This window comes from Ochotona princeps, chromosome 11 (genome assembly GCF_030435755.1).
Source record: "Ochotona princeps isolate mOchPri1 chromosome 11, mOchPri1.hap1, whole genome shotgun sequence".
Classification (NCBI taxonomy): Eukaryota; Metazoa; Chordata; class Mammalia; order Lagomorpha; family Ochotonidae; genus Ochotona; species Ochotona princeps.
Window position 1 is genome coordinate 5,447,905 of NC_080842.1, and position 231,806 is coordinate 5,679,710.

The 231,806-nt window shown below is 40.4% G+C and overlaps 3 protein-coding genes and 2 pseudogenes across 7 annotated transcripts; 4 read left to right on the forward strand and 1 right to left on the reverse strand.

Moving 5' to 3' along the window:
- The first annotated feature begins 11,542 nt into the window (after positions 1 to 11,542).
- On the forward strand, positions 11,543 to 103,343 carry LOC101521203 (A disintegrin and metallopeptidase domain 3-like). Of its 3 annotated transcripts, none has more exons than XM_058669790.1 (21): positions 11,543 to 11,695; positions 28,877 to 28,959; positions 39,846 to 39,901; positions 44,118 to 44,196; positions 52,117 to 52,193; positions 53,529 to 53,706; positions 59,827 to 59,892; positions 67,150 to 67,221; positions 67,444 to 67,610; positions 68,715 to 68,796; positions 76,048 to 76,184; positions 80,577 to 80,763; positions 83,301 to 83,399; positions 85,051 to 85,246; positions 86,049 to 86,136; positions 86,401 to 86,581; positions 89,675 to 89,761; positions 97,159 to 97,273; positions 98,918 to 99,083; positions 100,687 to 100,737; positions 103,172 to 103,343. In XM_058669790.1, the coding sequence occupies exons 4-20, from the start codon at positions 44,140 to 44,142 to the stop codon at positions 100,733 to 100,735; spliced, it is 2,004 nt and encodes a 667-aa protein (XP_058525773.1). In that variant the 5' UTR covers positions 11,543 to 11,695; positions 28,877 to 28,959; positions 39,846 to 39,901; positions 44,118 to 44,139; the 3' UTR covers positions 100,736 to 100,737; positions 103,172 to 103,343. The 3 variants fall into 3 exon arrangements, with proteins under 3 accessions (XP_058525773.1, XP_058525771.1, XP_058525772.1); XM_058669788.1 differs by lacking the exon at positions 11,543 to 11,695 and adding an exon at positions 28,296 to 28,451; XM_058669789.1 differs by lacking the exons at positions 11,543 to 11,695; positions 59,827 to 59,892 and adding an exon at positions 28,296 to 28,451.
- Positions 12,588 to 13,796, reverse strand: LOC131481351 (mitotic spindle assembly checkpoint protein MAD2A-like; annotated as a pseudogene).
- Positions 103,344 to 104,971: 1,628 nt separating the features above from the next.
- Positions 104,972 to 187,993, forward strand: ADAM18 (ADAM metallopeptidase domain 18). 3 transcript variants are annotated; one of them, XM_058669785.1, is made up of 21 exons: positions 104,972 to 105,307; positions 105,807 to 105,883; positions 111,605 to 111,660; positions 116,949 to 117,027; positions 117,380 to 117,456; positions 118,655 to 118,832; positions 139,147 to 139,212; positions 141,390 to 141,461; positions 141,662 to 141,825; positions 142,541 to 142,622; positions 145,263 to 145,399; positions 149,402 to 149,585; positions 151,731 to 151,826; positions 155,887 to 156,085; positions 161,905 to 162,007; positions 163,930 to 164,119; positions 170,670 to 170,750; positions 174,025 to 174,139; positions 179,057 to 179,210; positions 180,239 to 180,304; positions 187,892 to 187,993. In XM_058669785.1, the coding sequence occupies exons 1-21, from the start codon at positions 105,253 to 105,255 to the stop codon at positions 187,932 to 187,934; spliced, it is 2,274 nt and encodes a 757-aa protein (XP_058525768.1). In that variant the 5' UTR covers positions 104,972 to 105,252; the 3' UTR covers positions 187,935 to 187,993. The 3 variants fall into 3 exon arrangements, with proteins under 3 accessions (XP_058525768.1, XP_058525769.1, XP_058525770.1); XM_058669786.1 differs by lacking the exon at positions 180,239 to 180,304 and having other exon boundaries at positions 104,974 to 105,307; positions 187,892 to 187,973; XM_058669787.1 differs by lacking the exons at positions 104,972 to 105,307; positions 116,949 to 117,027 and having other exon boundaries at positions 105,825 to 105,883.
- LOC131481458 (MOB-like protein phocein) lies at positions 111,911 to 112,511 on the forward strand (annotated as a pseudogene).
- Positions 187,994 to 207,841: 19,848 nt separating the features above from the next.
- IDO1 (indoleamine 2,3-dioxygenase 1) lies at positions 207,842 to 222,312 on the forward strand. Its single transcript, XM_058670402.1, has 10 exons — positions 207,842 to 208,102; positions 211,900 to 211,995; positions 212,088 to 212,207; positions 216,505 to 216,623; positions 217,071 to 217,085; positions 218,443 to 218,542; positions 219,023 to 219,140; positions 220,966 to 221,017; positions 221,424 to 221,572; positions 221,837 to 222,312. Exons 1-10 carry the CDS (start codon positions 208,028 to 208,030, stop codon positions 222,190 to 222,192), a joined length of 1,200 nt encoding a protein of 399 aa, XP_058526385.1. The 5' UTR covers positions 207,842 to 208,027; the 3' UTR covers positions 222,193 to 222,312.
- The last annotated feature ends 9,494 nt before the right edge of the window (positions 222,313 to 231,806 follow it).

Sequence of the window (231,806 nt, forward strand, 5' to 3'; positions counted from 1 at the left end):
GAAATGTCATGTGTTAGTTATTTCATATAAAGTTTTCCTTAGTTTTTGTAACTTATCCAGTATACAATCATTTTCTTTGGCAATGTTTCAAGTATTCCCTTCTGTCTTTAGTGAGTTGATTGCTTGTGGAAAGCTGAATTCTAAGAGTTAACATCATCCATCTATTTTAAAGAGTTGCATTATCCATTAAAAATCGGATCCATTGTTCTGAATAAAATACTCTAATTAAATGGGTAATTCTTTTCTCAATGTTTCTTTTTTGTTTGTTTGTTTTTAAAGATTTATTTTATTTTTATTTGAAAACCATAGTTTCAGAGAGAAGGGGGAAATAGAAAAAGGTCTTCCATCTGCTGAATCACTGCCCAGATCCCCACAATGGCCAGAGCTGAGCAGATTCAAAGCCAGAAGATCTTTAGTTAATGCCTCATAATGATTTGTTCCATCCTTTACTGATTTTCCTGGTCATAAACAGGGAGCTAAATAGAATTGGAGCATCCGGGACATGAGCCATTGCCCACATGGGATGCTATGCTAACACTTGTAGTTGAAGGATTACTTTGTGAGCTGCTGCACCGGCCACCATAATATGTTATTTTGATAAAATATTTTAGGCTTTGACTTGTTTTTACATAGTCTGGACTGTGAAATTTCATGTTAGATCCCTGGAGATTTCAAGAATGTGGCTGCCAGTGCTGGAGATAATTTAGCATGTCACATATTCTCAGCTGTTGTTTTGTTTTTGTCTTTAATGCTGCTTATACCCCTGGATAAATCATTATATTTGATTTATTTATTATATATTGGATTTCTTTGATGAACCTTTCTCAAGGACCATACTATGAATTATTAGGTCAGGTATGGAACAAAATTACAAGATCCTGTCAAATAGGGAAGAGACAGTTTTCTGAAGACTTAAAGGACAGACTAGGTGATTTATTAAAGACTATCTGATTCTACAGCCTAAACCAAAAGACCAGGAGATCTGCCTGGCAAGATTTTCTCCAGATGGGAGATTTTCTCCCTCTTTAAAATGTAGCGGTAAATGCCTGACTTGTTGCACCCAATTCTGCTTTATTCTCTTCCAGATGGAACTCGTTATCCTATCTGACACTTTACTAGAAGGTATTCTCAAAAATTGGGCATGATGGGCCTGGTTCAATAGACTAGTGGCTGAAGTCCTCACCTTGCAATTACCAGTATCCCATACAGGTGCCGGTTCTAATTCTGGCTGCTCCACTTTCCATCCAGCTCCCTATTTGTGGCCTGGGGGAGCAGTTGAGAATGGCCCAGGGCTTTGGGACTCTGCACCCATGTGGGAAACCTGGATGAAGCTCCTGGCTCCTGGCTTCAGATCAGCTCAGCCCTGGCCATTCTGCCACTTGGGGAGTGAATCAGCAAATAGAAAATCTTTTTTCTCTGTCTCTCCTCTCCTCTCTCCTTTCTGATAACAATAAATAAATCTTTTTAAAAAGAATTGATCATGGTTTGATCCTACACACACACACACACACTGGTAGTTGCAATTGCAGAGTCAGTTCTATCTCCAGCCCCATCTCACGTAAAACACTCTGTGCTGTGGCCCAGCCCAACATTGCCCACCATATACTCAGCCCTCACATACGTCAATAGAAACTGTAGCATAGTTGGGGGGAACCCCTACTAACCCCCCAGTAAACTCACCCCTAGCCCTGGTTCCTGTGTGTGCCAGTATGTGTGGAAGTGTGGTCCAGACTGTCCTATATCCCATTCAGCTTTTGTGTACCTCAGTGAGTGTTGAAGCCAAGCTCTACCCAACCAACCCACTACCGACCCCACACTCATGGTGGCAGATGCTACTGTCTAGCCAGGACTGCTTCAGCCCTGCTTCCCATGCTTACCACTGGGAGTTGCAGCCAATCAGAGAGGTGCCCACCGTTTCCCTACTGTGCCCATTCCCAATAATGCTTGTTGGCATTCTCCAGGTGGTTCTGCAATCTAGCTTGACAGTCTAAGTCCAGCACTTGCCAGCTAGTATTACAAAGCCCAACCAGCCTGTACTTACTCTGGCTCATGCATGCACTCACCAGTGGAGACAGTCTGTCAGTCCAGCCTGGCTCTCCCCCAACCCAGTTCACGTGCAAGCCAACAGATACTGTAGTCTTGCCTGGCCTGGTCTGCCTCCAGTTCCAGTTCTCACACCAGTGGAAGCAATGACCCTGCAGGGCAGTCCAACACAACCCCTCTACTGTCTTCTCCTCACCTTCCCCAGGGTCTCACATGTGCAGTTGATTGGGCCCCGTCTGGCATGGCTTGCCTCACCTCTGCATTTGCCAGTGAGTGCTGTAGCCTACCTGGCCTTGTCTGCCCCCAGATACAGCTCATGCTGGTGGGTGCTGCAGCCTCTCCCAGCCCAAACCACCTCCCAGTCCTGACCCTAATGTGAACTGACTGGTGTTGTGGATCGACCTGGCCTATCTACCCTATCCTGGTTTTCAGATCTGCCAATGGGTGCTGTGAACTGGCTTAGCCTGGCCTGCCCCCAGACCTGACCCATATATATGTTTCTGCATGCTGTAACCTGGCCCAGTCTGGTCTGCTGTCAGCCTTGGTTCTTGTGCTCAACTCAGTGGTTGCAAAGATCCAGCCTGTCCTGTCCTACACCCACTTTAGCTCTCACTTGTACCATAGGTGCTGGAATGTAGTCACAGTAAGTCACAACCCAGACCCAGTCCACACCCATGCCAAGGGACACGTAAGTCATGTCCAGCCCAGATCAACTCCCCAATTCCAACTGTCATGCACACCAATGAGAACCACCACCTACTTGTGGCATCCCCTTAGCTCCACAACCATGTTTGTTCCAAGCCACAGATTTTGCACATGCCAGTTGTTGCTCTGACCCAGTGTGGCGTAACCCATTATCTGTCTTGGCCTTTGCCATAGTGCAGCCTGGGCTGTCATATCCTGCCCCCATTCCCAACTCTTATTGGTGGGTGCTACAGCATGGTACTGTCCTGTCTGCTCTTATCCATGACTCAGAAAACTGGTAGGTGTGATAGCCTAGCCTTGAATGACCTGCACTCCAGCCTGGTTGCTGAACATGCCAGTGGCCTGGCCCTGCCCTGTCCACCCCTGTCCAGAATCAACCCATATACTTGCCAATGGGTGGAGCTACCTTTCCTGGCCTAACACCCAGGCCTGAATTACATAATCACCAGTGGGAGCTATGCCCCACAAGGGGAGTTTTCCAAGTTTCCCCACCGACCCCACTCACACATGTGTTGGCAAGTGCTAGACCCTAACCTGTCATAATATGCTGTCTGTATCCCAGCCTTTGCATGAATTGGTGCATGTTGCATCCTGGCCAGCCCCATATTCTATTCTTGGGTTTACCTGCAGGTACTGAATCCTGGACCAGCCCAGGCTGTTCCCCACTCCTGTACCCTATGAGTGTTGGAGAGTTCCAAAGTCATGCCTAGCTCATCCCATCACTACCCCCGGCTCTTAAGTAAACCAGCAGAAATTGCAGTCCCACACAGAATCTTTTCCTAGACCTGGTTCTCTCTGATTCTGGTTAGTGCCATGGCTCAGCCTAACAATCCTTGTTTCCTGTTCCAACTCTCATTGTGGGTACTGTGACCTAACCTTGCCAGGTGTGCATCAGAGTGTGGTATTTGGCTCTGATCCATGCAAACTAGCCAGCTCAGATCTCCTACAAGGGGTGGTGCATCATTCTGACCCAGAAAGGTCCTCCAGATTCCCCCGTCCAAACTGCTGAGTCTCTTCCCCCTTGCTTACCTGCAAGTACAGTTGTCTTGTTGATGGAAGTCCCTGATAGGTGCTTCCTCACCTGCAACACACTTTCTCAGTGGTTCTCTCTCTCCAACATCCCCTTGCCTTTTTCCCTACTCAATCCACAGTACCTACAACTGGGAGCACATGGGTTCCCAGCCCAGCCTTCTGAAGCTTAGTTTCTGGTGGGAGTTGTGCTGGACTGGAGCTCTGCACACCCCCTGAGGTCCCAAGCTCCTGGCATGTGTACTGGCCTGGGACCTTGCCCATCCACACACTCAGGATTTAGCCCCTCACAGTTTCCCAATCTTTGTCCAGCAGCACAAAAGGCCAACATGCTAACCTAGGGCTCTGCTCTTCCCTTTCTGCACCCTGCACAGGACCAAGCACATGGAATATCTCCAGACACACTCTGCTTGCCTAAAATGTGAGCTCCTAGGCCCTGCACAGTTCTGTCACCATATTCCAGGACCTCCACAAGCCCACACCCCCAGGCCCCGTTAAGCCCACTGCCCTGGGCATGCTGGCACGAAAGGTGGCACCTGACTCTTCTATAGCATTGATCAAGAGCCAAGTCAGGAAATGAGATCTTAAATTATACCATTTTACAGCTAAATCTCATCTGAGTACAGTAAATTCATGAATGTCCTTATGTTCAGATCTTGGTAATAGCTTTAGGAAAGCATCAAATGAAAAGCCTACTATGAGTCAGAACCAAAAGATCATGTATCAGTAGAAATTTCACTATCAGCATTAAAGATGCCCATGAGTCTGGTAAGAATGGAATCCCTCTAGACCCTTCATCTCCCGATATGGGACTTGACCTACACTTAGTAAGGGATATATGGCTCATGTCCCCAGCATAGTTACCATTGAAATACACTACCTACAGGACATAGTAGAACAAACCAAGTCTATCAAAATAAAATACCGTTGCAATTGGGAATTTAAACCAAACTGAGATGGAGATGAGAGTTTCACTGATGTGCATAAAAAAAATACACAGGTGATATAAAGTATCATCACATTTGACTTTAGAAGGCTATAATTCTTATGAGCATCATTTAACAAAAAGAATGGCATAACAATCCAATAATCATGGGAGTGCTTTACATAGACAAAATCAAGGATATTAAATTCTGAGTGTAGCTTAGTGAAGGAATGACGTAACTTGGACTGTTAGCATGGCATGGGATGAAGTCACAAGCATCATGGGTTGGCATATGTCCTGACTTGTGTGCCAGCAGCATTTCAGCAGTGAATTTCAGCAAGTTAGCAGACATAGGAAGGTCCCCAAAGGAAATATTTTTGTAGATACACTTAGAGGGTCCTAATGAAATATAATAATAGAGACTCCAGGGCAGATACTACCTGATGCATTTTATCAAGTCAATCATTTCAGATATTTGGAGGAAGACACAGAAACTGACCATATTTTGGGTGTCTAATGATAATGACAATACTAGGGACAAGCATCATTATTCCCAGTACTTTGTTACCTCTGCTCCTGTAATATGGCAGCTACCCATACCCAGTGTCTTCAGTTTAAAAGTACACTTAGCTCTTACCCTGAATATAAACAAACAAGGACACTAGAAATGATATTGCCCTTAAGCCCCAAAGGGAAAGGTGATCTGCCATTCCCATATGTCATTACCTGAGGACTCACAGGGTCAAATACTCTGGCAATTCCCACAATCAGAATATCACAAACTAGGAGTCTCAGGTGGCCCTGGATATTATGGTTATGAAACTTTTACAATAATAATCTGTAGAAGTGATTATAAAGAAAATTTTCTGAGAATCTATAGAAGTGACTGTTATATTTTAAAATCAAAAACAACCAATCTCTCCAGTTGTTACACTCTTGTTACACACACACACACACACACACACACACACACACAGTCTTCTTTTTGTAAAAATAAGAGGTTGAGGAAGTTCTCATGTGTGAGCCATACTCAGGAGTAGAAAGTGCAGGGAGTGGGGAAAAGGGGAATAGATGCTTCTGGTTTTTTGTTTTGTTTTATTTTAGAGATTTATTTATTTTCAGTGGAAAGGCAGATTACAGAGAGAAGGAGGGACAGAAACATCTTCCATCCACTGGTTCACCTCGCAGCCATCTGCAGTGGCCACATCCAGAGCTAGGAGCTGCCTCTGGATCTCTCACATGGGTGTAGGGGCTTAAGGATTAGATGTATTTTGTGCTGCTTTCCTAGGCCACAAGCAGGGAAGTGAATCTAAAGTGAAGCAGCTGGGACCAGAACCAGTCACAGGTGGAGGATTTGCTTGCTACACCACCACACCAGTCCACATTATTTTCTTACACTGTTCTTTTCCTTTTTGCCCTAATTTTGGTCTTCCTAACAGTCATATTCGTTTTTCCAGAATTCAGCATTTTAGTGCACCTAAGGGTAATGCAGAAATTCTATTCAGTGGCAATAACTAGTGGTAAATGTCTAACTCCTCAATTGAAGTGTCATCTAACTAGTATGAGATTCTCATTCCTTGACTGGTCAGATACTACTCTGACTTAGCATGATGTAACAGAAGGTTGACTTTCTTCTTTTGAACTCTGTTAAAGAATAAAGGTTGAGAATCTCTGAGAGGGGAAATGACACAGGCAAATAACTAGAAAGAACTTTAAACTCAGTACTTCCAACACTGTTTGTAGTGCATCCCCACGGCTCCCTAATCTCACACTTACCATGCAGATAGAGCTATAATGTTCAGAAGTATCTGACACATATGTGGGCTTGGCACATCCAATTTCCATTAGACACTCGAGCTTTACTTGGCCATCATCCATCTAGTAGATGCCATGATACTTCCTGAATTTCAACATACCCTTCAGTCACATGCACTGTATACCCTGATAGTTCTGAAATTCCCAAAAGGGAACATGGGAAAGAGAAATTCAAATTCCACTGAAACCCAAACTTATTGTAGTATTCCACTAGTGGCCACTCCAGAAACAACTCCATAGCCTATTAAAGGAAAATAACACTCTCTTAAATAATTACTACATTCATTTTATTCTGAGCTTGCATTCCCTGCCTGCTGCATGTGCACAATACTTGTAAATAACTTGTGTTTTCTTATCCCTTTTATACACTCCTCTTCCTTATATGTCTTCTCATGTGGAAATGAGAAACTTGGATTAAAGTTATCTTGTGCTCTCCCCTTTTACACAAAGACACTACTGCATGAATTCAAAAACTGTTTAACATTCTTTAAAATTTACATTCATTTTAACGTAACTTTTTTTTTTTTTAAATTAGAGGTTGAGGAAGTTCTACTCATGTGTGAGCCATATTCAGGGAAGGGGGAAGGGAAGGGAAATAGATGCCTCTGGTTTTTGTTTTGTTTTATTTTCAAGCTTTGATTTTAGTGGAAAGGAAGATTACAGAGATAGGGAGAGACAAAGAGAAACATTTTCCATCCACTGATTTATTCCCCTAGTGTCTACAAGCTGAGCCAGTCCGAAGCCAGCAGCCAGGAGACGGGACACTGGGCCAGGATGCCCTGCTGTTATGTGGAGGCAGGGTGGGTGGCACTGTAGGGAAGGGTTTCTGGGGACATTTTGGAGTGTGGGCCCTTGAGGGCATGTTTGGGGATAAATGGCCTCTGGTGGCTTCTACAGACTGAGACACTGCACTTGCAGGTGGACTAGGGAGCTCAGATGGAGTGACTTAAGAGGGGGAGGAAACCAGAGGCTGTGTCTTTTTCAGGGCCAGGCACCTGCCCATGTGGGAGACCTGGGTTGGGATGAGAGGGATCACCAGCTGAACACCAATACATACAAAAGCTGGGGTTGAGGGTATGCCTGGCTGGACTAGGCCACAGTACTTACCTGTGAGCGTTAGGGCTGGGAATAGGCCAGGCTGGGCTGTAACACACTGTAATGCAAGAGAGACCTATATCTGGAGGCACAGCCTATTTATTTGTGGATTTGCCTCTGTGGAAATGCAGCAATGACCAGGTTGCATCAGAGTTGGGAATGGTGATAAGCTGATCAAGGCTACAGTACCTGCTAGTGAATGCTGAGATTGGGGTAGCCAGGCTGGACCAGGCTGCCACACCCATTGGTGTGTGTGAGAGCCAGAAAAGGGGTAGGCTAGCTGAGCTAGGCCACAGCATCAGCTGGTAAGAGCTGGGACTGAGTGTGAATCATGTCATGCTGGACTACAGTGTCCCCTAGAAAACACAAAATCTGGGGCTGGGAGCAGGCCTGATAGGGGAATGGTGGGCTCTCCCCTGTTAGGCTGTAGCTCCCACTGGTAAGCATGAAAGTCAAGGTTGGGAGTGGGCCAGGCTGGATAAGGCTGTGGCATTCATCAGCATATGTGTGTGCTGGGTCTGGAGGTAGGGCAAGCTGGACAAGGTTGTAGTACCCAGCAGCCTATGTATGTGCCAGATATGGACGTGGGTTAGGCTGAGCTAAGTCACAGCATCCATGAGTGCTTCCATCCAGGCAGGACAGACTGTGTTAGACTGCAGCACATGGTGGTGTTTGCAAAAACTGGGGCTAGAGAAGGTGCTGGTGGAGTTTATTGGTGGTCATCCCAATTAGGCTATAGTGCCCACTGATATGCATGAGGGTCAGGCCTCTGATGAGCTGGACTCAGCCAGGTTGTAGCACCTGTCACTATGTGTGAGAGATCAGGCTGATGGCAGAAGTGACCTCACAGCTGGATCCAGTAGTATGTACACCATTGGCTGGTGTAATGACACTTCACTGACTGGCACACATAAGAAGTCTTAGGTCTTAGGTGAAGTCTTACGTCACTTTTGGTGAAGTTTCTTGGAATACTCCCCAACTAAATCACTGGACTCAAAACCTGGCCACAGGGAAAATCACAAGCTATGTGGTCCAGCCTTGGATTCCATGTATTGGACTGGGCCTTCTCAGTTGCTGATGCCTGTGCAATACACAGCATGCCCAGATGCACACAGGAGAGATGAATGATGATCATCAAGGCCAGCAGATAATGTTGAGTGCCTTGTCAGAGGAAGGAAAGCAGAACAGGTTGGACAGCTCTATCCAAGCTACGCAACAAGTGTCTGTGGCTGCCTTGAGGTAGACTTGTTCAATCAGTAGACTTTGGAAAGATTTTCCTCAACCTTAGTGCCATGAAGTTGACAATGTCTCTGATCTATCAAAACCACTCCAGTAACACCCTTGGAACAGTCTTCCCCACAATGGAGATTCCAAGTATCATCGAATGACCATCTTCCACCCTCAGATGCTGAAGTAATCTGACAATAAGGAACAGACCCCACCTTTTTCCCATCTACAGACACAGGAGATTAAAAAAAAAAAGACAAAAACAAAAAACTAAAATATACTAAAATATACTCCCTTCCACCTTCCTTCACATCATCCCTCCCGACCCTAATCAGAAACACACATGGACATGCATCCCTCTCAACAATGTAATAACATAAAAAATTAAAGAATTGACCAAAAGGAATAGTCAGAAGAAGAAAATAAATGGCACAGAAATAAGAAAGAAGGTATCTAGATTATTTTGTTTCCAGATAACCTGATTGTATTTATAAAGAAACCTAGTGAATCTACCAAAAGAGTGCCAGAATTACTAAATAAATCTAGTAAAGTTGAAGAAAACAAAATAAGCACAAAAATTCAGAAGCCGTTTTAAACAGGAATAGGAAATTCATTGAGAAAGACATTTTAAGAAAGATCTGACAATAGATATAAACAATTAAAGTATCCTAGAATAAACACAAATAAATCTCCACAACAAGAATTACCAAACACTGATGAATTAAATTGAAGACAAAATTGCTGAAAAATCACCTAGTGTTCATGGATCAGCCTAAACCGTGACATTTGCATGCTACCAAAGGTAATTTACAAGTTGACCGCATTCAGTCAAGGCAAAATTCTTCTAAACTAGGAAAATCAAGCTTAATATGATAATCAACAAAATCCCTCACATGGCCAAAGCATTTTAAGAAATAGAATAAGTCTTGAAGCACCACAAGGATTCCCAGAAGATATTCACACACACAGGCAATGGATTTTTGATGAAGGCACTGGAAATACACCATAGAAGGGAGTCATTTCTGTAAATGGAAGAGGAAACTACAAACATTTGGAGAAGACCAACTCTTGACCTGTTGCCCAACACAAAGTGACTAACCTAATACAAGACCAGAAAGTAACAAAACACAAGAAAGACAGACATTAGTATAGGTAATGGCTATTGAATCAGATGTCCAAAGTACAGGCAAGAAAAGCATAAATAAATACATGTTTTTAGCCAACTGAGAAGATTCTTAACAACGAAGGAAAACTCATAGCAAAGCACACTGTAGAACTGGAATGCTGATTTTGGACTTTGATTAATACTCAAAATATACATAGAACTGAAAAACCTGTGCACCATCAAATACAGTTAAGAACTGAGAAAGGAAGTGAATAGACACGTCTCAGAAGATATCAGTATCTGCCATCCCTGTTCCTTGTGACAGTCAAGACATGGAATCAACCTAGGTGTCCATGAGTGGAAGAATGGATAATGGAAAAATCATTTGGCCATTAAAAAAAAAAGAAATAAATATTTGCTGAATCACAGGGAATCCAGGAGCTAGGAATTCCTTGTGCATCTCCCATGTGGGTGAGAGGTATATAAGTATTTAGACTATCTTCAAACCCTTTGCAGATGCATTATCAGATAACTGAATTGGAAGGGAGGATTAGCTAGGACTTGAATGTAGTGCGTTGAAATGGGATGCAGGAAATTCCAGGTGGTGGCTTAACTTGCTACATCATATTCTCACACTGCCAGCATGGCATAATTCACTGTTAATAATGCTTTCTAAATACAGGCAAGGTGTTCACACTTGATTGAAGCATCTCAATTTAAAAAAAAAAAAGCAACAAGAGTGTTTATCTTAGCAGTTAAGAAGCTGGTATTCTGCACTGGAATACTGCAGTTCACTTCCTGTTTCTAATCCCAGTTCTAGCTTCCTATTATGCACCTTAACCCACTTGACAGCTAGAGGTGCTGGAACCTTCCTGTTGATCCCACCACCTGGGCAATCTCCTTCCCAGCTTTCTGTTATTGTAGACCTTAGGAAGCAGTGTTGACAGGTCAAGTCCCTCCGTTCCTGGTGCGCACAGGTAAAACCTAGATTGAGATTTTGTCCTTTGGCTTTAGGCCTGATTCCTTCCTAGACAATATGGACATTGGAAACTGAACTAGTGAACAGGAGTTCTCCAACACTGTCTGTCCCATTCTCTCAAATAAACAAGATGGAAGTCCATCAGACAGGAAGTGCAACACAGTTTTTTTGGGGGTATGGGATCATGTAAAGAAAATAGTGTTTGAAATCAACTGGAGGCACAACTGAATGTTCGCTGTTTTATTCCTATAATACTCTTACATATTGAGCCTTTTTCCCCCAAATTATAATATCAATAATGAACAGGATTATTACACTTTCCAATAGCTAAAAGGAATGACAGAAGCTATATGCAAGATAGGAAGAATGAATTGAGAATTTTCTGTTAAATTATAAGATACCTGAACTTTTCAAGAAATAATATAGAGTTAATTTTAATTAGGCTTAGATTATTTGAAAATGTTTATTGCAGTCTCTAGGGAAGTTACCCCAACAAAACTTTAGGAAGTACACATCCTTCATATCTTAAAATAGGAGAGCAAATGTAATCCTAAGGGCCGTTCAACCAATGACCTCACACACTTACCACTTTACAGTTTCCAAGGCGTCTGGTGTCCTCCTGAGGACTCCTGAGGCAAAGGAAGTTCGCAGAACACCAATGGCTGAGCAACCTGGGACTTTTATCACCAGATTAAAACACCCCACCTTGGTTCATAGCGTTGCCCTGGCGCGACCAAAAGGGCTGTTTACCGAGACTGTGACGTCACAGAAGGTACGACCAATCAGAATTGCTCTGGGTTTATTGGCAATCAGTTGGGTTTGTATCAGAATCAGAGAGAAAGAGCTGAGTCTCCCTCAAGGCTAAGGCTGCCTTAAGGTTTGCAAATTGATCCATTTAACAACAGGAGGCATTGTAACCATCCTGGTGATCCCAGCTCCTGTCTCCTCTTCCTTGTTCATGATCTTGTTAAAATCGTGAGCCCACAAATTTGGGTATTCGTCACGTGAATTACAGTTTGCTAAATGTATATGGGCATTTCACTTAATTTCCTATTATCTCCACCCATTCCTTTCATGATTGGGATTGTGGTTTCTAGTCTTTCTGAATGTTCGAAATGACTTTAAATTATTGAAGTTTTAAAGATTATTATTTTTAATTTGAAAGACCAAGTTAGCAAGAGAGAAGAGACACTCCCCAAATGGCAGCAATGGCCAGAGCTGGGCTTACATAGAGCTGGGAGCCAGGAGCTTCTTCCATGTCCCCCAAATGCAAGATCCCGAGCACTTTGGCAGTCATTTACTACCTTCCTAGGTCTTAGCAGAGAATTGGTTCAGAAGTGGAGCAGCCAGTGCCCACATAGAAAAAGGACAGTGCATCCATAGGTTTAGCCTGTGGTATTGCGGTGCCATATCAAAATTATTTAATGGGATGAGGGGGCTAACAGTTAGACCTTCCCCACCCACTTAATCCTTTCTGCCCAGCTGTGATGCTCACCTATCATCACCTGAGAGGGGGCTGTATTGTACTGTTGCATAAATAACCACTCCCCTCGGAAGCCCTCATAGAGACCTATGATAGGGAGGGGCTCTCTCTCTCTCTCTCTTTTTTTTTTAAACATACAAATTTAACTTTATTTCATCTTGTCATATAAGACTTGATTTTATAAAACATAAAAACATTTTAAGAGTTTTGCATCACAGGAAATGAAACAGTAGAGATGCTCATTGCTTCATGGGTTCAACTTACATAAATTAAAATAATTAGAAATCTTTTTTGATACAGAACTATACAATGACATAAACGATAAGAGGATCCAATAAAGCAACATTTTCATTGCTTTGGAATTATTAGTTACTTTCAGGATCTAAACAAAGAATCTGAACATTCAGACTTCTTTTTCTGTATTTTATATTAATGTGTATTTTCCTATCTAGATTCTGAGTCAAGCTACTTGACCCAAATGTCTGATTTATGTAGGTATTTAGCTTTGTAACACAGATTTTCCTATCAGCAATTACTACTTTGAATAGACATTACAATGCTGATGAAATCTGCTGTTTCCTTTTTCATGATGTGCAATTAATATTAACCTTATGGTAAGACAGACACCCCCAAGTGGGACAGTTTTGCACAGCTCAGTAACGTATAAAGCTGCTTTTGTTCATCTAAAACTTAACCAATGAAATCAAACTTATTAACTACAGTTGACTTCATTTCAAGAAAAACCACATCTGGGAATTACATTAGTTTCCTCAACTCATCATCAGTCATTGACAGGAATTTTGTAGGCCACCATGCTGTTTACTTTGTGGATAGTTGTAGTAAATGAACAGAGATGGACTTCTTCAGAGTTGGTAATAAACTGTGGTCCAGACTCTTCCCATTTTTCAGGAACAACCAAATCTTTGTCAGTATAAATCAGTAGATCAAACGAACATGAAACTTCCCGTAGCGGTAGAAATGTCACCGTAGCTGTAATCTGTCTGATCACTGAATGGATTTCATCCTGGATAACTTTCTGAGACTTTTCTCTGGGAGCACTATCTTCTTTTGCAGTCTTGTCACATTCGATATCAAATTGCCATCTTTCCAGGACCTCACCACTTTCAACATTTGAGATGACGACCACCAGTCTCTGAATTGAGCATCTGTACAACCATTCTTTCAGCTGTTCCACCACATTATTCAGGTATTTTAGGAGCTCGGGATCCGTAGTTACAAGCAAGTCAGTCCGTATTTCTGCACTCGCGTGAAGGTTTCAGATGGATAAATGCCACGCTGATATAAAATGCTGTTGATGCCAAATGAGAAGAACTCGCCCACGATCTCCGCGCAGGGTGATGCCCTGCTCCCGGGCTGCCTGTCGCGCCATGGCCCCACGGGTGCAGGCGCGTGCTCCGGCTCCGCCGACCAAGACGCCAGCGACCCGCCCCCCCCCCCCCCCTTGATTGCATGATTCCGTCGCTCTGACATTCCAGCTCTTGGCCTCCCCAGTACCTGCTTGCTCTCTGGCTTCCCATGGACAGACTCCAAGGACAGGTAGCCCCTGAGTGTGACCCCTGTATGTTTGTATTCCTCACACTCTGTTCACTGCCTGGGCAAGTCGGTGAAGGTACAAATGCTAAGACGCTTTGTATTTCTAATGTGTGCACTTTCAAGAGTTCCAGGAAAGCTGAGGCCTAGCAGTAATGGAATATGGACAGAGAAGCCAGAAAAGGTGAATGTTTGCAGCTTTGTAAGTGTGTTCAAGTTGTTCACTGGATGTCTTTCAGGATAGCTTTATATTCCTGGGGAAAATGGAACATAGACGTTCAGTGTAGCAGGTAGATGTTGCAAAGGGTGTTACTTGAGTGGTTTTGATAGTTCTGAAAAGTTGTTTCTTTCATTGATCCAGAGTTGAGAAAATGTTTCCAAGGTCTGTTGGTTGACAAATCAACCTTAGTGTATCCACAAACCCAGAAATATGCAGCAGAGCTTGGCCAGGAGAACTCTCCAACACGTTCTTCTTTCAGTATTCTGACAAACCACTAGACACCTCCAGCTAACCTGGATGAGCTGACTGTCATGTCTGTGGTGTGCATCTGGGCATGCTGTCCATTTCACGGTCATCAGCAACTGAGGAGGCTCAGAGTCGATATATGTACTCTGAGGTCAGACCACACATTTTGTGATTCTCCCCGTGGCCAGGATCCGAGTCTAGCAGTCTAGTTGGGAGCTTCACAAGGAACCTTACATGGGATCACCTCAAACTTGACTCATGTGCACCACACAGTGCAGGATAGGTACAGTCTGACACCTGCATCAGATGCAGCTGTCTGATCAGTTCTGCCCCAGGACATATCTCACATGAATGGACCAATGCTGTGATCCATCCCAGCCAGACCACCACAGACCTGATCCTCATGCATACCAGTGGGTGCCATGGCCCCATCAGGTTGAGCACCAATAATCTCCACCAGACCTAGTTTTTCACATGCCACATTCTGCTGAAGCCTCACCCAGCACAGCCCACATCCCATCTGGCTCTCATGTACATTCATGGGTACTGCAGCATAGCTGTGCCCAACCTGGCCCTGCTACCAATCCCCATATATGCTAACAAGTGCCTTGCCTTATCCAGCCTGGCCTATCCCTAGCCCTGGGTCACCAGTGATAGGTATAGGCTAGTAGGGGAGTGTCCACACTTCGCCTGCCACCATGTTCTCAGTCCTGGGAGCCAGGTGACATGATTCATACCCAGTCCTCATCACATGCTCCCTGGTGTTGCAACCTAGCCCAGCCCATTTTGACCCTGGTGCATTCCATTGAATGCAGCAGCCCAGCCCAGCCTGGCCCACCCCCAGACCAACCCACTCCCAATCCTAGCTCTCGCACTCACCAGTGGAAGCAGCAGCCTAAGGGATTTCCCAAAGTTCCCCTGCCAGCTCCTCTCCCAGCCCTGGATCTTCATTTGCCAGCAAATGCTGCAGCCTAGTCTGAGACGCCCTGCCCACAGTCTCAGCATTCATCAGCAGTTATTGCATCCTGGCTTAGCCCAGCTCACCCTTAGTTCAAATTCCCATTGTCAGGTGCAGCAGCCTAGCCCAGTCTTGCCCACCCCAGCCAGCTCTCATGTGAACTGGCAGGTGTTATGGTCCAACCTGGCCTGACCTTCACCCCGGCCCAGCTCTCACTCATGCCAATGTATGCTGTGAGCTGACCCTGCCCACTATGCTCCCAGACCCAGCTCACATGTGCCGATGCATGTTTCAGTCCACACTGATCTAGCCTGCTCCAAGCCATAGCTCTCACACTCATAAACAGGAGCTGTGTCTAGCACGCGAGTTCCACAATGTCCCTTATCATGCCTACTCCCAGCCTTGGATCTCATGTGTGCAGGCAGATGTTGCTACCCAGACTGATGTGGCTAGTCCCCCCACCCCACCGTACTGTCACTCACCAATGGCTATTGCAGCCTAGTACAACTGGCCTAAACCCATTCCAGCTCTCACCATTGGGTGCTACAGCCTAGCCCAGGCTGGCCCAGCCCCAGCCCCAGATCTCATGTGAACCAGTGGGTGCCATGACCTAACTCAGTATGTGCCGCACCCATTCTGGTACAAGCACCAATGGATGATGGACCCAGCCTTGTTGGATCTTCCCCCAGACCCAGCCCATATACATGCTGATGGGTACTACACCCTTGCCCAGCCTGATTGGCCCACAATTCTGGCTTTAGTACTCACCAGTGGAAATTAAAACCCTGAAGCGACATTCCCAGTGTTTCCCTACCAGGCCAACTCCGAGCCCCAAGTCATGCACATGCTGGCAAGTGCTTCAATCCAGTCCAGTATGGCCTACCCACAGTCTCAGCCCACACCCTGTCCAGGCTCTCATTGTGTGAGTGATGCTAAGACTTGACCCAGCCTGGGCTGTCTCCAGATTCAGCCTATACAATTACTGACAAGTGTTGTAGCCTTGCTTGGCCTGACCTGTCCCTAGTCCTGTTTCCCAAGCTCCCCAGAGGGAGCTGCAGACTAGCAGAGGAGTTACCCCAATGTCTTCTACCAGTTGGAGGCAGACCCTTAAAGCTTGGGATTTTTTATTCGCCAGCCAGCACTGACTGGTGAACTGTTCCATACAACTGCAGCTGGAAGAGGGGATCTAGCCTCAAGGTCACCATTTTTTTATGGTTTGAGTTGTTTGTCACAGTATCATCTACCAGTGCTCTCTTAGTTGATTGGATGAACACTGCTTCAAAAACGTTGAACATGGCTGGTGGGGCATGTTCTTCTCTTCCATGAGTGGTGGAACAGGACAGTCTGCCGGCAGGTGTTTAAAAACTCCTGAGCTTTGGGACTGGTGTGGTAGCCTATCAGCTAAAATCCTCACCTGGCATGCACTGGGATGCCATATGGGTGTCGGTTCACGTCCAGGTGGCCCTGCTTCCCATCCAGCTCCCTGCTTGTGGCCTGGGAAAGCAGTCGAGGATGGCCCAAAGCCTTGGGACCCTGCATCTGCATGGGAGACCCAGAAGAGGCTCCTGACTCCTGGTTTCGGATTAACTCAACTCTGTCCTCTGCAGCCACTTGGGGAGTGAATCAGCAGACAAGATTTTTCTGTCTCTCCTCTTTTCTATATATCTGATTTTCCAGTTAAAAAAAGAAAAAAGATTCCTGAGCTTGTAAGAGTCTAAGAGTCTGCCTCAGACTTATTTCTGAGATAGATTTGATCAATTCCTGACAGCTCAGTCTACCATTCTAAATTATCTCCCTTCAGGAGGCTCCTGAAATTGTTACACTAATATTACTATTCTCCAGACTAGGCACTGGGAATTTACAGTATCATTGTTTTTTTTTTTTTTAAGATTTATTTTTATTGTAAGGACAAATCTACTGAGAAGGAAAGAGAGAAACTTCCATCTGCTGGCTTACTTCCCAAATTGCTACAATGGCTGGAGCTAACCCAATCAGAAGCCAGGAGCCAGTAACTTCTTTGGGGTCTCCCATAGGGGTGCAGGGTCCCAAAGCTTTGGGCCATCTAGTACTGGCCATCCTTCAGTGCTTTCCCAGGCCAAAATCAGGGAGGTGGATGAGATAAGTGTAGCATCTAGAGCCCATATAGGATCCTGGCAACAGGCAAGGGAACAACTTAGTCACTGAGCCAATGCACTGGGCCGAGTGACTGTTTTGTTTGTTTTGTTTTACATATGACATAGGAAAAGAAGAGAAAGGAAAGATGCCTTTATTAATGTTACAAGAGTGGGAGCTGAGTGCCAGAAGCAGGGTGGGTGGGTGGGGAAGGAGGATGGGAGGTCCCTCCTGCAGAAGCTCCCCTGGCTAAGGCCAAGGTGTGTGCCAGGATCAGCGGCCAACAGTGGGAAGCCTGCAGGCCCAGATTCTCAAGCGTGTGGTCTTCAGCACCACTGCCAAGGGTCGCGTGGGGGCAGCCCTCACCAGGAAACCATAATAAAGGCGTCTTCCTTTCCTGTCCGTTTTCCACATTTTATATTTTAAAAACCCAGTTACTCTTGAAAGAATTTCCACCTAACTGATGCTAAGCCCCATTTGCCAAGAGATCTACACCTGTTGGGTTTCCAGGAAATGCCAGGGACTTTCCCATAGGAGCTTGGGTGGGTCCTCCTCAGAATAAAATCTGCTACAATGGAATAGAGTTGTTTAGAATATTTTTTCTTATGCTAATTAAAACAAAAAAAAAGCAAGGAAGAAGAGGTTAACACAGAGACTCGGTATGTTATGATCTGTTGTTTAGAACTGGAGGAAGGCAAGAAGAAATGAAAGCATTAAGGCTAGGGATGCTTTCTTGTGTTATTTATTTATTTATTTTTATTCATTGATTACATTGTATTATGTGATACAGTTTCGTCTTGTGTTATTTATGACCAGAGAGGGGCAGCAAGGAGAGATAGCACTGGGACTTAGTCTGCTGCTTGGTGTTGAATGTGAGTCATCGCACATAGTGGAGGAAGACAGGGCCCCAGCGAGCTGAGTGCCTTTGAGCCTTCATTTTCTCACATGTAAAATGGAACATTCTTACCCATCTTGATTGATATTTTGGGGGAATAATTGAGATACAAGGTGTAAATCACCATTGTAGAGTGTCCATAAACTGCTTTGCAGGAGTTTTTCAGAAAGTTTCACTTCCCTTTTCCATTTGTCATAAATTAGCAACACTACTGTTCATTTATTGGGTATCTACTATTGTGCAAAGAAACTTATTTACGTTGCTAGTTGACTCTCAAAGACATAGCTATTATCAGAAACAACATGCAGGATTTTTTTTTTTTAAAGATTTATTTGTTTTATTACAGCCAGATATACACAGAGGAGGAGAGACAGAGAGGAAGATCTTCCGTCCGATGATTCACTCCCCAAGTGAGCCGCAACAGGCCGGTGCGCGCCGATCCGATGCCGGGAACCAGGAACCTCTTCCAGGTCTCCCACGCGGGTGCAGGGTCCCAATGCATTGGGCTGTCCTCTCCTGCTTTCCCAGGCCACAAGCAGGAAGCTGGATGGGAAGTGGAGCTGCCGGGATTAGAACCGGCGCCCATATGGGATCCCGGGGCTTTCAAGGCGAGGACTTTAGCCGCTAGGCCACGGCCGCCAGGCCCAACATGCAGGATGTTAATCCAGGTATATCTAATAAGAGTTTCTTCAAAGCTAGGTATCTGCACTCTTGCTTCTATACCAGCTCCTTATCTGGGAACAATTGTAGATGGCATTTGAACAGTTCTGGATATCTCTCTTCTGTAGATGCCATCTGATGGTAGCCTACATATGGTGTAATAAGAAATAAGCCTTAGCTCCTCTCATGTACAGTAGAATCGCCAGTAACATGTAGGATATGGTAAAATGATCTCTTTCAGTTTTGGCCCTTAGGAGGAATTTATCTTGCTACTGGTCAAGGGTGATAGGTTAGCAAACAGCAGGCAAATCATAATTGCCTATTTCTTATGCTACCTTGAGCTGTTAAGACAGGGCAGCTGAAGATTAGAGCCATCATAATTTAGTGTCTTGGGACTGGTACAATGGCTCAACTGGTTGATCCTCCACTTTCAAGAACTGGCATCCTATATGGAAAACAGTTCATATCCCAGTTGCACACATCCAACTCCCTGCTAGTGGCCTTGGAGGGAAATGGAGGATGACCCAGGTCCATGGGACCCTGTACCCATGTGGGAGACCTGGAAGAGGCTCCTGGCTCCTGGTTTCAGATTGGCTCAGCTCTGGCCATTGCAGCCATTTGGGGAGTGAACCAGCAGATGGAAGATCTTTCTTTGTCCTCTCTGTAAATCTGCCTCTCCAACAAAATCAAATGAATCTTAAAAATTAATTTAGTGTAGCATAAGCTCTTCAACATCCTCACTTTGCAAGTAGTTATGGTTTGTCTCATTTCTACTTTTAGGGGAGCTCTCACTAGTGTTAACTTGGATCACAAACCTAGATCCTATTCTTATTTACCTATTGTGTGAACTTTTGTCATTATTTTCCTATTTCTGAGACTGTTTCCTGGCCTGGAAGGGGTGTAGTCTTTTAAGGCTTTCTTTCTTTGACAGTGCTTGATTTAAAAGAAAGTGCCCTGGCAGTAAGAATGCATTATGAGATGGAAGATTATGGTTTTGATGGCATAGAATTAGTATGTCCACATCAGTATTTGATGTCTAGGACAAACATGGAGTCTTGAGTGGGATCCGGACTGGTACTATCACGTCCCTTGACAGTCGTTCCTGATACTTGTGAAACTATAGGTCGGACTGGGATGGGAACTTTCTAAGGAAGTCATGGCTATATTGATATCAGCTGTTTCCTGTTAGCTGGAATCAGAACGCCTTCTGATATCATTGAACACCAATGCACCCTTGTCTCATTTTGCAGCTTTTTAGAAAGTCAGGGATTGAATATTAGTATCGTATTAATGCACTGCAAAAAAGTTTATGGGAAAACAAAATTTAAAATAATCTATTTTGCTACACTGTTTTGAGATTCATGCATTTGAAAATTCAAAGAAAAAGCTGTGAAGATGAAGAAGAAGTTTTCAATACACTAGTTCATTCCCCAAAGGGCTGCAATAGCCTGGACTTCACCAAGTGAATTAAGAAGATGGGAACAAAACCCAGGTCTTTGACATGAGTGACCGTGACTCAACAATTGGCACAATTGGCAGAAAGATGGAGTCAGGAGTGGAACCTAAATTCAGACCAATGGACTCATCATATGTGGTACACAAGACTCTCATGGACCTCCCACTCCAACTGTTCAGCCTCTTTTTTTAAACCATATAACATTTTTATTTACTTTTTAGATATTTATTTGTTTTTATTGGAAAGGCAGATCAGATTTATGAGCAGAGACTGGGGAAGATCTTCCATCCACTGGTTCACACCCCAAGTAACTGCAATGGCCCAGAGCTGAGTCAATGCAAAGCCAGGAGCTTCCTCTGGGTCTCTCACACACATTCAGGGTCTCAAAGCTTTGGGCCAAACTTCACTGCTTTCCCAGACCACAAGCAGATTAGGGCAGGAGGTGAAGCAGCAATCTAGATCAAAACACAGGATCCGTCTGTTCATTGTTTACAAAAAATACATCTCACAAACAAAAATACATAAAAACCCAAGATGAAGGAGTGGAAAGGGATATTCCTGGCCAGTAGAAAAAAATGAGCTGGTTTAGCCATTTTTAAAAAATATTTATTTCATATTTTATTTGAAAGTCAGATATGCAGAGAGGAGGAGAGACAGAGAGGAAGATCTTCCATCCGATGATTCACTCCCCAAGTGACTGCATTGGCTGGTGCTGCACTGATCAAAAGCCAGGAGCCAGGAACTTCCTCCAGGTCTCCCACATGGGTGCAGAGTCCCAAGGCTTTGGACCATCCTTGACTGCTTTTCCAGGCCACAAATAGGGAACTGGTTGGGAACTGGGGCTGCTGGAATTAGAACAGGCGCCCTTAGGGATCCAAGGTGAGGACTTTAGCCACTAGGCCACGCCGCCAGGCCCTAGTTTAGCCATTGTAATATCAGATAACATAGACTTTGCTGTTAAAATCATTACAAGAGAAAAAGAAGGACACTACATTGACTGGGGATCCATTCAAAAAGAGCAAAGAAATAATGATAAAATGTAATGCACCAAATGTTAGGGAACTTAACTATGTGAAACTATCATTAATGAATTTTATGGGAGATATAGACTCCTATAAAATAACATTGGGGGACCTTAATACCGTACTAACTTCAATGGGTGAATTGTTGAGGCAGAAAATCGGCAAAGAGACAACAGAGCTAACCTATATGATACAACAGATGAACCTAGTTGATATACACAGAACCTTACTTTCTATATACACAGAACAGATTTTGTTTTTCATCAGTACATGGAAGCTTCTCCAGAATTGGGCATATTGTAGGCCAGAAAACCATTCATAACAAGTTTAGAGAAAAAAATATATACCATGCATCTTCTAAGACAATCGAGGAGTGAAACTGCAGTCCAGCAAGTTAGAATAACCCAGAAAATATGCAGATCATTGGAAAATACAAAACATAATGCTGAATGAACAGTGGGATATAAAGGATTCAAAACTGAAATTTGAAAAATCGCATTGAACAAATAAAAGCAATAACACGACACATAAAACCTTTCGGGACACAGCCAAAGCAATCGACTTTTCATAATAGCAAAGTTCACTGCAATCAGTGCCTAAAGCAAAAAGCTGGAAAAGCATCTGATAAAGGAGCTAACTGTACACATGCAGGAGCTATTCAAAATAATCCCAAGATTAGAACAAAAAAAAGGACAATATAAGCAAAATAGAAACAAAATGAACAACCATAAAATAAACTAATTAAGTTAATCAAAGAGATATTTCTTTGAAAAAAAATCAACACCAGTATCCCAAATCAACAGCAATAGCAACAAAACCGAAATGCACATTTCAGTAAAATCATAGATGTGAAAGGAAATAACGATGGATACCTTGGAAATAAAAAAAAATCATCAGGAACTGTTATAAGCAGCTATACCCCCCCCCCCAATTGGAAGACCTAGAAGAAATGGATAGACTTTTGAACACATGCAATTTACCAAAATCGAATCATGAGGTATTAATGCCTACACATAACTGGAACTAGGATAGAGACAATCAGTAATTAAATCCCTTCCAACAGGAAAAAGCCCAGGACCAGGTGGCTTCACTGCTGATTTCTGTCTAATGTTTCAAGAATTCACCCCATTTTCCCACAATCGATTCAAAACAATAGAAAGGGATTCAATCCTTCTGAACTCTTTCTATAAGGCAAACATCCCCTGATACCAAAGCCAGAAAGAAACACAAAAGAAAGAGAACTACAGAGCAGTATCATTGATGAATACAGATGCAAAATCCCTCAACAAAATAATAGGAAACAGATCATTCACCCGAACCAGGTGGGATTTATTCCTGACATTCAGAGATGATTTAAAATCTGTAAATAAATAAATGTGATATACCACATCAACAAAATGAAGAATAAAAACTGTATCAATAGATGCGTACAAGATATTTGGCAAAATCTGGCACCACTTTATGCTAGAAACCAAAGCAAGATAGGTATACAAGGAACATTCTTCAACACAATCAAAGCAACATAGAAAAACCCACTGCCTGCAACATGCTGGAACGGGAAAGGCTGGAAGCATTTCCACCAAGATCTGGAAGTAGACAAACTGTCCACTCTTACCACTGCTAATCTGCATAGTATTTGAAGTCATAACTAGACTATTAGGCAAGAAAAGTAAGTTAAAAGAATTCAAATTAGAAACAAGGAGATTATTATCTCTGTTCATAGACAACATGATTCTATACATAGGAGAACCAAATTAACAAAAAGACTATTGGAACTCAAGATAACAGGGTACAAAATGGTAAATGTAAATTAATGGGTTTAGTACGCACAAATAACTCTATGGCTGAGAAAGAACTTGTAATAGAAGTGCCATTCAAATTGGCAAACAACTTTAAATACCTTGGAATAAACCTAACCCAAGATGTGAAAGGCCTCTATGAAGAAATTATAAAATATTAAACAGAAAAAGACATTAAAAGACGTATAAAATATATCATGCTCATAGATTGGTAGAGTCAGTATTATCAAAATGTCCATATTACCAAAAGTAATCTAGATTCAATGCAATTTCAAAGTCCTAACAATATTCTTCTCATTTGGAAACACAAGAAGACCATCAATAGCCAAGGCTGTGTTGAACAATAAAAATACAGTTGGGGAAAAATTCCAGATTTCGAAATGTATTACAGGGCAATGATAATCAACACAGTCTAGTACTGGTTCAGGAATAAATGAACAATGGACCATATTAGAAAACTGAGAAGTGAGCCCATGCATATGAAGCCAGTTAATCTTTGACAAGGAAACTGAAAGTAACCAAGGTAGAAACTTTGGCTTCTTTAACAAATGATGTTGGGATAATTGAATACCTGCTTGCAGAAGTAAGAAATAGGACCCTCCCCACATCTAACCTTATACACAAATCGGAGTTACCCTTTTTCAAAAGTTCATACATAGCACCTGTTATTCATGTTATGTATTTCCTTCTTCATTCTCCAATTATTGTGAAAAGTCTCTCATTTGAAAGACTTAGAGTTTGTTTATCCATTCCTCTACTGAAATACATCTGAATTATTTCCAGGTTTTGATAATTGTGGAAGGGAAGCCTACTATAAATGTATGCACAAGTTTTCATATTTAACCAAGTTTTGGGAGATTATTCGTGATCAAATAACTTACAGATTGCTAAGTAACATCATAAATGGACTTCTAATTTGACAAGAAAACATTAAAGGTTTTTCTCAATTGTCTGTGAGATAATTCTTTACCTTTTTTCCCTTATGATAGTTTTGCTGCACAGTCAACCAACATAACCACCATCACATTTTTTTTTCCGGTTTTGTTTCATTTGCTATTCTTAGCCCACTTTTAGGTGTCTGGTAATATCTTCTTGTTTAGATTTATTTATTTATTTGAAGGCACAGTAACACAGAGTGAAGGAAACACACACACACACACACACACACACACACAGAGAAGTGTTCATTCCCCAGTGACTGCAATGCCTGGGCTATGAACAAGGTAGAATTCAAGAGCCAGGAGCCAGAAGCTTCTTCCTGGTCTTTCACATGACTACCAGGGTCCAAACACTTGAGTTGACCTCTGCTGATTTCCCAAGTACATTAGCAGGAGCTGGATTGTAGTGCAGTAGCTAAGAGGGGAACCAGTGCCCACGTGGACTTCTGGCAGTAGCATGCTGTGTTGGCTCCCCTGTGAGGTGTAGCTCTTCATTTAACACTTTATATAAAAATAATTAGGAATAAGGGGGCTGCCTGGGCTGGGATAGGCTACAGTACAAACCAGCAGAAGTTGGAAATGGGGGCAGGCTGGACTGAGCCAGGCTGAAGCACTCACTGGTTGATGCCAAGGTGAGGTGAGCCATGCCAGTCTGGGGGTGGTGGGTGCTGTGACCATGAGCCCTGGGAGTTGGGGAGGGAGTGGAGGTCTGGCAGAGCCCGGGTCATTTGGCTCAAGTCCTTGGGCCTGCTTGTATGGTAGGTGCTATGACCATAAGCCCTGAGAGCAGGGGGTCTGGTGGGGCTTGGGTCACTTGGCCTGAGTCCTTGGGCCTCCCTGCAAGGTGGGTGCTGGGTTCGTGAATCCCAGGGGCAGGGTGGTCTGGGTCACCTGGCCTGGGTCGTTAGGCCTTCCTGCACAGTGGGTACTAGGTCTGTGAACCCCAAGGATGGGGGTTCTGACAGGATCTGGCTCACCTGGCCTGGGTCCTTGGGCCTGCCTGCATGGTGGGTACCAGGTCCGTGAGCCCATGGGGCATGGAGTCTGGCAGGGCCCAGATTACCTGGCTTGGGCCCTTGAGCCTGCCTGAGAGAGGTGGTCCTCCTCAGTGGAAAAGATGGAGTAGTTGACAGCTGACCCAAATCCACATAGAGGATATGGCAGCCCATGGGGCCTTCAAAAGACATCTGTTTTTATAGCAGAGGATGGAGAACAGAATAGATCAGACAACTGCCTCAACCAACAATGACAGCAAATATCTGGGCAAATGGAGATTCTAAGCGGACTATGGCAGCCAGTGGACATTGAATGTGTTCCCTCATCCTTGGATCAGCAAGATCAACATTTCAGAACTGTCAAAACCACTGGGTGAAATTCTTGGAGCATTCTCCACATCAGGATCCTAGCTCAATATTGGGTGCCCATTCCCAGTCACCAGGTACTGGAGTGGTTGAGAGGCTGGGTATAGCTTCTCTCCTGTTTCCCCCTGCCCCCAGATACAGGAAGAAGAAATGGAAAGCTTGGAAACAATGATATACCACTTTTCCTTAACCCTCGCTCCTTCTTACCCATATGAACTATGTAAGCATCATCTAACATAGAAATTTAAAAAAAGAGAAAAAAATTAGGGATTTACAATGTTTTAAAAATTCTGGTGAGAGAAATCCCTTGTAACCTTAACCCAGCCTTTATTAATGGCAAACCACTGTCATTCTCTCATAATAAACAAGTGGAATAAAATAAATCAACATTAGTTATCTTTGACCAGGATATGTTCACACCCACTTGTGTGCACATATGTGTATATGTGTGCACAGATGTAACATTTTTTACATGAATTATTTACTATTTTATTTTGATAATCTTTACATCATTGACTAGGGCTCAAAGGGCCAAGGGCTACAGGAAAGTGGGTAAGACCATTGTTTCCACACTTTTTTTTTCTTTTTATTCTTTTTTCTTTTTTTTTTCTTCTTCAAGACTCGAAGCTACCACAATTGTGAGCTCGACTTTATGATCAAGCCATGAGTCATACTGTTGCCTAGATACAAACACAAATTATCTCTTCCTTCATCCATAACTCTAACCAACCACTACATTGTTCTCTTCAGTTACGTGATTTTGTGATTTTATAAATTAGATTTTTTTCTCATATCAAGAGTTTTCGTTTTTAATTTCCATTTTGGAGAAAGCACACTTCTTTGTTCCCTTTCGGATAGTGCCTTTGCTGTAAATTATGTGAACTCTGTCACTCAAAGGTGCAGAGGTTTCTGCAGTTAGACAAGATAGATCTTTACATTTTCCATAGTAGCTTAGAATATTCTTTGAGTTAATTTTGAAAAAGATTTATTTTATTTTATTGGAAAATCAGATATACAGAGAGGAGGAGAGACAGAGAGGAAAATCTTCTGTGTGCTGATTCACTCCCCAAGTGGCCGCAATGTCTGCAGCTGAACCGCTCCAAAGCCAGCTTTCTTCCCAGGTCTCCCATGCAGGTGCAGGGTCCCAAGGCTTTGGACCATTCTCGACTGCTTTCCCAGGCCACAAGCAGGGAGCTGGATGGGAAGTGGAGCTGCCGGGATTAGAACAGGCACCCATATGGCTTCCTGGCATGTTCAAGGCGAGGACTTAACAAGAGGTCAGAGACTCTTAGCATAAGGTAGTAGTTTTTATTTTGAAATGTTTTATTTACTTAAAACTCAAGGAAATAAGAGAGTTAGAATGAATCTTTCCTCACTGGTTAACCACTTAATGCACACAGCACCCAAGGCTACGCCTGGCCCAAGCTGGGAGCCCAGAACTTCACCTGAGACTCTGGTTTGGTGACAAAGATGTAAAATTCTTGAACATCTGCAGCTGCCTGCTAAGGTAGACATGTGTAGGAAGCAATTAGTAGCAGAAGCAGGATTCAGTCTTGGAATCTCCAATGAGAATTGGGCAATTTGACTTGATATTTTCACAAGTCCAAACCCAAGGAGAAAATTTGATTTATGGTGTTCTGATTTTGTAGCACAATTTTTGAAAGACTTATCTGTTAAATATTTATTTTTTCCACATTTTTGTTAAAAATTCTTTGGGTGTATTTTTTAGACTTGATTTATTTTAGATATGTTCCCAGAGGGGCGATAGCTGTGTCCTGCAGTCATGTCATTTCAGGTTTTCTAGGGACTCTCCATCCTGTTTCCCATGAATGTTGCATTAATCTATACTCCCAGCATTGCATTAGGGCACCACGTGCTATCATTTATTGTTCTTCAGCTTCGTGAAGATTCTTTTGAAACAGAATGAGCAGATACCTCATTGCAGTTTGATTTGCCGCTTCCCCAAGGCTAACTGTGCTGAGCCTTTTCTTCTGCTGCCCTTTAGTTTGTCTTCTTCTGAATATTATATATTCATAACGTTTGCCCACTAAAGTAGCTTGCTTCCTTTGTTATTTATTTTCCTAATTTTCAACATACTTTACATATTAATCCTTTATCATGTGCATAACGTGCAAATATTTCCTCCTATTCCTGCAGCTGTCTCTTCCCCATTAATTGTGACTTTGGCTGTGACGAAATTTCCTAGTTTGGTATAATCCGATTTGTCAAGTTTGCCTTGTAGCCTTTGCTTTTGGAGTCTTATCGAAAAAGTTGTTGCCTAGTTCAATGTTTGGAAGTTTTGTTTAATTTTATTTTTTAATCATTTTTTAATATCAACAGCACCCTATGTGGCACATGAATGTGTTCAGTGCATGATCATAGGTTTCGCAAAATCAAGTGCATGTGTGCTGCAACTCTGGCTCCTGGATGCTGCCCTACATGCAGGGAGCTGAAATGTGGGCCCCTAGAGCTGTTGGCCTCAGGTATCCAGGGAGCTGGGGCCTTTCTGGGCTCAGCAGCAGAGCCTACCCCCTGAGCTCTGGTACGGTTCAGCCAGTTCCTCCTTTCTCCTTTCCTGACCCTCCCATGAACCCAGAGACCAATGGCCTGCTGAGGTTCAGCTGTGTCCTCCTGCCAGCTCTACTCTGTGCCTCCTCCTTCCTGTGCTTGCCCCTCCTATGCGGTCATCACGAGCTGTTGCTATTCCGTTCCTAACGGCCCATTTCCAACCAGTCTACCATACCAAGTGCCCATGCCAGTTTCCACACAATGCTGAGTTTCCTGTTTCTCCTCTCGGGCCTTGGTCTCCTGACATCCGTGGCTCTGAGTAAGTGGAGAAACCTGCTGGGAATTCTCCCTGCCTTGCTGTATCACTTGGCCGTGTGGGCCACGCTCTCCCTGCTCCACAAGGAAAGGACAGCGTGGGGAACCCGGCGGAGTGCGCTCTTTCTGGGGCCGGGATAGGCCTCTCATTTCCCTGGCCCTTCACAAGCCTTGTAGATATCCTTACTGAGGTCGGCGAGAGGGGGCGTGGATATGGCTGGAGCCGGACAGCCCACACTTTCTGATTCAGGATGTCCTTTCCAGGAGCCTCTTCCTGGAATGAGACTCTGTGTGTGTGTGTGTGTGTGTGTGTGTGTGTGTGTGTGTGTGTGTGTGGTCTTGTGCATTCATGGAGAGAGACGAAATGACAAGACAAAGATGCTGCTGCTGTGACTCAGGATGATGCTAGTGTATTTCCCTTTCCCGCAGGTTCTGAAAAGCCATTTCTGCACATAACAGTGCCAGAGGAGATTGGAGCCAGCACCCACCAAGGTCATGTTTCAGAAGCGCAGGTACTTAAACATGCCTTTTTCCCCCTTCTTTATTGGAGGTATTTTATTTTTTACTAGTTTATATGTCCCCGATTAATTCACACATATTACCTTTTTGGAATACTGTCTGTTTTGTAAAACAAATATTTGTTTTATTTTTCAAGTAATATGGGAAAATATGTAACAACTTAAAATCCATATTCAGGAATAATACTCTGAATTTCTGTAACACAAGTTAACCTAGTAGCTCACTGACTCTAAACACAGGGATGTAAATATGTATTGTAATTAACAGAGGTCATGCTAATGCCCTGTATCATGATTTTAAATTATAATACAGAGATAACACCCTCATGCCCTTGCACAGCATACTTCAATCCTTGTGCACAAAGAACTGCATTGTAACTCTGATTACAGTATGAAAGCTGTGTGCACGGTAAATGAATCTAGCACAGAGGCTGGTGACTCAAGGGAATGTCTACTCCAGTTTTTCCAGATAATAAATGTGAAGGCAGACTATCTTAGCAATCACACATGCATTTTAACCATCATATGACCGCAAATGGCTTCTTGACTTATGTGGATTTACCAAACTTTGTGTCATCAAACTTTTGATCTAAGAAATTTTTTAAGCCCTCCTTTTTTTTCTTAATTTTTACTTTTCATGATACAGTTCTGTAGGCTCAGGATTTTCCCCTTCTACCTTCCCATTTCCCTTCCCTACTCGCTCTATGTTAGTAACATTCTTTTATAGTAATCTCCATAAAATGAATGCACATTTAAAATATTTTAAAATGGGCTCTTCAAAAACTGTGGGGATTTAAATTGTAACATTCTATTCCAGAATTACATTCTATTGTACTACCATTGTTAAAGAATCATAGTTCAGTCTTCTCATATCTTCTCACGCCAGCATCAACATAAATTTTGATTGGCTTTCTCTTTAGTTTTGACCCAGAGAGACTGCATTTTTGTTAATTTCTTATTGATTTTGACATCTGTTTCTATAAAACTAAAATCTGGTTATGGCACTTTATTTTCAGTAATGTTGCTCTACCATCAGGTCTAAGAGAATACAAATATTACACCTAATCTTAGAAGAAGCAAATGAGGATGGCTGGGAACATGGGAGGGTGGGAAATGTCATGCTCTTCAAACTATGCATGTGAAATATATGATTTTTTCTTTTTATGTAAATTAAAAATAATCAAAAGAAATACCATGTTTTCACTTGAATCTCATGGTCTCTGAAGGAGGTTTGGCAGTTTAGGTGTTCTAAATGACTCATTTTACTGGAACCAAAATAGCATTCTAATGACGTGTTGACAGAAGCCACTACAACCACAGCACAAATATCCTGAGAGGTTAAAATGTTTAGTAAAAGGTGTAACATATGGAGTTTGTCCTGCATAATCTTGGGTTCTCCGTGGACTGATTCAACCAACTGTAGATCAAACCCCTTGGGAGAAGCTGAGTATATGCAGTCCTCCAAACACACTATGTTTTCTTACAATTATGCCCTAAATAATGCAGCATTACAACAAGTTACCTAGAGCTTATGTTGTATTAGGTTACCTAGGAATACAGTAATGCGGTGCAATTGTGTCTTGAAGTAATTCTGAGGAATAAAGCAGATTCTCTAAAACCCACACAGTGTGGAAGTGAGACATTTAGTGCTGTAACTCATTACTCACCCAACAGAGTCCTAGCCCCAAAGCTGTGATGCACAAACTCCAGACCACTCCAGTTTGCTTGGTGGGACAAGGCAGCAGCCCCTTCTGAGATTCTCAGCACCAAGAGTGAGACTCTAGCTAACACAAAACCTGGTGTGATTGACAGTCAGCCCCTAAGCACTGAGGCTAAACACTGCAGAAAGCTCCACACATACTGCAGGCTGGACAACTGTGACACTCTTAGACACTGCTAACACCAACGAAAGCTAAAGAAATTACTCAGAGATTGAACTTCTGGGATCACCTGAAACAAACCCAAAGCAACAAGTCCCAGGACACCTTGCATCTCATCTAAATAAACAGCTGCAACAACAAAACAATGAAACCTACTCCATGGAAAGAGATCAGTGTTGGAACATAGGAAGCATGGCGAGAAGAGTAAGCATGAAGCCTCCATGAGAACACAATAGTTCACCAGAAATAGATCTTGATTTGATTGAAACTATGAAATGTCTGAAAAACATATTCAAAATATTCATCTCAGTTAAATTCAATGTGATTCGAGAGTACAAATGCAAAATTTAAAGAAATGAGGGAAGAGGTGGTTGTGTGGTACAGCAACTTGCAGTGTCCCTTGTGTTAATAACGGGCCGCATGAGTGTTTGGTTAGAGTCCCAGATGCTCCATTTCTGGTCCAGTCCTCTGCTAATACACTTGGGAAGGCAGCAGAGATGATTTCAGTGTGTGGGCCCATACCACCTATGTGAGAGGTCTGGATAAAGTTCAAAGTTCCAGGCCTTGGCCTGGCCCATCCCTGGCTGCTGTGAACATTTGAGGTGTGAGCCATTGGAGGATCTCTCTCTGTCTTCTCAACTCTTTCTCAAACTATGCCTTTCAAATACATAAATAAAATTTAATAAGAAAAAAAATAAATGAAAATAGATATATGGCATTATAAAGACATATATTTCTGATATAAAAACTTCAATAAATGTAGTTGACAGTTTCAGAGAAGAACAGATGAGACATGCAAAGTGTTTCTGATCTGAAGGATAAGATTTTATAGTGCCCCAAGCAGGAAAAAGGAGAAAAGAATCAAAGGGAATGAAGAAAGTCTATGTGAATAATGAGGTTCCACTAAATGATCAAATAATCTTATTATAGGGCTTCCTGACAGCAAAGAGAAAGAACAGCTCTATGAGAACCTACTGAATGAAATAATCTTGGAAATCTCTTTGAGATCTGCACAGGACCTTGCAAGAACTCGACCCAAAGGAAATCTGTGCAAGGAATACTGCGGTCACATTGTCACAATATATGGACATGGAAGGGCTCTTAAAGACAGAAAGAGAGGGTCTGGAGTGATAGCCTAGTGGCTAAATGCTTGCCTTGCATCCTCTGGGAAATCGTATGGAGCTGGTTCGAGTCTCAGCTGCTCTACTTCCCATCCAGCTCCCTGCTTGTGGCCTGGGAAAGCAGTCGAGGATGACCCGAAGCCTTGGGACTCTGCACCCATGTGGGAGACCTGGGAAAAAAGCTGGAGTTGAATCAGCTCAGCTTTGGCCATTACAACCACTTGGGAAGTGAACCAGTGACGAAAGATCTCTCTCTCTCTGTGTGCCTCTCCTTCTTTCTGTAAGACAGATATCTTTCCAATACAATGAAATAAATCTTTAAAAAAATGACAGAAAATTACCAGGTTTCATATAAAGAAAAAAATGAGACAACAGACTTCTCAGAAACCCCGGTAACCCAAAGAGAGTGAGCTTCTAAATCCCACATCTTGAAAAAAGTAACTTCCAACCCACATGTTAAATGTATCTAGTTGGGGTATCCTTCAGAAAGGAAGATGATATGTGGTATTACTCAGCTAAACAAAAGCAAAAAACCCTCGACAAATTAGGTATTGATGAAATATAGCCAAATGATCAAGGTGATAGTTGACACGCTATCAGTCAATATCAGGCTGAAGGAGGAATATCCAAAAGTACCTCCCCTTTGAACAGGGGAAGAAAGTATCATTTTACCACCCATATTCAATATGGTATGAGAAATATTAGCAACATCGGTTAGGAAGAAAAAGAAAGAAAGGGCTTCAAAATTGCCTGTGTGTGTAGGTGTTGTGATGTCACAATGAGCAAACCAAAACCCTTAACCCAAAAGCTTTTAGAATTGATAAATGTCAAATGCTAACAAAACTGTCATACCAAAAGTTAGTATTTTCACACACTAGCAGTCATCTCCCTAAAAGAGAAAGCATGAAAGAAATTCCGTTCACAAAAGTCAGCAAAAAAGCCCCTGGATTTAAGAAGAAATTAACTGAAAAAGTCAAAAATCTCTATGAGGCAAATTATAGAAGACAATAAAAAAAATTACTGAGGATGCAAAAAAGAAGACAGCCCTGGTCCAGTCACTAGAAGAATCAATAGCATGAACACCCTATGCTCTCAAACACAACCTACCAATTCAGCAAAATTCCTATCATTGTCATGCTTGGCAGAATTAGAAAAAAACACTAAAATTTTGTGAAATTAGTAAAGTCCCAGAAGTTGTAATCATGTTCAACAAGAATTAATCCTGAGGGCTCACACACCTGATCTCAATGCGTAGTACAAAGGTGCCACAGTTACCACAGTACTGTTATAAAAACTGACAGATCAATTAAGATACTCACTAGCCCAGAAATTAATCTTTGTACATGCAGCTGATTTCAACAAAAATGTTCAGAACCAACCTTGGATAAACAACATCATTTTTTCTGTAAATGATGCCAGCAAAATGTACGTATCTGTTACACAAAAATAAAACTAGATGCTTTCTTTTTTAAAAATTCATTTTATTATTTTTGTTGGAAAATCAGATGTACTGGAAGAGAAGGAGAGACAGAGAGGAAGATCTTCCATCTGATAATTCATTCCCCAAGCAGCCACAATGGCCAGAACTGAGCCGATCTGAAACCAGGAGCCAGGAGCTTCTTCCAGGTCTCCCATGCAAGTGCAGGGTCCCAAAGCTTTGGGCCATCCTTGACTGCTTTCCCAGGTCACAAACAGGGAGCTGTATGGGAAGTGGGGCAGTCGGCGGGATTAGAACCGGCGCCCATATGGGATACTAGCGCTTGCAAGATGAGGACTTTAGCTGCTAAGCCACCATGCCAGGCCCAGATTCCTAACTTTTCCCACATAAAAACCAGCATATTATGGCTCAAAGACCAAACTAAAATCTAAAGCTATGAAACTGCTGGACATAAATGTGGGAAAAACACTTGAAGACATTGGCGTAGGTGATGACTCCGGAATAAGACTTACAAGCTCGGGCAAAAAAAGTGAACCTAGACAAATGACATATAAAATTCGAAAGATTCTACTCAACAAGGCAGCAAAAGACTCAAGGGCAGCTGAAAAGGCAGTTCTCAGGAGAAGAAAAAAGAAATGAGCAACAAATATAAGGAAAATGCAGGCAGTGCAGATGAAATCCACCATGAGCTAGCTCACCCTTGGCAGACTGGCTGTTGTCCGGACGTCTGCACAGCAACCAGTCCTGGTGAGGACATAGAGAAAGACTGAGTCTCACACTCAATTGGTGAGGAGTTACGTTAGTACAACCACTGTGGGAGTCAGTGCAGAGATCTGTTGAAAACTAGAAATGATTTGCCATTTGGCGCTGTAATCCCAGTGCTGGGTATCTAACCAAAAGACATGAGCTAGCCTCCTCTCCATGTTGACGGCTCCAATGCTCACAACAGCCAAAATACAGAAATGACTAAGGTTTCTATCATCACAAGAACATATGAAGAAGATGTTATATATGTGTCTATAAAGAAAATGTGTTATATATGATATATGTATACGTATGTATGCCTATATTGACACAGTGGAATTTTATTCGGCTATAAATAATATGGCAAAATGGTAACTGGGTTACACTTCATGTTGAATGAAATAAAACAGATGCAGAAATACAAATACACACATATGATTTTCTCCCTTATAATTGGGACATAAAATTTTAAATACTAAACTCAATCTAGATGCAGAATATTAATTACTGGAGGCTTGCAGAATTGCAGAGGATAATGGAAACTTTGATTTAAAAATACAAAACCTGGAGTTATTCATTACTTGTGTCTAATAATGAAACATCAAATTTAACAGGGGAGATGAGATAAAGGATATATGTGAGCCAATTGTACAATTACCTCATGGTTTATAAATTTTAATCAATAGGGACTGATTTTTAAAAAGAAATGAGAAAAGTTTTTGAGTTTAAATAGGATCCTAGAGGCCCATATCTTATAATAAAAGCAATATGCTTACTGATCAGAATGCTTTTTTAAAAAAATATTTTTTTTTATTTGAAGGACAGATTTTTCAGGGAAAAATACAGGTAACATGACAAGGTCTTCTATCTTCTTGTTTATTCCTCAAATGACCACAAAGGCCAAAGCTGAGCTGGTTCAAAACTGGGAGCCAGGAGCTTCTTCCTGTCTACCAGGTGGGTACAGGGTTCCACGGCTCTGGCACATCCTCCCCTGATTTCTCAGGCCATAGGCAGGGAGGTGGATTGGAAGTGAAGCAAGCTGGACATGAATCAATGCCCATATGGGGTGTTGGCACTGCAGAGAATTAGCCTGCCCGTGTTGGCTTCTGATCAAAAACCTTTTTTTTTTAGTGTATTTTTTTTAATTCATTTTATACATTGTATTATGTGACACAGTTTCATAGGCACTTGGATTCTCCCCACCCCTCCCCAAACCCTCCCACCATGGTGGATTCCTCCACCTTGTTGCATAACCACAGTTCAAGTTCAGTTGAGATTCCCCCATTGCAAGCATATACCAAACATATAGTCCAGCATCTTATTGTCCAGTCAAGTTCAACAGCTTCTTAGGTATACCCTCTCTGGTCTGAAGACAGAGCCAGCAGAGTATCATCCTGATCAATTAAAAGCTCCAACATACCATCAGCAAAAATTTACATCATTATGGAATTAATTGACATAGTAATGAGTAACCAATATGTTAAAAGTAAATATTTAACCTTTTGGGGTTGGCTCATTTCCCTTAGCATTATGGTTTCCAATTTGGCCCGTTTGGCCACAAAGAACGATCAAAATACTTTTAATAAAGCTGACATGTGATGAAAATAAACTATACTATTACCCAGTGACTGATTAAGAGTGTTGAACGTTTTGGTATTCTACCTTCACTCCCACCAATGACTGCTCTAAAGCAAGGGAGACACCATGTAATGATATTTTGATAATACCAATATCAAATCTGTATGATAAACACATATGCATAATTTTATCAAATTGTACAGATCTTGATAATTTGTTGTATATCACATCTCATGTGTACATTTACTCACATTAGACCCTTACTCAGTTTCTCAGCCTTTTCCTGACATACAATAACCAATTTCACTATGAACTGAACTTTATGGGAATGGGACTTGCAGCAGTACATTTTAAGTCTTGGCTTATTTCATTCAATGAACTATTTGATGTTTTCCCCCGTGTTTAAGATATTAAGTAGTTCATATATATTGTATCTGTTCATTTTTCTAAAAGTTGAATTGCAAACCTGTTTATAGACAATATCTTGTTGTAAATATTGTGAACAATTTCATTGTACAGAAATGAGCATTTCATTGGCATAATTATCACATAAATTTCGTATACTTAGTAATGAAGTCCTGTTTGATAAAGAGAATTTATCTTTATGCATCTATGAATCTGATAGAACTGCTTTGTAAGTGGAGAGCTTAGGAAAAACATTTCAGGACATGTTTTTTTTTTCTGGCAATAATTTTCTGATATAATCCCCCAAAGCATAGGCATCAGGTACAATTAATCAGAAATGGGGTTATAGAAATTAAAGCATATCTAAACATCCAATAGAATCCTTCACAGAGTTTAGGGAAAATTTATATAGTGAAGGAAATATGTATTGAAAATTAGTCCTCTGACAAGGGAGGAATATCTAGAATATTTAAAGATCTCAAAATAACTGTGCAGGAAAAATAATAAAAGAATATACAAAACTGAACAAGCAGTAAGTGGAAAAAAAAAGCGTTCAACTTCATTCAGGGACATTCCACCCTAAACCACAATGAAAGACTTTCTTATTCCAGTTGGAGAAGCTACTCCCAAAATGACGACAACAACAACAACAACAAAAAAAAAAAAAAAAAAAAAAAAGAAAGAAAAAAGAAAAAAAAAAGGAAAGCTCATGAGTAGGTAGAAAAATTCAATTAAACTAATAGATGATTAGTGTGACCACAAATTAGATAGTCACTAGGAAAACCAGTATACAAGTTTCCTTGAGAAACTTGTACCACCATGTGATCCAGAAATCCAACTGGAATATATATATATGTACATATGTGTGTATACATATATTACATATTTATATAAACAGCATAAATATGTACACAGATATGAGCATATTAACATATTAACAAGCATAAATGGTATGTATTATGTATTATATCAATTATCTATATAAAACATCTTCAGTAATATATTTGTTGCAGTCATATTCGGGGTAGCCAAAATATGGGCTTGATGTAGGTGTCTACAGGAAGAATGTGGAATGTAGAATGTTTACTTGGGAAATCTTTTTCCATGACAAGAAAATCACCTATCCTTTATAAATAACATGGATAGAACTAGAGTACCTTATATTCCGTTATACCTGGCAGGAACAAAATATCGAACGCCTCATGGTCCCACAGATGTATGGGATAGTTTAAAAAGCTGATCTTAGCATAAGGAGTCCAGCACAGTTATACTTGGAAAAACAAAGCACTTGGGCCTGGCAGCGTGGCCTAGCAGCTAAAGTCCTCGCCTTGAAAGCCCCGGGATCCCTTATGGGCGCCGGTTCTAATCCCAGCAGCTCCACTTCCCATCCAGCTCCCTGCTTGTGGCCTGGGAAAGCAGTCAAGGATGGCCCAATGCATTGGGACCCTGCACCCGCGTGGGAGACCCGGAAGAGGTTCCTGGTTCCCAGCTTCGGATCGGCGCGCATCGGCCTGTTGCGGCTCACTTGGGGAGTGAATCATCGGATGGAAGATCTTCCTCTCTGTCTCTCCTCCTCTGTGTATATCTGGCTGTAATAAAATAAATAAATCTTAAAAAAAAAAGAAAGAAAAACAAAGCACTTGCTGTAGTTGATAAGTAACATGTAACTATTATACTCAATTTAGTATTGAAGGATGATAGAGAAGGTAGATAGACATATGTAGTTAGCAAAATGTTATTCAGCCCTTTAAAAAAAAGCAAATTCTACAACTGTCCTTTGTGACCATTGGAGCTGAGATTATGCCAAGTGAAATAAGCCAGGTTTAGAAGACAGTTACGACCTAATCCAACACAAGTGTTGTCGGCAACTCCCGCTTAACCGTGTACCCCGAGTCGAGTGGAGGGACTAGGGTTACAAAGAAGACAACACACACTGGGCCATTCCTGCAAAGAGAATGCCACTTTATTTAAGTCTAGCCTGCCTGTTATACTCACCTGGTTCCTCCCAGTATTTTTAGAACATTCAAGCAGTTCCTAAGACCCCCGGGGGCATCTTGATAAAGGGGAAGCAGGAACCTGTGGTTAAGGCAGGAGCTAAATATATCAGGTCAAGATTGCCCATCCTGTTACCCCTTAGAAACAAGCTAAGCTGTGGAGTTAACCCATGGGAGACCGGGCCCTGCAAAGTGTGAACCTTAAAATGAAGATCAAGCGCCGAGTGATCAGAAGGTGAGGGGGTGCAGCCAACAGGAGGTGTTGGTCAGAGTGCACAAATGTCCAGTTACACAATGAGTAGGTCGGAGAAGCTATGGGAACCACAATTAATCCTCTTCAGCTTTGAAAAAAAGAAGAGTGCATCTTCATTATCCGCATCCTGTTCAGCATAATGCAACTGTGTGAGAAGACGAGTAGTTTACCAGTTTGATCAATGCAATTGTTGCACTCTGAGGACTATCCAAAATGTATAGGATGTCTTGTATCAGTTCAGTAAAGTTGAAAAGTGATACCAAAACCGTGACTACTACAGTTTAAAAAGGGCTGACTGATTACTTGCAGGTCTGTTCCTCATGAAGATATTACCATGTGAAATCTGCTTGGTAGTGACAACAAAGGTCCATTTCGTGATATTTCTGACAAAAGTGGCCTTTGCTGGAACTTGAGTCGGTGTGGTGGAACCCTCTTCAGCTGATGCGCTTCCCAGAGAGAGGACAGGGAATAGGGCCTGTGGGAGGAATCAGTTCCTTGGTTCTGTCAGGGAGACTTTGCTACTGTATGTGGTTTTCTGTCACCATGTGCTGGGAACCCAAAGGAGAAAGAAAGTTAAAATGCAAGTCATCATTCCTCTGCACCTCCGTGGGTGACCTTCATTTTAAATTCAAATCTCATCAACAGTGAATAACATGATTTATACCCTTTATATTTGAAATCACTTTGGTCTCCTTAGTGCTTTTGTTATTTAGTTATGACTTTTCATTTAAAAACACAAATTTTTATTTATTTGAAAGGGAGGGCTATAAAAGAGAGGGCGAGAAGGAAGACCACATCATTTATTCCCCAACTGTTCGCAGTGTCCAAGCTGTTCAGGGCTCCTTCAAGCTGAATTCAAGAGCTAGGAGCTTTGGGCCCGGCGGCATGACCTAGTGGCTAAAGTCCTCGCCTTGAATGCGCCGGGATCCCATATGGGTGCTGGTTCTAATCCCGGCTGCTCCACTTCCCATCCAGCTCCCTGCTTGTGGCCTGCACCCATTTGGGAGACCTGGAAGAGGTTTCAGGTTCCCTGCTTCAGATCAGCACAGCACCGGCCGTTGGGGTCACCCAGGGAGTGAAACATCGGATGGAAGATCTTCCTCTCTGTCTCTCCTCTCTGTATAAAATGAATAAATCTTTAAAAAAAAAAAAGCTAGGAGCCTCATCCAGGTCGCCCATGTATGTGCAGGAGCTCAATTATTTGAGCTATCTTCTGCTGCTTTGCAGGGTGCATAAGCAGGGAGCTGGATTGGAGGGAGCTGCTGGGTTTTGAAAAACCATCATCCATATGATATAACAGAGCCTCTGAATGTGACTACTGCACCACAGTGATGGGTGCCATGAATAATTTCATCATATGAATCCATTTTGAGACATACAGGATATAAAGTATGTTAAACAAAAGAGCACATGCATTTTCAGCTATTGTGTAATTTCTAATTTATCTCTCCAAATACTTTGCCTCAGGTTACCTACATTCTCAAGATTGGGAACGAATTTCACACTCTTCTTCTTGAAAAACAGTAAGTGCCCATTTTTCCTTTCAGCTAGCTGTATTCAGTGCCTCAAAATGTTATGAATATGGGGGCTGATAGACTGATACTGTTGTCGTAACATAGGAACATGCACCACACTAATTCTTTCTCTAATAAAAGCGACTAAACGATTGAGAATAAGGGGTCCAAAAATTAAAAGCATTAATAACCACGGGGACTGATTAAACCAGGATTCAAACCATCCTTGCTTCTCCTAATGTCTATATAAAAACAGCGTTTCTCTGTAAGAGCCGCACACAGGCCTCCTTGCTAAAGAAAGACCAAGTCCAGTCCTCTTTTCAATAATAAGGAGATCAGCTTGAGGCCCTCTTACCCAATGGCCAGAGATGCTTCAGGTGGGGAACTGATATGCCAATGTCACCCTTGTCCCTTGGAAGAGACGTGCTCTGGTGAATCCAGGACATGGCGGGGACCCAGAATACCCTAACTGCCTACTACCCAGTCTAACTCCTCTCACATTCCGCCCCCCAGAAGTAGCAGCCTCAACTGCTGTTTAGGGGGGAAATGGAACGGAGACCGCTCTGGCTGCTGTCTGCTGACAGGGTGGGCGTAGTTCAAGGGTAGCAGTTGGGTGTTCCTCTGGGGGTTGTTCTAAGGGTCCTCAGCAGAGCAGAAGTCATCAGAGGTGCCTGGCAGAAGTCATCAGAGGTGACTGGCAGAAGTCATCAGAGGTGCCTGGCATGTTGTCTGGGCTCTGGGTGTTTCTTCTTATTGAAGTCTAGATGACAAAACAAAGGCAATTATAATCTTTTCCAATCTAGTAGGCTATGAGTTCAGTTAGAAATACTCAATGAATTTAACAGAACACATGAAACTCCTTATCACCGTAATTAAATTAGGGCAGAGTTTGTCTCCAATCAAACCTAGAATGCATGGCAGAATTCTGGTGGGGCCCCCCTCAGGTAGTGAAACCACCGTAGCAATAATGAGGGGCACAAACCCACATCACTCCACCTTAACAAGGGCCGAGATGACCCTTATTTCAGCTTCCATGCCAAGCAGAGTCCAAAAAGTGCCCTTTCTCATTTCCTCCACGCCTATCTTTTTCTGCAGCCCTAACTCCAGGTCTGTCTGTCTGTCTGCTGCATGGGGAAGGGAAGGGAAGCCCGTGACCATGACTCCCTGAAACAAAGGCCATCCAGATTCCCTTTACATACTTGGCAGTTATTCCTTCCCTGAAAATCGGCAAATCCAACAGTAGGGAACAGGCAAGTGTTAGATTTTTCTAAAACAATTATACTTTACCAATTGTTGCAAGCCCGAAGAGTTTCAGGATGACACACATAGCCTAGAACATAAAGCACAGCACTGAAAACATTTTGTTGCAAGACCTGCTAGTCACACTGTAGATGGCAAAAGATTAAAACAGGTTTTCATTTGCAATAACTCAGTAGTTTGTAGCATTCCAACAAGAGTTTACAGAACTTTATACACTTTAAGGCAGAGGCAAGCAATCTACTAGTTATAGTCTAACAGGTGAGCAAAGAAATCCCAAACAATTTAGCAAGTGAGGAAGATGTGAGCTCTACTTCAGAGTACTCAGGGTGTCCTACCCCAATAAGGCTTAACTCTGAAGATACAGATCCTGCATGGGAAGTCAGTACACAGTGACTCTAGTGAATTTTAGCAAATTAGCACTCTTATGTGTGACGTCAGTGATCACCTGAAGCTCCGACACATGATGCTTAGGCTGTGGAAGCCTCTTACAACACTCCCAGTATTCTTAGACAAGGCTACACACAAAGTGGAAGTTCTCTCCTGCATTGAGAGAAGAGCACAACCATCTTCCATGGCTTCTTTGCACTGGGGCGTGGACCACTGAGGTCCTTCACAGCGGGACACTCTTCGCAGCAGTGTCCTGGCTTTCCACACCTGATATGCTTGCTCTCTTGCTGGCTCTCTAGTCAGACCAGAATGCCTTTGGGTTGATTCTGAAGCCACTGAGTGCTATTTAAGATTGTCAGTCTATGAGTCTGCTGTAAGAACCGTTTCCCATGTTGGAGCATTACCTGACATTTAAATTATCATTGATCACTTTCATACATGTAGCCATGCAGTTTACCACAGAGTTCATGGGGATTTGGCGTCTATAGCATTTTGAAACTGTGCCCTTAGAAGTAAGCCCATTTGCATGCATGCAGAGCTATATAGCTGAACAGACTTCATAGGTCCTGAGGAAACAGAAACAGACATGACTCTCCAAGAGCTTAATTTTGCATCCATAGCAATTCTCATTCATGAGCACTGCGAGACCACCTATAGGATTTTGCACTTTCTTAACACCACAACCAGAGGGTCGCTTAGAGATTGGTAGGGAAGGTTTGAGGAATAGTCTGTTAGTTCCTGTTCCTCTGTCTGGAAGAAAAAGCACCTCTTTTTGATCTGTTAACCATTCCTGGAGCCTTTCTGGCAGGATTGCAACTAATGCTGGCTCCTCACTGGCTGCTGAAAGTCCTTCTAAAAGTCCTTTCTGTAACCACATTTTTCTACACAATTGTTATTACCAACCAAAAGATGTAATCTTTGACAAATACTCTTATGATTTTGAGATTCCTAGGGGCCCATCTAGGAATTCCAAAAATCAGAAGTCAGATTGATTCAAGCAGTAACAGATCAGGTTTTTTTTTAATCACCTATAAAATGACCACACAAATATTTCTTGAAAAAAAATGCAGCTCTTTTAAACCATGAGAATTTAACAACGACAATTAAGTTACCTTACTGAGACACAAAATGGCTGATTACAAGGAGACACATACAGTGCACCAGAACTTGCTGTGTGACTGACAAGAACACGCTGTTGTCTCACTCGCTCTGCAGGAGACAACTTGTGCAGATGGCAGGGGCAGTTTTAGAAACCATCACTGTGGCCAGTCACAAGAAACATCCTTGCATGCATGTTCTTATTTGGTATGAAGAAATGATTTCTTGTTGAAGGAGTGGGACTGACAGCTGACCACTATTTATGGGGTACATACGATTTTGCAGTTACTTATTATCAAGTTACACGCACAACACGCTTTAGTTGTCGTGGTGTCCATTATTCATTCACTTTTTGTTGAGTATTCAGAGTTTTTGATATATTGCCTGATTCCTTTTGGAAAAGACAGTGCCCATTTAGATCTCCCAAATAACACGTGTTGTGATGAAGCATGTAGTCTATTGAAGCTCTACTTCATTTCTGGCTAAACAATCAATCTAATGGCTGAGTAACATTTGACTTTCCTTTGGGAGGTGTGTATATGTTATATCGTTTTCCTAATCTTTTAATGTTAACTTTTTCTCTCTGAAAAATGTCAAACATTGAAATCAGAAAATGGTAAGAATTATTCAATTGGTTGCTAACCAACAGTGAAGCACGTGTAAGAATTTTCCATATATACTGAAATGAACAGGATGTATGCCATAACAATTTACCTCTTTCAGTGAAACCACAATACCGTTTCGAATGAAGATTTTAGGACCATTTTGAGATTCTACAATTTTTTTCTCGTTCTACTGCTATAAAAGCTCTAGATGAAGATAAAATGTAGTGGAATGGAGTAAATAAAGACATTCAAAGATACTCATTTAAAACAAATTTGGTCTTTGTTTTCTTAAACAGATTATTATTATATGATATTTAAAAGCTGCTCAAAAGAGTTAATTATGGTCAATTTTTGTGTATTTTTGCTTAGCTTATGAATGATGCAGTATTTTATGCTTTTACATTTTTTCTTCTTTTTAAAAAAGATTATTACAAAGATAAGATATTGCATGTAATCCATAGGCACTGTTCAAGGGAGAACTCTATATTATGGGAAAGATGTATGGATTCCAATATTTTTATACTCAGATACATTTTACTGTTTATTTTCTGTGAATTTTGACATAAGCTGTGTAAGTGTGCAATAAGTCCATCATAACCAATCAATGAAGGTTATCTAATTTTATCATCCCAAAAAAGTTATTGCTAATCGAATCTAACAGCAAACTCTTTTTCAAATTTGAGAGCTACAGCTATTATTTTATATAACTCTGTTTTTGCTGGTTGAGCATATTGAATCCATTGCAACGTCTTGTAATATCTGCTTCTTATTTTTTCTTGTAATTGACATTTGTGTAAACTTTATTTCTTTATTTTGGAAGGAGTTCTTAATTGATGCTGTTACTAAAATTAACACTATTCTTTTGGCTGAACTAGGTCATTTTTATCACCTTATTTCATGGTATATTCATACGACAAATTAGGAACACGGAATATGATTTCTTCACAAAAACTGGTGAGTTTTGCAATCTACTGAGTTGATGGTCAAGTTATGCTTTAATGGAACCATGGTTGGGAAGAAGACATCCCATTTTTTTTTCCTCTGCAGAATTGTTAAGCAAACAGATTACAAAGTCATATAAAGTGATAGTTCATATAAAAGTATATTATATCTTATATGCACACATGTAAATATGTATATATTTATATGCATGAACACACATACACACACATGAATCTTAGAGGCAGAAGGACAAGACAGACACGTGCTTTGTGCTGGTTTATTCCTCAAATGCTCAACACTACAACTGAGCAGGCAGGCCAGGAGAAAGAAGCCAGGAAATCGACCTGGACCTCCCATGCTGATGATACCAATCAGACACCTGAGCCCCCAGGCCTGCCAGCGATGTGCATGTTGTCAGAAAGCTGGAGTCAGCAGCGAAGCCAGGGCCTGGTCAGAGGTGCTCCCATGGGGGATGCAGGTAACTCAAGGAGTTCTAACCACCTCAAACGTCCACCCCTGAGAAAAATACTAAATGCAGTGACATTTTTAAGCCTAGCATTTGGCAATCAAAACAGAAATCCAGGGGCTGTAATTTTGGTATTAGCACTCCATGTGATCACTGGTTTCTGTTCCTGGTTGCTGCATTTCCTATTCACCTTCATGGTAATGTACCTGGAAAAGCTGCAGGTACTAGTTTCATTATGCAAGACCCTGCCACACATGAAAGATCAGAATGTAGTTCCAGACTCCTGGTTTAGGATTTGAGCACTTGGACAACACAATTGAGGCCATTTGGGCATGTGTGTGTGTGTGTGTGTGTGTGTAAGATTTCAAAAAATCTTTTGCAAAAATAAAATATATATATATATTTCTGTAAAAGGCACAGTTACAGAGAGAGGCAGAGACATAGCTAGAGGTAGAAATCTTTCATTTGCTTCCAAATTGTCAAAACAGCCAGGGCTGGGTAGCTCCATAGCCAGGAACTTGAAGCTTAAAGCTTCTTTCAGGTCAACAACAGGTGTACAGGTGCCCAAGGCCTTCAACTGTTTTCCCAGGCCACCAGCACTGAGATGGATCAGAAATGGAGAGGTCAGGACTGGAAGAAGCGTCAGTGTGGGATATCAGTGCTGCAAGTGGAGGATTAGCCTACCACTCCATCACACCAGCCCCGAGTAGTAGGAATTTAAGAGAAAAAAATGTGAGTGGAGAAATACATACAGGCTGTGAAGCCTAACTGATTTGCAAGCAGCACAAGTAAAGGTTGAAAATACTTTGTAGAAAACCCGGGGGCGGGGGAATTGGTGAGAGAGAATGGAAGAACAGATTGGGTCTATGAAAAAACATTTGGCTTGAATTATATCCAAAAGACATTTGCAAGTGTTACACAAAAAAAGTTCTAATTTATCTTTATTTTCTCCTTGTTGCACTGAAGTATGGCTGTCTTGACTGAAAGGCAGGCAGGGCAGGAGGCTGGAAGAACACTCCTGCAGCCATAAGTAGGTGGGGAACATGTACTGAGCCATGTGGCAGCTTGGTCATGCTCAAGAACAACTTCAGAGCATTCTGGAGATTCAGAGTTCAAAATGATGAAGAATACACTGGAAATGTATCCATTTGCTGCTGGTGGCTGGTCAGCTACAGCAAGGAGGTCAGCACCCAGCTGTGTTCCCTGTGCTTTATAGAATACAGTATCAAGCAGCTAAGGAGCTACACAGTAGAAGAGTATCTGTTTGTGCTGATTAGCAGAATATGGATCAGGTGCCTCAATGGATTTGTAACAAAGTATTTTCATAATGACATGAAGATGTCATTTGTGTTCTCACTCTGGATTTCTCAGAGAGTTGAAAATGTAAAACTGTGACATCCTCCCACACACCTTCTCTTGTTTTAAAAATATATATTTTTCTTAAGTGACATTTATTGTGTCAAGTAATAAATTTATTTTCAAATTAATCAAAACGTAAAAGATTCTCAGTGAAGTTTCTAATATGGCAAATATTGCTAGATAATAAACTTCATAAATAATTGCTCTTTGGCTTCCTAGTCACTTCATATTCTAAGAGTTTATATTAATCCTTTGAAAGACATCTTTACATGTCTTTTGCCCATGTTCTAATTGGATTGTCTGAGTTTCTTGAGCTCTTTAAAAATATTGGATGTTAATCCTCTGCCAGTTGCATAGTTTGCAAATAGCTTCCCCCACTCTCTTTGTTGTCTCCTTTTCAGTGGAAAAGTTTTGATTCAATTGGAGTAGTGTGTATGTATCCAGAAATCTGTCTATTGCTTGTAAATTTTCCAATTTGTTGGCATGTATCTGCTTGTAGTAGTGTTCAAGGTTTCTTTTTTTTTTCTTTTTAATTTCTGTCATTACTGTGGTTCCATTGGCTTTTTCATTTGCAATCTAATTGACTGGGTTCTTCTCTCTCTCTCTGTTAGTTGAGCCAGTGGTGTTTGTTTTTTAATTTTACTGAGTTTTATAACATCTTTGATTTTAATTATGTGTGTTTTCTCTGATTTTTTTCTTTTTTTCTTTTAAGATTTATTTATTTTTATTGGAAGTGTGGATATACAGAGAGAAGAGACAGAGAGGAAGATCTTCTATCTGATGGTTTACTCCCCCAGCAGCCGCAATGGCTGGAGCTGAGCCAATCTGAAACCAGGAGTCAGGAGCTTCCTCCGGGTCTCCCAAGTGGGTGCGGGGTCCCAGAGCTTTGGGCCATCCTCGACTGCATTTCCAGACCACAGGCAGGGAGCTGGATGGGAACCAGGGCTGCTGGGATTAGAACCGGCACCCATATGGGATCCTGGCGCGTTCAAGGTGAGGACTTTAATCTCTATGCCATCACGCTGGGCCCTTTTCTGATTTTTTCTTTCCTTCTCCAAATATTGGGGTTGATTCTGTAATGATACATCCCAGGCAGCCAGGGAACTTTAAGCCTCTGAATCCAGGCACAGTGGCCGTTGATAAAGGAAGCTTGCAGAAGGTCTTTTCTTAATCCTCTATCTTGGGGCTCCAGCAGCAAGATGCTTGCTAAGTGAATGCCCTGCATCTGCCTACAGACTGGCTATCTAGTTGACATCCACCAAGGGTACCACAAGCTTTCCAAGAATTCACAGATTTTCACAGAGAGACTGTCCATGGACCCTGAAGAATGGGCATGCTTATAGGGAGAAATGGGTGCAAGGATTTTCTTCCCTGACAGTCTATGAATTAGGTAAATTATTTTAAAAATATTTTTTCAGGCATTTAATACTCCATTAGGCAATGATACACCAAATTGCAAGTAACAATTAATAAAAAGAACAGGGAAAAAAATCAAAGAACAAAACAAAACAAATCAAAAACCCTACAGTTGCTCAGGCGTGTAAACAAAGGATGTACACAATAGTCAAATACCAGAGTGTAACTCTAGTATCTATGCATAGTATTTTCACACTTTGTCCTCACAGTAAGGAAAAACAGATTATATTAATCTTTCTAGAACTGGCTTCTCACTAAGCATAATGGCTTCCAATTGCATCCATTTAATTACAAAAAACGGCGTTTGTTATTACAAGTGAGTTAGTATTCAGTGTTTGTTTTCGTCTTGTAATCAGTCCTTTGATGGGTAACTGTTGATTCCATTTCTAAGCTGTTGTGAACTGAGCTGCTATAAATATGACTTCATCTCATTCAGATAAATTCCCCATACTCAGGTTGCTGGGTCATATTGCAGATCCATTTTCAGACATTTGAGGAATCTCTAACTGTCTTGATAATTATTGCGCTATTTTACATTCCTACCAACAGAGGATCCTTTTTCCCTGTATCCTCACCAACATTTACTCTCTTAGAATGTTCAGATGTTAACCATTCTAACAAGGGTGTGGTGAAACATCACTGTGGCTTTAATTTGCATTTCTTTGAAGGCTAGTGAACCTGTGCATTTTTCATATCTGTTGCCCATTTGAATTTCATCCCTGGCTTCCTAGGATGTATCATTACAGAATCAACTTGTTCATGTCTTTTGACTGTTTCTTAACTGGAGTGTTTGTTTTGTCACAGTTGGGTTTCTTGTACTCTTTACTGACCTTGGACATGAATACTTTGTTAGTTGAAAACTTTATAAATATTTTCTCCCCTTCTGTTGGCTTTCTCTTCGCTTTATTATATGATTTTCTTTGGAGTTAGGTGTAATCCCATGTTTTTTTTTAATTTTAGTATTGATTTTCTGTGTTTCTGATGTCTTTTCTAAGAAATCTTTGCCTACACCTGTGTCTAGCAATGTCTCCACACAATTTTGTTCCAGTATTTTTATAGTGTCTTGTTATATGTATGTCTTTGATCCATTTAGAGTTTATTTATTCAAAAGATGTAAGATACGGACTTGTTTCATAGATAGATCCAATTTTCTCAGCACCATTGGTTGAAGATAATGTCCTTTCCATTTGGGTTGATTTTAGTTCAGTTATAAAAATTAGTTGGCTGGGCCTGACACGGTAACCTAGCGACTAAGATCCTCACCTTGCATGTACCAGGATCTCATGTGGGTGCCGGTTCATGACCCAGCTTCCCCATTTCCCATCCAGTTCCCTGGATGAAGCCTGGAAAGCAATAGATTGCTCAAAGCTTTGGGATCCTGTACACCTGTGTGGCAGATCCAGATGAAGCTCCTGGCTCCTGGTCTCTGATCGGCTCAGCTCCAGCTGTTGTGGCCACTTGGGGAGCTAGCCAGCAAATTGGTCTTTGTCTCTCCTTCTCTCTGTGGATTTACCTTTCCAATAAGAATGAATGAATGAAGGAATGAATGCATGAATGAATGAATAAACTAGTTGGCTTTAGCTGTGTGAGTTCATTTTTGGAAATTCTATTCTGAACCGTTCATCTTCAGGTCTGGCTTTGTGCCAGTACCGTACGATTTTGATTATAACTGCCTTGTGGTATTTCACATCTGGTATTGTGATACCCCCAACTTTTTTATGCTAAGGATTGTTTTGTCTATTCACGGTCTTTTGTGTTTCCATGTGGATTTTAGCATCAATTTTTCTAGATCTGGAAGAATGTCATTGGTCCTTTGATTGGGTTTGCACCGTGTTTTTGACTCACTTTAGGTAGCATGGACATTTGGTGACGTTAGTTTTACCCATTATGAACACGGAAGGTTTGTCCATGTTTTAGTGTCTTTTTTTCTTTTAATGCTTTGTAATCTTTTATTATTTATTATTTTTTATTATCTCCTGCATCCTTGGTTAACCTTATTCCAAGATGTCTAAAATTTTGTGTAGCTATTATAAACGGAAATGACTGTAGAAATTCTTCTCAGCCAAGCATTTGTGTATACAAAGGCTGTTGATTTTCATATGCTGATTTTATACACTGCAACTTTGCCAAATTCTCCTATGAGTTCAGATAGTCTCTTTTGAAATTATTATTATTTTTTCATTGGAAAGGAATATATATAGACAGAAGGAGACACAGAGAGAAAAATCTTCCATTTTCTGATGTTAATTGACATGGAGTTAATTGACATGGTATTGAGTGACCAATGTGTTAGAAAATGCAAGTTTTCAACCACATCCTGTTACTACTTCATTGACATTTCAATTTCAGTTTATACATAACTGGCTGCTATACACTTTAAAATGGCTATAGGGTACTGTTCAGCTGTCTTGTGTCTATTTTCATTTTTATATTTAGCAGCTTGTAGTATTGAAGCAAGAATTTTACTGAACTTGGCAAATTTTAGGGTAGTCCAAACAGCCAGGAGACAAACCAGTGCCCATATGGGATCCTCGTGGATGCAAGGTGAGGATTTAGCCACTAGGCTATCATGCTGAGCCCAAGTTCCAATAGTCCCTTAAAAGTTTTTTTTTTTTTTGTCTTTTCTATTAGAGGGTCATGTCATCTATAAGCAGTGATAGCTTGACGTCCTCTTTCCCAGTTTGTATCCATTGGATTTCATTTTCTTGCCTAATAACTATAGCTAGAACTTCCAGGACCATACTAAATTACAGTGGTGAGAGTGGGTACTCGCGTCTGGTTCTGAATCTTGATGGAATTTCCTCAAGCCTTTCCCTATTCAATATAATGTTGACTGTGAGTTTTTATATATTACTTTGATTGTGTTGAGAAATGATTATTTTATACCAAATTTACTTGCTTTTTTCTCTTGAATGTTTTATTTTATCAAAATATTTCTCTTTGTCTGTTGAGATAATCATACAATTTTTGTTCTTTGTTAATGTGAATCACATTTATTTATCTTTGTGTGATGAACCATTCTTGCAAACCAGGGATAAGTCTCACTTAGTCCCGGTGAATAATCTTTCTGATGGATTCAATTAGCTAGTCTTTTGTTGAGGACTTTTGTATTTGTATTTATCAGAGACATTGTCCCACACTTCTCTTTCTGTGTTGTATTGTTTTTCCAGTTTTGGAATTACAGTGATTTGGGTCTCATAGACGAATTTGGAAAGCAATAAGCTATACCATTTTCTTTTTTTTATTATTATGATACAGAACCATAGACCTTGGAATTTCCCTTTTCCTCTCCACTCCCTTCCCCACTCACTGAGTTCCGCTATATCATTACTATAGTATAGTTCTTCATACACAGTCACATGTCCATCGTTGCTGGTATGGACAATGGCAGAGAGTGTAGCATCCTATTGTCAAGGTATAGTAAACAAACAAACAAACAAAGATATAGCAAACAGTCTCATCAGGAAGTCCATCTTCAGCCTGGAAGTAGAGATGCATACTGCATTGTATCCTCACATCTGGATATGATAGTCTCTATTACACACTTACTATACATCCCCTTAAATGAAAAGCCACAATACAAAATCAAAACAGGTAGAAAGATCCCACACAAGATTGTTCTTGTTTGTTTCTTTCTTTGATGATTTTATGACTCAGTGTTTTCCTTTTCTCATTTTATGGCTTCTATTTTCTGCTTGAGTTTCTGTCTGTTCTTTATGTTATTTAAAAATTCAAGTTGCCCATTGATGCAGCCTTATTAGAGCATATTTCAAATCTGTATTTGACAGCTCTGCCATGTTACAAACCTGGATACCCATGTAAAAGTTAATTTTCTTGTGTCATCTTTGTGTTTTATGTTTTTTTCATATGAAGAATAATCTTGATGAGTTCTATGAAATTTAGTTATGTAGACATTGCTGGCATGTAGAGACCCTGTCTTACAAGGGAGGGGGCTGTCCCATTTTTTCCCTCTTTAAACACTTTTTGTTTTTTTAATGAAAGGCAGAACTCCAAAAAAGAGGAGAATGCTAAGAGAAAAAGAATCTTCCACCCACTATTCACTCACAAAAGGAGCACACCCTCTAAGGCTGGGTTAGGCTGAAGGCAGATGCCTCTTCCAGGTGTGCTATGTGAATGTGGAAACCTAAACACTTCACCCATCTTCTGCTGTAAAGGAGATGCTGGTGTGACAGGCAGCGGCTTAATGTGCTGCACCACAACACCAGTCCTGAATAGGTTTGCTGTTGTCAGCTCTCCTGCTGTCTCAGGTCTCACAACCTTGTGGTCTGTGGCTTATCGGTAGTTTTTGTTGGGGAATCTCACAGCACCTTAGGAGGCTCATCCACAGGTGTAGAGTGAACCACAATGGAATGGTTTCACAAAGATTAAGAAGGCATAAATTATACATTTAGGAAAAATATTGAGAAAGCCAAATGTCGACAGGAAAGTTGGCTGTGAAAAATAAAATTTAGTAACAATCATATGATAGAAGATAGTCATGGTTATTCATAGGTAGAAGAAGCTAAGACCTTAGTCTTACCGAATCCAACTAACAAAGAATATGCGCTGCAGATGAATAACGTTATCATAATAGATGAGTTTAAAATGCTTCGTGGTACCAAGGAAGTAAGGATAAAGCTGATGCCTTGATTTATAAGCTATTTATGAATGTGTCTCGTGTCTCTTTTTAGGATCACTGCTTTTACCAAGGGCATAGTAAAGAGTTTCCCAGATCATCAGTGACACTAAACATCTGCTCTGGACTCAGGTAACCATGTGTTCTGGAGAATTGTCCAGAGACAGGGGGGTGAGCCTCAACATTTCAGAGTGTTTCTGAAGGAGAGAGTGAAGTGAAGGAACTCTAGATCCCAACATGTTTTCTTCAGGTTCGTTCTTTCTTTCTTTCTTTCTTTCTTTCTTTCTTTCTTTCTTTGTTTCTTTCTTTCTTTCTTTCTTTCATATCATTGATTTTAAAAAATCCGGCCAAACAGAAATTATCAGAACACTAGGTTTTTCTGGGATTCACTTCAACTTAATTGAATTAGTAATAACTAGGAAAGGAGCATAGCATTGTGCAATTTTTCTTTAAGTACTTACCCAGCAGGCTGAAAGTCTTTTTAAAAAAATCTTTTAAATTTTTTTCATTTATTGTTATGATTATTTTTTATGATACAGTTCCATTGGCCCTGGGATTTCCTTTCATCCCCTTTCTAAATCCCCTCGCCCCCCCCGAATTCCCCTATATTATTACAATAGTATGTTTCTTCATAAACAGTCATAAATTCATCATTGCAGGTATGGACAATGGCAGAGAGTATAGCATCTTATTGTCAAGATATAGTAAACAGTTCCATTGGGAGTCCATCTTTGGTGTGGAGGTAGAGATGCATACTTCATTGTATCCTCTCATCTGGATATGACAGTTTACATTGCATAGTTATTGCACATCCTCTCTCTTATATTTCTTGTTTTTATCTTTTCTCCATTGTAAAAGAGGCTTTTAGTCACACTTTTTATGCAAATTCTCCTTACATCATGAAGAATTCTCAAAAATTTTAGAAGATTTATTTATTTATATTGGAAATATGGATTTACCGAGAGAGAGAGAGAAAGAGAGAGAGAGAGAGAAATCTACCATTAATTTGCTGGCTCACTCCCTAAATGGCCACAATGGCCAGAACTGAGCTAATCCAAAGCCAGAAACTTCTTCTGAGTTTCCCACAGGATCCCCAAGGGTTTGGGCCATCCTCTGCTGCTTTCCCAAGCCATAGGCAGAGAGCTGAATCAGACATAGAGTAGCTGGAACATGTACTGGCAGCCCTATCGGTTGGCAGCATTTGTAGGTGGAGGATTAGCTTGTTGAGCCACTGCACCAACTCCTAAATTCTCAGGCTCCATAGCCACACTCAAAAGGTATCTATGCCTAAATTCAATGATAGACAGAATTTTAAAAATAAATGGATGTGGTACATAATGGTTCTCAGGTATTGGAACGCAACAATAACTAATAAATTATGCAATCTCTCTATTCTGATTTGCATTTCTTTGTGGAAAATGTGCTCTGGTTAACATTGCATTTCTTTTTTTGTGTTTAAATATATAGGGGAGTGTTACAATTTGAGATGGTCAGTTATGGAATTGAACCGTTGGAATCTTCAGGTAGTAATGAACATATCATTTTTCAAATGAAGAATCATGAAACTGGTTATTCACCTTTACAAGAATATCAAGAAATGACTCAAAGTATAAGCAAGTCCTACAAGATTCTGGTCAAATCAGAGGTCCGTGAGTTTTTTCATGATATCTTGTGTTATTTTTGGGAAAATATTCATATTAAATTTAAATTTTGAGGTCTGACAAGCATAGAAAACAAAAAATTTTAAAGATTTACCCTTTTTTTCTTAAATGAAAAGCCATAAAACAAAATTAACAACATTTTTATTGGAAAGTCAGATTTACCGAGAAGGAGAAACAGAAAGATCTTCTGTTTCCCGGTTCATTCCCCAAGTGGCCGCAATGGCTGAAGTTGAGCTGATCTGAAGTCAGGAGCCAAGAGCTTCTTCTGGGTCTCCCACACGGGTGCAGGGTCCCAAGGCTTTGGACCGTCCCTGACTGCTTTCCCAGGCCACAAGCAGGGAGCTGGATGGGAAGCAGGACAGCCAGGATGTGAACCAGCACCCATATGGGATCCTAGTGTGTGCATACAAGGACTTTATCCACTAGGATATTGCATCAGGCTCAGAAAACAAATTTCATAGATGGTTATTGTATTGGTTCTCGCTTATACACTGTGTTTACTTTAAATATGAATAAGAAAATGGTTAGAAAATATAAGACATACTGAGATGAACCTTGTGTGCTCATAGATGAAGTTATCATTTGGGAAGTCTGCGTCTCATTTGGAAATGCTGGGGTTTGAGTTCTGCCTCAAATTCCTACCCAGTTTCCTGCTCATTTCCCTGAGAGGGTAGTAGTTGACTGCACAAATATTTCCAGCCACTCATTTGGAGCCATGGAAGGAACTGATGTGTACTGACTGCAGCCGGACTCAGCCCTGACTCTTTTGGGTGTTTGAGGAGTGAACCAAATGATCTCTCTCCCTCTCCCCCACCTCCTTTTCTCCCTCCATCCTGCTTCTCCATCATCCCACCTTTCAAATAAATCAAATAAGAGCCAATGCAGTAGCCTAGTGACCTTCCATACACTGGAATCCCATATAGGCTCTGGTTTGTGTCCTGACTGCTGCACTGGCCTGGAAAAGCAGTAAAAGTGGGTCCAAAGCCTTGGGACCCTGCATCCACATGGAGACCCTAAAGAAGCTTCTGGCTTCTGGCTTCTGGCTTTGGATCAGCTCAGCTCCACTCTGGCTATTACTGTTATTTGGAGAGTGAACCAGCATACGGAAGATCCTTCTCTCTTCCTCTCTTTCTTTCTGTAAATCTGACTTTGCAATAAAAACAAATCCTAGAAAAAAATCAAATAAATCAAATGTTAGAAGAAAAAGGAGGAGTCAGAAAAGTAAATGGGGAAAGGAACGCTTTCTACATAACTCAAGAAAATAGTTGCTAGAATTCACACATTCCACAGAGTGGAGCAGAAGCCCTTGCTAAGGAAATGCAATTTGAGTAGCCTTTCTTTTCACTTACAACAAGTCATTTGAAAGGATTGCTCATGAATGTTTACATTGGATTTCCCTACCATGAGTCATTTTCTATGAATCAGTGAATGCTAGAAAAATACTTATATTTGAAGGGGACAAAATGACAAGATGTTCTGATTTCTAAGATGCATTTTTCTTTATATGAGAAAAAGAAACAAGAAGCAGGTCAGAACACATCAAACAATGCTGTCATGAAAAGGAACGCTGGGATGCTCCACACTGCGTGGGTTGTGGACTTTAAGAGCCTGATAACTTTTAAACCATAATACATAAAGCTTTCCTATTTTGTTGGTTTATTTTTTTTTTAAATTTTGCAACAGCTTGTCCTGTAGCAGGACAAGCACTCTGTGTTCTGTCACGTTATATTTTTACAATACAATTTGTAGCCAATGATACTAAATCTAGACTTTAAAAATGTTTTTTTTTCCTATATTATGTCCCAGAAATTAATTCCTGCTTATCAGGAACTGACCTTTAAATTTAATTTTTTATGTTTTTGCTGAACATAAATTTTTTCTTTTTGTTTTATCTGAAAGGCAGAAAGACGGAAGCAAACAAAAAGACCTCTGCCATCCTCTGATTTACTCCTCAAATGAAATAGCCAGAGCTGAGCCAAGTTGACTCTGTGAGCCAGGAAAACAATCCAGGTTCAATTTCACTTAAATGCATTTTAAAATAGTGTGGCTGGCATCATGGTGTTGTATGCTAAACCTTCACTCACAGTGTCCATATGGGTGGCAGTTCAAGTCTTGGCATCTCTACTTCCAATCCAGCTTTCTGTTACGGAGTGGGAAAGCATCAGAGAACAACCCAAGGCCTTGGGTTCCTGCACCCATTTGGGTGATCCAGAGGGATCTCCAGGCTCCTGGCTTCTGATCAGCTCAGCTCTGGCCATTGCAACCATTTGAGGGAATGAACCAGCAGATGGAAGATTCTCTCTCTCTTTCCCTCTTCTCCCCGTTTCATTTATCATTCTCTCTTCATTTCTGAATGTGTGCACACAGGTATGTATACATGTTCAGAAATAAAGGTAGCTGGGCATTTCTCTGCTGAAGCTTAGCTATCTTTCTCAAATCACAAAGGTGCCTTGCCCACCCAACAGCAAGGAAGCAATATTACATGAAATTTCAAATAAAACCATGGCTGCGACCTTACTGCTAATCAGTGTGTTTTCACCTTGCCTGGACCATTTCTACCTGTAAGTGGTCATTGCCAAGATTGTGCCTTCTTTTTGTAATCACATTGGCAAGCCCATGTTCATCTGTTATGTTTGTAGAACCGTTTTAGGATCATGATTCCATGCTTTTTAAAAGTTTGTTTATTCATTTGAATGAATGACAGGTAGAAGAGGAGGGAGAGACATATTTAAGGATCTTCCATTCACTGGTTCAATCCCCAAATGGCTGTAACACTCCAAGCTTGCCTAGGCAGATGCCAGGAGTCTGTAATTTTTATCTGATTCTCCCATTTTGGGGGCAGAGTCCCATGTTGTTTGGATCAACTACTGCAGCTCTTCCAGGTGTTTTGGCAGGCAGCTGGATTACAAGTGGAGCATCTGGGTCCCAAACCCGCACCTAGAGAGAAATTGACATTGGCAACAGAGGCCATGGTTTCAGCTGCTGTGCCACAACAACGGTCTAATCCTTTGCCATTAAAATCCCTTCCCTGACTAGCAACTGATCTGTGTTCACCCATTTTGGTACTCACTGACTATAAAGTTTGCTCAACCTTAATTTCTCAGTCATGCTGTAGTGAACCAATCTAATGTTCTTTTTTCTACCGAACTTTTGGCTAGGGCACAAAAGTTACATTTTGTGGTCCTTTTGCTGTTGATAGTTTCCCACTGTAGGCTTTGTATTCTTGTTTTTAAAGATTTATTTATTTTTATTGCGAAGTCATATATATATAGAGAGAGAGGAGAGACAGAGAGGAAGATCTCTGTCCGATGATTCACTCCCCAAGTGACCCCAATGGCCAGTGCTGCGCTGATCCGAAGCCAGGAGCCAGGAGCTCTTCCAGGTCTCCCACACAGGTGCAGGGTCTCAAGGCTTTGGGCTGTCCTTGACTGCTTTTCCAGGCCACAAGCAGAGAGCTGGATGGGAAGCAGGCTGCTGGGATTAGAACTGGTGCTCATATGGGATCCCGGTCCATTGAAGGCAAGGACTTTAGCTGCTAGGCCACCATGCTGGGCCCAGGCTTCATATTGAACAACGTAATTTCATATAACCATGCAGAACATGACAATAAGAAAAAGTGTTTCTTAAAATTTTGCACATTTCTGATGGAAACTGGGAATAGGGAGCTTCCTTGATCTGATTTAAAATGTGCATGATACCCCCAAACCAGCACAGTACAGGAGGGTGACTGAAGGTTTTTGCCAGCTGTAGTTAACAGCTTACATCCTCTGACAATTCACATTGAAACCCTAGCCTGCTAAGGTGATTTCAAGGAAGTTTTGGGATTGTATTTTAAGTTAACAGTCAGATTATGTGGTAAAGGTAGAAGCCTTCATGATGAGATTCATGCTCTTATTTAAATAAGACTGTACCGGATCTCCGTCTGCTCCCCATGTTGTGAGGAAAAAGGGAAACAACAATGTGAAAACCAGAAAAAAATACTGGAATATCCTTCGCAGACCTCCGATCCTCCAGCACTTTCATTGCTAGCCTCTAGAACTGTGAGAAACCAGTTTCTGCACTACACTCACCACCTGCTGCTCTGAGTGTGTTCCTTACAACAGCCCCAGCTGCTCAGAGTAGGAACCAGAGCCAGGGAAGGATGCATACCCTCCCCTTTCCTGTGCAACAGTGCAGTCAGAAAAACTAAGTTATTGTTGATGTCGTTGTTGTCATCACTGCTGTTATTATAGACAAGCAGCGTCCAAAGGGGGAAAAGTGACCTTCTTATTGATTAGATGACTTAGCTCTGTACATGGCAAACTCTATAGAATATCACCCACAGGTACCATGGTTAAACACAGAGCTAATAGAATCATGGGAAAGCAACCAGGTGAACATGCTCATGTTTTCAAAAATCAGTGTGTAGACAAGTAAGACTTCAGAAAGTATTTTTTTTTCCAGAAAGGCACTTCCAATTGCAAAATAAACTCAAAGCCACGACAGCTACTGAAGTCTAATAGCAAGTGATGGAACCAACGTGAACACTAATTATGGAACTGATTTCATGACTGTACACATAAGATGACTGAATACAAAAGTTTATTAAACATCAGAAAAAATGTGATATTTTTGTTTTGGGGTTGATTTGTTTCACTAATATACAAAGTAAAAGAAATATGCACATAAGCAAAATTAACATTTTAAGATTTGGTTATTTGTTGCTCTTGTCGACATTGTTGAAGGATGGTATTTTCTTCTACTTAAAAAAATGTGAAAGCGTTGAAACAATGGATGGGACTGGCATTGTGGCACAGTACATTAAGCCTGTGTTGGCAATGCTGTCATCCGTTAAGGAGTTTTGGCTTGAGTTAGCCGCTCCACTCCTAATGCAGCTCCCTGCTAATGTACCTGGGAAGGCAGCAGAAGGCTGATGAATTACTTTGGCTCCTTTCAGTGTGATATAGGAATGGGGTCCTTGGGTCATGGCTTCAGTCTGGCTTTTGTTCTTTTTAAAATGTTCATTTGCAAAGCAAACATACAGGTACACACACACACACACACACACACACACACATACACACACACACTCTACCCATTTGGTGAGTAAATCAGTGAACGGAGTCTCCACCAATCAGTCTCTCTCCTTTGGCTCCTTCTCGTGCCCTCCCCCACTGTTGCTGTACCTTTCAAGGAAACAAATCCTTTTTTTTTTTTTTTTTTTAAGTTGTATTATTTATTTGAGAATTACAGAGAGGGAGAGACACACACAGAGAGAAGACTTTTATACATTAGTTCTCCCCCCAGATATCCGCAATGGTAAGCACTGAGCTGGTCTGAAAGCAGAAGGCAGGAGCTTCTTCAGGCTCAGCCATGTAGTGTAAGGGCCCAAGCACTGAGCCTGGCTTCCCCTGGTTTCCCAGGCACAGCAGTGGAAAGCTGGGCTGGAAGAGGAGCAGCAGGATCTCCAGCCGGCATCCATATGAGTTACCTGTATACCTGCACTGCAGAAGACATCATACCCCTCTATACCACAATGCTAATTCCAGTAAATCTTGCATAAATGAGAAAACTGAGGCAACTTTTGGGAGATGCTTAATTCTTCCTTGTATTAATTATTGAGATAACTTTTTAAAAATTTGTATTATGGTCAAAAGCTTAATGTTCCATGAGTTAAAATCTCAACCAAGAAAAAGATCACAGTTCACTGGGAATAAAGGCAAAGAAGTACATTTTAAAATATTTTGTATATGAGTAAAATTAGGAGACATTTGATCAAAACCTATTTAGCTTTAAGGATGCCAGTAAGGGTACTGTACTAAGGAAAAAATTCTTTTAAGAGGAAAAAAAAGCCTACAAGTCACTTTTTATGATTCTGATTGGAAAAAAATAGAATATAAAATCCTTCTGATTTGAGGATTAAATTTTTATTTGGACCCCTACCTGCTCATGTTCCATGTGGGGATCTTTCAGTTTGGGCTGTCAACATCATTGCTTCCTTGTATCTGTATCAGTGAGACGGGATGTGTCTGTCTCTACTTGTATGTGCCTTTGTTAGTCTACAGGATAACTACAAGATAAGAATTTCTAAATATTCTGTTTAATTTGTGTGCTATATTTCACAGAAACCGTCAGATGTTGCCCTACAGAAAAGTACTCTGAAAATACAGATCGTTATGGATAAAGCCATGGTATGAGCCATTAGTCTACTTCCTTATGACTTGTATTGTGTTTAACATGTGGGAGACAGGAATGAGAAACTGCCATTGTTTTCATTACAACAGGTTTTACTCTTTTCAGAATTGGTGCCTCAGTATATTATAACATAAGGGAATGCTATCCTTATGTAGACATGAGGGATAAATATTTAAGCATTGTTTTGCAAAAAAGCGGATTACTAGAAATCATAGGACATTGTAGGCATGGTTCTGCTGTGTTAAAATCTGGTGAATCGTGTCTACCCACAGATAACCTACATCGCCCCCAACTTTATATACATTTCTTTTTCTTCAATTTCCATCCATTTTAAGATAAATTACTTCTGGAGTTATTAAATAGGAAAATGTTAGTTGTTTTAAATGTTCTTTTGATGTATCACTTTTCGGTGGAAGTCCTGTATTCAGAAAAACAAACCAACCTTGAGTGATCACTGGTGCTGTGATTCAGTCTATTTCTATCAGAATGTGTGCCCGGGCTAAGGTGTGCTTCTCTACCAGCATTCTTCCTTCTCCTGCCTGGGCTATTCCTGTACTTCTCCTTGCCTTCCGTGGGAAAACAGGTCACTCTTCATTCACACACCCATGTTTTTCCAGCTCAATCTGTTTGTCACACCCCACACCAGTTGTTTTTTCTGTTATTGCCATTAGTATTTTTAACTTACCACTATCTAAAATGCTGTTATACTAATACCTCCCATGTAATGAAAGAGCTGCTCATCAAATAGCCCTTTTAGGGCCTGATGCGGTGGCCTGGTGGCTGAAGTCCTTGCCTTGAACGTGTTGGGATCCCATATGGGTGCCGGTTCTAATCCCGTTGGCCCAGCTAACCATCCAGCTCCTTGCTTGTTGTCTGAGAAAGCAGTCAAGGATGGCTGTTTTATAGTTTGCACCCGTATGGAAGAGGCTCCTGGGTCCTGGCTTCGGATCAGCTCAGTTCTGGCCGTTGCAGTCACTTGTGGAGTAAATCATCAGATGGAAGACTTTCCTCTCTGTCTCTCCTCCTCTCTCTATATATCTGACTTTGCAATGAAAATAATAAGTCTTTTTAAAAATAAATCTCTTTTAACCCTAATAAAATAGTAGCAATGTGATAGTTTATGTACCAGGTGGCATATGCTATCATATAATTTTCAGTAATAAAATTATTATGCTGCTCGAAGAAATTATGTAAAAGAAAATGTTTTACAGTTGACCACATTCATAATTCCCACATTTTTCACCTGTTTTAATTATTCTTATTTCTGATACGCTTTTCTATATTTGTTCATCTGAAATTGCATTATTTTTAATCTTTGAATTTTGAGTATTAATTTATTTGAGCCAATTAAAACAAACTTCTAATTCAGTTGAACTAATGTGAATTATTTACTTGTAGATTAGATGAATCAGGAGTTTGAAAGTAACTTCATGGTCAGATAAATGGCAGGAATTATCCTTCCTTCTTTTTACCCAAGTTTATGCCACACTATGTTATCATTATGTCCCCTTTACTTGAAATTGAAAGTTATTTTACTGTTGTTTTTCTGTCTCCTTCGGGTGTATGCTTAGCTCATTTACCTGGTGTCTTTCTTGTTTCCCAATATAGGCACTAATTCCCTTAGATTTACCTCTTAACACTATCTTGACAGTGTCCCATAGGTTTTGGAACATTGCGGTTGAGTCTTTGTTGATTTCAAGGAATTTTTTAATTTCCTCTTTGATTTCTTCTCTAACTTATGCTTCATTCAGTAGCATGTTGTTTAGCTTTCAAGAATTTACAAATTTCCTGGGGTATTTCAATTTACTGTTCTCTAGTTTTACTCCATGACAGTCTGACAAGATGAATGGGATAATTTCACTTTTTTTTTCCAACAAAAAATTGCTGAGACTTCTTTTGTGACCTATAACAGTGTCAATCCTGGATAAGGTTTAATGTAATGCTGAAAAAAATGTGTATTCAGTGTTTGTGGGATGAAAGGTTCTGTATATATCAATTAAGTCCATTTGTACTATTGTCCATGTGAGATTTGCCGCTTCCTTTCCAGGTTTCTGTCTCATCAGTCTGTCTGTTGATGTTCATGGGCTTTCAAGTTCCCCATTATTACTGTGTTAGCATCTATGTCTCCCTTTAGGTCTGTTAGTAACTGCTTCATGTAGTTAGGGCCCCTTGTATTCAGTGTGTAAAAATTTGTTATTGTTAATTTGTTTTTGCCAGAAGGATCTCTTTATCATTATGTAGAGTCCCTCTTCATCTCTTTTGATGCTTTTCTCTTCCTTTTACTCTTTTACTGATATTAGGATGGCTACACTGGCTCCTTTTCCCTTTCAGTTGCCATGAAATATTCTTTTCCATCCTTTCACTTTCAGCTTCCATGTACCTTTGTTATTTAGATGTGTCTCTTGCAGGCAGCAGATTGAAGGGTCCTACTTTTTGATCCATCCCACTGATCTACGTCTTCTGATTGAAGAGTTTAAGCCATTTGTGTTCAGAGTTAATATTGATAGGTTGCGATTTGCTCCTGCCATTCTTTTGTTTTGGTCTCTGTTTAACTTTGGTTTATTTTGTGGACTTTAATGGGAGAAACTCCCCCTTGTCATCATTGAGTGTGACTAACTTCCTTTCTTTCTGTCTTCAACACATATTTGGGTAGTGTTTGTAGAGCTGGATTAGTGTTGGTAAAGTCTTCTTGCTTCTTTTTACTGTGGAAATATTTTATTTTAGTTTCAAACTAATGAGAGCTTTGCTGTATCTATTGGTATGGGATCTGGAGACTGTCATTCCATGCTCTTCTTGCTTGAAGAGTCTCTTCTGAGAAGTCAGCAGTGAGTCTCATTGGTTTTCTCAATGTCATCTCATCCTTTTTACATGCTTGTTTCAATATTCTTTCTTTATAATCAGTTGAGAGAAGCTTGGCAACAATGTGTCTGTGTGAGGATCTTTGTGGATTGAATCTGTTTGGGGTTCTCTACCCTTTCTGCACTTGGCTTTTCCTTAGTTCCCCAATGTTTGGAAAGTTCTCTTTCTATGATTTCATTTAGTACTTCTTACGATCCTGCCTCTCTTTTTACACCTTCAGGAATTTTTTTAATTCTTTTAAGTCATTAGAGCTGTCATTCAGTTCTTGGATGGTTGTTTTATTTTTTTCTTTTTGCTTTATTCAGGTTCTCTTCCATAAGTCTGATTGTGTGTCTTTCAGTTCTGATATTCTTTTTTCTGCCTCATTCATTCTATTGGTAAGACTTTCTGTCACTTTTTTTATATTGTTCTGTTGTATTCTTCAAATATTTCAGTTTGGATCTGTTTTATAGTTTGTATCTCTGTTGCGATACTTCCCTGAAATTCCTTGCATTCTTTTTTTTTTTTAAAGATTTATTCATTTTATTACAGCCAGATATACACAGAGGAGGAGAGACAGAGAGGAAGATCTTCCGTCCGATGATTCACTCCCCAAGTGAGCCGCAACGGGCCGGTACGCGCCGATCCGAAGCCAGGAACAAGGAACCTCTTCCGGGTCTCCCACGCGGGTGCACTGTCCCAATGCATTGGGCCGTCCTCGACTGCTTTCCCAGGCCACAAGCAGGGAGCTGGATGGGAAGTGGAGCTGCCGGGATTAGAACCGGCGCCCATATGGGATCCCGGGGCTTTCAAGGCGAGGACTTTAGCCACTAGGCCACGCCGCCGGGCCCAATTCCTTGCATTCTTGCCACCACTTCTCACTGTCTCTGAGTTTTATGATTTATTATTTCTTTTTTTTAATTTTAAAGAATTCTTTGTTTAATTATATTTTTTTACAATCTTTACATAGTTTATTAGGGTAAAAAGGTTCTAGGGCTATAGGAAAGTGGGTAAGACTATTATTTCCATATTGTTTCCTTCATGTTTAAAGGGGGATATTAAGGGAGAAGGCCCACCCAATTTCCCAGGTCCCGGATGTAGGGCATGCTCCAAGGTTCTTGCTCAAGTGGTTTTGATGATTCACCAGTTATGAATCCCTGCCAATCTTGCCACTCCAAGCATGATGAGGTCTTTGAAGAATCTACTGATTGACATAGTCCATCAGAGAGTCTCCGTTTGCACAGTATTTCACTGCCAACATATATCTAAGATGGTTGATTGACTTGTTCTGCCATCTGTCTTTTCTTGGTTAGGGTTCCGAGTCTGGCATTTCGATTGGGGAGATCTCCAACGAAACTTTGAGGTGTTCTCAGACCAGATTCTTGTGTGTTCTAGCAAGTACAGGGCCCGGCACAGTCCATCTCCCCGGTCAGCTGGTGGTTGTAATTGCTGGGTTGGTTTTGTTTTCAGCCCCAACTTCCACTGGAATCAATGGGTATTATTATTTCTTAATAATAATTTCTTAATTATTACTGTTTCTTAATAATAAATTTCTTCAAAATAAATAATAAAATCAATATTATTAATAATAAAATTATAAAATAATAAGACATTTCATTATTTCTTCATAATAATAATAATTGGGAGCTCCTCAACTTATTCATCTTGTAACTCTTAAGATTGAGTTGGTCTTTTGTCCCTTTTTTAGGGAAACAGTGATTTCCTCATTTATGTTGCTTACTTTTCTGTTTCCATTTCCCATGGTCTTTCAGATCTATGGGCTTTCTTTTCAAGCTAATTTTGCTTGTAGCTTCCGAGTTTGCAAGTGGGGAGGCTTTGGCCTCTGTCTGCAGTTAGTGCTACCCTGGCTGTTTTTTTTTTAATTTTTTCTTATTTTTAAGATTTATTTATTTTCATTACAAAGTCAGATATACACAGAGGAGGAGAGACAGAGAGGAATTTTTTCCATCCGATGATTCACTCGCCAAGTGACCACAACGGCCGGTGCTGCACCAATCTGAAGCCAGGAACAAGGAACCTCTTCCAGGATCTCCCACACCGGTGCAGGGTCCCAAGACTTTGGGCCATCCTTGACTGCTTTCCCAGGCCACAAGCAGGGAGCTGGATGGGAAGTGGAGCTGCCAGGATTGGAACTGGCACTGTCCATATGGGTTCCCGGCGCGTTCAAGGCGAGGACTTTAGCCGCTAGGCCATGCCGCCGGGCCCCCTGGCTGTTTTCTTTAGCTGCTTGGGAGTTGTTCCTCTTTGTCTAGTCCTTCCCACAGTCTGTGGAGCAAGTGGGTCTGTATATTTATTGCTGATATCTCTGCTAAGAATGCTGTTCTGCTCAGAAAGCTAGCTCTGCCATTAGTTTCCCAGCTACAGTGTTACCAGGGGCCGCTCAGGCACACCACCAGGTGGTTCCTGCTGCACCTGGGGCCCTGAGGATCTTCACTCTCACAGGATTGGGTCCTGACTGCTAGGCAGATGGGTCTGAGCTTTTCTTGCATTTCATTCCAGAATTCCTGCAGTTGATCCTGACTCATTCTCTGCCCCTGCCAGGGTCCTAGAGTCTGTCTCTCAGCCCTGTTTACTCTCAGGGAGTTAGGGGTACAAACCCTCTGGGTGTTGAGTGGGTACTGTGTTCCTTCCCTGAGTCCCATACTCAGCCAGATCACCCTCCAGCATCTCACTATCCAATGGCTGGTTCCCCGGCACTGCATCTTCCCGAATCTGGGATGCAATCCACTGGGTTGGCCTGTGAGCTTTATTCAGCCTTACTCCTCCTCACCGGAGTTTTGTTCTATGGCTTTTTGCCTCACACTTTTTCTTTGAGAGGGTTCCCTCTGGGAGTTGTGCTGGTCCCAAATCCCCCAGTCCTTTGTGGGTTTGGATGCCCTCTCGTAGGTCACCTGGGCTCTCCTTCCTCCTGGGCTGCTGGCTGCAATCATGTATGTTTTCTCAGGTTTTCTTTGTGCAGTTCTACTTCTCTCCAGTGGCCTCCAGGAAACTTCTGGTGATTTTCTTTTTTTCCAGCTCTGTGCTCCACCTGACTTTGTCTCACAGCTCTCTTTGCACTCGTGGCTTCCTACCCCCCAATCAGCCATCTTTACTCCTCTTTGTATGGCATTCCCAATACTGATATCTTTACTGTATTCTGTTTGCTTGATACATTAGTTAAGGGAATTGTGTAAAAAATATCTCATAATTCAATTAAATTTCTATTTATTAGCCTTTGAAATTTAATTGATAATGTGTATTGTTGTAAGAACTAAACAAGGTTTTTACTAACAAGCAGTATTTTATCTACCTGTTATATTTTCATTCGTGTAATTGCTAGAAATGTCAATCAATAAAGCAGTGATATAAAAGCATACATTGTGTTAAATTATCTTGATAATAGAAGGTATCCACTTTTCCTTCTGTTTTTTTTTAATTAAGATGTTTATTTGGAAAACAGATTCTACCCACACAGTGTTACACATAGCAGGTTTTAAAATTTCTTTTAAATTTGATTAGGATTTGATCTAGTGATATTTTGTGATTTTTTTTAGAATCATGGTTTTTAATGCCACTTTCTATATCTGACTTGCCAGGGATCACCTTCACTTGTTTCAGTGTGTAGGATGGTCTCTTAAGGAGGATTACGAATCAGCAGAGTGTTATAAATTCATCAGTAAAGATCTTCTAAAAGAGTTGCAAAGATGATATCTCCTTGTGCTGTTTGGAAACGAACAGTATCCAATACATTTGATTTGCTATGACAGTTTACTATGTAATATGGAAGCTGTCAGTTATTATAGTGTTCAGCAAGTTTTTTTTTTGCACAAAACTATCAGAAATAACATTATGGAAAAAATGATCATGATTTTGTAACTTATGATGATAATGCATTGCTGAAATTTGACTATCACGGTTCTCAGTGTTTTCTATATCGTTTTTACATCTTGTTTTCCTAGAATGTAAAGTCATGGTTTTATTATGGCACAAATTGTGACAGCATATGCTAGTGTACAAAATAAGATGAGATGTTTAGTTTAGAGAGGTTTGAGTTCTGGTGTCGCTTTTGTGTTCTTGGAATGTTTGTACTTTAATTGCCTTATCTGTAAAGAATAATATGATCATCATATCTCAGTTTAGTAAGGCTAATTCTAATATTACATTTTATGATTATAATTGTCAGATAAAATAGTGTACCTGTAAATATATGTACATACCAAGTCATATAACTTTGAATATTTAAGATTTTAATTTAGCACTATTAACTTTAGGATTATGCCTAAAATGAATTATTTGTTTCATAAATTTTAAGTCTATGTTGGCCAGGGCATTGTTTTAACATTTATATTTAAAGACTTTTGAAATGTGATAATCAACTTATATAAAATGATAAGAAACCAATATTTGTCTTCCAGTATGATTTTATGGGCTCTGACGCAGACCTGGCCACTGAAAAAGTTGTTCATATATTTGCTCTTGTTAATTCTGTAAGTATTTATGCTTAATATTTAAGCTGGAGATGGTTTTAGTGCAGTTGAAATTATTGAATTTATGTTTTATAAAAGTGTAATTCTATGTGTTATTTCCATTTGCTGATTGATTCATTTACAAATAACAGTTAATCCAATGTATTACACTTAACTATAGGGATATGATATTATATTTTCAAGTATTAACAATAGTACATCATTTATTGTCTTTTATTTTAGATATTTTCTCAATTAAAAACAACGATTTTGCTGACTTCTCTGGAGCTCTGGTCAGAAGAAAATAAGATTTCAACAAGTGGAACTGCTGAGGAAATATTACAGAGATTCCTGTCATGGAAAAAGGCAAATAGACTTCAAAGTCCCAGTGAAATGTCCTATTTATTGATGTAAGCACTTTATTCACATTGACAAAGTTTATTAGTTTACTTGCTTTGGTAACTAATGAAATTAAAGACAAAATTTATATCTGATGATAATGTAACATTATATGAGTAGGGTGATGGCAAAATGAAAAACATAAACTCTGATGACCACGTGAGACACTCTTTAAATCATGGTATCCCATCATTCTCAGAATGGACTGCTTATGGAAGGGTGTTGAGATGGAAACTGCGAAGTCTTGGGGTAGTCAAGCCTTCTCTGGTTGTGAAAGTCTTCTCAGGGGGAGATGAGTTAACCATCATTTCAGCATTAGATATAGTGTGAATCACTCCCTATGGCACAGCACTTGCCTGACATGTTACTTTATAGAAGCAAGGACTGAAATGGACTACCTCGCCCTGCTTGTGGTCAGGTTACTCTGTGTTATGGTCATGCTGACCAGAGGTGCAACTACTCAGCTATTTGTACTTTTTAAAGGATGATTTCTATCATGTTTTGTTTTCCTTATTTAATATTTTTGCTATGAAACAGAATACTAACCATGTTAGGAATTTGAAATAAATTGATAAATTCATCAATGTGTGTCTCAAGTGTATTCTAAGGAGATTCTTGAAATCTGGAGCAACAATAAGAAAGACTAAAGGAGTGTGCATGTTTTGTACTGCCTTTCTTTTTCTTAGTGTGTCTGCTTCATATTTTATTCTTTCTCGCCGCTCTCCTCCAATCCAATACTTTAAACACATTGGTAGGGTAGATTTGCTGTACAGAAGTCATGGTACTTAACAGTCAGGGTGTGTGTATGTTAGAATCATGTCCACCCTCTGAGGACAATATTGATATTTCAAATTGTGGGGAGGGGAGGGCAGGATAGGCACTTCTAAGTTTGGCCTCTGTATCATCATATAATGTTAAACAGACTTTAGAAATTAACTCTATGCGAACTGAGAGCCATGACTCCAATACTTCGCGACAGAAAGCATGAGACATCGTGGTTTTAAACATGTGCTTAATGAAGACATAGTTTTGTACTACAAAATCCAGTTGGTAGAACATTAAGGTAATAAACAATTTCTATGTATGTATTTACAAACATATTTTCTATTCTGTAGTTACAGAGACTATGCTGACTTTGTGGGAACAACATATTATGGAATGGCATGCGATCCAAAGTTGGCTGTAGGAGTTGTTCTGGTATGCATTTATTCCCAGTACTTCAGTAATAATACCAGGTTTAGAAGGCTAATACTCAGATCTGCAAACAAAAATACATGTAATGCACCTGTCATATAATTTTGTCAAATATTTATGAGATGATGCTTTTTTGTCTTTATACTCAATATCAATTTTTAAGGCCTTTGCTATTTCTGGGAAAGCACATAACAAAACTTCTCCACTTAGCGTCTTAAGTGTTCACCAGTGAATATTTTCATGCGGTGAAAGAGGTATCCAGAGTTTCTCATCCTGTAAGAGTGAAACTCTACACTTATGAAACAACACCGTTTTTGTGACTGGTGACCTTAGTTGTACTTTGTGTTTCCTCAGTTTCATTCTTTTAAATTGCACATACAAGTGGAGGTATGCACACTGTGTTACTGTGACTGTCTCACTTCGCCGATACAGGGTCCACAAGGTTTACCCATGTTGTGGCACTAAGCATGATCTCCTTGATTTTAGGATTGAATATCTTTCATTGCAGATACCACATTTTCCTTGCCATTCACCTTGCAAGGCACTTCACAATTATTTACAAATCTTGGCTGTGGTACACATCCAGCAGTAAACACTGAAGTGCATGTAGCTTATTAAGACACAGATTTCATTGCTTTTAGGTAAATGACAAAAAGTAGGGTTACACAATTAGGCAGTAGCTTTTTTGTTTTCCTGTTGTTTTTGTTATTGGTCTTTAATAACGTGTTGAATTCTAAAGTGGCTTGCATTGTTCCATCTTCTCCGTGAGATCTCACTTTTTATTCACTGTTTTGTTTGCTAAATATCAGCCATCTTAATGAAATAAAGTGACATCCCAGCAGATGAGACATACATTGTTATTATTTTTACTGGTATTATTTTTATTGGAAAGGCAGATATACAAAGAGGAAGAGAGACAAAGAAGAAGATCTTCTGTCCACTGATTCACTCTCCAAGTGGCCACAAAGGCTGGAACTGAGTCGATCCAAAGCCAGGATCCAGGAGCTCTTCCAGGTCTCCCACATGGGTACAGGGTCCCAAGGCTTTGGGCCATCCTTGACTGCTTTTCCAGGCCAGAAGCAGAGAGCTGGTTGGGAAACAGGGCAGCCGGGATACAAACTGGTGCCCATATGGGATCCTGGAACATGCGAAGCAAGGACTTTAGCCACTAAGTTACCGTGCAGGCCCTTGGCTCATGTTTTAATGGACTACTTTGCATGTAAATTTCTTGGCAAATACTGGATTTATAAATGTTTTCTTCATTTTCATGAGTTGCTTTTCTACTTCGAGGATTGTGTTATTTGACACAGATTTTATTTAAAGTTGGTTATATATATATATATATATATATATATATGTCTAATCACAATGCCCATTGAACAATAATCAAATATCTAAACATGAATTTCATAAATACACAATTCATTTTTTGTTACTCTGTATATTAGTTACTACAAATGAGGAAAAACTTAAGATGCTTGTCTTTGGAGGAGACTTACTTCACTAAATTTAATGGATTATTTCATTAAAAGTAATGGTATCTACTTGATTTTGTTTCAAAAGACAGGACTTCATTCTTTTTTTTCTGGTGGTCAGTACCCATCATGTACATTTGTCATAATTTCTTTGAGCAGTCTATACAGTTGGTGGGCATCACGGTTGCACCCAAAACAGATATGGTGAGCTAAGGTGCCATAAGCACTGGGAACTCAGGTAAATCTTCTCGTGATTTAATATCCTTTGAGTTAATTCTTCAGGTTGGGATGGACTGGGTCACTTGATCTATGTTTCAGATTTCTGATGCATCTTCAGTTTCTCTTCCATATTGGTTCTAATATTCACATAGTACTCTTTACTATTTTGTATTCCCACCAACCATGAATTAGGGCACCATTTTCCCTACATCCTGACCAGCTTCTGCTAGGTTTTGATTTTTGTGTGATAATCACACTGATTGCGTGAAGATGAAATATCATGGCAGCTTTCATTTGTGATTACCAAGCTTCTTTTCAGGTGTCTGCTTGCCATTTCTGTTCCATCCTTTGATTCCTCTTCATAGCCGTGATCCATTCCTTAGCCAGCTTGTCTGTTTTGTTGTTGTGATCATGATCCTGTCCTTTCTCCAGGGGTTGTAGAACTCATCTTTGTAGATGTGTGGATTCATTTCTGGGATCTCTAGTCTGTTCCATGGTCCCTCATGTCTGTTCTTGGGATACTACCGAGATGTTTAGATTATAATTGCCTTGTAATATGCCTTGAAGTCAGATATCATGATGCATTCAGATGTACTTTTATTCTTTAGCATTGCTTTAACTATACTCTGATGAATCTTTTTAAGATTTATTTATTTTTATTGGAAAGGCAGATATTCAGAGAGAAGGAGATGCAGAGAAAGATCTTGCCTCTGCTGGTTCACTCCCAAAAAGGTTGCAATGGCCAGAGCCAAGCGGATCTGAAGCCAGGAGCCAGGAACTTCCTACAGGTGTCCTACGTGGTATCCTAAGTGGGTGCAGGGTCCCAAGGGTGGGTACCATCTTTGACTGCTTTCCCAGGTAACAAGCAGGGAACTGAATGGGAAGCAGAGCAGCTGGGACGCAAACAAGTTCCCATATGGGATCCCGGTGGATGCAAATTGAAGATTTTAGCCACTAGGATATTGCATCAGGCCTGCTCTTACGAATCCTAAGTTCACTGTTTTCTAGACCTGAGAATTATTTTCGTATTTTGAATCGGTATTTTGAATAGCACTGTATCTGTGAAGTGCTTTGGGTAGTGTGGATATTTTCATTATATAAATTAGTATAATCAATAAGCATGTTTTTTTTCTTCTATTTTTAGTGTGCTGTCTGCTTCTAATTCTCTTCTTAATGTTTTGGGATTTCCATTATAGAGATTTGTCCCTTATTTGATTAAACTTATTCCAAGGCATTTAAGTGTTTTGTAGCCAGTATGAATTAAGACTGATGTTAGGTTTTTCTCATTTATTGCATTATTTGTTTCTACAAATGCTATTGATTTTTGAGTGTTGATCTTACATCCTGCAGCTTAGTCAAGCTCTCATCTTTTAGTGGAGTCTCCCTCCCCCCACCATGTGCAAAGGAGGTTGCTTAGCCTTCCTCCCATCCTGTTTTCTTTTGATTTATTTTTCTTGTTTAGTGTTTCTGGCTAAAGCATCCAGACCCACAGTGAATAATAATGATGGGATTGGGCACTCCCCATTTGGTTTTAGATCTTAGAAATGCTCCCTGTTTTCTACACTAAATATGATGCTGACTATGGGTATCTCATATATTGCCTAATGTTAAGGACTATTACTACTCTACCCGCACTTTAAAGTTTTTCTTCTATCATGAAAGGGTGTTGTATTTTATCAAGTGTTTTTGCTGCATTTATTGTGCTGGCCATGATATTTTTTGTTATACAATTTTAACTTGATGTACTGTGGTCACTGATCAGTATATATTGAACCAACCCTCCACAGCAGGGATAAAACCTGCTGCTCATTGTGATTGACCTTGAAGTGTTGTTGGATTTTATTGGGAGTTATTCTTTTGAGGAATTTTGCTGCCATGTTGACCAGCAGTTTCCATCTGTATTACTCTTTCTTTGTTGTACCTTTTTCTGATGGTGTCATTAAAAATGTTTTGGAGAATTTCTTCCCCTTCAATTGTTTTGAGTCATTTTAGAAGAGTAGAGTTTAGATCCTCTTTAAATGTTTAGTAAGATTCAACAATAAATCCCTCTGGTCTCAGTCCCTTTCTCGTTGGAGGTGTCCTCATCAGTGAGCCAATCTCCATTTGGTTATTCATTTACTTACGTTTTATATGTCTTCATGACTCAATTTTGGTAGATTGTATGTGTGCAGAATCCTACCCATTACTTCTAGATTGTCCATATGTTGCCATATAGCTGTCTATAATAATTTCTGTTTTTTTTTTAAATGTAGTTTCTGTTGTAAGAACCCATTTTCAGGGCCCATTTGACCGATATGAGTATATTCTCCTCTGATTGGTTAGTTTAGCCAATGATGTGTCAATTTGGTATACTTTTACAAGAAGCCAGTTCCTCATTTCACTGATCTTTTGTGTTACTTTTTTAAAAATATTTTTTGTTTTCTGATTTTTATTATTTTTTCCTCCTACTGGTAAAAAAAAAGCTGTATTTAGTGTGTATAGGAGGAAACATTCTGTAGGTATGGATTAATTCTATTTGTTCTATTATATTGGTGGGTTCTGCTGGTTTTTTTTTTTTTTGCTGTTTGCTTTTGAACAATATTTATTTGTTATTGTTGAAAGGCAGATATACAGAAAGAAGGAGAGACAGAAAAAGAGAGAGATGAATCTCCCATGCCTGGTCTTCCCAAATGGCCAATAACGATGGCCATAGTTGAGCCAATACAATTCTAGGAGCTCTGAGCTTCTTCTGTGTCTGCTATGTAAGTTCTAGGGTCCAGGGACTTGAGTCATTGTCCATTGCTTTACCAGTGAATAAGCACAGAGCTAAATTAAATGTGGTGCAACTTGGGTTGGAACTGGCACCCACACAGGATGCTGGTTGTGCAGGCAGCGGATTAGCTTTCTGTATCATCTTTCCTTTAACATTTGTGGAGTGTTAAGGTCCCCACTATTATTGCGTTTGAATCTAAATCTCCCTTTAAACCAATTATATGTTTTGCATAGCAAGGTGCCCTGGCATTTGGCACATATACATTTATTATCATTATTTCCTCTTGTTAAATGGATTCATTACTTATCATGTAGTGCCGTCTTCATCTCTTAATGCTTACCACATGGAAGTCTGCATTATAGGATGTAAGAATGACTGCATCGGATTGATTTCCATTCTATTGGCCTGGAATGTTGTTTTCCATCCTTGCACAAAATTTCAAATCAAGATTACAAGCTTCCAAATTTCTTCTTTTCGTGGTTGACTTTTTATGGCTATGTATAATCTTGTTGATATTTCATGTTAATTTAGGTATATTTTTTCTATTTCTACAAAAAACTCCTGTGAGTAATGTAGAGATTATATTGAAAATATGAATTGCTTTAGAAAGTAATAAACCAATAGTATTAAGTCTTATGATCTATGTAGGTGTGACATATTTCCACTTATTTGTGTCGGCCATAAATGCTTCTGGCACTGTCTTACAGTGGTACATATACATTTATTTTATTTTGGGTTAGATTAAAAAAGCACTTAATTTTTCTGTGGTTTTTTCTCTAATTAAAATTTTTCTTTAATTTGCAAATTATTCATTGCTACTTTATAGAAACACATTCCACTGTTGTGTGTTGATTTTATATTCTGTACTTTCGCTGAAGTGATTCAGTATTCATACCTTTATTTCATGTGGAATGTTTAGGTTTCTATATGTAAAATAAACCCCTTAACTCTCATTCATCATTTATAGAAGTAGAGTTTTATACAGCCCCATTGGGACAGTTTTTCACAATTTCTTCCAATCCGCGTGAATGCTTCCCAGGAATTAACAATAATCATGACTGGTGTTTATTCAACTGAGTTGAAGACATCACAGAAACTTGCACATGAATGTTTGTAGCAGCCTTAAATAGTTTAGATCTCAAGTAACAGAGATGGTCTTTAATAAATGAATTAGTAAACAGACATGAAGATAACCGCACAATGTGATACTTATCCATTGATTTGAAAAATCAACCATTAACACATAGAAGGATATAGACAAGCCTTAAATATATATTGGCAGGTTATAGGATCTAATGTGAAAAGGGTATATACATATTATTTCCACTTTCTGACACTGGGAATAAAAAATCTATGAGATAGACATAAAGACCAATGACTTGTAAATGTTTGGAGAAAATGTGCTTGCAATATATTGTTTGCTGTGTTGCTTTGAGAAAAAATAATTTATGCCTCAAGTGATCTCTTTTAATAATATTTATCTTTGGCTTAGATTAAATAATTTTTAACATTTTATTTTGTTTATCTCAGTTGATTTCTGGTTAAGAGCTTCAAAGTCTTTGTGTTTCCCAAATGTTTCCTCTATGGAAGTAACTTTTTTTAAAATAAAATAATCCTTGTTAGCCTTGTTAAAATAATCAAATAAACATTGTTCTTTGATAGACTTAAAATCATAAAATATTTAAACATTGAAAATACGTCATTAACCAAATGTCTTGTTAGAGTTACAAGCCAGTCTAGATTATCCTAAAATCTGCCAAGATCAGCAAAATTTTACTTCAACACAACAAATGGCTAAATACTAAAATGAAATAGACACGAGACAGCTGAATGGTACCTTATAGCCATTTTAAGGTATATAGCAGCTGGTCCTATGTACAAACTAAAATTGAAATGTCAATGAGCAAATCATAGGTTGTGGTTAAGAACATGCTTCTTCTTCTTTTTTTTTTTTTTAACATACTGGTTACGCAAAACCATGTCAATTCCATAATGTTACAAATTGCTGTTGATGTTGTATTGGGACTCTTAATTGACTGGGATGATATTCTACCAGCTCTAACTTTGGACCAGAAATGGTCTCCCCAAGAAACTGTTCAACCCATCTGGACAATAAGTAGCTGGACTCTATGCTTGGTATATGTTTGCAAGGAAAGAATCTTGATGGAATTTGAACTGTAATGCTGCATCAAGGTGGAGGAATCCACCAGGGGGTAGGGGAGGGGGATTCCCAGAGCCTATGAAACTGTCACATAATGCATAATAATTAATAAAAAAAAAAGAAAATACGTCATTAACATTATATGGTAATTGGATAAAAATTATGTTACTCAAAAAGAAGAGCAAAATATATAGCTAAACTTTAGTCTTCCAGATCCTTTAAGAAAATACTTAGCCTTTTTTATACCTGTTCCTAACAGTTAAGATCAGAGCATTAGGACCCGACGCCGTGGCCTAGTGGCTGAAGTTCTCACCTTGAATGCGCCTGGATCCCATATGGCCACTTGTTCTAATCCCGGCCACCTTGCTTCCCATCCAGCTCCCTGCTTGTGGCCTGGGAAAGCAATCAAGGATGGCCTAAAGCCTTGGGCCTAAAGCCTGTACCCCTGTGGGAAACCCAGAAGATGCTCCGGGCTCCTGGCTCCAGATCAGTGCAGCATCGGCCATTGTGGCTGCTTGGGGAGTGAATCATTGGATGGAAGATATTTCTCTCCTCATCTCTCTATATATCTGACTTCGCAATAAAAGTAAATGTTAAAATCTTATGTAATGCTGTGGGCAATGATTCTGTGTTTTTTCTTTGTTTAGTATCCAATGGTGATAACTTCGGAGGCATTTTCTGTTGCTGTGGTACAATTGCTTGGAATTAATCTGGGATTAACATATGATGTCACGTCTAACTGTTACTGTCCTGGAACTGTGTGCCTAATGAATCCTGAAGCAATGTAAGATTTTTTTTTCTTAAAATATATTTTCCCTTTGGAAAAACTTCTACTATCCATTGACATGTAGTTCATTCTCTCTCTCTCACTCTCTTTCTCTCTCTCTCTCTCATGTAGTCTTGTAATGATACAATTTGAGTATGTATATAATTATTAAATACTAGGAACATATTTAAGACTTGTTAAGAAGCACAGCTATAGTATATATTAGGATATATGTTTAATAGTTCCATACCTGATGCCATTGTTTGGAAAGGAAGCACATGGTGCCATAGAACTCTGAGAGCTTACCTGAAGTCTTGTTGAAGATGTTGGAAAATTATTCAGGATAGCTGCTGAAGAGCTACTGGGAGAATATGAAATTTGGAAAAATCCATAGACTTAGAATATGGAGATTTGTGGATGAGTGAACCAAACCAAACCAAACCAAACCAAACAACACCAACGAAACAGACTCAGAAAAGTCAAGAAAGAAACGTGAAATTTGGGAGTGTCTGCTTCTGCATTTGTGTATGGATTTTAAGGTAAATATGGCAGAAGCATCCTCATCAAGCTATGCATATGGATAATACAGTTTTATCTTGCAAGTTAAGTCAAATGAATCGGAGGTTACAGAAGTAATTTAAGCTGTGATGACTTTTATACTAACCTAAAGTATTAATCTTGACACAAGTAGGAAATGTTAAAGAACTTTTTGTGGGATATTGGATATCTTAGGTTACTAACAGGTGTTGTAAGACAAATGATTTATGATAGGAGTAATTTGTGGAAATATTTTTGGTACAGTTTATATAGGTTAAATCTGGACAGACTGAGTCAGAATTGTCAAGTCTGTAGTAGGTCCTGTTCTAAAAGAACAGAGCTCTAATAAAATTGTGTGTTTAAGAATTAAAAATAAAGATACTGGGGCTGGCATTATGGCACAGCAGACAACAGTGTACCATTGATGCCAGAACCCATTTTTTCCACTCCAACCTAGCTCCCTGCTGACGTATCTGAGAAAACAGTGGGCCATGGTTCAAGTAGTTGGGCCCCTGTAACCCATGTGGGAGTCCCAGTTAAAACTTCTGGCTCCCAGCTAAGACCCCGGTCCACTTCCGACATTGTAGCCATTTGGAGAGTGAACTGGTAGCTTGACTGTCTCTTTCTCTGTGTTTCTACCTCTGTCTTTCAAGTAATTATAAATCTTTTATTGGAAAAGTAGGCTTACAGAGAGAAGGAGAAGCAGAGAGAAGGATCTATTCACGGCTTCGCTGCCCAAGTCGCCACAAATCAGGAGTTTTTTCCTAGGTCCCCTGCACGGATGCAGGGTCCCAAGGCTTTGGGCCTTCTTTTACTGCTTTTACAGGCCATAAGCAGGGAGCTGGATGGAAAGTAAAGCAGCCAGGGCACGAACTGGTGTCCATTTGGGATCCAGCAGTTGCAAAGCAGTGATTTTGCCACTAGCCTATCGCTTTAGGCCCAAATATAAAACATTAAGAGATTAACATTTTTTTATTTCGTTAGTTAAAAGGCAGACTGATAGTCAAATTGAGTGAGAGAAACAGAAAGGGTTGGGGGAGATCTTCCATCCACTGGTTTACTCTGCATGCATCCCGTGATTCACTCCACAAATAGCCATAACGGCCAGGGCTGGGTCAGGCTGAGGCAAAAACAACAAACATAATCATTATATCCAATTTCGGTGGCAGAAACCCAAGTGTCTGAGTTATCATCGGCTGCCTTCCCAGGCACATTAGCAGGAATCTGACACTGAAGCATGACAGCAGGGACTCAGCTCTGAAAGGTACTAGCATTACAGTTGGTAGCTTAACACACTGTACTGTACGACGCATTGCACAACACATGAGCTAACAATGGAAGCATCCGCTGGGGCAAAAATCAAAATTTACAAGACCTGGTACTTGTGTAGAGCCTAATTTAGGGCCAAGCGTATTTTAAGAGTAAAGGAGAGAAGCCATAATCCTGTTGTAGTGGTTAAAGCTGCCACGTTCAACACTAGCATTCCACCCACATCAACACTGTTCTAGTATTGGTCTCTCCATTTCTGATTCAGCTCCCTGTTAGTGAAGCAGAGAAAAACAGTGAAAGCTGGCTCAAGTGCTTGGGCCACTCTCATTCACACGGAAGACCCAGATGGAGCTCCAGATTCCTGGATTCAGTCTGGCACAGCCATGACCAATGTTGCCATTTGGGGAGGGAATGAGAGGATTGAATCAATCTCTCTCTCTTCTCTCTCTCTTTCTTTCACTTTTTTCTCTCTGAAATTTCATCTTTTCAATAAATCAATAAGTCTTCAAAGAAAAAGGAAGAGATTAAAAAAAATCACATTTTAAATACATCAATGTGTTTTATTTCTCCAAATACTTTTACCAAACAGAAATGTATGACAGCAAAGCAAAAACAGAAGTCACTGCTTGCTTCCCCAAGCGGAACAAGCAACACAGATGTTTGTCCAGAAGAGCTATTAAATTTGTGCTGCCTTCTATGGAGCTAGATGTCTTCTGCAGGTCTAAATGAGTTGTGAATATGTTGGGGGCAGACACCGGCATCCCAAAAAACAGGGTCTAGGGACCTGCATGCAAGTGTGCATGGACCCTGGGTAAGTTGGCAGGTTCCCAGACTGGCATGGCACATTGCCAGAGGACGGGGCATGAGGGGCTGTGGATTGCTCACGGAAGAAGATCTGGAGATATGTGGGAGGGAGGATGCTGAGGGAGAACTTGAGAGATGGGGAATGACTTCTCTGGTACTTCCAACAACCTGGCTACTGCACTTGCAGGTAAGTGAGGGGGCTGAGAGTAGGTAGCTTAGAGGAGGGAAACTGGAGGACCTTCCAGGGCCAGATCAATACACGCAGCCACATGAGAGATCTGATTTGTGTATGAGATGGATGGAGCTGGGGACAGAACTGACCAGGTGACCACAACCACCAGTGTGTGTAGACTGATGTGGGTAATGGACTTAACCAGACCCCACCCCAGCTGGAGTAAGTTTGGGGTCACCTCTGGCGAGGTTTCTTTGGTGACCCCCCCCCCCAACTGGATCACTGGACTGAGAACTCCAACCACAGTGAAAATTACAGGCAATGCGGTCTGATCTAGGGGTGCATGTGTCAGTACTAGGTCTGTCTGATTATTGAGGCCTGTGTGGTGGACAGCATGCCAGATACTCATGGGGGACATGATAACAAATAAACATTTACACTGTAATACTATGTTTTCTTTAAATTAAAAGGAGAGACTCTTTTACTGGAAAGGTAGATTTTTCAGAGAGTGGAAATGTGAAGAAAGGTCTTCAATCTGCTGCTTCACTCCTCAAATGACCACAGGGGTTGGGATTCAGCTGGTACAAAGCCAGGAGCTTCTTCTGCGACTTCTATGTGGATACAGGCACCCAAGAACTTGAATCATGCGCCATTGCTGTCCCATGCCATAAGCACAGAGCTGGATCAGAAACAGAGCAGCCGGGACACAAACTGGTGGCTGCCTATATGGGATGATATACTTGCAAGCAGAAGATTAGCCTGTTACACCAAAGTATCAGCCCCATATGGTTATGTTTTCCACCTTTTCCTACACTTACTGTGTTATGACACATTTATGTATCAGAAAGTTTAACTTCTAACTGGTGAACTGAACGTGCTATAATGCATGAGAGATTATGGGACTGTGAAAGGAGAGGCGGAGGGATGAACCACTATGCTGAATAAAATTTTATTATTGAAATAATAAATAACTTAAATAAACATAGAAGTATATGTTAGAGTATTTATAGTTACAAATTATGAAATTTGACTCAGCAATGCCCAAAAGACAGTTTATAGACAAAATTTTTCCTGTGTTAAAGGGCAAATGAATTAAGAAAAATTCATTCAACAGTGCACTTAGAATTATAAGAAAAAAAGCAAAAAGTTATGAAAATATACTGGAGAAGTCCTATTTTTTTCCCTCTGTGTTGAAATTTTTCTATTATTTTGTTTCCAAAGGTCAAATGGTTGTCATTTTTCCTTGACATGATTAATTAGAATTAGTTTGATTCTTACACTTTTCCACTTCAGTTTTCCAGTATGTTCCATTTTCTGAATAATCATTTGGGGCTCATATAGCAATAATTTTGTTGGCAAAAATAGGATGTACTCAAATAGAACTTACTGTGCACAAAGCATCAAGTGTCTTCTGCATTCACTTTCTTAACTTTCCAGGTATTTGTTTTAACAAATCACATTGTAAGTGAACCTATGGCATTGGTGTGTGCTCATGTTCAGAGCATGTTCCCATGTTTCTTGTCTGTTCTCTAAGTGAGGGAGTTCAGAAGTCACAGCATGTCATTGGAGAGGGTCACTCCAACATTGATGTTTGTTCCACTTGTCTGAGGAATATAATTTAATTTTAGACAATCCAGTGGTGTGAAGCATTTTAGCAGTTGCAGCATGGAAGATTTTCAACAGTCAATATCACAGCCTGTATTGGAATGTCTTCAGAATGAAAAACCTCCAATAGTGGATTACCAAGGAAAATCTTCAACTTGTGGCAATGGTGTTTTGGAAGGAAACGAGGAATGTGACTGTGGCATTCCAGAGGTTGGTCATAAACTTCTTCCTCCTGGAGGTTTATTGAGACAGCTGTGGTGTGAAAAGGGAGGACAGCCTTTAGAATGTTGACTATTTTCTCAGATAGGTCAGGTTGGTGTCCAGGGTGGGCAGGCACTGACTCATGTGAGCTTGAAGCTTCTGGAGAGTGTGTTTCCTGGGGATGTGTGATGTGGGTCATAGAAAGAGGTTTTCATCTGTATTTTTTAGTACTAATGAGGAGCAGCATCAGTGATATATTTGCCCATATTCATCACCTTCCAGTTTCCTCCATAATGGCTATACAGCTTCACTGCATTATGCAATGTTTCCGGTTACTTTTGTCATCTCCTAATTTCAGAACTTTGCATCTGTGATGACTTTCAGTTCAATCACAATCTTTGGCTCACTGTCATAGGACGGCCATGTAAACTGAGCTTTTACATGGACACATCCCAGCTGTTCCTACTCTGAGTCTTGTCCTCTACCATAGAAGTATAGAACATCCAGTTTTGTTTTTTTTATTATATGGTTTTTATTAATTCATCGTGTTTGTAAACTTTTGTGAGATAAATTCTCCTTCATTACTGAAAGTGTTCTATTTTATGTAGATATTAATTCCATCTCTACATTGTAATCTTTGTGCCTGAGGAATACAAAAGCACAAGAATTTCCTGTTTTTGAGGACTCGGAATGCTTATTGGCACACTTTTTATTTGTTTTCTAGATGGCTTAGATTTTTTTTGAGATTTATTTATTTTTATTGGAAAAGCAGATTTACAGAGAGAAGGAGATACAAAGAGAAATATCTTCTGTCTACTGGTTCACATCCCAACTGGCTGCAATGGTCAGAGTTGAGCCAATCTGAGACTAGAAGCAAGGATTTTCTTCCGCGTCTCCCATGCAGATGCAGAGTCCCGAGGCTTTGGACCATCCTCTACTACTTTCTTAGGTCATAAACAGGAAGCTGGATGGGAAGTGAAGGAGCTGGTTCACAAACCAGTGCCCACATGTGTTATCAGCGCATGCAAGGCAAGGATTTAGCCATTACGCTGGACCTAAAGAATAATGTTAAATATTAATTCATGGAGCCCATATTGTCACATAGCAGGATAAGGCACATCATGCAGACACTGTCATTCCTATGTAAAGCACCTGTTCTAGTGCGTGCTTGTTGTTCCACTTCCAATACAGCTTTGTGCTAATTCACCTGAGTATTTGGCCCAAATACTAGGGTCCTTGCTCCTCATGTGGCAGACACAGATTGAGTTTCCTGATTGTGGCTTTGATGTGACATAGCTCTAGCTTTTATAGACATTTAGGGAGTGACATGGTGGACGGGAGAATCCACAGACCTAGGGACATGCTGCTAAGCTTGGCCAGGATAGTTGTCGAAACTGTTCTACTTTCCATTTTCTGACAAAACAGTTGACATTCTCTGCTGGCCTAGATAAACTGGCTGTCATGTCCCCAGGGTTAATCTGGGCATGCTGTCCACTGCACAGGCATCAGCAACTGAGGAGGCCCAGTTCCAACACATGCACATGGAAGCTCTGGGACTCTTCTGGTGGGTCACTGCTTCCACAGTGAGCATAACAGCTGGGACTGGAAGCAGACCAGGCTTAGCTAGGCTGCCACACTGCTTGTGTGAGACAGAACCAGAATGTGCGCAGGCCAGCTGGACTAAGCACTGCACCAGCTGGCAAGTGCCAGGACTGGATGTGAGTCATGTCAGACTGGACCACAGTATACCTTGACTGGTGTGAGATCTCAGGCTGGGAAAATGCCTGGCACAAGAACTGTGAGCACTGCTCTGCTAGGCGGCACATATTTCTGATGAGCACTAGAAGCAGGGCTGGGGAGAAGGCCAGGCTGGACAGGGTAGTGTCACTTGTCAGCATATGTAAGGACCAGGTCTGGGGCTGGGGCGGGGGTGGGGAGTTGGGTTGAGTTAAACTGTAGCACCCATGGGTGTGCATGAGAGTTACATGGGATGCAGGCTGGGTCAGGCTAGGTCAAAGCAGAGGCCAGCACACACACAAAACCAAGACTGGGGGCACACCTGGTGGGGGATACTGGGGTTCAACTTAACTAGGCTGAGGTACCAGATGGCACAAGTGTAGATGGGGAGGGGGTGGTCTGTAATTGGTTGGCTGGGCAGAGCCACAGCACTCATTGGTTTGTGTGAGAAATGGGGCTAAGAGGGAACTGACCAGGCAGCTTGTATCCACTGGTGTGTACTTCGGCTGGTGCAGGTGACATATTATGTTCTGTGTGCTCTGTGACCTGTTGAATGTGTCGTATTTCACACTGATGACATAGAACACCAACAGCACCACAGCCTTACCACGGTCAACTCATGTGTTGCCCCATAAAGCCTAGGGCACAGCTTCTCTGCAGAAGAAAGGAGACTGACATTGTACTTCCAATCTGTCTTGATTCAAAACTTTTTTTTTTGCCATATGGCACATGGCTGCATATCCAAACTACATAAAATCCTTTACATGACTGAAAATATTTATGGTTGACTTCAGGATATCTGCTTTTAGGTGTGCACTCACAAAAAGTGTTGCAATGCTTTGGATTGTAAGCTGATTGAATTTGCTGAGTGTGGCAGTGGAAAGTGCTGTGATAAAAAAACTTGCAAGGTAAGCTTTCTGAATATCACGTTATTTTCTTTTAGGAAATATGTCATATTCACATTTACTCACCTTTAGATGTTTAAAGTAATATTTCAGGTGTTTCCACTTCAATAAGCTTTTATGGTCTATTTTATGCCAGCATCACAGGTAGAAGTTTAGCCTACTGTGCCAGCCCCACCATTTTTTGTCTCTAAATTTTTAATGGTCATACTTTCATCTCAATTTGCAGGCCATGACCTTAACACTTCATTAGGTAAAGGTCTCAACACATAGCCAGAACAAGCTTAAAAATAATAAAATGAAAATAAATCAGTATTCCTCAGGAGCAGAGATTAAGACTATGAACAACCACCAAACCCAAGAATTCCAATCTTGCTCACATAAGTTACACTTTTTTGTACTCTGTGTATTAGTTTTCACAGAGCAGGAAGAAATGTGATATTTGTCTTTTTAGCACTGCGTTATTTCATTGAGCATAATGCTTCTAATTGTAGACATCGTTCTGAGGACACAGTGATATTTTCCTTCCTCCCTTCTCTTCCTCTCACATGCTCTCCCATTAAAAAAAATTTACCTCTGCCATTTAAGAAATGTTTGAAATAGCATTTTAGCATTTTACATTTACGCTACAGTACAAGGCTTAACACAGCACTGAATAATTTGCCTACCAAGTCAAAAAAAAAAAAAAAAAAACCTTAGCTCAGTGGCAATACAGTCAATGTTAAATACAATAACTTAAAAGAAGGAAAAAGTGACCGTTTTACCCACATACAGTAAATTGCATCCTCAGATTATTATCATGCAATGGTATAACATTCTTTACCATTGTTTTGACAAAGATGTAAAACAGAGTTTCGCAAATGTATGCTTGCAGTGGTACATATATACAGAAATGTATTTTCTTTCTTTTTTTTTTTTTTTTTCAAATTTTACCTGCCATACATAAAGAAGAACATTCAGTGATTCAAGGTTCATACAATGTTGTGTAAGTCTTACACCTGAAGACCTGAGATTAAAATCTGGCCCTGGTTCCTGACTGCATGCAGCCTCCTATAAGGCAGGTTGTAGGGACCAGCACGTAGCTGGGCCCCTGCAACCTGCATTGAGGATTAATGTGAAACCTGGATTAAGGACTTGCTAACCTCTGTCCAGCCCAGGCCTACCGAGATGTCAGTGGACAGGTGACGCATGAACCACAGGACTGCCACTATCTGTTTCCCTGACTCAACCAAAACAAAAATAAATCGATATCCCATCATATTGCTGAAGTATTGACCAGTTGCCTGTTTCTGAATGTGTAAGCAAGGAAAAATAAGCACTTAAAAATGTTGATTTGGGGATGAATTTAGTTTCACAGGTGGGTAAAGACAACTTCCACACAGCAGCAAGTCTCTTCTTTTACGTACTTTATGGGGCAGCCGTTGTCTGTGTTTTGCTGAAATCTCTCACACAAACATTCTGCACATGGATTCATCTTGAAGCTTTTTCTTTGCCTGATCCATAATCTACCCCCAAAAGGCAGTTTATGTTTTCCCCAGCATTTGCTTTTTGTTTCAATTCTTTTATGCTAGGGAAGATACACACATACACACACACACACACACACACACACACACACACACACACTCACAAACATTTGCCTTCCCTTGTCTCACAGATACTCAAGAGAGGAAGACTGTGTAGGAAAAGCTCCGATCCATGTGATTTTCCAGAATTCTGCAATGGGACATCTGCATATTGTGTACCTGATGTGAAATCAGCAGACTTGGAACCATGCAATAATAACAGTGCCTACTGTTTTCAAGGAAGGTGTCGAGATCGAGACAGGCAATGTGCAGAACTCTTTGGAGAATGTAAGTGTTTTATCTGTGCTCTGGAGTTCAGTTTTACACAGTAGTTACTCCAAAAGCAGTGTTACCCTGTAGCCATATTGGAAAATGATGTTATTTTTATTGCCACGTTTGAAAATTAGGTTGCAAATCAAGGCAACTGACCTCTCTGTGTCATGATAAAAAAAAAATAGATCTAATACGTACATGACAAAGAGAAGAGGATGCTTATTAAATTTCACGTGATGGCTGGGAAAAGAGCAGATGACTAAAATATCATGGAAGGGGTTGAGTTACTTATTTCTCAATCATTTCTGCAATAGCATGCAGTTTTTCCTATTTTAAGTAGGGTTTAATATGTGCTTCTCCTGTTGGAGCCTTTAATTGATCGGGTTGATAATCTGATGGTTCTGCCCTCAGACCTGACAGGGTCTCCCCAGGAAGCTGAGGAACTAGATTGGACTATAAGATGTTGGACTCTATGTTTAGTTTATGCTTGCAAAGAGGGAATCTCAACTGTACTTGATCAATGGATATGCATCAAGGTGGGATATTCCACATGGGGGGAGGGTGGGGGGAGGGGTGGAGTGATTCCCAGTTCCAATGAAACTGTATCACATAATACAATGTAATCAATGAATAAAAAAATAAAATAAAATAAAATAAAATATGTGCTTCTCCTTCTTATACAAATGGTATGAGAACAAAACATGTTAGGGTATGCTATTGGGTATTTTGGCTGTTACTCTGTATTGATTTGTCCTATATATAACTTCTAACAATTTTTAAAAATATAAACAATTGGAATTTTTTTATCTGTCTTTAGTTTCTAAGGGTGGCAATTATCTGTGTGTCGAAGAAGTGAATTTTCAAGGTGACAACTTTGGAAACTGTAAGACCAAATGCAACTTTAAGTATGTATTCAGAAAGTTCAATGTTTTTCCAATACATGGGGGTATGCTGTGTTTTGATTCATACATAAAGCAAATGTGAAATGATGCCAATACGTAAAGAAGGTCTTGTAAGTAGCACTCCATCAGGTTGTGCATGTTCTGAAAAGTTTTGGTGTTAGGATATAGGGAGTATTTCAAATTAATATTGTCATTTGAATTGTTGTTTACCTGACGTATTGCATACTTATGTGGCTAATGAGTAACTGTCTTGCCTTCAATTGTCAGTCACGTTCTTTGTGGAAAGCTAATATGCAGGTGGTCAAAATCGTCCATAGTGGTAAAGAAAAATTATGACATACAATACATGTATCTTGGAGGCCAAGTCTGTATATCTGCAAAGTTAAGACAAGATCAAACAGCTGATGATACCTATGTGGAAGACGGTTCTATATGTGGTGACAACAGAGTAAATACAACTTTTACTACGTTTTATATAGTTAGTGTTAATTACTGCTCTGATATCAAAAATGTATTTTGAATCACTTGATGTCAGACAGTGAGAAAGTGTGTGTGTGTGTGCGTGTGTGTGAGATAGAAAGAGAAAGGGAGAGAGACAGAGAGAGACAGAGACAGAGAGAGAGAAAGAGAGAGAGAGTGCAAGAGAGGGAAGGGATCCTTCATTTCATCTACTGTTTCACTGCCCAGATGTCTGCAATGGCTGGAACTGGGCCAAGCTGAATCCAGAACTCAAACGTAATCCACGTGTCCCACTTGAGTTCATTCAGGAACCCAAGAATTTGGCCTCCAGCATGTGTGTGACCAGGGAGTTATCATCAGAAACAGAACAGGCACTTGAAACCTGCCACATATGGGAGGGGGGAATTCCATGTGACCTCTCAATTGCTATGCCCAGCATTAACGATCTTAAAATACAAACATCTAAATTTGTGATGGTCAGAGGAACTCCTAATATGAATTTTGCTATAGATATTTAAGCTTATATTATGACATTTTAAAGGAATCTAAGGCTAGGCTAGGATTGTCCTGTAATAATTTGTATAAAACAGTTTCCACTATGGGGGGAGTAGGGACGGTTTCGTGGCACACAAAAGGCGGATTTAACCCGTGCACTGGAGTAGGTGTTTGGATGGCACGCACTAGGCTGTGGCTGCAGTGTCAGACATTGTGTCTGTCCGAGTTAGCTGAAGCTGTCACAACACAGTGTGCCTCTGCTAGCTGCTCACTGACCCTCATCAAAAACACACAGGGGGTGGGGAGTGGTGGCGAACAGGCCCACCCAGCGCACTCTTACCAGAGTGCTACAAGCAAAAGCCCATAGCCAGAGCTCAACTTCCTCTGAGGACAGTGGCAATGCTGAGCTCCTAGCTGACTTGCTGCTTCATGGGGGCTGCCGGTTGGGGGCGTGGGAGTTGGGGCTAGTGCTCTTCTTGCAGTGAGGACAGGGGTCTTGCCATTCTCCCCTACCGAATGTTACCAGAATAGAACCGTGGAAAAGCCTCGCTAACATCCTGAGGCTTAATCAAAACTGTAAGACAAAAGCTTATCATTACCATGAATCCATCAATTAAACTGAAGACTTAGGTTCCAGCGTCCCATCCTCCCTACTGCAAATTACTCTAAAGCAAAGAGCAAGATTATTGTGTGAAAACCTCCCTGGGTTTACCTTTTTCACCAAAACCATACATCACATTTAGAATATTCCATCAGATACTTTAAGGAAAGCCCGTAGAGCATATTGGAAGATGACCGACAGGAAAGCAGAATCTGTATGAAGGAACGTTAATGTGCAATATACCATGTGCAATGTTTATTTATTATGAACAAACTCATAATTTACAATAAAATGGAAACCAAGGTATGATTCTAATGAGCTAATACAAGAATCAATTTTATTAAACCAGTTATCAAATATTCTTTATGTTCCCTCCTCTTTACATGTGAGATAGGATTAGTTACCATGGCAAATTCAAAAGCAAATGAACTGGTCCTACGGAGTAATAAAAAACTTGCCAAGTATCACAATTCTAATGTAAAAGACAAGTGAAATTTTTGTGAAAGAAACATAAATAACCACATATAGCATTCATTTCTCTAATGTCTAACACCTCTAAATGCAAGTTCAGTTCTTGCATTTAAAAATATATATATATATCTGCCAATAGTACATTGCCTGAATTTCAATGTGTAACTATAATTGTCATCAGATACACAATAAGGTTAGTGATATCACCTCAGATTCTGCACAAATATATTACATAAAATGAACAAAATCGTTAATGTTTATCTTAGTAATTACCAATCATTTTTGACTACCTTAATCTCTACACTGGTTCATAGCATTAAATGCATGCCTTTGCTCCCTGAAGGAAAACCAGATCACCTCATCTTCGATGTTGAGTGTTTTATGAAGTCATGACCTATAATTTCACTCACTGATTTTAACACCCAGTTACTTTTTTTTTTTTTGGCCTAACCTGCTTACTTTTTTTTTTATCAATATTTTGCATTATGTAACAGTTTCATAGGCTCTGGGAATCCCCCTCCCCCTCCCCTCCCCCCTGGTGGATTCCTCCACCTTGATGCAGCATTACAGTTCAAATTCAATCAAGATTCTTTCCTTGCAAACATATACCAAGCATGGAGTCCAGCTACTTATTGTCCAGATGGGTTGAACAGTTTCTTGGGGAGACCATTTCTGGTCCGAAGTTAGAGCTGGTATAATATCATCACAGTCAATTAAGAGTCCCAATATAACATCAACAGCAATTTGCAATATTATGGAATTGACATGGTTTTGAGTAACCAGTATGTTAAAAAAAAAAACAAAACAAAAACAAAAAAACACAAGTCCTAACCACAACCTATGATTAGCTCATTGACATCTCAATTTTAGTTTATATACAGGACCGGACCATCTGCTATATACCTTAAAAAGGGTATAGGGTACCATTCAGCTGTCTCGTGTCTATTTCATTTTAGTATTTAGCCATTTGTTGTGTTGAAGTATAATATTATTGATCTTGGCAGATTTTGGGATAATCTAGACTGGCTTGAATGAATGGATTGTGCCCAGCGTGATAGCATAGTGGTTAAGGTCCTCGCCTTGAACATGCCAGGATCCCATATGGATGCTGGTTCTCATCCTGGTGTCCCCGCTTCCCATCCAGCTCATTGCCTGTGGTCTGAGAAAGCAGTCGAAGACAACCCGAGACTTTGGGACCCTGCACCCACATGGGAGACCTGGAGGAGACTCCTGGCTCCTGGCTCCTGGCTTCGGATTGGCTCAGCTCCAGCCATTGCGGTCACTTGGGGAGTGAACCAGCAGACGGAAGATCTTGCTCTCTGTCTCTCCTCTCTGTATAGCTGCCTTTCCATTAAAAAAATACATAAATCTTTTTTTAAAAATGAATGAATGGATTACGTGGGTTCTGCATTCATCTGTTGTATCACCCCTGCATGTGATTATCATGCTACTTTTGAATTCAAATTATTGATTTTAAAGATTTTCTGTTGTTGGTTTCTTTATCATGCCTTGTAGATGTGTTACCAAGGAAGTTGCTCGGACATCGACATTTATCCAGCGAAACCCAGTTGTAACTCAAAACAGCTGTGTAACGGGCATGGCGTATGTAACAATTACTCTTTTTTCATTTGATTTTCAAAACTTACATAAAATGAGTAGTCTTCCTGTCTCTTCACGATGGATATTTAGAGCCAAATGCATTTCCCCTTCCTCCTCTGCTTTCTCTTCCCTTCCTGTTTCCCTCTTATTGTTTGTCCCTAAGCTGTTACAGTAGCGTTATCATTAACTTCTGCATTATGAGTTTAAATTTGTGATATATAAATGTGTCATGAGAGAGGCAAGTAGAGGAAAAGGAAAAAAATGAAGTAATGAAATCTAAGCGTAATTAAAAATGAAAGTGAAAGTTCTGCTCTTACTTGGGAATAAAGGAATGCTGTATACAGCATTTTCCCCCAGTAGGCTCATCTTCCTTATCAAGCTTATCCCTTTTTTTTTTCACTCTGTGCATTAGTGGTTGCAGAGAGAGAGAACATATAATATTTGTCCTTTTGAGACTGGTATATTTCACTAAACATAATGATTTCTAACTGGGTCTATTTTGTTGCAAGTGGTAAGATTTTTTTTCTAAGTGAATTTTTTTTATAATTTTGAATTTTATGATACAATTCCATAGGGTGTGGGATTTCCCTACCTCTTCCCCAAATTCCCACCCCCAACTGATTTTCCCCATATTATTACAATCGTATAGTCCTTCATAAGCAGTCGTAAGTCTGTCAGTCTGTTACTCAGTCTGTTATTTAAGTTTGCCCTGACATTGCCGGTACAGACAATGGCAGACAGTCCAACATCCTATTGTCAAAATATGTCTAATGGTTTCTGTGGGATTCCAGCTTTGATTTGGAAGTAGAGATGTATACTGCATTGTATCTCCACATGTAAATATGATAGTCTCGAGATTTCATTATGATATTTTTTCACTGCAGAGTAGTATTCCCTGGTACCACGTTTTCTTTGTCCATTCATCTGTTAATGGGCCTTTGGGTTTTCTGCTTGTTTTAGCTATGGTGAATTGCAGTGCTATAACCGTGAGGTCTCTGGTAACTTTCTGATGTGTAGATTTCATCTCATTTGTATATATTCCAAGGAGTGTTATGACTGGGTCATATGGTAGATCTGTTTTTAGTTGTCTGGGAAATATCCATACTGACTTCTGCAGTAGGTGCACTAGTCAACATTCCCACCAAGAATAGGTTTAGAGTACCTTTTCCCTTGCACCCTCAACATTAATTATTGTTTGTGGATGTCTGTATGTAGGTTGTTCTCACTGGATTTAGGTGGAACCCTGTCATGTCTTTTATTGTATTTCCCTAAAATTAGAGAACCTGAACATTTTCCTTTTTTGCCCATTAACCATTTAAGCTTAATATTCTCGAAAATACTTATTTGTGTTCTTTGCACATTTCTGACTGGGTTGTTTTACTATTGTTGAGCTTCTGGGTCCTCTGTAAATCCTGGATACTGATCTATTTGCTCTGTAGTTTGTAAATATTTTCTGCTGTTCTGTTGTATTTTGTGCTATTCTCGTCACCTTATTGATCAGTACCCTTGCAGTTCAGAAGATTCCTAGCTTGGTATTACCCCATTGGCTTGGTTTTCTGTAATTTCCTGTTCTTTTATGATCTTTTCCACAAGGTCTTTCCTTATGCTTGTGTCTTTCAAAGTAGTTCTGATGTTTTCCTCTGGTGATCTGGTAGCATCAGGTAGTATGTTTAGATCTTTGCTCTGATGTGGAGTTCTACAAAAGGTGAATAGCAGTATCTTGTTTCTCAAGTCTGCAGGTGTTGATTTAGGTGTGCTTAGGTTCACATTGTTGATTTAGGTTAGCTTGTCAAACATTATTTCGATGTAGATGCGTAAGTTTGCTTCTGGGATTTCTATGGTATTTGGCTAATATTCTCACCCGTCTTTATGTCAGTACCAGGCTATCTGATTACCATTGTCTTACAGAAGTCTGATATTTTGATAGCTCCAGCTTTGTTTTTGTTGTTTAAAGTTGCTTTAGCTGTCCTGAGTCAGTGTTTCCATATTAATTTCAGCATTATTTTTCTAGATCTGAGAAGAATATTGCTTATATTTTGATTGAAGCCATATTGCATCTCTAGATTACTTTTGGTAATATAGGCATTTGATAATATTGATTCTACCAATCTACAAGCATGGCAGATTTTTCCGTGTTTTGATTTCTCCCCCCCCTTTTTTTTTAAGTTTTGTAGCTTTCATGCCTAGATAGAGATCTCTCATACCATTGTTTAAGTTTATCCCAAGTTATTCAAGTTCTTTGGCACTGTTGTGAATCAGACTGATCTTATACATTCTTGGCCATGGAATTTTTTGTGTATGTTAAGACCATTCATTCGTGTGTATTTTGTGTCCTGGTCTTATGTGGGACATGTCCTCAGCCATGGAATTGTTTGTGTCTACTAAGGCAGTGATTTATTCGTATTGATTTTATACAGTGAAGCCTTGCAAACTCTGATGAATTCCAGTTCAGTCTGTGGATTCCCCTTTATAGAAAATCGTGTCACCTGCAGCCAGGGATAGCTTGACTTCCTCTTCTCCAGTTTGCATTGAAGGGTTTCCTTTTCTTGTCTCCTAACATCTCTGGCTAGAACCTTTAGAACTGTGTTGAATAGCAGTAGTGAGAGTGAGCATCCTTGTGTGGCTCCAGATCTTAGTGGTCGTGTCCCAGCTTCTCCCCTTTCACCATAGTGCTGGCATTGGATTTTTAACACACAGGTCAATTGTATTGAGGAATGATCCTTCGATGCGTAATTTGCTTAAGGTTTTTAGCATGAAATGATGTTGAATTTTATCAAAGGCTTTCTCTATGTCCATTAAGATAATCTCTTCAGTGTATCACATTTATTGATATGCATATGTTGAACCATTTCTACAGCTCAGGGATAAATCTCACTTATTCTAGGTGAATTGTCTTTGACTTGTTGTTTGATTTGATTAGCTAGTATTTTATTGAGGATTTTTCTATCAATGTTCACCAGGGATTTTGGTCTGTAGTTCTCTTTCTCTGGTGTATCTTTTTCTGATTTAGGAATTAAGGTGATGGCCTCATAGAAACAAGTTAGTGGGTTTCCTCTCTTTCTATTCTTTTGAATGAATTGTGAAAGATGGAAATTAGCTCTTAAAAGGTTTGATAGAATTCAACAGTGGAACTGTCCAGTCTTGGATTTTTCTTTGTTTCAAGAGTCTTTATTATTGATTCAATCTCTGTCCTAGTTATTGGTCTATTTAAGTTGATTCAGGTTGGAAAGATTGTATCTGTCCAGAAACTTGGTCCATTTCTTCTCTATTTACCAATTTGTTGACATAAAGCTATTTATAATAATTCCTAAGGATCATTTGTATTTCCTGATATTCACTTTTTTAAAAGATTTATTTATTTTTATTACAAAGTCAGATATACACAGAGGAGGAGAGACAGAGAGGAACATCTTCCATCCGATGATTCACTCCCCAAGTGAGCCGCAACGGGCCGGTGCGCACCGATCCAAAGCCGGGAACCAGGAACCTCCTCCGGGTCTCCCACGCGGGTGCAAGGTCCCAATGCATTGGGTCGTCCTCAACTGCTTTCCCAGGCCACAAGCAGGGAGCTGGATGGGAAGTGGAGCTGCCGAGATTAGAACCGGCACCCATATGGGATCCCGGGGTGTTCAAGGCGAGGACTTTATCCGCTAGGCCACGCCGCTGGGCCCCTGATATTCATTGTTATATTGACTTTTTCATTTCTGATTTGATTAATTAGTATCTTTTTTTTCTTCATTAGTTGTGCTAATGATATGTTCTAACCCGGATAAGGTCCCACGCAGTGATGAAAAGAATTTGCATTCTGTATTTATAGGATGAAATACTCTGCAGATATTGATTAAATAATTTGATCCACCATGTGAGGTAGCTCTGTTGTTTCTTTGTTTAATTTCTGGCTCATAGATTTGTCCATTATCGATAATGGGGTGTTGAGATTCCACATTATTCTTCAGGACTCTGCATCTCCCTTTAGATCCATTGACAACTGTTTCTTCAAACCCAGGTGCCCTGTTGTTGGGCTCATATCCACTTGTATTTATTTTGTCTTGTTGAATGGCTTGTTATGTAATACCTTTCTGCATGTCTTTTAGCGGTTTTTGTGTTATAGTCCACTTTACCTGCCATGAGATTGGCTACACCGGCTTGTTTTTTTCCTTTCTGTTCACGTAGGATACGTTTTCATCTTCTAATTTTCAGTCTATGTATACCTTTGTTGGTGAGGTGTGTTTCTTGTAGCAGCAGATAGATCTCGCCTTTTGATACAGTTGGCTGGTTTATATCTTTTGACTGGAGAGTTTAGGCCATTTGTGTCCATTGTTATTACTGAAAGGCAACAACTTGGTCCTATCACTTTAACATAGATGTCTATTTGTCTACTTTTGTCTTCTTTTGTACATTTACTGGGAAGTAAATATACACACACACACACACATATATTTATATGTGTCTGTGATTACTTAATTGTGTCACATAATTCTTGTATGTCTTTTTTGCTTGTTTTATTTAGTCATCTAGTTTTTCATAAACTTGACCTTTTTTTCCCAGGAATTATTTTCTAGTTCTGAGATTCTTTCTTCATCTTGTCCTTTCTGATGTTAAGGCTTTCCCTTTTTTTTTTTTCTGATATTGAATTCTTCATTTCTAACACTTCAGTTTGATTTACTTTCAATATTCCAATCTAATGTGAGAACATTTTCTTTATTTCGTGTATGGATTTTCTAAAATCCTGCATCTTTAAAATTTTTTAAAAATTATTTTCTTAGACAACTTATGGTGTCCACTTCTAGTTGTAAAACTTGAAATACTCTTCTGTTTCTTTAGCAGCTTCGTGCCGTCTTCCTCACTTGTGTTGGTTATGTATCTTTTTACTGCTAGGCATTTAAATACAGATCCATGGGTTTTCTCTTCAGGTAGACTTTATGAGATGTGTCATTGTGATTTTAAAGTGTAACGAATGCTTTAATGAGGATATAGTGACATGGGCTGGCAGTGGGCTAGGTATTCTGGTCAGTGCTCAAGTGTGGGGTGAGAGTCTGTGGTGAGATACAAGTTTGGCATGATGAATTGCCTCTCTTATCCTCCCTGGGAAGGTAGTGGTCACTGCTATCAAGTATAAACTTAATCCTTATAACCCTCAGATCCTTTGGGATGATCCGTGTTCAAGGTTGTACCACTGTAGATGTAACCCAGCCATACCAGCACAAGTACAATGCAGACGGTCTGTGTAGATCTCTGTGCACCCTGAACTCAGCTCACGACTGCACCCAGCTGGATAGCTATAGAATTCTCACAACCCGTGCAGTGAACTGGCGCCAAGTGGCTCTGGCCAGGCAGAGGGGACTGGCTCCCTGCTCTCTGGTTTTTGGCAGCTTACTAATTGGGGCTAGGACAGACTTTCTGTTCCCAGTGTATGGACAGCTTCCTGTTTATTCTCTGATCTAGTCAATTACTCTCTTCAATATAGTGATTTTAATTCACATCAATAACATTTTCCCAGATAAGGTTTAAATCTTTTAATGATGTTTATTTTGAAAAATTGCAATGAAATAGAAACAGTAGATTGCATTTTTACATATGCGTATCACTTATGCATACATCAGATTGAATATATAAAAATGTAACAAATTGTATGATTAACATGCTGGATAACTGTTTCTAAGTTTTAAAAATAAAAGTATTAAGATTGTACATATTATATATTATTATTGCGTCTATTATGTACATACTATTGTATATAATATATATATAAATCATATATGTGTATGATTATGATTGTTTACTTACATATTGATAATCACTTAAAACTATATTCATACCATACAAATTGCATATGATACAATATTTCTAGAGCGTGAGACTTGCCCATTCAGATCAACTTCATCTTTTGATGGCTTCGGCTTATTTCCATGCATGGATCTTCTAGGCTAAATTATAAAGTGATCTTACCAATGGCCTTTAAAACACTATGGCTTTTAAACTTGGCTATTGCCAATAGCCGTACAACAAGACAATGCTGCACAGACATCTTGGCATGCTTATTAGTAATAAAATCTATTGGAGCTAATATATGTACTGTTTAAGTTTTCTCAGGTAGTAAAAAGTCTTCCTGAAACTTTCCAATTTATACTCCCACCTGTCATATGAGAAAATGCAAATTTCCTCATATTCTGGCCAACGCTGTTTTTCAGTCTCTTAGACCTCTTCTAACCTGTTCAAACCATTGTTAATTTGTTTACTTGGTCATTGATGATAGGGTTCTGACAAATACATGTTCATATTTAGCATCCAACTTTCTGTTTTTGTATCTCTCGTGGAATCATCCCTTGGGTTATAGAAGTTTTCTGGACTTTGTTTTTTGGAAGCATGCGTATAACTTTATGTCCCGTGACTTCTGAGTAGGAATGATCCCTGCCTCATCAATGTGATCAGGAAGATATGATCAGTTCCCATATGTTGCCTGAACATTTTCACACAAGTAATTGTATTACTTTTTTGTTTCTTTGCATAAGCCACTATTTTTAGTTTCTTTCCTTGACCATTCAGTTTTTATGTGATCTTATTTCTGGATTCTGATAGGCCACCGACCCTTTTTATTCATACACAGACCACATTTACAAATATTTTGTAGCTTTCTGCATAGGTTTTAAAAAGTCATACCTGTGTAGCAAAGTTTATTGCTTACTGTAAAGGTTCATTTCATTCCCCATTTATCATAAATGCTAAATGCCACCAAGGCAATTGTGTATGTTTTTGGATTTTTCATTTGTTTACTTGAGAAGCAGAGAAAAACAGAGACAAAAAGAGAGAACATACAGAAAATATCCCCTGTCATCTCATCCTGGGAGACTCACAATAGCCAGGGCGAGGCTGTCCTGGAGCTGGGATCCAGAGATACAATGCAGACTCCTATGTTGGTGACTAGAACCCGATCGCAGGAGCCATCATCACTGCCTCCCAATGCCTTCATCGCTAGGAAGCTGGAATGAGAACTGGAGCTACGCTGCTGTGGGATGCCGGTGTCCCAACCCATGTCCTAACCAACTGGTAGTCAAACCACTACCCATTGGCAAAACTCTTATCATCCAGCACCATTCACAACAAATTTGAACTGTCATTGTCTTCCTAGTTTTGTAACCTCTATGTCTAGAAAACATCAGCCATTTCACATACCTGGGCAACACTGTTCGCTGGTACTGAGAATTTAAAGAGATATGAAATGAAATGAAATGACTTCACATTCCAATTTGGTATAAAACCTATGATTCAAAAGATATTTTTCATAGCAAATTTTAAAAATTAGAGTAAATTCTAAATATCTGTAACAATTTACATTGTCAAGCAATTGCAATTCTTGTTTGTGATATACAAGTGTTTTGTTCTATCTGATTTTCATTTAGGTTTGCAATGATCGTCTTAATTGTCACTGTGATGCTGGATATTCTCCCCCTTATTGTGAGGCAACAAAACATTCACCAGGAGGGAGTATTGATGATGGATTTTGGAACCGTCCAGGTGAGTGTAAATGAGTGCATTCTAAAGAAGTTGGACCACATTTCTGCTGTTGTATGTGGATACTGGATACCTGACCTAGTGCAACTAAGAAACTAAAGTATCCATTGCATGTTAATTTAAATGTTAATATGTTGATTGTGGGAATATTCAGTGCAAATTTGTACCACATTATTAGTAGAAATTATATGAACATTTTTCAATTTGGTCGGTTGTATCTTATGATTTCTTATCTTACCTTATCTGTTTCCATTTCTTGATGATCATTAAACTTAAGGCTTTTTCTAATTATTCTTGAAGAAAAGTAATGTGGGAATCATGCCTTTTTCTCTTTGCTCAGAAACTGTATGTCATTGCATAAAAATTCTTTTTACCAATTTGGAAACAGTAGCTTCACCCAATTTATCCAAATCCTTGACATAGTCCACCCTAATCAATTATGTAAACAGCATTAAAACTAAAATTCATGTAAAAAAGAACAATAAAAATACAATATCATTATATGATAAGTAAATTTTAAATGCAAAAGAAATACACATAGTTAAAGCTGCATAGGATAAGCCCACTACCAGTAATTATATTGAATGAGGAAAAGCAAAAATCTGGAACCAGATTAAGATGGTTATTGTCATCAATTTGATTCAATATATTTCTGGAAATGATAGTCAGACATGTTAGGCAAAAGAAAAAAAAGTGTGTACAAATCCTACAGGAAGGACCCAATTATCTGTTTATTGATGTACACACTAACACAAAACATAAAACATTAAATAATGATGTTTCATATAAAGGACTTTAAGTTACCAAAAAGTTAAATACCTTGGGGTGAATTTAAGCAAAGGTCTAAAAAATACTCTCCAAAATAAAAATGACCCAACATGATGAAAGAATCTCAACTCTAGAAGAAATGGGAGATTTTTCTCTGCAGATTGAAAGAACGAAGTCATCAAAATGTTCACACGAATCAAAACAATTTACAGAGTCAGTGACAACTCCACCAAAATGCCAGTGTCTCTTCACTGGCCTAGACGAAAGTAGACCTAACATTCGTACAAGAACACAAACTAATTGGAAAGCCAATGCAATCTGTTTTTTTGTTTGTTTGTAAAGATTTATTTATTTTATTGGCAAGTCATATATAGAGGAGGAGAGACAGAGAGGAAGATCTTCCGTCTGATGATTCATTCCCCAAGTGACCACAATGGCAGGTGCTGTGCTGATCTGAAGCCTAAGCGTGAATTAATGAGCTTCTTTCACAATTTTAGAATACTTCTCATGTCCTTTCCAATTATAAAGTTGACCATCATGTGTCGAGAGGAAGCTCTTTTTGGATCAGACCTCTTGAGCATCTGCAAATGTGTTTGTCCATATCTTTCCTCAAGTTGGAGAGGTTTCCGTTATTTTTTCATGTGAATTGTAGTACATGTTGTATTACATGTGTTGCCAATAATATGTATAAATGTATAGAATTAATAAAGATATATAATGTTTTGGGGGGATATTGTTATAGAAGACTGGGAAACACTGCTAAATCCGAATTTAACCTTAATCTGTGTTGTTCAAATTTCAAATTTTCACAGTTCAAATTACTGATATAGTTTGATGTAATTTTTGAAAAGTTTAAATAGATGCATCCATGTTTTTTAGGTAAGGGATTTTCCTTGCCAGAAGGATATCAGCGTTCTGGACCAAAGAAAGGCCTTTTATTCAGTTTATACTTTTATCTACCACTCTTTGTTATCATTGGTGTCATTGCTCTGAAGTGGAATAAATTGAAGAAATTTTGGCAAAGAGAAGAACCTTTAAGTGAAGGGTGGGTAGACACATTAATTTTTAAAATTACGGGAAGCATTTGGATGCAATTCAGAGTATTGTGGGTAGGAATTCTCAGAAGAGGATTAATTTTTGTAAGTTTTAAATAAGGACGTCTCAGAGTCCAGGCACACAGGAACACGTCCCATTCCCAGGAGCCACTGCAGCTGCTCGTGACATCTTGGCAGCCTCTCCAGGAGAAGCCGAGCTGACTAAAACGCTCAGGAGGCTCTGCTCACTTCCCAGGCAGCACCACGGTGCCCGCCCTGCCATTCCACGCGCTCAGCAGGTGACACACACAGTCAGGGAAGCAAGGCTGGGACTAGACATGTGGGCGGCTAGACCAACTGGAGCCGGCACAGAATGAGGGAGACAGTACTGTTCCTATGTCTATAAAAAGTAATTCAGGTATTGCACAGGTTATTTTTTTTAATTTCACATAACAATGTCAAACATGGTTTTCTCAGTGAATGTTGAGGGAGAGTAAGAACACACCTAAAGGAGAGATACATGGGTTTCATTTGGTGCAACATGTCAATGGCTATTTTTCAGGAATGCTGGTGGACACAAAACCATGATTAAAATGTTCATCGATGACTCTATTCATAAAATTAGGATATTAAAAAAATCTAACATATGTTGAAATTCAGGGCAACAATTGGACTCTTTATAATGATATTTGCATAATCAAATTAGTGTCAGTTGACTTCATGAAAGGAGAACTGGCAGAAGTCTTCCTGGTGCTCTCACTGAAGAGCCCACCTCGTGACACCAGTAGTTGCTGAAAGTGATTCAGACACTTGGAAAACTATCGTGGGAAGGACTCGTTAGCTATGAATGACAAAAGGAGGTTACGATAGGCCTAAGTGTCACAGCGGCCATGACTGATGTCAGGGTTCAAGGCCTGAACAAATGGAGGTCATGAGCTGTTGGTTTAGGATTGAATCAGTTCTTATTCTCCTTTCAATCTCTCCACAATGACTGGCCTGCTTCAAATTGCTCTGACACATCTATTCCAACCACTTCTACATCAGCTTCTAAAGAAAATACTGATAATCTGTGCGCAGCCAGTGTCCCGATGTCTGTCAGTCCATTCTTTCTAGACAGAAGAGTTGTGCGTGAGTTTACAAGTCCAAGTATGGAGCTCAAACCCGTTCTTATCATGTGTGGTCCTGAGTTGTAGCCGTGAACTAGGAACCAGGAGACGGATCCTCCCTGCCCACATTCACTATGGTGAACTCTGGTGTTCCTAAGCTGGCACGCGGGCTCTCTGCACACCACTATGATGAGAAGCTATGTCAGCCTACAATTTAGTGCACAATTAAAGGATCTCATTAACAACAGTGATAAGGAGGACTGCTGGATAGAACTGACTGCATGAGAAGTTAAAACAAAGTTTATCATCTCTACAATTCAGAGAAAAGTGAGAAAAGATCAAACACCCAAACATATAGAAAGCACAGAATGTATTCTATATAAATATAGTCTATATAAGTGAATTAGCACACTTTTAACTTTTTATTTATTTGATTTTCTTGCTATAGCTCAAGACTGCCATGTTTCCTTATCCTAAAAATCAAAATATGTTCTCATTGTTTATACAGATCATTAACGGAAGAAAGTAGTGGTAACAGCAGTGAGTCATGGAATTAAAGGTAAATTGAAAGCATAAAATTATTGATGAATCATGTGGTAATCATGAAGTCCTTGTAGATCTTCAGCTACCCCTAGCTTCAGGAAACTACTGCCATACTTCATCCCCCAATGTTATTTGCTATTCTCACATGACAAAGCTAAGCATAAGATAACGATTCAAATATTGATTCTGTTAGGTTCATTTGGCCATATTGAATGTCAATTAATATCTGCCTGAGAGTTGTTATGCAATCATCTCTTTACAACAAGAAACTAGCCTGGATAGATATTATGTGTTACCTTGAATAACTTCCAAAAAAACTCATATTTCCTGCTCCTTCAGTTAAGGTTTTGATAAGTAGACTCATGTACATTGTCTTCCATGATTTATATTTCTTCCATTCTAGAACTCCATTGGTATTGCTATGCTTCCTTAGGAAGCAAGCAAATGGTCAGGCAGAATTTAAATAACTTCTCCAAAGTTCAGAATCTTTGTAAGGTTTGGAGTTGGAGTCTAAGGCAACTAGATAACACAGTTTACAGTCTTGAGAATACTTCTTAAACACACAGTCGAAGAAAACAACTGGGGTTGCTAGATGGGATGATGATTGAGGGGTTCTTACATCTCTGGCAAATTCTGAAATGTACCTTTTTTTTCTATCATGAAATGAAAAAAAAATGAGAATCAATGCATGTATTTTAGAGTTCTAATGTATTTATGTAAAAAATACTAATAATTTGGCTGTGTCACTGGGAATCATTGGAAAAATGTCCCTCCAAATCAGGGGTGCCAGTCTTCCAGCACGTTGTATCTGACTCTGACAGCTAAGTCAATCTGTTTGTTTGTTCCTGTGTCACTAAGTGCGGGGGCAGGGACAGGGCGAGATAAGAACCAGGCCCCAGCATTCCCTACTTTGAACTTCAAACATCCCATCTAAAATTGCACAACCCTGAGGCCGGTGTTTTGGTTCAACTGGTAACATTTCTCCCTGCAATGCTGACCTCCCTATGGACACTGGTTCAAGTCTCAGCTGCTCCATTTATGATTTAGTTCCTTGCTAATATGCCTGGGAGGGTTGCTGCACCATGTGGGAGACCCTGATGGAGTTCCAGGCTCTTTGCTCATCCTGGCCTAGCTGAAACCCTTGTGGATGAACTAGAGAATGAAAGACTTCTTTCTCTCATTCTCTGTAAGTCTGCTTTGTAAAGTAGTCAGTAAATCTATACTAAGGGGGAAAAACCCTATGGCACTCACTGTGCAAGTGTTTACACCAGAAATCGATGCAGATCTTTCTGATTTCAAAAACAAAACAAATCCATCTTGCATGGGTAAATGTCTGGCAGAATTTCCCATGCATATTTCTAAGTTAAAAAAAAAATCTATCCCCAAATGTGAGATGAACATCAGTGAATACCAGTTCATCTGAAACAAAGCTAGCCAAAAGACTGTAAGTAAATCAAAGAAAGATGCTCAGGTCGGATTTTGGAGGCCTCAGAAGACTTCTGACACCTTACTGTGAGTGAAAGAAGGAAGCTATGGGAGATTTGGACTCCATGTAGTTGATTTGCATATTAATAGAGGATGTAAGGTTTTTTTGTTTTGTTTCCTTTTAAAGCTAGTCTCTTTGTGGGTCAAGAAATAGAGAAGTTGATGAACTATTCCAGGAGATGAGGGATATAGCTGAAGTCATCCTGAGGTGATTTGAGGGAGCTTTGTCATGACATGTGAGTTTTACAATTGCACTGGAAGAAGGTAAGGGGAAGAGGATTCAGCCAGATGAGGTGATTGGACAAACAGCTGAGACACTCTCCACTAGATGGCTGAGAGAAGACTGCATATGCAGGAAAGGTCAAGGGAGGGCAGGATCAGATGGGAAGATATAAGCCCAGACCCAGTTTTAGAGAAACGGGACAAGTGCAATCAGTGTGCTGACTGGCTGGGTGTACTTGGGTTAGGAAAAAATGACAGCCGTATCTGGTAAAGTGGACAGTGGTGGGTGAAGTGGAGAATGAAGAATGAGTTCAGATTCAGAAATTATTATGTGAAACTCCTGTTAGAAATGTGCAGAATGTTTTTGGAGGTATTCTGCCTCTACAGAAAAAAAAATAGGCAAATAGTAGTTACTCCTGTTTCCTCCTCATGGATTCACATCATTGGTTTCCTCTGTTACACAAGGGGTGATTCTCTAGTATAAAGAGCTTGGGAACAAAACCCCTGAGTTTCCACTGACAATGTTATCTTCTCATGTGGCTAGTGCAAGCTACTGATGAAAAAGAAACAATGCTTCACAAATGTCCTGGAAAACAAAAACTGAAAAACAGGGATTTCAGTATCTCCAGGGTTTTTGCTGTTGTACTTGTAGTTTGTCTTTTTGTTTTTGTACTAATTGATTACTGCCCTATAGTTGCTAATTATGAAATTTAAGCATTTCTACATTTCTGTTTCCCTCACAGTCACTAATCCGTAACAGCAGAAACAATAGACTGGAGGAAGGATATGACCAAGAATCACTGCTAACTGCATTGACTCAAGAATGAAAAACCGTGTCTGGCTTGGCTTTCCTTTAGTTGTGACTTTCAGGTTTCACTTCCACTAAAGAAAATAAATCCTGCGACTGTGAGTGAACAAAGCCATGCTTGTTGGTTTTCTGTTGTAAATGTTCAGTGGGAAATAAGATTTGCCCTGGAAGCTGTTAGTTAGAGTAAGAACCATTCCCATTGTTGCTGCCCCCTGCAGATGTTCATGGCCTTGCTAATATCCCCTGCCCCTCTCCAACAACTGGTGAGTCCTCTGTCCTTCCATCACAGGCTTTGGGATGGACAATGAAACAGAGCCTGGATATGGGCATCTCCAGAGCTTCCAGGTGGCCCCTGCCTTCGCTTCCATCTTGCAGGGGTTGCTCTAAGTGTGTTCTTGGTCAAGGGCATCTGTCCTGTCTCCGGTGAATGCTTCCTGGACCCAGTGTAAACTGAGAACCCATGAGGTTCTTGTGGTCCTTTGGGGGATCCACACATCAGTCCCCACTGAAGCTGGGCTTCCCTGGGTAGGCTTTCTTTGCTGTAATCCCCCTTCTCCCACCTTTCTTGCTGAAGTGGCTGCACCGTGACTTGCTTCACAGCATTGTATCTGGAGTTTGACCAGGACCTACAGGGCCTGCATCACAAAGCTAAGAAATTCCTGGGCAAGAGATGGATGAACAAGATCCATTGGTCATTTCCCAGTGCCCATCCACTGATGCCAATGAATGAGGAAAAAGTAGTGTATCCCTCTGTTGGAGTAACTTCCGTGTCAGAAGGGGTCAGGCCTTGCAACACCATGGATAAGCCTTGACACTGGCCGAGCAGATCACAGACCATTCATTTATGTGACATGGGAGAGAGCATGGCTTTCTCTGGAGGTGAGATTAGTTTGATAGCGGTTTAAGGCTCGGAGTGGAAATGGGGTAGCGGTGGAAGTGAAGGTGGACAGGAGCAGAGGTTATAGATCTAAGGCGTGTAAGTGATTCTCATGTTCCGACTCACTCCCCAGACGCCTTCAGGCGTCAGTGAAGTTCAAGCTACTCAAACAACCTCTGCTGTCTTCCAGGGTACACATTAGCGTCTAACTGAGAATTTAGAACATGAAACCTAGACTGAAATGCAGGCTGCTGTGGTTCCACGTAGCGTTTCACTGACTATGTCAAAACCCACCACAATTGTTCAGGTTACATGAGTCAAATGGGAGGCTGCTGAGTGATATCTCAATGAGAGTGTTTCCAAAAGGCACTCCTGGGATGATTCTTGCAGAACCTTGTCTCTCATCCATGACTGCTCACACAGTCGGGGCTGTTGTGTCCACTGCTTGCATTAGTTCCCCCATCTCTTAGCTTCTGTCTTTCAGGCATACAAACATCTGAAGGACACGGGTTTCAGTTTTGCAACTGTTGGAACAATTCATCCGGGGTACACAGAGGAAGCCCGGTGTGTGACAGGTGAGTAGAGAAGATAGTTGCATGAACGTTCAGGGAGCAGTTAGTGAGTTTCTCTTCTACACTGAATCAGTGTTCCACTTTGTCCTTGTCTTGCTGTCTCTCCCATCTCTAAAGCGCGTAGCTGTGCTTAGAGTAGCTGTTAACAAGACAGGTGACTTACACCTTAATGCTTCGGTGTGTCTTTGCAATAATGCTATAACAAAGATACACAGTTGCCGAGTGAGTTATGATCAGCAGTGAGGAATTGCTACTTAGAACAGATTAAAATGGCTAAGTTTTTCCACCTGGTCCAGTATCGTCAGTAAGGCCTTCCAGGAAAGTGAACTGCCAAGTTCCCCCCTGCAGAGGTAAATCATCTCACCTATGGGAAGCTAAAATCAATCCCGGGGATTTTGAACCTCTTACACTTCTTTACGACAAATCAGTCCTCCACTCTGGAGCTTGAGGGGCGGTACTACCTGCCCAAGTGTCCCAGGACTGCAGGGCTCAGGCCACACCCGCGAGCTTCAGCATGGCTCAACGGTCGTCCGCCTGGGCCGTGCTCTCTGCGCTCCGGCCAGAACAATGCTGCTTCTCCTCACACTGCTCGCTGGACTTGGAGAGCTGCACGCCCTCCTGAGTAAGTCCTCTAGCAGCCTCCTCTCCGTGCTCCTTCGGTGATGCAGCAGGGCTGGGTCCGTTCTCAGCTCTCAGCCATACCTCACAACCTTTCCTGGATTCCCCATGCCACCGCACACCCCAAAGCCCGATAGAGAAACCGAGGTCTCCCGCGGAGGCGTCTAGACTGACACTCAGCGCCAGCAGCTGACACTCAGCCAGGGCGGTCCCGAGGCTGTGATGGGACACACAGGTGGGTGGATGGCCCGCAACGTGTTCACTTGGGAGCTGAAGAAACCAGGTTCCTCTGGGCCCCTAAAATGTCATTGTGTCTGTCCTTGAACAGACGTTGAAAACCGTGCTTAAAACAGTGTGCCGCAAAAAGGCTGTGCATCATTTTAGACTACTGTGGATGCAGATTTTCAGCTAAAGCTTGGCTGAAATAAAAAACAAACAAACAAACAAACAACAACGAAAAAAAATTAGGAAACTTTCCACTACATACCGTGTTCTCACTGCAGATTCCGGAGGAGTATTCCTGCACGTCACAGTTCCACGGCGGGTGAGGTCGGATGAAAGCAGAGCTTCAGACAGGAAGGTAAAGGATGCCTGAGGTTCGTGCGGTTAAGTCTGTGTGGATTCACCTGTGTAGCAGGTGGGACGCCGCGGTTCGGTGTTCTGCAGCCAAAGCACAGCGTTCTCAATGGATCTGGCACTGCTGTGTCCACCTGACCTCTCCTTGCCCCTGATCTTCATCGTTGCCAATACACCTCATCGGCACTGATTGGTTTCCTCACAGAAAACCAACCTCTTTGACATGTGCACTGCACAAAGCTCCTGTGTAAGCATGAAAAAAAGTGTTACCAAATACTAAATGACAACACCGATGGTCTTAAGTGCAATTTCCATGTGCTGAGTTTGACACAGAACGAGTAGCAGTGTCTAAGGGAAGGAAGGAAGGAAGGGAGGAGGGGAGAGAGGAAAGGAAGAAAGGAAGGAAGGAAGAAAAAAGGGAGGAAAAAACAAAGGAAGGAGGGAGGGAAGGAAGGAGAAATAAATGAAGAGGTTGCCTCATTATGTGAAAAAAATTAAATTGCAGAATTATGTAAATTAGATTAAAATGTTGTTTATGATCATTAACTGGAAAATGACTCTCAGCTAGACAAAGAGTGATGAAATTGAAAGCATTTGACCTTGAATGTTGTCTTGAATACTCCAAGTTGATACAATATATAGATTACATTGCAAACTGAAGCAGACATCACTGGAGTTTAGATGTTCATGTGGTTAAAAGACGCCATTCCTCTAAACGTTGTTTTTTCACGTTGAGAAAAACATTTTAGAAATAAAAGTTAAAAAATAATAATTCAGCCTACAATATTAGAATACATTGTAATCGATCATGAACAATATTTAAACTTACACACTGAACAATTACACTAAAAGTAAAATTTGAAATGATGTTATATTCACCTACAACACTCTCAGTTAATTCTCACACTAACTATCTGAAGGAGGATGTCTGTACAGGTGGCTACAGACATACATGTAAATGTCTATAAAATATTTATTCCTCATACATCCACTTTTCCAGAAAGAAATCAGGACATAGGCAGGACTGTTTCTGTTTAACGTGGACTACAATTCCAGCACAATAAGCTGTTTTCTGAAAAATCATTCATCAGTCATTTTCTTGCACTCTTTCATGATTTTTGTGTAACACATTACAATTGAATGATTACTTTTAACATTCAAATCATCTACTACTTGCCAAAAGATACAGAAACACCATAGGATGTGAAATGGTTTTACTACAGAAATCATGAAGAGAGAAATATTTGTCTACTACAGTCTCTTAGTTTGTATGAAAGTATTGAGGCCATTTTAACTTTGATAAAATACCTTCGAATGTCAAGTAAAGCCATGATGTTAAAGAGTAACTCTAAATTAGGGAATTGAAAGCTGAGTCTAAATGAAGCGATTGGATAATCCTAAAAATCAGAAGCTCTGGGCTCTGATAAGGTACTGTGACCTGGAAATCTGTGTCCCTTTACCATGGAAGAATCCCATTCATAGCCTCAGTTTGTTTTCCATCACTGATGCAACCACTCTGGGTAGGAGGCTAGTGGAAGGGGGTATGACTGACCAAGCCTGCTGCTGAATACTCCACTTAGCAAATGATGCTGAAAGTATTTACCCTCTTAACAAGTTTGACACAATGTGGTCAGGCCTTTTGGGTGTGTACCCAGGAGTAGCATTGCTGGATCTTATGCAAATGTGTTTCCAGTTTTTAATGGAATGTCCACACTGCTGCGAAGGCAAGCATGTTGATGTACATCTCCACAAACAAGTGTATAATAGTTTCTTTTTCATCACATCCTCACCAGCCATGGTTGAGCTCTGCTTCTGGATGATAACCGTTCAGACTGATCATCGTGATAGCTCAGCATAGTTTTGACTTGTGTTACCCTCACGGCTAATAATACTGAGTATAAGATACTACAATGCAAATAAGTTAAGTTCATCTTTATACAAAATTCATTTTCTTTTCTTTTTTTTTCCTTCTGTCATCTTATGGTAGAGGACCAGATACCGTCTGAATTATTTTAAAGGTTCCTTTTATTTACTTGAAAGAAGAAACAGAAAAGGTGGCAAGAGAATCAAATCTTCAATCGCTGATTTATTCCTTATATGGCTGTGGCTGGGCCAGCCTGAAGCAGGGAACCAATAGCTTCATGTCCTCCACATGGGTACTAGGTGTCCAGTTGCTTTTCCAGGAGCACAGATAGAGAGCTGGACCAGCAGTGTAGCAGCAGTGAGTCCAACCAGCCTCCATACCGGATGCAGATTAACACAGGTTAACTTCTGTGCCACAGCACAAGCCTTGCCTCCTCAATTGTATTAGGCATTCTGCTCACAGAATGCTGTTAGTCACCACGGTCTCTAGAGTACAGAGAAGGCTGTAAGAACAAGATACGAACTTATTGAATTATCAGTTATGATATGCTGACATGACGGTACACTTCAGCCACCACTAATGGGTCGTAAATAAAGAATAGCCAAGCTGGGCCAGCACAAACCTGGGAGCGAAGCGCTTCTTCCTGATCCTCCACATGGGGGCAGGAACCTAAAGCCTTGGGCCGTCTGCTTTCCCAGACACATTAGCAAAATGCTGGCTAGGAAGTTGAGCAACCAGAATTAGAACCAATGCCCATATGAGATGCCGGCACTACTGGGGGCACTTAACCTACTGTGCCCACTCTAGCTTCATCTTAGCTGCTATGCCAAACATCCATTCTGAGGAAGCATGTTTTTATTTATAAGTAATTAAATTTTATATTTGATGGAAAGCATCATCAAAGCCACCTAGTCTTGGATTTTGCTTTCTTTGATACTTTTGCTGTTATCACTAAACTGTCTTATTATTTGGATATATGTTCGTAGTTTTTAAGGATTTAATTATCTTTATTGGGAAGGTCGAAAAAAGGAGAGAGAGATCTTTCACCCACTGGTTCACGCCTGTTGCTGTGACAACCAGAGCTCACCTGACCCGAAGCCAGGAGTTTCGTCTGGGTCTCCCACATGCATATAGGTCGCCAAGATCTTGGATTATCTTCCGCTGCTTTTCCCAGGCCATAAGCAGAGCTGGGTCAGAAATGGAGCAGCCAGGACACAAACCAGAATCCATATGGGTGCCGGGGCAATAGATGGCAGGTGATACTGTACTGACTCCACTGTTTTTATATGAAGTATGGACATCTATAATATACATAGATTTTATTTATATTTATATCATTTATATTTTATAATCATTATGGACATAAAATAATATATTTTCATTATTATGTTATGTCATTTGCATTTAAGTTATTTGTTTTACATTGATATATGCATTGATATAATACATGTTGGCATATGTATCATGTATAGTATATTTACATAAATACATAGTATATGTTTAGTATAGTAAACATATATAGTATGTTACATGGTATATATTTATGAATTGTATATACTGCATGCCACATTTATATAATTTATATTTCTATGAGTATATAACATGATATATGACATGATGTATATTATAATATGCATATGTATGATACTTATGTAAATATTTATCATATATAAAATGTAATATTCATTATAGTTGCTCCATCATGTATATCACCATTTTAGAGTTTGCATGTCGACCGTATATAATTGTTATCTTATAGATTTATATATTACATGTAATATAAATTGCAATATTTATATGTATAAAATTTCTATATCTAAATTTTATGATTTATTTGTAATAGGTATGTATTTTTGGGAAATTAGTGATTTCCTTTGTTTTTTTTTAATATTTTGCCTATTTTTATTTGTGATATTCTCAATTCTTTTGATTTCTGTAGCACCAGCTGTAATATCTGTTCTGCCTGATTTTACTTCAATATCTCTTTTTTTAAACCTAGTTCATCCAATTAAGAATGAACATTTTCTTGATATTTTCAGAAAGTTCTTACCATTTTCTGTTTTTCTTTTCTTTTTTGTCTTTTATCTTTGTATTTGCCTTTTTAAGGGAACTATTGGTTTAGCTCTTTTGAGTTTCCTTCAGATATAAAATAAAGTTTTGATTTTAGATCTCCTTTTTTTAAAAGTGTTTATTTATTGTTGGAAAAGCAGATCTACAGAGAGAAGGAGACAGAGAGAAAGATCTTCCATCCACTGGTTCACTCCCCCAAATGGCTGCAACAGTGGGAGCTTAGCCAATATGAACGCAGAAGCCAAGGGCTTCTTCCGGGTCTCCCATGCTGGTGCAAGGTCCCAAAGCTTTGACCTATTGTCCAGTGCTTTCCCAGGCCACAAGCAGAGAGCTATGTGGGAACTAGAGCAGCTGGGACATGAACTAGTGCCCTTAGGGGATCCTGGCACTTGGAGGTGGAGGATTAGTCAGCTAAGCTGTCTCGCTGGGCCCTCTCCTTTGATATTATAAACTTTTCCTGCTACAGTCTTTCCTTTTTCAAATGTCTTAATGCATTCCCATGTATGTTTTGTTTTTCTTTTCATTTCATTTGCATTTCATTTATCTCAAACTTCTCTTTTTCTTCAATTCTTTAAAAATGATTTTGGTCTTTTTGTCTGTTTTGGGTTTCATTTGTGTGTGTGTATTTATACCTATATGTACATTTATGCATATATCTTATGTTATACATATATAAATACATAATCTATACAATACTGCCTCTCTGAAGGATAATAAATGACTTGATCTTAACATGAATGGTGCACAAACAACATGTTCTGCCCGGGTTAGTAGCTGGCCTCTGAAAGAGACAAAGCATTCGGTTAAGATTCTCTGATGTCTCATGAACCACAACCAGGACCATTTCCCTTAAGGTCTAGAATTAGGCTTTTTGTGGCCTTGGTCACCCACGTGCCAGTACACACAGATGCCGGCTTATACGTTGCTGTGCTTCTCAGGTGTTCCCACTCAGTAGCAGTGCTACTCAGTTTTTCTGTACCGGGCCTGCACACTCTGTTCCATTTTAGATTCAAAGGTCTAATCTGAAATTGGTATGTGTGTTAAAGGAATTGTGACTTGCAGCAAACCGGGGCACGGTCGAGTCAGTCCTACTCTGGGAAGCCAAACCATAGGCTGATGAACATTGTTACCACTTCCATCCCTGAAGGTGCTGCTTGTTTTTTCACTGACTGTTCATCCATTCATCATTTTATATTTTACATGTTAATAGTTACTAAAGTGCATGTATCATCAATTCAGATATGACATGTTAATAGTTGTTAAGGGGGGGCCAGCACGATGGCTCACCTTGCCAGCTCTGGATCCCATATGAACACCGGTACATGTCCAAGCTGCTCCACTTCCTATCCAACTCCCTGATTATGGCCTGGAAACGCAGTAGAGGATGGCCCCAAACCTTGAGACCTTGCACTTGCATGGCAGACCTGGAAGAAACTCCTGGCTCCTGGCTTCATATTGGTTCAGCTCTGGCTGTTGTATCCATTTGGAGAGTGAACCAGTGGATGGAAGATTTTTCCCTCTTTCTCTCCTTCTGTACAAAAATTTGATCTTCCTTTGCACTAAAAATAAATAAATCTTTAGAAAAATAGTCATTAAATAACTCTGTTAGATGCATAGATATTTATGCATATGTATATATACGTGCACAGATATTACTTATGGTTTTATATAACTGGAAGCAATTATTATGACACTGATAATCCTAACACTTTCAGTGCATTTCATTTTTGATAAGACTACCACCATGCTTATACCTGATCTACTAAGTCACCTTTATTTTCTTTATTTTAGGTGACTTATATCATTACAATTGATGGGGAACCTTGCACCCTGCATCTCAGAAAACAGTAAGACGTGATTTTCCCGCTAAAAAACAGGCAATTTTGTGTTTAAGTTTTGCGTAGCATTTAAATGGTGAAATTGAACATTCTGATGTCCTACTGCTGGAAAATTAAAGCAGCGGCATCCTTTTCATCATGTATTAATTATATGTTATGTATCAATTATGTACTTAACTGTAACAACTTCGTTGAAGGTATTTTACATATGAAATACACCAAAGTGTAAAATCCCACCTTTTCAACAACTCTGATGGTCATGGGAGAGCAGCAGGCGGTACTGTGCTGGAACTGTCCTGGAGCCAAGGGGTTTCTGTAATTGGCCTGATGAACTCTTGGATGAAATGGACAGTGTACTAGTCTGTAGCAGATTGCTGCAATATTGACACAATTCTTGAGCCACCTGAAGGCCAGGATGAAGGTCTGTAAACGTACGAACATGGAAGGCCACTCTGTCTCAAGAACGAGTGTCATGCAGTTACATGCATGCAAAATTACAGCAACTGAACAGTGCTTTTTTTTCTGTGTGCAGCTCATAATAGCCCCCAAGTTTCCACTTTAAATTATACTAGACACATACTTAGCGGTGTTGCATGTCTTTTGAATAACAATAAATATTTTCCCAGGAAGGTGAACAAAAGGAATTATCTGTGGCAGAAACGGGAGCAGTGTGTAGTATAATGTAAAGAATATTTTTGCATGCTTATTTGCACCGATAGAAGATATTTGATGGATATAAATAATAAAGCATTGTTGTCTCATCAGTTTACTAAATTTGGGATGAAATGCGAGTTGATGTTCAAGGATACCTGATTGCACCAATTTTAGAAGAGGAAGTTCAGAATCCCCAGAGGAAGTGAAGCATGATGGGAATTATATAGAAAAAAGAGTACTTACCAAAAAAATAATATTAAATATTAATTACCTCCTACATGTATCATTTTAGATACATCAATCATGTATACCTGTTATAGCTTGTTTAGTATAGGTTTTTTCCAAGTGTGTTGGCTTTTAAAATGGGAAACAGTTACTGGTCTGACACTCATGTTGTTTCTTTTAACAAATAGATGTTTTAATTACGAGAAACACATTAGCATATAAGTTATAAGAAAACAAATTGCACTCCTGTTACACTTCTTTTGATACTAATGTTTATACCAAATAAAATATAATAATATATGAGCATGCTTTAAAGAAAACTTTATTTTTTTCCATAATTCTTATTTATAATTATAGTTACTAATTCCCATAATAGAGTTTTTTAGATAAAGGGATTCCCCCCACCCTCTGCCCTTTCTCCCTCACCAGTTCCCTTTCCCCATATTATTGCAGTAGTAAGTCCTTTAGTAGCCCCTGAAGTTTAACTTTCTGCTGTTTTAGTGTTTTAAGTCATTGTAGATGTAGGCCAAAGTAGAAACAAAATCGTCCCAACTAGAGACCATTATGTTAAGTGAAATAAGCAAATCTCAAAAGCACAAATATCGTATGTTGCTTCTGATATAAGGTAACCTTCATGTAAAATACAAGATCAAAAGCGTATCCACACATATATGTAAACATGTATGTACACATATTGATCTAGAGGAACTGCGTAATGGAGACTTACAAACCAAGAAGTGAAGATACATTTCTGTATACACATCTACTCCCAAATGAAAAATGGATTCCTAATGAAACTGTTGATTATATCTTGACAATAGGATGCTGAACTTTCCTCCATTGTCTATACCTACAACGTCAAGACACACTTACAGACCAGAATGACCCCTGGTGACTGATGTTGAAGGACTACACTACTGTAATAATGTAGGGGAGAGCAGTTGGAGGGAGGGAGAATGAAGAGGAGGGAAGGGAAATCCCTGATCCTGTGGAACTGTATCATTAAAAAGCAGAACAAACAAGCAGAACATCTAATGTTAGTGTTATTACTGTATAAACCCTTTTAATAAGATAATTTACAATTTGACAAATTTTCTGATAGTTACTTATGACAATCTTCATCAAATAAGCTCATCCGCAAAAAGAGAGTGATCTTGAGGCTTCTTTTTTTTTAAAAAAAGATTTATTTTTATTGCAAATTCAGATACAGAGAGGAGAAACAGAGAGGAAGATCTTCCATCTGTTGATTCACTCACCAAGTGGTCGCAATGACCGGAGCCACGCTAATATACAACAAGGAGACAGGAAATTCTTCTGGTTCTCCCACTCTGGTGCAGGATCCCAAGGCTTTGGGCCGTCCTCAACTGCTTGCCCAGGCCACAAGCAGGGAGCTGCATGGGAAGTGGAGCTGCTTGGATTAGAACCTGCACCCAAGTGGGATCCTGGCATGTGCAAAATGAGGACCTTAGCCACTAGGCTACTGAGCCAGGCCTGAGCTTGAGGCTTCTTAAGAGATCTTAAAGAGAGTAATGTTTTCCTCATTTTTATCTTTCAGTCGAGATATTCTAGAAAATTCTATAGAGCACAAACTATAAATGTTTCCAAGATGAAATAAAAGATCTTAAATTGTTTATATTTTTCTTATACAAGCTTATTATGCTGTGTAACGTATATTCTAGCCCAACACAATTCGCAAGGGTATAAGTTTTGGCAGCAATGGACTGTTACATAAAATTGGATATTAGTGATCAGGCAGTCAAAGCTGTTGCTTCTGTTTGCCTCTTATCATGCCCTATTTTCCAGTTTCCAAATCATTTAACTGAGAAGGCTCTCACAACACTGTGACTTGCACATGTTTCTGCTAATATTTGTATTAATTCCTGACACCTGTGTTTATATTAATTATTTATGGGTTTATCTCATATCAGCAATTATATTACACTACAGGAAAAATATGGTGTCATAGGCTCTTTGTGAAATTCTTCTACTTACTTAGAAAACAGTCCTTTAAATAATTTGCTTCTCCCTCTTAGTAATATTAATCTTTTCACATAACATTAGGCAGTATTTGATCAGGTTTAAGAAATAGCATGAATCCTTTCCAATCTACACATCTTCAGGGTTATATGCAATAATGCGTGGGTTCCCTGGGTGCTGGTGATTGGATATACACTTTTTAAGCATTGCTGTATTTGTCTTGAGCATGCAGGCACAGACCTAATCTAGTTAAGGGGAATTCCTATAGACTATTAGAGGTTTATTACCAAACGGATTGTGAAGAGGCACTAACACAGAGTGGACAAACTACTTAAATCCATTTGAGCAGTTTCAATAAATGTGATGAAGTTCTCTCATTAGAAAAGCTATTTTAAAATGAAGATACAATGTATTCATACAATATTATGAGTAAAGTTATTCAAAGAAAAAAATGATAAATACTAGCATACTGAGAATGCATATTTATGCATGGTTTATGAATTTCCAAGCCTTCCAGTTATTTTGGATTGGAACTGTATTGTCGTTATTGTACTCCAACTCACTGTGCCTCTTCAGAGTTTGTAGTTCATGTTGAAAGGAATGCTCACTTTGAAATTATGCATTTACATTAACAACATTATAAACCATTGGCAATAGTAATGTTTGAGCAAGTTTGCTAAATATTGAGGCCAAAATATTACATTAAGTTCCACATAATACTGTGCTTTTCTCTCTAGATGGTTTATCATAAGGACATCCTGTTACTGTACTATTTTCTTTGCGAACATTTGAACTAGAATTGTGATGGGATTGATTAGTTGGCTAGGGATTTTGTAGAATATTTGGATACTATGGCTTCGTGTTCACAGAAAAATAAACCATAGTTTTTGTTGATGGTTAATCCCTTCTTTCCTGCAGTGTGCTTGGAACAGATCATAAAACAATTCTGCTGAAGAAACAAACTGAGTAGGCAGGTGAAATCAACTGAAACAGGAGTGTGTGGTCTGCAAAGGCCAACTAAGCTAGCTATCTTGTCCCATATGATCTTCTCTCTGATCTTAGAGTACTCTGTTCTTAATACTCAATTGGTTCAGTATCTCATTACATTTTGTAGCTTTAAATACCACCTGTGTGAGGGCATTGTAACAGAAGATTAAGCTACTGTGTGGGGAGTGCCTGAATTCCTTATCAGAGTTCCTGGGATGCAGCATTGCTTCTGCTTTGGATCAAGCTATCTACATACGTGCACCTGTTTGGCAGAAAACCATGAATGGAATAGTTGGGCCCCTGACACCCACATGGGACACCCTGATGGGGTTCCTGCTGCTGGCTTTGGGTTGGCACAGCCCCAACTTTTGTTGACATTTGGGGAATGAAATAGCGCATGGAACATTCTCTCTCTCTCTCTCATAAATAAGAATGAACTTTAAAAAGAAGGAAGTAAATATCACTTGCTTCTTTGTTGTTCACAATTCTCTATTCCTACATGACATTTCTAGATATACTTCTGACTCTCCTCCCAATTTATCCTTTTCACAGTTGTCTGAGTAAATGACAATTCTACTTTTGAACTTTTATAGTTGCTTTCTGCCATTTACAATGAGCTAGTAAATCAACAGCTTCTCTCTTCAACATGAATGCAGCATTAGATCTTCACCACTGCTACAATCCTAATTTAACCTATGCCTGTGTCTTGCCTGGGTGACTGCAATAACCTGTAGTAATTTTTCCTCTCTGTTTTTCATTACTTGCCCTACAAAAAGCCCCCAACACATCAGTCCATCTGATTGTGTTCCAGTGCTGACCTGACACCAGCACCTGTCTTCTCAAGCCCTGCAGTAGGTTCTCCTCTCTGGGATCACATCTTTCTGTTATCTCTATTCCGCCTTCTACATTTCACCCAAAACAGATGACTCCATAAGCTCTTTGCATGCAGAAGGCATGTTGATGTCACTGGGTTTTTAAATTTTCCCCTGACTTTCTTTCACCTTCCCATGCCAGTGTACATGACTTGGACTTCATGTCTTCAGCCATAGATTCAAGGAGCCTTTCCATGCTGGCCTATCTACATTTTGGGATCATCACTTCACACATCCAATCCTTGCTATCAACTCACATGTTAGCAGCATCTGTCCCTGGCTGTCATGAAAACCAGGGATTTTATCCTTGCTTGCTAATACCAGGAACTAAATCTATCAGATTGTAGACTCTCAGGAAATACATGTTAAGTGAAGACACACACACCCACACATACAGGAGTTACACAGACTCACAGTTTTAAGCCTGAACACTTTGTTACACCACTTTTACAAATTCTAACTACTACGCTGTACTGACTACCCAAGTTAAATGTTGTTCTTTGTTTACCTTTATGACTTCTGTTTTACTCTATATTTTGATTAATTTTGTAACAAATTGCTCTTCTTTTTCTTCTTTTTTAGCTCCTTCTTACCCAAGAACTTGCTGGTTTATATGCAAAATGAGACCAGAGTTTTGCATTCTGAGACTTCATATTTCATGGTAACAGACGGCTGTCTAAGACATTTATTAATCTTTTGTAATGAACATGTGATTTCTGTTGGAATATTTTTTTCCATCCTGAAAGTTTTATTCTATGTAAGCCTGACCTAGGGCTGATTGTGGCATGTAGCCATGGCCTATGCTAGAAAAAAAAATAGAAATGGAAACTAAGAGAATATTCTTGAGTACCTATGGTTCAAAGCAAAGAATGCTTGTCAACATCTTCTTTTCTTGAAAGTTTGCATGACCAATTCTTTATAAACAATGATCTCATTAAGACTTTAGTAGCTTGAGTCTGCTAAAATATATTTTATTGTAAAGAATTTCTAGATCCTCTTATCTTGGTTTTCAGATGAATTGCCATTACCAAGGATATGTTGCAGAATCCCCAAATTCAGCTGTGGCCCTCAGTGTCTGCTCTGGTCTCAGGTAACAAAACCTTAGAGAATCTCTGCAATTGGGTGACATAGGATATGCCACAACATGAAGCTCCATGTGCAGCAGACAGGACTCAGTGAAAGCTTAGGGAGCGTTCAGATCTGTAAGAATCTTACAATGGCCCCAAGGAAAGCATAGTGCCGCCAGACGAAACTTTGGAAAATATCCCTGCATGTTACTGTTGCATCCTTTATCAGGTATCTAGAATAGTCAGGCAATAATTAGTTACTTAAACCTAATATGTCTATATTATATATTTCAATGAATGCTTTAGCAGCACACATAAAGTAATTAATTTCGAAAGAGCTGACATTGTGATGTAGTGGTTTGGGTTTCCGCCTGCAATACCAACCATCAAATATGGGTTCTGGTTCTAGTCCCAGCTGTTGCACTTCCAATCCAGCTCCTACCAATATGCCTGCAAATCCCAGGAAAATGCTTGGGCTCCTACCATCCTAATGAGAGACCTGTATGTAATTCCAAAATCCTGGCTTCAGCCCTACCCAGTCCCAGCTATTACATTCGTTTGGGAAGTAAAGCATTGGCTGGTGACTGGAATCAATCTCTCTCTCTCTCTCTTTCTCTCTCTCTCTCTCTCTCTCTCTCTGTCTCCTTCCCTCCCCTCCTTCTCTGTCAGTGACGCTCTACTTCATATAAATATTTTTAAAAATAGCTAAGAAGATTACTCATAGGTAAAGAGTAGGAGAAGTGATATTATCATTAATGCTGGGAAATGTATTTATGATATGTTTATAAGAGGAAGAAGGGTCCAGCACAGCTCTTTTTAACTTTCTTTAGTTTTAGTTGCCTTATTTCCAGAATGCTTTCCTGTTAACTTCTAACACCAACATCCTCTGGATGTAGTTTTCCTGCTCTAGCACATGCCTACTGCCTTCTCTCCTACTCTCTGTAAGAACCAGAACCTTACTTTTGGAATCTGACAGATTGTGGCCTTAATTTATCTTGAATGAGTGGGATTGCCTTCTAGAAATGACAAGCTACTCTTCACTTAGTTGATTACTTTAAAACTGGAGCAAGATGTACAGTCTGTTACTGACACTAGCCTGAAAAACATAGGAAGCACAGGCGAAGGTGCAGTGTCTGTGGGATCCTGGCATAACATGCCAGCTGCAGCCTCAACCTCATTTCTTGGCATCTTTAACATCCTTATTTCCTTCTGAACACGCAGGGGATTTCTGCAGCTTGAAAACGTCAGCTATTGGATTGAACCACTGGGATCCTCGGTGAGATTTGAGCACTTAGTTTACCAAGTGAAAAATGACAACCCAGAGGTATTGATGTCAGCAGGGAATTACAGCAACATTTGGCAGAAAAAACACCCTTCCACAGCTGATTTCAGCCCACAGGTAACCTGCGATTCTGATGGGGTGACATGTTAGCAAAACACTTTTACAGAATTTGTGTAATCACAGAAAACAACCAGGTGACTACTGAGCACCAGTGTTAAGTGGTGCATCTTTTCCATATCTTGAGTGAATCATTCAAGCTCCATAAAATTAAATATTACAATATTTTAAGCTTAGTGTTCTGTAACATATTATGTAACACACCTGTTTTCTACATTTGTCACATACAAAATGCACATTTTTGAAAATGTTTGTTGACATAAGAACAGAGTCACAGTTATTCTAGGACCTTGGAAAGTTACATTTAATATTTGGGAATTGGGGCTAGCAGGGTAGTTCAACAGGTTAATCTTCTACCCGCAAAGTGCCAGCATCCGATAGGGGCACCTATCCACTTCTGATTCAGCTCTCTTCTTATGGCCTTGGAAAGCAGTGAAGGATGCCCTACACTGAATCCATGTGGGAGACATGGACGAGGTTCTGTCTCCGGGCTTCTGATCAGCTCAGCTCTGTTTATTAATGACATTTGGAGATTAAGCCAGCAAATGGAAAATCTTTCTTTCTTTTCATCTCTCTGTAAGTCTACCTTTCCAAAAAAAAAAAAAAAAAAAGCAACAAATCTTTCCAAAAATTTATTTTGGAGGACTGGCTCAGTAGCCTAGTGGCTAAAGTCATTGTCCTGCATGCACCGGGATCCCATATGGGCCCCAGTTCATATCCTGGCTACTCCACTTTCCCATCCAGCTCTTTGCTTGTGGTCTGGGAAATCAGTGGAGGATGGCCCAAATCTTTGGGCTCCTACACCAGCGTCAGAGACCCAGAGGAAGCTCCTGGCTCCTGGCTTCAGATCGGCTTAGCTCCAGCCATTACAGCTACTTGGGGAGTGAACCAGTGGATGGAAGGTCTTCCTGTCTGTCTCCTTCTCTCTGTAAATTTGACTTTCTAAAAAATAAATAAGTCTTTAATATCTATTACACATATGTTTATATAAAGGGGAGAGCAGTGACTTTATATCGTAGTGGGTGTGGCTGGTGCCTGTGTTGCCCGCACCTAATATGGGAAGTGAGTCACACTCCAGCTGCTTCACTCATGGTGGAACTCCCTGCTAAGAGCCCAGGAAAGCAGGAGGAGAAGGTGCAAGTGTTTTCACCGCTGCACCCACATGGGAAACCTGGAAGAAGTTCTTAGCCCCTGGTTTCAGCCTGGTTTGGCTCTGGCTATTGCAGCCATCTGGGGAGTGAACCAGTGGATGGAAGATTCTTTCTCTTTCCCTCTTTCTCTCTCCAGCTCTCTGTCACTCAATGAAGTTAAAATGCATAAAACTATAAAGCTTTATTATTTGTTTTTATGTCACTCTATAAAGCTATACAGTTTTACATGCTAATATATATTTTCAATGTGGTTATATGTATATTATTCAACTGTAAATTCTCTGATAGACTGGGTACATGCAATAATTGGTTAATGATGTTTTTTCTTTCAGTACTTTCACTATTTCAGTCCACCTCTGCCTCCTAAGGCCTCTGATGAAAGATGAGCTATTTCTATTATGAGAATTCCTTGAACATAGTGAGCTTATTCTATGTTTTCTAAGTTTCTGCTTTTGTTTTATGACAATTTGCTTATAGTGTGTCTATAAGCAGGTCTCTGTGTTCTACATGGAGTTCATAGAACTTTCCAGATACAGAAATTAGCTTATTTTTTTTTTTATCGAAGTTGGGGATTTGGGGTCATTACTTTTTTTATTATTTTCCTGCCCCTTTAACTTGTCCCTCTCATTTCAGTATTCTGCTTGTGAATATGACAATATGCTTGATTATTGTTCCACAGATTTCTGGACTATTCGTTTTTCTCCATCCTTCTTTTTTCTTTTTCCTTCGCAATTGACCTATCATCATGTCCATCAATTCTTTTCTCTGCTGCTTAAATCTGTTCTTATGCTTCTGTGCTGGATATTTAATGCCACTTACTGCATTTTTCAATTCCAGAATTTGAATTTCATTCTTGTTACTTATGTTTACCTCTTCACTGAATTTTTTCTACTTAGGAAGGTATTTTAATACCTACCATCAGTTGTTTATGCAGAGTTTCCATTATGTCTTTGCAATTACTATAGATAAGGAAATTTTTTTTCTAATAAGTCCAACACTATCAGGGTCCCTCGTCCCGTGAGCAAGACTCCGACATGACGTGATCTCTTCACAAAGCTTTATTGATTAAGCAGCATAGATAAAGAAAAGAACAGAAAATCCAAGTGCAAAGCAAAAGGAGTAGCCACAGCACATTGTCCTTGAGCAGCAAAGCAAGGCTAAGCAAAGCAAAAGCAAAGAGCAGAAAAGCAAGCTCCCTTCCCCAAATCCTCACAGAATATACTCTTTTCCAGCCAATCCACTCAAAGGTCACCAAGGCACGCAGTAAGCACACCAACCACAACTCTGATCATGCGCGCACCACGCAGACTTCATGAGACCTTGAACCAATCCTCTGCCACTTCCTGAAACCTGTTTACCGCCCAGCTCCGAGAGGAGGAATGGTCTCGACGCCAGCTTAGGGCAGGGCACTCGAGCAGTGCTCCCAGCACAACACTTTATCTTTCCCAAAGACAAATATCTTGATTCTTTTTCTTTTGTTTGCTGTATGTGGCCCATATTCATTTGATTCTTTGTGTCTCTCAACTTTTGTTGAATATTGGAAATATCAAATAATACACTGTGAAGATTCCAGAAACCTGCATCTACTCCCTCACTCTCCAGGGATTGTAGTTGTTGTTGCTTTTGCGATTTTTTTTCTGAACTGGTCCTGTAAACTTTGTAATGTGTGTTGTGAGTAGCACCTTGGTACATGTTTTTCTCACCTTCTAACTGTAGGATTTCTTGCATAACACATTAGATGCAATTTAAATATTTTTAAGAATGAATATTCTGCTTTTCCTCCCACTGAGGATTTTAGAAGTGTGTATTTAACCAGCCATGCGATAGGTCTGCTTGCCTGTTGTTGCTATGACACCCTCAGTATAGCAGAGCTTCTCTAGATGTTTTATGTTCATGGGGAGCAATGATTTGCTACAGCTATGCCTGTTCCTCACGTGGCTTTGTGTTGTGCTAGATAAAGAAAAGAGAGGGATGGAGAAAGATCTTCTGCCCATTGCTATACTGACCATGTATATGAAGCAACCAGGGGTCGGCAAGGTCAGAGCTAGACATCAGAAACTCCACCTGGATCTCCCGCATGAGAGAGAAAGGGTTCACTATGCATTTTTACACATTGTGACATAGGACATGGGCATGGAACAGGGGCATTTCTGATGTTCTATGTAAAATCCAGTGTTCAGCAGGCATATGCATGCTGCTTTGGGGATATGATGATCACAAATGTCTCTATCCTCCTCGATGTAATGCTGGATTTAGCATCTATTCCATCTTTCTCTCCAGAACTGTTACATTTGTCTATCTCTCCATCCCAATTGTAGCAGGTTTCATCATTAGACCACAAACTTGACAGTTATGAAGGAATGCTTTTAATCTTCTGGACGGCCTATATAGTGAGAAGCTAGTGCAGTTCCTGGAGGAAACCTACCAGGGACTGCACACTTGGATGTTAACACGAACCAGAGCTGTGGACAGTCAGCCAGTCACAGCCTCTACCAGTCTTCCCCCTTATCGTCATCTGCAGCAGATGCGTAAATGCTTAGTTTCTCTCACACACCCCAGGCCAATTTGTTTGTCACATTTAGGTCCATAGATGGATCAATCTTCAGTATCAGATTCTTGGTAGATACAATAAAAATAGGAATCTACACTTTTTCAGCTTTGACCTAAATCCAGAAAAGTACTATAATTTAAAATAAAAAAATAATTAGTTTATATTGGAAAGGCAGATTTACAGAGAGCAAGAGAGACAGAAAGACCTTCCATCTGCTGGTTCACTCCCTCAGTTGCTGCAACAGCCAGAGCTGAGCAGATCTGAAGCCAGGAGCCAGGAAACCCTTCCAGATCTCCCACATTGATGCAGGTTCCCAAGGCTTTGGGCCATCCTTTACTGCTTTCCCAGGTCACAAGCAGGGAGCTGGATAGGAAGTAGAACATCCAAGATACCAGCTTCCATATGGAATCCTGTGGATGCCAGGCAAGGATTTAGCCATTGAACCAGTATACCAGGTTCAGTATGATTTTTAAATTATTTCTTTTTCCCAGTAAATACTTCTGGGCTGAGTGAGTGAAAATTAAAATATTTAATGAAAACAATATCTTCTGTACTTGGTAAAAATTTGTTGAGTTAGCTTGCTTAAGGATGATGCTTAATTATGGTTGCCAATTTTTTTTTCACAAATCACTTTTTCAATCTTTATGGATATCATTGATTGATTTTTTAAAATTCTTGCTCATCATCCAAAGGTACCAGAACTAAAGCTATAGCTATTGATACACTGTGGAAGATAGCTTAAAAAATAATTAAACAAATTCAGTGTGTGTCAGCTTTGTCATGGACTTTGAATACAACGATTCATCAATGAGTTAGATGTATCATTGAGAACACGGAAGACATTTAAAGTTTATCAAGCTTTGGATGGCTATGGAACTTCACAAGATGCAACCTCCACCTTCTGCCTTGTCTCCCAACAAAATAATCTTAAAACCTTAAACATTTCATAAAAATCAATGAAATAGGAAACAAATCAGCAAAGGAAACTAGTGAACATAAGAAATCTGATTCTTCAAAAAGAACAATAAGATTGATGATACTGGAGTAAGATTAACAAAAAAAATTAAGACATAAAGTGTCAAAACCAGGGATTCAATGGGACCACAGATTTAGCTCAACAGAGCACAGATACATCCAAGATACAAGCAAGTAATATTGTGAACAATGATAGGTACATAAATTTGATAATATCAATGAATGAGAAAAAAAATGAATAATAGCAAGACATTACTATCCAAGCAATATAAATTGTGCTCCAAAGTTAAAAAAAAAAAAAGAAAAAAGAAAAACCTGAGGGGACATTTCACTGAAAATCATATAGATGAAGAAAGAGCAAAGAAAACAGAAACAAGAAAAAAAAAGGTGAAAAAATGTGTACATCATCATTCATGTTTAGGAATATGCAAATTAAAATCCTCCTTGGAGACTGTTTCATACCCATAAGAGCAACTAAAATAATTTACATTGCACCATATCAAAGGCCGGAAAGATTAAAAAAAGAAAAAATCCTGGGCATTTTATGCTTTGTCAGTGGAGAATTGGTACAGCCACTGCATCAAATAAAAATTAAATAAAACAAAACAAAAAACACCAAGAACTATGGGGCCTGGCACATTAGCCTAGTGACTTAATTCCTCACCTTGCACATGCCAGGATCCCATATGGGCGCCGGTTCTAATCCTGGCAGCTCCACTTCCCATCTAGCTCCCTGCTTGAGGCCTGGGAAAACAGCCTAAGAAGGCCCAAAGCCTTGGGACCCTGCACCCGTGTGGGAGACCTGGAAGAAATTCCTGGCTCCTGGCTTCGTATCGGCTCAGCACCAGCCGTTGCGACCACCTGGGGAGTGAATCAGCGGACAGAAGATCTTTCTCTCTGTCTCTCCTTCTTTCTTTATATCTGACTTTCCAATAAAAATAAAAAATAAATCTTTAAAAAAATCTGAGTAAAACAATGCCATTATTCAAATATAGAATCTCAGAAAGTGGATGGAGACAGCTGAACAGAAACGAGTTTGCTAACCTCTGCCACAGAATCACACCACGAAGGACCGCGTTTCGAGGCGAATGAGTGGAAGAACATTTTAATGAAGAAACTGTGAGAATTACACAACATAGAAATGCCAAATGCTAGCACAGAAAGAGAGAAACAAAGCCTTATGACGGCACAGCTCTCATGCAAACACTTGTTGGGAGAATCTAAGCAGCGAGTCTGCAACCCCAACCAGAGTTACAGACGGGCAGCCCTGCAGGAGAATCCTGCCAGCCCCACCGACTGTGAATTCAGCTTAGAAAACAATATGGTCTGAGAAGTTTCTTTGCTCAAGAACGAAAGAAAAAGGTGTATATTTTCTCCCTCCATCCGTAAATTGATACATTGGAGATTCTGCCAAACTATATTCTGACTTGGGGGGAAACACTAAATTCTAGGAGACGGAGCTTTAGACAGGACACTGCATAGGGTCAAACCCCTTCATCATGTACCTACTAGACCCTGGGCACTAGCTCCAGAGCCATGCTCACTTGCTCTGAGGAAATTAGACGCATTTCCCACAGCTTTTTAGGGTTGGGATCTGGTAGTAGTACATATAGAGTTCCCACTTGACCCGACCTTGGAAATATCTTGGAAAATACCTCCTCTGCATCTCTTAGCACACAGTGCTGGGTGCCCAGAGCATGCTCTTTAGGCTCATTGTTGCACATGCTGTGGGAATTGAGGAAAGTTCAAAATTCCTGGCAAACCTGCCACAACCGGGAAAGGACCACTCTGTGTCTTCCACTTCTAAATGCTTCAGAATCCCTGGAATCCACACTGCTAGGACCTAGGGAAGAACCTGCTCACCATTCACCACTCCAAGCTCATGCCTGCGTAGGGCACAGCCCCCAGAACAGTCTCCATTCACTGCACAGGATCGGAACAAGGCCCTGTTTTAAGTGCCACATTAGTTGCACTACTAGGACTTTGGACGCTATTCATCCTACTATCACTCATGATCACCCAGTAGATCATAGAAAGTTCCCATCCACATTACACAATCCCAAAGCCATAGCTATTGAAGCAACAAACCTCAAGATCACTCATACTTGCCTAGTTAGACAAGCACACACTCCAAGATCTACAATACCAGGAATATGGATACAGCCAAGATTGACACCAAACTGGAGTGTGAATGTGCACACGCTTTAAGAAGCCCAAATCTGCTTTCAAAGTCATACTACTATTTCCAAAAACTGCTGCAGATTGGACAACAGTGACACTCATGGAAACCGATAAGGATAATATCTGAAGAATTCACTCAGAGTTTACATTTCTGAGCTCAGTGAGTACCAAATCCAGTGTAACTGACACAGTAATGTCCTATATTTCATGTAAACAAAGGAATCCTTCTCAATGAAACCTGCTCCATGTAGAAGGGACATTCAACACACAGACCTCAGCCTAGAGCCAGAAGAAACCTGAAGAAGCAAGGAAGACAAACATCTCCCAAGAAGTAGAGCAATTCACTAGAACCCTGACTTGGAGGATATCTATCAAGCAGTACTCCAACAACAAACTCAAAATAATTGATCCAAGAAAACTCAATGAGATGTAAGGGAATAAAGGTGTTTTTGTAGAGGAAAGCCATGATATGAAAGAAGGAAATATTTGATATGGAATAAAAATCAACCAAGAAGTGTGAATCATTAAAAACAAAATTTTGGAGTTAAAAACTCAAGACTAGTGACGTGAAAAAATAAATGAGAGCTTCAGTAGTTGAATAAGCCAGGGATAAAGCGCAAAATTCACTAACAGAGCAGAAACGACCACCGACCAATGAGCACAACGGAAGGCATAGTTCTAAGCCATCAATAATAATCATAATGCAGGCATGTGAGTATAGAGAGATAGCCTGGTCAAGTGAATAAAGAAATAAGATCAGGGTAAAAAAAATCACTTTTTTATTCATTACAGTTAATAATAATTAAGGGACATTATTAACAGACCCAATATAAGAGTTTTAGAAGTTCCAGAAGACACAGAAAGAGAAGCTGGGTTTAAAAATGTTCTCAACAAAATAATAAATGTAGAAAGAATTGGGGAACACAACAGAGGAGGAGCACAGAACTCTCAAAAGTCAAACAGAAAGACAAACACTGTATCTTCTCTCTCATGTGCGGGAGCTTAACAAAAACTACAAACTACTTAAAAAAGAAATTGAACAAGACCTCAAAAGATGGAGTAACATCCCATGCTCCTGGATAGGCAAAATCAATATCATTAAAATGTCTATACTGCCAAAAGCAATATATACATTCAACGCAATCCCAATCAAATTGCCCAAAACATTCTTCATGGAAGTGGAAACAATGATCCAAAGGTTCATCTGGAAACACAAAAAAACCACGGATAGCTAAAACCATCCTGAAGAACAGGAAGTTAGCAGGGGGAATCACAGTTCCGGACCTCTGGACATACTATAGGGCAGTGGTTATCAAAACAGCGTGGTACTGGCGCAAAGATAGAGAGGAAGATCAATGGAGCAGAATAGAAACACCAGAAGGGAACCCAAACAGGTACAGCCAAATAATCTTTGACAAAAAGACAAACGACATTCCAGGCAAATGGGAAGGTCTGTTCAATAAATGCTGTTGGGACAACTGGTTAATAGCCTGCAGAAACAAAAAGATAGATCCACATCTCTCACCATACACTAAGATCAGATCTAAATGGATAACAGATCTAAACCTACATCCAGAAACCTTCAAACTTTTGGAAGAAAATGTTGGAAACACTCTGCAAGATCTAGGGGTAGGTCCCTACTTCCTAAGGACACCAAAATCAATAGAAATCAAGACCAGAATAAACAAATGGGACCTCATCAAACTAAGAAGCTTCTGTACAGCAAGGGAAATAATCAACAAAGTAAAAAAGCAACCCACAGAATGGGAGAAGATCTTTGCGCACTACGTAGGTGATAGAGGGTTAATCTCCAGAATATACAAAGAGCTACAAAACAACCAAAATGTCAAAACAAACAAGCCACTCAAGAAATGGGCACGGGAAATGGGCAGACACTTCACAAAGGAACAAACCCAAATGGCAAATAAACATATGAAAAAATGCTCAAGTTCCCTGGCAATAAGGGAAATCCAAATTAAAACATCAATGAGGTACCACCTAAGGCCAGTAAGACTGGCCCACATGAATAAAAACACCAACAACACTTGTTGGCGAGGTTGCGGGGAAAAGGGAACCCTACTCCACTGCTGGTGGGGCTGCAGGCTGGTACAGCCTCTATGGAAATCAGTATGGAGAATATTCAAACAACTCAAATTCAACATACCATATGATCCAGCAATAGCACTGCTAGGAATATATCCAGAACACTTGTTTTATGAGAAACCAACATGCACTTCTATGCTCATAGCAGCACAATCAGTAATTGCAAAAACATGGAAGCAACCAAAATGCCCATCAACAGAGGACTGGATAAGAAAACTATGGTTCATCTACTCCATGGAATACTACTCAGCTATTAAAAAAAACAAAATGCAGTTCTTTGTGGCCAAATGGGCCAAACTGGAAACCATAATGCTAAGGGAAATGAGCCAATCTCAAAAGGTTAAATACCACATGTTTGCCTTAATTTAAGATGATATGATGCTATGTATAACATGTTATGTTTTAAATGTTATATGTTGTGTATAAACTAAAATTGAAGTATAGGTGAGGTGGTCACAGAAGGTGGCTGAGAACTCACATTTACTTTTAACATATTGGTTACTCATTACTATGTCAATTAATTCCATAATGATGTAAATTTTTGCTGATGGTATGTTGGAGCTTTCAATTGACTGGGATGATACTCTGCTGGCTCTGTCTTCAGACCAGAGAGGGTCTACCTAAGAAGCCGTTGAACTTGACTGGACAATAAGATGCTGGACTCTGGTATATGCTTGCAATGTGGGAATCTCAACTGAACTTGAGCTGTGTGTTAAGACCGAGGCCAAACTCGGCCTTCTGAACGGGACGTGAGGTCGCTCGGTGAAACAGCACACACCAGCCGAAGGATGCAACAGCAAGAGGTTTCATTTGGTTACCAGCGCGCTGGGGCCGAGGCCAGTTCCTCATGCAGGAAGCTAGGCATCGACCCCGAATCATTAGACAGAGGGGTTTTTAAAAGGCTAAGCTAAGGCTAAAATCATGAAACCATAAGCAGGAAGGGTGAACCATTAACATGAGCAGGGAGTGGGAATCATTAACATAAGCAGGGAGTGGGAATCATTAACATAAACAGGGAGGGGGCCATGCCATTAGGGGCGGAGGCTAGTTGCAGGTGCCCCTTATCTCTCAGGCCCCCGGGCTCTATCATGAAATGTGTCACTGCCCTTCACTGTCCTTTTACCGCAAGCAGAATACAGAAAGTAAAAAGCAAATTAAATTCTTCTGTCATTTCAATCCTAAATGTCCCTTTTCATTCCCCCCTTTTTTTTCTTGTAACTAAATCCCAATCATGGGATTTCAGTATCCACATCATTGGGGCTGATAGACTGATACTGTTGTCATAACATAAGAACATGCACCGCACTAATTCTTTCTCTAATAAAAGCTACTAAACGATTGAGAATAAGGGGTCCAAAAATTAAAAGCATTAATAACCACGGGGACTGGTTAAACCAGGATTCAAATCATCCCTGCTTCTCCTAATGTCTATATAAAAACAGTGTTTCTCTTTAAGAGCCGCACACAGGCCTCCTTACTAAAGAAAGACCAAGTCCAGTCCTCTTTTCAGCGATAAGGAGATCAGCTTGAGGCCCTCTTACACAATGGCCAGAGATGCTTCAGGTGGGGAACTGATACTCCAATGTCACCCTTGTCCCTGAGAAGAGACGTGCTCTGGTGAATCCAAGACATGGCGGGGACCCAGAATACCCTAACTGTCTACTACCCAGTCTAACTCCTCTTACATTCTGCCCCCCAGAAGAAGTGACCTTAACTGCTGTTAGGGGGACAGGGACGTCGTTCGTTCTTAACTGCTTCCTGCTGACAGAGGATGGAGTTCAAGGGCAGCAGTTAGGTACTCCTCTGGGGGTCAGTCTAAGGGTCCCCGGTAGAATGCAGAAGTCATCGGAGGTGCCTGGTAGAAGTCATCAGAGGCGCCTGGCATGTTGTCTGGGCTCTGGGTGTTTCTTCTTGTTGAAGTCTAGATGACAAAACAAAGGCAATTATAATCTTTTCCAATCTAGTAGGTTGTGAGTTCAGTTAAAAATACTCAATGAATTTGAAATTAAAGAAGGGCGGAGTTTGTCTCCAATCAAACCTAGAATGCATGGCAGAATTCTGGTGGGGCCCCCCTCAGGTTGTGAAACCACCGTAGCACTAATGAGGGGCACAAACCCACATCACTCCACCTTAACAAGGGCCGAGATGACCCTCATTTCAGTTTCCATGCCAAGCAGAGTCCAAAAAGGGCCCTTTCTCATTTCCTCCATGCCTATCTTTTTCCGCAGCCCTAACTCCAGGTCTGTCTGCTGCATGGGGAAGGGAAGGGAAGCCCGTGACCATGACTCCCTGAGACAAAGGCCATCCAGATTCCCTTTACATACTTGGCACAGTCACTCCTTCCCTGAAATTCGGCGAATCCAACAGTAGGGAACAAGCAAGTGTTAAATTTTTCTAAAACAATTATACTTTACCAATTGTTGCAAGCCCTAAGAGATTCAGGATGACACACATAACCTAGAATATAAAACACAGCACTGAAGACATTTTATTGCAAGACCTACTAGTCACAGTGTAGATGGCAAAAGATTAAAACAGGTTTTCATTTGCAGTAACTCAGTAGTTTGTAGCATTCCAACAAGAATTTACAGAACTTTACACACTTTAAGGCAGAGACAAGCAATATACTGGTTATAGTCTAACAAGCTATGCACTTGCAATTCAAGAATACAAGAATCTTAAGTAGGAGAGCAAACAGATTCCAAACAGTTTGGCAAGGAAGTCATGAGCTCTGCTTTAGAGCACTCGGGGTGTCCTACCCTAGGAAGGCTTAGTTGTGGCACTGGTTGAGTAGTCATAGGCCAACTAACTTATAGGCCACTGGTAGCCACTGTATTTCAAGCTCTTCTTGTTAATAAGACTTTTTAGATCCACAAGACACTACTTAGAGAAATCTATAAATATTTCTAGTATAACTCTGAAGTTACAGGTCCTGCATGGGAAGTCAGTACACAGTGACTCTAATGAATTTAATAAATTAACACTCTTATGTGTGACGTCAGTGATCACCTGAGGCTCCTGACACACGATGGTTAGGCTGTGGAAGCCTCTTGAATTCACAGCACTCCCAGTATTCTTAGACAAGGCCACACACAAAGTGGAAGTTCTCTCCTCCATTGAGAGAAGAGCACAACCATCTTCCATGGCTGCTTCTTTGCACTGGGGCATGGACCACAGAGGTCCTTCACGGAGGGACACTCTTTGCAGCAGTGTCCTGGCTTTCCACACCTGATATGCTTGCTCTCTTGCTGGCTCTCTTGTCAGACCAGAATGCCTTTGGGCTGATTCTGAGGCCACTGAGTGCTACTCAAGTTAGTCAGTCTATGAGTCTGCTGTAAGAACCGTTTCCCATGTTGGAGCATTTTAACATTACCTGACATCTGAGTTATCATAGCCATGCATTTTACCACCTAGTTCATGAGGATTTGGCATCCTATGGTGTTTTGAAACTGTGCCCTTAGCAGTAAGTCCATTTGAATGTATGCAGAACTATATAGCTGAACAGACTTTGTAGGTCCTGAGAAAACAGAAACAGACATGACTCTCCAAGAGCTTAATTATGCATCCATACATTATTTTTAAAAGGATTTAGCTTAACAATTCTCATTCATGAGCATTTTCATCTATAAGTAAATTAAAATAGATGACATAGCTTGTCACATTTAGATAGCACTGTGAAACCAGCTGTGCACCTGTAGAATTTTGTACACTCTTGCACCTTTTAGACCTAGGGGCCTAACCATTATGACAACACCACAACCAGATGGTCACTTAGACATCAGGAGGGAAGGCTTGAGGAATTTACATAATAACAACAAGAGGGAGTATACCAACAAACAATTTGTTTCTCTAGCAGATTCTTTTTCATGGCCTGTTAGTTCCTGTTCCTCTATCTGGAAGAAAAAGCACCTCTTTTTGATCTGTTATCTGAACTGAGGACCCGGGAGTTCCTTTCATGTAAATTTTCACATTAACCATTCCTGGAGCCTTTCTGACAGAATTGCAACTAATTCTGGCTCCTCACTGACAAGGCTTCTACAAGTCATTTCTATAACCAAACTTTTTACACAACTATCTTTATCAACCAAATATGTAATCTTTGACAAATATTCTTATGCTTTTGAGATTCCTAGGGGCCCATCTAGGAATTCCAAAAATCAGAAGTCAGGTTGATTCAAACAGTAACAGATCAGATTTTTAATCACCTATAAAATGACCACACAAATATTTCTTTAAACCATGAGAATTTAACAAAGACAATTAAGTTACCTTACTGAGATACAAAATGTGCATTTCTTTGGTCAATCACCAAAGGCAGATATAACCTTAAACACAGGAATTAGTGCATAATCACATTACTTCTAAGAACTTAACAAATTCAAGGGTTGGAATAACAGAACTTATTGAAATGAAGCTGGATAGACAATTGACAAAGTTACCAATTTGTTTCCATTAACAGTCCTCTAAACTTGAAACTTCCATTGTCAGATATTCAGGAGCACTTCCATAGATGTGCACTTCACAGGCATTTTGCAAACAGATTCAAATGTCAGCATATATTAGACATTAATGTTAAATACATAAACAATGCTATAGCAATATCTTAAAAATTATAGCCAGATTCATATCTGAAATCTCTTGATTTGTACCTCTTTCTTAACATGCTTAAACCTTTAGATATGTTGCTTTACCTATCCCTTTGCATCTTATAATAGCCATACTCCTGTAGGACAAAATATTTTAACAGTGATGTTCTTTTCAATAATTCTCCTACCATAACCTTTTCACCAAGAACACATTCTCAGACTTGCCACCATCCTTCATCTGCCAATTCTTTGGATTTACATTCTGAAACATTTAAAACTCCAAACCAAAACATTTTCTAAACAAAAACAGGTTAAATTTTAAACACAATTGCTTCAGGCAATCTTCAATTCTTTCATATATGGCCAATCAATGAAAACATTTTAAAATGCGAACCCACTTGGACACCAGAAGCAATTACCTCTTTCCAGCTAATTTGGGAACTTTTCCATTTTTAAGAATCCCAATGGCAAGGACAAAGGCCAGGCTCCAAGCATGCCCTTCCCTTTCCCAGGGCCTGGAGCATCTTCTTATCTTCCGTTTTATTGAAGTCAAGGATATGTAGAATTCCAGTCTTGGCTATTGTCTTAGGAGGTTGCCTAAGAATTTACTGAACTTAGTTAGCAGGTTAATCATCAATAAAACACTGTTCTCTGACAAGGGATCAAAGTTCAATTTCAATTCTATTGCTTTAAGGGTTAAATACTTAGAAAATGTACACAGTATAAACAATTTTACCACACATCCTTTAAGAATTCGTTGTCTTCCTGTAAGGCAAAGAATCAGAAAAGATGCTTTTTGCAAATTAGAACACAAATAATCCCACAACTTGGCACAACTTTATAATTAAGACAACTTGACCAATAGACATAACCACCAGTATATGCATTAGCAGCTTTTGGAACTTTAGCAAGCACCGCTCTAGGTGTAAACACTTAGGCCAGATCTGATCAGAGCTAGGATGGCACTATAAACCAGTAGATAGTTAAAACTCCAAGACCAAAAAGCAACGAAAGCAGCAGAAAACATTGCAAAATACTGAGAGCTCATCACTGAAGCCAATTGCAATAATACAGAAAAACCTCGATTCCGCACATGTTGTAACCTTACAAATACTCATTTACTTTAATAGAACATATGAAGCAACAAACTTGGCACAATTGTATAACACTGTCATATTATAATTAAATTATCCAAATTTCTCCTCTATCTTTGAGAGGCCCAGGGATTCTGCTGGACATCTCAAAGTCAGAAGGCTTAGTTTAAAGTTTTGGGGAGCTTAAATGTCCAATTGAGTTCAACAAACAAGCCTTCTGTCGGCCAGCCCACGTTGAAAGTGGGCCATTCCGCAGAGCAGAGAGTCTGCCAAGATCTTCTTTTAACCTGGAGGGAGAGATTATGAGCCCTTAACTTCAGTCCAATGGTTAAGAGTCAAATTAAGGGGTGCTGTCACAGTCTGTCCCATTGTTATCGTCACAATAACACTCAAAAAGAGACAATTAACAAAACACAACCAGACGGTCCCCAGAGTTCTTTCCACAACAAAAGAAACACATCAGATGGCTTCGGCCCCCCAGAGACGTGATCAGTCTCAACCAGACATACAGATGTTGAGGCTTGGTCACTCTCACATACAGACGGGGGTGGGGGTAGACTGGCTTTTACAAGCACCACAGACTCAACACGAAAACACAGACAGACAGAAACAACAGAATGCGCGCTAGACAAGAACTCCTCAGGGCCCGATCCAGACTTCTGGGCAGGATTCCACGTCTGCCCACGGGCAGGATTCCACGTCTGCCCGGGTAGGATTCCACGTCTACCTCAGTCTCCTGGGCAGGATTCCACGTCTGCCCACGGGCAGGATTCCACGTCTGCCCGGGTAGGATTCCACATCTACCTCAGATGGAGCGTCCTCCACCTTTATTCCAAAACAGTGGAGCGTCCTCCACTATCCCTGTCGCGACTTAAAACCACCACAGAACAATAAGACTGCACGAACCACAGACCCACACGAACAGAAAATAAAGCCGGCCTATCTCACCTCCCTTTGTGGCTTAGCTGGTCACCGAGGGACGATCACGAAATTCCCGGCCAACGCACCAAATGTTAAGACCGAGGCCAAACTCGGCCTTCTGAACGGGACGTGAGGTCGCTCGGTGAAACAGCACACACCAGCCGAAGGATGCAACAGCAAGAGGTTTTATTTGGTTACCAGCGCGCTGGGGCCGAGGCCAGTTCCTCACGCAGGAAGCTAGGCATCGACCCTGAATCATTAGACAGAGGGGTTTTTAAAAGGCTAAGCTAAGGCTAAAATCATGAAACCATAAGCAGGAAGGGTGAACCATTAACATGAGCAGGGAGTGGGAATCATTAACATAAGCAGGGAGGGGGCCATGCCATTAGGGGCGGAGGCTAGTTGCAGGTGCCCCTTATCTCTCAGGCCCCCGGGCTCTATCATGAAATGTGTCACTGCCCTTCACTGTCCTTTTACCGCAAGCAGAATACAGAAAGTAAAAAGCAAATTAAATTCTTCTGTCATTTCAATCCTAAATGTCCCTTTTCACTGTGGTTATGCAACAAGGTGGAGGAATCCACCATGGTGGGAGGGTTTGGGGAGGGGTGGGGAGAACCCAAGTACCTATGTAACTGTGTCACATAATACAATGTAATTAATGAAGTAAAAATAAAAAAAAATCTTATCACAATGTTGATTATTACAGTCTGTGGAGGATAGGATTGTTAGAGGCTATCTGAATTTTTAAAAAGGGGGAAGATGTGTTTCTTAGTTGTGACAAGTATGCTAATTTGAGATATTAATAATAGGAGCTTGAGTGTTTATAGACTTGAGAAATATATAGGATATTAGCAATAGGGAAAGTAGATATGGAGGGTACTGGAACTCTACAAATTCAAATTCTAGCATAGCTTTTAAAAAACCCTTATCAAATATTGAAATAAGAAGAAGTATAAAGATTATAATCAGTACCAATCTTGCATCTCCCAGTAAGAATTAAAATAGTTAAACCTACCACATCTCTCTTGATCTCTCTTCAGTAAGCAACCATCATGATGAATTAGATGATTACCATTGCAGTCCCTTTTGGAATACTTCTCCTTTATAAGCATGTACCTTTAAGTAACCGATTTTTATACATTTATACTTTAAGTGGTAACAGGAGGCGAATATTACATGCATATTTGTAACTCATTTTTAACACTATACATACTCCTGATTCACTGGGCACCTTGCAGCTTGTTTTTCCTTTTGTTTTTGTAAACCATGTCCCCGCAGCTGCTGAGCAACAAAGTTTTATAGCTATATATAATTTTCATGCTTCTGTAGCTTATAGGCATTATCTACAAAGCACCATTTGCTACCAAACCTTTTTCTATTGTGATTGAACCAGTTTTATCCAAATATATATAGGTATGTATGTGTATATATGTATGTATGTATATATATGTGTATACATGTAGATATATATATGTATATATATAACAATAGCTTCAAACGAAAGATGGACAGAGAATGAGACCAAGAAAGAAGGAGATCCAGAAATTTTCCATCTAGAAACCCAAGTACTTCAAGCCATCAGCTGCTGCTTTCTAGAGTAAACCTTAGCAGAAAATACAATTTAAGTCAAAGTAGCCCTGGAATCCAGGCACATTAACATGGATGCGGATGGTACAAGTGGCATCCAAACTACCTCACTAAATGCTTGCCCTTGTTAGTGCCAAGCAAAGGAATTTTGTCTTTATGTCCTCATACATATTAGTTTTTGGAAAAATATATCTAGTTTTAAAAATCAATTTTGTGGTGGAGTGTTTTTATACCTACCAAATACAAACTTCCGAGTCATTAAATATGAATTTATTTCTTTTAAGATTTATTGTTTTTATTGGAAAGGCAGATCTGATTTCCAGAGAGAAGGAAACACAAAGATATGCCATCTGCTGGTTCACTCCCCAAATGGCCACACAGGCTGGAGCTGAGCCAATCTGAAGTCAGGAGCCAGGAGCCTCTTCCGGGTCTCCCACATGGATGCAGGGGCCCAAGGTCTTGGGCCTTCTTTCACTGCTTTCCCAGGCCACAAGTAGGAAGCTGATGGGAAGTGGAGCAGCCAGGGCATAAACCAGCACCCATTTGGGATTATGTTGCTTATGAGGTGAGGATTTAGCTACTGAGTATCATGCTAAGGCCCTTAAATATGAATGTCAATACTTGTATTACGTTCATTATTCTTTTCTCCATTCCACATCTTTCAGTTTAAGGCAATGGATTTTATGGTCACTCTTGTAAGAGTAAGTATTAGAATAATGCATTTTAAAGTTATGTAAAAGAAAAACAGGCATTTGGTATGGTCCACCGCCATTTTGGACTGCCTCAGCCCACATTAGCGTGCCTGGTTCAAGTCGTGGCTCCTTGACTTAGTCCAGCTGCATGTTGCACAGCCTAGGAGGGAGCAAGTGATGGCAGGGATAACTGGTTCCTTACCACTCCTGGGGGCGAGCCACGTGGCTTCGGGACTTCTGCCTGTTGTTGGCATTGGGGAGTGAACAAGCTGATGGAAGAGCTTTTTCTGTCTTTCTTTTTGAAATTATTTTTATTATTTTCCATAGTACAGTTTGGTAGGTATGTGGATTTCTCTTTCCCTCCCACGTCTTTTTCCAGCCCTTCTCCCACTATCCCCTCATCCTCTCCAACTATCCCCTCCTCCTCTCCCACTATCCCCTCCTCCTCTCCCACTATCCCCTCCTCTCCCACTGCCCACCTCCAATGTCATTACAGCTGTATAGTCCTCCAGCAACAGGTACAAGTTCAACATTCTGATACCCAAATACACCATGGCATTATAGATACAGGCAAAGGCAGAAAATGTAGCATCGTATTATTTTAATGTATTTAACTGTTTCAGTGGGAGTCCTCCCTTTACTCACTAGTAGAAATGCATACTGCAAAGGTGTCTTTGCTTCCAGGTATGTCAGCCTCCATTATATAGTTTATCTGTGAGAATATATGTATATACATGCTTACCTATATATTTACTTGTTTAGTGCTTTGCATGAATATTATCTCAGATCAGCAGGGACATATTATATTTGTCATTTTAGGAGAGGATCACTTGAACATAACAGTCTCTAGTTTGGACCATTTTGTTGCAATAATAGAATTTCATTTTCAATGGTGGAAGAATGTTCCATGGAGTAGACGCACCACAGTTTATGCATTATTCTTTCCATGGCTTCTGTGTTCTTTCCATGTCTTCATTATTGTGTATAGTGCTGCTACAAATATAGGACTACAGGTCACTTTCTCATATGTAGATTTCACGTTTTTTTTTAAAAGACTTATTTATTTTTATTGGAAAGTGAGATATACAGAACGGAAGATCTCCTATTGAATGATTCACTCCCCAAGTGACCGCAATGGCCAGTGCTGTGCCGATCCAAAGCCAGGAGCCAAGAAACTCTTCCAGGTCTCCCACGTGGGTGCAGGGTCCCAAGGCTTTGGGTTGTTCTCGACTGCTTTCCCAGGCCACAAGCAGGGAGCTGGATGGGAAGTGGAGCCACCAGGATTAGAACCAGTGCCTTATGAGATCCCGGCACATTCAAGGTGAGGACTTTAGCAACTAGGCCACGGTACCGGGCCCTAGATTTCACTTTCTTTGAATACATTCCCAAGAGCAGGGTAGCTGGGTCATATGCTGGATCAATATTCAGTTGTCTTAGCACTCTCCATACTAACTTAGAAAGTGGTTGTACAAGTCTACACTCCCCCCAGTAGAGGAGTAGGGTACTTTTCCCCATGTCCACGCCAGCAGGTATTGCTAGTAGATTTACCAATGTAAGCTGATCTCATTGGTGTTAAGTGCAACCTCAAATAAATGTTAAATGTAAAAATAACGAAAGAGTTTAAGAGAAAATGAACATTATCTCTCACACAGAGCTATGTTAATGCAGGTGTACACATTTAGATATAAAATGAGAGACGAGTGAGAGTCAGTCTACCCACTAGGGTGAGGTTGTTTGCTTATTTAAGCCAAGCTAGCAAGTATTTCAGTATCTGTAAAATGTTATATATGTTTAGTTTCTTCAAATTTTTATATACATTTCAATACCTTGGAAATGCATTTCATGTAAAATAGCCAAATGCTAGCTTGTGATATAATATACTGATAAGTTGTAGCCAATCACCTCTGCACAATCATTACATTAAATTAGATGCACAGTCTGTACTCTGCAGTCATCAAATAACTTCCGCTATTTTGCTTTCTGTCTTCTTCCACACATGTGTATTCTTCATACTCAAACAATACAACTTGCCCCAGTTTTTTTGTAGACTGCAAGTTGTCCAGATAAGTTAAAACTAGAAATTCCAGGAAGAAAAATAGCCTATATTTCTGCATGGATAGATAGAAGGTTTCCCATATGTCACAGCTGATGCCATCATAGCATTTAAGAGGACAAGTAGTGAGACATTACTAAGTGTGAGTGGTGATATACATTGGTCATCAGATAAAGGTACAGGTCCTGCCTCTTCTCTGTGCATTGCCACATTCAGAAAGGACAGAGAATGCCCAAAACCCTCATTACTCTTGCAGCTGCATGTGACAATATACTCTGAAAGTGAAATTTTCTGCTTGGATAATCGATTTTTATGTCTTCACGATGCTTTTATATGCATCTTTATGTCTTCATTATATGTTGCTTTTTATTTAATTTTAAAATGTTTGATCAGTCTCATATTACTATCATTTTTTTCCAGAAACAACTTGCTTCAAGACTGCTACCTCATTATTTAGAAATGCACATTACAGTGGCAAAAGATTTGGTGAGTGATATTTTCTTCTTGGCTGCTCTTCCTCTCTCCATCCTTCTCCTCTCTTTTTCCTTCCTCCCTCCCTCCCTCCCTCCCTCCCTCCCTTCCTCCTCCCCTCCTTCCTCCCTTCTTCCTCCCTCCTTCCTCCCTCCTTCCTTCCTTCCTCCCTCCTCCCTTCCTCCCTCCTCCTTCCTCCCTCCTTCCTCCCTCCTTCCTCCCTCCTTCCTCCCTCCTTCCTCCCTCCTTCCTTCCTTCCTCCCTCTTCCCTTCCTCCCTCCTCCTTCCTCCCTTCCTCCCTCCTCCTTCCTCCCTTCCTCCCTCCTCCTTCCTCCCTTCCTCCCTCCTCCTTCCTCCCTCCTTCCTCCCTCCTTCCTCCCTCCTTCCTCCCTCCTTCCTTCCTTCCTCCCTCCTCCCTTCCTCCCTCCTCCTTCCCCCCTTCCTCCCTCCTCCTTCCTCCCTCCCTCCCTTCTTCCTCCCTCCTCCCTCCCTCCCTCCTTCCTTCCTCCCTCCCTCCTCCCTCCCTCCCTCCCTCTTTCTCCTCCCTCCCTCCTCCCTCCCTCCTCGCTCCTCCCTCCTCCCTCTCTCCCTCCCTCCTCCCCCTCCCTCCCTCCCTCTTTCTCCTCCCTCCCTCCTCCCTCCCTCCTCCCTCCTCCCTCCCTCCTCCCTCCCTCCTCCCTCCTCCCTCCCTCCTCCCTCCTCCCTCCCTCCCTCCCTCTTTCTCCTCTCTCCCTCCTCTCTCCCTCCCTCCTCCCTCCCTCCCTTCCTCCCTCCCTCCCTCCCTCCCTACTTCCTTCTTCTCTCTTCTCCTTCACCTCCTTCTCCTTCTTTTTCTTCTTCCTCTTCTCTCTCTCCCCTCCCCTCTCTCTTCCACAATTGTCCATTGTTTTTCTGCTGGATTCTGCAACTCGAAAGAATAAATTTATAACCTTGAATATAAAACTTTAAAATATTTTATCAAAATAGAACCACAATGTAAAAATAGTAGGTTATTTTTAGCATTATTATTTAGTATTATAATGATATTATTAGCATTATTATTTAGTTAGGGTATGTTAACCACAGATGTGAGCCAGCTTTCATGAGAGTTGATCATCCAAACATTTTTAAATAGAAAGTTGAACTCCTTAGGAAACAGTTTTCTTCGAGGATTTACAATTCAATAAACGAACAGAAAACACAAGAAACTTACTCCCTGATATTCAAAGTCCTTATTTCCTTGCTCAGCTACAAAGTTAAAGAAAATTTTTGAATTAAAAAGATTAAGATGTGGTGTCATCCCACTACTTGGAGCAATTAAATTACATCAAGAAAAAGCTAGAGATTATCTCTATATTTTTAAGGGATGTGTTCCACAGGTAATGTCTAACACCTACCTGACTCAGTATCTGTTTTTAACTTTATAAAGAAAATATTCTGCATATAGTACACTAAGTCTTAATTCAGTCAATACAGAGACAGGACACATTTTATATTACTCTTTAACAACATCTGTCAGAAGTACACCCATTTCATTAGATGTTGTGACCAACAGTGAGCAAAGATAAGCATATCTAGTGTTTGAAAGATTGCTTTCTTTCATCTTTCAGAATTGACAATTTGATAGATTCAGCATTTTCCAGAGAAGAGTCCAAAGAGTGGAGATAATCATTAAGTCCTAAAATGTGAATCCATGTATTTTCGAGAATTACAAAATTCAGATTTGAGCATGACCTTTCTCCATTTTATACTCTATTTCACCTTATTCTTTTTACACATCCGTGAACCATTCATGCCACATAATTTTCACTGTGCTTTATAGTGACTTTTTTCCAGTAGGTATATTGTAATGCAACTAATTTTGGTTTTCACTTTCTAAAATTGATCAACCATGCAAAGGGAAATTCTTTGATTTCATCTGTGTAACACAGAATTTATGTTTCTACGACACAGGGCAATCTGTAGTAATTTTAGTGCCCCTTGATTTCATTAATTTCCTTGAACGCATCTTTAGAAAACTTCAAAGAATCTATTTTCAGTGTACAATTTTTTTGTCTTCTTGTCACTTATTTTCTTCTCTCTTTTTTCTCTTTTTATATTATGCTAAATTGTTTAAAAAATCCTATACTCCCTTTTATCATATATTCTAAATTTGCCTCCTAAAATCCAACTGTTCTTCACATCTCAAAAAACACATAAAAATTGTTTTTCAGTATGATTATATGGGATCTGAAATGATGGCTGTGACACAGAAAATTATTCAAATTATTGGACTTGTCAATACAGTAAGTTTTTACTTTTTCAAATTTTTAATTTTATATAAACAATACATTGACTATAATTTGAGTTCTATTATGACAAGTTAAAAACTTAAAGCTTTCCATTTCTTAATCCTAAAAATGCCACACTGATGTTTAGTTTTATGCTCTGTGTTAATATATGGAATTGTACTGCTTAAAACGTGCCATGAATCTCATTTTTTTAGATGTTTACCCAGTTCAAATTGACTGTTGTACTGTCTTCCTTGGAACTGTGGTCAGATAAAAACCAGATTTCTACCAATGGGGATGTTGATGATATACTACGAAGATTTATGACACGGAAACAGAGCTATCTTATCCGACCCCATGACTTAGCATACTTACTTATGTAAGCACAATGTCCAACTATAAAGAGGAACTATGTAAAATAATGCCATGAATTTAATGTATTTATTATATTCTTCAACTTTCTGTTGGTACTAATTATATATTAAAAAATACAGATATACTTTATGCCACAGAAGTAATTATGTGCTTGAAAACGGTAATCAGTTTTACAACAGTGTGTTTTGGTGTATAATTAAAAAGAAAATCTACTGATTTTTATGGTAGAAGCTTTACTGAAGAAGATAGCCTTCAGCTTACTAAGGATATGAAAATTGACATTATTCAATGACATTATATACTATAGATTAGAGCAATGCATGTGTACACTTTGACCAAGAATGACTTCACCTCTTATTAAATTTTAACTGTTAAAAATGCTTATTTTTTAGGAGAGGTCATATTAATTTCTCCACAAATAAAAGCATTCTTTCTGTTTTAACCTTTAGTAACCAAAATAGTGACTGTAGGAAGAGGGAAGCTAAGTTAGGCTTCAATTAATCAAATTTTATCTAATTCTTAAGGATTGGAATGGAAAAAAAAGTGAAATAAATTTTTCGAAGATTTGAATTTTTTCATACGTATTTTCGGTATTGAAATTTCTTATGATTATGCAATCATTTTTCAAAATTCTTTTGTAATGAGATTTCATTTTAAAATAAGCTTATATATTTTTTCTCAATCACTATGCAATTAAAAGCAATGCTATAATAATATAGTTACAGGAAGCATCCTAAATATGCAGGGACAACATTTCCTGGCACAGTATGCAGTAAGAAACATGACGCAGGTGTTGCTATGGTAGGTAACATATTCTTTCCATTACTGTGTTTTAAGACCTATATTACATTTTATAGGCATTAAAGCAGTTAAACTGTAACAACTTAATATATTTTCTGTATTTATATGTTCATTATTATTTTATCAGGACAAAATTACTAGAAGCTAAGAAAGCTTTGCCAATTGTAACTGTCAAACACAAGTAGTGCAAATATAAGCAAAATGCCATTAACCAAGCAGTTATAAAATAGCATGCCCTAAAAGTGCTTCAGAACTTAAGGTAATAAAATATTAGAACAAAGATAGAGCATCCCATATAATTTCTTCAGATTTAACAAGAGCAAAAATACGAATTTTTCTTACCAGTTCAGGCATACTTATGCTTTTTAAAAATTATATGAATCCATAAACATGCTTTTCTACATCATCTGTATCCTTTGTATTATTTTAGAACTATTTGGGACAGTTTTAAAGGAGATAGCTTTAGATAGACTGATGTTGAAACATACTGCTCTGGTGTGCTTGATGTAAGACTAACATTGGAAAGATCAAGTAAGCCAACTGCATATTCTATATTCCTGAATCCTTTTCTTTAATTAAAAGTACTTTCATATAATTCTATGTCTATTTTTCAAAGTAATGTTTTATTGAGGCAAATATAGAGAAATTGTCCGGGAAAATTAAGACAGCCACATTACCTGTGACTGGGGAATATTCAATCTCCTCTCCTTTACCATGGGTTTTTTCTTCCATAGCTTGCTTTCTGTTTTGAAGAAAACAGGTCCCATAACTTAGAAGAAATTACAAGAAGAAAATTGTGTGCGATTTGTATGACAGAAAATTCATTCCATTATTTAAGAAGTTTGGATCATTTTAAAATCTTCTCTGCCATTTTTTAGCTTCCTTTTAGAAATTTGAGGCCATTTCTGTTTTTATTTATGTGGATATGAATCTTCTATGGAAATATTTAAGATCTTTTTATCCTTCAGTATCTTGTCATACAATGTGCTGGTTATAATCAAGTTCTTCCTATGTAGATACAACAAATTGATTTCTGATCTGAACAATGTTATTATATTACTTTTATGATTATTTTGTTTCTCATTTTTTCATTTTTGTTAATTATATATGTTGTCATTGATTCATTACTTCATACTATATTTTTATACTTTCATGTTTTTCTTATTTTTGCAGCCTCCAAAAATTCTTGCTGTTTATTGTTTTTGGTTTTTTGTTGTTGTTGTTAATGACTCACAAAAATGCTCCCAGCTTTATTTCCTGGTCATCCAATGCTCTGTTCTGTTTCAAATGAAAAGTCATTTCCTAACCTTCTGTGTGAAAACATACTAAATTAGATGATTCTTATTAGCTATAAAATGATTCTATTTGTATATATCTTTTAAAATGAGAGTTATTATTTTATTTATTTTAGTTACTTGAAAGATTTATTGACAGAAATATATTTCCTTATCTTTTACAAATACTAGATCTTAATTTACACCCAATCTTGGAAACTTGAATAGTTTTTCATCTTCTTAGTCAACGTTAGGAGAAGTTTTTTCAATCTTATTTTTCTTCAGTTTAGCAGTGATTTATTCCATTGGTTCCCCTTGCTTCCCAGCTGTAGCTTCTGAAGTGACGGGTGCATTGTCCATCCAGCTCCTTGCGCTTTCCTGCCAAAGCACACAGTGGACATCGTTTCCCTGTTCTGAAATCCTCCTTTCTGGAAAATAATCATCAATACGGGAGATGGTTGTTTACATTTTAAAACCATGATTGAGTCTTACCCATCCATACCCTGAGGTTCATAGGCACTAGAAATTAGTTCTCTTTTCTGGAAATCAGCTGTGAAGAAGTGTACACAGAAGTTGAGAGCAGCCTGACTTTGTGCTTAACTATGACAAGTCCTTCTCTCTTACTACCTCTTCATTTGCCAAAAGGTAATAGGTGAAATGTCTTTTCCTAATACAATGTGCACCAAGATGCAGGAGAAAGAGTTACTTACTTAGGAAGAAAATGTATCACCTGTACTGCGCTGATCCAGAATGTTGTTAAGTTTTCTGGGCTGGAATCAGAAGTGGTTTGGGTTACTACGGCAGGCACCTGCTGTGGCGGGAAGTGTTGGGGACTAGGGCCCATGGTCACTTTGGTTGGATAAATCCCAGTGTTTCGAGTAATACTCTGCCTCATTTCTCCATGTGCTGCGTCTTTGTGAAACTTTAAATCTGATATACCTTGTTGAAAATGGAAAAAGTAGAAAGCATTGGAAGGCATAATGAGGCATTGGGTTCAAACTGTTGGGGGGCAGTCAAATGGAATGGCAGAACATGACGTGCATGGCTGTGTCCGAGGGTGGGGTGGCGGGAACACAACTGCAACTCGAAACAACTGCTCCGAGTTTCCATATAGGGGATTTAAAAAAAAAAAGAAACCTCTAGTCAAAAAGAAAAATGTGTTAAGTATTGTGTCACGTTTCCTAATCAATAAGCTACAAACAAAAGCTCCCCTCTAAACACCTGTTAGGACATATACATTCTTGTAAAATATGCTGATTATTAAAAGAATTAAAATATAAAACTATATAGAAGCAAAACAGTTACTCTTTGTTTGTGTTTTGACCTTATGTAGTAGTGGTTTTATCTTCAATCTTGTTCGTTTTAGTACACAGATGCGTACAGCCTGGAGGGATTTTCAGTTATTATTGCTCAACTGATTGGCTTCAATTTAGGGTTAACGTATGAGGACACCAGCCGGTGTGCTTGTCCAAGAGCTACTTGCATAATGAGGCATGAAGCAGTGTAAGTCTTTTTCTTTGTGAGTATTATATGTATCCTTACCAGTTGTTTCCAAGATATATTGACGTTAGTTCTTAACATTCATCTCCATGTCAAAAATTAGATTACACTTGAACAAATGTCATGTGATCTTTTTAAAAAATATTTTGTATGTGTTTTATTTAAGATGAAGGGAGACAGAAAGAGCTCCCATCTGCTGGTTCACTCCCCAAATGCGTGCTACAGTTTAGGTTGACCTAGGCTGACATCACTACACAGAATTTTGTAAAGTAAAGCCAAAGTTTGGAAAATCATGTAACCTATTAAGCAATTCGATTCGAGAGATTATCGGGATAAAGTAAACTTCACAGAAACTGAAACACTACAAAAACATGTGGTGCTACTAATATTTTTGTTATATTACTTGTTCATGACAAGAACACCTAATGTCACTCCTAATAATATAACATAGTGCTGGCAGCTTTGGCTAATTTGTCAAGATAAAGCAATTTTTTCAAAAGGAAAATATATCCTTATCTTAAGATACTGTACCTAAATGAGCTAGAGAAATCAATGTAATCAATATATAATTAGAATAATGACAACATGAAAAATTTTGATGGGCCACTTTTGTGTCAAGCTGCTCCTTGCCAAAACTGGCACTCCCTACAGATGCTGCTTGAAGTTCCAGCTGTTCCACTTCTTACTAGGGTGAATTCACCTGTGAAGGCAGCTGAAGGTGGTCCAGGTTCCTGGGTCTGTGAGTTCACCCAGATGGAGTTTTAGGCTCTAGGTTTCTTCTGGCCTCATCCCAACCATTCAGGCTAATTGGAAAGTGAACAGTAAATTGAAGATTTCTGTCTCTTTTTCTCTCTCAGATTGGCTGGAGCTGAGCCAATCTGAAGCCAGGAGCCTCTTCCAGGTCTCCCATCAACTGCTTTCCCAGGCCACAAGCAGGGAGCTGGATGGGAAGCAGGGCCGCCAGGATTAGAACCGGCGACCATATGGGATCCTGGCGCGTGCAAAGCAAGGACCTTAACCACTACGCTATCACACCGGGCCCCTAAATTATAGATTTTACAGAGCAGGTTTATAAGTTCAGGGTAAACTAAATCAAAATCTTACATTATTTTTAAGGAATTTGATAAACTCAGAGAGGTGATAAAGTAGAGAGAGTATCAACGTTTTATAAGTATGAGCCAGAATTTGTGATAAAAGGAACAATTTTAAGTGGGAGACACTACATGTGAAGGATCTTTTAAAAAGCTCAAGAAAAGTAGGTGCTATCAAAATCTTCAATTTTGTGTCAAAGTAAGCTTACTATTTAATTCTGCTTTCCATGAACTTTTTGAAGAGCCCTCATATTATGTGTAGGGTGTTAGAAATAAAATGAAAGTGGGAGTGATGGCATGACACATAAAACTTACGTAATCACTGAGTAAATTATAGAATTGTATGTACGTAGAAGACGTGAGGCTGGGAAGCTAGAGAAGCAATATGCCGAAAGGCAGATAGTTCACTTCGGATGTGAATATAGGCACAGTTTCCCGAGAGGAACCCAAAAGGAAGAAATGTAAGATCTTTCATAGAAGGTGTAAAACTGGACATCAGAAATAGTTTAGGAAATAAGCTTTGTACTGACAAATTTATGGTGAGCTCAAGCACTGTGGTAGTTTATATCGGCCCATTGGTTTTAGCTTCTCAGTTTCGTAGATGAAGAAAATGGAGAGTTGTGCTTTTTAAGTTAAGGTTAATGACATGCAGAAAGAAGGCCACAGGGAAGTCTGCATTCTCCTGAAATAATTAGATTTGAATATTCCTTCCCTAAAGTTTAGGACTCTGGGTAGAGAGTTACAGTATTTTGAGAACCGCCCTAGCACACTTTATTACACTTGTGTTTAGAACAAGTCGCTTGCCTTCCCCACAGAGTCAACATTCTACACTTCCTGTCAACTTTCATGTATCTATGAAAGCTATGTATACTTAGCAACTTATAGAGATAAGTAGGTAGATAGAAAGAGGGAGAGATGGAGAAATTTTGTGGCGTAATAACGGTGTAGGCATCTTGCTTGAATAAATGCCATGAGATTGCTCAAAAACAAAATTACTTAATGATCAATTTATCAGCACTGTTGTCATCATTAAGTGAGGCTTGCATATAATATCACATTCTATCCGGTCACATTAAGTTTATAAGAAACATGGCTTTGGGGGAAAGTTCATGTAAAACCCAATTAGAAACCATTATGCTAAGGGAAATGAGCCAACCCCAAAAGGTTAAATACCACATGTTTGCCTTAATTTAAGATAAAACGATGTCAATCTGGAGAATAGTACCTGTATATCATAATATTTTTGAAACCTCAAACAGGCTGTATCTAATTCAATAAGATAATGTGATGTAATCTATGAATCAACAATTAATGAGAGACTGCTTATGATCTACATCAAAGAATTGTAAAACCTAATACACTGTTAATATCCTATGTTATTCTGTAAAGGGGAGGGAGTGCAGAGAAACCTTCCATCTCCCTAGAAGGTATGGGGAAGACGTGAAGTATAACCTATCAGGATCATATCCGGTAACCCATAGACAACAGACTCAAGTAGACACTAGACAATAGTAAAGCTACAAAGGCATATGGGGGAAATCAGCAGTGATCCTGACAGCCTCTTAACAGGAGGGCATACACATGGAGCGGGGGGGCAGAACCCCAGAGTGGAGCAGGTGGACAGGAGGAGGCTTGTATCCCAACCCTGAGGACTCCCAGATCCTCACCAAGGAACAAGGACTACATCCCAGTTGCCAAGGAGACCACGGGGAATTGGAGTGCCTTCGGAGGCCAAGAACTCTGAGGTCACCCACCCCCATCCGGATCTTCCACAGGGGATGGAAGAAGTCCAAACCCTGCCGTGCAGGAACCAGCGTCATCGGAACAATAGCCAGGAGCCCTGAGCAGTCCACAAAAACAGAACAGTAAACTTCCTTCGGGACTAGGGAGGAGAGCTTTCTCTGGTCCTTGCTTGGTTCCGGCTTTGGGTCCCTACCCTCTCTCGAAATGACCATCAGGATCGCTCCAGAAACCCTTCAAAACAAACATAAAAACAAACAGAAAATCTGGAATGGATAGACACAGAACAACAAGGAAAGCTTAGAATCAGACAGGATACGGTCAGCGTGGATTCACTCATATCTCACTGGGTGGGACACAAAGATTAGTTACTCCTCACTGGGGTATTGAGGATTTCTCTGCACATCCCTCCTAAAAATGTTCCGCACCTAAACTGTTGACACATGTCTTGTTAGAGTTATAAGCCAGTTCAGACCACCCGAAAAACAACCAGGCTCAGCAAAATCATGCTTCAACGCTATAAACTGCTAAATACTAAAGTGAAAATAGACACTAGACAGCTGAATAGTAAACTATAGCCATTTTAAGGTGTATGGAACACGATTGTATTTAAACTAAAATTGAAATGTCTACGAAGAAGTCACAGGATGCAGTTAAGAACCTGCATTTTTTTTAACATATTGGTTACTCAATACTATGTCAATTAATTCCGTAATGTAAATTGTTGCTGATGTTATGTTGGGACTTTTAATTGATTGGGATGATACTCTGCTGGCTCTACCTTCAGACCAGAGATGGTCTCCCCAAGAAACCGTTGAACTTATCTGGACAATAAGATGCTGGACTTTATGCTTAGTAAATGCTTGCAATGAAAGAATCTCACCCGAATTTGAACTGTGGTAATGCAACAAGGTGGAGGAATCCACCACGGGGAAGGGGTGGGGAAATTCCAGTGCCTATAAAACTGTGTCACATAATGCAATGTAACTAATAAAATAAAAAAAGGGAAAACAAACAAACAAAAAAAGAAAGTTCATGTAAACAACACTAAAACAAATCACAAGTTTCTTCTGAGCGATGCTCTTATTCGAGTGATTTCCTATGAAACGTTGTTCATCCGTGGTTGATTAGGTTAGGAAGAGTCACTCACCTGAGAAATGTTACTTCATTTTAGGATTTCCAATGGTGTAAGGAATTTTAGCAACTGCAGCTTGCATGAGTATAAAAGTTTTGTTTCAAAATTTGACGTTAAATGTCTTCAGAAACTTTCAGATCTGCACCCACTATATCAGCATCAACCCGTGTGTGGTAATGGGATTTTGGAATCTAATGAGGAATGTGACTGTGGTAATGAACAGGTGCGTAACAAACATGCAAGTTTGCAGATGTTCTGTTTGTTTAATAAAATGTGTTTGTCTTGGTATCTATAGAATTATAGTGCTACCCATTGTCAGTACTTCACTGAAACAAGAGATTGAGGGTAAATTGTAATATTGGAATCATATCCCCACATTTATTGACATCACACTACTAACTCTAGTATAAGAAAAGAAAATATGTCAATTTATCCTGCTTATTCTAATATGCCTGTTGCATAACTCTAACTTTATTCATAATAGTAATTTTTTGGAAAAAATGTATTTTTATTGAAAAAGCAGATTTACAGAGAGAAGGAAAGACAGAGAGGAAGATCTTTCATCTACTGGTTCACTCCCCAACTAGCCACATTGGGTGGGCATGAGCTGATTCAAAGCCAGGCGCTTCCTCCGTGTCTTCCATGCAGGTGCAGGGTCCCAAGGCTGCTGTCCCAGGCCACATAAGGGATGTAGAGCAGCTGGAATACATACCAGTGCCATATGGGATCCTGGTGCATGCAAGGAGAGGACTTTAGCCACATAGACTACCATGTCGGGTCCACACAATAGTAAATTAATAGTAAATTTTAAGTAAACAGATTACTAACAAAGCAATTAAGAAACTATGCATTGATTTTGGAAACTCAGTTTTTTTTTTTCCTGAAGAATATATTTCTACCTTGGTATTTTATGAGATAATTACTACGTATGATAACACAGAAATATTACTAATAAACTACTATTTAAATGCTACTTCTTTAACACTTGTAATTTTATATACTTTAAGATATTGTAGAAAGAGTTAAAACAATAAAGCTTCATTGATTATAACTATTGTATAATTAAAAAATTGAGCATGGGGACGACTCCCGTACCTTGCCAAGGAATGATCTGGAACGGCATTCTCTGTGAGCTCTGAGGTCCGTGTCGGCACTCCAGCTCCAGTCACCAAAGGTCGTCTGAAACGTCACCAGCATTGAGACTCCTGGTGTTGGAAGAAGGACTTACATGAAGTCAAGGGGAGAATCATAAGTCAAAATCAGGTGAAGCGGCAGAGCCAATGTTGAAATGACAAATGAAGAAGCTAATAAACTAGAAGCAATGGGAGGAACAGAGAGGACTCCGCAAACAAACAAACAAACAAAAAGCCAAAAGAAAAACTGGACTCAAACGTTAATGGAAATGATAGAAAATGGGACCCAAAAGGTCAGATATCATGTGTTTGCTTTAATATAACAGCCTTTAAAATACAAAAGAACAACAAAGAGTAGAACAAATAAGCACATGTAACCCCACAATGGATATAACAGAACAGAAGTCCAGGAGTCAAGGACAATTAACTGAATGCATTTCTGCAGAAGAAAGAAGGTAGACATGTATCTAATATACTAAGTGTAAGAGAATGTGCCTTCATCAGTTTGTGTTCTTAATATTGTTCTCCTAAGCTCTTGCTTCTTAGATGTGGGGCGTCTCTTGGACAAGTTGCTCTGGAACTTCTTCGATAAGCCACTCTAAGAAGTCAAACGCGACCCACAGTCTATTTGCCAGCCACATGTGGTGAACGTGACCTGAGATAGGTTCCAGACTATGCGCCTGCCTTCCTGTGACCTGAAGGCACAACTGCCAGCTGTACATGCGGCGCATGACCTGCCATTTGGTTGGAGGGTTCGGAGAAGTAGACAAGCCTTCTTGCTAGTCATAGTGTCATTGCTGAGTGGGAAGACTGTCGGGGAACACCCTTCTGGGTTCCTCTTTCCTACTCTATATTAAAGTTGTGTTTGCCTCACAATAAAAGAATATGCTTCATCAGAGTATCCCTGGTTGTTCTTGCAGCCAAAGAACCCCGTTACCTCAACCCCTCATTGATCTCGGAAGCCTGCAGGCAGGAAAAAACCCTGAGATATTTGGGTTCCTGCCACCCACATGGAAGACGCAGATGAAACTCCTAGCTCCTGACTTTAGCCTGGCCCAGTACTGGCCTTTGCAGTGTCTTTCACACCTCTCTATGTATCCCTGGCTTTCAAAAAAAAAAAGACTTTTTTTTTTAAGTTGAGCACAACAGAGTATTTTATTGACGTTGAGATTAACAAGCAAAGCTCTTAATCAATTCATGGAAGTGGAATAACTCCTTTCTTTATGAAATTCTAGGAATGCCAATTTAAAGATTGCTGTGATTATAACACCTGTAAGCTTAAAGACTTTGTAACATGTGGCTCTGGACCATGCTGTACGTCAAAATGTGAAGTAAGTTACATTTATTTCAATAAAAAAGAATGAATATGGTAGTAACTGAGTAATTGTAGGGTTGATAAAGGAAATACAAAAGAAATAAAGTGTAATAAAACCCCAAATACACAAGCACAGTGTATAAGTAAAATACGAACAAGTAAAAAAGGAATCTCAGATGGGCACAATATCAAAACCACAAAGTTTATCATCTAATTTACCAGATAAAGAGAAGAAAGGTATGTACATTGCTATCTAAAACAATAACTGAAAGAAAGCCTGTAGTCAAAATAAATGAGACTATCCTAACAAAAATATAGCACGAATAACAGATAAAACATATAGTATGCAGAACACATAAAGAATTTTTATGTTTTTTTCTCTACATTGGTAAGTAGAAGCTTCGGTCAGTGTTGTGGCACAGCGGGCTAAGCCAGCATCCTGTACTGGAGAAATGGGAGCACAGGTGATGCCTCAAGGGACTCTCTCCTTCCCTCTTTCTCACTCTTAATTTTTTTTTAATTTACACAAATGAAACAAACCCATGTTTCATATATATAGTTTTTAGGAATGTAATAAAGGTCCCAAACCACCCTCCTCACTCCCACATGCTCATGTTTTTTTTTTTCTGTTTTAATTTTGCTAATTGCAAACTTTCAGTTGCCTTACAATCAGAATTGAATCTGCCACTAACCATAGAATTCAATAGCAGTAGGTAGAAAAAACACTTGCCCTCCCAAGAGTATAGACAATAACTCTGTATAAAATTGAATCTCAAAATGTCAGTGTCACCCAAACACATTATTTTTGGTATACTGTCTATTTCCTACCACAAGTCAGAGAAAGCATGTAAATTTTGTCTTCTGTGAACTGACTTCACTAATCATAATGCACCCATTTTGTATAAAAGATATCAGTTCAGCTTGCATATGTATACCAAAGCTTCTTTATCCAGCCATCGTTGCTGGCACCTGGAACGGTTCCTGCATCCTGGCTATTCCAAGTCGGACTGCCGTAAACCTGGGGATACAGATCGTTCTTTCATACGGGGATTTTATGTCTCAGGAGCAAAACAGCAGGTCATCTCACAGATATATTTTTGAATTTCCAAGGAGCTTCCATATTGCCTCCTTCCGTAATGAATGTTTGAGTTTACACTCCCTCCAGGAGTGCTTTCCGGTGTCCTTTTCCTGTCTTCCCGAGCAGCTTTTGCTTTTATTGTTTCTCCTGATGGCTAGTGATCCTGAGAATCCTTTCATGTGTCTGTTGGCCACTTGTATTTCATCCTCCAGAAAATGCCTGTTACTGTCCTTTGCTCATGTTTAACTTCATTGTTTGTTTTGTTGTTGAGTCTCTGGAGTATCTTATGCATCTGAGGTATTCATCTTTTATCATATGCATACTTTGGAAGTATTTTCTCCTACACTGATCTCCACATTTTGTTGTCTCCCCTGCAGCGCAGGAGCATCTTGATGTAACGCTGTTTGTCTACTTTGCTCGTATGCCTGTGCTTCTGGGGTCTTACACAAGAAATATTTGTCTATACCAATATCGTGCTGTTTTCCCCCTAGGTTTTCTCTAGTAATTTGATGGGCTGTAGGTCTTAGATTTAGATCCCTGATTAATTGTGACTTGATTTTTTTATAAGGTATGAAGTAGGGGGTTCAGCTTCATGCAGAGATACAACTGGCCCAACGCTGTTCTTTGAAGATACTTTCCTTTTATTCAGGGAGTGATTGTTTTAGCTCCTGGCTCCTGGCTTTGAATCAACTCAGCTATGGCCATGGTGGCCACTTTGGGAGTGAACCAGGGGATGGAAGATCTTCCTCTCAGTATCTCCTTCTCTCTGTATATCTGCTTTTCCAGTAAAAAAATAAAGTAAATCTTTAAAAAGGTTAATGATTGTAGATCATGGATTAATTTCTGGAATCTCTAGTGTGTTTCATTGATTGATGTATCTATTCTTAGCCAATATCAAGCTATTTTCATTATAAGTGCCCTATAGTATATCTTTAATTTGGATTTGTCTTTATTGTTTAAAAATTGTTTTAACTATTCGGAGAATCCTGTGATGCGTTATGAATTTTAGGGTCTCTTCTTTTCCAGATTTGATACTTTGATTGGGATCACATTTAACATGCAAATTCTTTTCTTTTGGTATATGAATTTTGATGATATTAATTCTTCCAGTTCACAAAGATAGATTCTTTCCATTTTGGAGGTATTCTCCATATATATGTGTGTGTGTGTGTGTGTGTGTGTGTGTGTGTATTCTCCATATATATATATATGTGTGTGTGTGTGTGTGTGTGTGTGTGTGTGTATTTTTCTTGTAGATATCTTTCACGTCCTTGGATAAAACAATCCAGGGTAGTTAAAAATTTTTAAACTATTTTGAAGGGACTTATCTATCTTACAGATTCTTTCTAACTATGAAAGCTATTTTTGTTATTTATTTATTTGATTGTAAAGCCAGATACATAGAGAGGAGAGAGAGAGAGGAAGATCTTCTGTGCACTGATTCACTCCCCAAGTGGCCGCAATGAATGGAGTTGAGCTGATCCGAAGCCAAGAGCCAGGAGCTTCTTCCTGGTCTCTCAGCTTTTCTTCCTGTCTTGGGGCCATTGCAGGTATTTTGAGAGTGGATCAGTAAATGGAGCTCTCTGTTGCTATTTCTATACATTTTTCTATTACTCTGTATATGCCCATCAAGCATTTTTTTTTACTAAACAGATTTTTAAAAAGCATCCTCACGTATTATAACCGTAAAATACATCACTATTGCTTTAGTCTTATATCATTTTTTGTCTTTTGACTGAGTAAAATAAGAAAAATTATTTCATATTTAACACCGTTTTATCAGTTTGTATCTTTATTTTCCTTTTCAAATATCTGTTAAGTAGGATATTCCTTGTGCCTGCCGTTCCACGTTTGCTATTTCTTGCAATTTGTGTTTGATGAAAATTAATTCTCTCTGCGATTATTCGTCTAGGGAAATGTATCAATAATTCTTGAAATATGTATTTTCAGGATGAAATTCCAGGCTACAAAAGAGTTTCTTTCATTTTATCACATTAAGATGCCAGTTCGCTGATTGCTCATTTATTATCACGTTAACGCAAACTATTTTGCTAATTTGTATGAGAGTCAGAGATACTTTTGCATTAAGCCAAATTAACACAACTAAAAATTCTGTGAGAATAGTATCATTTCAAGGTTGCAAGTGTAACAGACACATTATCTGATCCACACACATTAGCTAGGGAGTCAGAATCAAGGACTAAAACCAAGCCAACAGGCTTCTGGATCCCTCTGTGTCATTCATCTTACAATTACTGCAACTAAAATGTCTGAAAGGAACTACTTAGGAGGCAGGAAGATATATTTCTGGTTCCATTTTTGGAAGTTGTAATCCCAGATCTGGTGCCTGATGAGGGTGATACACGGTATAGCACCTTCAAAGGCAGAACGCATGCTGATCCAAATTGGAAACAGAGACACTGGGTCAAAGTTGACTTACAATGAACCCTCTTAAGAGAGCAACATTCCAAGACCATAACCTAGGGACCCAAAGGCTTCTCACTAGCTTCCCATCCCAGACACCATAACTAGATCCATGCCATGTATCAACACAGTCAATACAGGACTTTGGGGCTTATATACCTACGTAAGTTGAGGAGTCAAATCCTTTTCAAGCCACAGCACTCTCCAAGAACAAAAAGTTCATGTAGTGTTTCTCAAGTTTCACGAAATGGTGTTTTTGCACCAACCTGCTTATTCCACATCCAAAATGCTGGCTAGTCAGATGACGTCAAGTTGTGAAATGCAATGTAGGTGGACTGTTGCAAGCTTTCTGTTAGAGGGCATTGCTTCCTTCTGTCTGTGAGACTCTCACTGAATGTGAATGGCCTCCGCTAGGAATTCCACATCTGCTGTTTGGTTTTGGAAAACTCATTATCTTGGTTACCTGGATATTCCTCATCTATCATTAACCACATACTTTATGTAACAAATCTGTTCTGTAACTGAGAACAGAAAGTCAAAGAGAATAACTGTTTCTTTCTCCTTTTCCCCCTAGTTTTCAGTAGCAGGCACTCCATGTAGGAAGAGTGTTGATCAAGAGTGTGATTTTACAGAGTACTGCAACGGAACTTCCAGTAACTGTGCTCCTGACACATATGCATTGAACGGTCAGTTTTGCAGGTTGGGCACTGCGTACTGTTATGATGGAAAATGTCAAACCACCGACAACCAGTGTGCCATGACACTTGGAAAAGGTACTGCTCTTTGTTTCCTATTTGTTTTATACTAAGTTTGATGTCTCTAGAACCTATGTTCTATAACACACAACTCTAGGGGGTTGTTTAGCAATCTGAATCACAATCTTACCAAGGATTAAAGTGCCCTATTTTCATGCATGTTTGAGGTTTTCAAAATATAAAAGATACTATACATCGTTTTCCCATAATCTGATATTTGTCTTTGGTGCTTAGCTGCTTGGGGAAAACTACATGCTTATAGGTCATAGCTTATGTAAAAATGTACATGGTAGATCACATTCTGAAATTTCACTTTCCATATTTATGTTCTGTAGTCTCTTTCCTTTAGCCCCTCAGCATTTGTCTCAACTGCAGTTTCCTGAACAAAGAGAAATCTTTCCTAGCATAGCATACACCCAGCAATTCACTGAAGTGTGAAGTTTTGCAAAAAAAAAAAAAAAAAAAAAAAAAAGAAAGGTAAAGAATAGAAAAGAAAGAAAAAGCCTGTCTGTTTTATACTATGAAAATATTGTTGAGGCTGTCCAAATCTTTGGTAGACTTACATCTACTTGACTTCTCCCCTGCTCTCCCCAGCTTGCTCCTCCTCACATCAAGATATTCTGACCATTAGTATGTGAGCAGTACATCCACATCATACTTCTTTTATATGTAGGGCTTCTAGGCACCTCAACTACTGGCAGTTGGCAGAGGATAATATCAGTAAATCTCTCAGAACATAAGATTTCAAATTGCTTTGATCTTAACCATCGATGAGCTCTCTATTGTTGATAGAAGTTGACAGTACACCCTTTTGGTGATTGCATTTTACAGTATTGATAGAAAATTCATGTACTGGGACAACAGAAAACTACTGGAGAAATAGTTACTATACAGCCAATGAGATTGGTTGGTAATTACTGAAGACCTAGTGGGGTGGGGGGGAATAACAAAAAAGTATATGGTTTTAAGCAAATGTAATCCCAAAATGTCTCCTTGATGACTTAAAAACATTCTCATCTCTTACATAAAGAGGTCAGGGGACCAGCACTGTGGAACTGTGAGTGACGCTGCTCCCTGCAATGCCAGCACCCTAAACAAATCCTTGTTCAAACACCGAGTTGGTTGCTCCACTTCCAGTCCAACTCTCTGCTTGTGGAGAATGGTGCAAGTTAGGGTCCTTACCACCTGTGTGTAAGATCCGGATGGTGTTCTAGACTCCTGATGTTAACCTGGCCTTGATTAGGCCACTGCAGCCATTTGGGGAAGTGCACCAGTGAATGGAAGATATCTATCTCTCTGTCTCCAACGATCTGTGCAACAGAAACCCAGTAAAGTGGGAGATGGTGCACAACTAGATAGAAGAAACGGAGATAAAATAAAGTACAGATTTGTAAAAGAAGGAATCAATGGCTTTCCCTCTACAAAAGGTAGAGGAAGCCTGATGAGTTCTCCCAAGAGGATTTTATTGTCTTCTTCGGGGTATCAGCTCACTCTACTGATACAGCGATTGTCTGTTTCCTCTCCTATTCCATTGCTAACTAGTACCTGAGATGACCAGGAAGAGAAAGAGGGTCCTTTGCTGAGTATACATGCCCAGTTACCTTAGGACAACACCTGCATTTGAGGACCTCAGCCCTTAGCCTACGGCTGCTTGGCAGACAGTACACTAAAGGAGACTTGGTTCTCAGAGCGCTTCATTTCGGGGCTGGCTTAGTGCTCCTCAGCCTGTGGCTGTCTGGCCTGAACACTCTCTGTAACTCTGCCTTTTAAATAAAATTTAAAAAAAATAAGGAGGTCAGAGAAAGCAGAATCTTACTTATCAAGTTGAAGGAATGCCAGTGAGTGAGTATCCTGGTTGGATCCCTTAGAGTTACAATTCTGCCTTGGAGAAGAGTATGTGACTGGGACTGTAGACCTCTGGAATTTTGGGCCTCTAAACTTTTCTGAAACTTCTGACCATTTGCAGTGTTTGAATCCTTGCTGCTTCCATCCATTTGGAGGGGCATCTTTCTTGAGGATAATGAAGCATTATGAAAAATGGGTTGAATGGAGTCTGCACACAATGCTGAGATGACAGGGACACTCAGAAATGCAGTGTGATTATGGTCTGCTTATGCGAGTGAGGAGTCCCCAGGGGCCAAGAATTACACAGAGCACTGGCCATGTTTCTAATTACAGTGGACCCATAGAGTCTACAAATACACTTCATGACTATTCCTCAATCCTGGATGTGTGACAGAAGTTGGAATATTTAGCAGCTTATCCCACCATACAAAGACTCAAACCAAAGCGATACAACGCCTTGGTCAGCATCTTCATTATCCTTCCAAGTTTCCGAAGGATAGACATTCTTAATCCTTTTTGGAGTTTAGTTTCTCTGTTTCTTTGGGTTCTTACACTACCTGGTCAAATGCAGCCGAGGGTGACCAAGACACATTTTGTCTCCTTACCCCTTTGTGAAGCCAGCAGAGATGTACCATTATGCTTAACTACCCAAAAGATAATTTCCTCAAACATTCCAAATTCACAGAGCAGAGATTGCTTGCCTTTTAAACTTAATTTTTTTCTTGGAAAATATTTCTTCTCTTTTACTTTTTAAATTATTATTATTATTTTATGATACAGTTCCATAGGCCCCTGGATTTCCCTTACTCCCTCCCTAAGTTCCCAATCCCTGCCCCTCAATACCACACTGAGTTTCCCTATGTTATTACTATAGTTCTTCTTAAACAGTCATATGTCCATCATTGCAGGCATGGACAATGGCAGAGAGTCCAACATCCTATTGTCAAGATACAGTTAACAGTTTCATTGGCAGTCCATCTTTGGTCTGGAAGTAGAGATGCATATTGCATTGTATCCTCACATCTGGATATGATAGTCTCCGTTACACAGTTACTATACATCTGCTTAAATGAAAAGCCACAAAACAAAATCAACAACAGGAAAAAAAATAGAAATTTACAATACCATAAGGTTAAATAACATGTTACTGGATATGACAATCTTCATTACACAGCTACTATACATCCCTTTAAATGAAAACATCCAGTAAAATAACAATAGAAGACTAAATCAATTAACAATCCATTGCTAAAATGACAAAACCAAATTACTACCCATTCATATTAACCCTGAATGTAAACGGCTTAAACTCATCACTCAAACATCATAGATTAGTAGACTGTGTTAAAAAAAAGCTGAACTCATCTATTTATTGGCCACAGAAGACATATATCACCAACAAAAATCAGCAAAAACTACATATCATGGATTTTGATTTTTTAAAATTTAGTTTCATCTCTTCAAAACACTTTCTCAGCAAATTCTTTACTGAGTCAAAGATCATACAGTAGCATCATTCTCTTCAAGAAGATTCTTGATTTTCTTTTTCATTTCTTCAGTGACACATTAGTCATTCAGTAGCATGTATTTAACTTCACGGCATTTTTAATTTCTTCTTTTCCTCCTGTTGTTGATTCTGCTTTGTGGCCTTTTAAACTTTAATAATAATTTTCTCACCACCTATTCCTAGCTTCTAATGCCAATGCTACATTACATTAGATGTGTTTTGCAGTAGCACTCAATTCCTAAGTTTGAATTCCTGTGTTTAATGAAGTGGAAAGAACTTCCATATATCTTATTTTTTTTTAATTAAAAAAAATTTTTTATTGTATTATTGTTGAAAATCTTTACATAGTTAATTGCGGTTAAAAAAAAGATTCAGGGGGTATAGAGAAGTGGGTAATACTATTATGTCCATATTGTTTCCATCATGTATCTGAGCTAAAGGGGGATATTGAGGGAGAAGCCCCACCCAGTTTCCCGCCCACCCCAAGTCCCGGATGTGGGGCATGCTCTGAGATATTTGATCAAGTGGTTTTAATAGTTCTCCAGTTATGAATCGCTGCCAGTTTCACTCAATGAGGTCGTCCACTGATTGATATGGTCCATCATAAAGTCTCCGTTTGCCCCATATTTCGCTGCCAACAACATACAGCTGAGATGAATGATTGACCTGTTCTGTCTTCTGTCTTTTCTTGGTTAGAGTTCTGAGTCCAGCAGTTCGAATGGGGAGATCTCCAAAGAAACCTTGAGGTATTCCCAGACCAGATTCTTGTATGTTCTAGCAAGCACAGGGTCCGGCACAGTCCATCACGCCAATCAGCTGGCGGTTGCAATTGCTGGGTTGGTTCTGTTTTCAGTCCCGAGTTGCACTGGAACCAATGGGTGTTGCAGTCCAGTCTGGTTCTGCCCAGCACATACTCGGCCCTTCAACCAGTGGGAGTTGCAGCCTAGTCGGGGCGACCCACAATAACCCCCACCAGGCCCGCCCCCTACCCTGATTTGCCAGTATGTGTAGCAGTAGACCAGTCTGTCCCCCATCCCATTGGGCTCTTGTACTTGTCACTGGGTATTAAAGCTTAGTTCCATCTAACCAACTCAACCATCCAGCCCTCACAGATGTTGTTGAGTGCCTCTCTGTCTAGCCACCCCAGCCCCCGTCCTAGTTTTCATGCCCTCCCGCGGGACTAGTGACCCAGGAAGGGGGAACCCACTTTTTCCCTCCCAGGTCTCTCTCAGTCCCGGTTTATGCACTCTTTAGGTGGTTCTGTGGTTTGACTTGACAGAATTAGTCCCCAGTGCCAGCTTCTGCCAGCTGATGCTGCGGCCAAGCCCAAACATCCTTCACCCGCTCTAATTTATGCTTGCACCCACAGGAATAATCAGCCCAGCCTGGCTTTTCCCTGATCTAGTCCACATGCAGCGCACAGGTGTTGCAGCCTTGCTTAGTCTGGTTTGTCCCCATCCCAGCCCACGCTCTCTAGTGGGAGTAGCTGTCTGGCGAGGGGACCAGCCCCTTAATCCCCTTGCCAGCTCTGCCCCTCCCTTCCTGGATCTCACGTGTGCTGGTTGGGTGCTGCAGTCAAATCCAGTACAGGCAACCACGCCCTGGCATTTTATAATGTGTACTGGTTTTGTCGCAACCAAACCCGGCTCAACCCACACTCTGTTCTGGTGATCGGATTTGCCAGTGGATGACATGAACTGATTCAGCCTGGTCTGCCCCCGACCCATGCTGAATGTGTGCCAGTGGGAAACTTTCCATGGCCTATTCTGGGCTGTTTCCTATCATGCTTCTTGAGCTTACCTGCAGGGACTGTCTCCTGCCAGAGGAGTTGCCCAGGCTCCTGCATCAGAACCCCTCCCAATGCCAGATTTTGCGCATACCAGGGGGTCCTTGAGCCAACCCTACTCAGTTCGCCTCCTGTCCTAGCAGGAACAGTGGCTTTTCCTGGCTGGCTTTCACCCCATTCTGGTTCTTGTTGTTGGATGTTTCAGTCCAGCCAGAACTTCCATATATCTTAGATTTGCACAGTTCTTCAATATTCCATGCCACCTTCCAACCTTCCCTATGATAACCAGCCTGAGAAATTGAGCTCTATTTGAAACTTTATCAATACCATGTCATAGAAAAAAAAAGATGTTGATATTTGTACTAATTCAAAAGGTTATAACCATAAGTGACTTGCTTTGGATTCTCATTTGATTAAGAAGAGTAAATTACACAGTCAAACCAAATATCCATTAAGCAAGGAAGGCTCTACTTCCACCAGAGGCGCAACAGATTTATTTATTGTAACTTAGCGCAACGGGTGCAATACTTCCCTGTGTTTTCTTGATGGGACCTTTTTTTTTTTTCTTTTTACATTGGCAGGGTGTGGATACAACAGTATGATCAAGTGTCAATTTTCTTCTTTATGAAATTAGTTTCATTAGCCTGTTTTGACATGTATGTAAGAATGATCACCTCATTGAAATGTTTCCATTTAAAGGTGCTAAGGGTGCTCCCTATGCCTGTTTTGAAGAAGTCAATTCGGTGGATGATAAATCTGGAAACTGTGGCTTTAAAAATTCACAGTTACCTTGTGAACACAAGTATGTATATACAAAATGGCTATCTTCTGAAACGCAAAAATTATATATTTCTTGCTAAGAGACACAAAATAGTAATGAAAAGCAAATTGTTTAATAAGAAATTATTCTAGGGCCCAGCATGATGGCTCAACTGCTAAATCCTCAACTTGCAAATGCTGGGATCCCACATATTTTTTGTCCCAGATGCTCCACTTTCCTTCCAGCTCCCTGTTTGTGGCCTGGGAAAGTAGCAGAGGATGACCCAAAACCTTGGGACCCTGCACCTGCGTGGGAGACCTGGAAGCAGCTCTAGGCTTCACATTGGCTCAGCTCCAGCCGTTGTGGCCATTTGGGGAGTGAACCATCAGATGCAAGATCTTTCTCTGCTTTTTTTCCCCATAAATCTGATCTGTCTTTTTGTAAAAATAAATCAATCTTTAAAAGAAGGCAGTATTTTCAAATGGCTCTTAGGTATTCTTTTATCCTTGCAATTCAGTTTTCTTGCTTATTTTTGTTTAATACCACCCAAGGGATGAACACGGATAAAAAAAATGGGCTTTTGCTTAGTGCTAGAGAAGAGAAATAGGCACAAGATGTTACAGATTGAAGCTGCTTTATATTAAGAATTCAAACTGAGCTTTTTAATGGACAGATTGGAATGTATTTTCTTTTATCTTTAAGCACAGCAATATTGAGAGAAATGTTGTTTTTATCTCCAAAATGCTGGTATGTGAACAGGGCCTGTTAGAATATAATTTCACTGTCAATCACATAGCAAAGAGAGTCCTAAAACCCAACACAGGAAGTTCCTGTCCTGGAGCAGAAACTTCCTGGATGTTATCTGGGAGTGGAAAGTTAAAGAATCGTGATGATCAGGTGACCCCGCTTTATCTCTGAAATAAGGGCATCAGAGGAAAATTACAAGCACTCCAACGAGATCAAGTTAACAGGGAGAAACTGGGCAGTCTTTTGATCTCCAAGACATAGGCCAGAAACAAAATGTAAAATACTTAGAGAAGCACCACACACAGGCTGATTTAATACAGCATCATCAGGCCCGGCACGATAGTGTAGTGGTTAAGGTTCTCACCTTGAACACGCTGGAATCCCATATGGGCGCCGGTTCTAATCCCGGCAGCCCCACTTCCCACTCAGCTCCCTGCTTGTGGCCTGGGAAAGCAGTTGAGGATGGCCCAATGCTTTGGGACCCTGCACCCTTATGGGAGACCTGGAAGAGGCTCTTGGCTTTGGATTGGCTCAACTCCAACTGTTGCGGCCGCTTGGGGTGTGAAACATCGGATGGAAATTCTTCTGTCTCTCTTCCTCTCTGTATATCTGACTTTGCAATACAAATAAATAAATCTTTAAAAAGATAGCATTGCCCTTTGTGATCCTGTGAAAAAGGAGAAAGAAGGTGTCTAACTAGGTGAGGTTAGAGGAGGATCCTCTGCCAGCACCTTCGCCACACACACACACACACACACACACACACAATTTATCACAGACCATGTACAGCATTCATAGGATGCAAGATTTCCCACAGGTCCCAGCACAAGATGAACACGATATGGCAAGAGGGCACACAGCATTCTCCAAAAACCGTGCAAGTGAGGGACTTTAAAGAGGGCACTATAGTATGGTGAGTTTCCCAAGAAAACGTGGGCTACAGAACAAAGCCAAACACTGTCATGGGAAATGAAGTCTGAGTCTGGTGTAAATATTCCAATTTTTCCACACTGCTAACCAATCCGGGTCCTCATAACTGGTCTGCACTGCAAGCTGATGCCGTGTGTGTGTGTGTGTGTGTGTGTGTGTGTGTGTGTGTGTGTGGCTTTGTGCCTTCAGTAAGAAATTATCCATATGACTAGCCATAGGATACTTAGTTGGAAACTGGGATCATTAAAATGCAAAATTATAACAAATATTCTACTTTCCATTTTCAGGGATATCCTGTGTGGAAAATTAGTTTGCATTTTTCCAAGTAAAGATAATTATAAAGGTGATGTTGAAACTGCAGTTGTTTCAAGCACTCACGAGTACATATGCGTATCCACAGCAGCTGGGTCATCTGTGACACCTGACGGAAGAGATGCTGTGTATGTGGCCGATGGCACAATGTGTGGCCCTCAGATGGTAACACGGGTCAACATTTCCATGTTGAATTCTGTTACTTAATATCATGTTTCATAATGATCATCGCGGTTATGCTGAACGACTGAACGTGGTGCTGGCATTTATTTCCCATATAATCGATGCTGAAAATATTATTAATGTGCACTTACTCAATAACATGGGTTTTTGTATTAACTGTTTATGAATCTTCATATGAAAAAGTACATGTGTGTTTTAAGCATGAAATTCCACTATCTGTAAGGTGATTTGTAAAGCATTCTTAAAATTCTGGTAGCTTTACATCATAAAATTCTAACAGTAAGTTTTCCATTTTCTTTTTGCATCACAAAGAATCATAATTGACATTTTGATGTTTCCTAAATCTACTGCTCCTGTATGTGATCAAGAGACACATGCGAGCAGGTTGGGAGAAAAATATAGTAAATTATCTACCCAGGAAAGCTTGGTTAAAGTGCACGTACAAGCTCACACCCTGGTAAATGCTCATGCATAAAGCACTTGAACCAGGAAGTTAAAATGGGAGGACAAAATGGGTAAGTGGCACCGTCTTGGGAGTATGAGAATACATAGCAAGAAAGCAGAGCAAAGTAAGGATTTGGGGTTCAAAGCAGTAGTCATTATCCAGCATGTTGCATGAAAACAGCATTAAGCCCTGAGGTGCTATGTTTTTTTTTTTAATTTTTTTTCTTTTTATTGTATTGTTGTTGACAATCTTTACATAGTTAATTACAGTTAAAGGAAAAAGAAGGAAAAAAAAGGTTTAGCCTCGAAGTGGTGGATCTGTTAGCCCATTATTCTCTTCTACATCAGCAATCACAATCTAAGTAGGAAATGGGCTTGCTGTGGTACTCTGTTTCTAAAATGATACCCAGAGACCCCGCATCCTGGAATGTACTTTCGCAGCTGGAGCTGTGGCCTTTATGCCTGTCTTGCAACACACAGAATATGGAAATTTAGGGGATAACACTGAGAAGAGCAGGTGAGAGAAGACAGTGGTCTCTGCTGTGTGTGTACTCTTGCCCTCTCCGGGGCCTGGCTGGGGTAAAGCGCTCACAAGCATTGAAGACCGTGGCTTCTCATTGTTCTAACTGGCTCTTCTTGCGGGCTTCTCATCATAGAGGCAGTTAGAACAAAGAGAAGCCACGGTCTTCAATGCAACAGCTTATGAGGACCTGGATTCTTCCAGGGTCCACAAGAGTAAATCCCAAAGACAAGACGGAAGCCCCACACGGGACTCCTGTTACATCTTACAAAGAGACTGTGCAATTGAGAACACAGAGAAGATGTCATCGGATTCCCAACCTACCAGCATTTAACTGCTGTGTGGATTTTCACACCATTTACTCTGTCATGCAGCCAGAGGTTGTCATGCAGCCTTAGAAATCCAAGTAGAGACTTTGCTCACCAGTGCTACTGCGATAAATGCCCAACCATGAAGGCGTGAAAACTGGAGCAGGAAGTGGGTGAGGACTCCAAGCATGCTGAAAACCAGATCAGGAAAGCTTGAATTTCCCACAACAGATGAGATTGAGAACCTTCTTAGTGATGGCCCAAGAGATGATGAGGCTGGATTAGTGGCAACAGGAACAAGGGCTCCTCATATTGGTTGGCAGAAACACGAGCATGCTCTCTTCTACAGTAGGTAGCAAAGAACTTGGAGGTCTAGCTCCTGGCTTCTTCCTGCTACTTGTGATAAAATATGAGAGCAAAAATAAGAGAATTGTTACATACTAAGTAGCCCCTGATCTTAGGATATCAAAAATTCTTAGTACTGGCTTAATATACTAAGGTAAATCATGGGTTTCAAGCACTGTTGGAAAAGTGTGGCTCACAGATAAAGCAGAGTGAGACCACAGAGACATTAGTTAAGATTTGAGAAAGGATCAAAGATGAATGTTACTCAGTGTTCCAAATTGCCATTTAAAACAAGTCAAGGCAGAAAATGAGTTCTCTAGAACTTTAGGGCTTTGTCCTTCAGTTATCTCAGTAGAAACTCAATATGCAAATAATTTTTTATTTCGAAGATATTTGTTAAGCAGGGATATCTTTGTGGAACAGCAGGTTAAGCTGGGCCCTATGACATCAGCAACCCACGGGAATCTGTGCTCAGGTCCCAACTGCTCCATGTCTGATTCATCTCCCTGCTGTTACACCTGGAAAAACAGCAGCAAATAACCAAGTGTTTGGTCTCATGCCACCAACATGGGAAATCTGGATGGATTTCCAGGCTTGTAGATTTGTTGTGCACCTGCTCTGGCCATTGTAGCCATTTGTGGTATCAAACAGCAAGATAGAAGTCTCTTCCTGTCTTTCAAGTTAAAAAAAAAAAATCTTTTAAAGAGGGTATTTATAAGTATGGTGTTTGTCTAATTTGAGAAATTTCATAAGCTTCACTCTAAGCCATGCTGACAGAGACAAAGAGAATAAGAAAGAGACTACTGAACCTTTTTGCAATCCTCTTAGAGGAAAGGAGGTTGAGAATGTTAACATAGCAAGTACATACTATCACTGATTTTTTTAAGATTTATTTATTTTTATTGTAGAGTCATATATACAGAGAGGAGGAGAGATAGAGAGGGAGATCTTCCGTCTGATGATTCACTCCCCAAGTGACCACAATGGCCAGTGCTGTGCCGATCCGGAGCCAGGAGCCAGGAACCTCCTCCAGGTCTCCCACACAGGTGCAGGATCCCAAAGCTTTGGGCCGTCCTCGACTGCTTTCCAAGCTTTGGGCTGTCCTCCAATGCTTTCCCAGACCTCAAGCAGGGAGCTGGATGGGAAGTGGGGCCGCCGGGATCAAAACCGGCGCCCATATGGGATCCCGGGCATGTTCACGGAGAGGACTTTAGCTGCTAGGCCACGCCACCAGGCCTATATCACAGTTTTTTTTTAAAAGGCAGAAATAGTTTGAACATCAAAGTAAAGAGAGCACAATCTGTAAGAGACTATTCATAAGGCTTCAATCCCAGTCCAGGAATTACTGTGTACCCAGTGAAGCCCAGTCCAGGGACTACCAACAGGGCCCAGTGAAGCCCAGTCCAGGAACGACCAACATGTGTCCAATGAGTTCAGTACTTCTCAGCAGCCGTGATTCCTTCTTCTCTTACAGCCCTATTCCTGGATCTACATGTCTACAGGTGATAGTCTGTGCCTACATGTTGAAAGTGTTTGGAAGACATGGGTTTTTAGTTTCACGGATGTAAATGAAGGTTCCTCAGTTGCAGTGGGAAATTGGCTTTGAAATGATGTTGTAGTGAAGTGAGAATTTTGGAGACTTTGGAAATGCCCACAATGACTCAATACTAGATAATGAACTATTGTGCTATGTGGAAAATCTTCCCAATGATCTCACTTAGTCATTGCCTTATATAATATGCGTTCCCCACCACCACCATGTGAAGGAGAAATGTGACATGTTTCTAAGAAATACAGTATGACAAGTATGATGAGATACTGGTTTCAACTTTAGTTTAAGAAAGGCAGTACTTTGTGGTTTCACTTCTGTCTGTCTCTGATCTCTTTGATTGCTCACTTTGATGGCTTATCCGCCATGGAGGAGAGCAGTATATAAATAGCAGCTGGACATTCATCAGCCCTTGAGAATAGTAATTCAACAGATTACATATCATTCACTGACAAGTTTAGAAGCAATGGAGCTGGTAAAGCCTTTGAATGAAACTCCCCAGCCATGTAATTGCAGCCTTTTGCAAGACCTGAATGACCAAGCTAGTCCACAGCCAGAAGTCAAGACTGACAGAAACTGAGGCAATAAATGTATATTGTTACATCTCCGTAAGATTAATGCCAAAGAGTGATTTTTAAGTTTGATAATAGGCATACATTTATTTCTATAAGACACTGCTATGAACTGAGAAGGGTAACTGTTTTCTTTTACGTTTCTGGCAGAATTTGTAAGAGATCAAACTCCCCAAATTCTTGTTGGCACTTAGTACTTTCATTAAACATACACCTACTCATTTATATTTTAAGTTTCAATTATTATTGTCAAGTTACTTATGTTTTCTGTATATTTTGCATGATTCTTTGCAATTATTTTCCTAGGTCAAATGTTTGTCCATGTCTTCTCCCTGTTCTCCAGTAAGCTTTCCTTTGGAAAAGTTGAGTCTGATGGCTCTTTATATATCCTACTTGCAAGATTGTAAATTTTTCCCATAGTTTCTACACTCTACAAGAGCTTCTTTTTCTTTTGATGTGACTGTTTATTTAAACAGTTTTGAAACATACAAAGTCATACTTAATTATATGTACAACTACAATGAGTTTGAAGATAATTTATAACTCTTTGAAACCATTGGCATAGTCCATGCTGGAACTCTATGACCTCCAAGTTTCCTCTAACCACTCATTGCTTGTTCCTTTACTAATTTCCAACAAAAGCACTTAACCTTTGATCTGCCCTCTTAGCACTCACTTAACTATAGAGATGAGTGTTGTCTAAAGTGTGATAGACAGCAGGTCTCCGGAAGTTACAGACCTTGTGTAATTGAAACACGATAGTGTTTAACTCATTTGTCTCTCCTTTCCCCTTTTCTGCCAACCCTCTGCCCCACCACACCAAGCCCCTGGCAACCACTCATCCACTCTCAGCTTTCTGAGTTTGACATTGAGAAACAAGGTAGCATTTCTTTTGTGTGTGGTTTATTTTGTGCATGTTGCTGTAGCGGCAAGAATCTTTTTGAAAGCTGAATGATATCCTACTGGATGTATGTTTATACCATATTTTCTTTATCTATTCATCCAGATGTGACTTCTACTGTGAACATGAATTGATACCTCTTTGAGAATTCTAAATTCTATTCTCTTGAAAGAACAGTAGTAATGCTAATGGGTACCTTAGTACTGTAGTATTTTGATGAACTTACAATCTGTTTACAATATGATTATAATAATTAACATTCCCACCAATAGAGCATAAAATTTCCCTTTTCTCTGTCTCCTATTGGAAGCGTGTTATCGTTAAATATTGGTATAACTACTATTAGGTGAAAGATGATGTCTCCTTATGGTTTTGATTTGAATTTTCTAACAATTCCTGGTTTTAAACATTTTTTTGTATAGTTACTATCCATTTGTGTGTCTATTTAGCCAATTGCTGATAAGAATATATTAACCGTGGTCAACATTGTGGCATTGAAGATAAAGCCACCACTATGATAGTGGCTTCACATATAGGCACCCATTTTTGTTCAAGCTGCTCCACTTTGCATCAAGCTCTCTGCTGATGGCCTGTGGAAGCAGCAGAAGATGGCCCGGGGTCTTGGGTCCTGTCCCCCATGGGAGGGCTGGATGCAGCCCCCAGCTCTTGGCCTTAGCCTGATCTTGATTCAGCCCCTGCTGCCATCTTGGGAGTGAACCACCAGATGGAAGAGCTTTCTTCTTTCTCTCTCCCTCTCTCCCTATTAACTCTGATTTTCAAATAAAAACTAAGTATGTCTTTCTTTTAAAAATGATATTAACATAATAGAAACTTCCTCTGATGAAGATTTTTTTTAAAGATTTATTCATTTTATTACAGCCAGATATGCACAGAGGAGGAGAGACAGAGAGGAAGATCTTCCATCCGATGATTCACTCCCCAAGTGAGCCGCAACAGGCCGATGTGCGCCAGTCCGAAGCCAGGAACCCGGAACCTCTTCCGGGTCTCCCATGCGGGTGCAGTGTCCCAATGCATTGGGCCATCCTCAACTGCTTTCCCAGGCCACAACAGGGAGCTGGATGGGAAGTGGAGCTGCCGGGATTAGAACTGGCGCCCATATGGGATCCCGGGGCTTTCAAGGTGAGGACTTTAGCCGCTAGGCCACGCCACCGGGCCCTGATGAAGATATTAATATACCATTTGTAAACATTGATATCAAAACTACTTGCAATCATTACAGAAGCCAAACCATGACAAGCCAAATTTTTTTTGAAAAGCTAGCCTTTTTGTTTGTTGTTTTGCTTTTTTGTTGTTGTTTTATTGGAAAGCCAGGATATTTTGAGGGGGTTTGTTCATTTGTTTGTTTTAACTGTAACAAGCCATATGTTAACAATTGAAGAGTAGAACAGTCTTAGGTGGGAGAGCAGAAAAAAATCCCCAATAACGTTGCAAGTGAGGAATACCTGAACTCTACATCCTATCTAGTGAGGTCTAGGAAAAGCCAAATCGGGAGCCTGAGCAGTAAGGTACAGGCTGAGCAATTATAGACCAGCTGACTTCTTCATGTCTGTTCAAAACTTTCTGCATTAGTCATTCTCTGTCTGAGGTAATTTTGGGGTCCTGAGTGACCCTGATGGTCAGTGGAAGAGAGGACGGGGAGCCAAAGCTGGAAGTAAGTAAGAACCAGAGAAAGCTCCTCCCCTGAGTTCAGAAGGAAATTTACAATTCTTTTATCTTTGAGGACCACCTGGGGAATGCCAGGATATTTATAACAGAATCTAGGAGATACTAGTACGTTCTTCAATAAGAGCATCACTTATGTGTGTATAAAAAATAGCTAAGGTTATTTATATAAAATCTATGATTAATTGTGAAAATGTTTCTTTATTTTAGTACTGTGTAAACCAAACCTGCATTAAAGCTCCTCTACTGGGATCTGTCTGCAATGCCACTACAAAATGCCAAGGGAGTGGAGTAAGTAAAGTACTGAGGTTCTAAGTTCCATGTCACTCCGACAGATAATTCAGAACAACCATGCACACTATTGAAGGCATGTCTGGGAGTGTGCTGTTACTTTCGAAATGATAACACTGAGGTCTAGCTCCCTGATAAAATGCTAATCAGCTGAGTTAATTCTACCACCATTAAGTGAGTTGAACTAATCGTTTCTCGGGCTTTGGGTTTACATCAAGAGTGTGAACTGGACTAAAAGCACATCCCATAATATTAAGTGTTCCCAATTTCTGAGGTAAAGTGATAAACTTACTTTAAAAATATTGCATTGTTTTTAAACACAAACAATTGAATGTTTTACGCTTTTGAATGTTTTACTTCTATCACAAATGTATTTTTCTCCCTTGTATACTTAAACATTAAAATTATGGTTATAGGATGTTTTACAGAGGATAAACTAATAATTGATCCAAAGACAGAGACAGGAGCCTGGCTGATGACCTAACTGGCTAATCCTTTAACTTCCAATTGCCAAAATCCCACATGGGTGCCAGTTCATCTCCTGGCTGCTCAGCTTCCCATCCAGCTCCCTGCTTGTGGCCAGGGAGGGCAGCAAGGAATGGCCCAAAGTCTTGGAGCCTGGCACCTAAATGGCCTACCTGGAGGAAGCTCTTGGCTCCTGGTTCAGATCAGCTCATCTCAAGCCAATGTGGTCATTGGGGGAGTAAGTCAGTGGATGGAAGATATTTTTTCTATTTCTCCTTCTCTCTGTGTAACTACCTTTTCAATAAATATGTCTTTTTTTAGGGAAAAAAAAGACAGATAGACATGAAAAAGTCTCTAATCACTGGTTCATTGCCCAAAAGCCTGATATGGACCAGGCTGAAGCTAAGAACAAGGAACCAATGTGGGTCTTCCAAGTATATGATGCCACTCAGGCATTTGCCTCACGGTGATGCTGGAATCTGGAGCAAAATTGCAGCTTGAATCCAGGCTGTACAGACACGGGATAGTACATCCCGAGGGGCATCCTGCCAGAATGCAAAACTCCTGCCACAACAGACATGGGATAGTACATCCCGAGGGGCATCCTGCCAGAATGCAAAACTCCTGCCACAACAGACACGGGATAGTACATCCCGAGGGGCATCCTGCCAGAATGCAAAACTCCTGCCACAACAGACACGGGATAGTACATCCCGAGGGGCATCCTGCCAGAATGCAAAACTCCTGCCACAACAGACACGGGATAGTACATCCCGAGGGGCATCCTGCCAGAATGCAAAACTCCTGCCACAACAGACACGGGATAGTACATCCCGAGGGGCATCCTGCCAGAATGCAAAACTCCTGCCGGAACAAACGCTCTCTTGATCATTTGTCCTCAAATGTATCATAAGGGAGGGATTTTTTTTTTAAGATTTATAAATCTTTATTTGAAAGTAGATTTTACAGAAAAGGAAGAGATAAAAAGAAAGTCTTCCATCTGCTGGTTCATTTCTTAAGTGGCTACAAAGTCCAAAGTTAAACTTAGCAGCAGCCAGGAGCCTCTTGTGAAACTCATGTGGGTGCAGGGTCCCAAGAACTTTAGCCATCCTCCACTACTTTCCCAGGCCATAAAAAGAGGTGGAATCACTCTATTTCACAATCAATTGGGAGTGGAATAGCTGGGTTAATGACCGAGGCCCATATGGGATGCCAACACCACAAGGTGGAGGATTAGCCTGCTACGGCACTGCACAGACCCCTGGGAACATCTTTTCTGATCACAACTACTTGGGTTGTGCACACCCTACTTGGGTTGTGCACACCCTATGCCTTTATGCCATACCTTTCACCACAAGGAGGGCGCAGGTAGTGATTATTCTACTGAATAAATTTTTCTGTGTCTCCAACCCTTCTCTTCCTCCTCAGCGATTTCCACAATTGAAGGAGTTGTTTATTTAATGGTGCCCTACATGTGTTGCAGGTTCTTTCCATACTTTCTTCACAGTAATATATCTTTTAATCAACTTACTGTTCAAATCAGATATTTCGAGTTAATCATCTTTAAGCTCAGATATGTTTTCTTTTCCTCTCATTAATCTGTTGCTGAGATTTTTTTTTTTCAACACTTTTGCTATTCAACTTGTTGAGCTCTTCATCACCAAGATTCTGCTTTGGTTCCAGAGCTCCATCTCCTTGATAATTTCTCAGTCTTATAGTGCATTGCTTTGTTTTATTTTTCTTTTTATAAAATAGCTATTATATTTTTACTGGAAAGTCAGATATACAGAGAGGAGGAGTGACAGAGAGGAAGATCTTCCATCCGTTGATTCAATCCCTAAGTTACCGCAATGGCCAGAGCTGAGCTGATCCAAAGCCAAGAGTGCACATGGGTGCAGGGTCCCAAGGCTCTGCACTGTCCTGCACTGCTTTCCCAGGCTGCAAGCAGGGAGCTTTATGGGAAGAGGGGCCACCAATATTAGAACTGGTGTCCATATGGGATCCTGGTGCATTGAAGGCGAGGACGTTAGTCATTACCATGCTGGGCCTTGTTTTCTTGATTTCTGGCTATAATGTGTGTTCTCCCACACACATTTTTGAGCATATTTACAATCACTCTTCTGATTCCTTTGTGAAACATTATTGTGGATTTTTGCAAGAGCATCATGTTGCTTTGCTTTTCTATATTTCCTGCTCCTACGTTGTTAATTGTACACTGGGCAGTTTTGTTGTTTCTCCGGTTTTTTGTTTTGTTTTGCTTTTTGATTGGCATTCATGCAGAAAAGCCTACTTGCAGAATCTGAGAAATGGGCGTTGTGGTGCAGTGGATTAAGCCTCTGATTGAGTGTTCATATCCTACAGCCAGGGTCATTTCCTGCCTCTGTTCCCAATGCGGCTTCCTCCTCCCACACATCCTGGAAGGGAGCAGAGGATGGCTCCACTGCCTGGGTTTGTTTCTAAGAACAAAATTAAAAGTGCATGCATGTCAAAATAGTGATAGCAACTGCTTCCAAAATGAATGAACTGATGTTTGTGAAAAACATGATACGTTCACCTCTGTGAATATAAAGGCCATAATTTTATTGAACCTACCTATTAATGAACTGAGTCAAGAAAAGTGTTTATTAAAACTAGCAAAGAGGCTAGACATCTGTTTTTGTAGGTAGTGATTTTACCCCTTGACTATCTTTTCCCATATTACATATACATGTGAATTCTAGGAAAAAATAGCTATTCTTTAAAATTCAGATATGTGTATCAGATGTGATGATTTGTTATGTTTACACGATTTTATATTTTTCTGTTTCAGATATGTAATAATTTTGGAAATTGTCAATGCTTTCCTGGCTACAGGCCTCCAAACTGTGAAGTTCAGATTGGTTCACTAGGGGGCAGTGTTGATGATGGAAATGTTCTTCGCTCTGGTGAGGAAATTGTGTGTGTGTGAGAGAGAGCGAGAGAGAGAGATTTTGGAAGAGTTTTTATTTATATAAGCTGAGCATTTGACATATCTCATGATGCACGTTTAGCAGCACAGGGACAGTTCCCATCCTAGCTTCTCTCCTGGAACTAATTCAGGAGATGTTCCTCTGAGCCAACTTTTCCAGGATTTCCTGTGTCATCCCCAAGACTGCTTGAGAGATACATTTAGTTGCTGTCCCCAATTACTTGTAATGAGCTTTCTTCACTGAGACATCCAAATTTAATCGGCTTAATTAAATGACCTGATGTAAATACGATTTTGTTAAATTTCAATCAAAGCCACAGAATATATGTTAGAACATAGTGGAGAATACAAACTATTGTGGATTTTAACTGATTAGCAATTTTGTAAGTTTTTGAAAAGTAACTGTAGGGCGTCATGCTCATTCTGAATAAACCCTGAAGAAATGGGGCAAAATGCAACACTTTCACCAGAAAACAGCAGAGTTCGTCAGCGAGTGGAGACACCATCACCCGCTACAGCTAAACTCAGTCGTTCACTGACCCCCTCTACAAAGATGGTACTAGTGGGTATTCACATTTCTGAAGGTCCGTCTTGTCCACAATCTCAGACGTGGTTTATCTGAGTCTCAGTGAATATAAATCGCTTGGAGAACAACAGCCTTAACTCCAAGAACCTGAAGCGGACAATGAAAGGAAAGGGACATAAGTTTCTACATAGTATCATTATTTGTAAGCACCAATGAGCAAGGCCCAAAGACCAACTGCATGAAGTATGTGGGGAAGAATGATTACAGGTACCATAAAAAAGCTAAAAATTCAAAATGATATGTTACAGTCCTAAATTCCAATACCTGAAAAATGTGACCTTATTAGACAATCAAGTTATCACAGATGTAACAAGTCAATGAGGATGCGAGGGCTGTTAAGCCACTACGTCTGATGTCCTTGCAATGAGGCAGACACACAGACACGGCGAAGAAGGGTGTTGTAAAATGCAGGGGTCCCTGTTGGAATTAGGTTACTATAAATCAACGAACACCCAGAGTGATCAGAAACTGAAAAATATTAGAAGGAATGTTGGAAACACTAGCTGGAGTGTGTGGAGGTAGTATGGCCCGCCAATGTCTTGGCTCCACAACTCTGATTTCTAGAATAGTAATAACAACAACAATAATAATAATATAGTGAATTTTAACTTTATATTATCTTAACATATATATATAATTTTATTTATTATATTTTTGTGCATTTATTATAAATTTATATATTATATAATATATTTTATATATAATTGTTTTATAACTATAAGAATCATTATTATTTTGCATTGTTTAAAGTAAGAATTTCACAAGATGGAACAAGCAAGAAGTCAGTGAATTTTTTTTAACAGATAGAGGTTCAGTTTTTTGTGGGGGAATTTGTGCGACAATTTCATAAGAAATTCTAACTCGCTAAGGATATCACAGATCAGTAGTCCTTCCTTTACAGCTAGTTCAGGTGAGAGAAAGAATTCATGGGACGGGCAATAGATGCAGTGGGTAAACCAGCCATCTATAACACCAGCATCCCGGATAAGCGTTGGTTTGTGTCTCAGTGCTGCACTTCCGTTCCAGCTCCCCTCTAAGGGGCTGGGAAAAGCAGCAGAGGACGGCCCAGGTACTTGGTCCCCTTCCCAGCTTCTGGCTTCCTTCTAATCCAGTCCTGGCTGTTGTGGCCATCAAAAGAATCAATCAGATCTTCTTCCTTTCTTTGTCTCTACCTCTTTCTCTATAATTCTGATTTTCAAACGGATAGATGAATCTCTCTTTTAAAAACAACACTGGCAATAGTAGAATTATGCTCCATGAGATCAGAGAACTAAGAACAACTTAAGGAAACAATACTATTTTATACACATAATGTCTAAGATTGATGTTCTTTGAAAGAAAGAAAATAAAAATAAATAGCACTAAAAAGGTGTTTCCAATATTTGTCATTAGGAAGGACCATGATCCTTGATAAAAACAGGAACACATAAAAATGAAATGCTGATTTCTGAGTTAATTTCAGCTGTTCTTGTCCATAGGTACTGGAGATCTAGGTGGAAAGCAGAAGAGACAATGTATAGAGAAGTTACTTGGAAAAAAAAAGTCCTTAGATTTCCTGAATGAAGTGAAAAAACAAAACCTTTAATCTAAAAAAAATCTATGTGAACCTCAGGAAGAATGGTTACAGACACATTTATACCTAAGATAAACTAGGTTGTTGAAAGCTAGCAAAAATCTTTAAAAATTGTAAGCTTTTCCTGCAACACTGCTAGTATCTGGCAACATGTAGAAGGAACTCAACAAACCTTTTTACCCCAGAAAGCAACTAACAGGTAGACAGAAACAGTGAAAACAAGCCCTAACTCTACTCTGGAGGTCCACCAAAGACACGCAGGTTCAATGACCAAGAATGTTGGTCTGTTTTTCACTTGCCTGATGGTGAGTCAATCTCTGTCAACCCAAATCCACCAATAGGACAGCTCAGCCGAGGGAAGGCAATCGGTGCAAGTCATTGCTTTTGCTGTCACCGCTTCAGGCGACAGGGCTTACCATCCACTGCACTTCTGGACATCGTGAAGAATGAACTGCTTTAGGAGACCGGGAAACTGTCGTCTTCATGGACATTTGGAGAATAGTCCGTCTGACACCAGAATGTGAGTCCTCACTCTCCGGATCACGTGGAACATCAGTAGACTGTGCCATTGGCTTATGATGTACTTTAAAGAGCTGAAACCTTATAATGTAAAGTCTAAGAACAAAAGAGAATTGAAGTAGAAAACAGTTAACAAAAGATGACTGTAAACCTCCGAGGTTAGAGATGAAATCAAACTCTCACCAGTGACATCAGGGTTAAGAAGTCTCAGGAGAAACAGTCTTCATTAGATGAAAATGAAATACTGCCTATTAAAAGTGGTGAAATCCATCAAAAGCAGCATTTAGAAAGGCATAACATCAAAATATGTTGTAACATCTGAAGTCATTAACCTTCATAGAAAAGATCAGAGCATGCTGTGACAGTTCAGCAGCTAAAGTCCTCGCCTTGAACGTGCCAGGATCCCACATGGGTGCCGGTTCTAATCCCAGCAGCTCCACTTCCCATCCAGCTCCCTGCTTGAGGCCTGGGAAAGTAGTCCAGCACGGCCCAAAGCCTTGGGACCCTGCACCTGCGTGGGAGACCCGGAAGAAGCTCTGGGCTCCTGGCTTTGGATCAGCTCAGCTCCAGCCATTGCGGCTGCTTGGAGATGAATCATTGGACGAAAGATCTTCCTTTCTGTCTCTCCTCCTCTCTATATGACTGCCTTTCCAATGAAAATAAATAAAATCTTAAGATCAAATTAATCCAAATTAAGTCTAGAAAAGGGAACACAAAAACCAGAGCAAGAATGAAGTAGAATATCAGTAAAGATCAGTGGATTTTAGACATCTGATTCATGTCACATCTCAGAGTACTTGAGTTCAATTCTGAGCTACATACAGTTCCAGATTCCCCAAATGCTTATCCTGGGGGTCAGTGGCGATGGATAATATAATTTAACTCACCACACAGTGAAAACTGATCATGTTAGTAAGATGTATGTTAAGTTACCTACAGAAAAAAAAGCACATTTATTCCCCTAACTCACACTCTACATAGTTATCATTATAATTTATACCCCTTAATAATGTGTGTGCCCTAGCATGTTTTTGCTACAGTTACAGCATTTTTCTATTTCACTGTTTATACTAGAGGTGTGAGTGATGTTTACAACAATTACACCACTACAGCAATACAACATTCTTCCGTGAGGTTTCTTATGCTGCACATCGCCTGCTTAGCATCCTCTCGTTTCAATTTGAGATCTCTTCCAAGCATCTTCCGTAACACAGAATTAATGATGACAGATTTCCTCAACTCCGGTTGGGCTGAGGAAGTCTTTGCAAAGTAATTCGTTAGCTGATCATCTTCTATTGCATGCACAAATCCTATCCAGGCGGAGAAGAGGCAGATAAATGTGACCAGAGTCTATGCAATTTCTAGATGAGCACAGGAGCAAAACTTCACGATGTGATTTTGGCAGTGGTTTCATGGGAAATGACATTAAAAGCAAAGGAAACAAAAAAAGATTAATAAATAAGTAGGACTACATAAATTACAGAACTTCATTCTTTTTATAAGCTGAAAGATATTCCATTGTATACATCATAATAGAGTCCATCAGTCCCTCTTCTGGGAACATTATTGGAAGGAATGTAAACAGAATCCGGAAGTGGTATTAGCACTTCTCTCTTCACCATAGCACTCCTCACAGTTGCCAGAATGTGGAAAAGCCTAAATACCCATTGACAATGAATATATGGAAAAAAATGTGATATATGCATAGGGTTGAATACTCAAGTCTTGGAAAAGACCAGGATTCCACCACATGTAAGATCACATGGAATTTTTAGGCCCTGTGCCAAGAGAATTAAGCCTGTCACAAAAAGGAAATGATGCATGATTGCACTCACACGAGATGCATAAAATAGTGAAATTCATAAAACCCAAGAGTGATTTGGTGATTCAGCATTAGCATACAGAAACTGTTAGTGAATAAACTCCAGAGATGTGCTGTGTAATATTACATATAAGTAATGTATGACATGCATAGTAAATATCTATTATAAATAATAGTATAGTTAGAATCAGTAATAATGTTTACTTCAAAATTTAAGGAAACATATCTTAATCATCGTTCTTATCAGGCAAAAGAAAATTACCTCATCAAAAATAGTTTAGTGAGACTTTAACGTTTTCAAGCATGTAAAACTATGCATGATTAAAATAAGAAATACTAATGTATTTCAATATCTGCTGAGTTCCACTTGATGCCCAGTGTCTTTCATTTCTAGATGTATTTCCAGAACGCCACAAAACAAATCACAACAACTGGATTGTGTTGAGTTTCTACATTGTCCTGCCATTTTTCATAATTTTCACCATCATGATCATTAAGAGGAGTGAAATGAAAAAAGCAGGCAGTGAAGAGAAGGCGGAAGAGGAAGGGTAACTATAACTACAGCCAATACTTTGTTTTAATTTTAACCACTTCCCAGTGTCCAGTTCATAACATTTGTGATACGTATTCAAAAATGTGTACTAAATATTGTATATGTCACTCTGACAATTTTGATTTTTAATAGTTGACTATCAGTATGTTGGGCCAATAAAAAAAAAATGCTGTAATCTAGAACCTTCCCTGAAAAGCATTTACACACTTCTGGAGACTTAAAAAGTCAAAGAGGAAGGCGTGTGATTTCCCATGCTAGGGATTTCTTCTATTTGGGTCCTCATTAGCATATCACTTGTCAAGTTATTTCAGTGTCATAGTATCTTTCCAATACTATAAACTTTGACAAGTTTGTTTAAAATTGCACCCCATTTATTGTAAATTTGTACATACTCTTCTTATCCTTTGTGCTTCCCTTTTGATGGCCATTTGACTCACTGAAGTCTGCTTGAGTCCCTAAATGCAACATCACCTGTGTAATTTCATGTTTATACTACTGGGTAATCGGTGTAAGTTGTTACAACAGGGTAATTTACAAGCAATGGAGATTTGTTGATCTCCTGGTTCTAGAAGCCGAGAGGGGTCTGGTCTTTAGCTGGCGCAGTACTCCTTGTGTATGGGGACTCTGCAGAGCCCCAAAGTGGCCCAGGACAACACTCATGGTGAGAAGGGCTCCCTGCAAGGCACAGAGACAAAATGGCTTTCTCTCAGCAGCTCCACTCTCTCCAGGTAATAACCCCTGAGGCCACTCATGAGAGCAGAACCTCTGAAACGCTGGCTGTCTCAGTGGCTTCACCCCTAATGCCCTAACTAGGGATCAACTTTCACCATCCATTGAAGAGAGACACACTAAACAGAGCTGTCACAAAGGATTTTAGCCCCTTTGAAAGTGATTCTTGCCCACCTTTTTGGTGAAGAGTCTTTAGCTGTGCACCTACTTACGCAGGTGTGCTACTGAGGCGGTGAGGGGTCAGAGTCACTGTAAGAAGAGATAACTTAATGGGCCTACCATGCTTCTTTACAGAGAAAAGGAAAGAAAGAACCCACAGAAGCGCCTGGCTCATGACACGGCTGAGGGGATCTGGGTGATGTATGTGGCCCACGCTCATCCCTACCGCCCCGGCTCAGTGGATGTCCTTCTCAGCTTTCCAACAGACCTGAGATACTTACATTTGTTTCCTTAGTTCTGGTTATTTTACAAGAACTATACATTTGAAATAATTGAAGAATTTATTTTAACCAGATGTAAAAAAAATAATACTTTATCTTAGCAATTTACCAAACAATGGTACATGACATTTTGAATATCTTGTTATACAAGATTTTTTAAATGTGTTTTTTTTTGTCTGCTTAAAAAGTACAGTACAGAAGCAGAGAGAGACATGTTCCATCTATGGTTAATTATCCAAATTCCTTGCAGCACCTAGGGTGGCAACACGACAAAGCCAAGATGCTGAAGCTCCACCCAGGTTTCGGATGTGAGGGCCATCAGCTTATGCCTCCCCAGGTGTGCAAGCAGGAAAACAGATTCCGGGCAAAGTCACTGGGGTTTGATCCGACACTCTAATATGAGGTGTGGCCATCCCAAGGAGTGGCTTAACCTAACGGATCACACTCCCTCTCACCGTCACTTCTGCTCTTTGTAACAATATTCATTGAATTTTATAAAAGAAGATGACATCCTACAAAGCAAAGTCACATTGTGTGAAATCCCGAGAAACTCTATATTATAAAGAACAAGAAAAGAAATGAGGAAACTCTATAGACAGGATAGCAATGTTAAACAAGAATAATGGGAAGTCCTTTGGGCTTCAAATGCTTCCTAGAGGTGAGAGACAACAATTCAAAGTTAAAAATCAAGTCTAAGCAGATTTCACAACATAAGAGTCCAGTTTTACTGGTTGTATGCATATAAGGAGAGGAGGTAATTGTATATAATGTTTGTATTCACATTTTTCTATATTTTAATCTCTTTCTGCTTATCTTTTGAGTTGCTTTTGAATATGGTTTACTAATTTTTTTCATAGAAACAACTGTCCTTTAGAATCCTTGGAGTACTGCCAGTTTTAAGCAGTATCTATTTCTTTGCTGGAGTATGTGTAACAGGAATAAATGTTAAAAGGCATTAAAGGATTTATCCAGTACATATACATACTGAGCTAATAGTGGTTCAGTTTGATGGACAGCTTCATAAGTTTCCAGGCCAAGCTTAGCAAACACACAGAGCATACAATATGTCTATGCCCAGCTTCCAAAACACTAATGTGTATAATGTGGGCTTTCGTACATCTAGCAACAAAATGAGCCATGAAATCATCCAATTTGGCCTTTTTTTTTTTCTTAGTGAGAAGCTGTGTGTCATATTTCCGTGTCTGTTTGTTGTCTTCAGCTCAGGTTTTCTGTTGTTGAGCCACGTGTGCATGCGTGTTCTTTGATGGAATAGGATCCCACAGACATCAGCAGCTAATCAGCTGCAGAACGTGTCCTTAGGATTCCCTGGTGGTCATTTCCATTTCTGCAGAGATTCTTGCATTCCATTCCCATTTCATTCCTCACTGATTATTACTGATAGAAACAGGACCCATTGCAGATCAAGCCACTGCAGTCAGTTTTCTGAAACACCGACCCAGGTCATGGTTTGTCAGATGGTTACATGGTTAACTCCCTGACAGCACCAACCATGCCACTGTTGCAGGTGTGCTGGGCTCTGGCTGCCTTCACACTACCCTTTACTTTCACACCTGCTCTCCCAGCCGCCCCTGCTCTCTGCTCTTGGGCAATTAGACTCTGTGTGTCTCAGGAAGTGTTTGAAACCACTTGATCGTGGAGTGCTGACAAACACAGCCGCTGCTGGCCGTGCTTGCTGATTCTCTGTGACCTCAACAGTCACAGCCACATGAGCTTGTCGTGTGGTTGACTGTGCCGAACCTTGGTCCTCAAGTTCTTGCCTTGAGTGACCGCAGTCTCACCCTGGACCTGTGACAACTCCTGCTTGTCAGCAGGTTGCTTCTGTATCTTCCCTGGACATTATGTTCATGGAACACAGAACTAAGATGAAGGAAAAAAAGAGTTTCCCACAGGTGTAAAGATGTTGTATTCCACTTCCTTTATTTCAAGAGATATTAAATTTTCTTCTCAACTTCTTCCTTTCTCCATTAATGAAGTTGTATGTTGTTTAGTTGTCAAGTATTTAGGTAGTTTCACTTTTCTAGATTAATTTTGTTTATTTGAAATGCAGAAAGAGAGAGAGAGAGAGAGAGAGAGAGAGAGAGAGAGAGAGAGAGAGAGAGAGAGAGAGAAGGAGACAGAGATGGAAAGGTCCTCCATCTGCTGACCAATTCCCCCATTTACCTCAATTGCTAGGGTTTGGCCAGGCCAAAACCAGGAGCTAGGAGATTCTTCTGAGTCTCCCACATGGTTGCAGGGATTCAAGGACTTGGACCATCTTCCACTGCTTTCCCAGGCACATCAGCAGGGAGCTGGATCAGAACTGGAAGAGCTAAAGTCAGTGTTACGGCATAATAGGCTAAGCCTCCACCTGCAGTGCCAACACCCGATTTGGTTTCCATTGCTCTACTCTCAGTCCAGTTCCCCAATTATGGCCTAGGAGAACAGAGAAGGATGGCTCAAGTCTTTGGGCCCCTGTACTTATGATCAGCCTAATTCTGACTATTGTAACCATTGGGGAAGTGAACCAGTGGATGGGAGTTCTCCCTCTTCTCTTTCTCTCTCTCTTTCTCCTTCTCTCTCTCTCTCCACTCTTCTCTCTGTAAATCTACCTTTCAAATAAAAAATTCATTCATTAACTAAATGCAATAAAGGAAGTGGAGCTGTTTTAACTCACCTACCACTATATCTCCCCACTCCATGTAGTTTCTGAAGTTTTTCTTGTTGATTTCAATTTTGTGAGATTCTGGTGCAAGAAACATATTCAGTAGATTTCTACCTTTTGTAGTTTCTTGGGATATGTGTTTGGACCACTGATGTAAGCTTTTGTGGAGAGGTCTGCGTGTGTTTGGGGGAGGACTGCGGCTTGTGCTTGTGGCGCTCTGTGGGCAGCTGTTACCCTGTTGTTCCTCTGCGGATGTGCTGCACGGATGATCTGGCAGCTTCCGGAAACAGGATATGAAATTCCCCTACTGAGTTGTATTTGAGTTCACTCTAGGTTCATGAATATTTAACTTACGTATTTGGGTGTTCTGATGCGCAGCTAGTATTTTTGACAAGTATTGATTCCTTTTTTAGTGAATTGGATCCCCTAATCATGATGTCACAATTGTGTCTCATTTTGTGCCATTTTAGGTATCAAATCTATTTTGTCCAACATAAAGATCGCCTGCTCTTACTCTTGCTTTTCCTGCGGTTCCATTTTGGTGGAATACCTTATCTCATCCTTCCACTTTCAACATACGCATGCTCTTACAACAACAACAAAACATTTTTTTTTTTTTACAGAAAATATTTATCTGTGTAAGGGAGCAGGTTTCATTCTCAAGTGGCCACAGTAGTCAAGGCTGGGACAGGATGAAACAAGGGTGGCTCTGCCTTGAGTACTTGAACTGTCACAACACATGGAAATGGGACGACTTACTACTGAACAGTCAGTGCAGACAGGAAAGACATGAAGAGGAATTGGCAAGGAATTGAACCGGAAAAACAGGCGCTGGAACTACGCAGGGGACTGGATCGGATGTGGAGCAGCCAGAACTAAAACCAACACTCCAACAGGAGTTGCTGGCATCCCAAGCAGTGGCTTAACACACACTGTGACACCGTTATGGCCTTAAGCAAATTATAATTGGTGTTCTTTAGAATTCATTGTCAGTCTACATGTTTTAATGGAAAAACTTAACTCACTTACGTGTAAGATAATTCCTAATAAGCAAGGCTTTTCTGTTGTCATTTCCTGCTTCTGATTCAGCTTGGTTGTAGCTTCCTTCTTACTCCCGTTCCTACAGTCTTCTTTCTTGCTAAATCATTTGCTCTAGCGGTATGTTTTTAGGTTTTGCTCATTATTTTAAGTGTTTTTTTTCTTTGTGGTTACTGCCAGACCCACCAAATCTATACATTTTGGCTGTGAAGGGCTACTTTGAAATGACAGCAGTTTGACAAAGAAACAAATAAGAAGTGCAAAGAATTCACTCACACTGCATTGCTCCAAATATTTTACATTTTTGATATCCCACTTTATGTCCTTCTGTTCTGTTTCCTAGCACTTTGGGGTTCATCACATACGTTTCTCATTTTAGTAATCAGAATAAAGATATAAATGACTTTTAATCATGCTTACTCTACTAGATCCTTCTGGATTTGCGTATGTAGCCACTCTTTCAGTGGGATTTCTATCTTTCTACACTTGCTTAATGCCTTTAACATCTCCTTCCAGTTCGAACGAAATTCTTGTAAGACAGCTCTTGCGGATAAAGATTCTCAGCATTTCTTCATCTGAGAATGTGTTTTTTTAAAAAATAGATTTATTTTATTGGAAAGTCAGATTTACAGAGAGAAGGGGAGACAGAGAGAAAGATCTGTCATCCTCCGGTTCACTCCCCAAGTCCCCGAAAAAGCTCAACTCACCGTAGTTAACTGAACCAAAGTCAGGAGCCAGGGGCTTCTTCCAGGTCCCCAACACGGGTGCAGGGTCCCAAGGCTTTGGGCCATCCTTGAATGCTTTCCCAGGCCACAAGCAGGGAGCTGGATGGGAAGCAGGGCAGCTAGACACAAACCGGAGAACCCTCTAGGATCCCAGTGCATGCAGGGTGAGGACTTTATCCTTTCTGACCCTTGTCTGGGAATGTCTTTATCTTTCCTTCAACGCTGTGTCCTTCAGTGCTATGCAAGTCTTGCCCTGCTTCCCCCTGGCTACAAAAGTGCACCTGAGAAGTCTGTGGCCAGGTGAATTGCAAACCCCTGTAAGCACTGTTTATTTTCTCCCAAGTATTTGATAATCATCTCCATCATTAACTTTGGACAGCTTCATTATAATATATCTTGGGGCAGACTCAGTAGCATCTGATGTGTGTGTTTTTCTGTTCTGGAAGTTTTGTTGTTGTTTTCTTCTTTTTCCTTGGCCTTATCCAGTCCCTGTATTTACCTTATAATTTGTCTTTTCATGCTGTGCCAAAGGTTTCTCCATCTTTCCTGATGAATTTTTTCAAGCCTTCACAATAACAGACATTTTCTGTTTGTGCTTTTGTGTTATTGACAGATTTTTCATACTGTGATTGTCATTTTAAGTATTTGGGTTTTTTTTTAAAAAAATTCAATTAATAGTGAAATATTAAGTTGTTTGTGTTGAATTCCATTATGTTTCCTGAAACAGACATTGTGAGTCTTCCTCCAAGCACTGGGCACACTCGGATCCAAGGCGGTTGAGCTGGTGCTTCGCTTTGCCCATTAGATGACTTCATGCGTACATTAGGATTCTGACAGAGAACACTGATTTTGCACTGAAAAATGACTTGTTTTTCACTGTTTTAGTAACCCGGTTTTGTTTCTGATGCTATACTAAGCCGTCCACTTGTTAAGTCCGAGGGTACTTCTGCTTTTTCAACACTAGGGGGCACCCTAAATCAAGCTTTGCCACAATCCGCTTGCCACGCCCTGCCAGCTGCCTCTGTGGTGGCACCTTGAGATGAGCCTTGGCACAGCTGGACCAGAACCGCAACTGACGCTGTTAGGCGCTGTACAGACACAGAGTTGCTGCAGTGCGCTGCGATGGAGCTGTTTGAAACGCCAGCCTGATCGGGGGGAGGGGAGGCGCACCGGACTAGACATGGCACGGTGGTATGTGCAGAGCCTCTGTTCTCTCAAACTCACCTGTACAAGCACATCGTTAGATCTGGCAATGCTAGGTTTTACTAGCCTCGCTGGGCTTGAGTCTCTGGAGTCTTTGGTGTTCTTGATGGCATCTCTCCAGGTCCCCTTGGTGTGTGTCTGCAACAGTATGTATGTGCGACTGTCTGTTACTGAGATGGTTAATTTTTTAAATTGTTTTTTGATGCAATTTAGTTAGTAGTGGGATTTCCTTCCCTCTTCCCCAAAGTTCCCTCCCCTCCTCTCTGTTCTTGCCTCCAGGTTCATAATGTGTGTCCATCGTGAATTTTCCCAAGTCCACTCTACTTCCACTGGAGTGTCTCCCAGCCATACAGGAGAATAAGTTTTCATTGTAGGTTAATTGTTGTGTCCTGGGCCCTAATATAGGTGCAGTGTGGATTAGGCCTTCCTTGTTTATGGGCTGTACCAATAACAGTTATATGTGGACACTGGGTGTCTCAGATGGTTATAAACAGCCCAGCTCTTGTGGATAGTTAATTAATAAAGTACATAACAAGTTCTTGTTACATTAGGTACAAGTAAGTATGAATTAACATTGATTAACATAGAGTAAGATTCATATATGACATCTCTAGATTTGACATCATATTATATTATATCAGAGCCAACATATGATATCTGATCTTTTGCGATTGGTTCATTTCCCTTTGCATATGGTCTCTAGTTTGGCCCATTTGGCCACAAAGTAATGTATTCCATTTTTTTAAAAATCGCTGAGTAGTATTCCAAAATGTAGATGAACCACAGTTTGTTTATCCAGTCCTCTGATGAAGGGCATTTAGGTTGGTTCCAAGTTCTTGCAATTGTCTATTGTGCTGCAGTAAACATTGGGGTGCGTGTTGCTTTGTCATGTACCACACCTTTCAGATGTATTCCTAGAAGTGGTATTGCTGGGTCATATGGTAGGTGAATTTTAATTGCCTAAGAAGTTTCTGCACAGCAAAGGAAACAATCAGCAAAATAAGAAACCAACAGAATGGGAAAAGATCTTTGCACACTACACAGGAGACACAGGGCTAATTTCCAAAATACACAGAGAGCTCCAGAACAACCATATCATCGAAACAAACTAGTCAAGAAATGGGCAAGGGAAATGAGCAGACACTTTACAAAGGAGCAAATTCAAATGGCTAACAAACACATGAAAAAAATGTTCAAGTTCCCTGGCAAAAAGGGAAATTCAAATAAGAACAACACTGAGGTTCCACCTAACGCCTGAAAGAATTACCCACATATAGAAAACTACCAACAACACCTGCTGGTGAGGTTGTCGAGAAAAAGGAACCCTACTCCACGGCTGGTGGGAATGCAGGCTAGTGCAGCCACTATGGAAGTCAGTATGATGATAAACACTTTAAAATGCAGCAATAATGGCTAAGTGATATTATGCAAATGCTAAGCCTGAATATTAACCGTAAAATGAGGGCTTTTTCTGCGTTATTGCTTTTGCTTTTTCGTGTGTCAACTCCACATTGATGAGCTATAACTAATCTTTCATTTAGTTTTCCACAGTAAATAGATTTGGATTGTACTTACAAAGTTATTTTATACTTGTAATTTTTCTGTCTGAGACCTGCATTTTAAATCGATACAAAGTAACAAATCCCATGATTTTGTCTTTGGATTGTTATTTGTAATTAGTAGGTAGCTTTTCAGGGATCATGTTTATCTCTAATAGAATTAATGCTTGTTTTTCTCTACCTGGGGCTAATTTGATTTGACAGTATAAAAAAAGAGAGAGAGAAAGAGAGAGAGAAAACAGTATTAGATAAAGAGTATGCAGGGACTGGCCACCACTGAAAGTGCTGTAAATTGATTTTTGTTTGTTTTGTTTCTCCAGTAATTCGTCCATTGTCCCTGAAAGCTACAACTTGAAGTATTAACGTTGCCAAGAACTGCAAGCCGTAGTCTAAAGGAGAAACTGTGCTGTAATTCTGTGTTGTCCCAAATACTTTTTTAACGCCAAATCGGCAAAATAAAGCCTCTGTATGTCAAAGCTCTGGCTCCCAGGTGTTTATGCAAAGGCACTGGCCAGGGATGGCCCCATAGTCTACAGAGCTGGGACCCTGCCTGGGTGTAAAGGAACGTTGTGACCCTAGAAGGTCAGCGAGCACAAGGTTACAATTGATAGGGCAATATTTGTGTGAAAACAACTGTGTGGGTCCCATTTGTCTAGCTAAATGCATATTAGTTGTATGAGAACAGTTGAGTGGACAGCGTGTGAATGAGAACACTGGTGGAATATGCAAAGGAGTTCCAAATGAAAGTATAGAAACAGTTGATGGGTTTTGTTGATAAGCTCAATACCTCCTCCCTCATCCCACATGACCCTCAGTGTATAAAGTCTGATGCCACTAATAAGCTTCGGCTTTCGGCCATCAGTCAGAGTCCACGCGTGTTATTATAAGCTCCACAGCGGCCTCTTCTGTGCATCCCCAGTCAGTGGGCTCTGGATGGGGCAAAACAGGCAAGTGAAAACACAGCCACGCTGGCCGCCGTAGCTAAGAGAATCCTGAGACCCACATGATCTGTAAATCAAATCCATACCGCAATGGAGGTCTTTGTGATTAGTTTGGACATGGATTGGCAGGGAGCTAGCTTGAGTCAGGAGCTTGAAGCCATATTTCACCCCACGGAATGCTATTCACTCCACATGCTCATCAACTCACCCCATTCCCAAAATTCACCTCCCTGGCTGTCAGGAACCCTGACACCCTGTAAGGGCATCTGTTTGGGTCCCAGTTGCTCTGCCTCTGCCTCGGAAGGCAACAGAAGATGGTCTAAATGCTTAGCGCCCTGACCTTGTGTGGAATAGTGCCTTAGTCTCCTAACTTGAACCTGGCCCAGTGTCAGCCGTTGCAGCCCTTTGGGAAGTGAATCATGGGATAAAAGATCTCTCCCTCTTTCTGCTTTTCTCCGTCATTCTGCACTATCAAAGGAGCAAATAAGTACTTCGAAAAGCATGGCCAGGGTCAGTCAGTATTGTACAACAGCATGAGACCCCTTACATTCCACTTGGGAATGCCAGTTCACGTCTCAAGTGCTGATTTTGATCCAACCTCATAAAGATGCACTCTTGGGTTCTTGCACTCTCTTGGGCTCTGGTTCCCTCTCTCTCTCTCTCTCTCTCTCTCTCTCTCTCTCTCTCTCTTTCCCTCCCACCCTTGTACTCCTTCCCTCACTCTCTGTTCCTACACACAGGAGGCAAGGTAGAAACTTCTCTCTCCTACTTTCCTTTCCTGACCCACGTGTGTTTATAATTTCCTCACGTGTATCTGTGATTTCCTCACCTTTTAAATTAATTTAATCACTCGATGTTGAATTTGTGCTTACTTGCAGGATGCTTTTTAAGAGGCAACAACCTTGATAAAGAGATTTTATACCCAGCCTAGTCCACAAATGGAACACACATCTCCTCCCTCCGTGCCCAGAGCTCCTGCTGAGCCTCTGCTGCATCCCACTGTATTCAGAGACAGCAAACAGCCTTGTTGCTGTCAGAAGCCCTTAAGGCCAGAGCTAGGCTGCTTTGCCGGGCACAGAGCATGCCACTGTTAACCCCAGAGCTGTGAGAGTTCTGGACAGAAGCTTCCTCCCTCTGAGCAATCTAACAAAGCTCCCTTCTCCTTCTTGGCATCTGTTGCCAGCAACATCCTCTACTCAAGCCCAGAAAAACAGATGTAGGTAAATCTCTCTGTATCTGAGCTTAGAACCTGGGTACCCCAGCATTTCCCTTGCATGCCAGGTCCTTCTGCTTTGAATTAATCGCTTACTACTGGTTCATGTATTTAGAAGACAGTTGTAGAGGCAAAAACAAAAACAAACAAACAAACAAACAAACAAACAAACAAACAAACCTGAGGGAAACCGTCCATCTTTTGGTTCATGCTCCATGGTTCAAACACCTGGGATTGAACCAGACCAAATCTAGGAAACAGGAGCTTCGTTCAGGTGTCCGTGTAGGTGCAAGGACCCAAGTGCTTGGGCCAGTTTCTGCTGTCTTCCCAGGCACAGTGGCAGGGAGCTGGATCAGAAGCTTTCAGACTTGAACTGACAGTCTGATGTGGGATGCCGTTGTCACAGACAGTGGCTTAACCTCCTGTACCACACCAACCCATGTTAACTTACTAAGCTCTGGTGCTAGATACCAACAGTACTCTAATGCCTCAAACATCATTTTCTTAACTTTTGGGTTCCTTACTTTTCCCCTTTTGTTATCCACTTACTTCTTATTTCCCCATTACATTGTCCAATAAAAGAGCATTGTGACAACTTGAGAAGCTATTACTTTAGAATAAGTAAAATAGAATGTGTAACATTTTCACTGTTAGAGCACACAGAATACTTAATTATGCCCAGAGAACTTGTAGCCCACAATAATTCCTCCTGGCTTCCTCCTTCAGGAATAAGTGACACAAAAGGGACAAGTGGAAGACGCCAATAAAATTGAGAGAAAATGGTAATATATGCTGTGTTGAAAGTTTATCATAAAAATCTACAAAAGGAAATTTCAAAGAGAATAAAATATCAGATGTGACTTGATTTGCTTACTGAAACCCTATAAAAAGACATAAATAGAAATCAAAATAACATGTTGGTTAAAATATGGTATTCCTATTGTTTTCAAAAATTTCCCTAAATACCCCCCTTTAAACATGAAGGAAACAATATGGAAATGATGGTCTTACCTGCTTTCCTGTAGCCCTTGAACCTTTTTACCCTGATTAACTGTGTAAAGATTGTCAAAAACATGATAAAAATAAATTAAAAAAATTTTACATTCTTCCTTATGTGAAGCAGTTTTAGATGCTTAGACGAAACAACTACAGATTCTGCTATCAAGATTTTTGAACTGAACTTTCCAAATGACCATAGAGGACATCGAGAACATTGAAAATGAATTGGGTACAAATGTACATATTTTTACTTAGAAAACATAAATGGAAAACAATGGTATCACTATCAGTTTTAGTTGAGTGAAAAATAAATGCTCAAGTGGACCTCTGGTCACCAGTTAAGACATCTATCGGGGTGCCTCAATTCCATTCCGGGGTGCCTGAGTTTGACTTTGGCACAGCTGCAGACTCCAGCATCCTGATAAGGCATATCCCAACAGGCAGCAGGTGGCAGCTTACCGTCAAGATCCACATAGACTGAAGGAATTGAAAAAAGACATACCATGAAAATGAAAACCAAAATCAAGCTCCACACCAATAACTCTATCAGATAAGACAAACTTTAAGTCATAAACTAAAAATAAAGGAATTTACAAACTGAAAACAGAATCAATTTGGAAAGAAGATCAAACAATCATAAATATATTCATACCAAACACTAGACCCCACAGATACACAAAGAAGACATTATTAGGACCTCTGGAGAGAGACAGACCCCACTATAATAATGGTCGGTGGTTTCAGCTTCTATCCGATGCTATCAATTGACAGATCATCGATAGATATTCAAAAAAGATGCATGAGAATGGAACCATATTTTAGAACAAATGGAACTAACAGGAATCTACAGAACATTTAACTGAGTACCTACAGAATGTACATTTTCCTTCTCAGCATAGGAACCATTTATGAATCAAATATCAGTACATCTTTGCAAAATGGAAATTATTCCTCAAATCATGAAAGAATATAACAAGAAGAAGATGAACTGATTAAGGTTTACAAATACATGAGAACTAAACAACATGCTCTGAAATCAGCAATGGTCTACCACCAATGGATCAATGATCCTATGGAGCCACCCAGCATATTCCCCCTTCAGCAAGCCAAACTAAACCTGCTATTCCTCAAGATGATTAGCTGAGGAAGACCTAAAGGACACTGTAGGAGAAAGCTGCGAACACAGTGGGACTGTAAGAGAAGGTTAGGAACACAGGTCGGAAGCCGGATCAAGATGCACAAAGCAACAAAGCAGAGCAGTGGTGTCTGGATCTTCCTGCCCCATACCGGAGAATTTCTTGTTTCTAGAGGAAAAGAGAGAAAACCTCAGGGAAGCCCAGTACCACTTGGCCATGAGGAAATGTACTCATTTTTGTTCAATACCTGAGTAGTATTCCATAGAGTAGATGAGTCATAGTTTCCTTATCCAGTCATCTGTTAATGGGTATTTCAGTTGCTTCCGTGTTTTTGTGATTATTGATTGTGCTGCTATGAATATGGCACTGCATGTTGCTTTCTCATGTAACAAATCTTTTGGATATATTCCAAGAAGTGCTATTGCTGAGTCATATGGTATGCAGATTTTCAGTTGTCTGAGTATTCTCAATACTGATTTCCACAGAGGCTGCACCAGCCTGCAGTCCCACCAGCAGTGGAAGAGTAGGATTCCCTTTCCCCCACATCTTTGCCAGCAAGTGTTGTTGTTGGCTTTTCGTATGTGAGTCCTTCTCACTGGCATTAGGTAGTACCTCAGTGATATTTTTATTTGGATTGCCCTTATTACCAGGGAGCTTGAACATTTTTTCATATGCATGTTAGCCATTTGGATTTGTTCCTTTACAAAGTGTCTGCCCAGTCTCCTTGCCAATTGCTTGATGGGTTTGTTTGGTTTTTGTTTGTTTGTTTGTTTTGATTGATCTGGAATTCTTTATGTATTCTAGAGATTAACCCCCCTGTCTCCTGTGTAGTGTGCAAAAATTTTCTTCCATCCTGTTGGTTGCTATTTTACTTTGTCGATTGTTTCCTTTGCTGTGCAAAAGCTTCTTAGTTTGATGCAGTCCCATGTATTTATTTTGGTCTTGATTACCTTTGCTTTTTATGACTTTTCTAGGAACTCAGAGCCTACACCTATATCCTGCAGAGTGTTTCCAACTTTTTCTTTCAGAAGTTTGATGGTTTTTGGATGTAAATGTAGATGTGTATCTTTTATCCATTTAGATTTGATCTTTGTGTATGGTAAAAGGCGTGGATCTAGCTTCTTGTTTCTGCAGGCTATCAACCAATTGTCTCAACAGCGTTTATTGAAGAGACCTTCATTTTTCCCTGGATTGTCATCTGTTTTCTTATCGAAGGCTATTTGGCTGTGTCTGTGTGACTTCCATTCTGCTGCTTCTATTTTACTTCCTTGATCTTCTTCTCTGTCTTTGTGCCAGTATCAGGCTGTTCAAATAACCCCGTCCTATAAAGTAGGAGGACAATGTGAGCACAGGATTACAGTTGATTGGATAATATTTGTGTGATAACAACTGAGTGGATACCTTTTGTATAACTGATTGGAATCACTTGTATGAGAACAGTTGAGTGGACAGCGTGCGAATGGGAACACTTGGTAGAATATACAAAACAAAAGGAATTCAAAACAAAAGTATAGAAATAGTTGATGGGTTTTGTTGATAAGCTCAATACTTCCTCCCTTATCCCACATGAGCCTCAGTGTATAAAATCTGATGCCACTAATAAACTTCAGCTTTTGACCATCATTCGGGGTCCACACGTGTTACTATCAGCTCCGTGCACCAAGTCCATTGCTGCGGGACAGCGACAAGTGGCACCTGAACAGGAACTTGAAAGAAGAGAAAGTGCAGCGGAGACCCCCACAGAAAGTGGTGAGTGGAAAAACGGGCCAGAACCAATGTAGAGCATAGTCTTTCATCTCTCTTATGAAGAAATTTTTAGTGAAAAGTGGAGCAAAGGTAACTAGGCAGCAATTGCATTCTTATTTAGAGTTTATTGGCGAATGTAATCTGTGGTCTCCAGATGAATGGACACTAGAAACTGAATTTACGAATTTTACTCAGAACAATGGTGAACGCTGGTTATCAGGTTCCTCACTGCCTTTAATGTGTCAAGGTTTTGCATTTGTTTTAAAGATATTTGAGTGATGATCTCACGTCAATAACCAATTGTAATCTATAATGTGTTATGCTAACTTCAACAACAAATCCTGTTTCAGATATTTTTAGCAATCCTAAAAAAAAGCATTTAAGAATTCAAAGGTTTCAAATCCTAGGGCTTCCCTTGGTATTCTTACGAGGCCTCAAGAATGCCAATGGATCTATCTCCCGTTTTGTGGAGACAGTTGACCAGGCTATTGGACTTTTTAATATTATTGCCAAATGTCAAACGGGGTAAAATTTTATTGTGTCTAAATGTTGTATATGTCCATGGAGTTGTGAAGGTTTAAATTTTAGTTTGCGCGCTTTTTATGATTTAGTAATTATCTGGTTGTTCACTATGTATTCTCTGGACAGTTATATTACTCTTTCCTTCTTTATCTTGTGTTTTGTTCAGCTTTGGAATCAGGCGAATGCTGGTCTCATCAAGTAGTTCTGTCGCTTTTTAGAAGAGTTCAAAATGGGCCATTTAAATGTTTGGTTTGTTAGCTGTTCAAAGGTTTTGCTTTTTGTTTGTTTGTTTGTTTGTTTTTTTCCTGGCAACTAATTCAATCTCTATTTGTTATTGGTCTGGTTAAATGTTTCTTTCTTACTTGATAGGTGTTATATTTCCGGGACTCTATGAGTTTATTCCAGACTGACCAAATGGGTTGGCATATGACTAGCCTTAATGGGCTTCGGGATACTTTTCATCTCTCTGTCATAAGTTCAACGTCTCTGTTCTGATTTCTGCTTATAGTTACTGGATCTTTCACTTTTTTCTTTGCGCCAATAAGGATCTATTAAATTTTCTAGTTATGTTTACCCTGCCAATTGGATTTTCTATTCAATATTTTACTTCTGTTTTAAGTTTTACTGTTCCCTTTGTTATGTTAACTTTGCATTTAGTTAGTTCTGTTTTGGACCTTGAGCTTTAAAATCATGCTATTATCATAAAGACACAGTGTTTTGCTTTTTAATTCTTTATTTTTACTTCAAAAATTTTTAAGCTTTTTTTTCATTTTTTATTATTATCATTTTATGATATAGTTCCATAGGTTCTGGGATTTCCCCTAGCCCTCACAAATCCCACCCCCGCCCCCCACCACACTGAGTTCTCCAATATTATTACAACACTATAGGTCCTCATAAATAGTCATAAGTTCATCACTGCAGGCATTAAGCCATTTACATTCACAATTAATACAGATAGGTGATAGTTTGTTTCTGTCATTTAGCAATGGATTATTCATTGATTTAATCTTCCATTGTCATTTTATTGGGATGTTATTCACATTTGCCTTCTATGGTTGCTGGTTTGTATCCCAGCTGCTCCACTTCCCATCCAGCTCCCTGCTTGTGGCCTGGGAAAGCAATAGAAGATGGCCCAATGCCTTGAGACCCTGTACCTGCATGAGGGCCTTGGAAGAAGCTCCTGGCTTTGGATTGGCCCAGCTCTGGCCTTTACAGTCACTTGGGCAATGAACCAGTGGATGGAAGATCTTTCTGTCTCTCCTTTTCTCTGTAAATCTGACTTTGCAACAAAAATATATCAAAAAGATATTACAATGTAAATAATATCCAAGGTAGCCAACAGTTTCAGTCATGTTTTTTAGATTTATTCATTGGTTTCAAAGTCATGAAGAAAATAAGAGACAACCTTCAATCACTAATTAATTGCTCAAATGGTCACACATCTGGGGTTAGAAAAGGCCAACATCAGAAGTCTGGAACTGTATGCATGGCTCCCGCACAACGTTAGGAGCCCAAGAACATGGGACATCCTCCAGGGCTTTACCAGGCACGTTAGCAGGAAACGCAAAGAGAACTGAAGTAGCTGGGATTTGGATTGGTGCTGGTTTGAGATGCCTGCATCACAAATGTCAACCTAAGGCACTGCACCACATCAAATATGCAGTGCTTTTCGTAATAAATAGAAAGCCCATCATAAAATGCGTAAGGCATGTCAAGCATGCATGGACTGAGAAAATCACCCTGGAAAAGTAAACCCAATTTGAATGTCACATATCCTTATTTCAAAACAGACTGCAAAGCTCCAATAGTCAAAACAATGCAGTCGCAGACAGTCCACTTCTGATGCAGCTCGCTGCCATGCACCTGGAAGAGCAGTGGACGATGGTCCACGTATTTGGGCATCTTCCACCTGTCTCCCGTGAGCAAAACCCAGATTGAATTTCAGGCTCCTGGCTTCACCCCGACCTAGCCCTGGCTGTTACAGCCATTTGGGAAGTCAAGCAGTGAAAGATACCCCTGCCCTCTCTCTTAATGTAACTCTGCCTTTCAAATAAAAAGCAACAAGAAATTAACTTTTATACATGGCATAAACACAAGGTCTAATACATTCTTTTTCGTGTGATTGGCCAGATTTGCCAATCTGGCAAACTTGCGTTTGTTGGAAAGACTGTCCATTGCTCATTGGATGGTCTCAGAATCCTTGTCAAAAACTAGCTGAACATATATACAAGCATTTATATTTGGAGTCTTGCTGTTTTCCTTTTAGTAGTATGTATTTACACCAGCACCACATGGCTTTATTATTTCTCAAATAGCCAATCATGAGTGTCTTCCAGGTCTCCCATGCGAGTGCAGGGTTCCAAGGTTTTGGTCAGTCCTCCACTGCTTTCCCAGCCCATAAGCAGGAAGTTGGATGGCAAATGAACCTGCTGGGACACAAACTGTCACCATTACCTATTAGAGGAGGATTAACTAACTGAGTCATGGTGCTGGGTCCACACTCAGTTTATTTTTCTAGCAAATAATTTCATTGTATTTCAAAACGTATCAGTTTAATGTGATTAAAAGTTAAAATATTACCTTTAAGTAACTTGATACATATTTATCTATAGTACATACAATTGAATAATCAATACATGAAATATAAAAAGCACGTACACATCCCCAATTTTAAAAAAACCATAAAATACACAAACATGTGTTTCACAGAGTGAAATTACAATTTGTCTGCAAACATTTGAATAAATGCTCAGCCTCATCAGTTATCAAGGAATGTAAAGTTACAAAGAAGACAAGGAAAAGAAAAGCTGTTCTGCAAGCTCTGATAGGACTACACACCACATTATTTGTACTCCATGATGTTTCAGTTAGGGCTACAGTATGAAAGTACACAAAGACCCATGGTTACTGGAGGTTGGGAGAGAGCAGGATGGCTGACTTGGTGGAGCACAGAGAATTGTGAGGGCGGTAGAGCTACTCTCCAGCACACTGTCGTGAGGCACCATCTTGAACCTCGTTGCACCTGCCTTGTCACATGCCCATGGTCCTCATACAAGCTGTTAAAGGATCTGCTGGAAAGATTGCTTATGACATTGAATTCACAACCGTCGAAGCAAATAGAGAACTCACCACAGTTTCATGAAATGATGGAACAGGGACACTAAGTATCATTTCCTTATGCCACAGTGTTGCTTGAAGCACAAAGCACAGCACAGTGAATTGAATTCATCTTCATTCCAATTCACTAAATGTGTTATTGATTGTATTCACCTGCTGCTCAGCCAGGACTTCAGCTTAGGTCTTACTGCTATTGAGCCTAGCATCTAGGCTTGGTTCTAACTTCCCCTTTTCTGTTTTTGTCTTGTTTTCTTGCGGTATTGCTTTTTACCTGGCTTTGGTTACCACTATGTTAAGATCTCTAACTACAGCTAAGTCGAAATCTCTAAGAATGTATTGCCAACATTTAAAGGTACTCTCTAATATGGACTTCAAGAGATTTAAATTGCACTCAGTAATGTGGAAGGGTCACAACCACCCAAACTTTTTTTTTTTCCAAAAGCCATAATAGCAAAATCAGACTTGCCTGAAGAAATAATTCTCCCTGGAAAATGCATTGTAACATCTTGTGAGAGAATTTCTTGCTTTTCAGTTTCCATTTCAGACTTGGGACGGCTTTGGCTCATGATTACCTGAGCCAGTTATTTAAGCCCACCCACCCATCCAACCATCCATCCAACCACCTAAAATGTTCTGTTCCTCTAGAGAACCATGACTAATATGATCTTTACGGACAAACTTTGCCCAAAGCTTAATTTCATAATACGTGAATAGCTGTGCCAGCTATGGTACTGGGGCTTGCATGCTGCGCATTTACATCAGAGAGCCCACCCAAGGGTCAGCCACTTCTCTTCCTTTCCAGCTTACTGCTGATGTTCCTGGGAGGAGGGCCCTGGCTGTTGCAGACATTGAAGGCAGGAACCAGGAGATGGAAACTCTCCTTCTTCCTACCGCATGGTGCGTTGCAAATATATTTTTAATTTTTTTTTCCTTTAAACATTTTTAATTTTGAGTAGTTTTCAACAGATTCAGTATGGTTTGTAGGTACAATTCTTTTTTTTATTCTTTTTTTTTAATTCATTAATTACATTGTATTATGTGACACAGTTTCATAGGTACTTGGGTTCTCCCCACCCCTCCCCAAACCCTCCCACCATGGTGGATTCCTCCACCTTGTTGCATAACCACAGTTCAAGTTCAGTTGAGATTCCCCCATTGCAAGCATATACCAAGCATAGAGTCCAGCATCTTATTGTCCAGTCAAGTTCAATGGCTTCTTAGGTAGACCCTCTGTGGTCTGAAGACAGAGCCAGCAGAGTATCATCCCAGTCAATTAAAAGCTCCAACATACCATCCGCAAAAATTTACATCATTATGGAATTAATTGACATAGTAATGAGTAACCAATATGTTAAAAGTAAATGTGAGTTCTTAACCACCTTCTGTGACCACCTCATTGACATTTCAATTTTAGTTTATACACAACATATAACATACATAACATAACATGTTATACATAACATCATATCATCTTAAATTAAGGCAAACACGTGGTATTTAACCTTTTGGGATTGGCTCCTTTCCCTTAGCATTATGGTTTCCAGTTTGGCCCATTTGGCCACAAAGAACTGCATTTTGTTTTTTCTAATAGCTGAGTAGTATTCCATGGAGTAGATGAACCATAGCTTTCTTATCCAATCCTCTGTTGATGGGCGTTTGGCTGCTTCCATGTTTTTGCAATTACTGATTGTGCTGCTATGAGCATAGGAGTGCATGTTGGTTTCTCAGAAAACAAGTGTTCTGGATATATTCCTAGGAGTGCTATTGCTGGATCATACGGTATGTTGATTTTGAGTTGTTTGAATGTTCTCCATACTGATTTCCATAGAGGCTGTACCAGCCTGCAGCCCCACCAGCAGTGGAGTAGGGATCCCTTTTCCCCGCAACCTCGCCAACAAGTGTTGTTGGTGCTTTTATTCATGTGGGCCAGTCTTACTGGCCTTAGGTGGTACCTCATTGATGTTTTAATTTGGATTTCCCTTATTGCCAGGGAACTTGAGCATTTTTTTCATGTTTATTTGCCATTTGGGTTTGTTCCTTTGTGAAGTGTCTGCCCATTTCCCGTGCCCATATCTTGAGTGGCTTGTTTGTTTTGACATTTTGGTTGCTTTGTAGCTCTTTGTATATTCTGGAGATTAACCCTCTATCACCTACGTAGTGCGCAAAGATCTTCTCCCATTCTGTGGGTTGCTTTTTTACTTTGTTGATTATTTCCCTTGCTCTACAGAAGCTTCTTAGTTTGATGAGGTCCCATTTGTTTATTCTGGTCTTGATTTCTATTGATTTTGGTGTCCTTCTTAGGAAGTAGGGACCTACCCCTAGATCTTGCAGAGTGTTTCCAACATTTTCTTCCAAAAGTTTGAAGGTTTCTGGATGTAGGTTTAGATCTGTTATCCATTTAGATTTGATCTTAGTGTATGGTGAGAGATGTGGGTCTATCTTTTTGTTTCTGCAGGCTATCAACCAGTTGTCCCAACAGCATTTATTGAACAGACTTTCCCATTTGCCTGGAATGTCGTTTGTCTTTTTGTCAAAGATTATTTGGCTGTATCTGTGTGGGTTCCCTTCTGGTGTTTCTATTCTGCTCCATTGATCTTCCTCTCTATCTTTGCGCCAGTACCAGGCTCTTTTGATAACCACTGCCCTATAATATGTCCAGAGGTCCGGAACTGTGATTCCCCCTGTTAAGTTCCTGTTCTTCAGGATGGTTCTAGCTATCCGTGGTTTTTTGTGTTTCCAGATGAACCTTTGGATCATTGTTTCCAGTTCCATGAAGAATGTTTTGGGCAATTTGATTGGGATTGCGTTGAATGTATATATTGCCTTTGGCAGTATAGACATTTTAATGATATTGATTTTACCTATCCAGGAGCATTCCTTTCCAGCTTACTGCTGATGTTCCTGGGAGGAGGGCCCTGGCTGTTGCAGACATTGAAGGCAGGAACCAGGAGATGGAAACTCTCCTTCTTCCTACCGCATGGTGCGTTGCAAATATATTTTTAATTTTTTTAAAAAATCTAATGGCTACATTTTCTTAGCATAACCAAAAATAAAGCTTGACCATTTTAACATTTCTGATACATTTGAAACAAACATTTGATGTTATGATAGTGAAAATTAGATACAACACATCTCTGTCTAGCTTCTCCCCATTACCTCGCTCTTTTATTTTGAGACTAGATTACGTCTGTATTAGATTTTCTTGTTTTTCTCTCATTTCTCTCTCTGTGTCTCTCATTCTCTATCTGTCTCTATGTTTTTCACATATTTCTAAGTTTTAACGTGTGTATTCTTCAGATATGCCTGCAAATCTATAAATTCTCTCCTCCATTTTACTAATTCCAGAATATTTACTTGGTTATCAGTCACCACAATCTTTCCTCACATCTGCTTTTTAATGTAGTTAACATGTGAATTCCCGACTCCGTGTCTGCCCTTCCTTTCACGACTCTGTCTCTGATCTTTTCTTTTTCATGGAATTGGATTCCATATTCAATTTTTTTTCTTAGTGGCTGTTGGTTATCTGTTAAAATAACAGAACTATTCCAAAGCCTAAGGTTATATTTTATCCCTTAAAGTAGCATTTGATTTTATTTTGCTTAGTCTACCAAAAGAACAAGATAACTCAAATTTTCTGTGGGTATATTAAGGTGGGTTTTGTCAACCAGTTGACCTTGAAAAGACTTTCTCAACCCTGGAGCAACAAAACCAATAGTTTCTCAGAACTAGCAAAACCACTCAGGTAACACCCTAGGAACACTTTTCGCCACAGTGGGATCTCTAGGCCTTCATCAAAGAAGCATCTCCCACCCCCAGGTGCTGATCTTGTTTGACAAAAAGGAGCACCCCTCTCCCCCTCCTTTCCTGCACACAAGGAGATAAAAAGAATTGAAACATGATATTCTGCTGGCTCTGCCTTCAGACCAGAGATGGTCTCCCCAAGAAACTGTTGAATTTACCTGGACAATAAGATGCTGGACTCTATGCCTGGTATACTCTTGCAATGAAAGAATCTTGACTGAATTTGAAATGCAATACAGCAACAAGGTGGAGGAATCCACCATGGGAGGACGGTACGGGGAGGAGTTGGGGGATTCGCAGAGCCTATGAAACTGTGTCACATAATGCAATGTAATTAGTAAAAAAATATATATATATTAAAAAAAGAAACATTTGTCCCACCTACCTTCCTCCACACCTAACCCTCTCTGCCCTAACCAGAAGCCTGCATGGGCATACACTCCTTTCAATTTTGTAAACAATATTAAAAATAAAACAAAATAAAAGATAATACAAATCCCCCTAATTCTCTTTCAAGGGATATTTAAAAATATTTCTGATAAGATAATTATAAAAGTAAAACAACTTTAAGAGATAGTCACCTGATAGTAGCAGGAACTCAGTAAAACATTTATATTATCAATTTATAAAAAAAAAAAAATGTGAAACATAATCACCTCAATATCAAAGCTGAAACTCAGCGCATGCTCTTATTTCTGATTTTTTAATAATAAATTCTGTTTTATTTTAGTTGATGTTTATATATAGGAGAAGGGTGTATACGCGTGCGGACCACTGATTAGGGTGGGGAGGATGGAGAAATGGGGGAGAATGAATGAGACAACTGCTTCCATGTGTTTTTCTGTATCTGGGGGAAAAGGGAAGAAAAGGGATAACGCTGCTCCCAGCATTCTAACCATATCAGTACCCAGGTGTAAAGGATGGCCTCTTTATGCCATCCCAGGGCCCCCAATGTGGTGCATGTTCCAAGGGTACTGCTTAAGTGGTTTCGGTAGTTCTGAGATGTGGTGATTTTGTTGCTCCAAGATTGAGGAAATCCTTCCAAGGTCCATTGAGTTTACCACAGCCCACCATAGAATCTCTATTCCTCCAGATACTCTCTGTCAAAGCTTGACTGGGAGAGCTGTCCAATTTGTTCTGCCTTCCATGGTATCAGACGTCCCCTACAGTCCTCCATGTGCATCTAGGCATGGCATTGCTAATTTCTTTCATTCTTGTATGCTCTAAAGTTTTTGACTGTTGTAAACTCAGAGATTTCTTTTTAAAAATAAAACAACATTTTATAGATAAAATGGCATTTTATCAATGACACACTACTGGTGAAGAGGGATGTGGGTTTATAGTAGAGACTGACCTTTTAAGGATTCACTGTATGTTTGCCATGGTCCTGAGCAAGTTGGCCTTGCAAGTCCTGGGGAGGAAGCAACCAATAAGAAAATGGGGGACAGATGGCTTCTGATAAGGTTTATTTCAAGGGTTTTGGTTTTTATAAACTCGGTGGAGCAACAGTTCAAAGTTAGTTCAAACTTACTTCAAACAGGTCAGACATAGGTCATAATTACCAGGTATTAATTAGCAGCTCAGGTCATGCAGGTAAACAGCGAGTTCCAAGAAAGTTCCAACAAGTTACCTTAATCAAAGCACTGCTGGAGTTTATGCAGTAGGTGTGGATGACAGGAAGGTGTGAAGAGAACAGCTCCCCTGTTTGTCAGGGCCCGGTGGATGTCTCTGACCACTTTGATGCAGTTTCACCCCCTTTTTTCATGGAAACTCAACCACCCCACTAAAAATTCTGTAATCTGTTGAGGCACTGTTGTTTGTCCCCATGAGATGGCTTTAGCAATCGATGTGAGCTTGGGAGTTAATGTTATTGATAATGTCCTGGTGAGTAGGAGTACAGTTGAGCCCATGCCGTTTCTGGACACATTATTATGTGCCTACTCATTGCCCTGGAATCTGGCGCAGACATGTAGCATGCCTTTTGGGAAATGGCTTGATAAAAATCTTACAAATTAATGGAAGTGATGGGAATATGAACTGAAACTACTATGGCAAAAAAAATATAGTTACTGTGACCCTAAAGTTTAGCCTGTCCTTACAACTCTTTAGAACATCGAAAATGTAGCTATTTTAGCTGCTTTCATAATTTTTAACTATAGGAATTACAGGGCGATTTTATTAATATCATGGAGATATGCTTTTGATTATTGTTTGACTGTTTATGAGGTTGTAGAGCCTGCAGTTGTAGGGGGATTTAATGTTTGAAATTTTTTGTCTTGGATCTTTATGTCTTTTCTCTTTTGATGTATTTCTCCTATTAAATGATGGATAAGTTGTGGAAATTGCATTATAGTTGGAATGCATTACTGATCAGTAGGTAATCACATGTGCCTTGGCCTTGGGGTCTTAGATGTCACCCAGTGGCTACTACTGAAGAACGAATAACAGCTTACTTTGAAGAAAATGATTATGGTAACTTACAGAATTATTTTAAGAGGACCTGATTGACCATGAAGTTGAAAAGTAAAATAATCAAACATCTGTGCACACCCACTTAGTCATGAAGTAAAAATAGAACAATCAAACGATTGTGCAGAGGCTTGTGATGTGTCTGGGTAAATAAAAAGGACAGCTTCTTCTTGAGCTGCTGCAAGAGGGCACCAAGTGACAGTGTCCGTGTCTTTCCTTATTTCTGACTACACACACCATTCTCAAGCTCTGAACTCAGTGGGAGCTGGCCTCCGGCAAAGCACCTTTGATGTGGAATACAAATAAAGAGCACCACTCTGTTCTTGGGTGATTGGATAGAGCAATATGTACTTCAATAGTCAGGAAAGCAAGAAAGCACATCTGAGGAGGCACCGGGGGCAAAAGTGCATTCTGTGCCAGGAAGCCCTCTGTCACCTCCTTCCTGGAGCCTCTTCTCAACAGGTTCCCATAGGCCTCTATCATCCCACCCATTTCATTGGATGTATTCCAACAGCCCTGGTTATATAAATCTTTTTGTATCACTCATGGTATCCGTAGGGTTCTTGGTATCGCAAGACAACAGAATTTTCAGATGGAGATGTTTAGCACAAAGCTATTCCTGCTGTCTATCTCTACTGAGTTAAGGCAGGCAATGCAATCACTATGAAGGAAAGATCATTGAAGCTATGAACGCAGGTAACGCTGGTAAGGGAGACAGATTCATCCATATGAAGTTTCAGATTGAGGAGTCCACAGAGAAAAAGGCTGAATTTGAATCTTAGGCATTCTAAGGCAGAATGACCTGGGCACAGTGTAGAGGTAGAGACCAAGTGTCAATCTGAGGGGGCAGTCTTTGCAGCTCTGTTTGCTCCTTCTTTGTTTAAAAGAGTAACAGAGACAGACAGACAGACAGATCTATCCTCTGCTACTCCAGTCCCCAAATGTCCTTAGTAGCCGAGGCTGGGCCAGGTCAAAGCCAAGAAGAGATGGAGCTCAAGCCAGATTTCCCAGCAGAGAAAGGATGCAAGTACCTGAATATCACCTGCTTCCTCTAAAGTTGTGCCTTGGAGCAAGTGGGCCCCGCGGTAAACACTTTGGCTGTACCAAACGCCTATCCCAAGGTGGGAAAGATTAAGTTGCTCCCATGAAAACATGCAGAAAAGGATGTTCAAGAAAATCCGGATTTAATCTACCAAGAATGCGGTTTCAGAACTATGAAGCGGACTAAAGCTTGAAAGAAGGAAGACAGGGAGGCATCAGGGCATTATTGTTTCTGCAGTCTCACAGATGGTATAGATGTCATAAAGTAGACGGACACATATCCAAGGGAAATAACAGTTTTATCAAGACATGCTTCCTAGAAAACCAGCCCTATGAGATTTTTTCCAATACAGAATCACCTCAAGTTTTATTCCATATCTTTGTTTTAGTTCACCTGTAGAAAAATTTAGACACAGGGAATAAAAAATAACATCACACCAATAATCATATTTGCAATATTTTATTATTTTGTCTTCCACATAGATGAAAAGTCTTGGTGATCTTGGTTTTTTCCTTTGGAACATGGTTCCAAGCATAACAGTCTCATGAATCATCTGTTTTCACAAGGTTCAATCATCATATTTCCTTTGTTTCAGTTTCTCTTGCTTTTCTACACAAGGATCCTATTCCGGTAAAACTGTATGCTAACAGAAAACTCACCAGGTCATAGGAATGAGCAATGCGAGAGTGCATGTTCCCATCCATCACAGTTTAGTAGCTTTCCAATACTGATAAGCTGAATGGCCAATGGACCAAGCACTAAGTCCTTCTCATTTCTCTCCTTTTCATCCTCACATGACACAACATAGCTTCTGCTTTTGTGTCACTCTTTTTAATGATGTGAAACAATGGGTTTGAGTGACATGTGCCAGAGAGACCTCTTCCAAATGCTGCCTTACTTTCTATGCTGAAAGAAGCATTTTAAAGTATTTCACTCTTTGCTTTGTCCATTCTAAATATCAGAAAGTCTAAACGTGCAGGACTCTTGCCTCATCACTCTCTCGCGGTCAGAAAGAGGCAGGAAGCAAGCCCAGATGCCTAAAAGTTCTTGAGTTGGAATGTGAAGCAGAAAAGACCTAGGTGAGAAGAGTGAGGAGGTGGGCACATACTGTCTTTCCAACTCTACTTGTACTTCTGTTTGCCTGTTTGCTTGTTTCATCTTCAAAGTCATCGGCAAATAGTTCAGTGTACCACACACTGCATTTCTTTTTTATTAATTGTATTTCTGACAATCTTTACATAGTTGATTAGGGTAAAAAGGTTCAAGGGCTATAGGGAAGTGGGTAAGACTATTATTTCCATATTTTTTCCTTCATGTATCTGAGATAAAAGGGGGATATTGAGGGCGAAGCCCCACCCAGTTTCCCACCCACCCCAAGTCCCAGATGTGGGGCATGCTCTGAGATCCTTGCTCAAGTGGTTTTGATAGTTCACCAGTTATGAATTGCTGCCAATCTCTCCACTCCAAGCATGATGAGGTTGTTGAAGAATCCACTGATTGGCGTAGTCCATTTGCCCGGTATTTCGCTGCCAACATATAGCTGAGGTGGTTGATTGACTTGTTCTGTCTTCTGTCTTTTCATGGTTAGGGTTCTGAGTCCGACAGTTTGATTGGGGAGATCCCCAAATAAACTTTGAGGTATTCCCAGACCAGATTCTTGTGTGTTCTAGCAAGCACAGGGTCCGGCACAATCCATTGCCTGGATCAGCTGGTGGTTGCAATTGCTGGGTTGGTTCTGTTTTTAGCCCCATCTTCCAGTGGAACCAATGGGTGTTGCAGTCCAGCCTGGTTCTGCCCAGCACATACCGGCCTTCACATAAACCAGTGGGAGCTGCAGCCTAGTCAGAGCGACCCACAATAACCCCCACCAGGCCTACCCCCTACCCTGGTTTGCCAGCATGTGTAGCAAACTAGTCCAGTCTGTCCCACATTACCTTATGCTCTCATACATGTCAATGGGCATTAAAACCTTGTTCCATCTAACCAGCTCAACTCTCCAGCCCTCACAGATGTTGTTGAGTGTCTGTCTAGCCACCCCAGCCCCTGTCCTAGTTTTCGTGCCCTCCCGTGGGGGGTGGCAACCCAAGAGGGAAGAGCCCACTTTTTCCCTCCCAGACCACTCCCATTCCCAGATTATGCGCTCTCCAGGTGGTTCTGTGGCTTGATTTGACAGAATTAGCCCCCAGTGCCAGCTTCTGCCAGCTGATGCTGCGGCTAAGCCCAAACAACCCTCACCCACTCTAATTTATGCTTACACCAGTAGGAATAATCAGCCCAGCCTGGCTTTTCCCTGATCTGGTCCACATGAGGCGCACAGGTGTTGTACCCCTGCCTAGTCTGGTCTACCCCCATTTCAGCCCACGCTCTCCAGTGGGAGTAGCTGTCAGGCAAGGTGACACCCCCTTATTCCCCCTGCCGGCTCTGCCCCCTCCCTTCCTGGTTCACACGCATGCTGGTTGGGTGCTGCGGTCATATCTGGCACAGGCAACCTCACCTTGGCATTCCATATTGTGCACTGGTTTTTGTCGTGACTGAACCTGGCTCGACCCACACTCTGTTCTGGTGCTTGGATTTGCCAGCACACACTGCATTTCAATGCAGCACATACAGGATACTGATGTTTTCAAAGAACCCTGACAAAGAAATGCACCGACAAATATTGAAATGATAGCTTGGGGTTAGAATCATGGTGCAAGTCAGAGATTTAAAAGCTAAATGTGGCTGACTGGCCATCTGTTCTAGTCACTGGTCCTTCTTACATCAACCAGGCCCTTTTAGCTTTGACTTTCCACGTGACAAAGAGCAAGTAACATTCTCGGTGGTAAAGATTTGGTATGGAATATGAACTTTGGGGCCCAGCGGCGTGGCCTAGCGGCTAAAGTCCTCGCCTTGAACGCCCCGGGATCCCATATGGGCGCTGGTTCTAATCCTGGCAGCTCCACTTCCCAACCAGCTCCATGCTTGTGGCCTGGGAAAGCAGATGAGGACGGCCCAATGCATTGGGACCCTGCATCCGTGTGGGAGACCCGGAGGATGTTCCTGGTTCCTGGCTTCGGATCGGTGCGCACCGGCCCGTTGTGGCTCACTTGGGGAGTGAAACATAGGACGGAAGATCTTCTTCTCTGTCTCTCCTCCTCTCTGTATATCTGACTTTGTAATAAAATAAATAAAATCTTTAAAAAAATAAAAGATAAATAAATAAATAAATAAAAGAATATGAACTTTCAGTTTCTTCAGATGATCGACAGGAATGCTTTAGTGATTTTGCTATTTATAAAATGACTGAAAAAGAAAATAGAAAATGAAACTACCCCTAAAGTGGAAGTTATTTCTTTGTGCATTCTTAATTAGCTGTGGTGACTGTCTCAGCCATGACTATATAAAGTAGATGGTCGTGGCTCCTTCCAGAACCCCAGACAACCAGAGGAAGTGACTGCCAGCTCACAGCCCTTGACAGAATCTCTTCAATGGAGCCCTGTTGGCAAATCCTCAAAGAATTCCACATAGATGAAGATGTTGGCTTTGCTCTTCCAAATCCACTGGTAAGAGTATTCCAAGATATAGTCAGATGTGTTTTCTTTTCATCCCTTAGCTAGGCAAGCTAATCTGTATTAAGCAACTGTATTTTGCTATATTCCTGTGAAACAAAGCAATGTAGACGCAGGCTTGCCAAACTGGCAAGCAGAGTCTGAATAACTGGTCTTACTAAACATTTTATAGAGTGTTCGTCCTAGAAATGCAGTCACATAGGCATTTCTTTCTTGACTAAGATGGACATGGAGAGAAATGAAAGGAGGAAACTATGGGAAAAACTCTTTGCTTTACAAATGACTTTTACTGTTGAAATCAAAATTGGCTTGTGACAATTCATTTCCAAACAGCATTTTGGGAAAGGCCAAGTTATAAATGGTTCATGAGTCAAAGGAAAACCCCCTTTAGTCCCCATAAATACTAACTGGTGCAAAATGTGCTTTCTTAATCAGATTAGGTTTATGGCATGGCATGGTAATTTTTTTGTGATGTACGAATATTTCTCTTCGTATACTGAGTACGATTCAAGTAAAGAATCTCAACTATCTTTATTTTTGCAAGCATTAGCTACAAAATACAAAAAATGTGGAGAAATACCTGCTTTAAAGACTGTTTTCCTGAATTGCCTTGCAGATAAAGCCTTAACTAGCAATTTATCAATGCTTAACTTACAAACATTTATACAGCATTTTTCTAAGTAGTTTATACATAGTAACTCATTGTATCCTCACACACCACTCTAAGTGTTAGGTATATCATTATTGTCATCTTTGTGATGGAAACTAAAAGTCATGTAGAATCTGGGTAATTACCAAACTCACACAGCTAGCAAATGAAGAAACCCAGGAAATCGGGCTCCAAGGTTCCTGAGCTTAGAGCTGTCATGCTCTGCTGCCTCTCTTCAGAGCAGGTAAATTTGGTTTGTCTTTTGCTGTTGTGTTTGACAAAGTTTAGCATGAGGTTGTAGGAGAGGATTTACATGAAGCTGTTAGGTGTGTACTAACTCTATTGAATAGGATATCTCCAATCTTCGCAAATGGAAAGAAGTCCATACTAAAGAACACTTTGAAATGTAGCAAATACATGTTTTAATCAGATATTCCAATCTACCTGCACTTATATAAAATCCTACAGTTATCTTGTGTAAAATAAGCAATTCAGAAGCAGTACCTTCCTCCCAATCTAGTTTTCCTCTTCAGAATATTAAAGGAAATTAAGAAAATGAAGTTTATTCTTTAACTGTGTTGCTTTAATTTGTCTTATATACACAAATTAATAATATTCAACTTTGCTTCCTGCCTTGCACCGTTCTCTCTCTCTCTCTCTCTCTCTCTCTCTCTCTCTCACACACACACACACACACACACACACACACAGCAGGATTGGATGTTTTCAAAGAGTAGGTATCAAATACACAGTATAGAAAGTTTTTCAAAAACTACTTAAACATATGTCTGTTTTCCAGGAGTCAGATCTCTTAAACACAACAATCATAATAATACCATCCAATGTTTAAGGAAAATCCAGAAAGAAACAAAGTAAAATTTCTCTCAACTACTTACAAAATAGTTTTATTACCAGACAGTGAATGAAAGACAGAATCAGTGTCCTCAAACATGAGAAGAAAGGTCAGATTTATTTTTATTTCCTCACTGAAGATCTGTACAACAATTTAGGAGAGCGAAATATCTATTTCATCTCTTTCTATTCTAAGTTATATGTATTCTAATCTCGGAGCACACTGCCTTCTCTAACCTAACAGAAATCAAACGATCTGTGTTTTCTTCATTAATTTACACTATACCACTTATACATTTTCTGAACCAGAAATATATTGCTGAGTGAATTTTACAATGGCTAAAAATATTGTCAAATACGATATTAATCATGATGTACAATTTAAAAACTCTACTCTGTGGGAAAAGTGACTACCAGAAAAATTGTCACACAGTGAAACACAGAATAACCACAATCACAAATAATAGCCAACATTTACTACAGAAAGTTCTAGGGCAGAGTATTTACATTGGGAAAAAGTCCCAAAGCTGGAAAAATCAGGGCATGGTCCAGATTTCCCACTGCTAAAAATCTTGTCTTAGCTGGTTGAGACAGGGCAATTATATACAAATCTGAAGATGTTTGAACTTTAGATGTGCCTTCTTGTTTCCCAGCTTGCTTACGATATTAACTTTATTTCTGACCTTAAGATCTCCACATGTGTACATGTGTCCTCAAACACCACAATCCAGCACTATTGACCTCAAAGACATGCCTTGATGTGAGCGGGAGACACAGGGACTGAGCATGTAGAGAATGGCTAAGTTACCTGTGTCTCATCCAGGAGCTCCTCCAGCTCTTTCATTTGCACATTTTCTTTTGTGATGAGATTATAAAATGATAATGTGCAGAGAGACACTGTATTTAGATTTTGTCTCATTTAGAAGACATATAAAAATAAGTCTTTCCTAGGACAAAAGTAGTTGATTACTCAATACACCTGCAAGCAACAGTTTCAGTTGTGGGATGTCATTCACAAAAGGAAAATTGCAAGAATAAGTAGTCACTGATTTTTAAATTGCCTATAGTCCTGAGTAGGGTGAAGAAACATCACATTGCCCCTGTCTGTCACTCAGGAAGTCCGATGTCCTCACATGAGGCACACTGCCAGCCCTTGGTCACTTGGGACCTGCCTCAACTGGGAGTCAGACTGTCACAGTATCACTTGGTCTGTGTTCAACTAACCCTTATTTTACTTACTAATGGCCCTACATTGTAAGAGTACTGATGCTGACAATTTGGATATTCTGAAGACAATTGGTAAAACATTTCCTTTAGGTGAACTCTAGTTACCAACTTCAAAAGGAAAAGATTTCACGTGCTGAGGTTGCCGAGATCAATGATGAGAACAGATATGTGACATGATGAAGAAGAAAAACAAAGTTTGTGCTACTTTTACTATGATACTTCCAAGTGCAGAAGTTATGGACACAGTGCAAAAGCACTTAGTTAAGACAAAAAAAAGTTTTCGGTTTACCAAAGAGGGATTATACATACAGGAAAACATATAGTAGATGTAGGGTTTAGTACTCTTACGGTTTCAGGTACATACTAAGGTCCTGGAAAGTTCCCCCAAGGATAAGGAGGTGAGAACATATGTATATGCAGTGCCTTGCATATGTCTAGAAATAGCTAGGCATGATATAAAAATAAAAACAAAACACAATCACCTGGTAAGATATAAAAAATTTGTGATTTTTAGAAGATGGAAATGCCTATCTCTGATTTACAATAACCTATCCAAATAAGTTATGCAAATTAATCCATAATTATTTAATTAATTGCTTATTTATGACATAGTGATGACTTCTAGGGCTGCTATCACAAAATTAGAAAAATATGAAATCATTGAGGCAAGGGCTTGATACACTCCTAACATTTAATAAATCTCATTTTTTGTCCATTCAGAGAACTTAAAATCTATCCAAAAAGGGGGGAAAAAGAGTAGTGGTTAATAAATTACTCAACAGCAAGAAAAAGAAAGATTCTTAGGATTTATAATTGAAATTATAATTATGGTCAGGGTCTGTTGAAATGGACTTTGACAAAGAGGATGGAAGGTAGCAGAGATTTTGAGCTGCACATGGAAATGGGAAGGCCTGACTGGCGTTTCTGGACACATAAGCATGTGTCTGGGAGACATTCTACAGAATAGGGTGAGAGGCATGGCAGATGCTCTGTGGGAAGCCACAGCTTCCATTCTCTCAACATCCGCCAGTATGTAAAATTCTTCTTGTGTGTTTGCCCCAAGGAGGAGCTGCCCAGTGATTATGATCCATGGATGGTCATTGCCAGAAATATACCTGAATTGATTAAAACCAGACAGCTTCGAGCGGAAGTTGAGAAGGTTTGTCTTCTGTTACTTGCGACGTTAGCGTTTTGTTCAGCCTAGTTTGGAAGCCAGAAACACCGCCGAGCTAACATTCCATCTGTTCGCAGGTGCCATTACTCGGCATTGACCAACTCAAGGAGCACAGGCAACAGCGTCTTGGCCGTCTAGCCCTGGGGTACATCACCATGGCCTACGTGTGGGACCAAGGGGATGGAGACATCCGAAAGGTTTGGAGATGTACTGCTACGTGGTATAGATCTAAGCTGTGCTTGCTATGCAAACTTTCAGAAGTGTCAAAAGCACATTTGACAAAGTTTGGGTAAATAGATAAGAAAGTGACACTTGAAAGATATCATGTCAACTGGTATTATTAACATACTTTCATCTTTTACTAACATGACATGGTTACTTGTAAATATTCACATAAATCGGTTTTTTAACCACACTGCAAGCATCATTTATTCATTTAGTTGCTAAATTTTGATGATGCGCTTGTTAAATCCTCTACGAATACTTACTTTCTTTTTAATAATACACTATTTTAACTATTACTACAATGAAAATCTTTGCATATAAGCCATTTTTCTCTATTCATGATTTCTGGGAAGTATGGAGATTTTATGACTCTTTAATGAATACCACAGTGTTATCTTTTTTTTTTCTAAAGATTTATTTTTATTACAAAGTCAGATACACAGAGAGAGGAAGAGAGACAGAGAGGAAGGTCTTCCGTCCGATGATTCACTCCCCAAGTGAACCGCAACGGGCCGGTGCACGCCGATCCAAAGCCGGGAACCAGGAACCTCTTCCAGGTCTTCCACGCAGGTGCAGGGTCCTAACGCACTGAGCCATCCTCAACTGCTTTCCCAGGCCACAAGCAGGGAGCTGGATGGGAAGTGGAGCTGCCGGGATTAGAACCGGCGCCCATATGGGATCCCGGGGCATTCAAGGCGAGGACTTTAGCTGTTAGCCCACGCCGCCGGGCCCCACAGTGTTATCTTACACCTGAAAACATAGAATACATTGATTGATTCTACTTTAATCAATAACATTAACTCTGAAATAATGCTTTCTTACACATAAGTGTTATAGTGTTTGTGTATTAGTCATAACCTTATCTGTATCTAAAAGTAGCAATTACCAGCATGGCATTACCACTAAATCTTGGGAAGCAGTTTCAGTAAAAAGGCAGATCAAAGGAGGATGAGGAACAAACAGAAAAGAAAGCAAGTGTAAATGGTCTACTCTGTTCATTGCATATCTAGAAGTGCAACCAAAGCCCTGCCCAGACTGAGCAAGTCAAACAGGAGATCCAACTAAATTGAAATTTCACTTAAGCACTGAGTTCATTTCATGTGTGTATGTGCATTTGCCAAATACAAATTCACATAAAACTAATGCTGACTATAATGCCTTTACAAGTATCCCTTTATATTGCAAAGAGCTAAAATAGATCTCAGAATCACAGTCTGACCATTTGTGAGAGCTTTTCATTGTCACAAGTCAATAGGTGCTTTATTCAATTGTTCTTTTTTTCATGCCTGCACACAGGTAGATCTGCACACAGCCCACGTACATGATTAGTCTGTTGAAAAGAGAAGAAAGTTACTCTGAATAATTGTATACTTACACCTATGGTCAAACTGCCACATCTAAAGCCCGGGATGATGCAAAGACAGTTTAAAACTAGTTCTAGGCTTCCAATCTAACTTAACTGAGCTGTGTGCACGATCTCACTAGACTTTCTAGAAATTGAATCTTAGTATGTATCAGTTGTGTGTTTGTATTATTACATGAGCATATGCCATTGGTAATGCAGTGATCTATGTTGAGTACTTCAAATAGGAGTCCAGAGTGCTTAAATACATAATCATAAAATATAGAGCAGACTCAGCACAGGAAACAAAGAGGGAGAACATGGGCCTGTCATGTGGACAGCAGAATGAACACAAAATTATTAAATGTGTTAGAATTATGGAGGAAAATATGGAAATATATTAGCATAAACAGAACATTATACATTCATGAACACAATTATGAATTAGTCATACTTCCCTCCTTCTACATACCCTTCCTTCTTTCTTCCTTCCTTACTTCCATCCTTCTTTCCTTCCATCCTCTGTTTCTCTTCCTTCCTTCCTTCCTTCCCCCCTCCCTCCCTTCCTTCCTCCCTTCCTTTCCTTCACTCCTTTGGTTTCCCTTACTTTTTGCAGTAACATACTTTCCATTCGGTTTATAATCACATGCTTAATCCACCAGTAACCACAATCTTTGCAGGTACAAAGGAAAAAGACCACGTTTTACAGGAGTATAGACAAGAGCTATAAAAAATAATCAAATCATAAGACGCCAGTTTCATTTGATAGTTTTTCTTGGTATTCTATCTTCATGAATGTATCAGTGTTTATGTTTTGTGGATTAGGCTGAAGGCTTGATCCACTGATGGTGTATGAAGATTAGGCCTTCGGAAGGTTTTGCAATGGAGGCCCTTGTTCCAGTCATGGACTTTATAACGACAGAACACACAGGGAAAAATGAAGATTTTGCCCCCCATGTCTGTCTTCCCTGGCTCCTGATTTGAAAATTCCTTGGCAACAATCCATCAGAAATCACACTAATATGGCTGCCTGCCTAATCCTTGAGCCTGAAATAGCTTCCTTCATACATGGCTTCTCAAAGAGACTTTAAGCGATGAGAAGTTGGCTCTTACAATCATCCTTTTAAGGGATATTAGGAGATGGCAATGAAATATATTTGTGTATACATATAGATAATATGTGTATGTATACATATAATATATAATAATTATACATATAATCATATAATATTATGCATATAATATACATATTATACATATAATATACATATTATACATGTAATTATATATATAATATATAATATATAAGTCAATATATAAAATAAACGCTTGAGTGAAGGCATTGTGTCAGATTAAGCTGTCATTTCCAATGCTTACATTCTATATTGGAATGTTGGCCATTCTGCTTCCTGCTAGAGCAATTGGGAAGGTAGCAAATGAAAGACCAAACACATGGGCTCTTGCACTCATTTAAGAGACCCAGACAGAATTATTAGTTCCTGGTTTTTAGACTTGGCCTGGTAGTTGCAGGTAGCTGGAAAGTAAACCAGTGCATGGAAAGTTTCTCTGTATCTCTTTCACCCTCATTCTCTGTTCATCTGCCTTCCAAACAATTCAATAAATCTTTAGAGCTAAATAAAAACTTAAGGAAACTACAGGAAAGACAAAGTAAATAAACAAAACAGTCAAAATAATTCAGATATTTCTTCAGAATGGGCAAGAAATTAACATCTGAGTTCCTTAGCAGTTGCTAAAGTGATTATAAAAAGTGTGCCTCAACATCAATTTTCCCTTTTAAATTAATTATTACGTTAAATGTCTTCATTTTTTTTTTCTGTATCAAAGAGTACAAAATTGTGTTTCCTCTTGTAATATGAGTGAGTATAACACCAACTAAAATGTTTCAGACCCTAGAAATACTAACTCTGTAGGGAAGGCACGCCCAACTAGTTGTGACTTGATGGTCAGTGATGCTGTTCTAACACCACCTTCTCTTGAGCCCACTTGGATGAAAAACTCCCAGAATTTTCACAAAAATGTGGAGGAGGCCTCATGTCATGTCCTCTTTTGCGATAAATTTTAATGCACACTGCCCTACATGCCCATCTCTGTCTTCCCTTGGTAAATGTACATTTCCAGTCATAGGCTGCAAATGGCAATGATTAAACTCATTGCTATAATGGGCTACACAACTACACACCATGTAACCGTTGGTTGAAGTTAGGCAGAAAGGATTAAGGCATTAGTTTGATGGTTAATGAAGCCATTGGAGAACATGGGGTCACCACAGAGACCTCAGTCGTCTATGGGAATATCCCAGAATCTAACCATTGTGCTTGCCTAGATAGGGTCAGCACTATAGACCTGCACAATTTCACTATGTGGCAGATCACAGAGCAGAATTCCACCATGGGAAAGCTCCCAAAAAGAGAAACTTGAGTGAAAGAGCAGGGATAAGCCAAGAGTGTCATCCAAATAGATACAGTTTCATATGAAATACCAGGTGGGAGGAGGAGAATCCTCCTTCCAACACAAATGAAGCTTCCGGGCCGAGCATCAATAGCATTCTACAGACATGATACAGGGAAATTTGCTTTAAAAACAAGCAGTTCTGCAAGAGGTTCCTTCCTCCATGCACTCCAAAAAGCAGCAATCTATCTCTAATTCTAGTATGTGTCATATCCTAAAATCTTAACTGGAAAGAGTTAACGCATCTTTGAGACAATTGGTTTCACCTTTTTAATGCCAGTGCATAATGTGTGTCTTGTGTGGATATCACGATATGCATCCAGGGAATGGATGGATAAACAGATAAGAGGAAGTCGTTCATGACTCTGTGTTCAATGTATGCCCACATGGGCCAAAAACCCAAAATAATGAGCATTTTTTAACACCAGTGGTTAAATGATGAAATCTGTTTTAATTAGGTCTTGCCAAGAAATATTGCCGTTCCTTACTGCCAACTCTCTGAAAAGCTGGGACTGCCTCCTATTCTCGTATATGCAGACTGTGTCTTGGCAAACTGGAAGAAAAAGGATCCCAGCGGGTATGTAAGCTGTGATTATCACAGAACTGGAAGCAATGCATGCTGTTCACAACCCAGAGGAGGTTAGCTCATTGGCTTCAGTTTGACTATCAACTTCCTTTCTTTTGATTATAGCTATCTGAACTGCTGTGTCTGTAGCTACAAATGTATTGAACACATATATAAGGAAAATGGATAACAGTCAACTTTCAGTTTCACTGTTGAATATTATTTCATGTAATCTCCATCCCAAGCAAGTCACAACATATTCTTATTACCTCAGGCCAATTCTATTCAGCTCCTTTCAGTGCCTGTACTAGAGAAACATAAAGACATAAGTTTTTTTTACCTACATTTTATTTCTGAAGCATCAATAATATTGAAATAGTAACAAGAGCACAAAAAAGCATTTGATTTCAAATTGATTTTCTTTTTCTCTTCCCATTGCTTCCTGGCTGCTTTCCTAAGACCCATGACCTACGAGTGAGTATTCAACTCATATTTTATTCTAAAAATTATCTACTATTCCATGCAATTTTAGTTTATCAGTGTACTTCAAATGATGCTTAAGTGATAAAAATTGAAAATAAGTAATTGTCTAAGGGCAAGTAATATCTAGTAGTTATAATATGACTATGTATTGTAATACAAAAATGAATTGCTAATAAATATGTAACTGATATGCATAGGTAAGAAATGCACATAGTTGCTTTTATCTGTGACTGCAGAGGTCTCTGTGTCCAGCACTCATTAACAATGTCAAGAATTAAACATGCATATATGTGCTCTTTCTAACCCACTCGCTACCATTTAGTACCGAAAACAGAGAGAGAGAACACATCTTGTACAAAGTCACAGAGCAAGGAAGTTCAACAGGTGGTCTGGCTTCAGACGTCTTGAAACTAACAATCTACTACTCATAGTTACACAGATCCAATGCCAAAAGCTCAACAAAATGGAAAAAAATGAGATCTAAAGAGTTCTTTGACTCTCTCCTTTAATTATTTGGCAAGACAGCTGCACCACTGAGAAACTGAACCGGGCTGACAAAAGAAGTATTAACATGAACACGTGAGGCTGCTTCAGAAAGTGCAGAGAAAATAGGCATTAGATTTGCATAAAAATAAGTAAGGCCACTGCCTGGAAGTGCTTCTTTACCCTAAAATTGTTACTGATTTTATATTTATATACTAAAATCATTTCGTTTCTCTTGAGCATTTGAAAGTACCCTCCTAGATATCTCTATAACCATTGGGCACATTTGGATGCTAATTTTTTTCTATTTATTTATTTTTGAGCATGATTTATATATTTTTTAATATTAATAGTCAATTTATGAAAACTCAGAACTACACAAGAGAAAGAAATAGTAAACCATGGTTGAGCTCAAGTACAGACAGTTCAATTAATCATATCCTATAGTTTCTGATACTCAAACCACTAAGTCATTTCTGCATGGCCTTTTATAATTTGGCTAATAATTCTTGGCATCCAGAGCAGAAGCTCAGAATTTCACTTTAATGGATACTAATTATAAATGCCTGGATCAAGTTAATGGGATTACGTAATAGAAGCAGAACTAATTTGGGGATTTCTAGCTCTGCATTCTGGAACAAAGTCCAAGTCCCAGATTAACCTACTTGCTATTAACTATTTAATCTTTGATGGTGGGTGGGCCTGAGGGTTGACTTTTAATAGAGATGATAACAAATGCCATGCCTCTCTTAGGAAATTATCCTGTGGGATGGATAAGTAAACATGACTAAAAAGTGAAAGTTACTCTACAAACATACTGTTATTTTTTGTTGAAGTTCTTCTTTTCCTTGCCTGGTTTTCACAGAAACATGGACATCTTGTTCCACTTTCCTGGTGGAGAATGCAGTAAAGGATTTTTCCTGATTTCCCTATTGGTGGAACTAGCTGCTGCTTCTGCAATTAAGGTGTGTCCACCTACACTTAAACATTAGCAATCCCTTAGCAAGTAAACTGCAGTACAACTTAGCCTAAATGCAGCAGTAAATTGCTTAATGGGGAAGTAAAGGGTCGTCTGGTAGAAAGAAACGATTTTTGTTGTATCACTCAAAGCACAAAGTCTAGAAGCCATTTATTCAGAATCAAATTTGAGAACAGCATAAGGAAAAAAAAAAGATTCAAATTGGCATTAACACTATAATGCATGGTGGCATAAATAGGGTGACTTTATTGAAAATAGAATTATAAACATACATAAAGTCCTCTTACATTGCAGAGAGACAAAAAAATTGTATAAGGAAATTAGGATGTTTGATTCTAGAAAAAAAAAAGCATAAAATCCCGAATGCAGTTGAAACATTTAACGGATTAAGACATGGGGGGACTCTCTTCTGTTAATGTTTAATGCTGGGAATTCTTAGATGTTTGTTGTCTGTTTGTTTGTTTAGATAATTCCTGTTTTGTTCAGCGCTGTGCAACAACAGAAGCAGGATTCTTTGCAGAAGGCACTTGAGGATATCAGTGGCTGCCTGAAGAAAGCCCTTAAAGTGTTTGAGCAAATCCACGGCAAGTATAGTATGCAAGATATCCCAGGTCTGACCAAGGAGTCTGCAGGTATTCAGGTCATGACAAGTAGAGTAGGCAGGACCGTATTCTGATGGTCTGAGGTTTCCAGTTGTTGAGGAAAGGGAAGCAGAAAATAAGGCTCACTCACTGTTTTCACTTGATGAATTTTATCTCCCAAGATCATTGTGCTTGCCTGGGTTAGGCTTAACTCTCTCAGGGTTAAGGAAAATGGAAAGTAAGAGAAGACAAATGGTTAAAGTGGGAGAGAGAAGTTAAATGATCAGAGCTTACACAGATCCTAAACAGAGCTACAGATCCCAGTCAGGTGTCATTCTGCACAGGTTCTTCTCATCCTGCAAACCAAGAACTTGGAATGCCCTCATAGGCCAAGAACTCTGAGGTCATCCATTCCCTTTCGGATCTCCCACATGGGATGGAAGATGCTCAGATTCTTCCTCATAGAATCTAATGTCATCAGAACAACAGCTCGGAGCCCTGAGCGGTCCTCAGAAACAGAACAGTAAACTTCCTTCGGGACCCGGGAGGGGAGCTTTCTCTGGTCCTTGCTAGTTCCAACTTTGGATCCCCACCCTCTCTTGCAATGACCATCAGGGTCACTCCGGAGGCCCCCCGCTCCCCCAAAATTAGATTAGATAGACAGAGGACAACAAGGAAAGCTTAGAACCAGACTGGAAATGGTCAGCTTGGACTCACATATACCTTACTAGGTAGGACACAAAGATATGTTACTCCTCACTAAGGTTTTGAAGATTTCTCTGCACACCCCTCCTAAAACTGCTCTGCGTCTCAACTGTTGACATATGCCTTGTTAGAGTTATAAGCCAGTTTGGACTATCCTAAAATCTACCAAGTTCAGCAAAAATTATGCTTCAACACTATAAACTGCTAAATACTAAAATAGACACGAGACAGCTGAATAGTACCCTATAGGCATTTTAAGGTATATAGAAGCTGGCTGTATATAAACTAAAACTGAAATGTCATTGAAGTAGTCACAGGATAAAGAGCTTGCATTTTCTAACATTGGTCACTCAATACCATGTCAATTAACTCCATCATGTTGTAAATTGTTGATGTTATGTTGTGGCTTTTCATTGGACGGGATGATATTCTGCCAGCTCTGCTTTCAGACCAGAGATGGTCTCCCCAGGAAACTATTGAATTTATCTGGACAATAAGATGCTGGACTCTATGCATGATACATGCTTGCAATGAAAGAAGCATGACTGGATTTGAACTGTAAGACTGCAACAAGGTGGAGGAATCCACCATGGGGGGAGGGTATGGGGAGGGGTCAGGGGGATTCTAGAGCCTGTGAAACTGTGTCATAAAATGAAATGAAATAAAAAAAAAGTGAAGGCAATTCTGAAAATTAGCATCTGCTTGAGGAGAGTGCTTGTGAGAATTCTGCCTCCAGCATGCCCATCCAGCAAGAGACTCCAGGGAGCGAAAAAGAAAACAGAACACTGAGTTCAAAAGAATAATGAACCCGAAAAAGGAGGGAAAAAAAGGAAAGTAAGAAAAGAAACTACCCAAACCAAAACTCCATCAGTAACGATTTGCAAAAATGTACACAGTGTACCTGGCCTCCTGGTGATGTTTGGGACGTGACTAGGTGAGCACTCCACCCATTCCAGGGCTGGAGGGGTGAGCAGGGTCTGGCCAGAGAGAACTAGAGAATAGGGTTTAGCCTCAAGCCTCATCCTGCCCAAACTGACCTGGGTCTTTTCTGCCCTTGAATTTCGCTATATACCTCCAATGCTGCTGAATTTAAAAATTCCGTCTCTTTTTTTTTTCCTTGCAGAACATGTGGATCCAAAGTTATTCTTCAATGTTCTTCGCATATATTTGTCTGGGTAGGTGGTCTTACGCATGAATTTGTTTTGTGTCACTTAACCTTAAGGATACAACATACAACCATTGCTGGACCCCACTGTCCAGGAGGTTTAAATAGTAATTTACATTCAAATGTAACAGTGATGAAGAAAGAATCCACTGTTTTTTTGTGGCATTAGTTGGACAAAGAGGCACCCGGAGAGGGAAAGAGGTAACCAATTCATTGTAAAAAGAGGCATTGATCTCCTCAAAGCTAAGTTTCCAGTCATAGAAAATCTGCGACAATTTTTCTCGCAATTACATTGTTCAGTATTCTATGCATGAGTATGAATGTTGGAAGAGTTGTGGAAAAAAAACGAGAAACTTACTTCTTGTCACTACGCAATTTTATATGTGAAAGGTGGTAATTAATCCTATCTGTTCTAGTTGGAATGACAACTCCCAGCTGCCAGAAGGTCTGCTCTATGAAGGGGTCTGGGACACCCCAAGGAAGTGTGCTGGGGGTAGTGCGGCCCAAAGCAGCATCTTCCAGTGCTTTGACGTTCTGCTGAGCATTCGACAGAGTGATGGTGGAGGTAAAATGGGAAATGGCATTCCCTCTTTGGGGAACATGACTGTATTCTAACATCAGGCATGCGCCTTGCCACCAACATCTCAGCTCAGCTTATCTGTAGGGGTTCCATTGCTGGTCATTTCAGTTCACACATGAATTACTGGCTCCTTGGCAATCAGCTAGCAATCAGCTAGCCCCACTGTGTGTAACCTGAACCTGCCATGCCCCCTGGGTTCCAGAAAGGCTCTGGCCTCCCTGCTACCTTTTCTTTCTCTTGTCCGTCTAGAATCTGCCGCTGCATTCCTGCAGGAGATGAGGACATACATGCCACCAGCTCACCGAGGCTTTTTGGGATCGCTGGAGGCAGCTCCATCCATCCGGGAGTTTGTCCTTTCCAAAAAGGATGCGGGCCTAAGGGAAGCATATGACAAGTGTGTGAAGGCACTGGTTGATCTCAGGAACTATCACCTGCAAATAGTCACCAAGTACATTGTGATTCCTGCACGTCAGAAGAGCGGGAAAAATGGAAAGGCAGAAGAACCCTCGGAGCTGGAAAACCAAGGAACCGGGGGCACAGATGTCATGAATTTCCTGAAGACTGTTAGAGGAACAACTGAGAAATCCCTTCTGAAGGAAGGTTGAGGCAGTCTGAGCAGAAGCATAAATTAGGAAGACTTTATAGGTTCCACAAGCTCCCATCACAGCTCATGCTATCAGATTCATGAATTAACAATATCAAAACACTCCATCAAGTATCACTCTTGGTAAGACGAATAAGCAAAAGATAATTGCAAAAATTAAAAGAAAAATAAGGAAACCGCATGTATAAAACACATGAATTGTATCCCTTTTATGTACAAAAATTAAATTTAAGATATGAAGCTCTATTGTCTGTTTCATAATTAGAAAATTACTGAATTCAATAAATGAAATGTATATTCAATGTAATAAATCTTGCTTCCTTTGAATGTTTCTCCAGTCGAGTTACCCTGTGCTGTTGCGTCCTCAGCAGAGCTGGTAGTCTCCTGCACTTTCTTGTTGACAGCATTCATTTTCATCTTAACGGTTAACTTGTATGTGTTCACCAGCCTTCTGGTGACAGGGGCATGGCATTGTCACTAGACCCTCCATCCTTAGCTCTTAGTAGGGATTCTGACTGCTAAGCAATGGAAACTAACAAGCCAGATGAGGCCTCCTGGGAGGCAAGAAGGATGGAAGTTCCTGGACCAACATATGCCTGACATGGGACTATTGGAGTCCCAAATACGTAAGTTCTCAAAAAAAAAAAAAAATTAGAAATACATTCACAGGGGTCCGGCGCAGTAGACTAGCAGCTGAAGTCCTCATCTTGCATGCTGTGGGATCCCATATGGGTGCCGGTTCTAATCGGCATCCCCACTTCCCGTCCAGCTCCGTGCATTGGGCCTGGGAAAGTAGTCGAGGATGGCCCGAAGCCTTGGGACTCTGCACCCAAATGGGAGACCCAGAAGAAACTCCTGGTTCCTGGCTTCAGACTATTGCGGCCGCTTGGGGAGTGAATCATTGGAAGGGAAGATCTTCCTCTCTGTCTCTCCTCCTCTCTGTATATCTGATGTTCAAATAAGAATAAAATAAATCTTGAAAAAAAAGCACATTAACAGAAGATTAGTAACAGCAGGATAACCAGCTGGGGTGTGCTTGTGGTCAATTAAAGATTTCCCAAATAGTGAGACTTGTGACACCGTCTCACTTGTTTAATGATTCACATAGTATTCATCTCAATGTCCCCAAATATTTATCCAGGTACAGCCATGGAGTGTGTTTCACTGAAGACTACATTAGTCAGTCAGCAGGCAGTCCAGCTAAGCCATTCTAGCTGCAACTAAGGCAATGGGCCTCACAATCCTTCTTCTTTAAGATCAGTATGCCCCGGTAGGTGAGTAATGCACGCAGATTTGCTGACACTGTCATAGCAACAGTACATTTTCTATACATCGGGAACTTTTGACGCACTAATGGACAGTTCCTCAGAGTGGGGCAGCATGTGAGATCCTGAGGCATTTTGCAATATGGGGACTGGTTAGAAAGGAACACACAAATAATTTATGTTTGAGATGATGTGCACCCCCATACCTCCGTCACTTGAAGTCTTCAATAATCTCAATACCCTTGATTACAGGAAGATGGCAACAGACTCCTGCGATGGCTAGGTCTTTTTTTCCAGCAGGTCCTCTCCTACCAAGTTTAGGTGCTCTGTGCATTGCTTTCCAAAATCCCTCTGATTTATTTATACCTGACCATATACTACACTGGCAAATTCAAGGTTTCCTATCAAGGTTTGCTCCCTTAGGGCACCTATGAATCCTACTAAAGGCATGTTGGACTGAGGCATTTAAATCAATGGGGTCTATGGTTTCATTAGTGCCTGCATGACTGGAAAATAAAGGGCAGTGGCAGGTGTACAATACAGTTGTGTGATGCCCTTGAGAGAGGTCTCGTGGTAACAGGAAGATCTAATCACTGGAAGGAAGTTCTATGGGCACCGAAATCAACAGTAGTGGAAAACTTGAGGTCAAAGGCCATGGGGCCCTACTAGCCACTGCTAACTTTCAGAGTGAAGCCACTTCATCAAGGATGGGGGTATCATAGGCAAGAGCAAATCAAGTATTCCTCTCAGCTACTATGTGAGAAACACTGACAAAAATGTCAGATCCCCAGGGGTTCTGGCAGCAATGACAGACAGACTTAACAAGCACACCATGATTATGCCTATTTGACACCAAGGAAGGGCAAAAGACATGCCTTTCCAGATGAGTACTGGATTAGAAAGCTTATAGAAGGAAGCAGAAGGAAGCACAGGAATGGCCACCAGGAAGAAAAAAGAGGGGGGCTATCCACCATGTCGCCATGTGTCCGGTCCTTCACTGGATCACAGGAGTGTACAGGTTCCTCAGGAAAGACATTTGTGGGCTCAGAGGAGACATTCTGGGGCCAGTGTTGTGGTGCAGTGAGTTAAGCTGCTGCCGATGATACTGCCTACGTGGGTGCTGGTTCCAGTCTGGCTGTACCACTTCCAAGGCAGTTACCCATAAATGGACCTGGGATAGTAACAGAAGACAGCCCGAGTCTTTGGCTCCTGCTACCTATGTGGGATACTTGGATGGACTTACCCTCGTGGATTTGTCATGGCCCAACCCTGGCTGGTTGTAACTATTTGGGAATTGAACCACTGAATGTAGGATCTTTCTGTCTCTTTCTGTAATCCTGCCTGAAAGAAAGAAAAGAAAGAAAAGAAAGAAGGAAGGAAAGAAAGAAGGAAAGAAAGAAAGAAAGAAAGAAAGAAAGAAAGAAAGAAAGAAAGAAAGAAAGAAAGAAAGAGAGAGAAAAGGATTAGGAGGTGATGGAGAAGAATAAGGAGGAGAGATCTGCTTTACTGAAGAGAGGATGCCTATGAGTTCTATTGCTCTAGGGTTAGCCAAGATCATTCCTAAGGATTCTCTCTGTTTTTCTGCTTATTGTATGGGGACAGTCTTTCTAAGTTTCAAGAAGAACTTGATGCCCTGACTGAATTCAAGCAAAGAAGGATGTCTTCTTATCACGGGTTGGCAAAACCATGGATTTTTATTCCTAAAATGGCTCTCTGAACTTGTTCCAGGTTGATTTCATGGGTTAAGATCTGGTTCAATGCCCTGTCTATTAAGACCTGTTCTAGATAGAGTGCATGGTTTAAGGTTTGGCTTTATGCCCTGTTTGTGTTTACTGGGACCTATCCCAGGTAGATTAAACGGCTTTATGTCTGGGCAATCTTTTGTCTATAAGGACTGGTTCCAGGATCATTGCATGGATTATGCTCTGATTCAAATGCCCTCTTTATAAAGACCCATTGCAGATTGGTTGCACCATGTAAGATCTGGTTCAATGCATTTTTGCACTGGCACGGGCAGCTGCCACATTTTCTTCTGGTATGGCTGGTGGACTCCTGGAGGTCTGGGGGTGTGGGCTTGCAGGGGGCCTGGGGTGGTGCCAGCAGGGGAATAAGGGAACATGGGGGTTCATGCCCAGACAGGCGGAGCAAGCCTGGGGATTTCTCCACGTGCTTGGTCCTGGATGGGGAGGTGAGAAGTCAGGGAAGAGTCCTAAGTTAGCATTTGGTGTGGTATGCTGGTAGACTGGGCTTGGGGAACTGTGAATGGGCTTAGATATTGAGTGGGTGGAGGGATAAGATCCCAGGCCAGCACACATGCCAGGAGCTTGGGACCTTAGAGGGTGGGTAGGAGCTCCAGGCCAGCACACATACCAAGAGCCCAAGACCCAAAGCTCAAGATCAGCACAGTACCCCACTGGAAGACCGGGCTCTGGAAGGCTGGGCTGGGGAACCCATGAGCTCCTGGGCACAGGGACTGTGGATTGTTCAGAGAAAAGGGTTAGGGGATGTGTGAGAGTAAGGACCATTGAGGGAGGATGTTGCAGGTGAGGAATGACTTCTGAGGGACTCCCAATGACAAGGCCACTGTACTTGCAGTTAAGCAAGGGGGCTGAGACCGAACAGTTTGAAGAGGGAAGTGGGAGGAACTTTCTGGGTCAGATTTATATAACTACCCACAAGGAAGACAGAGTGTACAATTCATACCTGGGGTTTGGTCATACAAGTCAAGGCAGCGCCACTTGTCAGCCATTGTGTGGGTAGCAGAAGTAGAAGGAAAATACAGGACAGGTCCCATCCAGTCCCATCCAGTCAGCCAGAAATGAGATACCAACCTCAGGTTGATGAACTCCATTGCAATGGAAATTAACAAGAGGTCAGTGTGCAAACTAAGCATACATCCTAACTCAAGGGACACAGCAGGGCAGGAAGAAGTTCTCAAGAGTGACTCTGATTGAAGCTGAACAGAGTTTCCTATCATATTGAGAAGCATGACTGTACCCTTTAAACGCCAGGTTCCATCCCCTCACCACGTGACACTTGAGTTTGCACAAGGATCCATGTCCTGGGCAGGTGCCCCTTCTATTTTTGTATGTGACTCACTCAGTATGATATGTGGCTCGCCACTATCATCCTGGGCAGGTTGCAAACCAGGCACACAGGACTACTGATGTGTGCAGATTGGGAAGGCCCTAACATGACAGTAGGTGATGTTTTGCAGTTAAGATCAAGATGTTCCTTGGTTCTTCTGATTGGTTTAGAGTTGAAGATGGGTGCATAGATCCAGAGACAGGTCTGTGTCAGGTCAGGATGGCTTGAGTTAGTGAGTCTTATTTCCATCCTGTATTAGTAGATACTTGGAAGAAGTACGGTGAGCAAATATGTACATGAATGAACGAATACATGAACCCATTAACTGGAACTAAACAAAAAAGGTTACTTTGGAAATACAGTTTCTCATGGAAGTTAAGAGACACTCAGACTCTGGCATGAATTTTATAGCAGAATCCTTGGAATTGTGACTTGAAAGTAATTTAAAATCCTGAGTGAACTCTTCATTTTAAAGGTGATATAGTCAGGGTGAGAACTGGGGGGCATCCAGTTAAGCTGCATTTGGGATGCCCACATACCGCATCGAATTGCTTGAGATCGAGTCCTACCTGTACCTCCAATCCAGCTTCCTGGTAACACACACCCTGGGAGGCAATAGGCGATGATGGCTGAGGTGCTGGGGTCTCTGTTGAGATCTGGAGGGCTCCTGACTGCCCTTGCCCAGCTGTGGCTGTTATGGATATGTGGGGAGGGAACAAACGTTTATGAGCTCTCATCCTCTTCTCTTCCTCTTCCCACTTCCGCCCCTTCCTAATAAATCAAAGTTAATGACTATGCTTTAAAAAAATAAAAGTGATGTCTGAGCCTATGGAACTGTATCATGAAAAATAAATAATGAATGCAATAAAACGACAAAGATGAAGCTCAGAAGGGAAGCACAACTTATTCCAAGTCACACAGTTACAAACGGGAAGATAATGTCAAGTTTTCAATGACTCTCGTCTCTGCTTTCACTTGAGAGTTAACAGAAAGCAGAATGTGTGGGAGGGAGTTGGGATTAGACCATCCTATGCTATGACAGATAGCAAATAGGCAGACACCCGGTGTGAGAGGAGAAAGAAGCCTGATAGCTCCACTCATGTGGGATTAGCAAACGCTGCAAATCTATACAAACTTCAGCTCTGAAGAGGAGACAGAACATAGCACAATATTTCAAATGAGCCCTCTCAGGTAAGCTTGAGAGAGAAAATGAAAGCTTGAGAGAGAAAATGAAATCATATATTCCCAGAAGCCAAACTTCTAATAATTATTTTATCATTTTTCTTAAAGCACCCACTGGATAACTCAGGAGAAATCTCTCTGCTAACAGCAAAATTTCACTTGGTCCCCTAGAACACTCACCAAGTGTCAGTGGTATTACTCTCTGGGGACCAGGGTATATTTTCTTCTTTGTTGTCCTGTCAGTGCTTCTACAGTGATTACATATAATTCTGCAATGAGAAAACGCACGCGTACACACACAGATGTGCCAAATGCATGTCTGTGTAATTGTCTAGGATGGTCAGGAAGACCAGCATGTCCTTAAATCAATAACTATTCTGGAGGTAGGAACTGTGTGCCTGGCACTAGAGAATAGTTTCTCAGAAGATAAAGCTTGATATTCCATGTATCAGATTATCAAGTGCTCCATTCCAAGGAGGGGTGGGGGGGAGTGAGCGAAGGAGGGGGAGAGGGGAAAGAGTAGGGCCCAGGCTGTCATGCTAGCATCATGTGCAGGTGGACTGGGCTTGGGGACTTGTACATGCGATGAGGCCCCAGGTCAGCATGGTGGCATGGACCTGGTGACCCATGTTAAGCGTTTCGGTCCCAGATGGTTGGAGGGGTAGAATCCTAGTTCAGCATACACATGGGTGGACCAGTCTGAAGATGGGTTCTGGGTGGGTGAATAGGGCTCCAGGATGACACACTACCAGCCAGAGGGCCCAGCTGGGGAGCCCTTGTGTTCACAGACATGGGGGCTGTGGATTGCCTATGAAAGGGGAGGTATGGAATGTAGAGGAGGGGAGATCACTGAAGGGGTAAGTTGCAGGTGAGGAACGCCTTTTGGGGGACTTCCACCAACAAGGCCACTGTGCTGGCAGGCAGGCAGGGAGGCTGACACACAGGCTGCACTTGGGGACATGACAAATCATTGAAACCTGCAGAGAACATCTAGCACAATAGCAGAGCATCAAATCAAACAGCACGTATCTGGGAGAGTGGAGACTCTGAGGTAGACTGTGTCAGCAAGTGGACCTTGTGAAGATCTCATCATCCTTGGAGCAATGAAATTAACAGCATTTCAGAGCTATCAAAACCACTAAGCAGTACCCTTGAACATGTTCCATATCAGGGACTCTGGGATGACATCAGATTGCTTTCCCCCATCCCCAGGTACTGATGTGGTTAGGATGCTGGGTGAGACCCTCTCCCTTCCTTCAGAAGGGAGAAAAAGAAAATGAGAAACAATTGTCTCATTCACTTTCCTCTATTTCTTGACATGTCCCACCCTATTCAGTGGTTCCCATGAGCATGCATGCTCAACTATTTAAACATCAGCAAAAATAAAAAATTTTAAAAAGAGCTGTATCTTTTTTTTTCTTTATTTTGACAATCTTTACATAATTGATTAGGGCACAAAGGGTCAAGGGCTACAGGAAAGTGGGTAAGACCATTGTTTCCACGTTCTCTCTCTGTTTTTTTTTTTTTTCTGTATCTGGAGTAAAAGGGGAGATTAAGGGAGAAGCCCCCACCCAGCCTCCCACCCATCCCAGGTCCTAGAGTTCTGTTAGAGTGGTCTTGATAGTTCAGCAGTTCTGAACTGCTGCCAGTCTTGCCATTCCAAGCACGATGAAATTGCTGCAGAATCCACTAGTTGACATAGTCCACCTTAGAGTCTCCGTTTGCCCAGATTTTTATTGTCAACACATGCCTGGGGTAGTTGATTGATTTGTTCTGTCTTCTGTCCTCTGTTGTGGTGCCAGGTGTCCTCTGCAGGTCCCGATGGACTGCCGTATCCTCCATGTGCACCTGGGTATGCTCTCCACTGCTCCATCTGAGCCTCTGAGAAGGCTCAGCTTTGACACTTGCACTCCATGGCAGATCATGGAACCTGTACTTCTCTTCATAGTTAGGGTTCTGAGTCTGGCAGTTCGATTAGAGTGATCCCCAAAGAAACTTTGTCTGAGGTGATTCCAGACCAGATTCTTGTGTGTGCTCACCAGTAAACGGCCCGGCACAGTCCGTCGCCCTGATCAGGTGGTGGTTGCAACTGCTGGGTCAGATCTGTTTCCAGCCCTGTCTTCTACATGAGCCACTGGGTGTTGCAGTCCAGCCTGATTCTGCCCAGCACACACTCGACCCTCATGCAAACCAGTGACAGCTACAGCCTCGTCAGAGCAATCCACAATAACCCCCACCAGGCCTGCTCCCTGCCCTGGTTCCTGTGCTTGCCACTATGTACCGCATATTTGTCCAGTCTGTCCCACATCCCATTCAGCTCTCCTACATGTCAATGGACATTGAAGCCTAGTTCAACCCAGCCAGGCCCACAATCCAGCCCACACACATGCTGGTGGGTTCTGTTCTGTCTAGCCACCCCTGCCCCAGTCCTGGTTTTCATGCTTTCCTGTGGGAGTGATAACCCAAGAGGGAGGTGCCCATTATTTCCCTCCTGGGCCTACTCCCAGATCCTGCACTATCTGAGTGGTTCTGCCGTTTACCTTGACAGAATTAGCCCCCAGTGCCAGCATCTGCCATCTGATGCCACAGCAAAGCCCAACTAACCCTCACCCATTCTGATTTATGCTTGAACCAGTAGGGACAGTCAACCAAGCCTGGCACTTCCCTGATCTGGCTCACATGAGGTCCATAGGTGTTGTAGCCCTGCCTGGTCTGGTCTGACCCCATCCCAACTCACACTCTCCAGTTGGTGAGGTGTTCCAGCAGGGGGTCCCTCCACATTCCCCCTACCAGATTTACCCCCTCCCTCCCTGGTTCCTAAGTGTGCTGGTTGGGCACCGCAGCCCAGTCTGGCATGGCCGCCTCGCCTCGGCATTCACCAGTGGGTGTTGTAGTCTGCCCTGGCCCAGTCCACCCCCAGTCCCAGCTGATGAGGGTTACTGTCTAGCCCAGTCAAGCATACAACCAGTCCTGTTTGTAATGTGTACTGGTACATGTTGCGACCAAACCCGGCCCGACCCTCACTGTTCTGGCGCTCAGATTTGCCAGCAGGTGATATGAACTGGTTCATAGCTGTATCTTTGTTTTCATGTGGCCAAGTCATATTTTCTAATCTCTTTTGCATAATGTGACTGTCAAGATTGTCATCTCAACAAAACATGCAAAACAAACAAGCCATATAAGCAATGGACTTTGTCTGAAGTTTCCAGTTGTGTTTTTCCAGAAGCTGTAATATTTGGACCACGGCTATATACTTTTGTGTAACTTGTTGAGGAGATTTTTCTTCACATTGTGATAAACAAAAATACACTAAATAAAGCTGTGTTGGGAGATTATGAGATGTCAATCTTTTTTTCTGAAAGTAAACATGCAAAGCCATCACATGGAGTCCATCTCTCTCCTTAAGTCAGTTAATATTTGCTCTCTGTGCTTTGGTTTTTCAATATTTGGTACACACATATTTACATGTTTATTTCCTCTTGGTGGGTTGAATCCTTTGTCGTTGTATGCTATTTTCCTAATCTCTTATTGGTTCTGACTTCTAATCTAATCTTAAAGGAGTTGTTACTACTCTTGCTTATTTAAAAAGTGCATTATAAAGTATTCCATGTTAAATGTTCATAGTTTAAAAATATTTCTCCTAGCTCTTCCATTGTAAGAACTGAGATTTTCTTGTGTGTTTTTTTTACATTCATGAATTACTGGATGAAGAGGCTCATAGATTATCTTGACAGTGAGTCTTTTTAAGGTTTATTTGTTGTTTGAAAGTCTGAGTTTCAGAGGAAGAGAGAGATGGAGAGAGAGAGACAGACAGAGAGAGAGAGAGAGAGAGTTGCAATAACCGGGTCTAACCAAAAGCCAAGGCAGGGGCCAGGAACACCCTCCAAGTCTCTCACAGGGCAGAAGCCCTTGCCCTTGAACCATCATCTGTTGTCTTCCCAGGCACGTTGTAGGGAGCAGGATGGGGACCGGAGCAGTTGGGCCTAGAAGTGGCACTCCATGAGGGATGCTGGTGTCACAAGCTTAACACAGTGACCACAATGCATGTCCGTGATTATGTTGTGCTCTCTCACCACATTAC

Excerpts from the sequence above, each read along its gene's own strand:
- LOC101521203 (XM_058669788.1), top strand. The coding sequence starts at position 28,394 with ATGCTGAGTTTCCTGTTTCTCCTCTCGGGCCTTGGTCTCCTGACATCC. Across the intron at positions 44,197-52,116 it reads TGATTTCTTCACAAAAACTG|GATCACTGCTTTTACCAAGG; the intron begins GTGAGTTTTGCA and ends GTCTCTTTTTAG. Across the intron at positions 89,762-97,158 it reads AGCTGTGTAACGGGCATGGC|GTTTGCAATGATCGTCTTAA; the intron begins GTATGTAACAAT and ends ATTTTCATTTAG.
- ADAM18 (XM_058669785.1), top strand. The coding sequence starts at position 105,253 with ATGCTGCTTCTCCTCACACTGCTCGCTGGACTTGGAGAGCTGCACGCC. Across the intron at positions 117,457-118,654 it reads AGTGTCTGCTCTGGTCTCAG|GGGATTTCTGCAGCTTGAAA; the intron begins GTAACAAAACCT and ends CTGAACACGCAG. Across the intron at positions 156,086-161,904 it reads TGCCATGACACTTGGAAAAG|GTGCTAAGGGTGCTCCCTAT; the intron begins GTACTGCTCTTT and ends TTCCATTTAAAG.
- IDO1 (XM_058670402.1), top strand. The coding sequence starts at position 208,028 with ATGGAGCCCTGTTGGCAAATCCTCAAAGAATTCCACATAGATGAAGAT. Across the intron at positions 219,141-220,965 it reads AGTGTTTGAGCAAATCCACG|AACATGTGGATCCAAAGTTA; the intron begins GCAAGTATAGTA and ends TTTTCCTTGCAG. Across the intron at positions 221,573-221,836 it reads TCGACAGAGTGATGGTGGAG|AATCTGCCGCTGCATTCCTG; the intron begins GTAAAATGGGAA and ends TTGTCCGTCTAG.